Source organism: Eubalaena glacialis, chromosome 14 (genome assembly GCF_028564815.1).
Source record: "Eubalaena glacialis isolate mEubGla1 chromosome 14, mEubGla1.1.hap2.+ XY, whole genome shotgun sequence".
Classification (NCBI taxonomy): Eukaryota; Metazoa; Chordata; class Mammalia; order Artiodactyla; family Balaenidae; genus Eubalaena; species Eubalaena glacialis.
The window spans coordinates 25,106,754-25,368,228 of record NC_083729.1 but is presented as its reverse complement, the minus strand read 5'-3'; the positions used below and the strand labels follow the sequence as shown (position 1 = coordinate 25,368,228).

Here is a 261,475-nt window from a genome sequence, read left to right as displayed (position 1 = left end):
CTGCTGACAATATCTCCCGATGGTTGGATTTGGGGGGTGCCAGTGAATTTAAAACACCCGACTTCTTAAAGGGCTTCTGCATGTGATGGGTGTCAGTCTGTTTACCTGACCTATGGGCTATCAGATCTACTTCAAAGAAGAACAACAAATCCATGCTGCATTGTAGCGTTAATCAGCGGATGGTTGGCATATCTGATTTTTTGTGCTACAGTGATCCCTCACTTTCCTGGCATCCCTACCAAGCCAGAACCCAAGCAGAAAATCAGAACAATGGCCATTTCCCAAGGCCCATGCATTTTACTCATAAGTTAGCAACCCAGAGCCATTCATTAAAATTCTATTTATTATTAATTTACAAACTGTTCTAACAAACATGACTACCTGGTTTCCAGGTCCATAGCAGACTAAAGGAGGAGGCTGAATAGGGGATAAAAGGGTGTCCATTGGCAGAACTAAAGGAAGTTTGACAGCCTGGTAGATGGGCAGTGTGGGAGGAAGGAGCACTTGAAAGGGGCACTTTCAAAGCATAAAAACCTTTATTTATTCCAAATGGTAAAATGTGAAGTGGTTTACTGTAAAGTGCCATACGCACTAATACATGAGGTATCACTGATTTTGTAAACAGTCATCATATAATTATAGCCTTTTAAAGATTTTTATGTCTATTTATTTATCATTATTTCTCTCTTTAGACCCTGCCATTTTAAATATTTGGTTTAATTAAGTTATTATTGCTTTGCATGATGAAGGCCATTTTGCAGATTTTTTGGGTGATGGGAAGGTGGTACCATTATTCCGTTCATGACACTTGCATTACAGTGTGATGGTTTTGCTTGGTGCAGATGAGATCTACATTCAAATTAATTAATTCTGATAGAGCCCCCCGTTTGGCTTCTTGGTGGTGTTCTGAGCTGCCCTCCTGTCACTCGTGTGTTACCCTCACCCCCCTCAGTTTAGGTATCACTGTAGCAACTCACAGATACCCTGTGCCTTGCCAACCTTCACCCCCACTGATTCCCTCTGTGCCCCCCCAAAGCTGAGTACCGGAGATGAGGGGCAAAGCCATGTCCCCACCCACATATCCCCTCCCCATCTTCTGTCACCCCAGGGCATGGGGGGCAAGTAAAGCTCTAGGACAGGATAGACTGTTCAAGGGTCCGGATGAAGTCACGCTGAAGGTCTGAGTGGTGGACATCAGTGATTTCCAGAAGTTAAAAGCCAGAAGATGATCATGACCAAGAGATGTGGAAAGTCTGCATTCCAGAAGCCCAGCAATGGAGGAGCAAGCAGTCAGTCCTCAGGTGCCAAGACAGGTGAGTCAGGGAGTCCAGAAGGTAGGGCTGTCTAGAAGTCCAGCCCAAGCAGGCAGAGCATGCCTGGGGGTCCCATCCTAAGCCTTCAAATCTCAGAAAAAAAGGACTCTAATTGATAAAAGGACAGTGTAAGAGGGGACTAAAATACCTGCCCTTTATTTATCCCTGTTTTTCTTTTTTCCTTTCTCTCATGTTTTGTATAAAAACTTAGTCACCAGAGAGAACCTTCTAGATACCAGTTAAGGCCCAGGGCAGGGCAGTCAGCAGCTTACTGTACAGAGCACTGCTTTCCTTCTGTGGTCCCGCTGGGTTAGAGAAATGATTTTAGCCTCTAGGATTTCCAAGCTGATGTTTTCCCAATGAAATATATGTTTTTTAATATTTATAATGGAAAAAAAGGAAAAATGAGTTTTGTGGGTCCTAGGTAGGTAAAAGGGGACCAGCTCTGCCTGGCTTTGTGGAGGAGTAAGCTGTGTGTCCAGCTCTTGGGGAGCTCTGGGAAGACAGCCCTCTGTGGTCACTGGCCCCAGGGCCTGAGTTACCAACGCTCTCCCAGAGTCCCGAAGACTGAAGGGGTACAAAATCCAACAGGAATGAAAGTGAGGAGAGGTTGGGCAGGAACACTCTAGCTGTATGACATTGGACCTCAGGTTACTCATTTGTAAAACGGAGCCCAAAATGTCTACGTTACTGGGTCATTATGAAGATTAAATAGTGCTGGTATGCTGTAGGCACTCAGTAGATGAAGCTGCTCTTTTTTCCCTTAGGCAGGACAAGTCTTTTTTTACAACCATTATTATTTAGTTTTGTTTTTAAAACACAGTCACTCACAACGACCACTCCTCTGAAACGCCCAAGGTTTCATACCCCATTTCTACTTTCCTCTTCTTCCTCTACTTCCCCTCTCTGAACCTATCACTGCTTCCTTGAAGTGTGGCCTCAGGAGGGCACCCCTCGTCTCCAATGCCAGGCACCTGCAAAAGGGGCCATCTTGTTATTAAAGCTCCTCTCACGTCACACAGACACAGGCTCTGTCCTCCAGTCATCTTGAACTTCAGAAGCAGGAGAAGGTTTACTCGTCAGAGGCCCAGGTTGTCAGTGAGGGCTTTTCTGGACCACAGACCAAGCAACTCTGGAGACCATACTGACCAGCAATTGTTCTGGAAGCTCTGTTGGATAATTTAGATGTGACCTAGAGCTGACCTGACACTAGGAGTGAGAAGGCCTGACAAGTGCACAGCCATGGCAAGGAAGCGGTTACTCTCTGTTAGACCGATGTCCTCACAGTGGTCCTCCATGCTGATTGGCTCAGCTGGTTGGCTCGTGGTGCTGATGAGGCCCTGGCATGGTGAGGCCAGCTGGGCAGTGGGATTGCATCTCCTCCACCTGTCCAGACAGCCAGCCGTTCAAACATTCACCCATCCATCAGAAGACATGTGTCAACCTCCTATAATGGGTTGGGCACCGTGCTAGGCACTGGGGACACAGAGTCACAGTTTACTGGAGTGACAGCTGACGGACAGATGGTCTAAGGCACGCTGTGATGGAGATGCACAGAGTGCTGGGGAAACACAGAAGACAGGTGCCCAGGCCAACCTGAGAGAGTCAGGGGAAGCTTCCTGGGGGGTGATGCTTCCTGGGGGGTGATGCTTGGCCCGTCTTCCTGGGGGGATAGAGGCACTAGATAAGACAGTAAAGGGAGAACGGTGAGGTTCCAGATAGATGGTCCTGCACGTGGAGAAAAACTACACAGAAGCAGGGAAGGGAATGGTGTGTTTGGAAAGCAGCCACGGTTCCGAGGGGCGGGGCTTAGCTCTGTCGTGAGGGAGCAGGTGAGCGAGTCTGCACAGGCAGGCAGGGGCCCAGCGAGTTCTGTCATGGCATCGGGACCCTCTCCTGAGGGGCTGAGGCATCAGTCAAGGCCTTCAAGCTTGGCCATGAGACGTTCAAGCCCTTCCTCTCCATCACTGTCAGCAGGGTGCAGGCAAGGACCTCAGAGTCCTAAGAACTGAGTTCAAATCACTGCTTAGCTCAGGGGTTCCTTCGGAACCTCGCCTTTTTGAATCTCTACAGCCTCATCGATAAGACGGCGAGAAACATGCTAACCTCACAGGGTGAGTTTCATGAGACAAGATATGAGCGTGTCTGGCATTGGGCAACGCACTTCAAAAAATGTGAGCTCAGCCTGATCTTTCAGGTTGGGGGCGGAGCACCTTCCTTCCCACATCTGTGGCATGTGCTGCGGATGAGCAGACACTAGATGGCGCCCTGTCCCCACGCAAGGGCTCCTTTCTGGGTGCTGGACTGCACATGACAACTTCAGCCCCCGACCTGGGAAACGCCAGCTGGTTTAGAGACCTGCCAACCTGACTCAGAGCAAAAGGCCCCCCTCAGCCCCGCATGGACTCACTCCCCTTTTCTTGCCTCCTTTTTCTGCTCAGGTTTTAATTGATGTACTGTACTTTATTTTACACAGCTCATTCATTCCTGAAAAAGAGCAAACTATGCTTTTAAGCCCTTGTTTCAAACGCATCTCTTTGATGATGCACTCAGTCCACTCACCCTTAGAACCCAGCGCCTGGCTTAGTGCCTAACCCACGTTTGGTATTTATTGAATGAATGAATGATTTTTGAAGTAATAGGTGAATCTTGTCATTTAAAAAGTCAGCATCTAATTGAGTTTCTAGCGGAAAATATTTAGTACATAATGTTTGCTTGGGGACAAACGACTTTCCTCTAAAAGGGTCCCTCTGATGTTGCATAAGGTATAGGTTCACTCTGATGCCGAGCACTGTGGCTTTTCAAACCACCTTTGAAAAGCTCATCGGGCTCTATCTGAAGACATTCTTCATATCTTGACATTCCAGGGACTTGGGCATCATTTTCTCTCACACATTCAGAATTCATCCTTCCAGAGGGATTAACCAGTGGAGGAAAGTTCCAGAGACTTTTGCGTTCAGGGTGGCAGTGGCAGTGGCAGCTCTGTGGGTAGCGGGAGGCGGCTGGTCCTGGGCCTGAAGGCTGGTTGTTAAGTCCTCATCTCCATCCGAAGCCTCGACAGCCTCTCCTGCTTGCAGAAGAAAATGAGGCCAGAGCAGGCAGGGTGGGGTGGTGCAAGGAGCAGGCCTCACCCTGGCAGGGAGTCTGGGTGTTTTTGTTCTCCTGAAGAACAATCCATGGGGTCTTAGATGAGTTCCCTAACTTCTCAATTCAACTATTTACAAAAGTTATGTGTGCACTTGGAGGAGGTTGGACTGTATAACTTCTAAATCTGCCTCTGGCTGGAGATAAATTTGCCAAGAGTACAGGCTGGGCTTGAAAAAAGACACCTGCTTGAGTCCAGCTCCACCATTTACTAGTGTAAGTTACCTTTGGCCAGTTGCCAATGTACCTGTGGTCCAGAGGATGGTGTGGATCACGTGTGATCACGTAGGTAAGCCACTTAGCACTGAGCCAGGCCTCTGCTATGGTTTACTGTGGACCCACAGGAGGGCCTGACTCCACTCTACAATGGCCCCCCCAGGATTCCCCCCAGGGGAGAAGCTAAGTGGTTTCTGAACCAGGGCAAACCAGAGGCCACAAGGCTCTGATGCCTGAAACCCAACCTTCAGTTCTGCTTGGAAAACATCAATCTCGGGGCTTTCGTACAGAGCGTTTGCTTCCCAGATTCATTTTCCTTTTGGCCGAATGAAAGGATCAAAATGATCTTTGTCTTTGTTTTGACTTCCCATTGGCCTCACATCAAGTCTCCCCCAAGAGGGAATGTCACCAAGCTTGACATTCCACTCACCCAGCTAGTGGCCTGATTTGCTCATCAGCAGTAATGACAGACGCAGCCCAGCTAAGGCCGCACAGCGGCAGCAGTGGCCTTACTCAGGCAGAGCGGGTGGACAGGTTGCGGGCCCCAGGCTGGCGCCTCTGCTCTCTCATCCTCAGTATTGCACACACTCAGAGAAGTAGGCCGGTTCAGGCCCCACAGCAAGGCTGGGCTGTGTGCTAACCCTCTCTCCCATTTTGCATGGTCCGGGGTTCCCTGGGTGCAGCTTGGATGGTTGACTCACACAGAACATTCTTTTCCTGGTCTTTGGCTTCCTTGAGAAGGGAGGAATCTGAGATTATTAGAGTGCCTTGGCCAGGGCTTTAATGATGGGAGGGCCATGGAGTTCTCAGGAGGCAGGTGCTCTTCCCCTAAAACTGCCCCTGCCTCTGGGTGGGGGAGGAGCTTCTGGAGGGGCGAGCTGCAGGGAGGTCTCCCAGGGACTCTGGTGGCTGTGAAGGTGCAGTATGGTTTGCAGGCACTGCCTGGAAAGGGGCCTGGGAGATTGTTGCTCAGGGCTGCTCGTTTCTGCCCGAGTGCATGTGTGTCTGACACCCAGGCTCCCAGAACTGATGGTTTCTTCAGATCAGGCTATGCCAGGCTGGAGGCTCAGGAGCTGAGAGGAGAGGTCTGAATTCTGCAAGTCCTACTGTGAAAGCTGGGGTCCTTAACGGAGTGAGAATGATCCAGGGGTGGGCTGGTGAAATAGGCAACACATTTGACCAGGAGCCAGATGACATGAGCTTACGTCCCCTCTTCCACCAACTGGATGTGAGGTTGTGTGGCCTTAGGAAAGTCATTTAACCTCTCTGAGTATCAGTGTAGTCATGTTCTGATTTGGGATGGTGACTCCTGCCTCCCAGGCTGGTGGCAAAGATTAAATAAGCTTGTGAGCATGAGAGAGCTTTGCAAATCGTAAAGTAGGGTTCGTAGTTGGGGGTTACTATTCTAGTGGATAGACCTGGAGTCATATGCATTTGCTGGATTATTTGAGAATATTTGATTCTGCTCTAGAAAATAAGAGAAACCAACAAATAAGGAGGATAGATAAAACTAAGTGTAGAAGCACATGGCTTGAGAGACAAGTCAGACGTAGATAAACAGAGTGAATCACCGCGTGAATTTAGGAAGGGATGCAGGAGCTGAGTAGGCTCTGAATATTCATGCTTTGCACTAAATATACATGAGGCACCTGAAGCATCAAATAGTCAGGATACGTCAAACATACACGAGACCCACGAGGCACTCAGTCTTCAATCAGCTGCCCATTGGTGACGCCCACCTGGTCCCATTCTAACCCCTAGAAATGCAGATAAGCACCATGGCTTTCAGCTGAGTAATTGGCGAGCTGCAGCTGTGCCCTGCCATCCCTGCCTGAGGCTCACTGATAGAGCACCTGTGTGGTTGGGCCCAGAGCCTTTGGTCTTTTGCTCAAAGCCTCAACTCTGGTGCTTGTGAGCACACCGTCAGCAGGAAGGGCTGATGTGGCAGAGGGACAGGACACCCGAGCATTCTGTAGCCCAGGATTCAGTGGCGTGGACCTTCTACAATATCCTAAGTGTGTTTACTACCCCATCTCTCCCTGCCTTGCTTTTCCCTGTTTTCAATTGATCCAATCAACCACGTGAGCTGAGGCTCCTGCGTTTTGGTCCGCAAGCCCTTCTGTTTGGTGACTTGCGGGTAGAGGAGTCGGAAGATACCCGTGCAGCAAGGTAATTTCCCCCCTGACACCTGGGACCAGAATGGGGAGCTGGGGGCTGGGGGCAGGAGGACTGCGTGCTTCCAACTCTGTAGCTTGGCTGCTGAGGTACGGGTGCCGTGTCTACACGCATGGTGGGTGGAGCGGGCCCCTCAGTACACCCCTCCCCAGCAGCCCTCGTCAGGTGGGTCAGCTCCCATGCAGAGGGCTGAGCAATGCCTAAGACCACACGTTGTGGAGAGGTTCCCAGCGACCCTGCCGCTCTCTCCCCTTGTCCTAAAAGGACAGAAGGTCAAGTGATTTCAGCAACCACCTGACAGAATCTCATGCTCTCCTCACTGGCCTGACCGGTGTTCCAACTTTCTCACCATCACCTTCCCATAGCCTCTTCTGAAAGTCATCCACGAGACACTACGTGTCTGAGCGCAAAGAAACCTGGGCCAGAGTCCCGCCTCTGTCACGTACTAGCTGTGGGACGTAATCGAGTCACCTAAACTCTGGGCCTCGGTTTCTTCATTAGTAAAATGATGCCTGACCAGGCACTTGTAACAGCTGATGTCTGTTCAATAACCCCAAGCACAGAGAAGGCAGGTAGTTCTTTATTTTATTTTACTTTACTTACTCTATTTGATTTGATTTTATTATTTAGATTTTTTTTTAATAAACATATAGGTTCTGGCCTAGATCCTAACCTATGGAGATGAAAATTCAGCTCCTGTTCTTAAGGAGGTTGCAGTCTGCTTGGAGGAAAATACAAGAAAGTAGCCCAGTGTAGGGGGCGAGAACACACCTGGGGAACTCAGATTAACTTGGGGAGTCTTGGAAGAGTTCCTGGAGGACGTGGTACTTAGTTTGAATGCTCAAAGATGGATCCAGGGACAGAAGGATGAGCTCGGTAGAAGGAAGGGCGTGGAAAAGGACAGAGTATTAAAACGTGGATTCATCAGGAGAAGGATGAGTGCTATAATGACAAGTGGTTGCAGCAGGATAGGGGGTGATTTGGAGAGAGATTGTTCCAATAGCTTAGCAGAGGACAGATTGGTAGGAGTAGAAATGGGAAGGAGTTCAGAGATTGTAAATGACCTACCCAAGGTCCATAGGAAGTGGTAGGTCCTCATGACTCAACTCTTTCCGGGCCTCCTCCTCAGGTTTCTTAGAATCCCGGAAGGGCCTGATAGGTGCCTTTCCCACCAAGTTGCTGTCAACCCACACCCTGGTGGCTGCAGATCAAGCCACTCTGGAGGGGAGGGGAGGGGAAGAGGCTGCCCCATGCAACCTCACGTCATCAGAGACCCAGACAGAGGCCAGGTTGAGAGTGTGACGGGGACAGGCAGGTGTGTAGAGGCAGCTCCCCAGAGCCTCAGGCTGCCCTGCCCAGCCGTCCTTCCCTAGGAGGGTCCTGCAGGAGGTAAAGGAAGAGAGGGAAGGAAGAGGAGGCTTAACGGGTGACTTCAAAGCTGCTTCTCCCTCCTCAGTGTTGCCTTACCCTTCTCCATGAGAAGGCATTTTGTTTCAGAAGCAAGCGGGGCATCAGTGAACAAGGCAAGGTCCCCTCCTAATCCCCACCCCTCTGACTCACACTATGCAAGACCAGCCCTCTGGGCAGCGGTTTTAAAAACCCCTTTTTATTACCATGGAAACTTACTGAACATTCAGGGGGCTGTTGGACCGGGGGCTTCCTTTCTAGGGGATGTGGAGGAAACCATCTTACTGTACGGGTATCAATCTGGGTCATATCAGGAGAGAGAAACCACACAGTAAGGTGAATAGGGATCTTTTACATAAAGACTTTTTAACTATAACGGGGGATTGGAGTAACGAGAGACGGGGTAGTAAAAAGTAACGAGAGGGCTAAATAATGCAACAAAAGCAGATAGAAGGGCATCGGCTCTCCCTGGGTCTGAGATAAGAAATAACTCCCTTCCCCCACCCAGAGCTGATCCAAGCCTTGGTGGAGAGGGCACGCTTGTGGTTCCTGCACGGCCGAGAAGCCACTGGGGTGCAGGCAAAGTGGCAGACTTGCTGGAGATCTCAGCTCTGGAACTTGCTCAAGTTCTGCCCTCCAGAACCTGCTGGAAATCTGCCCTCCAGAACCTGCTGGAAATCTGCCCTCCAGGGTGCTAAGGAAAGCTGTTCATGGGAAGGTGTCTCACCAGGGGCACTTTTCATGTGTTCTTTCCTCGCGCAAAATACTGAAAAGGTGTGAGTTCAAGGGTTGAGATTTAATCAAATTAATCATTTTTACTGCTTTATCAGAGACATTCTTAAATGAAATTGGCTGTTACCCCCCTGTTCTCCTGCAAATGTGCGGTGGTAAAGAACATGATGGCAGGGTACGGTTGGGGGGGACTGGGCTGAATCTAAGGTGCCAGCTGTTTACCTACCACTGCTTCTGCATCACCGGTGTGAATGACAGCACAACAAAAAAGGACAAGAACAGTTACGTACTATTTTTTTTTTTTAATCTTTATCTGATCTTAGTCATGAAGTTGGAAATCGTGTTGGTATTGTTATTTTATTTATTTATTTATTTATTTTTAACATGTAATATGTGGGAGGTTCTTGGTATTTTGATTATTATTTATTTATTTATTTATTTTTGGCTGTGTTGGGTCTTCATTTCTGTGCGAGGGCTTTCTCGAGTTGCGGCAAGCGGGGGCCACTCTTCATCACGGTGCGCGGGCCTCTCACTATCGCGGCCTCTCTTGTTGCGGAGCCCGGGCTCCAGACGCGCAGGCTCAGTAGTTGTGGCTCACGGGCCTAGTTGCTCCGTGGCATGTGGGATCTTCCCAGACCAGGGCTTGAACCCGTGTCCCCTGCATCGGCAGGCAGATTCTCAACCACTGCGCCACCAGGGAAGCCCCAGTTTCGTGCTATTATTCAAATAGTTTTGGCCCTGCAGGGCCCCTGAAAGGATCCTGAAACCACAGGGGTCCACAGACTACCCTTGGAGAACTGCTGAGTTGCTGGCTTGGCCAAGCTCCTAGACTAGGAAGTAGGGGTAGAATTTAAATATTGGGCTCCTGGCTTCAAACCCTGTGCCATTTCCACCAAAACTGTTGGGGTTCCCAATAAACAGTCTACCTCTTCTTTGTCCAGATTCTTAATAAGTTGAAAAATAAAATAAAACTAGGGTCCAAATGTCATTTTTTATTACAAATAGAGACCAGGTTGAAGGATGTAGCATCAGGTCTGTCAACCAAGTGGGCTTGATAATACCAAACCCAATCAGCCACATAGTGCTGGCCTGGAAATAGACCGTGTGTGTGTGTGTGTGTGTGTGTGTGTGTGTGTGTGTGTGTGTGTAGGGCTGGGGAAGGCATGGGGAGCATTGCCCAGAGAGACAGAGCAGAGCACAGGTGGTCTGCAGCCCCTCGCCCCCGGGAGGTAGAGGGCAGGGCTGAGCTGAGCATGGTCAGTTATTCCTAAGACAGAGGAGTCTTCGGCCTTCATAAGACAGGGAAGAAACCCAGCCTTAGAACAGGAGTCTCAGATGCTTCCGACCCTCGCATTCCACATTCGAGAAGTTTTCCCTCCACCCCATGTCTGTATCCTACCAGCCAAAGGCAGTCTCTGAGTAGCCAATTCCCAAGGTTTCTTGTCATTTCTCAGATATGCTCAGCACCCCTCCTTAATGCCTTTGTAACTTTCTTTATCCTAGATCAAAAGTAATCAGATGCTTCTTCAGACAAATGAAGCATGTTGGAAGTCCCCTTATTAAGAGGCAGTGAGGTTGAGGAAGAGAAGAGACCTGCTTCTGGCTGGGCCTCTGAGGGGTTGTATGGTGGTGGGACTTTTGCAGTTCAAGACGCAGCTGGTCAGATAACCCAAGTCAGGGCACCCGGAAGTGATCTGGGCAACTGGGTCCCCACCACCATGCTCATGTGCTTGTAATGTGTCCTGGGAACTCATCCATCTGAAGGAGGCCCCTTTAGGGTGACCAGATGCTTGTGTCCGTCCTCCAAGAGGCACAACGTCTGGGAACCTGGAAAAGCAAACAAATCATTAGATGGCTAAACAGACTTAAAGCCCAGGAAGTGAGACGAGTCTGGGCCGCTGCAGCAAAGGCCTTTCTAGTGATTAAATGTTTGCGCTACCAGATGCACACTCCCGTTTTCCCCCTGGTCGGCACTCCGCAACCGCGGAGAGCTCTGCTTTCCGGCTGTGCCCTGATCAGCTGTCAGTTACTTCCATCCATCTGCTTGAGCTTGTGTGACATCATCTTCATCTGAACACATTTAGCGTTTGTAGCAGGCCGAGCTAAGTTTACAGATCATTTTCTGTTGATTGCGTTTTTGAGTGGCTGCTTCCCTGAGTGTCCGAAGAGGGCCAGTGATTCACCAGTGTGCGCTCTCCCAGTTGCTCCCACAGCCTGATTTACTCCGGGGAAGATTTCCTTTTCGACACCTGAGCCGCATCAGAAGTGTGGATTCCCATTAGGTCTGGTCAAAGAGATCCTCTGTGATTTGCCCTGCCCTTAAAGAGCCACATGTGTTGGTTTATTTCACTAATAGATGCTGCCTTTAATGTTGCTGGCAGCCTGTGGGAGCTTAGATAAATATCCTTTAAGCCAAAAACAATAGAAAGTGTGCAGGGGCCTTAAGCAAGACCAACCTTTGAGTTAAGAGTTTGGGATTTTGAAATGGAAAGCTTCTCCACCCCTCACAAAGAATTTTTTTATTTAAAGGCAAGCAAACAATTAGGTGTTGTTAATATGCATTTCAAAGTTAATTTTTTAGAAGAAACAAAACCTTAAAGATAAACCCCAGGTCTTTAACTTCAAGTGTGAATTTCTCCCTCAGAACCCCACATTTATGAAGTTTCATTTGGGGAGTACCTGTTCCCCGCAGCTTGGTCTCCAAATGGTTTGTAAGAGCTGCCACTATTAAAGCCCATTCATAAGGGAAGTCGTCTTTAAAGGAGTGCAGTTTTGCTTCAAAACTGAGTTTCTTGATTGTTTACTTGGTTTAAAAGAGTGTACTCTGGGGTTTGGGTAATTGACATGCTGTAGAGGACCTGGTTACCTCCTCAGTGTGTCTTACCAGTGGGACCTTACATCAGATCTCCTGGAGAGCTTTAATCACACAGCTTCCAGGGGCCCATAGATCACCCTCTTCATTTTAACATATGGCACTTTCAGGGCGTGACACGTTCTCCCAGCTTACAGATGATTTTCTCTTGGTTGAACTTTAGAGTGGCTGCTTCTCTGGGTGTGCAGGGCGGCACCTTCATTCACCACTTAAATCTGAAATTCTGCGGCCAAGACATGAAAATCCAGGTTTTCACAAAACCCCCATTTTCAGAAAAAAATCACTGAAATGATTCTGACATATGCAAAGATCTGATGTGTTTCAGAACCTACTAACTTTGCTTTGCCAGGTTTCATTTGTTCCATGCCTCTCCAAGACGGGCTCTGGAGATAGGTTTCCAGGACATACCCGACTCATGCCAGGTACCCACCGGCATTGCCAGCACTGACCTCTCGGCATAAAGGAAAACGCTGGGCGGTTTGTACATTTCTTCATCCTTCCTCCCGTGCCGCTCGCTCAGATCTGCACTTTCTCCAGAGCTCCCCAACGTAAAGGGATCTGAAGATGCTGAATCCGACCTGTTGGCAGCGTGTGTACCTTGCTGAGAAGATGAAGTGAGCATTTGGCTTCCTGGTGCTGGCATACACATTTTAATTTTAGGGTCTTCATCTGCTTTGGTAGATAAATCACAAACATTTCCATGAATAAGCGCGTCTGTTATGCAAATTGTTTTCCGTCTGCTGGTCTGTTGAGAATAATGTTCCATAATTACAACAGCTATTTACTTATGGGCAAATCAGCTTTCTTACCACCTTCTCCATTTGAGAGAGGCCTCCAGCTGCTGCAGGAGACCTCGTGTCTGGAAGGGCTGGAGGAGTCTGTCTTTGTGGGCCTGTGGTCTGAGTTGGCGGGTCCTGGGACAGAGAAGGATCCAAATACCATACATTACTCATTTGTACACTTATTCCATGAGTGTTTATTGAGCACCTACATCATGCCAAAAACTGTGCAAGGCTGGGTATTCAGAGATGAATAGACCCAATCTAGTTCTCCATAATTCACAGTCTAGTTAAGGAGAATTAAAGTCAGCATGGTGTTCTAATGAGGGGTAAGTGTAAGGGGTCATGTAAGTCCAAGGAGGGTCCATAGTCCAGGATCAGGAAAAGCTTCCAGGGAGAGGTGACATCTTCTCACTGTGCTCCTGCCATGCTGATCTTTCCTGCAGTTGCAGATTCCTCCCCACTCCAAGTATTTTCAATCTCTGTTCCCTCAGGATTGAATGCTGTTCCCTCTCCTTTTGACTATCTCCTCCCATACACCTTCAGGTCTTGGCATAAATACCACTTTCTCAGGGAGGGTTCCCCTGACCTCACTCGCCACAAATCTAAATGATGATTCCTCTGTTATTTTTCTTTCCTACCGCCCCATTCCTTTACAACACAAATATATTTGTATCTATGTGAATCTTTAAATAACTGTTTATTGTTCCTACTAGCATGTAAGCTCCTTTTCCTCCACTGTGTATACAATAGTGTCTGCCACACAGAAGACACTCAATAAATACTGTTGGGACACATGAATGAAACTACCCAACAAAGGCAAGTCAATAAGCCTTCTGGATCTCAGTTTCTTCATCTGAAAAATGGGATTTATGTGCCTGCTTCATAGGATTTTTCGAGTGTGATTACCTGAGCAATGTCCCCCAGAGATTTTCACATCTAATCCTTGGCACCTGTGACTATGTGACCTTATATGGCAAAAGGGACTTTGCAGATGTGATTAAATTAAGGATCTTGAGGTGGGGAGATTATCTTGGATTGTCCAGATGGCTCTGATGTAATTACAGGGGTCCTTATAAGAGGGAGGCAGGAGATCAGAGGGACAGAAGGCGATGTGGTAACAAAAGCAGAGAGAGACCTGAAGATGTTACGTGGTTGGCCTTGAAGGTGCAGGAAGGGGCCACAGACCAAGGACTGCAAGTTGGAAGAGGGAAGAAACAGATTCTTCCCTGAGCCTTCACAAGGGACACCCCCCTCCCCCCACTGACACCTTGATTTAGCCCGGCAAGACTCATTTTGAACTTCTGACTTCCAGAGCTGTAAGAGAAAAAAATGTTATTTTAAGCCTCTAAACGTGTAGTAATTTTGTTACAGCATCAATAGAAAACTAATACATGTAGGGATCCAATAAGATCTTGTGTGGGATGACTCTTGGAAAAACACAAAGCCAGGAGTCATTATTAGTTTATGACAACTCACCCCTTGTTTATTCCATTTCTGTGCAGTACTATGTAAGTTCCAGCTCCTATAATGAGGAGAGATGCTTGAATAATAGCCCTACACCCCAGGAAAGGGTATTTTTTCATAGTTTATAATTGCCATAGAGCTTGAAAATCTTCCAGGTCTTATAGTTCTTAATTATGCTCTCATGCATATGTATCAATTACCCACATGCTCCTACCTAGCTTGTTACTGCAAAGATATTTTAAAATATATATATTTGGAACAGTTTCCTCTGCATGCATCTCCCTCTGAAAATATCCTATGAAATATTTCACCTCCACTGCAACAATCCGCTCCAGTTGGGACATGCTTGCCAATCTTCTCTTGCATGATGAAATTAAACCTGCATTGTTGTCTGCTGCAGTCTCAATCCTGCTTATTCTACCTGGCAGTTCTCTCCTCTTAACTCCCAGTGGCGTCATTGTAGATTTGGTTCTCTGGGTTTGTGTCTATTTTGCTGGATATGGTCTGCAATCTGGGAAGGATCAGGGAGTGCCTGACCCAGGAGGTTATATTGAAATGGCAGTGGAGGGGGAAGAAAGAGTGTTGATATTTTTGCTTGCTGTTTCTCCCTGTTCAAAGTGGTTCTGCAGGGTCTATACTTCTGGGTCACTGAGTTCCCACTGAATCTCAGTGCTAAGGGGAGGCAGTTTTATCTGCAAATCAATGACTTTGCCAAGTGATAGCACGAGAGTCCTCAAGTGGCCCTTCTGGTGATTTTCGGTCCCACCTGACTCAGTTTTTCAATTTGTAAGTCTATTTTCTTCTTTTCTGATTCCCCCCTTTCCTTCTGTTCCTTCTCTCCCTGACTGCTCCCCCTGTCCTGGAGATGCCCATGGGAACTATACCTGCTTGTCTCTGTTGGGAGAATCACAGTAGATCTTCATTGGGCATTTTCATCAAATGGACTAATGTCATTCTGTTGGTGAGCTGAAAGGTGGTGGTCTGCCTCAATATTTTGACTGTTATACTGAACTTTAAAAAACTTCTTTTGTGAAAGAGGAGATTTCACCTGTGGAACCTCTATTTTTTAAAACATATGAGTTGTATCATTAGGTAAAACCTTTAACCTCTCTGCATTTTGGTTTCTTTATCTGTAAAATGGAGATAATAATATAAACACGGTAGTGTTGTTGGGAGGATTAAATGAATTACTATATAAAATGCTTGTCACATATGGGGCACGGTCACTTGGAAAATACTTATTCTGTCCTCTGCCCGCGACTCCATTCTCATGCTTGAGATGCATACACACTCCCTGGTGAATTTGCTTTAAAGGAAGATTCTGGGGTCTTAGTCCAGAAAGTCAGATTCAGTCAGTCTTGGGAGAAGTCTGGGAATGTGCACTTGGAACAAGCTGCCCAAGTGACATTGATGCGGGTGGTCTTCAGACTCTACTTTTAGAGACTGTTCCATGGGCTGTGAATATGGTGAGCTTGGACCATAAGCATCTTCAGGGCAGCGCCTGTGTGACGTCAATTTGTGTATAATCACAGTGTCTGTCACAGAGGAGACACCCAATACACATTGGCCAATGTTAAATGAATACCTCTGTGCACTTTCCATATTACCTGATTTATTTTTTCAGGCTTTACTCCTCACTGGGTAATTAGAAGGCTATGTATAAAGTACACTAGTGTGACAACCCATCCTCTGAACCCTGAAGCATATTCCTAGGGGACATCTGGAGTCCCCATTCTCCTCCATTCATGCATGTCCAAATTTACCCATCTTTCAATAAGCCCCAGTTCAGAGCCACATTCTCTATGACGTCTTTCATGGTTAGAGTTAACATTACCTTCCTCTTCGACCAGTTTCTCTATGTCATGTAAAATAGGTTAACTCATACAGGTTAAGTATGTGCATTGGCTCTCTCAGCAAATTACATGCTCTTGATGGTTTTCCCCATAATGTCTTTTAAATCCATCTCCTACTGCCATTTGGGCCACAGTTGGCCCAGTCCCAGCTCCATCATCTTGCTTGTATTTATGACATTAGCTTCTTCTTTGACTGTGTCAGGTGACTGTGAGTTCTGTATCTTTTCGATAAACTCTCCTTCAAGTAGGCTAGCTTGAGTGAGCCTCAAGCTCTCCGTTCTTTATCTTCAAAAGAAATGTGAGAAGCAATCAGTGATTGGGCATGTAATGGAGCAAACAGTTTAAATCTGAATTTGAGATGAACCTCGGGAGACTCACCTTTCTTAAAGACTGGAGCCACAAACATAGCTTCAGAAGAAACAAGCTGGGAATATCATGCTTGTCTGTAACTAAGCTGAAAGCTGGCACTTGTGTTTATTTATACAGTTAACGTTCTCTGTTACTCACACTTGGGTGAGGGAGACTTTCCTGATTGGACATCTGACCTAGCATGAGTTGGGCTCATGGCCTGCTCTGGGGGAACTGCCAAGACTGAGGTTCAATGTGGAAAGTCTTCTTTGCTGCCTTGAGAGACGGTAGTGAAAATGACAGGTACAGAAGAAATCAATCTAGCCCCCCACCACTTCCGGTCCAATGGCAGCCTGGCCTGGCAAAGGGCTGATAGTCTTTTCCCTGCTCTTCTAGATTATTTCTAAGGTGTTAGCACCACGCTGATGCTCTTGTAAAATCACACTGGCTGCTATTCCCCTTAGATGGTGTCTCAGCCACCAGCTCTAAATGCCTTCAGATGTTCAAGTCAGCAGACCCAGCACTGTCTTTGTTGGCCGAGGTGCTGTCAGCTAGTCAGCAAGTGCTTACAGCGTGTCCCCTCGGTGCCCATCTCTGCACCAGGTGCTCTGTGCACTTGACTTACATGTGTGAAGAAAACAGTTAATTGCCTGCTGGACGTGCTGTTCTGGAAGGGTTCTGACGCTTTGGTGAGCATTGCCAGGGCAACCAGACCAAGAATCTGTTAATTAATTAATACTGCAGTGATCGTACTCCACTCTAGATAAAGGGAAGAGGAAGCTGGTTGGGATGCTTTTCTTCTCTGTGAGGGGTGGGTGAGAAAGAAAGAAGGAGTTTCACAGTAGAGGTTTTGTCCCATTTTAAAGCTAGCTGGGACAAGACAGGGAGAGAACTGGTATGGGGGAGAATTATGGATGAAAAGATTTCAGCCCGTAACCACATGGATGACCAGCAGAAAAATGGTTGAAGGGTTTCTTAGGAGAGATGGAAACCACAGCATGAAAGATCTATCAAGGGAGAAGCTTAATTGCCGAGTTGGGGTTCAGGTTTCATGTAAAGTTTAGCTTTCCGATCAGGGCATCTGAGAAGATTCACTTAGAAGGGCTTTTGTAGAAACAGTTGGGAATTCATGAAGAAGGAGACATCCATGTGAGTTTTATTTAATTTTGCGTGTGTGTATGTAATCACGAAAACCAATGACTGATTGTCAAAGGCTGTGCCCATAATGGTTTTTGACATAGGGATGCAAATCCTTTCTGCCCACAGTCCTGGCTGCCTTTTGGTGCTTTGAACCCCATTCTGCAAGCAAAGGTCTTTGGAATTAGGGTGGACTCCAAAGGAACTCATTTGTAGGTTGGACAGAGCCAATTAGATTCTTTTTTTTTTTTTTTTTTTTTGATTCTTTTTATCTTCAAGAATCTCACTAAGAAACTAAATTAGTTGATAATTAGGAGCTTGAGTGAGGAGGGGGTGGTCACAGAGATCTGTGCTAGGTAGCCATGTCTTCCATGAGCACTCAGATGCAGAGAACAACACTGGTGGGGGCAAGGAGGATTCTTTCTTTCCTTCTTTCTTTCTTGCTTTTCTTTCTTTCTTTCTTCCTTCCTTTCTCTCTCTCTCTCTCTCTCTTTCTTTCTTTCTCTCGCTCTCTGTTTCTTTCTTTCTTCCTTCCTTCCTTCCTTTCTTTCTCTCTCTCTTTCTCTTTCCTTCTTTCTTTTTCTTTCTTTCCTTCCTTCCTTCCTTCCTTCCTTCTTTCTTTCTTTCTTTCTTTCTTTCTTTCTTTCTTTCTTTCTTTCTTTCTTTCTTTCTTTCTTTCTTTCTTTCTTTCTTTCTTTCCTTCCTTCCTTCCTCCCTCCCTTCCTTCCTTCCTTCCTTCCTTCCTTCCTTCCTCATTCAAAGCTATTCACTGAGCACCTTCCATGCACCATACCCTCTTCTGGACACAAGTGATACAACAGTGACTAAAACACAGTCCCTTTCCTCATAGAGTCTACTTTCTAGCGAGGCAAAGGAGAGATGTAAAATAATTAAACACACACTATGCGCTCAGGCAGTAATAAGTGCTATGAAGGAAAAGAAAGCCACTAGGGCCATAGAGATTGATGGGGTTGAGAGGCTGCTGTTTTAGATAAGAAGGACAGGGAAGGTGAAACAAGGGAACAATCCCTGTAGCTATCTAGGAGGAAAGAATGAAGGGGGTGGCTGAGAGGATTAGGGACAAGGCTTCATGTGGTCGTAGAGAAATGCAGAGAGGGATTCTTTAGAGATCTGGCTGTCCTTACTGTCCTTGGGTTCTGTGAGATACCCTGCTATACATCTAATGAATTACCCCTTTTTGCTTAAGCCAGTTTGAGTGCCTTTCGTTTTCTTGTAGTTAACAGAGTTCAAAGTCATCTACAAATCCACAAGGTGAGTCTAAAGCAGTTACAAGCTACCTAGAATTTCTGTCAAGGCTCCCTAGTCAGAGCACGTGGCTCTTTATCTCCACCTGGTGCCAATATTCTGAAGGTGCAGGAGCCTTAACAAAGGAGCAAAAACCAGTCTGTGAGCACAATAGATGACAAGAGATAATAAATGTAACTGTTTCTTATCCCCAGTTTTAGCAAATTTTGAAAATGGAAGAAATTATATTCTTGAAAACATTAAAAGTGTATTTATTCATGTCAAGATTATCCCATTTCATCTGTAGGATTCCAGGAAACTTAGAGATATTAGTTGTGATTTCTTTGAACTGAGGGCAAAAGCTGGTCCCATCTTGGAGTCAGGTCATACAGATCACTCTTGATGGCTCTGAATGATTCTGCATGTGAACCTGGGACACAGTTTATTCCTGGCCTTTTGCTTTCACTCTAGGTAGAGAACCAACCAGTAAGCTTCGATCTCTATAGAACTGTGTGGATCCCCAAGATGCACATATACTCAAATGTCAAAAAGGTATATAAGTAACACTGTAGCTTGAGGCTCTGACTGCTCTTGGACTTGTGTTTAAGGAAATAGTATTTGCTGAGTACTCTGATGCCAGACACTGAACGTATAGTATCTTCTTCTATCCCTAAGGAATTAACCCTGTTGTAAAGATGGGGAAACAACTGCAGAGATTAAGCATCTTGCTGGATCAGTCAAATTCTGGGTTGCAAGCTCCAGAAGATTGCTCTGGCTGGTAAAGCAGAAACAGAATACTAAAAGGATTTGGGGAAGCTCACAGAGAACCAGGGCTAAGCTTCCTGAGGTATGCCTAGAGTTGCACTAAAGAACTGGTCTGATGAGCAGACCACGGCCACTCTTACAGAGCACTAGATGCCAGGATATGCACCACTGCCATTTTTGTGCAGGTACTTGGCTAGACTGCTTCTGCTATTTTTGCAAGCCCCATGCCTCTTTTGTGCCAGAAATTCAACTTTTCAGCTGTCATGACTCCCACTGCCCTCTGTCCCTTCTTTCTTGTCTCATCAGTTTCCATGTAAAAATTTGGCCAAGTGGTCTGACCAGGAGGGCATAAATCTGGGCTGCAGCTGCAAGGGAGGCTAGGAAAGGAAGTGCTGGTGTTTTTCAGCTCCTCTGAAAGGCTGCTTCAGCTCCTTATAAGGCAGGGAATTCCCCCCAAATGGAAAGGGGTTCAGATGTGGGCAGCCAAACACAGTCACGTGCCCTCCAGAGTTGCCAATATGACATGACCAGTGAGGGGTGGGGTTGGCATCTCTTTCCAGAGCCCACTACTTCACAGTCCTTCTTTCTGTCCATCAAATGGAAGGAGATGCTTGCTTTTAAAAAATTCATCAAACAAATATCGTATTGAGTATTTTCATCATGTCACTAAGTGGTGGAGGAGGGGTGCCAAGGTCAAAAGACACAGTCCTTGCCCTCAAGGTGATAGCTTATCGAGCCATCATCACATGATCATGAGTGGCAGTGATGGATGACTAGTATATTGATTACCTTCTGTACCAGGTGCTTTGTATCTGTTGTTTCTAAATCCTGACAACAACCCTGCAAGGAGATATTCGTAATGTCACCTTTTTTTCAGATGATGACACTGGCGCTCAGAAAGGCTATATAACATGCCCACATGACACAATTAAGAAGCAGCAGATCCCAGACTACAACCAGAGGGTCTGTGTGACCAACTCCAACCTGGGGACAATTGGGGGACAGAGGGATTCAGTGGCTTGATAAAAGTCTGCAGCTGATGGCAGAGGTAGGCTTAGAACCCAGGCCTCTGACTCCAGTGCCTGTGTGCTTAGCTGCTAAGCCAAACTGGCTTGACATCAGCTGTGCTCATGTCACACCAGGTGTAGGCTGACCTGACCCTCTTTGCCTTCATTGTTCTGAATGCCTTTTATTCAGTCTTGAGGTTTTAAAACTTGTCCTTTCCAGTCCCATGTTTTTGAGGGATGCTGTCCACCTCAGGTGATTCCAGGAGACGGGTGTGTCACTAAAGCCAGATCACCCAGAGACCCTCTGAGGACACAGGCTAGTGAGCACCAGGGCATCAGCCAGCTGAGCGTGAAGGTCACTTCCCCGTCTGACTTTCCACGAGGAGGGCTCATTCCTAGAGTGTGTGACTCCTTCTCGAGAGAAGCTCTTGATTTTAACTCTCCTCTGTGAGACTGCTGGGTTCTATGATCTCAGGGCAATCACCCTGACTGCTGGGATGAGTTCCTTCCCTAAAGGACAAGGACAGGCTGCTTTTTTTAAAGCAAAGAATTGCTGTATTAAAGCAAACTATTAACATGTACACACAAATGATAAAGCTTAAATACTGAAGTCATAGCAAACAAATGGTAATTCAATATCCAGGGTTGGTGGACAGAATGCTTGAGAGGGGCAGCACCAGATCAGACACCCATGGTGGAGAGGGCATCTTCAGAGGTGAGGGGCCCTGGGACAGGCTGCTGGTGGTGATTAACTCCCTAATGAGGAAAAAGGACTTTTGAAGATGGAGCATGTGCAGAGCCTTGGTGGGGGATGACGTGAGTGACATTATGAGGACCTGCCTCCCAACTGGACAGGTTTGGCAGCACTGAGGGTGAAGAGCAGAGGATATTCTTTTTATTTTTTTAATTTATTTATTTATTTATTTATTTTTGGCTGTGTTGGGTCTTCGTTTCTGTGCGAGGGCTTTCTCTAGTTGCGGCAAGTGGGGGCCACTCTTCATCGCGGTGCGCGGGCCTCTCACTATCGTGGCCTCTCTTGTTGCGGAGCACAGGCTCCAGACGCGCAGGCTCAGTAGTTGTGGCTCACGGGCCCAGTTGCTCCGTGGCATGTGGGATCTTCCTGGACCAGGGCTCGAACCCGTGTCCCCTGCATCGGCAGGCAGATTCTCACCCACTGCGCCACCAGGGAAGCCTGAGCAGAGGATATTCTGAGAGAGGTCATGAGAGGCTGAGGGAAAGAGACAGAATTAGAGGAACTGGTTCTTTACATCTTTCTCTCCCACCTCCCACCACTGGTCCAGCTTTCGCCATGGTTAGGTAGCCTTAGTTTTCATCTTGCTCCTTAATGCGCCCGTGGTCTCTATGTAAGTACTTAAACATTATTATTGTTGTTGTTTGGGCACTACTGGACCATTTCTATTCAGTGCCTGTAAATATGAGCCCATACCACGTCCTCCCACTCCAACTCACACACACACACACACACACACACACACCCCCGTGAAAACCTCAGAGCCATTTGCTGCACCCTGGGGATTGCTTTGTCTTTGAGAGACCAGAGAGAAAAACCCATCAGCTGTCAAAGATTTTAATTATTTATTTTTAATTACATAAGCAATGCATGAATATGTCTGGTTGTAAAAAATTCACACAATACATATAAAATTAAAGTCTCCTCCAAGTGACGAATTTTAAATAGTTCTGGTCCTTACCTGTCAGACCATAGGTCTGCGTGGAACAGTTCTGGGGGATGTGGGTGAACCGGGCAGGGGTTTAAGGCAGCTGGAGCCTTCGTTATACAGGGAAGGGTAGGGAAGCCGGGGTCACTTGTTAATGAAATGGGGGTGGTCTCTAGTTGAACCTATCCTTTCTGTTTAGAAGCTGTGTACTTTGCCAGGAATGTGTTCTTAGATTTTTGCAGTTTTCTTTTCAAGGAGTGAGGAAGAGGAGACATGGGCTCCTGCACCTCTGTAGAGATTCACCCTTTTCTCTAACATGTGCTGCTTTAAGGCAGCCAGCATCAGAGGCAAATGTTTGGCACCCTGGCCCACTGGCTTCTCTCCAGAGGGCCACCTTCCCAGTTCAGGCAGAAGAAAGAGAATCATCCTCACACATCCCCTGTCCCATGGGACTTAGTGAAGGAATTTCTCAATATTGGTTCACACCCTCCTTGAGTTTAAGGGACCTGGACATGCTTGGCCATAGCAAGCAGGAAGACTTTTGTTAAATATATCTCTTCTCATCAACATTTTATCAGTGGGTATTTCCCTATGACTCAATAAAACCCTGTACACATTGGCTGCAGAACCAAATGGAGATGAGTAAAGGATTTAGGAGGAGGAGTAAGAAATGCATTGACTCCAAGAGAGACTGAAGTGGAAAGGATCTTAGAGACAATCAATTGAGTTCCTCACTTTACAGGTGAAGACATCAAAGACCAGAGAAATTTGGTCTAATGCTCCAAGTCCCATAGGCAGGGTTGGAAGCAGAGGGAGAACCAGGATTCCCAGTTCCAGACTCAAGGCAGTGCTTCGTCCCTTACCGCAGAATTTGGAATTCAAGCTGCCACTGAGATTTACCTACAGGACCTGGGCAGGTGACAACAATTCTTGGTCCCAGTTGCCTCATCGCTCCTATCTACCTTAGAGTAGCACTGCTAAGAGTTTCACATGAAATAATGACTGTTAAGTGCCATGCAAATCGCCAAGCAATTTTCAAGTACAAAGAGTGAACTGCATTTCAGTTATTGGTGAGACAAACATTCTTAATTAGTCAGTCAACGATCATCACCTACCTGAATAAACATTTTTGGGAATCTGGCCAGCAAGGTTTGCTTTTTAGTTTTGTTCTGTGTTTTGAAGTTCCCTAGAAACTTGGTTATGGACTGAGTGTTGTATGATCTTAGGAAGTTATTTTTAATTCAGTTAGGTGTGATCATGGTGTTGTGGTTATGGCCAGGATGCCATTAATTTCGGGGACTTTGTGATGAAGTGTTTCTGGGTTATTGTTTAGGTGTTCTGTATCATGTCTGTAATTTACTTTTTAATGGTTCAGCAATTATAGACGCATGCTTGTGTGTGTACACACATATATGGCAAAATGTTAATTTTTGAATCTTGGTGGGAGGTATCTTATACGCCTGGCTGTTGAGTAGACTATCATCCTAACTTCCTGTGTGTTTAAAAATGTTTATAGTAAAATGACTAGTAAAACAAGTTTTCCAGGTGATCCTGATTCTCTCTAATGGTTTGAGCCCACTGATCGGGAGCTGTGAGCCACTGACCAATGACGATGTGTGAGTGAAAAAATCTTTTAAATTTCCTGCTTGGTGTCTTGTCAGAATTGGAATCACTTTTCGTCAGCAGTACTGGTGAGGTTCTATTTCCTGTTGCTCTGTTTTGCCTGTTTTGCCTGTCTGAGTCATCTATAAGACCAAAGTATTGAAATAATAAACCATCTTCAACATTTCCAGGCAGACCTAAGAGGTGATACTGACTCAACTTGAAGATATTGACTAGTCCAGTGGTTCCCAAACTTAGGTGCCTAGGAACATCACCCACAGAATTTCAGCAGGCTTAGGACAAGACACAGGCACCTGATTTAACAGATATAATTCTAATGTACATCAGAGGTAATTCTAATGCACATCTAGGTTTGAGACCCATATTTTAGACCACAGTGACCACAAAGCCAGGGTCATAGGTTTGATTCCCAACTGAAGAGCTATTTAACTTTGCAGAAAGAAAAGTTCTGTTCCTTAAAGATATCCTGCACACCTTGCTCTGTTCTATCATTTTAAAATAGGGGTCCTGGTGGGAAAAAAATGAAAAAAGGGAACCAGGACAAAGAAGGTGAATGGATCAGAGCAATTTACTATTGCAAACCCATATACGATTTTCTTCCCCTTCTCATGAGAACCTGCTACATTCTATTGTAGAGGTGACTGCATTTTGTTGATGGGTGAAAAGAGGCCTTTGTTAGTTGTTCTCTGACTGCCAAGTGTATTCCTACCTCAGGAATTTTGGATGAGAAGGTAAAAATGTCTTGTCAGTATCAGTGAATTATGATCCAAATGAATCATGCTTTTAATGAAAAACACTTGATGCACACTTACCCGGCATGCCTGAAAGGAGAAATTGAACCTTGGGAAACAGAAAAATGAACACTCCCCCCTCACCCAACTACCTTTATTACGAACATTTTCTGGGACTTCCTACACCAACATAAAGGAAGCCAGGAGCTGCCCTTTGGTGCAGCCCTGGTTTCTTGCAGCAAGAACCAGCAGTGTCCTTCATTAGCACGCCACAAAGCAGCTTCCCGTGTTCTTATGTAATATGTCTTTGCAGCTTAAACCTTTAATTAACCAGAGATGTCATCAAGAAAAGTTTGCCAAGGAAGAGGATGCCCGGTTTAATTTAAAAGATCTTTAATAGTTATTAAGGAAATCAATTTGGAATTCAGGCCTGAGAGCAGTGTTGGGGGAAGAGATCACTGAGGGGAACTTTGCCATCTCTCTGGGTAACGGATTTTAACCCTTTGATCTGCATTGCTTCAAATCCCTGGGACAGTGGTGCAGGGGGATGGAGAGGGATGCTTATTTATCACTCATCACTTTTGAATCTACCTTCCATATCCCAAAGGGAGGTCTGCCTTACATACAGAAAGCCCAACCTTTCTGGAATGCAGTTATCCTGGCAATCGAAGGAAATGGAAAACCATTATAAATTGAAAATCTACTACCTCATAAGTATGAGCTATTTCTTTTTCCCAAGAGATGCATTATTTCTCCCAGAGGATTTGTGCTTGGACTGTACATCAGGTGTCTTTTTCTATTACCACGCAAACCCTCCTTCTTCGGATCAAGCCAGAAAAAAGGAATTTGGCTCTTTGGAGCACAAGAGAAATATTATTTTCAGTTGTCTCATGAAAATGATGACACCAAGGGTGAAACAGCCAGAGGATGGGCAAAATAAATTGCCTATGGTGTGGGGAGGGACTGCAAAAGGGAAAGAATTTTTATTTTAAAAGAACAACATTCTGCCAGCAGGGGGATGATTTTAATATCATCCTCTGATGCAGCCCAGCTGAGTTCAAATGCTAAAAGAACTTTTCAAATAATCTCTGTTTAATTAATATTTGTACAGCACTTAATGAGGGAAACTGAAGACAGGTGAGGAGTATGGCTACAAAAACGACTTTCCTGTTGCAATGTAGCTCATTCTCAGGTGGACTGAAGCACCTCTACCTGGAACTCCTATCATTACTCAATGGAAGCTCAACAGAGAGGATGAACCAGATCTTTGGGCACTCAACCTGCATCCTAATCACCAGCTTACACTTTCTTGAAGAGTTGGGAACAGGCTTGTATTTATTTGTATTACTCACAGCAAATTGCCCAGAATCTGTGCCTACAATGTCTCTGTTGATTGCTGATTACCTGGAAACTTCTGGGCTTATTAGCCCCCAAAATGTCTCCGTTCCCTGTTTCACTTGGTCTATTGAACCTAGTAAGGGGTGTCACTTGGGAGAATTGGGGGTTCAGGGTAGATGCGTTATAATGCAAGCTCTACTGATGAACTTGTTGTCTTGCTGGAAATAGATCAGGTAGCTTCTCTGAGCTCCACTTCCCTCAATTACAAAATAAGAAGCATTGAACTAGATGGTCTCCAAGGCCCCTTCTGACTCTAATATAGTCTGCTCCACTATTTCCCCTTTGTCTTGGCTGGGTGTTATCTGTTCTAAGTTAGTAGATTGATGGTAAACAGGAAATCTCAGTGCTTATTGAAACATTTGTGGCTGAAGTACGGGTTGTAAGCTGGCAAGCAGGAGGCTGGATCCAGTCTGCAGACCTGTTTAGTTTAGCCCACGTAATTTTTCGGAGACGGGGTGGGAATTGAATTAGTTAACAAGTTAAAATCCAGGCGATATCACGAAGTTGGACTTGTGTTTCTGTTGAGAAGTTGGAAAACTCTGGTACCACTTCATCTTCATTGGCAATGATCTGCTTCCTTGTGAGTCCTACATGGACCCAGCCCCTTTCCACTGTGTCCTCAACAGGAAGGTTGAATGTCAGTTTCATTGTTTTCATTGATCTCATACCATTTCACTCATTCATGGCCCACGGAGTTATGTGGGTAGAGGGAGAGAGGGTTGGAGGGATAATTAGAGTCTGATGTCAGGAACCTCCTGTCCTTTGAAGAGACATCTGTGCCAGGAGCCTGGCTGCTTCCTGAGATGTGTGAGCTGCTAGGTGGATAAAGCTCCTTCAGTTGGGTGGATAGGATCAGACAGCCTTTGACTGATATGGGCAACACAATGATTTCCCATTTAAAGCCAGTGCGATTTCTCCACATTGTCTCTCCTTTGAACAAATGTTTTGATTATCGTTCACTCAGAATCGTGCCCCACAGGAACATTTAGGCTGTCCCAAACTCAGCACACCCACAGAAGAACTTGAACAGCAAAGACCCTTTTGTCACCTAAGAGCATCAGTCTTTTTCTAGCGATATCACTGGAGTCGTCCTGTCCATGACAGTGGCCATCTAATTTATTGCCTAAAATATGAATTTCTTGAAAGTGAAAGGGGGCACTATTAATAATTATGCCAGGAAAATAAGAATAAACCAGGACTGCCCTAAGCAAACTGGGGCATGTAATCACCCTGCTCAATGCGCAACACCCACTAATGACTTGATCACAAAATCTGCCATTGGCCGCAGCAGCTTGTCCTGGGAACCAGATTTGTCCCATTTCCACCCCTGGGCATGCTTGGCTCCTCTCATTGTTGAAATTCCTGCCAGATTGGAGAGGACTCACCCTGTTTCCATTCCTTCCAGGATCTGAGCTCTCCTGCCCCCTTCTACCTTTCACTGATGCCTCTAAACTTAAGCCTCCCAAGAAGGACTGTCTTTGATTGGTCAAAGATGATGCAGGTGGCGATCAGACGTGGCTGTGTGAACTCTGGGTCCTGGGGAATGAATGATATCTGTCTTCGGATTCCTCCATTTCTTCTCCTGCTCCTGCACCCCTCTTTCCTGCTAGGTAATTCAGGTTAAAGAATTTTCCTCTCCTTTTCTTTAAGCTAATTGGGTCATCCCTTCGTGCTGCTAGAACTTTACATTTTCTACGTGGGGAGAGGTGGTCCATGGCTCAGGTCACTGCAGGACACCACCACTGAAGATCAAACCACTTTCACAACCAGCAAAGGCATATCACTGCAGCAATAGTGAGTTTTATACTTGGCATTTGGGTGAGGAACAAAGAAAGTTTGGGGGCACTTCAAGTAATGAAAGAAAGGAGCAGGCTTTTGAAATGCAAAGATATAAATCCCTTTCCAGGAAGCAAATTATACCGTGGTACATAAGGAAAAAAAGGGAGGCGGGGTTGAGGGTAGTAGGATGGTGAAAGGAGGTGTTTAATGGATGGAGAAAGATCCAGAAAGGTGAGTCTCAGATCCCTTAGATAAAGCCACCCATCTACGTGGCGAAGATAAGAGGAAAAGTCGGCTGGCTTTATTCTTTTGACAAAGATGCACCAATGTGGCAGAGAGAGGAAGTAAGAAGGTTGGTAACAGCTCATTCTCATTTACCACACAGCCTAAACTATTCTATCACTCACTTTATAAAAAGGCCTCGCAGGAGACTCGGGACATACAGTTTGACAGAGTCTACAGTGGCAAGGAAAAAGCAGAGGAACACAGAGGGAAAGGGAGCTGATGTATTATTTACAGGTGAATAAAGAACTTGAATAAAGCAGGCCTCAGGATCAGGCCCAAAGACTTGTGTCCGTACGACTGTGGAATAAAGACAGACATCTCTGAATTCTTGTTGCTGCTCCTTTTGCTGCTGGAGACCCTTGCCAGTGCTGGGCCCGTGTGCACGTGTCTCAGCTCATCGCCGTGCTCCAATCTGCCCTGCTCTCAGTTACATTTCCCTGCGGCCCAGAAGGGGTAAAGCCCTCACCAGGAAGCAGCCGGGCCTCTGTGGGCACAATCTCATTAGGCTGGGCACAGAGGGCATCTCGCTGGTGGTGGCAGGTCTAATAAGCATGCAGATGGAAGACACACATGCACACACACACACTCTCGCTGAAGTCATGCAGTGGGCAGAGAGGATGGATACGGGGGATCGGATCCGAAAGGAACAAAAGGCTGCAGCCTCTGCAGTGAGCTGAGTGAGAGTGACAGGAGGACAGCTAAAGGCAACCAGAAGCAAAGTGTGAAAACCCACAGTAAAAGGCACCGGAGAGCATATGCACTGGACTTCACAGCTTCCTCCCATTGCCGGCTTACACTGGCTCCGTGTGCTGCTTTACACAGCTTTCTGGGGCCATAATGGGTTTTATTCCACAGTTTTTATAATAACACGAATGACTCACATCTGCTCCAATACCCAATTCGCTCTCTAATGACTTCGGCTGCTAGGAGAGAACTTGCCAACGACAGGAGTGGCAAAAAAGAGTCCCAATTCAGGGACGAGGAAGGTTACAACCCCATACGTGTGAGCTGGAGGGCCTTTGAGAGGGCATGACGTTAGGAATGGGGAAACAGACCCCGAGAAATCAGGAATTTGCTCCAGACTATCAAGACCAGAGGTCGATCCATTTTAGGGCACCAGGATAGTCCTAATTCAGAATGTTCTTATTTTTCTTATTTTCCTGCCATGTTAAATCTTTTGCTAGGAGCTTTTCCTCCCCATATAGGCTGTGATGAGAAAAAAGTAACTTGGATTAATCACCAATGATAGCTAATCCCCCACTGGGATCAACTGTGCTCTGCATTACTTAAGGTGGATATTAAAGTTTTAACTATCCGGGGGACCCCTGAATAGGCTGGGAGAGACTTAAAGGGCTGGATCCTGCATGGAGACTCACCTGGCTTCCAGTTTGAAGTTCCAACTGAAATCAGTTTCAACCCTAATGACAGTGACTGGCTTGACAACCCAGAATAATATGCCTTTTGGCTGGATCAGGTAATGACACTTGGCAAAACTGGATTCCCTTCACAGCTTTCATAGGCCCAGGGAATCTTCTCCACTTGAATGGAGGACAAAATAGTAATCAAGAAGCAAGCATCTTGGAAGGCAATCCCTGCTGCCCCAGGCATCACAGGCCCTGTATGGAGCTGCCATGGGAGACCCAAGGCCTCAGTTTCCCCAGATGCCAAACAGCACAAAGCACCTTACACCCTCAGCAGCAGGTGGTGTGGTGCTGCACCATCGCTAAAGCTGGGCGGTGGTGTTGTGTAACTGTTCGCCATCTGTTACTCAGAAGCAGCCTCACAAAGCACTGAGCAGCGGACTACGGTGCTGCAGCTCCTGCCTGGAGCCCACAGCACCTCAGCGCCTTGCCTGGGGCTCCCCTGCAGAGCCTGCCGCAGAACACTTTGCAGTCCCCAGCCTGCAGGTCCAGGGTAAGGCTCCTGGAAGGATCCAGGAAGCTCAAGATGCTGCAGACAGGGGTTCTCTTGCTGCTGCCCCCACCCCTCCCATGACCATGATCTACCTGGACCTTTGCCCAGCCAAAGTCGTGGCTGGGAAGCCTACCTCAACCTTTCGGAGTTCTAATAAAGGCAAATCCTGGACCATCCCCAGGGTTCTGTGTGATGGTCTGAGAGCTCAGCTGAATCTTGACACGGGCTGGCAAGAGTGCTCAGCTTTTCTGGGCTGTTTGATTTCCACCTTTGTTCCCAACCAAAAACTTCTCATCTCCAGCCTGGCCAAGAACACTTTGGGGCTATGAGAAAGGACTGCCCTGTGACTGAAAGACAAGGTACCAAACACAGGGGTTTTCAGCAGATTCCTCCATTTCTGACTCCACTTTTTGCTGACTCCATCTTACTGGAGAGTGAATTCTGGAGCCGTGCTTTACCCCTGCGCTACCTCCCCGTGCTGAGCTCTGTAGGGAGAGGCAGGGAGGATGATGGCTACAGTAGTAGATGCATCACTTTCACCTCCCCAGGCAACTTGATGAGATAAGCATCCCTCCAACTCAGGCAACAGACATAATATGGCACTGTTCCCCAGGGAGAGCAAGGTTTCTTTCTTTCTCTCTTTGAGGGATTAGATGATCAGGTAACACCAGCACCTTGCATTTAGCTTTCACAACTATTCATTCACTTGTCAGAGGAGGTAGTATCGTCCCCATTTTACAGATGAGGAATCTAAGGCTTGGGGAAGGTAAAGGACTTCCCCAAGATTCACACAGCTAGTGTGGCTGACCCGGGCCAGGAACCCCTAGTCCAGTGATATCACCATCATTCCAGCCTAGCTGAGACCCACATGGGAATCCAATTCAGACTTTGCTCTGCCTCTGGACTCAAGTAGTTTTAATCTTCAAGAGGAAGGAGGATGCACTTCCAGAAGGCATTTGGGGAAAGGGGTTTTTGAAAGATAACCCTCTGTGCTCAGTACCCCCCTGCCCCCAAACCACTTTCCAGGAACCCCACGTGGTTGACCCAGCTTTGGACTCCATCCCCCACCCCCTTTCTGCAAGCACAGAGCCCTGGTCCTTATAGGGAGAGAAAACCCTTAAGGGAGATAATTACACCTTAGTTGTTAAAAGGATTTCTTTAAAGTTAAATTTAGACCAACTCAGCGTTCCATTAAGCAGAAAAAGTTGCCAGGCACCTGCAGGCAGGCAGAGAAACACCCTGGGGAAGTGGCTGAACTCTGCCTTGGCCCTGCACCGCCAGGAGCGTGGCTTGCGGGTGGGGCAGTAGCCCCGCCAGCGGCCCAACGTCTCGGCGTCAGCTCCCATAGGGCGGGTGCGCAAAGGGCGGGACCGGGCTGTGAGCGCCACGTGCAGACCCCCGCGGTGAGCCGGAAAGTCCTCCCAAGCACAGCTCCTCCTGGCGCCGGCTGGCCCTTGGATCCCAGCTCGCAGCTGGGGGTGGCGGGTCTCGCGGACGCACCTTTCCCGCCCCGCCCCATCCCGGTACGGCCCGGGAGCTGCGCCCAGGGGTCGCCGCGGGCGACCCCGGAACAGCACCCGGAGCCTCGGTGGGCGGGCGGCGGTAGCGCCCCCTCTCAGAGCGCCGTTCGCTCCTGCCCGGGCTCCCTCGGAGTCGGTCTGTCTGTCGGCCCTCCCTCCCCCTTCGCTCCCTCCCTTCCCTCCCCCGTCGTGTTCCTCCCGGGGTGCCGGGCACAGCCTCGGATTCCTCCCTCCCCACAGCTCGAGTCAGTTTCCCTCGCGGCGGCTGCCGAGGCGGCGGCAACGGCGGCGGCGCGGGAAGCATCTCGGCGGCCACCGCGCTTCTCCGGCTGGAGCGGGCGTCCAGCTTGGCTGCCCCTCGGCCCTTCCCTGCCGCGCCTCAGGGCACCGTGTGCCCACCACCCCTGCTCTCTTCTCTCCCAAGCGGACGGGGCGCCTGGCAGGATCCCACCGGCCCTCCACCCGGATCCCGGTGCTAGCGCTCCCGGGAGCAGGGCGCTCTGGGGACTCCTGCCCCGCCGACCCTGACCGCCAGGGGGTGCCCCACGGGCGCAGCGCCGCCGAGAGGAGTAGGCAAGAGGGACCATGCGGCGTCTGACTCGCCGCCTGGTGCTGCCGATCTTCGGGGTTCTCTGGATCACCGTGCTGCTGTTCTTCTGGGTAACCAAGAAGAAGTTGGAGGTGCCGGCGGGACCTGAAGTGCAGACCCCCAAGGTACCGGTTTGGCGGCGCGCCGGGCGCGGGGCAGTGGTGGGCAGGAGGGCGCGCAGCTCGCGCGCCGGGTTTGCGGGCTCCCGGGAAGCCAGGGCGGGGGTCTGGGTGCTGCGAGCAGGTAACCGGGCGCCGGATGCGGCTACGGTGTGATGTTTCTGGATTTCAAAAAGCTCAGGGGGCATCCCCGGCCCCGCTCTGTGTGTAAGTGGGAGTGGGAGTGGGTGTGGATGGTGGGCGCGCTGGCGGGCAGAGCGGGGCTCTCAACTTGGGCAGCGCGCCGGGGTCCCTGGGCGGCGGGGGCACTACGGTCGAGCAGCCCAGGGGGTAGCCGTCCGTGGACGCCGCGAGAGGGTCGCCGGTGGTGGGGTCGGGTGGCAGGGCCGGCAGGTGCTGGCGCCCGCGAGAAATCGGGCGGCCGCGCTGATCTCCTTCCTTCCCTCAGCTGCCAGGCCCGACCGGGGGAGGCCGGAGACCGAGGGTGCGCCGCGCGCGCCTGTGCGGCGCGGGAGAGCGCCCTGCAGCCTCCCGGGCGGTTGCTGCCGGGGCCCACCCGGCCTTTCGCCACCCCTGCTGTGTAATTGTCCTCGATCCCTCCAGCTGCATTGGAAGTTGAATTGAATGTGCCCTGAACATCACTAAAGAGCCCGTAAAAACAGACGCCTTAGTATTGGTGGGGAGTTGGGGAAATGAGAATCCAAGTGGCTTTTCCAACTCCTGCCCAGTCGGTTCATATGAGCGGAGCTGCAAGGTTCAGTCTTACTTTTATTCAGAGCCCCTATTCCTCGGTCTCCTCTTCCACAGACCTGGCTGTAGGACACAGAAAAAGGAGGCCTCAGGGGGTTTCCTGACCAGCCAGGAAACGTTTATGAACTGGGTCCAGAGAGGTCCTCCAGCGACCGCAAAAAAGCCCTTGGAGAAGATTTACGGTCCCAAGCAGGAGACAGAAAATAATGGGGGAAGGGAGAGAGAGGGGAGGCTCCCAGTAAGTACAGTGCAGAGCACCTACTAGGTGCCAGGTACATAGTGGGTGCTTCTTCATAAGTAGTTGTATGAGTTGGGTAGGATTCTCCTTATTCCATAGATTAGGAAACCGGTTCAGTCTTTAAGTACCTTGCCTTAGGACACTACTGATTTGAACTCAGACCTCCGATATTCAGGATCTTTCCACTATATCAAGTTGCCTTTGAGATTGCCTTTTAACTAAGTCTCTGGTCACTTATGTTTTGGAATCTTGCCAATGCTCGATTGAATTCCACAATCATTTATTGATGATCTGCCATGTGCCAGGCAGTGTGCTAGGTACTGTGGGTACAGAGATGCAGAACTTGTTCTCTGCAGTAGGGGGATCTGCTCAGGAATAGACCAGGACCATGCAGTGTGCTGAGGGCTACAATGGCTCAGTGCGCTGGGCGTCATGGGAGCCTGGGGACTTCCTGGAGGAGGAGGAGGACATAAGGAAACTGAGTTGAGAAGGATGAACAGTAGGTTTGCCAGCAGGTAGGGAGGGCATTCCAGGTAGCGGTTAATTGCACCAAACAGGCTGAGAGGAATTACACAGCACGCTGGGTGAGTTTGGCGTCAAAGCATGTGGCCAATGGCAGGGATGAGGTTGGGAAGATGTGTAACGGTCCTGTTGGGTAGGACCTTGTGGGTACCAGGGGACCTTGGAGGTGTACTAAGCAGTGGAGTGATGAGGTCAGACTGATGATTTCAAACAGCCTTCATCACACTGGGTCAATTTTCTCACTCACCTCAGACCTAGAGAGGTCTGAGGTGAGTGAGATCTGGAGAGCTCATAGATCTGGAGAGCTTTTCGTCTTTTTCCCTGGGTGGTTCTGCTCCTTGTGAGGTTAATGATGTCTGTGGGGGCATGAACTCTCTCTGTTTTGCGTTGAACCTCATTACCTTAAGCTTGCTTATTCTAGTCTACACCAGGGAGCTGGGACAAGAGATCTGTTTCCTTCTTTGTGCACTTTGTCTGTCTTCTTTTCCTGCCTCTTCTCATCCTGGCGAGCGCTGAGCACACATTGATCGAATGCAGCCACAGGCCAGGCTCTGTGCTAGGTTTGGGGGCGGCTGTGATAAGTACACTGTGCCCCTGCTGTTTGGCGGGGGCGGCTCTCACAAGTTCCCGGTTGAGGCAAAATTACAAACAAATGAGTAGCGGCATGGGATGGGGGCAGTGGTCTAATGTCAGAAGTCCAGACATAGTGCTGTGCAGTCACTTGCTCTTTGTCTTAGTATCTTCCTTTTCCCTCATTTTCTGTATCCTTTATAACCATGAATTCTCTAGACTTTAAAAATCTTGATAATTCTTATTATTGGTCACCCTTTTTTGTTAGTAGGTTTCTTCTTCCTGTTTTTCACCTGTATTATGCCTTTTTGTGTCTACATATATGTGTTGTGTGTATTCGTGGGTGTATTTTGTGTCTGGTGGATGAGCAGCCCTCTGTATCTTAGTGTATATGTACCTGAGGGGCGGGATGGAGAGACAAAGAGAGGTCCTTCTTAGCACTAGAACAGTTGTATTCCCATGACTGATCTACTCAGGAAATTTGCATGTCAGGTCCCAAGGAGTGTGGTGGGTTTCCAAACCTGATTCCATATCAGAACCACCTGGAGAGCTCATTTAATTTACACGTTTTTGTGTTTATTGCAGAGATTATGATTCTGTGGGTTTGGTAGAAGGTCCTAGAATCAATATTTGTACAAGGGCTCCATGTGAGTCTGAGGCAGCCTATTGATGGGTGGTATTTGGGAGCTAGATGAAGAATACCAAGTCTCTTGGGTTTTTTTGTAGTTCGGTGGACCCCATGTAAATATGGCCGAATGATTTCATTCCTCTTGAGTTCCTCATGGACCAAGCCTGTGTGAGCATGCGCATTCATGTGAAATAATAGCTAGCATTTGTATCGTGCTTTACAAATTCACACACTCCATTTCACATATATTAGCTCATTTAAGCTTCACAATGACCACAAACAATAAGGCAGATCATACTTTTATGCAGATGAGATTGAGTAATGAGGTTAAACAATTGGCCCAAGATAACAAGGCTATTATTAAGTGGCAGCATCAGGACAAGAATGGAATGGGATTATTCTGGCAACTGCTCACGCAAGTGCTGCTTCCATGCCATCAAGCCACATGGATGCCTGGGTCTGCGCTAGTGGGTGATGGGGTGAGGTTAGGGATGTTAATAGCTGCACGATGCCCACCTACTTTCCAAGTACTTTCATCCCTAGGTGCTGGCCTTTGGAGAGCTCCAGGGAGGTTGGTGTAATTTGTGGGGAAACCATTTCAGAGGGAATCCTGCTCTGCCCTCGGAGGAGGTCATATGGGGCAGAGGAGGCTCCTCTGGCTGGATAGAGAGCACCCTGGTGGGGTGGGTCTGATGGAAGGTTGCAGCATCACTGGGGGGTTGCCTCAAATGGTTGCAGGCGGTTGCAGCACCGTTGGTTTAGGAATCATTTGCCAGGGCGGAGATTGTTTCCTCAACAGTAGGAATTATCCAGGGACATTTGTCTATTGTAGGGAAAAATTTTTGGTTTTTGAGTGAGTTCAGTATCCTAGGTTTTCCTAGACAATGCTCATGCACAGTCATGGGGAGAGCTCTTGCCTTGGACATGTCTGAAGCCAGGGGGACTCTGCCTAGGGCTCTTCCCAGTGTGGTGGAGGGGGTCAGTTTATTTTCTAAAGCAAGAGCACTGGGCTCCCTTCCCTTAAAAATATTTAGAGAAGTTGAAATGGTGGAGGGATTGGACTAGAGAGGGCTATGGCGAGGGCTCCTGGGCTGGGGACTTCCCAACTTGTAGATTCCATGCAGCCAATTGCCTTCACTGGGGACTAGACCCTTATTCCCCTTTCCTCAGTGTTAGGGAACATCCTCATTCACCTGGCAATGGGATCTCCAAAGTGAGCCTGATAATAAAATAAAATCTATGCTTTGTCACAATCCAAGCGATATGGAGAAGCCAAGCTGCACTCCAGGTTTAAGAAAATTAATTGGATTTTTTCCCTTAGTTTCAAGAAGGGCTGTTTCTATTAATAGCTCAAATAAAGATTTAAGTTTGACTTTTCAATGTTGATTTGATTTTTTATGGGGTTTCCCACCCCCAAATTCAGCAAAGCTCTAATTCCTAATTGAAAATCCTGTAACAAGCTTGATGCCTTAATTTAAACTGTATTTTAGCAATAAATACTGTACCACTAAAAAAAAGGACCTGAAAAATGTTTCCATTTTTTCTCTCCCCTATCCTTTGTTTGCTTCTTGGAGAATTATACAATAACTGGCAGAATTTAAAAAAAAAAAAAAAAACCAGCAAATTTGTCTCTTATTTCCAAGAAACTAAATTTAGTCCAGGAGCTTAGGGCTTAGTAAAAGCAGAAGAATTTGAGGCCTGAGGGTGCTTTTGGAGGAAGGTATTGGAAATGTAAAGGCTTTGAATAAAGTGCCTCAGGCCCATGTAAATGTATTTGTGCTGTACTAGAAATATAGCAAAAACTATTAGAAAAGAGCCTGTTTTCTGTAATATTTGTATATTGCAAATACCTTATGTATATGACACTGTTATTGTATTCCCCACTTATTAGGTAATTTCTCCCACTAAAAAAAATTCATCAATCTTAGAGAGAGGCCCTAATAATCTGCTGACGCTCAGTGGGTGTATTTTAGACTGTCCAGGGAATTTTGACTCTGGCATGACCAGAAATAACTCATTATCAGATGAATGTTCATCCTTCATGAACATTCATTTCTGTGTGTGCTGGTGCCTGCGCTGGACGCTGTGCTGTTTTCCCGTCTAAGGCAGTTCCTGGAGAAGGTGGCGGGGATGGTGTTGCCTTGTGGGCCAGATGTGGCTGCTGTGAGAAGCTGGGAAATATGAGACTAGAAGGTTGGAGCCTCAGGTATTCAAGAAATAGCATGCTTTTGCTTTCTAGATATCAACAAGCTTAGAAAAACAAACCAACCCCAAAACCCTGAGCTCCCCTGTACTTCCTCTCTTGCCCTGTTCAGTCCCATCAGGCTGATGGGAATTTCTCCTCCTTGGGTCATTTTTGGCCTGCCCTGGGTTGCACCCTTGTCCCTGCTTGCTTTCCCAGCTGGCATTCTCCCCCAGGCCCTGTCCCAGGGACCCACAGATCTATTCGAAGGGAACCTCTTTGAGTCAGTCTGGGGAGCTCTCCCTCTTGCTCTCTCTCTGTCTGTCTCTCTCTCTCTTTCTCTCTCTCTCCTCCTAAACCCTTGTTCCCCCAAGTGGCCTGATATTTTTGGAAGCAAAGACCAGGAATCCCTGTCTCAAAATTTTCTAGAGGCACAGAATGATATCTGCTCAAATCAGGGAAGACAAAGGGCCAAAACCAGAAAAGAAAGAGAAATTAATGTCCTTGTCACAAGCTTCACCCAGCCTGTCTAGAGACTACCCTTTTCCAAGGTTGCTCATCTGTTTGTATCATTTAAAAGTGTTAATTTCCAGTCATCAGAGGTCATTTATTAACTGAACAGGGACAGAATGAGGCTGCCGTTGGCTGATGCCTAAGGCCCGGGATTTTTACAGGGACAGGTTCACATGCCATCTCGTCTGCCGCCTTTGCCTGCATCCTTTCCCACACCTCTCCCATCCCAAATTTCCAAAACAGTCTTATGCATTATCAGGCACCCAGGAACACATTTTGAAGTTGAAGAAATGTGTTTCTGTGCCCTTGTTTAATTTCTAACGTTTTTAGTTTTGTCACTCTTCCAGAGCATTTCAAAGTCCCCGATGCATTTTTTTGGAGAAGAATCTGAATGAGAAAGTAGGGACAAATCCCCAGCTCCTCTCTCTGGGGGCGTCTGTGAACCCTGTCATGACTTTTGCACGTGCTACCCGAGACCAGCATTATGCACCCACCATCTGTTTGGGAAGTGAGTCTGACATGCCCAGTGCCCTCTACAGCTTGCTGCTGCCTCTTCCACTTGCCCGCAGTGACCCTGAGCTGGGTGGTCAGCCTTCCTCCTTGTCTGGACCTCAGAGACTCACACTGTTCACCAGGGTCGAAAGATGGAGAGCCCAGCCCTCTCCTGGCGGCTCCCATGACGTCATAATCAAGTGTGATTTCACCTTCTGGTTTTTCTTATATACGTGGCAACCCGGGTTTCTCTTTCTGCCATTGGCAGTGCTGGGGATAACTCAGATAGTCTCTTCCGGGCTCAGTCTCCTCAACTGTGAAATGGGAGCAGCATGTTACAGCACTGCCTGTCTCCCACTTGCCCTGCCAGCAGTCTGAGTCATTTTGGGTTAATTGTGAATAATTCTGAAGTGAGACCTCGTGGCTTTAAATAATTATACCACAGATACTCTGTGTCTATTACTTATCTTTTAATTATTTTACCAGAAAGGTTAGATTAACCAAAAGATAAATCAGTTTGCGAGTCCTCAGATGTTGAACTGATTAAGAAAGAACCCCTCTGGGATACTGAAGAACGCGCATGCACACACATGTACACTGGCACCCTGGGGAATTCTGCAGAAGCTCCTGAAATTTGCTGGCTCTGGTATTTTGGTATTTCAGAATAGATGGCCTGAGATGACCTTCTGGGGCAGCAGCCTTTGCATTTGGCAGCAGCTGCTGTCATCACAGGACCTAATGAACACTAGGAAGCTAATGGGGAGAGCGAGGAAGAGATCTATCTCTGTGAAGGGAGGAATGTATGTGCCACTCAGGGAGTCCTCTTTCCTCCTGCTTTTCTTTCCATCGCTTCCCTCCTCCCTTCATCATTCTTCCTCCTCCTCTTACTCACATCTCCTGGAAAGCGAGGGGGCCCCAGAGCAGAGAGGCACAGGGCACTTGGTCAGGAGCCCCGGGAAGAAGTCTGGAGGTGCAGGAGCCCAGTACTTCCTTGCAGGCACTGACCAAGGTCAGGAGCAGCCTGTCTCGCTGCTGCTCTGGACACAAAGGCCGTTCTTTCCGAAGGAGGGAAGTAGCCGCTCTGGGCCATCCTGAGCCATTCTGCTCGGATGCTCTTATATCAGCATGAGCCCTCATGGCAGGAATTAAGGAGCCATCAGACCACTATCTCCCGGACAATGCCAATTTCAAGTACAAAGTCTCTTCTGCATACCATTTCCTGGAGACAAGATTAGGCATTTGAAAAAAATAATTAAATTCTCCTCATGTCACTTGTCTTCTTAACTGTGAGCACTACAGAGATCTTTCAAGGAAATGCAGGGCGAGCAGCACACGCACATGTTCCTGCCACGGGATCTGAGTGCCCAGACGAAGAGAACCACCACCAGCTGCCTCTTTTCTAATGATCCCGTTGTTTAAACCCAATTTGCATCTCATTCCCAGCCAGGAAAGCGTGGGTAACATCTACAGAGCAGGTAGGACCGCCCCATCTTGACAAGCTGTCTCCCAAGAGGCCATCGGTCCCTTTCCTCTGTCCTCACTAAGGTTTGGAAATTAGGATTTTTTTCCCCTAATGGTCCAGGCTGAGGATTTATGTAGCTCCTGTTGTTCCTCTGAGAACACTCTAATCGTTAATTCCCCACCCCCCCAGCCACAGAGAGACTGAGCCAATCAATATTTATGCTCCCATCACTCACAGCTGCAACGCACAGGCATAATGGACGCCAAACTCCTTGATGGTCATTGAGAAATTAGCTGGCGCCCGTGTTTCGGGCTCATTGTTTTCTAGGATCTTGGGGAGATCGGACCATGTCATCCATGGATTATCTGTTTCAGGCTTGTTTTCCAGGATCTTGGGGAGATCAGACCACGTGGTCCATGGATTAATTAAGCCACCCAGCTAATTGGCTGTTAATAGACAGGCAGTTGATAGCTGCCAGCTGAGTGCTGAATCGACCGAGGTCCTTATTATGGTGGGCTGGTGGTCTTTACCTGCAGAGGCACTGGCTCAAAGACCTGACTAATTAAAGGTGAATCAGGAACTGGAAGATAAGAGGTAGCTTCCTCCCTCCACCTCTTTGTGTGATGTTTTACAGTTTACAAAGCGTTTTTATTCACAAATGCCTCGTTTGATCCTTCCTGCAACCCCTTGAGGTGGGTGTTATTATTATCCTCGTTTTCTGAAGTATGATGAAGCTGAGATTATAAGAGGGAGGAGACTGGCAAGCTCGCCCAACCGTAAGTGGCCTTGAACTCACTCATCTGACTAAAGCACGTACTGTTTGTATCATGGCTGCACTCAACGTCTGGCTAGCTTCCTTTTCCAGGGGAAATGACATCTATTTTATATATGTATGTGTTATGTATATATTTTCATATGGACAAAAAGCTTATGCTCTTGCTGAGAAATGACTCTGTACCTCTGCTAAAACACCAGTGTTGCTTTTCTGCATGTAAAAGGGAACGGAGGGTTTGATTAAGGGAACTGTAGAGCCGGTCTCCAGAGGGCCAGCAGGACTTTGGGTTTTCTCCCAGGACAGGCCAAGTTTAATTCACTCGCAGGCCCAGCAGAAACATTCCACAGGACACTGTTTTCTACTGTGGGAAGGTGCTGGCCTGGAATGGCAGACTCATGGTCCCGGGAGAAGTGGAGGGAGAGAGGCTTTCCCACCCCTGAGTCCTGTAGTCGGCATTGTGTCTGTCCTTGATTCTCCCTGGCTGGCGGGGTTTGACAGCAGGAAATGAGGCTCTGCTGTCATTCAAGAGGCTGCTTAACTCAGAAGTCAACAGGATTGTGCAATTAAGACAGAAACCGTTGATATGAATCCCTTTCATGATGAATGTGGTTCTTAAACAATCAGAAGCAATTCCCCTCTAAGAGGAAAAATGTCATTTGAAAGAACCTAAGACGTACATCCTATTTGACATGCGAGGCAGGTGTATGGGGGAATGACTCCAGAGAAGTGTCTTTGGAAGGTAGCCAGCATCACCTGAGAGCCTCCCGGCTCGAAGACAGAGGGTGCCCTGCCTGCGTCATGCTCTTTAGCCTTGAAGGCCCAGGGTTCAGCCTCTTGGTGGCTGCTTTGGAGGTTGGGTGTGGGTAACGTAGTTGCTGCCCGTGTATATGCTTAAACTTATGACAGCATAAAAGTAGGAGGTTGCTAATATCTCCCTGGTATTTTGTCTGCAATTCGGGTAAGCTACCCGGAGGGCTTATGGTGGTGCTTTTGTGATGTGGCCTGAATGACACAGTCTCTATTGTGGGATCCTGAGCAGAAGCGTGACTTCTCCACTCTTGTCCGTTTCTGCAGAGTGTGGCAACATTAAAGGGGACTATATTTTTAAAGAGTGTGCATGGAGTAAGAATGAAAAGAAATGTAAACCTAGAGAACTCTGATATTTTCGCTCTCCACTCAAAAGTCCCGATGGTTTCTAATCATTTGTTTAATTCTGGATCAGGTAAACACCCTGTAATTCTCCCTGCCTCTCTTAACACTGAGATTATGGCTTCTGCTCCAGGTTTTAGCTTTTCTCTTAAAACTGAATGTATATTTTGGAAAATGTCTTGGCAGTGTCTACTAAAGCTGAACGCATGTATATACCTATGACCCTGCCATTTCACTCCTAGTGATAAACCCCAAAGAAACGCATTTCGTATTTCAACGAATGCCTCGCACTCAAATTGAAGTCGGCAGACTTTTTCTGTAAAAGGTCATGTACTCAGAATTTTTGTTTTTTTTAGGTCATATGGTTTCTGTTGTAACCAACTCTGCTGTTGCGGAGTGAAGGACAATATGTAAATGAAATTGAGCACGGCCGTGTTCCAATGAAACTTTATTTATGGACCCTGAAATTTAAATTTCGTATAGTTTTCACATCTTGTGAAATATTATTCCTCTTTTGGCGTGATTTTCAAAGATTTATAAATGCAAACTCCATTCGTACTTTGCCAGGGTATCCTTAGACAGGTGGCAGGCCAGATTTGGCCCTCAGGCTGTGGAATTCCACTTACATAATGTACAAGAACAGAGCAAACTAATCTATGGTGTTTGAAGTCAATTTCACGGTGACCCTTGGTTGGCATCAGTGACTAGAAGGAAGCAGGGGGGCATTTGGGGCATTGGTACTGTGTCAGTTTCTTGATCTGGGTGCTTGTAACTCAGGTGTGTTCATTGTGGGAATTCATCGAATGCCTGCTCTTTTCTGTTTGTATATGCCTCCTCTATAAGACGTTCAAAAAGAAAAAGAATGAACTGAGTGGGTGGCTTCTGACTTCAGGTGTTAGCACCTCTTTGGGGTCAGAGCATAGAAGTTTTCATTCTTTTTACAGCCACCGGCTTCTGTTTCTGAATAAGAGAGTCTCTGGAGAAAGGTCTTGATAGGTCTTTCCAATTTCCCAACTCTTACTCCCTTTTACATACAGGGAGACGTTTAATAACTAGTGTAGTACAGGTACCAGCCACCCAAAGTACAATACCTGCGGAGAGTTCACCCTCTAGTTGCTGAATCATAGGAAGTTGGTTGGGGGAGGGGAATCCTAGAGGAGAGCCAGGCAGCGGGAAAGCCTTCAGGGCAGTGGGAACCGCCAATAGGAATTCGGCTCCATAGTGATTCCGGGCTGAAATCTACCTATGTTTATAATTAAGAGGTGGAGGCTTAGTTACAGTGAGTGGAATTATATGGCTACAAGCTAGTGGCTTGTAGCAAACCACCTTCTATTCTTTTTTTTTTTTTTTTGCACCCAGGACAAAAAGCAGAGAACTAACAACCTGAACCCCTATGAGTGCCAGGTGTTTCCTGTGTCAGACATCTGTTCTTCCTAACAGCCCCGTACAATAGGCATTAGTAGCTTTATTTTTCAGATGAGGAGCATCAAGGCTTAGGGAAGTTAAGTGACTTTCCCAAAGTCATGCCGCTCATCAGCAGAGGAACTGGATTCCAATCCAGATCTGTCTGGCTCCAGAGCCCACCTTCTTCCCACGTCACCACGCTCACCCCAGGTTTCTCCTCCCCTCGCAGTCACACCAAATCTGGCCTCCTGAAAGTGATGATTGAATATAGTTTCCCCTTAGCAACCTGCCTTTATAGCCCGCTTTTGTTCTGCTTCCTGGAATTACACACATCTTATTGAGACCACAAGCTGTTGAATGAAATAGTTTTATATCAGAAACTATCTCTTCCAGGACAAGTCATTTTAAAACAACAGTGAAGGAGAAAACTTTACAAAACTTTCAAAGAGAAATAGATTGTGCTTTCGGCACTGTTTGATATCCCTTGTGAACACGTCAGATGACTGGGGATGTTTCTGGTCCCAGGGTTAAACTTTGAAAAAGGAAATCTCCAAGCTGTCACATTCTTGACCATGTTAAGGTGCTGTCGACATGTCTCAAGACTGATGAAAGAGGGCATGGTAAGGAGTTAATCAACAGATGCTGAAAATGCAAAGGCCATAGTGAATGGTAACCCCCCTCCATATCACCCCTCAGAGAGGAATAGTCCTGTATCCGACATAATAGCACCAATTATTTGGTTGTTTGTGTTGAGGAGTTGAAAGCTATCATGTGCCGGGAAAATACTCAGCATGGAGCAGTAATTATGTATCAGCTGATAATAAAGGATGCACTGGATTGACTGCCAATTAGATTATTAGCACCAAAAACAAATACCTGCTGTTAACCATAGATAAGCCACATTTGGGGACTTCCCTGGGGGCTCAGTGGTTAAGAATCAGCCTGCCAACGCAGGGGACATGGGTTCGAGCCCTGCTCTGGGAAGATCCCACATGCCGCAGAGCAGCTGAGCCCATGAACCACAACTACTGAGCCTGAGCTCTAGAGCCCGTGTGCCACAACTATTGAAGCCCTCACGCCTAGAGCCTGTGCTCCACAGCAAGAGAAGCCACCGCAATGAGAAGCCCGCGCACTGCAAGGAAGAGTAGCCACCGCTCACCGCAACTAGAGAAAGCCGGCATGACCCAACACAGCCAAAAATAAATAAATAAATATTAAAAAGAATAAGCCACATTTATGATATTTTCTACTTTTAAATACACATTCCTTTTTATAATGTGCAATTTCCTTTCTTCCCTTTCTGTGCCAAGACTTCTAATTTTCCCCAGTCATATTAAGCATAGCTGTTTTCTGAGCTGTAACCAAGTTGTTTTCTTGTTTCCTTCTGGTCTCAAAAGGAGTTGAGAGCTCTGACATGTATTGAGTGTCACGTGTCAAGGCCCTACCTGAGATGTGCTAGTTCTTTTCAGGGAAGAAGTCAGGGTTATTCCAGAGCAGAACCCCGGTCTCTCCCACGGGCACGGAGTCTTTATAAGGGGTAAGGGATTGTAGAATTTTCTCTGTGAAATATATGCTGGAGTTAATTGCCAAAGAAATGACCCAGTTGCTTTTTTTGTGGCACTTTGGGGTTTGGTCCTTGTTTTCCTGATTTGAGGAGGTTGGGATGGACATTTGGGTGCTTTGGGTATGTGCCCTCCACCCCACCCCAGCAAGTAGGCCATCTTCCTACAAGTGGGTTGACTGTGTTCCCCCAGTAGAATGAGATTCCAGCTGTCTTCTGCCCAGGGTGGCTATGAATTCTGTGGGTAGGACCATCTGAAAGAAGCCTCGGGAGCTCCCTGGGTTGTCTGCAAGGAAAAGTTCCAGTAGGAGTCAGGAGGTGGCTCTGGCCATGTGCTCAATAAGTGGTGCAAGTGACTGTCAGGTGTCCTGCAGGAAGCGCTAGCGATGGAGCTTTTCGTGGCCACCATCATATGCTAGGAGGCTTCCATGGGGTGAGGAGTACATGGCTGCCTTTCAGGAGAAATGCTAGCTGCTCTATCTGTGTTAAGTTATTCATTCTTACAAGGCCTACCACAAGGTAGGCAGGCTGAGATTTACCTGGTACTTGCCAGTACAGTCATACTGGGTATTTAAGGCTGTCACCTTTCTGATTAAACAGTGTCTGAGCCATACGGGTTGTTAAATGTTCTCTTATGAACATTATCTCTGGATGATGTATTGATTACCCTTATTTTACCAATGAAGAACTTGAGGTTCATAAACATCCAGTGAAACTTGCCCAAGTCATCAGAGCTAGTAAGTGGCGGAGCTAAGACAGGTCTGGATGATGCTGAGGTGCCAGTGGGGCAGTCGGCAAGTGAGAAAGACAGTGAGCTCCTCGAAGGAGTTTCTCCCTTTGAGTGCCCATCCAGCATGGGGAGACAGGCTTATCGAACAGGGGGAGACAGAGTGGGCCAGTTGCCCTGCACCAGGCCACTGGGTCAGGCTCATCAGTTCATTCAGCAAACCTACATGGGCATTGCTGGGTGCGAAGCGCTGTGTAGGATGCAGGAGACGCCCGAGGCTGGTTCTGCCCTTCTTGCCCAGGGCGAATTCTTAGGGAGTAGTGAAGTGTGGCGCAGTGGCCCCCGGCTGGCGCCTGGCGACTTCTGTCTCTAGAACTCTGTCTCCTTCTTGGACTTTCAGGTGTGTTGTTTATTCCTGGAAAGATAGAACTGTGTCTCTGGGATGGCTGTTAAATGGTGAAATGGGCTGCAAAATGGCTAGAAGTCTTTTTTGTCTTTTAAGTCAAAATGGGATGTGAGGCCAAGGGGATGGAGAGAATCTTTACCTGGGGTCATGGGATAAATGTTTGAGACTCTTGCTTTCAAATTTTCTAGGTGTTGTTCTGCAAGGTTGATTCCTTCCCCTGATCATGTCACTCTTCCGTTAGCTCAAAAAACTGTGGTTGAAGTTTAATCTCCTCCTTAAAGCTCTGCCACTAAAACAGGAACCTGTTATTCCACAGGGCCTCTTATTAGAAGAAGAAGGATTTAGGGCGGCCTTTTAAAGTCCGTTCAGTGAGTTTTGAAGAAGTACATTTGCCAGCATCCACTTGTCCCCAAAGTGTCTGCTGTTTGAAAAGCACAGCACTAGTGGAAGAATCACGGGAAAGGAAAACCAACTTCAGGATAGAAAAATAGGCTGAGCACCCCACTTTAATTAGTCGAGGATGCCTATCGTGGGTTTTATACTGTGTTGGACACTCTAGGCCAGGATCGGCCCATGGGCCAAATTCAGAACCCCGTCCCCCTCTGCTTATCCTGTGAGCTAAGAATGTTTTTTAAAAATATTTTTAATGGTTGGAAACAAAACGAGGAAGAAAAATATTTTGTGACACGTGAAAATTATCTGAAATTCAAATTTCAGTGTTCATAAATAAAGTTTTATGGGGACCATCACACTCATTATGTGTTGTCTGTGGCCGCTTTCACACTGCCGTGGGTGGCAGAGTTGAATAGCTGTGATGGAGACTAGGTGGCCCACAAAGCTGAAATTTTTACTATCTTTATAGGAAAAGTTTGCTAACCCTGGCCTTAGACCTTTGCTTCTCAAAGTGTGGTTCTTGGGCCAGGGGTGGAAGTTTGCTAGACGTGCGGATTCTCAGGCCACTCCACAGCTACTGATTCAAAATCTGCATCTTAATAAGACCCCCAGGTGGTTCTTGTGCAATTAACATTTGAGAAGAGCTGCATCAGATAGCAACTAACTCTTGCTCACAAAAAGGCAGTATGAATCATACTTCATGAACTGGGGTCTAGAGTTGGTGCCACATTTCCCTATTTATTGAATTCAGTTTGATTCAGAGCTCCCATTCCCCTGGGTTGGAGTGGGGGATTCCTCTCCTACTCATAGCTTTACAAGGATCCTCATTGCCTGGTGATGTGGGAAGAGCCTAGAACCTTCTGAGCATCATGGTCATGTCTGTAACATCATTGACTAAGCTCTCATCATTCTGTTGCTCTCGGGCTAGTGGGTTCCTTGTGATGCTGGGAGCCCAGAGCCCAGGGCCCAACCTCCCTAGGGGCACCACACAGCCATGCCTCTGGGACCCTGCTGCCCCCTGGGGCACCCACCACTTTCAGGACTGGCTACCTTCATTGTCTTTCCAAGCTGGAGGAATTCCCTTTTTCCATCACCTTCTGGGCTACTTATTCTTTCAACACAGCTTTTATGTACCACTTACCTGGGAGTGAGGGAGTTTCCTGTCCAGGTTGTATGCTGAGGTTAGGGGCTGGGACAGGGCTGGGGTGGGAGTGAGTGGATGGAATGAAAACAAATACAAATGAATATCCCGGTACATTATCCTACCATGCCTGTAGTGTGTTAGGGTGCAGTTTGGGGACATGAGCAGCACCATGTACTAGCAAATCTAGGATATCTTCCTGTAGAACAAGAAGTAAATTCTGTAGGAATTTAGAGAAAGGGCAATTGTGTGGTTGGCAGGGGTGGGGAAGGTCTTCCTGAGGCAGTGGTACTCGGCACGAATGACCAGAGGTCCATGCAAACCAGGAGCAGCCCAGATAGTGGAAGAGTTTTTTTTTTTTTTTTAATTATTTATTTATTTATATTTCATTTTTTTGGCTGTGTTGGGTCTCCGTTTCTGTGCGAGGGCTTTCTCTAGTTGTGGCAAGCGGGGGCCACTCTTCTTCGCGGTGCGCGGGCCTCTCACTATCGCGGCCTCTCTTGTTGGGAGCACAGGCTCCAGTCGCGCAGGCTCAGTAGTTGTGGCTCACGGGCCTGGTTGCTCCGCGACATGTGGGATCTTCCCAGACCAGGGCTCGAACCCGTGTCCCCTGCATTGGCAGGCAGATTCTCAACCACTGCGCCACCAGGGAAGCCCGGAAGAGTTTTAAAATAAAGCCATTTGCTTATTTTTGTTCTCAGAATTGAATGTGTCTGAAAGTAAATGGAGCTCTTCAGTTGGGAATATTATAGTCTACTCACTGGGGACTTTGTTCAGGAAATATTTTTGGTTTAAGCATTTTAACTGCTCAGAGTTCACTAATTGCTCTTAAAGGGGCAATTCAGGGAAACTTCAATGTGGCATTCCCTTTCTCTTACTCCCTGGCATAAATGAGAGTTGCTGTTTACATTCTCTATTTCTCACCAAGGCTGATTCTGGCTTTTCTTGACCACCTATTTTCATCTTTAGTTCATGTAGCTGCTCTTAGAGAAATGCCCCGTGGAGAAGTCATCTTTTCTACCTACATTCTCTTCAATGAGGTCTTGGCAGGGCTGTGACCAGAAGTCAAGTAGAATAGTCATGTCTTCTGAGTCCAGAAGACCTGAGTCTGTATGCATTCGTTCAAGGAATCAAGAAGTGAAGATATCCTGCCTCGTGTTACCAGGAGGATGGATGGGGATCAGGGCCTGGGAGATTTCTTTCTTCTTATATATGCCAGGTAGCCCAAAGGCTGATGGCCGGCTGGCGTTCCCTGAGATGTGTGGCTGATCCACCATGCCTCTCTCCAAATTATCTTCTTGGGAAGCTAGACTAGGAAAGTACCTGACCCAGTGGGCATGGAAATATACTCATGATGTACCAAGTTAAAAATAACTTGTGTCTATAGTAGGATCCTATTTTGTTTAAAACCATATATCTATTGAAAAGAAATCTTAGAACATCAAAATGGGTAATATACATAAACGGGTATTGTCTATGTTGTATTTCTCATTGCTGCTTATTAATTTATTGATTTTAGCCTTGTCTTCTCCCTCATGCCCTCCACTCACCCCTCTCCCCAATTTTAAGTACGCAACATAACAACCTGGATGTGTAAACTTCCATTTCTTTCTCTGTGTACCCTCTAGTCAGTACGTAAACATATATAAATATTTACTGATCTGTTTTGGTCATTATTAAGAAGGAGAGAGAGAGATTTATCATATTATATATACTTCTTTGTATCTTACTCTTCATTAACCATATATCCTAGAAATCCTCAGATCAGCAAGTTCATTATTTTTAATGACTGCATAATATGCTATGACATGGCTGTGACTTATTTTATTCAACCCTTCCATGTGACGGATATCTGCCTTGTCTCTTATCTCTTGTCACTACACACAGTGCTGCAGTAAATATCTATGTACACATGTTCTTACATATTGGTGCTTCTTCTATGGGATAGATTTTGAAGAGGGGGATTCTGAGTCAAAGGGAGTCTAATTTTTATATTAATGGATATATTAAGATTGCTTTTGAAAGCAGTGTAATAACCCACATTTCCACCGGCAAAGTGAGTGTTCTTTCCCCAGCAGCCCCTTTAGCGTAAATTTTGTCCTTTTCATTTTGCCCATTTTGGGTGTAAAATGGAATCCTATTGTAATTTTACATTCCTCTGACTACCAGAGAGGTTGAGTATGTTCTCATATTTTTATTGCCCTTAAGGATCTGTTTTTCTGTGAAGTGTCTATTCATATCCTCTGCCCATTTTTCCCCTGGCCTATGTGTCTTTTGTTGTCAATAATAAGAGTTCTTTGTAAGTTACAGATAGCTCTTTATTGGTCATATGCATTGCAGATTTTTTTCTAGTCAGTTGTTACACTGTTGATTTTGTTTATGGTATATATTACCATATATTTTTTTGCCTATTTTTATATAGTTAAATATGTCTTTTAAAAAATAGTTCATGAGGGCTTCCCTGGTGACGCAGTGGTTAAGAATCCGCCTGCCAATGCAGGGGACACAGGTTCGAGCCCTGGTCAGGGAAGATCCCACATGCCTCAGAGCAACTAAGCCCGTGCGCCACAACTACTGAGACTGCACTCTAGAGCCCGCGAGCCACAACTACTGAGCCTGCACACCTAGAGCCCATGCTCCGCAGCAAGAGAAGCCACCGCAGTGAGAAGCCCGTGCACCACAACGAAGAGTAGCCCCTGCTCACCACAACTAGAGAAAGCCCACGTGCAGCAACGAAGACCCAAAGCAGCCAACAATAAAAAAATAAATAAATAAGTAAATAAATTTTTAAAAAAACCCAAATTACTGAACTTTAAAAAAAAATTAGTTAATGAATGTTCTGTCTTATTAAAAAGATCTTCCTAACTACTAGGTTGTATATAGAACATCCTAAATTTCCTCTTCTATATGAATTTAAAAAAACTTTTAAATCTTAAGTCCATCTGGATTTTATTTTTATTTCTAGATTGAGGTAGAGATTTAACTCCATTTTCTTCCAAATGGATAGTTATTTGTGTCAATATCATTAACTAAATAAGCCATCATTCCCTCCACTAACTGAAATACCACCTTTGTCATATATTTATTTCCCCTAAACAATGGGTTTTAGTTCTGGGAACTCCACTCTGCTCTATTGATCTGTTTATCTCTTACTATATCAATATCATACTTTTTACCAGAATTTTCTTATTAAACCTAGGGGTTACTTGTTAATTAGTCCATTAGATTTTCCAGGTATAAAATCATATCATTATCAAAATGAGTTAAATTTATCTCTTCTTTCTGAAGATTATTGATTGATTATTTCATTATCTTGTTTTGTCACATTCATGAGAACATTCAAAATGAAATACCATGGCAATACAAGACTCTTTTCTTGATTTTGATGCAAATGGCTGTAGTATTTCACTATTTACTATTTCACATTTATGAAATATTCTTTACCATATTGTAGTGGTTTCCTTTCCTGTTTTACTTCAAGTTTTTATTAGAAATAATTTTGTATTTTTAATTATATTTTGATTGAATCATATAATTTTTATGTTTGATTGATGCAGTGAAATATTTTGACTTCCTTATTTTGAACCATCCTTGCTTTCCTAGGATAAACCCTCTATAGTTATAGTTTATTTTTATTTATACTACTGGATTTTATTTGTTGGCATTTATTTGGAATTTTAACAGCTATATTCATGAATTAGGTTAATTTATAGTTTGTTTTTTTTTTTTGGTACTCTATCAAGGTTTAGATTTAAGAATATACTGCTTCCATAAAATGAATTAGGGAGATTTGTGGGTTTTTTTAATGTAAAATAGTTAAAATAATAGTTTAAATAACTTTGACATATCTGTCCTTTAATGGGCACATAAAAACTCAGCTCTGAAACTACTGATTTCTTCAATGGTAGCCCTTGACTCCCTTGAACACCTATTTTTATTTTTCAGTCCAGTCTGAAAATGGTAGTTTTTGAATAGGAATATTCAGCCTATCATAATTAGTGAAATAATTGATATATTGAATATTTACTATTTATTTTTCTTTCTCCTTGTTATTATTGTCACTATTTTGGCCAGTCATTATTTCAACTTCTGTTTCCTTTTTAAATGCAGACATCTTACTATACCATCAACACTGACAGTTACCTTTCTTTTCAGGACATTCAAATAGATATTTCTATAAAAACAAGATATGGATGAGTTTTCCCCACAAAGATGTTTTACTCACTTATTTTCAGTCTAATACATTGAGACTTTTAGGAGTACTTTTACTTCCTTACTCTTTCTTACACTGAAATCTGAGACCTTTAGAAGGCTTTTACTCCCAACCTCCACCCCCACTAATTTCTAGGTTTTGCTAAGATAATTTAACACTTCTAGAGCTAAATGGCAAGTTTTTCTTTGCAGAGTGCCTCTTCTTTTTCAAGTATTCTTATTTGTCCCTTTTGTTACATGTTTCCAGCACTTTATACTATCTAGTTAGATTCAACTGTGCAAATTGCATGGTTCATCACTCACCACTTTTTTCTCTTCATCTCATTCATCCTGAGATTTCTGTTTGAATTCATTCATTTTTTGACCTGAGTATTTTCCTGAGAGGGGGTATGTGGGTTATATTTTCTATGAACCCTTGCATATCCACAAATATTCTACAAATCAGACAGTTGGATAACTGCTGGCTTGGATGACTGGCAGTCTGTGGCTGGTTTCCTGCTGTCTTCTAGACTCCCGTTTTGCAGATGGCAGGTAAACTTGATAGCTAACTACTTTTCATTTGTAAGTCACTTGTTCTGTCTGGCAGCCTGTGAGATTTCCTCCTTATATTTGGAACTTAGGAACATACTTTGGGGTACGTCCTTTCCCATGACTCCTGCAAGAAGCTCAGTTCCATCTGCAGACTTCAAGGGAAGCCCTCTACTTTCATTTGTTTAATTCTTGTCTGTTCTTTATTTGTTCATTTTTGTCCTCCTGGGATTACTCTTATGCACAAATTAGGTCTTCCGAATAGATCTGTTATCCAAATATCTTTTTTGCCCCGATTGCTATTTCTTTGTATTTTTGCTCTTCTTGTGATATTTTTTTTTCCATTTGCTCTTCTGAGCCACTGATTCAGGTTGGTACAGTGACCGTTCCTTTACTCAGCTCATCTGATGGGCTTTTTAGTTTGAAAATCATGATTTTTAGTTCCAGAAAGTCTTCTTTGTTTGGTGTTGTAATTGAGCATCATTAAGCGCTGTTATTGTGTTGCTTGTGTGGTCCTTTGCCTCCTCCAGCCTCTCCCACTTCTAAGTGATTTGCTCCTTCATCTCTCTGCCTTCTGGTCCCCTCTATGGGGGACGTTTGTCTACTGGATGAGTCTCAGGACCAGCTGCCTTCAGGTAAGAGCAGCAGAGAGTGGTGACGGTATTACAGTCTTGGCTCCTGTACTTTGGTGTGGTTCCACCTGGCAGGTAGTCAGTTCCCTGAGACACAAGAAGGAACCCCTGAGCTACCCTGGCTTCAGGCTAGAGGGGACTCGGCAGGCCTGCTCAGCTTCCAATCCTTCCTGTGGGCTACAGAGCCTCTCTGAACACTCTCGCCAGCTGAGCTGCCTTCCTCCCGGGGTCCATCCCACTCTGGGCCAGGCTGCCCACAGGATTTGGGAGCTCTGAGCTTGCCTCTCTGCTGCTCCTCTCCAGGCTCTCTTTCAGCCCTGCATCAGCCTTCTCCATCCAGCTCTGCAGGACCTGAGGTCTCTCTCATCACAGACTCCAGACCACACCTGTGTGCTGGCCCCAGCGGCTGCCAGGCTCACAACAGCAACCTTGCGGTTAGTTAGATTGACGTTGAGTGAGACAACTCCAACCGTCAGCAGGGGCACGTTCAAGACCATTGTCCAAAATTGCTTCATCAACTCCTGAATTTTCAGAAACTTCTCAGCAAATTCTGTTTGAAATTTATGTTTCTTTGTAAAGCAATTCAGTTCTAGGAGGAAGATGAGAAGATAGAGTCTTTGCATGGACTTTTGTATCTTGTCACCTTCTAGGAGAGGGGGTTTTGCCTTTAGTGTTGAAAGAATTTCTATACATTGAGAAGTGTTACTGTGATTTTATAGTAGCTGCATATAATAATACCGCTGTGTAAGCCTAATTTATCTAGACCAAAATTACTTCCTTATGGGGTCATTTAGGGGCTGGTAGGTTTAATCCATCACAAAGTAAGAGTTCCAGAAGCACATGGAGATGGGGTTCTCTAACCAGAGGAAAGAGGACTTCGTGTAGCCTGAGGATCAAAGGGGAGAATTTGGGGGTGGCAGGAAGGAGAAGGTTTGAAGTAGAATTAGGGACAGACTCAGTGGTGGTGTGGACCATGAGAACGACACGGGATCTTGTTCCATAGAGTGGACAGAAAGCCAGGTGGACCCTGGGTTGCTGGGAACTTCATTGCCAAGATGTTATCAGATGTCCTTTCAAGTGCAGAGAACTGGAATATGACCTAGGTCGTGAATGTTGGCCATTTTGCCTTGAAGACTGTGACCTGTCCCAAAGACTAGCTCAGGAAGAATTCAAGAGATCCTCATGTTTTTCAGAATTTATTAAACACCGGTTCCTTACAAAAAATTGTGCCTGGTGCCGTCCCACACATCTCATTTACTCTCCACCCAATGTTCTGTGTTAGGCAGCCTCTTCCCCAGTTTACATAAAGAGCAGGAATGAGAAGCTAAGTGACTTGTTCAAGGTCACAGGTCAATAAACGCCCACCGTGATTTATTAGTTGAGCAGGAGACCTGACTCCCATGTGATAGTGTGGCTGAAATGCATAGGTTTTTGCCCAGAATTTGCTCAAACAGTGATCAGAATAAGAAAGCAACCTCAGTACGTTTGCTCCCCTGCACCCTGGAGCCGGTTCGCCGGGAGGAATGTTTCAAGGACCGTCTGCTGAATGGGCAGAATGTGACCACTGGCCGTCTCCAAGGACAGCCTTTTACAGAATTGGACTGAAATAGGAGCTCAGGTCCTCTGAGGAATAAGGAGGGATACAAAGAAGAAAAGAGGAGAAGCAAATACACAGAGCTACAGAGAGAGAAGGCGCCCAGCCCCGTCGGTGGAGGCAACAGCCGTGTGAGAGGCTGTGCTGTTGGTACCGGTACTTCTGGCGGCCTGTTTAAAAAATAAACAGTAAATAAGGCATGAGAGAGAAGCAAAATAGATACAAAGGAGGAGAGGGTCAAATTGAAACTCATCTTGCATAGACAAGTGACGAAAGCCAGATAAGGCCCTTTGTCTGAAAAAAAAGTCTTAAGCAAACATCTATTTACCTGCATCATCTCACCTCATTTTAAAAGGAAACAAAACTCTTAAGGTGCAGCTCAGGAGTCTCCAGAGAGGTGGGATTTGGGTAGTCTGTGATAGTTTGTTATAGTTTGTTTTTGGTTTGATGGGCTGTGGTTTGAAGTCCTGGGTGAAAGCCACACAGGGGGTGGACACGAAAGCTGTCCCAGTCAAACCAGTCTGGGAACCAGCAGAGAGGGGCTTTCCTGCCGTCGACTTAGTGAACAGATTAAATTCTACAAATGTTTAGGATGAATATCTGTTGTGCGTCCAGGGGTGAACTCAGCCTTGTGGGAATAAAAGTGTAAGCCCAGGTCCTTTTGCCCTGGAGACTTGTGAAGTCTTTCAGGGTAGCTGCCCTGGGAGGCCTCCATGCTGGTGTCCTTGGGGCTTGCGACTGCAGAATCCTGGGCAGCTCAGCGATGGCATTTCCCCGTCTGCAGCCTGGACGGTTCCCTGGGGCTTCAGAGTGGAAGCAGGGGGACAGCATATACTTGCTGCCTCACCCCAGCTTGCACCTTTGAGGCTCTGGGGTGCTCACTGGTTTCAGTTCTCTGGCTCTGCTGGGAGACTGTAGGGAGAGGGTCAGTTTGTCTAGCTCTGTCTTACAAATGGGCTGTGTACATGAGGGAGGACTAAAGTCCTTGACCCCAAGTCGTTCAGGGGTTTGGAGTTACCGTCCAAGTTCCCTGAATCCACATGAGTCAGATTGAGTCATGTCTTTGAAAATCTGACTTGCAGATTTTTTTCCCTCATGAATGAGGGTTGATATAAGTCTTGCAGAGTCAGTTTTTCCCATTCAGAGAAAAAGACCAATCAGCTTGACATCAATCCCTCCCAATTTTTGAACAGATGGTTTTCTGAGCACTTAAGAAAAACATGTGGTGGTCGCCAGGGCTAACATGGCTTCCCCTCAGGACAAAGCACGTCTTCTTTCCCATGGTCGTCTACTGGGAGGTCAGGGGAAGGACACAGCAAGTGATGGCTAACATCTAGCCCATGTGCTGTCACTCCTTCCCCAGCACTCAGGCCAAGGGAGATAGCGCTAACTGTCCCCTCTGCCAGCATATGGCCACAGTTTTCATGGAAGCCAGAACCAGGCTTGGTAGCTCCTGTTCTGCCTTTATTTTGCTCATTAAAGATCGCCTTCTGGGTAAGAAACAGGGTTCTTTCCTTTTTGTGACTTTTTAAATCCTTGGCCTGTTCAATTTCCAAGATGCCTAGTGTGTGGAAGATGTGTCCTCTGGAGTCACAACAGGTAGGTCGTCTTTGACTTGATTAGCCAACGAATGGAGTGTCTAGAAATGGGGGCCAGGAGGAGGGATCTGTGTGCTTCTTGCATTTATAGGGAATAAAGAGATTAAGGAGGTAAGAAAGGGAGAAAGAAGGATTGAGTCTGGCTATTCAGACACCTGAAATATTGTTTCAAAGAAAGGCAGTGCAGAAATTAAACCGTTTTTTTAAAAAAGAGATGGGGCTCAAAGACAAGGAAAGAATGGATTTGTTTTTAATGATTTCAAGTAGAATTGAGGCTGTTCCTGTGATTGTTGGAAATAAAATTGGTTAGAAAATGATGTCAGCAGAGAGTGGGTACTGTGAACCAGGAAAATAAATGAGCTCTGAAATCACCTTCTATTTTATAAATATTGTTTCTGGAGCTGAGAAAATTGAGACAGATTATTCCTTTTTCTCTCTCCCAAGCTACGGGTGGAAGAAGCCCCGGTATCCCATTTGGACCTTGTGAGGAGCGTCCCATCTTGTCCTGGCGCGCTAAGTAGCTTTGTCTGCATTTAGACACACTCCATTTCGCTCTCAAGGACCACTATCAGCAGTAGCCAATTACAAACACACCTCATAACACATTATTGAGACACACTGCAAGCAAATAAGCTGGAGAGATGTTTAATGATTGGATCGCATCGCGTCCATTCCAATCTGTCCGCACTGCCGGAGGACGGAGGGGCTGTGCCTGGGTGCAAGCGTCTCTGTGTTTCTGTGTATTTCATTTTCACTGTGTCCTAATTGGACATAATTTGAGCCAACCCAGTTTACACTTTCAAGGAGGGAGAAAGGGCATCATTTCACATTCTGACAGGCTCTTTTTAAGCCTGAGATTCCTTGTCTTTGGTTTTCTAAAAGTATCAGCGCTATTAGCAGCCTGGATTCATCTGAGAACAAGGGATGATGCATTTTCTGACTCCATGGGTGGTTTTCTTCTGTTATCTGTCTCTTGTGGAGAGGCAAAAGGTGGGCATTTTAGAGAAATGTTACTTAGGCAGTCACTTCCTCCACTCTTTCATCTGCGGGTTTGGTTTTGCAGTAAGAGTTTGCTGAATTTTATTTTCTCTGCCGTTTGCCATTGCTGTTGGTTTTGAAATAATGACTGCATTTTGCCACGGTAACAGCAAGCATTCCAGGCCTGGGAGAAGTGGTGGCTGATTCACAAAGCATAAGGCCTTCTCTTACGGTGTGGGGTTAGGGGTATCAGAGCTGAGAGTGAGGTTAACAGCCAGGGTCTGGGGGATAAACTGGAATCCTCACTTGCTGAAGCAGGGAGCCTTTGAATTTATCAGACCCACTTGCTCTCCTTACATCTGAGGATGCTGAGACTAGGGAGGAGGTACCCTCTCAAGAGTACTCAGCTGGTTGGTGGTGGAACTTATCTGGAACCTGGCCTCTTGGCGCCTAACCCAAGCTCTTTGCATTCTGCCTGTTCCAAGCTGGCTGTGTTGGCCTCCATCAAATGCAGGGCTCAAGGGGGAGATGGGAGCTGCTGGCAGGATGCTGGGGGCGTGCCGGAACCTCCAGCCATGAAAGCATCCCAGAGCATGCAGACGATGAACACTTGTATACTTCTCATTCCTCAAGGAGACTCTTCCCATTCCACAGAGCCTTCTGAAAGAGGGCATATGATTTCAAAGGATTATTTTATCAAAGGATTGTTTTTATCCTCCTTCTTTTGGAAAAATGGGTTGCCCAATGCTCCTACCCATGTTGTCTTGCTTGAGTTTCACTCTTGTAGTTCTGAGCCTTCCTTGAAGGGGTAACAGAAGGAAGAGAGAACAAACCTTTGTGTATGCCTGGAAATCAGCCAGGAAGGTTTTCAGCTGGATGGAAAACTAGGTCAGGTCTTCTAGAGCCTGTTTGTACAGCTGAGTGGGTGACGTGTCTGGCCTCCCGACTTGGAAAAATTTACTGTTCACATTTCATTCATATGTTCCCTAGTCCTTGGCAAGTGAATTGCTTTTGAAGAATTTATGTTCCCATCTGCCACTTCTATTACTAAGGGTGACATTTGTGACTGATATGGTGACGGCAGAGTCCTGGGGCCTCGGTGATTTGACATTGCCCATCTGTAGCCTGAAACTTTGGGGTTCACATGGGGTCATGGGTTTGGTAGTTCCCAAATCACACCACCTGTCTGAGGGAGCCTGTGTTTGCTCACAGCCAGGCAGATGGTGCCAAGTAGTGGCACATTCCTACTGCTACTTTTGCAGCCAGCAAGAGAAATGAGACAGGGCAGCCAGCAAATTGGTATTTTGAAGAATCTGCTACGTCTGTGGGTGTGAGTGTGGGTGGTGTTGGGGAGGTGGTGAGAGTCTGCAGTCTAGTCCTAAAGAACCAGCTGTTTCCTGGCTGGTGGTCTACAGAAGAGCTGGTGCTAAAGGAGAAGTAGAATGGGAGGTAAAACGATCAGCACCATGGAAAGCACCCTCCCTAACAGCAGTGAGACTTGCCTCCTGTCTGCGCTTCCCATACTCTGCTTTGATCATCTTCAGAAGGAGCTGGGAGAAGGACAGCAGTTCCTTCGGCCCATTCTGCTCTTGGGGAGACTGAGGCTCACGGGGTGACTGGTTTGAGATGTTGTGGTAACCCAGTAGAACAGGCAAACAGAACTTCCAGCATGATATGGTTGTTTGTGCAAGACAACCTCTTGCTTTCTGTCCTTGGATATTATACAAAAGCAACAAGGGGAATAATAATAATTTAAAAATGCAAAATGTCATTTTCAGTGGAATTAGAGAATAGATATAATCTGTGGAATCTGAAGGATGTGCAAGGGCTACCTAAGCAGCCGGGTTTGGGAGAGGCCACTGGCAGATGTGAAGAGGTTTAGAAGAGCAGCAGGAGGGCCTCGGGGCAGCAGATGGCAGAGAGTGTCAGTAAGATATGTGTCCTGGAGGTGCAAGGGCATCCTGAAGATGTATCCCTTATTTTCAAACACTGGGCAGGGACTGGCATGAGCCAAATAGAAGGAAGGTGCCTCCTGGGCCTGTTTTGCTTTAGAGAAGCAGAGGAGGTGGGTTGATACAAAGTATCCCCCAGAGAGACTTATTTGCCGGAAGTAATTTCTGTTGCAGCAGAAAAAAAGTCATCCCTCCCTTCATCCCTTCCTTCCTTCCTGCCTACATTTTTCTTGAGGTCTAACATACATTCAGTAAAGTATATAACTATTTTTTAGCTTGACAAATTTTATATATGTTCACACTTGTGTAACCACCACCCAGTTCAAGGTCTAGGGCATTTTCAGCACCCGAGAAGTCTCCTTGTGCCTCCTCCCAGTCAAAGAGCTTTTTTTTTTTTTTTTTTTAATAGTGAAATGCTACCCTGGTCCTTCCTTCTATCCCACAGGGACTTCCTGCAAAAAACTGATCCAAGAAAATCCACTCATACAATAAATAATGAAAGAGAAATGAGAAATTGAGGGTATTGGTAGAATAGAAGCAAAGATATTACAGTGAAAAAATGTCAATAGTAGCCACAAAAAGTACCCCAAATAAGGAACATTTCCATGTAAATGTAGGGAGGAGATGAAAATTTCAATCAAGTATTTCACAGCGAATTTAAAGAACCCAATGAAGCAATCATTTCTATGAAGAAAAACTACAAAGCAGAAACAAGAATTCTGGCAAGGATGACAGGATGGCAAGAGGTGGTGAAACGCAAGCTGTCAGAACCCAAGGAGAAAATAAGGAGGAAAAAGGCAAATCTATCTCAGAAATGAAGATAAAGTTGGAAGGCTCTCAAGGGCAAATAGACACTGGAAAATTCAGTGTGGAACATAGACAGTAGAAATGAGTACAGTGAATAAATGCAATTGAAATAAGAGAAGTGTTCATAAAGATTGGAGAGAAAATGATAGATATAGAAGACATGCAACGGAAATCCAAAGAAAGCATCATTTTAGTCCCTGAAGGAAAACACAAAACAATTGAATGGAACAAACATTTAAAATATAAATTAAGAAAGCTTTCATGATATAAAAGAAGCGTTAATATCTAAATGTTGAAAGAACACAAATTTGGGCTTTGGGGAAAATTACCCAGAACAGTTAACACCAGGATATAGCCTTGGAAAGTTTTAGGCATTAAGGGAAGGGAATAATTCCCTTCTTTCCTCCTTTCTCTCCTCCCTCCCTCCTTCCCTTTCCTCTCCTCCACTCCCCAGCAGAGTAGAGAGTAGGTGTGGAGGTGGCAGGCACAGAAGTTAATTTATTGAGCAAGTAAAGATATATAGAGAGGATAATAGGACCCATGGTTTTCACTGTTTGAGAAGAGATTTATAAACATGTAAAGAGGAAGGGCTAGAAAGAGCGTGGGGTGCTGGATTGGAATTAGAAGTATCCATGTGTATATGTATATACATGTATTTCCTAACTTATTCTGCTGACATGGTCTGGAGGCAGTGGAACTGTAGCAGCCGTGAGTGTACACTGAATACTCAGAGCCTGTTTTCTAAATGCTGTCCTTCTACTAGGAGTTACTGGGGCTCCTCAGAGAAATGGCTGATTTAAGGGATGGGGCAGAGAAAGTGTAAAATGAACCTGAAATATTTTATTTTGCAGAAAGTCAGGAAAAGATTCGAACCTGTCAGAAGGACACAGAAGCCAGCTTGGAGTATCCATAGGCCAAAGGACAGTATGAGCATCAAAGTAAATAAGTATCAGATTACAACCTATTGCATAAAATAGGAATCCATGTTATAGATGAATGAATGAATAAATCAATCAATAAATAAATATATAGATAAATAGATAAGTGGGGGAAAAGGGGAAACTTCCTTATGGTAGGATGCCAACTGAGAAATGTAGAAGGAATAATGGAAATAGATATTCATTCATCACTTGGCAACCATCATGATGGTAGTTGATACAGGCAGGAGTTGTCAATGGATGCTAAGTCTTGTGGGTGGAGGTTTCATAAGGATCTAGTTTTATTGGCACAATACGGAATAGCTTCCCACAAAACCGTAATCAAATACAATGGAAACATGGTGATTTGTCAGTGGTGAAACCTGGCAGACACTGCCTTGGCCAGATAATCAAAGTTAACATGAATAGTGGTGGAATGTGTTGACCTAGGGTACCCTGGATGTGATGCACTGAGAATACACCATCATTTCTATTGTATTCCTACCAAGAATGCATGGCCTTTGTCTGGTTATGGGGAAGCATCGGATGTACCCAGGCCCTACAGAATGAAAGGCCTGTAACTGAGACTTTTAAGGACTTGAGAAACAGAGAAAGGCTGAGGGACTGTTCCAGATTGGAGGAAACTGATGTGACATGACAACTAAATGGAACACATGTTGGTGGATAGGATCCTAGACCGGGAAGGGAAAGGAAACATTGTTAGGACAGTTGGAGATATTTGATTGGGCCTGTGGATCAGGCTGTGCTGTATCAGTGTTGATTTTTTGACTAGAAGGGTTTGTATGGTGGTTCTGCTTAGAAGGGTCCTTATCTTTGGGAGGCATACACTGGAGTATTTAGAGATGATAAACATCATGTCACAAGAAAAATCTCTTTCTCTCTCTCTCTCCACAAATGGGAAAAATACAGTAAAATGCTCTCATCTAGGGAATTTGTGTGGAGGGGAGTGTAAGAGTTTGTATTGTTCTTGCAACCTTTTTTTTTAAGGTTTGAAATTACTTCAAAATTAACAAAGGGATCATGAAAAAGACAGTTTAAAGGAAGGAAGGAAGGAGGGAAGAAGGGAAGAAAGAAAGGGAAGAAAGAAAAGAAAGGTAGACAGACAGGAAAGAAAGACAAGAAAAAAGGAAAGAAAGACAGGAAAAGGAATTCATTGGGAATCTGGGCAAAGAAATCAAGTCACTTATGAGGAGAAAAATATCAGGTTGGCCCCAGTTTCCTCTGCAGAAACATTAAACGCCTGGAAGTCAGTGAAACATCTACAAGATAAGCAAGGGAAAAAAATGTGACCCAAAATTCCCATCCATCCTAGTCATCTTTTAAGTATAAAGGCAGTTTTGAGCATGCGATAACTCAGGGAATATTGTTCCCATGAGCACTTCCTGAGCAAACTAGTAGAGGATGAACTTCAGTCAACAAAGGGAAGAGTGAGGATGAACGCCGAGTAGTTCCAACTGTCAATCTACACTAAAGCTAAAACAAATATAAGGATTAGAGCAACAGAGGAGAATGTAAATGTTCTGTGCCCTGATGATGTAGAAATAACACAACCAACAAATATTGGAAGGGGAAGGGGGAAAAAGTAAGTTGTCTGAATGCCTCATTCGATAATAGCAGGGAGTCAAAAGATGTAATTTAGAGCTGACAAATGAAGTAATATAAGCATAATTATATTTAACAATAAATGGTAAACATTATGAAAGATAATATTATTGATTAAAATCAGGCGACGGAAGAGGGATGCAGCCTAGCCAGAGTAAATGGTGCCCAGGGGCTCTGTAATGTGTTTGTCATCTCCCTCCCTGCGTGCAGCTGCCACTGTGTTAAATTTCTATGCATTTTTATAACTGGTGTCCAGGGATGTATGTCTCTTTTTCTCCCTACCCTGACCATGCCTTTGCTATGCCTCTGTGGAAAGGGAAGTGAAGGGGAAGAGGAGGAGATATACCAATTTTATCTTTGCTTGTAGTATAAGACTCATAAATCACGTCTAAAGACATAGATTAAGATTAGTATATAATGTTTTAGTTATGAAATGTAACCACTAGAATAAAAACATGAACCTTCCCAGAAGAATCCCACAGAATAAACCATCACAGAAAGACTAAAAATAATGCCAAGAATCCAGGAAACATGATATAAAATGAGAACAAGGAGCAAGCCCATTTGTCATACTGCTAAATATAAATGAGTTTAACTCACCTTTTAAAAAGATTTTCAAATAGGATTATAAATCACAACCCAATTCTATGTTGTTTAGAGAGACACCCCTAAGGAAAGTGAAATGGCAAGGTTGAAACTACAGGAAGAATGAGTAAAGGAACACCAGGAAAATGCTTTAAAAGGTTAATAAAAAAGTAAATGTAGAAATAAAGTAATAATCACAGGCTTGCATCAGAGAAAGTAGAATTCAGGTTAAAATGCATTAAATGAGGTAAAGGAACTTCATTATGCTAAAGTATGCATTTCACAATGAAAAGAACAGCAATATTGAGAAAACAAAAATTTCAGGAGATTCAAGGAGAAATAGAGCAAAGCACACTAGTAACAGATCACTTTAATTTACATGTTTCGGTCTCCAGATAACTGGACAAGAATAAAAATCAATATTGAAGACCTAATTAACATAAGTAATAAAGCAGATCTGATTGATAAATAGCAAACCCTATAGACTAAATAAATGAAGAGAATGCATCTTTCAAGGGCCAACGAGACATTCACAAATATTGACCATCTATTAGGGGCTAAAGATAACCTCAGTAAATCCCCCAAATTAGAAAAAAAGATACAAGCAGTATTCTCTAATTACAGTACAATTAAGCTAGAAAGTAATACTAAATCAGAAAATCAAAAGACCATTCCACTAAAAGTAAAATCAAATCAAAACAAAACAAAAAGACCCCTTTAATGCATAGCTCAAAGAGGAAACTAGAAACTGAAAATTCAGATTTTCTGGAAAACAGCAATTGATAAAAACACTAAAAATCAGGACAGATGTGATAAAGCTAAAGCAGTACTCAGAGGGAAAATGATGACCTTAAATATTTACACAAAAGAATGAAAACACATGAATTAGTCATCTAAGCCAAGGAGTTATAACAGAATAAAAAGATTATAGCAGAGGGAAAGCAGAAGGAAGAAGTAGATAAAAAGTAAAAATTAATGAGTTAGAAAGCAAAACAGTTGAAATAAATTTCAAAGCTGGTTTTGGGGAAAAACAACAATGAAATAGATAAACTACTAGTTAACCTAATCAAGAGAATGTGGGAGCAAGTGCAGATACATAAAATAAGAGATGATATGTGGGAAATAATGACAAAAACAGGAAGTTAAAGGAATCACAGGGGACTACTTTGCTCAGATTTATGCAGGTATATTTGAAAGTCTGAATGAACTAGATTATTTTCCAAGAAAATAAAATTTACTAAACTGACCTCAGAAAAGAATCCAAAATTTCGAAGGCAGAACACAAAAAAACAAACAAAAAATCCTTTTCAAACAGGTATACTCCACCCCAAAATAAAAAACAACAGTCCAGATGGTTTTACAGAGAAAATTTTATCAAACTTCCAAGGAACAGGCAATTCCAATACATTCCAGAGCATAGACAAACAAGAGAAATAGTTACCAAAATCTGACAAAGAAGGCACAAATAGAAAACCAAAGACTAATCTCACTTATTATATCAATTCAAAAATCCTAGGGAAAATGGCAAAACAATTTCAGTAATGCATTTGAAAACTAATAAATCATAATCAAGAGGGTTTTAATCCTGGAATGTAGATACAGTTTTACAGTAGTGAACATTAGCAGAAAAGTGATATGGTTGTCTTCATAGATGTCGAAAAGACCTTTGAGAAAGTTCAATCATCATGTTTTATTAAAAAAAATACATACAAAACAGGAACAGCTAGGTACTTCCTTTTTTTTTTTTAACATCTTTATTGGAGTATAACTGCTTTACAATGGTGTGTTAGTTTCTGCTTTATAACAAAGTGAATCAGCTATACATATACATACATCCCCATATCTCTTCCCTCTTGCGTCTCCCTCCCAGCCTCCCTATCCCATCCCTCTAGGTGGTCACAAAGCACGGAGCTGATCTCCCTTTGCTATGCAGCTGCTTCCCACTAGCTATCTATTTTACATTTGGTAGTGTATATATGTCCATGCCACTCTCTCACTTTGTCCCAGCTTACCCTTCCCCCTCCCCGTGGCCTCAAGTCCATTCTCTACGTCTGCATCTTTATTCCTGTCAGATAGGTACTTTCTTAACATGCTAAAAATACATCTATCTTAGACTAAAAGCCAGCATCATTCTTAATGGGGAAACACTAAAGGAATTCTCACTAAAGTAAAGAATAAGAATCTATACTATTAGTACTATTACTCATCATTGTGCTGGTGATACTTTCCAATGCAACTAGACAAGGGAAAACAATTAGAAGAGAGAAATGGGGAGAAGGCAATAGTCACTGTGTGAGATATTGTGGCTGCATGACTGGAGAACATATGAGAAATTACCATGAAACTATTACAGACAATAAAAGAATCCCATGAAGTAACAATGTACAAAAATTAGTAAACAGAAATCAATACCTTTTGTGTATACAGACATCAAACAGAATGTACATTGGAAAAGCCCTCAGTTACAATAACAACAAAAAATGTAAAACAATAATAAACTTAGCAAAAAGATATATAAGGTATATAAGAGGATTTAAAAACACTACTGAAGGATACAAAAGGAGCCTTGAACAAAGGGAGAGATATATCATGTTCACTGGAAAGACAATAGATGTTATTCTCTTTATAAATTTAATACAATCTAAATAAAAGTACTGGTAGATTTTTTTTAATTAGGTAAGGTTATTTTAAAGTTCATATAAAAAAATAAATAAGAATAGTCAGGAAAATTCTGAAAAAGAAAAACAATGTGGGAAGACTGGCCCTCCCAGTTATTAGAACTTACTATAATGCCTCGTTTATTGAAAGAGTGTTGGAGGCACATGCACAAATAGTTCAAAGAAGCAGAATGGATAGTTTAGAAATAAACCCAAATACATGTGATCATTTAGTATTTGTTAGAGGTGACATCTCAAGTCATGGGAGGAAAAGCTTAAAAGTTTAAAAAATCCCTATGGGAGATAAATAAAATTGCATTTATACCTCATACCATATATATGCCAGGATAAAATTCAAAACAAAAATAAGATTTAAATGTAAAAATAAAACTATAAAGGTGCCAAAAGAAAACACAGAGAAGGCAGTTCTAACCAAGATTTAAATCCAGAAGCTGTAAAAGAAAAATCTGATATATTTGACTAGATAAAAATTGAAAGGAAAAAAAAAAACAACCAACAAAATCACCTGAATAGTAAAAAATAATCTGTATAAAGTAAACTGAAAAGACGAATGACAAAGGACTAATCACTTTAATAGATAAAGAGCTCCAAAGAGTCAATAAGAATTTCAGTCCTATAGAAAAAATAGGCAAAGATATAACCAGAGAAGTCATAGAAAAAGAAATATGAATGGCCCCTAAATGTGTTAAAAGATATGCTCAACCTTACCTCGGAAAACGTCAAATTAAAAATACATATAAATACCATATTTCACCTATCAGAGTGCCAAATGAAAAAAAAAATTCTGAACAGAGTGTACACAATACTCGCTTTTGTATAAAAGGTGGTGTGGGGGTGAGGCAGAATTAGAATGTATATTTCACATTTGCTTCTATAGGCATGGGAAATTCTGGAAGGAAACATAACAAGCTAACTATGGTTTGCCTTTAGGGGTGCTGATGTGAACTCGGGATGGACAGGGGTGGAAGGGAAACTTTTCATTGTGTGCCTTTTTTTTTTCAACCATGTAAATGCATCCATTTTTAAAAGGGATTATTATACTAGCAGGATTCTGACATATTCACTGATATATTTATATCACAAAATGATGCACAGCCCGTTATCCCTCACCTACAGAACAGGGTACAAATGCTTCTACTCTAACTAAATATAATTTACCCAAACCTTTCCCCCTTTAATAAGCTGTGAAGGATAAAGGCAGAGCTCCTCAGAGTCCACTGTGAGTTTTTCAGGTAAAATCAGCATCATCTCGAATCACTGACTTTTATGAGGCAGTGAAATGTTTGTTTGCAGAATGCAGTGCATTTGCTGAGTGTGCGGTTTGCATCTCCCCTGACGCTTTGGTATGGATCTGGATCAAGTGTTGGATGCTTGTCTTGCAGCTTTTCAATAGAAATGTATGAGGGTGACTGATACCAGCTTGAGATTACTCAGTTCCCAGCTCTAATGTAAGTCTGAACAATTCTGACCATGTAGAGCCTCGGACATGAAACAGAGGGCATGGAATGGATCACTGAGATTCACTCGTGAAATTCCCCCTTTTTATTGGTGAGCAAACACTCCAGTCCTGATGGAAGGTGCTGAGCTAGAGCAAGAGCCTTGAGGTTCTGGGCTGGAACCTGCCAACTCTGGATTCTTTCCCATCTTCCCATTTCCCATGATCACAAAGGTCTTAGCGTGGTCAGTACAGTGTGACTCTATGGACAGTATGAAGGAGGCTTAGTATTAGGGTGTGAATGTCCTATGTTAGGATGCTTGCGTGTGGACATCAGGAAACAGAAGAATTAAGCTAACATAACCGAGAAGTCCAGATAATAATAATCTCTCTGTAACAAACCCCTATTTTATTTTCTCATAGCGCAAAACACTCTCAAAAAGATCTTGTTGGATTTTTTTTTTTTTTTTGCTCATTTGTTTATCTTTTAGCTCTGTGACCAAAGAGGCCTCATCTGGCTTGTCTACTCTTGTATCTCTGATGCCTAGAACACATATTAGGTGCTCAATAAATACTTGTGGGAGGAGTTAGTTCTCTGCCCTTGGAGTGTAGGATGGAGGATGGAGCAAGCACATGGTCTAAGAGTGGGGAGAGGAATTGTCCCCCAAAGACATTGAGAGGTGACAATGGATGCACGAGGCCAAAAGGCAACTAATGTCCACTGCACCTCAAAGATTTTCAGATAATCTTCTTTAGCTCTCTTCTCCTTCCTTGTTTCTTAGAAAATGTCTTCATGTTCATGTTTTCCCTTCTGCTGCATTTGACTCAGGAGGACGGGGAGAAGCTTCCGTAATCGTGGTTGGTTATTGTGTCTCACACAAGCGGGAGGCACCTCTCACACCACCTGGCACTGCACAGAGTATATGAGACTCCCCCCCAGTCCTTCCCAGCTGGAGGAACCTGACTACTTCTCCTTGATTTAGAACCAGGACTAACCTGATGGTGTGTAGTCGCACAGCAAGAAAGGAAGAGTATGGTTTTAGGAGGATACTTTCAGTGGGAAACCAGACAGACAGAGGACAGAAATGCAAAGTGAGAGACCAGGGTTCTGAGTTATATTCAGAGGCCAGTGTCTACTATTGCCACACCTCTCCACTTAGGTCAAGTTGTGCTTTGGCTGAATGGTGGTGCTGGTGGTGGTGGTGGTGATGGTGGTAGTGGTGGTTACCATCTTCCCTGTGTGCACATTTCCATGGTATTCAGAACAGGTTTTCACGCAGGGCATGTGTTATTAGAAAACTCTAATTTGAAACCACAAGTGTTGTCATTTGTTAGTTGTGTGATCTTAGGCAAATCATTTAACTTCTTACTCTCAGATTATACTTCTACAAAGGGGGTATGATGGCAGTATATTCCCTATGTATTTCCCAATTGATGCGAGGATTAAATGAGACAAAGCATAGGCAAGTGCTTTGAAAACTAATGCACATGACAGAAGCTAATCTTTTAATGACCTTATTTTATCCCCATAAAGTTACATATCTTAAAGATCTGAGACTAAAGTCCTTGATTTTAGAGGAGAAAACCAAAGTGACAAAGGTTTGGCCAGGGTCATATGCCTTAGCTAGTAGAGGAAACCGTTTCCCACTGTGGTAGGTAAAATAATGCCCCCTACTCCCCCAAGATGTCCTAGTTCCTGGAAACTGTATGTTAGCTTACACGGCAAAGGGGAGTTACATTGCTAATCAGTTGACTTTAAAATAAGGAGAGTAGGCTGGATTACCCAGGTGAGTCTAATGTAAATATGAGTGTCCTTAAAAGGGAAGAAGGAGGCAAAAGAGGTCAGAGGGATGGATGTGAGAAGGACCCCACCCACCGTTGCTGGCCATGAAGATAGAGGACAGAGCCGAGAAATACAGGTGGTCTCTAGAAGCTGGAAAAAGGAAGGGAACCCATTCTCCCCTAGAGCCTCCGGAAGGACCATACCCTTGCAGACACCTTGATTTTAGCTCACTGAGACTCGTGTTGGATTTCTAACCTAGAGAACTGAAGGAGAATAAATTTACATTGTTTTAAGCCACTAGTTTATGGCAATTTGTTACAGCAGCCATAGAAAAGGAATACAGGTACCATTCCTCACATTTAAGTAGGCAAAGAAAGGTAGAGGGTCTTTTTCTAAGTCATAAGTGTCAGGTACTTTGGGAACTTTTTCTAGAGAAAGGAGTTGTTGTGTTGAAAATATTCAATAACTACTATGGAGATAGCTTGGAAAAGATTAGGATATTAAATAGCTGGTCATGGAAATAAATTTTCATCTCTTTTTAGCTAGCCTGCATTCCCTCCGTGGAGGGTCAAGAGCTGTAAAATTTTTCAGTGACCTGGTGTAATCATTACTTGTCCTGCTGAGTAGGCAGGTTGACTTTCTTAGGACCAAAAAACATCTTAGTGGAAAGTAAAAAGTAGGAAGTTGAGGCAGAGACCATTTTTTGTATAAATGGAAGTGGAGACTTTGGCTTATGCACTTTTTTTTAGGATGATTTCCCCTGTGTCCAGTTAGCTTAATGCAGGGCCCGTGCTATGTCAGATACTCAGCTTGCAATTGTTCTCTTGTCGGGGTTCATGCACATTTGTCAGCACATCTGGAACAAGGGTGAAATTCACAGACACTGAATGCTGGATGGGATCCTAGTGATTACCCTACCTCGTTTTGTGTTGATGACATTAAGCTATTGCAGTGACAAATCTCTACCAAGATTAAGTCATCTCTGGTTGTCTTCTCTGGGTTTTGCCAGCTTTCTTTCTTTTTCCACTCCCACTGATGTTTCCATGACTATTCTGCTGTCCATATCTCTTTAACTCAGCACATTATTTGCACTCTCAGTGACTCAGCCAGAATATGCTCATTGATTCCACTCAAGACTTGATGTTTACCTAGTGGTTCTTTTGTATCAGTGCCGGGCCTATTTCTCATTTTGATCTTGATACTCCTCCCCCGTGGCTCTGACCTGGCTTCTGGTCTAATATGCTCATTGGTCCGATGAGCTATTAAGGCCATAGAGGAGAAGTGACCCGCATGGGGCCCCATATCACTGGGGCAACAATGGGGCCAGAGCCCAGTTTCCTTTACTCCATTCCTCGCCCCTCGCCCAGCACAGGCCCTACAGTGAGTCTCTGTGGAGGACCAGACGCTGCCTGTGTCTTCCAGTCTCAAGACCAGCCTCATGTTCTTTGGGAAAATTCCTTCATCATAAACTTCCATTCTCCATATGCAAAATGGAGAGAGCAGAGAAGAAGCTGAGAGACACCTGGAGAGTGGTAAAGTCTGGGATGTGCAAGAAAAATGGATCAAGGGAGACCCAAGGACATACTGTTGCCAGAGCAAAAAGAGTGATCAAGGGGATCTGGCCACATGTTGCCCATGGCCAGTTTCTGTGGCTCTCACACAAATAGCTTTGGCCTCCAAATGGGCCAGGTCAAAGCCCGCAGCTGGGGTACATTTTATTGCAGCATAAACTAATGTGAATGACCTGGATGCAATGGGTTTCCAGCCAATCAACATGCTTGGAAAGGGCTTCTCAAGTCCAGCTCAGCGTAGTTCCGTCTAGGTCTTGGAATAACCTGGCAGCCTTACTGCTCTGCTCTTGGATATTTTTCTTTATAGGAGGCTGCAAGTCTGTAACAGTGTATTTCAGTCCATTTGCATTCAACACCTGCTGGATACTACAGAAATAAAGTGATGTATACAGGATAGATAATAATAAGAAATGTAGCACTTGTCATTTGTTAACAGTGCTATTCATTATTCTTTGCAGCAGCGTGGTGTGATAGATTCACGTTATCTTTTTCCTAAAGAGGAGGGATGAAGCCTCGTGTGTGGGAATCAACATACCATGTCTGTGGTCCCTGCTCAGGATGTGCAGCCCCAGACTCCCCAGGCACTGTTTCTAGAAGTGGCGTGGCCTCTCCTGTTGTACAAACAGTCTTCTAAAAGATGAACAGGTGCTGGTCACTGATCACTACATTTTATACTCACAATATTGTATACTCACTACTCTGAGTACATGTAGTGGTGGGGAACTCATCGCTTGAGTTGGCACAGACAGCCAGGATGCTTCTTTATGTTGAGCTGAAATGGGTCTTCAGTCCTAAGTTTACTCCTTGCAGCCACAGAGAAGGATCCTTATCTTCCTTCTTCCTAACACCTCTTTGGGTAATTGAAGGTACCCGCTTAATTATCTCTCTAACCATTCTTCCTGTGACACGTGTCTGGGTCCCAGAACATTCCTGGTTGCCTAACTGAATGCGATCCACTTTGTCTATACCTCTATTAAAGTACGATTCCCAGAATCAAATCCTGACTCATTCTAGATCTTTTTCTGGGAGTAGCCTTGGGGCAAGTAGAAAGATGGTCTGTATCAGGAGTTGGCAAACTTTTCCGCTGAAGAACCACTTAGTAAATAATTTGGCTTTACAGGCCATATGGTCTCTGTTGCAGCTACTCAGCTCTGCTGGTGTAGCATGAAGGCAGCCGCAGACAATATGTAAACAAGAGAGCATGGCTGTGTTTCAATAAATCTTTATTTATGGACACTGTAATTTGAATTTCATATAACTTTCATGTGTCACAAAATGCTCTTCTTCTGACTTGTTTTTCCAACTATTTAAAAATGTAAAAACTGTTCTTAGCTCACCTGTCATACAAAAATAGGTGGTGGGTCAGATTTGGGCAGTGGGCTATAGCTTGCTGACCTCTGGTCTGTATTCTCTATTTAAGAGCCCTGAGCTCCTTCCTCAGACAAAAAAAAAAAAAAAAATACAACTCCTTTCGTCCATGCCTGAAATACCCCCGCTGATAAAGGAGGGAAATATTGCCCTCCATGCAAGAGGGAAGGGATGTCAGAGGGTCTGCTTAAAAGTGAAAATATTTTGGGGTGAGAGAATCCAGGCTTTACAACTTTAGTATGAATTAGTACCTTGTAATGACTTACCTTGTAAAACACTTACCTTGTAAATGACTTACCTTGTAAAACACTTGCCAGTTTATAAACATGCATTATTTAACTCTGTCATCACAGAACCTGTGAGGTATATATTAAAATATCTACCTTCACAGAAGAGGAGAAAGTGCCTTAAAGATGAAGTGACTGCCTCGGGCTTCATGGTTCAGGCAGAGCTGAGGCTTATCCCAGGCAAGTTGAATTCTCTGCTACCTCTGTTGTTTGAATATAATAAAATATAACATTTATTCAGTGCCCACTTTTGTCTGGCGCACTGCTAGAGAAGGAAAGGCAGGCAGATAAGACACAGCCCCAGACCCAGAGAGCTCAGAGCCTCGTAGGGGAGATACCTAATGTCACTGTCGTTGCTTGGCTAGAAGGTGAGAGTAGGGTACTCCGGAAGCTCAGAAGAGGGGACCCTCACCCAGCCCAGCTGTGGACCGGAGGGCTTCTTGAGGGACACTTTGCTCCAAAAGAGAAGGAGGGGTGGGCTGGCTTGATGATTCTGGCATCTGAAAATGATGGGAACTTGGGAGGGTGGATTGGAGCCCTCAAGGGGATGGAAGGTGAGCGCCCGCACCTGCTTCACGAGTTTGCCCGTGGCAGCCCTGTTGTCAAGCAAGTGTTCTTTGGACCAGTCCTGTTATCCCCACGCATAACTGGTGGGTGTTGAAGATGGCAGTGCAGGACCTTCGGAAACTGTCAGGTACCTTGAACCGAGACTTCAAGTATACTCTGCTACCCTGGCTCAGGCTGGGAAGGCCCTTGAGAGCGAACTCCCTCTAATCTCTTTCAGGTATAAATAAGATCTGCATAGTTGGGATGGAGGGAGCAGGCCTGCTGCTTATTATTTCTGGGACCCCTTGCATGAAATACACGCTCCCGAGCATCACCTGTCAGATCTGCTGCCTTTTGTTTCATTAAAAATAAAACAGAAAGCCCTCTAAGCAATGGCATTAAAGAACATCTGGAAAATAACCCTTCTGCTTTCCCAGGGAAGATGTCAGTACGTCCGAGGCAGGATTGATGAAGGCATTTTTGAAGCAGTAAAGAAAAAAAAGAAACAAAAAACGGATCAGGCTTCAGGGAAGTCGGCATAAGAAGTGAGAAAAAAAATAACCCCAAACCAGAAAATGTGTCTGTCTCCAAAAAACAATAGTTCTGGTGTCTAACTCTTAACAGCTGGTCTTGCCTGGTTTGTTTTGGTCCAAGTCAGCTATTCTAGAAGATGAAACAGTGACAGACAAATACTTTTTCTTCTTAAGCCAGTTAACAAGTAATTATTAAGCCTCCTCAGCATGACCATCATTATGTCATTGGTATTTTGGGGGACTCAAAAGAAGCAGACTGCATGGCCCACGTGTCTTATCAAGCTGAAGTCCAGCAGAGGGAAGAGGAGGCATTAGTCTTGAAGCAAACAATGAGAAGGCTAATCAGTATTGGACTGGGGTTGAGACTGCAGATATGGTAGGAGAAGTGAGGGGTCATGGTAAGCTAGAGTAGTTAGCAAAAGCTTTCAAGGAGAGAGTGGGGCTTATTAGAATTTAAATCAGTGGAGAAGATTAGACATTTAAGGAAAGGCAAATAGCAGGCATCAAAGCATCCCCTCACCACAACCAAGGACACTTCCTACAAATGACCTTGCATCATTAGTCCTTGAGAAGTTCGAGTCCATCCAACCTGAGCTCCTCATCTTTCCTCGACCAGATTTTTAAACTTTCTGGCATCTGTACCCACCTTTTCCTCTCTTATTACAATGGATACACCACCCTCCTCTTACCTAAGACCAGCCCCTCCACTTGTCCTCGGGATCTCATTCCTTCTTGCTCTTCTCATAGACGTTGCCCTTCCAAAGCTATCTCACATTTCCCAGGCATCAAAATCGTTTTTCATGTCAGTAGATCATTTTCCTATTAGTATACAAACATACTCTAGTATCACCTATCTTAAAAATAAAGATATCTGACTACAAGTTCTCCCTTGTATCAGTCAGCCATATCCATAAAAATGCTGCATAACAAATAACCACCGCATCTCAGGGGCATTCATACAACAAGCATTTGTTTTTTGCTCATAGGCCTTCAGGTTGGCTAGGAGTCCACAGATCTAAGCTGGGTTCCAAGTTGTGGGTTGTGTCCTAATCTGTTCCACATGTCACTCATCCTCCTTCATCCAGAGGCTACCGAAGGTATGTTCTTCTCATGGAGAAAGGCAGGAGCCACAGAGAGCAGGCCCAATCAGGCAAGTGCATTTCAAGCCCTGTTCAGGGCATAGCTGCCCAACTCATATGCCAGATCATGTCAGAGGTCCAAGCCCAACATCAGTGGGGTGGGAAACACACTCCTCTCCTGTGGATGGAGGGAGAGGGAGTGCATGCTTGCTGAGCAACTTTCCACCATATTCTTTCATCTTCCGCACCTTTGTTCTGTTTCTCTTGAGGGCCAGACCTCTGGAAGAGGTTGCCTACACACGGTGTCCCCAGTTCCTCACCTCCTGTTCTGTTTCCGTCTCCTCCAATGGCTACTGCCACAACCACTCCACTTAGGCCCCTCTGATCAAGGTCACCAACATCATCCACAATGTCAAAGCCAGTGGATATGTTTCCATCCTCATCTTACTATCTCCATGTCTCAGTAGCATTCCACCCAGGTGGGCGCTCCCTCCTTCTGGAATTCCTTTCTCTTTGGGATTTCACGCCTTCACCAGGTCCTGGTTTTCCTCTCTTTCCATGACTGTCCCTCCTCATCTCTTTCTTCTCCTCCTCTCCCCCAGCTCAGTGGTGGTATTTCTCAGGACTTGGTCTAGAGCCCCTCTTCTCTACTTTCTCTAAACTCCATCACTGTTCACAGAGTTTGAGGTGCCTTCTCTGCACTGATGACTCCTGAAGGCATGTGTCTAGCTCGGGGATCTGAGTGTTCACCTCCTCTCTATTCAGCTGCCTTGACGGTGCCGTTTGGTTGCCATGCATAACCCTTGAAGTCAGTACATCCAAATGGAATTGTTTGTTCAGTGTCTCTTCAGTAATTTGCCCCTTCAGTGTCCCCACCCGCAGCCATAAAGATCCTAAACAGGCCACATTGGCACCTGCCTCAGAGCCTTTGGAAAGGCTGTTTCTTCTTCCTGGAATGCCTTCTGCCCCCTTCTGCCCAACCCACCCCTTCCCATGGCTGGTGTCTTGTCATCGTCCTGGTCATATGGTCAAATGTTACTACCCTGGAGAAGCCTTCCTTAACCATTCTCTCTAAAGGAGGCCACTCTCCTCAGACTACCTCATTTTTTATGTCAGTCCTATGTTTCCTACCAGTTACCACAATTAGTCATTCTTTCATTTGTTCTCTTGGATTTTTTTCTGTTTCCCTAACTAGAATGTAAACTTACTGGCAGGCACTCAGTAAATATTTGTTGAATTAATGACCTTGAAAGACCCTTGGAGATTATCTAGTCCTCTGTTTGCCAACCTACAGGCTGTGGACCCCTGGGGGATTGTGGAATCATTACCCTGGGTCCAAGAAGCCATAGTGTACGAGTAATAATAGATCTCACTCATCTATGTACTACTATTTTTCAGATGATGGTGTTGTAATGAATAAGATACAAATTCATTTGAAAGTATTACTACATTCATAGGGTCTTTTTATCTCACCTTCTAACATAATTCATAGACCTCTGTCTTTATAGTTGTAAACACAGCTCCAGAGGGATGAAGTTACTTTCTCAAGGTCACATTCTGCAACAGTAGAAAGGCCTGGAGGGAGATGGAAAGTAAAGGTCAGGGGTCTAGGGAGCCATCATGTATAGCTTGGTGATTAAGAGCATGGCTGTGAGCACATGCTTTGGAGGCATCCAGTTCAGCAGGGTGGGCCCGTGGCTGTGGCCTGAGCTGACTTGTGGGGCTAAAAGGCAGTGACTTGGAGGGTAGTGGCAGGTGAAAGGGTTAAGAGATGGCAACTCTGTGTGCCTGAAAATCACGGTTTAGCCTGGAATAGTGTGGCCCCAATCCAGAGATCTTGGGACGTAGTGAAGGCCTGATGGCCAGGGTGGGAGGTGACAGAGCAAGTGTCACACACAGGCAGGAACTGAGCATTTCAATTAGAGAAGCATCAAAAAGGCACAGGAGAGCTGAGGGGTCACAGCAATGCACAGAAAGGAAATGGAGTGACTTCTAATGAGCCCATTAGAGGGTGGCAGGGGAGTGATGACAGGGAGCCGGAGAAAGTGTGATGGAGGTGGCGGAAGTCAGGCTGGGACTTGGGTTTTCCCGGTGAGGACACCAGTTCCCGGGCCAGGGGCTGCAGAGGCTGACTCCCCTGCCTCGCCCAGCCCGCCCCCCACCCCATCTCCCCACCGCCTTCCTGTGTTTAAGGCTCCCTTGTTGTCCCTGGGCTCGGAGTTGAGCTCTGCGGCTGTGCTTGGGAGCATCTTTTTGAGGCTCTGAAGGTTATGCTTGAGCACTGGCTCCTCCCTCTCTCTGGAAGCCCTTCTCGCTGTCCTGATCCTGGCTTGCCTTTCTGGATGCCTGGAAGACCAGGAGTGAGGAGCGAAGGCTTTGAATCGGGCTCCTAGTCAGACAGGTCAGCCTGGCGTGGTTAAACGCCGTTTATGGGGGAGTCCTATCGCTTCTGTTTGGCTTGCGGGCCTGACGCCCTGGCGGCTTAGCAAATGTTGCTCCAAATAACGTTCCCCATGTATGGAGGGCTGCACTGCACCCCATGCAATGCTAAGCGTGTCACACATGCTATTTTTAATAGTCACACCAGCTATGGGTGAGCCAGGTTATAGATGAAGAGACTGAGGTTCAGGGAGGTTAAGTGACTTGCTTAAGGCTGCCTAGTTACCACGGAGCAGAGCCATTATTCCAACCCTACTGTGTGGGGTGTACGAACCCGTGCTGCTTCTCCTTCACTGGCCCACCGCCGCAGCGTCTCCAAGGAGGACGCCCCATGCCAATCCCATTCCCAGGACCCAGGCAGGCTGAGCATCAAGTCAGGGTGTCAAAGCGCTTAATAAACGTGGAGGAGCTGGATACATCAACCACGGGGCTTCAAACGCCACACCGGACGGCCGGTCCAAAGAAGACTCTTCCTCGGGCACCAGGTTCCTGGCTCCTTGCATCAGCCACCATCGGTTCGGTGCATGTTACTGATCCCCGTCCCAGCCCACAACTTTACAGTTCCAGAATCAACTGCTTCTGCTTTAGCCAACACACCAAACTCCTAAGTAGCTTCGCTGCATCAACAGCTCACTTCTCTTAGCCTCAGAGTCTACCTCCCTGAGATTGTTGCCTCATCCAAAAAAAAAAAAAAAAAAAAAATGGGGCATAGTAATGCTTACTTTAGAGTCTTGTGCTGAGGATTAAATGACAAACTCTGAGACAGTGCCTTGCACGGTGGCTGCTCCCAGAGCCTGTGCGGCGGGTGCTAGCCGAGGCTGAATTTCTCCCCCACTTGCTGTATATCAGCCGTCTCTAGAAATCGTGTTCCTAAGTCCATCCCTACAACCTCAGGGAGCTGAGGTGTCCCTTGTAGCTTCCCCCACCAACAGCCTCTCACCAAGCATCCCCTGGGCCCTCCTTGCTTCCACTGTTCTAAGATTCCCCAGCAGCAGGAGAGGAAGTAGGGACTCGAAGTTGTGTAACTGCCCTCTTGTCGGGTTACATGTGGGGTCTGGTGACGGGTTATGGGGAAGGCCTTGGGCCTCGGCTCCTGACTCGGGAGACCAGGGCCTGCCCACTGAACCAGGGCTCCCTGATAGTAATTCCCAGCTGAGAGTCTAGGCCTTTCTGCAGAGACACAGCCAAGGAGGCAGCAGATGGGAACCCTGGCCCCATCGCTCCACTTATTCAGATGCTTTGCATGTGGCTGAGTGCCCACCACCTGCCAGGCTCCTGCAGTGAGTGAGGCTCTGGGTAGGCACCTGGTGAAGGGTGGGGAGACCAGCTGAAACTCAGTGAGCCCAGGCACAGCCAGACCCCGCTTCCTACCATCCCCTCCCACCCCCTTGTTCTGTTTTCTTTAACTGGAACCGGCGGGAGGAAATGATTAGACTGGGCAGCTCGTTAACGATCATCGATTCACTACGTTCACTTCACCAGGCACTGTGACGGGAAATGCCAGACCATGATCCTCAAACAAGAAAACTCAGCTTTTCCCCCAGGAAGGTGTGGTTCCTGGCTCCCTGACTGTAATGGCCTCGGATGCCCACAGCTAAAGGCACTTAAGCCCCCCTGCAGCTTCCGACCCAGCCCAGGCTCTGTGATCATTTTGGGCACAGCGCAGGGAGAGAAGGACCAGCCATCCCAGTTTGCCTGGTTTAGCCCTGGATGAACCACATCTTGGGAACCCGGCCCCGGACAGTTGGTTACACTGGCAGGGAACATTCCATCCTCCTCCTCATCAGTAATAACTCATATCAAGTACTTCCCATGTACCAAGTTGACCTGTGCCACACATTGTACATCTTTAGGAAGTTGGTAATCCCCTTCAGGAAGCTGAGACAGAGGTTACAGTTAATTTACCTGATCAGCTTCTGCACGATTCTGTTTACCTGAACCCCTAACTTATGTTCTTGGCAGCAGGTCAGCCTCCTGCAGGGGCTACTCTAATCCTCTGGTTTCCCCCAAGCTCCTGCCTTGTCCTGGTCTCTGGCTCTCAGCTTCTCCTATGGCTGAGATCCACTGAGTACTTCAGTACCCTGGGACCAAGGTCAGCCTTGTTCCTGACCTCCATCCTGGAATTCTACAAGAGCCTGGAGTGTGGCACTTGAACTTCTGTCGCTGAGGCTTGGCCTTTACACCTGCACTTGGATCCTGCGTGGCTGCCTGCTCACTGCTTAGTAATTATAGCTTGTGCTTGGTCAGCCTTCCTGGAATTATCTTCAACTGGTCTGGGCTTGCAGAAGGCTGTGCTCTTGCTCTGTTGGCACGGCGTGGGGAGCACAGCCCTTTTCATATCAGTCTGAACATCCTATAACTAGAGAGACAAATAGACCACTGGAAATAAGATCATGCACTCCAAAGGCACGTATAAATGACTTTTGGAAAGGGTGGGCTTGATTAAAATCAAATTGATTCAAATCATGATTTGAATCACTAGTCAGGAAGAGTCGATTAAATCAATATTTTCCCTTCAAAAATGCATTCATTTTTGATACAATTTTAACGCACAGCCTTCACATCTCTGACAGAGATAGATGTGGTTTTCATTTTTAGAAGTTACATACCATGCATTTTTAAGCTGTGATTTATTTTGACATTTCGTTGAATCAATTTTGCAGCCACGTCTGTCTTGAGTGATGACTTGGTTATTTTATTTACCAAAGCTAATCAAACAAATGTGTATAATTTTCCCAACAAAATAAGCATGTGTACTTTTGAATGTTTAACTATTTTTTTCTGTAAATGTAAAAATGTGTCTTTGCTGAGATGAAATTAGACTGTTTCGGGCAGATCCAACCCAAAACGCTTATATAGTTTGGAGTTAACTCAGTCTTTACCTTTCCTTTCTGCTTGCATACATATTAGGAAAGAAAGGGTAGGCTTTTCTCCTTTTGTAGTTCCCAAATGGTTTTAAAATTTAGACTGAATTAGTCTTCTTTGGGAGACACTCTTGTATGTGTAGAGAAGAAATAGCTGTGATCACACAAACTTGATATTCTTCCTAATCGTTGCTGAGAATCCAGTGCTTGACTTCTGCCAGCCTTTGGTGTGACCTTCATGAAGCTTTGTCAGCATCTTTCATGATTAATTGAGCTTTACCCTATCTGAAACAAATTGTCTTCATGGGGATCAGTGGATTTTATTTTAAGAAAGTATTTTCACAACAACAAAACCTTTTAAGACACACCTTTGGAATCAGATACAGTCTTAATAGGGCTGTTTATGGAAGGGCTTCTCTTTCCTTCTGTCAGCCTTGGAAGTTTTGGGATGGACCCCCACAGAGCAGTAGAGGCCCAGGTAACTTACTTGGGTTTATCTTTTCTGACTCTATTTCTGGCTTCAATTCGTGACACCATCTCTTAGAACACGGCCGTGTGAATTCTGTGCCTGCTGGGAAATCAAGTGTCTGCCAATGGATGAATGGATAAAGAAAATGTGGCTTATATATACAATGGAATGTTATTCAGCCATAGAAAAGATGGAAATCCTGTCATTTGTGACAACATGGATGAACCTGGAGGTCATTATGCTAAGTGAAATAAGCCAGACACAGAGAGAGCAATACTGCATGATCTCATTTATATGTGGAATCTAAAATAGTCATTCATAGGAGCAGAAAGTAGAATGGTGGTTACCAGGGGCTGGGGGGAAGGGGAAATGGGGAGATGTTGGTCAAAGAGTTCATGAAGGATGAAGAAATTCTAGAGATTCAATATACAGGATGATGACTCTAGTTAATAATACTGTATTATATACTTGGAATTTACTAAGAGAATAAACTTAATTGTTCTCAATGCCCACCCCCCCAAAAAGGTAACTATGTGAGGTAATGGGTATGTTAAAAAAGAAAGAAGAGACCTGCAAAGAAAGAAAGAACCTACATCTTTCTGCAAGAGGTGCCCTCTAGTTTTGTTTTTCTAGGACTTGGAACATAAATACATTTGTTTCACCCTGTTCATATAGTTCTAATTGAATAGAATCATAACATTTCAGGATTAGAAAGAAAATAGCCATTTCCTAGTCCATCCTCAAACTAACTAACATAAAAATTGACTTGCACAGGTCACAAGCCTGGGACAAGAAACCATGTCCTCTGGGTATCCCAGAACATGGTGTTTCCTGTAATAAATCATGCCTGGATTTGAGTAGTTTCTCCTCTAAGTCTTCCTCTTCTGGAAAGTAATGATTTTTTAAAAAATTATTTTCCATATACAAACATCTAACTTTTGTTCATTTATAACTGTTCTTTGCTGGACTTTCATAGAACTGCATTTAGAGTCTAGGTATAGGATGGACGGTTTTCTAGTAAGGATGCCAGATTTAGCAAATAAAAACAGAGGATGCCCAGTTAAATTTGAAGTTCAGATAAACAATACTTTTTTAGTGTAAGTATATCCCAGAAATTGCATGGGGTGTACTTATACTAAAAACTTAACTGGGCCTCCTGTATTTTAACTGGAAATCCTATTCTCCCTATTATTGAGGGTAATGTGTTTTATTTGGTTACCCATGCTCTTTCTAAGGTGTAGAGTAACATATCTAATCCATCTTATAGGTGGCCAGACATGCTTGAGTTATATTTTCACTGCATACTCTGCTCTCCTGTTTTGTTTCATTAAAAAAAAAAAAATCATTTTGTGTATAGAAAAGCAACAGATTTCTATCTGTGAATCTTGTATCCTGAAACTTTACTGAATTCGTTTATTCTAATTTTCTTTTGGTGGAGACTTTAGGGTTTTCTATATATAGTATCATGTCATCTGCAAATAGGGACCATTTTACTTCTTCCAACTTGGATTCCCTTTATTTCTTTTTCTTGTCTGATTGCTGTGGCTAGGACTTCTAATACTACGTTAAATAGAAATGGCAAGAGTAGGCATCCTTGTCTTGTTCCTGATTTTAGAGGAAAAGCTTTCAGCTTTTCACCATTGAGTATGATGTTAGCTGTGGGTTTGTTATAAATTGCCTTTATTATATTGAGATCTGTTCCCTCTATACCAACATTGTTGAGAGCTTTTATCATGAATGGGTGTTGAATTTCATCAAATGCTCTAATAATGAACTAACAGAAAGAGGAAGCAAGAAAACAACCCATTTACAATCACTTCAAAAAGAATAAAATACCTTAAAATAAATTTAACCAAGGAGCTGAAAGACCTAAACTCTGAAAACTATAAGACATTGATGAAGGAAACCGAAGACAAAAAAAATTCATTTTGATCAGCTCTGATTTTGCCCCACGCACCATTTTCATTAATGTGCACCACTGCATCCTTTCAAGAAGGGATCCTGATGCTTGCAGAACTCACGCCTGCTTAAGCCAACCTGTGTGGCACCAGGTCACAGGACACTGGCCAAATCCAGGTGCTGGAGGCTGGAGCGGTGCCCTGAGTTCCCAGCCTGGTCTTTCTGGGAAGCACCAGGAGGGCCTGGCGTCAGAGTGACCACCAGAGGGAGTAGCTGTGATGGGGGCTGAGTGACACGAACCTCACTGTGCCCAGGATGGGAGATCTAGACCCTGCCTGATTAAGGAAGCCTGTGGAATGCTCATGCTGACACAGCCAATTTGCTGGTTGATGGGAGCCTCACACAGAAGCCAATTATCCCTAGATGCATGGCTTTCTAATTGCAGTAGTAGCTCTTATTGGCCATCATCTTCCCTCTGGACATGGAGCCTAAGCTGTGGCTCTTGATTCAGACAAACTGGTTTCCCAAAGGTGTGGTCACCTGAGCCACATATCATGGCATGCATTTCCATTTCTTATTTCTTTATGTTTTCGTGAATTGAAAGCGGTCTGCAGCTGAGGTCTGGGCCCACGCATCTCTGAACCCAGCCCCAGCCCCCCAGCATAGCTCCTCTGCTCTCCCTCCAAGGCCCTGAGATGGGCTTGCACAGCAGCAGACCCGGCTACACAGCTTCCTGCTCCAGCAGACCTGAAGTGCCTGAGTTTGCAGCCCTGTGCTCTGATCTATGAACCAACCCTGCTTTGCTCTGCTCTCTGGCACCCAAGTTCTCCCAGGTCTGTATCTTGTCCCATGCCTTGATCTCAAGTGCCTGTGCCCATCCCTGTTGCTCGTCTTGGTGGCCTCACCATGCTGTCCAGCTTCTGAACCTTTGCCATGAGTGAGCACTGTCCTGAGTGGGCAGCGAGGCCCCCAGGAGCCTGGGCAGGCCTGAGAGCTCCCTGGTTCCGGCACTGCTGCAGGGCTGGCCCCAAGACAGCTCACCTCAGCCAAGCTCAGTGCGGGGTAAGTGGGCTGATTTGTCAGACTTCCAGAGAGTGGGAGGAGAAACCTTTAGTAGGCCAAATCCTCCCAGGATTGCTTTGAAGAGAAATTCCAATTTAGACCCTTTCTTCTAAAGTCATTTAGTTGGCTTTAACTCTGGATGCAATTTTCTGGTAACCTTTAAAACAGTAGGGTTTTCTTATCAATCTGTGTTCTGTTAATAAGGGAAGGGCTGATGGAGACAGGAATGGGGGGCAAACCTGGTGAACTTAAGTATCTAATGATATCAAACCTAATTACCATTTTCAAAGCCTGGCTGAAACTGTAAAGTTTTGGAGTAGGATCATTACCATTCAAGTTTTCTCCTCCTAACGAGCCTGAACTTTCTCTGCCATAGCTGAGCCTGATACTTTTTGATGGTTGTCCCTATTGACTAATGAACATAATTGGTCCTGGCCTTTTTTTCCAGCCTCCTCTTTTCAGACTCAGCACAGTCTCCCCTGGAGCCAGTCTTTTCTCAAGATTACCTGTATCCCTTCACTTTTGCTCCTGTGTTGTCACCTCTGGCATGACGTAGCAATGTCCTCAACTCCCGACTTGAGCCTCGTGGCCTGCCCTGGTCTCTCCTGTACCCAGGGTGGTACCAGACAACTCCATCTGTGACCTGGTACAAATTTCTCTGTGGACACAACATGATGAATCTTGGTCAGGTTCCTCGGCCCATCCACCATAGCCTTTCAGCATAGACTGGCACTGAAATGCAATGCATATGCAATGGCAAATAGGCAGTGCTGTGGCTGCCCTGCTTATTAAGGGATGAAACCCAAAGGTGATGAAATTGAGTGAGAAATGTGTGTATTTTGCTGGTACTCAGGGAAAAGTCGATTTAGTTAAAGACAGATGAAGAGGTAAATAGAGATTTCTGGGAATTGTGCAAGGGGACGTCAGGGCACTTTCAATGTCATTATTGGATGATATAACTGTTTATTATTTTAAATTTTATTTTACAACTTAGGTTTTCATTTACCTTCATGAAGGAACTCTTAGGCTTATCAAACAAGATTAGTGAGCATCTTCGGAGATTTGTAACAGGAATGGAAACGGGGAAAGCAATATTTAGAGAAAAGGGGAAAGTATTTTCCGAGATAATTGAAGGGAAGGAAGGACAGGTGTTAAGTAGGGAAACAGAAATTAAAATGGAGAGAAGAAAACTGCCTGAGATGGCAGGAGCTGAGTTGTGGTTGGTGAAAGATGGACGTGTGTACTGGACTTCATAGCCTCCTTGAGGAATACAGGTCAGAACTTAAGCTTGTAATTAAGACGAGGCCCTTTATATTCAGAGAGTGCTGGAGTACTCACTTTCATGGCCATTGGGCATGTCACTTAACCGGCACTCTTTGTACCCTGTTTTACTTTCTGTAAAATGGGTCTAATAATGCCCATCTCTTATCATTGTAAGAATCAAACAAGCTGATATCTGTAATGGCTTAGCACAGTATCTGGCATCTCTAATCAACAATTAGAGAAGCTGCAATTATTATAAAGATTGTTACTATAATAATACAAATAACAGAATTTAGTGCTGATGTCTCAAGGGATAGGGTGGCACTGTGCAGAATTCAGCACTTGTATAGGACACTTGAAAGCGGAGCCTGCATGAGTTTGGCCGGGGCTTATGACCATCTAGCTACCTTAGGTGGGTGACGTTACATCCTGGTTCACCTTGGCCAGTTCCATTTATACCTTTTGTCCTAGTGCAATTATTAGCAGTGTTCTCCTTTCATTCTTAAGAGCATTCTGGTGTGGATGACAAATCATACAGTTATCCTACATGTGGTTCTTACTGTCTCAATCAGTAAGACAGTATTATTCATTGTTTCCTATTTTCTCAAAAAGATTATGAGTTTCTTGAGGTCACTCTATATATGTGTAAATCTGTGTCTGTATTCACACACGTGCGCACACACACACACACAATTTAGTACTTCTTTTGTATTTGCATCAGTGCTTCAACAGTGCTCGTCACATAGAGATGCGGTGCTCTCATCTTAAGTGGTCGTCTCTCCAGGACCCTCCCCTCCCACTGTTGCTGCTCTGTGAGCCCCTCCCTCACTGCTCAAAGGGGGTCATTAGAGGACAGTGGGCTAAGAGGAGAAGTGGAGACATGGTGTTCATAGGAGCAGCGTTGGTTCTAAAGTGGAGCTGTGGGCCGACAATGAGTTTGCACCCTAAACATCTCCTGGGCCAGTCATTGTATTTCTTTGAGTCTCCGTTTGCTCATATAGAAGAGTAACAAAATAGCCCTGGAAGTCTTGTTAGGAGGATTGTACTGCATGGTGCCTGACCGTAGTGGGTGCTCAATAAATGGGAACCTTGAGCAGGACGGCCCTCTAAATATACGTGGGCAGCATCGTGTCCCTGCCCGCCCCTACCCACTCTTTCCTTCAGTTCTCCCAGCTGTTCTTTATACACTGGGGTTTCAAGTCCGTTGGTGACCTGGGTATGCTTGAGTGAAGACAGCTTCTGGCCAGGGGGATGGATAGGTCAGTTCATGTGGCTGTCGGAGTTGTGTGCAGGGTGTTTTAGAAAGGGTTCTCTCCCTGACTCACGAATGCATGTGTAGAACCTGCAAGAGGCACAGAGCCCAGTGTCGGGGAGAGGTCTTCCTACCACGTGTACTTCCGGTCTGCCTTGAAGTTAAATCATGTTATTCAAATGGGATATTTGTGATTCCATAATCAATTCAACAGTGAAAGGCGAAGGAGCAGCCTGCCAGTTCTGGCGGAGTAAATCATCCTGTAAGCACGTGAAGAGCAGCAGCCCCTAATAGCTCTTGTAAACATGCTGTCACTCTCGGGGTTGGGCACGGTCCAGCCAAACCTCTCTCTGATGTTTGTCTCTATTTCTTGGAAGCGCTGCGAGAGCCAGCTGTGACACACATTCTGTATCAGTCAAGAAACACTGTTCCAACCCATGTGTCTATTACCCAGAGATTGTTTCTGATTGTTTGCAGATCAATTAGGAGGCCTTTTTGGAGCAGCTTCTGGGTGGGGGGAGGGTGGAGGCTCAAGGATGTTTGAGCCAGATCTGCGTGTGAAAGATGTGTGGGGACAGTGGAACCCCATTCTGAGCCGCAGTCTGCAAATGTGCTTCCACTCATGTTCACGGCAACTGTCCCTTGTTAACTTCATTTTACATGGGAGGAAGCTAAGACAGGGGAGGTCAAATGACTGCTCCAAGGTCACCAGCTGAGAGTTGGATCCCGAGCTGACTCTGCAGGCTGTTCTCTGCTCAGTTACGGTCAGCCGAAAATGTCCATTAGACCTGAGTCGTCTCCTGCAGTGACCTCTGGCCTCCTTTATCTACTTCCCCTGCACCTTGGTGTCATTCCTCACCCACATTTGCCTCTTCCAGGTCCCCAGCTCACAGGCAACTATTTGCAGTGGAAACCCCAATTGATTATTAAGATGTGCAGAGAACTCAGGGCTCAAATAATATACAGGTAGATAAGTAGGCAGCCTGGGGTAAAGCAGAGGGCTCCGTGTGGCAGTGGAAAGAGGGGGGTTCCACCCCAGATGTTTCTCCTCCCTTTCTCTCTAGTCCCACATTTGCCTCAGTTTTCTTCACAGCAGAGATACTTCATCTATGATTTGCCTCTCTCCTCCACTAGAATGCAGTCTCCAAGAGGGCAAAGTCTTTGTCGGTTTTCTCGACCACTGTGTCCCCTGTGCCTAGATAAACACCTGCACACAGCGGCGTGCAACAAATATATTCGTTAAGTCCCATCTTTGTAACTAACCTGTTTTGAGTGCGTGTAATATGCCAGGCACAGGGCAAAGTTATTTATGTTAGCTAGACCTTGTAAAAACCCCATGGAGTGAGTCCTAGTAATATTCCTGTTTGGCAGAGTGGTTAAATATTTTGTCCAAGATCCTAGAGCTGCTTAGTGTCGGAGCCTGGGCTGTTGGACTCCAGATCAGAGCCCTTAGACACTATTCTCAGGTGACCGCTTGCTGCCATCACTAAGCAGTTGAGGAGGGGTTTTCCCAGCAGAGGTTGCCTGGCCCCTGCGGTTCCTGGTGTTACCTTTGAACCTGGGTGTCTTCCTTACCTACATCTTCTTCCATGTACCCAACACTCAGATGTTTAAGTGCAAAGGCCAGTTTATCATCATATGTCGAGAATGTAGGGCTCAAATAAGATACATAGACAATTAGCAGGGCCAGAGCAGGGCAGAGGCCATGTGTGGTCATGGCAGGAGCACCGGGCTAGAGTCCGGTGACCTGGGCCACCCTGACCTGCACATCTCTGCCTGGGCTCCTAGTGTGCATGGCTTCCCTCACTCTCTGGCTCCATCAACAGGGTAGAGGAGAAGTCCCTTGGTCCCCATGCACTGAGTGAGGGGTCCTGTTGGAGGGATGTCATCTGTCGTAGGACTGGATGTCCTCCAGGTCTCCTTCAGCTGCAGGAATACGAGTCTGTGGGTCTGTGAGTCCACTAAGGGAGAAGCCAAGGAAGGCAGAATTGTCCAAGCAAAGCAGAGCAGGGGCCTGTGAAATGGAATGGAAAAGAGAAGCAGAGAAGCAAGGCAGATTGAGGACACAAAGAGGAGAGGCCAGGGGACCAGAGGAGTGAGAATGAAAGAGAGAGAAGAAAGCAATGAAGGAACAACGAAATAAAGGAATGGGATCAGGAAGGGGAAAAATATGTATTTGGCGTGTGTGTGTGTGTCTGTGTGTGTGTGTGAGAGAGAGAGAGAGAGAGAGAGAGAGAGAGAGAGAAATTAAGTAGGTGGAGGAAGGCGACTGGAAGCTGGGGAGGGGAGTGAGCGCCTCGGAGCCTGGGCCACCCCTGCTTCTCCTCCCCTCCCCCGCGCCTCTGCCCAGCACAAGGTGAAGATCATGCCTTCCATCCTGTCCTCCCAGCCTGAAGTGCTCCTCTCTCCCCAGGTTCGCCTGTTCTTCCACGTGTCTCGGTCACCTCCCTTTCTGCCCCTCCTGATTCCCTGTTCCCCAACACATAGTGAACCCCACGCGCAGACCCTAGGTGACATCTCCTCTGCTCGGGTTGCTCAGCACCTGCGGTCGGGATGTCTGGTCAGGGTAGCCCCCAGAGCACTGCCGGCTTCCTGGGCCTGAGGCTCCTGAAGCTGCACACGGGCTCTGTGCTTGATTTCAAGTCTGCTCTTGAAATTCTTAATGACTTTTGAACAAGGAAGCTCTACTTTTCTTTGCACTGGGACCTACCAGTTAAGTAGCCAGTCCTCTCTCAGAGCCCAGAAGCCCACCTAGAGGTCTGAAGGAAGGGAGAGACACCAGAATTCAGAGGAGGGTAGAGGTGAGAGCCAGGGAGGCCCAGACACACCAGGTCAGGTGCGGAGAAGGAGGGCCCGGGAGCAACTTGGAAGCCGTGGGGCAAGTTCCTGGGACCAGGTGAGCCAGGTAATTCTGTGGGACAGGAGAGGCGGCTAGGGACATGCAGAGTCAGAAGCTCCAGGGCCTTGACCCTGCGTTTGTGGGCAGGGAAAGGAGCTGGAACAGCTGTGATGAGGAAGAAGATATCACTTGACACCATTTTCTGAATGAAGCTTCTCCATCCACCCTTGGTGTTAGATCCAAGTGGCTGTCCTTGAAGCCACTGGCTCTCCGTTATGCTCCACTGTCCTCTGGACGTTGTTCAAGAAACAGCTGCAAAAGCACCAGTCTGGACAGTACTCAGACTCATGATGGGCATCCTTGGTTGACCCTGGTTCTACTTTTCTCCAAGTCCGAGGAAGGCCCTGGTATCTCTCCACCAATAAAGATGGCCCTTACTGCTCCTGCAAACCTGTGCCCAGCCCCGAGTAGGGCCCGCCTCTCTCCATCCTGCAAACATCCAACCCACACTTCCAAATCTGCATTTTTGCAATTGGGCAAATGATCTCGGATTATTCCACCAACTCAGTGATTTGGGCATTTGCTACACACTGGAATTTGGATGCACCTGAAAAAAATTCAGACTCCAGGGTGTAGGATTTCAAATTAAAATTAGAAGGGTGGTTCACAGCATTGCTTGTTTCGGCGGCACCGGCTCGTGGCTGTCAGCCGCCTACCCTCGGGCGCACTGATAAATTGCTGCCGAGCGTTTTTCGGGCTCGTAGAAAATGGATGCATCAGTGGGCTTTCGGAGCCTAAATGCAAGCTTGTGTATCGTGTAAGTTCAGTGTGAAATGGCAGGTGGAAGATGATGGCTTTTGAGTCAGGGCCCCACCAGGAGTACAGAAGCACTTCTGTGTCTGAGGACAGGACCTGTTGGGCAAGGCCTGTGTGATGCTGCCATTTCCAAGTTCCTTCTGTCTTCAGAGGGACATTAGGACCTAAAGGGTCCCCGTTATTGCCCTCAAACTGATGTCCTAGGTTTGTTTCTGGGCTCCTTTTGGGATGGTGGACAAGCGCCGGCTGAATTTCCGACTGGTACTTGGTGAGTGGGTGGACGTGTGGGACAGTCCCTGATTAACGTGGGAAGGAGGCTTGAATGCGGGGTTGCGTTGATTATCCTGGGATAATCACTCAGGTGGTTCGTCTCTTTCCTCCCAGAGGCTCTTGGAGGATGCTTTGCGGAACTCAGAGGAGAGGTGTAGGTGAATGGAGGAAGGAGTGTGGCTTTGCTGTTGGTTGGGTGATTAAGCCATCGTCCTTTCCCTCACCCGCGTCTGGGTCAGTGTTGATGGATCTCTCCCCTCCCTGTCACAGTGGGGGCTTCTCACGGAGCAAGGCCATTCATCACCCCATCGGGATGGGGAGACAAATGACCGCAGTAACGTAAACTGAGGAGGATTAGATAAAACCAAGGAGCTATCACACACAACACTGGACAGTCATTTAAAAGGAAATCCATCTTGTTGTTGCCTGAGGCCTCTCAGGAAGAAAACGACATCTTCCTGTCGAGAGTTTGGTTTTTATTGCCGGGGGTCGGCTTCCAGGAAGCTCCGCCCCTCTCCTGCGGCGAGCTCTCCCAGGCTCAGGGGGAAGAAGGAAGGCTCTGGAGACACACCACCTGGGTTCACACTCAGGGTCTGCCTGTCCTCGGGCGAGATATCACATTTAACCTCTCAGAGAGTCCATTTCCTCGTTTGTAGAGTGCGGATAATAAAAACATTTCCTTTATAGGGCAATCGTGAAGGATAAATGAGAGGATACCAGCAGAGTGCTTAGGACGTAACTAGGATGCGATCAGTGATAAGTATGATGATTATAGGTCAGATGCCGGCTGTCTAACCTGTCCATAGACAAATATACTCTAATAAAACACAGACCCTCTCGCCTTCCTGATGTGGCCTGGGGGTAAATAACCATGAGAATGTTTAATGCTGTTTCTGAGATACTGACTTTCTCCCTGTCCCTCTCCAGAAAGGAAGATAAAGGGGATGACCCAGAATCTTCTTATTTTCTTTTGATAAATGCAATATTTATAAATGGAATGGAATATTTATAAATGGAATATTTCCTGCCGTATCAGTAAACAAAGGATGTCACAGCCATCAACAATTGCAGCCCTCCAGCGTGAGCCGGTGAGCCCTGAGGAAACTCAGGGCTGAAAAGAATACCTGCCATCTAGCAGCCAACAGACTGCAGCCACTCCCTGCGGTGGATACTGGCCCCAGATAGCGTTTGTTTGTCTGTTATTGGTATCAGGGTGATGGTGGTCTCGTAGAATGAGTTTGGGAGTGTTCCTCCCTCTGCTATATTTTGGAAGAGTTTGAGAAGAATAGGTGTTAGCTCTTCTCTAAATGTTTGATAGAATTCGCCTGTGAAGCCATCTGGTCCTGGGCTTTTGTTTGTTGGAAAATTTTTAATCACAGTTTCAATTTCAGTGCTTGTGATCAGTCTACTTATATTTTCTATTTTTTCCTGTTTCAGTCTCGGAAGGTTGTGCTTATCTAAGAATTTGTCCATTTCTTCCAGGTTGTCCATTTTATTGGCACATAGTTGCTTGTAGTAATCTCTTATGATCCTTTGTATTTCTACAGTGTCAGTTGTTACTTCTCCTTTTTCATTTCTAACTCTGTTGATTTGAGTCTTCTCCCTTTTTTTCTTGATCAGTCTGGCTAATGGTTTATCAATTTTGTTTATCTTCTCAAAGAACCAGCTTTTAGTTTTATTGATCTTTGCTATCATTTCCTTCATTTCTTTTACATTTATTTCTGATCTGATTTTTATGATTTCTTTCCTTCTGCTAACTTTGGGTTTTTTTTTGTTCTTCTTTCTCTAATTGCTTTAAGTGTAAGGTTAGGTTGTTTATTTGAGATTTTTCTTGTTTCTTAAGGTAGGATTGTATTGCTATAAACTTCCTTCTTAGAACTGCTTTTGCTGCATCCCATAGGTTTTGAGTTGTCGTGTTTACATTGTTATTTGTTTCTAGGTATTTTTTGATTTCCTCTTTGATTTCTTCAGTGATCTCTTGGTTATTTACTAGTGTATTGTTTAGGCTCCATGTGTTTGTATTTTTTACAGTTTTTTGCCTGTAATTGATATCTGGTCTCATGGAGTCGTGGTCGGAAAAGAACTTGATACAATTTCAATTTTCTTAAATTTACCAAGGCTTGATTTGTGACCCAAGATATGTTCTATCTTGGAGAATGTTCCATGAGCACTTGAGAAGAAAGTGTATTCTGTTGTTTTGGATGGAATGTCCTATAAATATCAATTAAGTCCACCTTGTTTAATGTGTCATTTAAAGTTTGCATTTCCTCATTTATTTTCATTTTAGATGATCTGTCCATTGGTGAAAGTGGGGTGTTAAATTCTCCTACTATTATTGTGTTACTGTCGATTTCCCGTTTTATGGCTGTTAGCATTTGCCTTATGTATTGAGGTGCTCCTATGTTGGGTACATAAATATTTACAATTATTATATCTTCTTCCTGGATTGATCCCTTGATCATTATGTAGTGTCCTTCTTTGTCTCTTGTAATAGTCTTTATTTTAAAGTCTATTTTGTCTGATATGAGAGTTGCTACTCCAGCTTTCTTTTGATTTCCATTTGCATGGAATATCTTTTTCCATCCTCTCACCTTCAGTCTGTATGTGTCCCTAGGTCTGAAGTGGGTTTCTTGTAGACAGCATATATACAGGTCTTGTTTTTGTATCCATTCAGCCAGTCTGTTTCTTTTGGTTGGAGCATTTAATCCATTTACATTTAAGGTAATTATCGATATGTATGTTCGTATTTCCATTTTCTTAATTGTTTTGGGTTTGTTATTGTAAGTCTTTTCCTTCTCTTGTGTTCCCTTCCTAGAGAAGTTCCTTTAGCATTTGTTGTAAAGCTGCTTTGGTGGTGCTGAATTCTCTTAGCCTTTGCTTCTCTGTAAAGGTTTTAATTTCTCCATTGAATCTAAATGAGATCCTTGCTGGGTAGAGTAATCTTGGATGTAGGTTTTTCCCTTTCATCACTTCAGATATGTCCTGTCACTCCCTTACGGCTTGCAGAGTTTCTGCTGAAAGATCAGCTGTTAACCTTATGGGGATTCCCTTGTATGTTATTTGTTGCTTTTCCCTTGCTGCTTTTAATAATTTTTCTTTGTATTTAATTTTTGACAGTTTGATTAATATATTTCTTGGCATGTTTCTCCTTGGATTTATCCTGTATGGGACTCTCTGCGCTTCCTGGACTTGACTATTTCCTTACCCATATTAGGGAAGTTTTCTACTACAATCTCTTCAAATATTTTCTCAGTCCCTTGCTTTCTCTCTTCGTCTTCTGTTGCCCCTATAATTCTAATGTTGGTGCATTTAATGTTGTCCCAGAGGTCTCTGAGGCTGTCCTCAATTCTTTGCATTCTTTTTTCTGTATTCTGCTCTATGGTAGTCATTTCCACTATTTTATCTTCCAGGTCACTTATCCGTTCTTCTGCCTCAGTTATTGTGCTATTGATTCCTTCTAGAGAATTTTTAATTTCATGTATTGTGTTGTTCATCATTGTTTGTTTGCTCTTTATGTTCTTCTAGGTCCTTGTTAAATGTTTCTTTTGTTTTCTCCATTCTATTTCCTAGATTTTGGATCATCTTTACTATCATTACTCTGAATTCTTTTTCAGGTAGACTGCCTATTTCCTCTTCATTTGTTTGGTCTGGTGGGTTTTTACTTTGCTCCTTCATCTGCTGCGTATTTCTCTGTCTTCTCATTTTGCTTAACTTAACTATGTTTGGGGTCTCCTTTTCGCAGGCTGCAGGTTCATAGTTCCCATTGTTTTTGGTGTCTGCCCCCAGTGGGTAAAGTTGCTTCAGTGGGTTGTGTAGGCTTCCTGTTGGAGGGGACTGGTGCCTGTGTTCTGGTGGATGAGGCTGGATCTTGTCTTTCTCGTGGGCAGGACTGTGTCCAGAGGTGTGTTTTGGGGTGTCTGTGAACTTAGTATGATTTTAGGCAGCCTCTTTGCTAATGGGTGGGGTTGTGTTCCTGTCTTGCTAGTTGTTTGGCATGGGGCTTGCCAAACACTGGAGCTTGCTGGTTGTTGAGTGGAGCTGGGTCTTAGCGTTGAGACAGAGATCTCTGGGAGAGCTCTCGCCGACTGATATTACATGGGGCCGGGTGGTCTCTGGTGGTCCAGTGTGCTGAACTCGGCTCTCCCACCTCAGAGGCTCAGGCCTGATACCTCGCCGGAGCACCAAGACCCTGTCAGCCACATGGCTCAGAAGAAAAGGGAGGGAAAAAAAGAAAGAAAAAATAAAATAAAATAAAGTTATTAAGATAAAAAATTTTTAAAAATTATTAAAATAAAAAAATTTAAAAAGTAATTAAAAAGAAGAAGAGAGCAACCAAACCAATAAACAAATCCACCAGTGATAACAAGCACTAAGAACTGTACTGAGATAAACATAAAACCAGAAACAAATTAGATGCAGAAAGCAAATGCCAAGTCTACAGTTGCTCCCAAAGTCCACTGCCTCAATTTTGGGAGGATTCGTTGTCTATTCAGGTGTTCCACAGATGCAGGGTACATCAGGTTGATTGTGGAGATTTAATCCACTGCTCCTGAGGCTGCTGGGAGAGATTTCCCTTTCTCTTCTTTGTTTGCACAGCTTCTAGGGTTCAGCTTTGGATTTGGCCCCGCCTCTGCATGTAGGTTGCCCTCTGGCGTCTGTTCTTCACCCAGACAGGAGGGGGTTAAAGTAGCAGCTGATTAGGGGGCTGTGGCTCAGGCCGGGGGGAGGGAGGGGTACGGATGCGGGGCGAGCCTGCGGCGGCAGAGGCTGGCATGACGTTGCAACAGCCTGAGGCACGCCGTGCGTTCTCCCGGGGAAGTTGTCCCTGGATCACGGGACCCTGGCAGTGGCAGGCTGCACAGGCTCCCGGGAGGGGAGGTGTGGATAGAGACCTGTGCTTGCACACAGGCTTCTTGGTGGCTGCAGCAGCAGCCTTAGCGTCTCATGCCCGTCTCTGGGGTCCGCACTGATAGCTGCAGCTTGCGCCCGTTTCTGGAGCTCGTTTAGGCGGCACTCTTAATCCCCTCTTCTCGCGCACTCCATAGCAATGGTCTCTTGCCTCTTCGGCAGGTCCAGACTTTTTCCCGGATTCCCTCCCAGCTAGCTGTGGCGCACTAGCTCCCTTCAAGCTGTGTTCACGCAGCCAACCCCAGTCCTCTCCCTGGGATCTGAACTCTGAAGCCCGAGTCTCAGCTCCCAGCCCCCACCCGTACCGGCCGGCGGGTGAGCAGACAAGCCTCTCAGGCTGGTGAGTGCTGGTTGGCACCGATCCTCTGTGCGGGAATCTCTCTGCTTTGCCCTCCGTACCCCTGTTGCTGCGCTCTCCTCCGTGGCTCCGAAGCTTCCCCCTGGCCACGCCCTGTGTCCGCCAGTGAAGAGCCTTCCTAGTGTGTGGAAACTTTTCCTCCTTCACAGCTCCCTCCCAGAGGTGCACGTCCCGTCCCTATTCTTTTGTCTCTGTTTTTTCTCTTTTCTTTTGCCCTACCCAGGTACGTGGGGAGTTTCTTGCCTTTTGGGAGGTCTGAGATCTTCTGCCAGCGTTCAGTAGGTGTTCTGTAGGAGTTGTTCCACACGTAGATGTATTTTTGATGTATTTGTGGGGAGGAAGGTGATATCCACATCTTACTGCTCCACCATCTTGAAGGTCCTCCCCTACTTATTCCTTTTAATTGGGAAATAATATTCCCTTGTATTGATGTACCTCATTTTATTCACCCTTTCCTAAGTTGGTGGGCGTTTGAGTTGTTTCCACTGTATTGTGAATAACCCAGCATCATCTTAAACACCCAGGGGCCCCACTGCTATCCTGGGATGCCAGGGGCCGGTAGTGAGTGGCCATATACCACTTCCAAGGTGGCCCAGCCTCTAATTTGGATCCTCTGGGGTTGAGAGGGGAATGGGGTTAGCTGTGTACCTTTTGTTACTCTTTAGAGTGGGTGTCCAGGGATTTTCCTGGTGGCCCAGTGGGTAAGACTCTGTGCTCCCAATGCAGGGGGCCTGGGTTCGATCCCTGGTTGGGGAACTAGATCCCACATGCATGCTGCAACTAAGAGTTCGCATGCCACAACTAAGATGTCCACGTGCCACAACTAAGAAGTCTGCATGCCACAACTAAGAGCCTGCATGCCACAACTAAAAGATCCCGCATGCTGCAACTAAATATCGCACGTGCTGCAACTAAGACCCAGTGCAGCCAAAATAAATAAATAAATAAATATTTTTAAAAATAAATAAAATAAAAATAAAGAAGTAAAGTGAATGTCCTATTAGTTAAGGGCCTTTCTGGGGTTGCAGCCCTTTGTCCTCCTTTGGAATCAGCCAGAATCTGGGTGCCTGCAGGGCTGAGCCCCACAGTCCTGACCAGAGGCTCCAGTTTGGGGAATGACTTGGAGCCCCTTTCTGGGCAGAGCTGGCAGCAGGGTGGGGAGTGGAGGCTCCTGAACTTTGTTGCTGGTGCAGATGGGGAGAATCCACACCCACAGGAAGGTAGAGCAGACTCGAGCTCAAGGTGCCGTGTCCCCAGCCTTTCTGCCTGCATCTCCCCCAGATCATGGCTCATGGGAACAGTACCTCCGTGTGTGTTCAGACTGCCTGGATATGGCTCAGGCGCAGGGGGACATTGAGTGTGTCCCTGAGCACCTCAGAGCTCCAGTCCTCGTCTGAAAAATGGGGTGAGTCATGCCCACTTCCTAAAATGTTAATGAAAATTCATGGAGCCGATGGGAGTGGGAGCACAGTGCTGCATCTGTCATGGAGGCTCATTTTTATTGCACGAGCAGGCGCCACTCCTATGTCCTCCCTTTGCGATAGGCAGGGGATCGGCTCCCCTGCCTTTGAAGCTGGGTAAACGGAGGCATGGAAGGCAACCTCAGTCTTAGCACCACTAGGGGCAGAGCCGGGAACCCTGCCCAGTTTCACAATAGATCCAGTCACCTGTGGACGCCCCACTTTCCTGAGTAAATGTGTCTGCCTGTCACAAAACCCGCTGGAGGAGGGCCCTCGGGGAGAAGCTCCGTATTCTGTAAGTCCTTAGGATGCGGTGGAGACAGCCCGGCGTCCATGATTCTGCGTGTCTGCGCTCATCGGGATGTGGGCCTCTGCCCCTTCTCCTCGGCCCCAGGGGGGATGCTGCTTCTGTCTCTGGACTCCCCGTGTGGCTGCAAGGCTCGGTCCCCAACACTCTTCCTCGTCGGATCATCAGGGCTGGAGGGGATCTTCCCGCTTGCTTCCCCTGCTCTCGGCCATGTGAGCAATGCGGGGACCATGGCCAGCGAGGCCTGGTGACTGGGTGAGAGGGAAAGGGCGCGTCTGCTCGCCCTGGACCGGAAGAAGGTAGAGTCCGAGCAGCTAAGTAGTCCCTGAGGACAGGATGATGCCTCGACTGCTGGGGGCAGAAGGAGGGTCCCTGGCTGAGCGGCCGGGGGGGCACCATCCAGCTGCATCACTGGTGTTGCTGGGGCGTGGGCACCCCCTGGCTCTAGGGGTTCGGGCTGGTGTCGAGCATCGTCACACGTGGGTGAGGTAGGCCTGGGGCCAGTGCCCCGCCCAGTTCCTCCTTCTCGGCCCGAGTGGGCATGGAATTGGGTTTTCCACCGCCGGAGCGGCTTCCCACTGACTTGATTTCTCTTTTCTGCGTGTGGAAAGGGGCCCGGCCTGGGGGGCCGGTGTGGAGAGGCGCCATTGGTGCAGCGGCGGGGCGGCGCCCTGCCCACCTGCCGACCAGCCCCGCAGGTCGCCCCGCACTCCGACTCTTTGCAGAAACCAATACTGCAGCCGATTTTCTCTCTCCGCCGGGATGGTCGGGATGACGGCGTTTTGGCCGAGATGTAGTTCTTGGCCAGCCCGTGTCAGCATTTCTGAGGGGAAGAGCTCTAATTAAAGGCTTCCCTGCACGGCCCCCTCCCTGCTCGCTCAGCCCGAGTGACGTAAATAAGCCCCTTCTTTCTCTTCCACCAGCAAACCCTGAAGGGTGGCTGGATGCCTCCTCCCCCATCCCCATTCCCTGGTTGCCGCTAGGAGTCATGGGCAGAGCCGGTGAATAACGGCCGCTGTCCAAGCCACAGCCCTGCTCTTCTAGCTTCTGACAGGCTCCTGGGTACTTTACAGCAGGGGAGGGTGTTACGCATTCTTCCGTCTCCTGACGGTGCTGCTCTGGCCCCTTGGGCGGCCTAAAAACGGCTCAGCTGAGGAGTCAGTTGATGAGAAGCATCTTACAGTGAGCACACAGAGTGGAACCTCCAGACTGATGGGAAGCAGGGAATGGGGTCCTGGGAAGGGGGCATCTGCCACGTGATGTGCTGCTCTGGGCTAGGCACCTTGAAGCTATGATGTCATCTCTCTCATGTAGCAACCCTGCGAGCAAGCTAAGGAAAGGGAGCCTCAGAGAAGTTGAGCCACTTGCCTGAGGTCACACAGCTAGGGAGAGGCTGGGGTAGAGATTTGAATCCTGAGCTGAAGGCCTACGCTCTGGTCATCGTGCTCTGCTGCCTTTTTGGGCAGTTTGTGGGGCTATATGGCACGAATGTGTCAGAGCTGGAACTCAAACCCAGGTCCAACTCATGCCCTCCGCCCTGCTGTTCTACTTCCCTTGGGCACCCAGGCCAGATTTGCTGGACACCTAGGATTTGTTGGGCACCTGGGGAGGACATGTAGGATGGTTGATTGTGGTCTTTCTCAAAGCAGGAGGTCCCCAGCGCAATTTGAATGTGAGTCCTTTCACAGTGTTTCAATTCACACATCATTTTTTAAATCTGATATGGTGAGCAGTAAATCTGAGACTCAGGAGGGGCCATTACCAAGTTGACAGGTCTGGAAAGTGCATAGCAGCATTGGTCCATCCCAGGCCTTCCTCCTGGCCCCTTATGGGTTCTGGCTAACCCCACCCAGCACCCTGCTGATTGGTGCTGCATCGTGCCCACTGAGATTTACCAGACACTGAGCTGTGTGTTTTACCTAGAGCATCGACTTCCCCTTAATTCTAACCACTCTTGAAAATTATTCTCCCCATTTTTCCTATGCAGAAAATGAAGGCAGAGAAAGTCAGTGAACTTGCCTAAGTTCACACAGCTTTGAAATAGACGGGGGGGATCTGGATTGACTCACAGCAATGCTTTTCCCATGGTCACCTCAGCCTTTCATGGAGGGAGGGAGGAGGAAGGGGGAAGCTTGAAGACAGAGTGTAAAACATCGGGCATTGTCTCTGCCCTCAAGTCAGACTTCAAGCATCCATGTAATAGTTAAAATAATAAAACAAAAGAGTGGGTGATAAAGAACCAAGATGGATGCACAGACTGCTAATTCAGTGGGAGCCCAGAGCTGGGGGGTCTTCAGGGCTGATCTGGAAAGGAGAGGTCAGTTTGGGGCTTGCTTCCAGCCACTCCTGCGTCTCCCTCACTTTTCATCCCCGAGGAGAAGCGCGCCAGCCTGAGTGTGAGCGCTTAATCTGCTGGGAATGAAGGAGGAGATGAATCTCTTTAACCGTGCTAACAATTTTTCACCACTCTCTCCCTTATCTCTGTTTATTCTGGAAATCAATACAGACAAAGGAAAAGTTATTCCCTGGAGAGGACCTGGCGATGTGGTTTTCAAAAATATCCTTAGTCCTTCCCTGGTCCTGCTTGCCTTCCCCCATCACATTTATTCAGAGCAGAGCCATTTCTGAGAAGCGACACTGGGTAGTGAACCAGAGAGTTCTAGCTGCTGTAGCCTGGTCTTTGGCAGGGCCAGCGGAGGACCCGGATGCCCAGGTCTGATGGCCACACAGCACAAGGGGCACATCTCTTTCCTTTAGACAGGAATGTTTGCTTCCTGAGCCAAGGAGAGGGCTGCAAAGGCAGAGAGGACCCGTGCTGGGTGGGGAAGGAGACGGAAGTGCCCTGCTGACTTCAGGTCTTAAGGGCTAGGGGTGTCTGGTGAGATCCGATAGGATGATCTGAAGTCTGCCAGTCCAATAGAAATCAGTATCCCCTGCGCCGTATATTCTGACATGTAAACATACAGTCTTGGGTATTCTATAAGCTAATTGAATGATCTAGGGAATTAGAATAGATGTTAACTTTCAAACGTTTCCCCCAGTGAATCCTTTTAGTTGGATTGAAATCTGTGCCAGGTAGCAGATATGAACCAGATGAAAGTGTAGCTTTGATTTTAGGGGACCAGGGTTTGGGACAGACTCTCTGCGCTCTGATAGGATGTGGGGCTCTGAGGGAGGTGGGGAAAGCACTGGAGGAGTTGTCCCCGGAGGTTGTCTCTAGCTCTGATAATGTAGAAATTTACTATCTTACATCGTTTCCCTCTCTGGGTTGTGCCTGTGTCTGGACCCTCCACGGAGCCAGGGAACGCTGTGAGGGCAGAAACAATGTCTTCCATTTGATTTGTGCCCTTGTACACAGCAGGAGCATAAAAACAGATTTGTACCCACTTGAGTTCCAATCTCTGTTCCCACTTAGAATCAAGGGTTTGCAGCAGGTTCTCTGGAGGAGAGGGCCACTCTCCATCAGTCTAGATGTGACATCCGTTCTGTGTTCTGGTGTACCTGGCCGTGAACCTTGCCATTTGTCCTCTCTTGCCATCTGTAAAAGAGGACTCTGCCCAATAGGGATGAAATGAGAATGAAATCCTCATCTTGGAAGTCCCCTCCTGTAGAATTGTCTTTTCAAATCTTTTCCATCCAGGAAGAGTATTCTCAAGTGCTACCAGGGAGGAATTCAGTTCATTTTCAAGATTTTATTGAAACAGTTTGGTTCAGGCACTGCGTGAAATACTAGGGTAGGAATAAATTAAAACTCTGATCTTGTCTTCGAGGACTGTTCGGTGTGGGTGGGGACAGTAGGCACCTGGGGACAGATGACAGGATTATAAGATGTAGTGATGAGTAGTCAGAAAAGAGGCAGGTTTAGAGTCAGTTGCAAGACTTTATTCTGAAAGGGCCAGGGAACTGGGCTGAAAGGATGAGGGATAAAGGAAAGAACATTCCAGGTGCTGGAGTAGCATGAGTGAACCCTTCATGTGTTGTGATGCTAGTGCTGTCAAGGTTGCACAGTAGTCTGGGTAAGTGGGGATAGTCGTTGGAGGTGAGACTGGCCAGAGATTTTGGGTGCCCAGTGGGAAAGTTGGAAGAGTTTGTTTCCAGGAAGGGAAATTTATGGCCATTACTCAGTTCGGGGAAAACTACCCTGATGACATTCTAGAGGATGTGTATTGGAGTAAGGAGAAAGGGGGACTCAGTTGTCCTAGGGAGGGAGGATGGGAGCCCAGACTGAGATGGGAGGATTTCATTTCAAATGGGAGTGAGGAAGGAGGTGGATGCCGGACATATTTGGAAGTAGAATTAATAAACCCCTCCATGGATGTGAAGGTTGAGAAAGAGAAATTAAGGAAGAGGCCAAATGTTTGGTTTGAGAAACTGAATGGAGAAAGGAACTTGCAGCTGAGTTTGGAGCTGGGTAGAGAAAGAGCACGTTGGGCATGAGAGGTGGAGATAAGGCTGGAGTCGCGTTGGGTTTGCAGGGTCTATGGGATGTCCAAGCGGGATGCCTGGTAGGGAGTCTGCAGCTCAGGAGAGAGACATGGTGGAGTTTGGGGCCCTTGGCATTTGGGTGATGGTGGACCGCCTGGGTGTGGATGGCCATCGGGGGTCACTTGAGGGCTGGGAAGAGAAATACCAACACTTAAGAAGGAAATGGAAAGGAAGATGAGAAGAAATGAAGGAGGAAGAGCCAGGGGAAGGCCTGCCTTCTCCTAAAAGCCTGCTGGGAAGAAAGCCTGCGATTCCTGCAGCCTGTTCCTTGGAGATCCGTCCTGTGGCCGCAGAAGCCCATTGTCCCGCTGTGTCCTGTGGCTTCCCTACAAAAGCCCTGGCTCAGGGGAGTGCAGTCCAGACATGGGGCAGAGCCAGATGGTTCTGCAGAACTGGCTGTCTTCTGGGCCGCACTGGCTTCCCTTGGAGAGAGGTGCCTTGCTGGGCCCAAACACCGAGACTCATTGGCGGAGCTCTTTAACTCAAATGTATTGCCGGCGTTGGGGTGTGCGCAGATGGGCCCCGGGGCCATGCCAACAGCTGCTGGCCCGTTAAAGATGCAGCTAGACTAGGGGAGGCACAGCTCTGAGGCGTGTATAATCAGCTCCTTTTCTCCACTGAAGGGCTTTCTCCCCGGCAGGAGTGGAGCCTGTTTAGCACTGGCCCTATTCAAGTTCAGTAGGAGGCCCTGGGTGGTAGGCGTTGTGTGTCTGGGGGCCTCGCGTGGATTGTTGGCAAAGCAGAGCCTCGAGAGACTGGTCTACGGTGGGCGGAGAGAGGCCGTCAGGAACAGCTGCGTGATCATAATAGCATCTTCCCAGGCTGACAGAAAAAATCCCTGACCTGGGCCCTCCCTGCTCCCGGTCCCGGCTGCAACGCTGGTTTCCTTGTCACTCTTGGTCGAGCCATTTAGCCTTTCTGCCTCTGCTCTGTTCATCTGTGAAGTACAGCTCATAACACCTCTCGTCCTCTCGGGTATGTTGTAGGGATTAATGACCGTGAAGCATCTCAAGGGTTGGGGAGGGGAGAGGGCTGGTGGTGGTGTCCATGCTGAGTGTTCAAGGAGTGTTGGGAATTCTTGTTGAAAGCGAGGGGATATATAATTTGGCATCGCCAATACATCATTAAATTGAATTTCTGATAGTATTTATTCAGGCCAAGTCACATTTTAGGAGAGGTACAGAAAGCACTGGATTGTGTCTGTTCAGATGAGAAGTGGGCTGTGATGTCTGCTTTGAATCCAAAGAAAACTACCCCTGTTGTTCCCTTAGTGCTGGACGGGCGAGGAAGAGGGCAGAGCTGCCAGGCAGGCTCGCTTGCCCTTAAGATAAAGGTTAAGATAATTTTGTCCCTTGGGAAATAAAGAGGGTAAGACTTTCAACTCTGGAACTTTTACTTAAACATAAGATGCTTCTTTTATCTCTTTGCTTTTTACTGACATCATTTTCACTAAATTACACAATTAAACCATAAACGCTCAATGACTTGTAGATGGACGACTGTATCTCTTCGATGCCATTTCTGTTTCTCAGTGGAAGAGCCTGTCTTTCCAGTCCAAAGATTTACTGAAGGGTGAGGGTTTTGTTGAGTCATTTATATTTGCTGTCTTAGCTCTTCCTGCTCAGAAAGAAATTGAGACATTGGTTAGAAAATTTAAGAACTAGGTCTGATTTTGGTCCTCAGGAGATGTGTGACTTTGGACAAGTCTCCCCTATCTCTGAACTCTGTCTCACCCCAAAAATAAGTAGGGTAGTAAGATCCACTTCATGATATTGTGAAGATCAAATGAGCATCATCTGTGAAAGCTCTGTGCACCCGTCAGGTGTGGGGATTTATTGCCAAAGTGGGAAGAGGGAAAATGAAATCTAGAGGGGATCACCCGCTAAGCCATACGGCTCCCCTGGGCCCAGCCTGACCTCCTCCTTCTCCTACGGGGAATGGCCCCCTGGCTGCTGTGTGCTTCTGAGGGGCAAGAGGCGTCTGAGCCCTGTGTGCCCCCAAAAGACCTCCCCTAGCGTGATTCTGGCCATTCTGGACAGGAGATATACTAGGTCTGTCTACCCAGAACAAACTGCAGGGCAACCTGTCCTCAGAGCTCTTTGCCGGCTCTAAAATGAAGGTGACTCACCAAGAGCTTCCCTGGCCAGGCACCCTGCTAGACCTGCTACTTACACCGTTCCGCTTAATCCCCACAGCCCACCTATGGCGGTGGGTGCTGCGGTTCCCCTTCCATAGATTAAGAAGCTCAGATTGGTTGGGTGTTTTTTTCAAGGTCACGTAGCAGGGCAGGGTTGTATCAGGAGGGCTCAGGCAAGAAACAGCTGGCACACACAGTGTGGCTCAGGGGACCTTAGTAAAGAGGCTGGTTAAAGATCTGTGGGCAGGTGAGAATATCTTTCCCAGAAGCCCCCAGCAAACATCCCCTCACATCTCATTGGCCAGAAAATGTCACATGGCCTATATCTAAACCAATCGTATACGTGTGTATATATATATTTTTTATATCCTCTTGATAACATGGGTTTGATTTTTCCTAATATTCATTTATAAATTCCAAAAGGAAAACATTTTGTTGGGAACAATATGGGAAATTTGAATATAAGCTGGGTATTGAGTAGTATTAGGAATTATTTTAAATTTTGTTAGGTGTGCTTTATGACATTGTGGCTATTAGGGAAAATGTCCTTGTAGTTAAGAGATGCGCATTAAAATATTTACAGGTAAAATATGTAGATCTGTAATTTACTTTATAATACTTCAGAATAAAAAAAGACAAAACATGCCAAAATGTTAAGATTTATTGAATCTGAGTAATGGGTATATGAGTGTTCATTATTCTATGATCTCTACTTTTCTGTATATTTGAAACTGTTCATAAAAGAAAGTTTTTAAAAAGTTAATTAAACCATGAAAAATTGCAAAATAAAGCAAACAAATAACGCCCCCAAAACAAACAAACAAAAAAAGATCTATGGGCAGGGGTAAGGGAACCAGCAGGAGACGGAGAACCCCCCAGGGACCAGCACCGGCAGGGAGCAGTTACTCCCTAGGGCTGGAGGGGCAGGAGAGGGATGGTGTTACAGGAGCAGGGGGCCACCTTCGTGCCCAGGTAGAGGACGGCTCTGCAGTGGTCAGCTCCCGGGGTGCACAGCAGGGGCAAGTTCAGAGACAATATATCTGGGGGCAAATGGAGAATAACAGGATGCAAACCTGATTCTCTGGCATCAAAATCAGGACTCGTTACCATATCACTAAGCTCAGCTAGTGTTGCACACATGCTCTCAGGTGGCGTGTAGTTGTCATGTGATGACAAAAAGGTGAAGCTCCTGGTGATTGTTCTTCCTGGTGATTGTAAAGAGGGCCGTTGCCTGTCCTTTGCTACTGGAGCCAGGCCCAGTGCCTCAGCTCCTAAACTGGGCTTCTTAGCTTGGCTCTAGCTTTATACTTATGCAATTCAGCTGCTACAGGTGTTTTGAATTTTTTTCCATCTTGTTACTACCTTGAAATTATAGCAGTTCTTAGACCACTGCTAGATCCCGTTGAATGCATTAATAAAGAAACACATATACGCTACATCAAGGTAAAAATTTTTTTGAAAAACCGTATTTGGATATAATTTGTTTCCTTTGTAACACTATGCATTTAATTTTATGCATTTATAAGCATTATTCTGAGAAGGGCTTCCCCACAGCATGTACCCTACAAAAGATTCAGAACCCCTGGATTGGGTGGTCTTGACCCTGCATATGTTGTTGCAACCACAGGTATTGCAGCTGGATTATGGCAGGTGATGCCTCGAAGGTCTGGGTCGTAGGGCCCGGCCAGTGGCTCCCCAGGTCCCAAGGTTGAGACCCTTGGACCGAGCTTCAGGAGTGTCCCTGGAATGGTTCTGGCTCTTTCTGCCTCTGGATTCACTAACCTAAACACTGATCCTTTCTCAGGATCCCACTTTTGAGATAAGTGTCCTGAGAAGGGAGACTGGGGACCTGAACCTACTGAGTGGACAAGGGTAAACCAGCTGGTCACCTTCACCTCGGAGTTTCCTCAATGTGTGATCTGTTCATCCCCTGTCTACCTCAGGATCACTTGGGAAGCTTATTAAAATGTAGATTCCCACTCCAGACCCAGAATTTGGGGAGCAGGACCTGGGAATATGCATTTTATGGGTTTCTTGGGTGACTTGGGGGCACGCTGATATTTGGACCCAGAACCACTGCTTTCGATTGCCTGTGCCCTGGAGCTGCTAACTGGACCTGAGGTTTAAGATTTGCAATGGGTGTTCAAGAACACATCTCATTTCTAAACCAACTTCCACTCCAGTTGGAGAAAATCGTGCATGGAGGAGAATCATGGCTTCTTGCACTGTGCCGGTCTATCTGGCTCTTGTCCAGCATAACTAGAGGTCTTCTTGTCAGGCTCTGTGCTGTCCTCTCTGGCTCGGCCACTTTTCATGAGAGAAATAAGGCAGCCAGGGGCTGTACTAGCAGGGTCTCGTCCCCTCTGCTCTGGAAGCCCAGAGAAGTAACATATCCACTGGACAGTCCTTCAAGTCCTTCAAGTCCCCATAGCCAAGGGCTGGCCAGTGGGGAGCCTGTGCCTTTTGCAGTGAGCCGCTCAAAGCTTCTCATTACAATAGGGGACCCAGTGCTCTATGGGTGGGTGGCACAGACACTCGGGTGGCAGTGGCACGCCAGGGCTCAGAAAGCAGGTGATGGCCTAATGGCCCCTTTGGCCTCCAGCAGCTGGAGTCTCAGCTGACCTGGGCTGTTCTCTTTTGACCCTGAAGTTTTGCACTGCAATGGCCAGTCAGTTGATCAAGTGCAATGACAAGGCAGTGGTTTATCCAGCACCTTTAATCCCAGCATTTAAAGAGCTGTTCAAAGGTCAGCTTCCAAGGAGTAAGTGCCCATGTCATTTATGTTTTTTAAAATAGTAGGGTAAATGAAAACAGTTTGCTGGCACCTTGCTAATGCATGCACACTTTCCAGATTTTCATTAGCCCTTCAGAAGATTGCCAGTTTTATATGGATGATCCATTTGACAGCAGCAAGCCTGAAGATTCACAGTATCTATGCTGCAGATAATTTCAACTTTCATTTAAATTAGTTTTTTTCCAGAACATGATTTCTTTTATGTGCAATATTTTCATGGCCAAGTCTCATCCTCCTTTGCTCTGATAGTTTAGTGGGCAGACCTCTGGCCCAGGTTTCTTGCATGTGGCTCTCAATATGGCTTGGGCTCAGTCTTGCCATCCAGAAAATGGGCAGCTCTTCCCAGTCTCTCCTCTACCAGGAGAACCCTTTAGTACTTTTTAATCTTGCTCTGTGGTTTCCTGTCTTGAAAGTTGTTATCCACTAAATAAACAGCTTGGATGTTATGATGCTTTTGTTTTCCCACTTTTAATAGTCAAGATATATTTACTAATTAGAGTTTCTGATTAGCAAGGGAGCCAGTAATACTGAGTTGATATCCTTGTAGTCAAAGGCAAAGAAATGTGACATCCTATTTCTCCTGTGGGGCTTTATCGAGGGTAAGGAAACAGATAAAGCCTGTTAGGCTTTGGAATTTATGGAAATAGCTCACAGGGGCCCGGGAGGTTGGGAACCACTGGGTGGTTGTTCTGCCTGTTCTTTTATTTGTTCCTTCATTTGTGCAGTAAACTTCAGTGGAGGGAGCACTTGCTGGGCACTGGAGGTGTAGTGTCAAAGGACACAGGCAAGGATGCAGGAGGACAGATGAATAAAGGAGAGGCCAGGCTGTGAGAAATGCCATAATAATGACAAAATAGGAGGCTAGGAGGGAGAGTGATGGGGGCCGCTTTAGATCAGGCAGTTGGGGAAAGTCTCTCAGGGGAGGGGACATTTAAGGTGAGACAAGAAGGAGCCAGCCACGCCAAGGTTATCTTTGACCACATTGACAGAGTGGCCCAAGTCAGTCTACACATCTGTAAATGTGACTTCAGTCCCATTGCCAACCATCTTTCAAAAAAAATCAGAACAGCCATTAAGTAGACAGCTCACCCCAGGGGCTCAAAGCATTTGTCACATTTCTGTGAAATGGTCTGATTCCTTTTCTCCCTCCCTAAATAATGTGTCATCTCCTTGAAGGCAGGGACCCTGACTTGCTCTTCCCTGTATCCACAGAGTCTGATGCTGTGCCTGACTCAGGGGAGGCCTGCAGTAAATTCAATGGGTGGAGGAAGGAAGGAAGGAAAGGAGGGAGGAAGGAGGCAGGGAGGAGGAAGGAAGGCACAGTGTTGATTTTCACTCTCCTCGGGCTTTGTGGTGCGGGGTTCTTGCCAGGCAGTGACAGAGGCTCAAAGGTGAGCGAGAACTGGTAAGTGAAGTCAGCAAGGGTCTTCCCAGCCTTGATCTGATTTGCTGGTCCCTTGAACAGTGTGGTCTGAAGACTGCACGCAAAGGAAAGGTTTAGTAAAATATTAATGCCCTGCTATGCCTCTTGTTAAGAAGGCATGGGTGCCAGGAGAGCTAAGAAGCCAGTTTATTCAGAAGTATAATTGTTTGGACTTTGAGCTGCCTGGAAGCAGCAGTATCTATAGGGAAGGCTAGAAATGGGAGCAGAGGACTGCTTGTTAGCAGCAGGGGACAGACCTGAGCTTCAGGCTGCAAGTGGAACAGGGACCTCAGGGGAAGCCATGGGATGTCTGGGTGGCATGGTTCCTAGTGCATTTTTGTGGGTCTTATTTTTTTTTTTTTTTTTTACTTTTTGAATTTAATTTATTTTTTTATACAGCAGGTCCTTATTAGTCATCAATCCTATACACATCAGTGTATACATGTCAATCCCAATTGCCCAATTCATCACAGCACCCCCCCACCTCTTTTCCCCCCTTGGTGTCCATACGTTTGTTCTCTACATCTGTGTCTCTATTTCTGCCCTGCAAACCGGTTCATCTGTACCAGTTTTCTAGGTCCCACATATATGCGTTAATATACGATATTTGTTTTTCTCTTTCTGACTTACTTCACTCTGTATGACAGTCTCTAGATTCATCCTCGTCTCTACAAATGAGCCAATTTCGTTCCTTTTTATGGCTGAGTAATATTCCATTGTATATATGTACCACATCTTCTTTATCCATTCGTCTGTCGATGGGCATTTAGGTTGCTTCCATGACCTGGCTATTGTAAATAGTGCTGCAATGAACATTGGGGTGCATGTGCCTTTTTGAATTATGGTTTTCTCTGGGTATATGCCCAGTAGTGGGATTGCTGGGTCATATGGTAATTCAATTTTTAGTTTTTTAAGCAACCTCCATACTGTTCTCCATAGTGGCTGTATCAATTAACATTCCCACCAACAGTGCAAGAGGGTTCCCTTTTCTCCACAACCTCTCCAGCATTTGTTGTTTGTAGATTTTCTGATGATGCCCATTCTACCTGGTGTGAGGTGATACCTCATTGTAGTTTTGATGTGCATTTCTCTAATAATTAGTGATGTTGGGCAGCTTTTCATGTGCTTCTTGGCCATCTGTATGTCTTCTTAGGAGAAATGTCTATTTAGGTCTTCTGCCCGTTTTTGGATTGGGTTGTTTGTTTTTTTAATATTGAGCTGCATGAGCTGTTTATATATTTTGGAGATTAATCCTTTGTCCGTTGATTCGTTTGCAAATATTTTCTTCCATTCTGAGGGTTGTCTTTTTGTCTTGTTTATGGTTTCCTTTGCTGTGCAAAAGCTTTGAAGTTTCATTAGGTCCCATTTGTTTATTTTTGTTTTTATTTCCATTACTCTAGGAGATGGATCAAAAAAGATCTTGCTGTGATTTATGTCAAAGAGTGTTCTTCCTATGTTTTCCTCTAAGAGTTTTATAGTGTCCGGTCTTACATTTAGGTCTCTAATCCATTTTGAGTTTATTTTTGTGTATGGTGTTAGGGAGTGTTCTAATTTCATTCTCTTACATGTAGCTGTCCAGTTTTCCCAGCATCACTTATTGAAGAGACTGTCTTTCCTCCACTGTATATCCTTGCCTCCTTTGTCATAGATTAGTTGACCACAGGTGCGTGGGTTTATCTCTGGGCTTTCTATCCTGTTCCATTGATCTATGTTTCTGTTTTTGTGCCAGTACCATATTGTCTTGATTGCTGTAGCTTTGTAGTATAGTCTGAAGTCAGGGAGTCTGATTCGTCCAGCTCCGGTTTTTTCCCTCAAGACTGCTTTGGCTATTCGGGGACTTCTGTGTCTCCATACAAATTTTAAGATTTTTTGTTCTGGTTCTGTAAAAAATGCCACTGGTAATTTGATAGGGATTGCGTTGAATCTGTAGATTGCTTTGGGTAGTATAGTCATTTTCACAATATTGATTCTTCCAATCCAAGAACATGGTATATCTCTCCATCTGTTGGTATCATCCTTAATTTCTTTCACCAGTGTCTTATAGTTTTCTGCATACAGGTCTTTTGGCTCTGTGGGTCTTATTGTCAAAGGAGGTTGTGCTCAGGCACCACACTTGATTAAGATCCGATCCATGGTCATCAGAGCTGGAGGTGGGTAGGAGGGTACGGCAGGATAGGTGGGGAAAACAGGCTGAGAAGAGTCCCACTTACCTGCATGGGGAGCTCACCTAGCCACAGGTGCCAGTGAGCAAGTGTACACCTGCGTCTAGGTGAGCTCCCCGAGTGTTCAGGGGCTATCGCTGTCTTCAGTCAGGGAGGATGGGGGGTACCCAAGAGGAAGTGGCCACCTGTCCTGGTAGTCAGGGCCCTCTGCCCATTATACTAGGGTTTAGGCACTGGACCCAAGGTTGGGCAAAGGGCTGGTGTTATCAGGCAGGTCCCCAGGCCTCAAAGAGGTGCCAGGAAGAAGCTCAGCACAGGCCCAAGAAGTGGATCGCAAGACTCGGGCCTGGGGCCAAGGAAGGGTCTGCTGGGAGCAACGGGGCTCTGCTTTGCTGTGTCTGCAGCTGCTTAAACCCTTCCTGTCTCAGCTGAGGGTTGGGCCTGGGCTGAATGAGGGGGCCCAGCTGTGAGGAAATGGGACGAGAGACCTGGAGGCTGGGGACCAGCAGGGCCTGATGCTGTAGCCCTCCCGGCTCTCCCCAACTGGAAGTAGGGTGCCAGATAAGATACAAGATGCCCAGTTATATTGAATTTCAGAGAAACAACAAATAATTTTTTCATTATAAGTATATCCCAAATATCACATGATGTGTGTTTGTAGTTGATCTGAAATTCAAATTTAAATGGGCAGCTTGTATTTTTATTTGCTAAATCTGGCAACCCTGATTTGAAAGCAAAAGGCAGAAGCTCCCAAAGAACCCACTGATTTCTGATGCATCTGCTGCCTGGCGTGTCCTCTGCAGTCGAGGCTGGTGGAGCTGGTGTTTCTCCTCCACCTCCCTGAGCACAGGGGCCTCTGGGTCAGCAGCTGGGCTGAGGGAAGCAGCCAGAGTGGCCCGGGCTGACACAGAGGGAAGGGGTCTCTTGGCAGAGTGGAGGAGGATGTCCTGCCATCTCCCAGGCTGCAGCTCTTTGCTCCCCTCCTTGAAAAAGTGTCTGAAGTGAAAATGCCCAACTTCCTGCTCTGCCTTTTGACCTTGAGTGTGTCCTCTAGTCTGTGTGGGGTTCTGGGGCTGTCACCCCGATCTGCGGACTCCCAGCAGCTCCATGGATGCTACTGGTTTCCTTGGTGCTGAGAGAAGCACGGGCAGGACAGTCTGGAAGGGCAAGCAGCCTGTCTCAGTGGGTTGGTCCCGCTGGGTGCTATGGATATCTCCTTGGCAGGTGGCACGTTTGTTCTCCTCCCCAAGGAAGTTCTGTCAGCCCAGGCACACGTGACTGCGGAGAGTTCAGTGATGTGCTGTTATTTTCGAGTTGAAAATGAGACGTGGGGGGAGGGGGATGTCCACTAAGCTATTTCTGAAACGTTTGTCACTTCCTGTCACTTTTGAGTACAGGGAAAGGCATCCTCTTAAGACGATCAATACAAACTCTTTATTTCAGTGACTGAACGCTGAAGCTGGGGAGCACCAGTGATGGGGCGTCACTGTCTCTAAACCCACAGAGGGACATCAACGGGACAGTGAAGAGAGCAAGTGTCTCTGACCCAGCCCGGGGTCTTCCGGATCCTCTGTTTCCCTTGAATTAGTGAGGGTTCTCCAGAGAAGCAGAGCCAGTCTGTGTGTCTACTTCTACATATTCATATTTGTCTTATACATCTACATCTATCTATCCATCCATCTATTTATCTATATATCTAGAGAGATTCATTTTAAGGCATTGGCTCACATGATGGGGGGCTGGCAAGTCTGAAATCTGTAGGTCTTGGATAATCAGGTCAGAGCTTATGGTGCAGTCTTGAGCTCGAAATCCATAGGCAAGCCAGGCAGGATGGAAACTCCAGCTAGGTTTCTATGTCGCAGTCTTGAGAATTCCTTCTTTTCCAGGAAACCTCACTCTTTGCTCTTAAGGCCTTTAACTGATTAAATGAGGCCCACCCACACTACAGAGGGTCATTTACTTGACTTTGAGTCTACTGAATTAAATGGTAATCTGCACTCAAAGTCTACTGATTTAAATGTTAGTCGTATCTAAAAAAAATACCTTCACAGCAACATCTAGGCTGGTGTTGACCAAACAACTGGGCCCCATAGCCTCGCCCAGCTGACACATGGCACTAACCATCACAGTGGGCTTGTCCTCAGACTTTCTGAGTGTGCAGAGCTGGCTGGAGACCCAGGTGGAGTGTCAGCCACTTTCATGCAGATATTTCTCTCCAGTAAGGGGATGTTCCCTTGGCTTTCCTACACGAGATTCACAAGGGCCAGAGTGTCCATCTTGATTCCCCTGCCCCTCTTACTACACCAGATCTCTTATTGCTTAGGGGAGATGAGTCTTTGTTCTCTTAAGGCCTTAACTGATTGGACGAGGCCCACCACTTATGGAGGGCCATCTACTTGAATCAGAGTCTGTTGATTGTAAATATTAAACACATCTAAAAAAAATACCTGCACAGCAATATCTAGACCAGTATTCGACCAACTGGGCACCATAGCTTAACCCAGTTGACACATAAAATTGTTATGCTTTTCCCCTGGCCTATCCTGAGAATCGGGAGACTCTGCCCTTGCCTTGGATAAAAAGAGAGCCACCTGTGTGGCTCTCTTGGTCACCTGTGTGCAGAGCGGGAACTTGGCACAGCGGGAGCGAGCCAGGAGCTCAGGAGAGCAGGAGGAGGGAGGGTGCACATCACAGTGGGCATGTCCACCTGATCCACGCCCCTGCCCTGGAGGAGGTTTGGTGGGCCTCCAGGCAGAGGCCAGGAGAGACTGGCATAAGACAGGAGATCGCTGCCAGCTGTCCCCTCCCTGGTCAGGGATGTTACACTCCATCCGTGGGCCTGTGAGATTTCCAAACATGCCCAGCTGTCTAGAGGGTCTCACACACCCCAACGGAGGCCAGTTCAAAAGGATTCCCACAATGGCTGCCCCATGCGAGCCCAGAGTATTCTGCATGGCATGAGGCTTTCTGCCCAGTTCGTTTCACTGCCTCTGTCCAGTAGACTTTTCTGACAATAAAGATGGTTTTTTGGTAGCGTCTTCCTGCCTCATCCCTTTTCTTCCTTCTCTGTAGGAAGGCTTCCCCCTCTGCTTCCCCCTTTGCCCTTCTTCTCTTTAGTTATAACCTGCCTGTGACTTGCAGGCTCTCTCTGGGGTGAGGTCACACACAGGGAAGGTGTGTGTGACCCAAACCCCACCACCCATGATGGAGAACCCTCACCTCCAAGAAGTCAGCACATTCACTTTTTCAATAAATTAAACTTTTTAAAAAAAAATTAATTAATTAATTTATTTATTTTTGGCTGTGTTGGGTCTTCGTTTCTGTGCGAGGGCTTTCTCTAGTTGCGGCAAGCGGGGGCCACTCTTCATCGCGGTGCGCGGGCCTCTCACTATCGTGGCCTCTCTTGTTGCGGAGCACAGGCTCCAGACACGCAGGCTCAGTAGTTGTGGCTCATGGGCCTAGTTGCTCCGCGGCATGTGGGATCTTCCCAGACCAGGGCTCGAACCCATGTCCCCTGCATCGGCAGGCAGATTCTCAACCACTGCGCCACCAGGGAAGCCCTAAATTAAACTTTTAGTTTAGGATAATTTTTAATTCATAAAAAAGTTGCAGAGATAGTAGAGCATTCGTGCAGTCCCTCACCCAGTTCCCCCCAATGTTATGCTCTTACATCACATGGAACGTTTGTCACCACGAAGAAACCAACATAGGTGTGTTGCGATTAACTCCGGACCTTGGGTTTCACTAGGTCTCCTGTTCCAGGAGCCCGTCCAGGATGTCACGCTGTGCTTAGTGCTGTTCCTCCTTCCAGGCTCTGTCGGCCCCTTGCGCTTTCTCACTATACCCTTCCTAGTTCTCCCCTCCTCCCCTCCCGAGAGGGTGTCTCGGCTTGAAAGTTCACTGACTGAAGCTCATGGCGATGTCTGTTGATTTTTGCGCAGAGGCCTAACCTGGAGCTTTCTTCCCTCTTTCACGCTGGGAGGAAGGAAGCCACCCTGGCCGCTTGGTAAATATTTTACAACATCTAATGGAATCAAGTTGTTTACTCTGCAGGAAATAGAAAGGCATTCATTAAAGATGGTAACAAGCTGGCTGGTTGCTGGCCCTTCCGGTGTAGCGAGAGCCCTGGGAGCTTGAATGATTTCTACTTAAGAAGCGTTAGTGTTGGCCTGCAACTAGAACATCCCAGAAGTGATTGGCTGCTGCTGCTTCTTGGGGCAGGGCTCTCAGGGCCAGGATCCCTGCAGCCTCAGACTCACTAGGGACCTTGCTGGGCTCCTACTCAGTTCTGTCCCCATAATGTCTCCACTGCGCCCCAAACCTCACTCCCCCCCAAATTCTCCCCTTGGCCTCTTCCTCCTCAGCTTGATTCTCCCAGCCCGTACCCTTTGGGGGTGTCCTTCGGGGCTGTGGACCACATCCTGAGCCTGTCATGTCTGTGCCCTACTGGGACCCCTATGAGCTGTGCCCATCAACACGGCCCCTTGCCCGTGGGACCTGGCTTTCTTGTCTGGCATGAGAAGGACGGTGCTTAACACGCAGCCCAGAGACAGAGTGGAAAGGACTGCTCCTCCTGGCTGGGTCTGGGAACTCCCACGTCACCCGATGCTGCGTCATTTCCTGCTCCTGCCTCACCTCCCCCTCCTCATGTCCCACCTCTGCTTTTCTGGACTTTGCCCCCCAAGAGTTTCATTTCACAGAAGAGTGAAACAAAAATATTTATTATTTAAACCAGGGCATAGAAAGGAAGGCTGTAGTAAATTGTTCTGAATGCTGTTTACAAGCGTGAAGTCATTCGGGAATCAGTGAAGGAGGTCTGAGCAGAATCTTGAATGAAGGGGAAACAGATCTTACAGACCCTTAGGTTTGCAATTTTGTCCCCTGCCGGCTCGTCCCTCTAAGGAGAGCTCTGGCCTCCCTGCTTTGCCCTGTGGCTTCCTTGCCCTCTTCTTAGCCTGCACCCCACTCCTACCCCTCGCCCCCTCATCCCATCATTCGTCCCCCTGACCCCTGCCCCATGTACACCCAGTTCTCCATGACCAGAGGAAGTGAGCTGCCGGCTAGTTCCTCGGCGCCTCAGCCCGGCCCCGGCCTGCTTTCCCCGGGGGCCCTGGGAGCCATGCAGCGGGGCCCTCCCGGCTCTGGCTAGGAGCACTCAGGAGCCTCTGATTGGACTTTGGAGATTTACCAGGAGCCTGGGTCATCTTTCTCAGTTGTCTTGAGTGATAATCGTTCCTGCTTTGAGTGTTTAACAAGTGCAAGTTTGCATGTGATACCTGAGAACAAGCGGAAGACACAGACCCTAACCCTGAGAAGGGGGCCCCAAGACAGAGGGCACTGAAGTGGACAGACGGACGGCTGCACCCGGAGTACAAAGAAGCGAGCCAGTGGATGACTCGGTTACAGTGCAGAGAGCTAGTTGCATAAAGTACACATCGTGGGAAGCTGCGGGATCTCCAAGGATGGCACAGGATATTTGTCACGGCCTGGGGTCCTCCCTCCTCATTTGTGAGGGAAGGCTGGCCAGGCAGGGTCGGGGGAAAGGAGGGAAAGGAAGGAAGCGACGTCTGTGGGCTGGAGGGAGCATCTATCCAATGAAGAGGTCCTGGTGGGAATGAGGGGGTCAGGGGAAGGGCCCCAAATCCTGGTGAGTGGTGGGGAGGCAAGTTCAGTCCTCATTGCAAGGACAGAGGGGCTTCTCTGGGGTCTGGGGGAGAGAGCTGACCTGGCCCAAGGTCAAGAGAGTGATAGCGGCGGCATGAAGTGAAGGAGTCAGCGCAGAGCTCTCGGTACATCGAGGGGGAGAGGATGGGACTGTGGCTCACAGCGAGGGCTCAGTATGGGGGAACGATGGCAGAGCTCCGTGGAAGGACGCAGCCCTGGGTACGGGGAGGCAGGTGAGGCAGGCATCAGGGTGGGGAGGCTGTCCCAGGGCCTGGTCGTCTCTGGCACTCTGTCTCCCTCTCTTTCGTATTTGTTCCTAAGAACCTGGCCATTCATTGCTTTAGCCTCCAGAGGCTGGCAGGTGGTGAGTTTTGGAAATGGATGAAGGTAGGGTGAGGTCCTCCCCAGCCTGGAGCTTCCAGACCGGGCCTTGCAATCCAGCTACCATGAGGGCTATAAGCTAACAAAGTAGAGCCCTGTCTTCTCTCTGCCGTTCTCCCTTATCAGGGTCCTCGTGGGGGAGAAGAACCTCTCTGGTTCGAGGCACATTTGGGCATTCCTATATCCCTTAGCCAAAAGCCATAGAGCCAGCAGGGCCCCAAGGCTGAAGTTCTTAACAGAAAGCAGGAAAAAAAAAAAAGACCAGTTCATGTTTCCTACAACCCGCCTCCTGCCTGAGGTGGGCAGCGCATACACCCAGGGGTCCCTTTTGGGGGTGATGAGCTTATCCCTGACTCTTAACATCCCCCTCGGGGCCCTTGCATGTGATTCATGGCCCTCACATCTGGGCCATTTCTCCCAGAGAGCTGGGAGCTGGCTCTCCGGCGTTTGGAGGCATCCCACACGCTCAGCAGCTTTGGATTAAAATGTTCTAAATCCACCTATTATGGACCATAAGCTGGAGCCCCAAGGAGCTGGTGCTTGGCCGTAAGCCAGCGCTCCCCCGAATAGGTTGGACACTGGCACTGAAAATGAGCCTGGAGATGAAGGTGGGTGGGTCCCGTTTCTGGTCCTGGCTGCTAAGAAGACTCCATCCCAGCTTTGTCCTCTTAGGGCAGGAGTCTCATCTGCCAAGATGGTTGACATGCAGATTCCAGGGCCTTATTGCCAAGTTCACGATTCAGTATGTCTGGGGTATGGTCCTGGGATCTGCATTTTGACAGAGATCTCTTGGGTAGTCCTGACATGTAGCCAGATGTGGGAACCCTTGCTCGAGTCCACCCTCCTAGAAAGAATCTCTTCAAGGTCACTAGCCTAGGCCCTCGTAGATCTGGATGTGGAAGGGAGACTGGGGAACAGCCTGGGACCTCCGTCCCCTTTGACTTTAGTTACACAAAAGGGAAGAAATGTTACCTGTAGTGCCCATCAGACCTCAGAAGACAGAATCCTTGGGAAGACCTGATTCTGAAGCTATTCAGAGCCAAGGGAGCGGCTACAAATGGGAGCCTGGGCCACCAGGACACGCTGTCTTATAGTGAAGGGGTGAGGTAAGGGGCAGCGTAAGGAGGATGAGGGACCCTCCCCAGCAGCGGGGGAGGCAGGGCTGCAAGGTGGGGGCTTCCTCCCTGCTCCTCTCAGCTGCCTGAGGCCCATGCTCAGCCTCCTGCCGGGCAGGCCCTGCTCTGTTTTCTCCTGGAGGGATACTCTGCCCCCGATGGTGGCTGGCACTGCGCTCCCTCTGTTCCTGGGGGTTCCGCTGGGGAGGGTGATCTCTGCTGTGAGATTTAGCACCGCACGAGGAAGCAGAAGGCCTGGCTGGAGTCTGTTTCCAGCCACACTGCTTCCTAGCATCTGTGCCCAGGCAAGGGGTCCAAATTCCCCGAACCTTAGTTTCTCCATGTGTGAAAGGGGATTTTGATTTCTGTCTTGCCTCCCCTATAGAAACATTCCAAAGACCACATGAGTTGAGAGGTGGGAGAGTATCTTGAAATTTCTGAAGCAAAGTCCATGAACTTGATATGTGGGACTAAATGAGTGAGCTGGGCAGTGAGGAATGGCGGGAGCCGCGGGGAACCGGACAACAGAATTAGATTCAATCAGAAAAAGTCAATACCATGGGCTCTGAATGACTCATAGATAAGGCCCAAATTTGGCTTGCAGGCCAACAGTTAACCTCTACTGTAAAGTGTCATTGAAAAGCCAGGTAGCTCTCATAGATTTCCATACCACAGCCATCAACTATGATATAGCAGCATTGCAAACAATGCCCTACAAAGTATTTTATGCCTGGAGATATATATATATATATACGTGTGTGTGTGTGTGTGTGTGTGTGTAGGGCCTCTAAGAGATGGGCTCTGGAGTCAGCCTGCTTAGATTCAAACCTGGTCTCTGGTGCTTGGACACGTTATTTCAACTTCCTGTACTCTCGATTATTTTCTTCATGTGTAAAATGTGGGTAATAATAGCACCTACGTCATTGGAATCCTGGGCAGATTAAATGAGATAATCCATGAAAAGCTTGGCCCAATGACTGCTCATAACTTGCTCAGTAAAAGTTCAACATGATGATTATTGTTGTGTTATTATTATTTTTCTCTGCTTTGTTGCACAAAGGATTGGAGGGGCGTATGCTGCAGGAACGCAGTGATAATACAGAATAAGGGATGGCGGTAAAAAGGAGTTGGAACTTAAGAGCAAAGATGACCACAAAGGTCTCATGCTGTTCCTTTGGAAAGTTTGTATTTTACTTTGAGCTTCCTGTTAACCACAGGGACCAGGGAGAAATGGCCAGTTTCAAGCTTCTTATCAAAAGGGAGGAGGGATCTTGGAAGCTCCTCCTGGATCCATGCTTATCTTTTGTTCAAGAAAAGAAGTGGAAAAAACTTTCATCCTCAGTTGAAATGACTGTGAATATACCTGGATAACTGTTTCCTCATTGGCAGGTCTGAGCCCAGAGTGACACCTTGGTTGTTTTTAAACCTCGGTGGTCCCCGGATACTGGGACATGGAAATGGCCCCCTCATGGCTAGTGCCTCAAAGCTCAAGATTTGGGCCAGTTTTCTCATCTTCCTGAATGTGCCAGAATATGGGTGCTGCTCAGCTATTTCAGTAGATCCATCTCTGCCTGTACCTTGTATCTAACCCTCTCCTTCAGCAAACTGGTCATTCTTCTCAGTGGCTCTGACATCTGCCTTCCCACTTCCCATCTTGAAGCCCTTTCTGAAGGTTTTCTGGGTGGTGATTTCCTATGAGCATATTGGCTTGAATTTCCAATACCTTTGATAGATCTGACACCCCATACTTCTGACTACCCAAATGCTCCTGGGATAGAGTGTAGCCAGTATGTAATTTCTAGAAGAATCCTTTCTGGTTTGTGCACTGTTAATATGGAGCATTGAAGTACAAGTGTCTAGAGTGCACATACCACACATCTGTTTATCTTGCTCTGATTTACAGTCTGTGCACAGAAGGATACTTAAATCAATGTCCTGATGAAGATGGTGGTAGTGTCAGTAAATGATAATAACTGGGACAGCAAAAGAGGAAAACGTTACCTGATTTGAACACAAAACTTGAGTTTTCGGAGGAAAGCAAGCTCTAGGCAATGCATTTATTTTAAGAGGGAAAGTGTTGGCTTTGTAAGCCATTGCGGGACGAAATGAGCAGTGCATTATTTTACTGCTGAGTCCTTCCAAATGGTTTTAGGAACTCTGATGTGTCAGGACAAAAGGCCTTCTTTTTACAACAATGTGTGGCTTTAGAAGACTTACTAAGGGACATGAAGAAACAATTGTGTGAAAAAATTGATCTTTGAATGATTAAAGGGTCTTGTGATAAGTTACTGGTCCTTTGCTGTGCCGTTATAGGGTCCAGTACGTGAAGTGGGCAGTCAGGAAACTTGACAGCATTCCCAGAGGGCGGGTCCTTCTGGTACTGCTTTCTGAGGTACAGGGAGGCATCCAATAGCCTGGCAGGCCCTTTCCCTGATCATCCTTTACCCTTGCCCGCCCCGCTACTGATTTCACCACTGTTGTACCTGCAATTCCAAGGGACTTCTTATAGATGTTGATATTGTATTGCGTTATAATTCTTTGTTTACATGTTGATCTCTCTGGATTGTGGGGAGGGACCAGTGTGGTGTGATGTCTTATTAATCTTCATATGCACAAGACCTAGCATGTAGTAGGCCCTCAATATGTATTTGCTGAATAAATTAAATAATTTTGGAAAAACACACACACACACACACAAACCTGGTCCATCCCTTTCTGGTAAGGTGGAGGACCCCAGAGAATTTTAATAGCTTGTCCAGAGCCCCAGAGCTAGAATGTGGCCTGTACGGGGACTGGATCTTCTGCTTTCTATCTCCAAGTACAAGTGTTTTTGGCTGGAGTTATCAAGTTGTGGGTTTTTTTCCCCCCTCTTGTTTGATTACATTGTTTTTTTCTTCTTACACATTCAGTCATTGACTCATTCTTACTTTGTTTATTGAACAGCTACAGTGGGCTAGGTACAAACCAAAACAGATGAAGAATGCTTATGGTGTTCTGTTATGACCCAAATGGGAGGGATGGGGGGTGGATAGGAGGGACGTCCAAGAGGGAGAGGATGTATGTATACATACAGCTGATTCATTTCATTGTACAGCAGAAACTAACACACCATTGTAAAACAATTATACTCCAATTAAAAAGAAGAGAAGGCTCATGGAGCTTTTGTTTTATCAGGGGAAGATAGCCAATAAATAATAAGCATAATTAATAAGGAAGGTATATCATATGTCAGAAGGAAATAAGTGCTATGTAAAAAAGAAGCAAGTGAGCAAGGAGGGGAATTGGAAATACTGAGGTGGGGCTGGCAGTAGGTTACAGCATTTCATGGGATGAGAGTGAGAAAGTGAGGTTGGAGCAAAGACTTGTAGGAGGCGAGGGATTTGGTCTACAGATATCTGGGGGAGTGTGTTTCTGGCAGAGAAAAGAACTAAAGCAAAGGCTCCAAGATAAGAGTGCACTTGGAGTGTCTGAAGTCAGGGGCCAGCAGAGTGGAGTGGGCTGGGTGAGCGGAGGCGGGAGAAGTAGGAGATGAGGCGAGGCAGGTAACCAGACCCATATCAAGTAGAGTCTTGTAAGCCATAAATAGGACTTTGGCTTAGATTTGGAAGGATATGGAGAGACATTGGAGGGTTTTGAGGAAAGGAATGACATGATCTGACTTGTTTTTGTTTTTGTTTTTAATTAATTAATTATTTATTTATTTAGTTATGGCTGTGTTGGGTCTTCGTTTCTGTGCGAGGGCTTTCTCCAGTTGTGGCAAGCGGGGGCCACTCTTCATCGGGGTGCGCGGGCCTCTCACTATCGCGGCCTCTCTTGTTGCGGAGCACAGACTCCAGACGTGCAGGCTCAGTAATTGTGGCTCACGGGCCTAGTTGCTCCACGGCATGTGGGATCTTCCCAGACCAGGGCTCGAACCAGTGTCCCCTACATTGGCAGGCAGATTCTCAACCACTGCGCCACCAGGGAAGCCCTGACTTGTTTTTAAAAAGAACTAGCTGTCGTGTTGAAAATAGACATTAGGAGGGCAAGGGTACAAGCGGTGAGACCTATTAGGAGGCTATTGACATAATCCAGGCCAAAGATGCTTGTGGCTTGGATCAAGATGGTAGCAGCAGTAGAGGTGGAGAGAAGAGGCAGATACTGGATATGTTTCAAAGGGAGAGCCAAGAGGGTTTCCTGATGGATTGGATACAGGGTAACCCAGGGTTTTCACCTCAGCAGATGGAGGGATGGAATTGCCATCCACAGTCATGGAGAACCGCTCTGGGTGGAGCTGGATGCCCCATCTCCCCACCCGCCCCACTTGTTCCATTCCTGGGAAGGAAGAGGAGTGGGGAGAATATGGAGTGAGATGAGAGTCCCCGCTTCTGTTTTGAACCCACAATCTTTTTCTTCACTAATTCAAATGCTACCCTTTCCGTATCCCCTTTAAGATTCATCTCCTCCTTCATGACATCTACCTTGATTAATTTTACCTGGCTGAAGTCTCCCAGTTCATTCCATATTCATACAGAGATATACTTTACTTAACACAATCGATGAGTTTTTGAAAAGAGAGGTGTAAGTCACCTTTTAAAAAAATATTAAAGCCTATTTTATATTCTCCAGGGGAGCGAACTATTCAAAGTACCTTATTATTAATGCTTTAGTAAGGCTAAGAGTCCTTTTGTTAGATGACTATGGAGCTCCAGTAATTTATCAGTTTTGAAAGATCAGATTATAGATGTGTAAAACTGAGTGCACACTTATATGTCTCCGTGCGTGAGGCACCTGCTAGGCATCTCATCACAGGGCCACTGGGACCTCAGGCTTAGTGCGTTCTCACCTGAGCGCGTCATTTTCCTCCTCAACCCTCGTCCTCCTGAACTCCCTGTTCCGCCCAGGCCTGAAACCTCAGAATCATCTTTTGATGGTTGTCCTCATCCGTCTCTCTGTCCCTCCCACACCCAGCTTGTCACTTCACACCTGTGAACTTCCTTGCATCTCCCGCATTCTTTCCCTGACCCTCTGCCTCTATTATAGTTCAGGTGCATGGACTTCTTAACTCTTCTCCCTGTAATGATTCTCTAATGCATCATTCTCCATTCAGCTATGCGAGCAAACTGCCAAAAGCATTGTTCTTATCGTGACACTTCTTTGCTCAAAGATCTGTAATCTCCCCCATCACCTTGCCTCTAGCTTGCAACTAAACCCCTGAGCATGGTATCCAAGCCCCTGTATGTACCAGCCACCATGCACCTCTCTGGCCTTCTCAGCACCTGTAATCTCTTCATCCTCATGCGTCGTGAGGGGCATCTGTGATGAGACATGCCTGCGGTCCTTAGCGTGAGCAGGTGTGGGCCCACACCTTCATCACCCCTGGCCTGCAGTGCCCCTCAAGCCGCCTTATTCTGCTCAAATCCTTTCCATTTTCAAAGACCTCCCAAGCACCCCTTCCTATTGGAAGACGTCTGTTCTTCAGACAGAAGTGCCCTCTCCTTCCATAGCACTTTATGCAAATGATTTTCATAGGCCATATCCTTCTAGTATGTCCTTATTCTACTTCTCATATCTTCCTCACCAATCGGTATGCCTGCTGGGTGCCGTCTTCAACCTCACCGTTCCTTTCATGTCTTATGTGGAGCGAGCACTTAAGAAAAATGTGCTGTATGACTGTACAGCTGTCCTTTTTCTTATTCATGTTTTATTGTTGACATGTGCTGCCCACATTTAATTGTAAGCTTTGTGAAGTCGCGAACTGCCTTTGGTTTTTTACCTCCATCCTTACCGTACTGTCGCCACAGACGGTGTTTATTGTGCTAAGCACTGAGTTCTTCATTAGCCCTTGTGTTTCAAGGTTTTACGACCCTAATGGTAGAAACACAGCAAACTGGGAATTCATCCCAGGCGCTCTGGCCTCTGGTTTGTTTATTCATTCATTCACTTATTTATATCCCATGTGGCGGGTATGAATTTCAGGCTACAACTGTAGGGTGCCAGGAATGTCACATTTCTTTGTTTCTCTAAATCAAATTTAATCAGTGCCAAGCTTCCACCTGCTGAGCTAGCCGGAAGTTCAGTCTGTCTTTTGACAGCCTCCCACCCCCAACTACTCCTTGAGGATTGTACAAAAGCCTCAGGGTTCTCACTAGTTCTGAAGAGCTGAGGAAGGACCCTTTGTTTGGGGTCCATACTGGTCACATCATAACTCATGTGATCTGCAGGCCAGTGGCTCCTCTGCTTCTGTGTTAAGAGAGCTGGAGGGCCCAGGCTAGGAGCATCAGGTCCTTTCTGAGATTCTCCCATGGTCCCTGGGCACTGCAAAGAGAAGGATGCTAGCCTCTACTACTCAAGATGCGTCCAGAAACCATGCTCCATCACTTCAGGGGACATTCTCAAAACTTCCACCAGATGAGAGAGGGAAAACACCTCTTGTTCTTTTTAGCCTATTTCAATATTGCCCAAAGAAATCAATATCAGAATGACTTTTCTGTCATACATATTAATAATCTGATTTATGCTCAGTACACGTTATAAATTTGTGATGGTATAGAAATAGAAATAAAGCATTTGGACCAGGGAAAGAACCCAAAGTCCCAGTAGCTATAATTGCTGTAGCTAAGCTTCGTATTTGGTTGTCAAAATGAAAAGGGAGATGAGGTTTCATAACTCTATTATCAGAAAGGGAGAAACAATCAGTTTCTCAAGAGAGGCAAAGATTTTTCTATTACTTGGTTCTAAAATAAATTTCTCTTGTGAAGCTTTATAGAGGGCATATCAAGTTAAGCCTTCTGAGATATTGCATGCAGGTCTCTGTTCCTGTAGCTTGTGCCTCTTGTTAACTATGTGTGAGGATAAGAGTGCCTGGGGCCCTGCACATGGGAGCATTGAGCACAGATATTGGTTCCTTCTTTTGCTACCTGTATCTCCTGCTCAGATTTCTAAAGATGGCCAGATATTTTTGATATCACCACTGCATCATAGTCTAAACGGAACAAAGACTGAAATAATCATCTACTAAAGATCATAACCTAAGTGGCAAAAAAGTATGGCCAGTCTGGGCAGGTAGGTTCTGCTCCTGATATTGCCTTTGCCTGTTGATGGCCCTTGGCCATTTTTTTTCCTGCTGAAATCTTTTTGAGCATTGGAGCTGGAACTCTGTCTTCATCATTGAATCACTAATGCTTCGCATGGTGCCTGGTGTTTAACAGGTGCTGACTAAATCATTCTTCAGTTAATATGCTTGTTTTTTCCCTCTATTTCATATCTGTAACATCATCTTTTAAGTTACCCTCCTGGGTTTCAGGAATAATGTGGAGGTAAATAAGAAAAGAGTTCCTCCAAGGTGGACTTTTCTCTACCTCATACATGATAGGACTAAGGAAATACATCTGAGGATCTATCAGTGATTTAAGGGACATATGAGAATTAAAGGAAAGTATGAGAATATTGCTTCTTTAAATAGAGAATATTAGTAAAGAGATAGAAAAAATATATATGAGAACCAAATAGACATTCTGGAGTTGAAAAGTGTAATAACTGAAGTGAAAAGTTCACTAGAGAGACTCAACAGTATATTTGAGTTGGCAGAAGAAAGAATCAGTGAACTTAAAAATGGGTCAATTGAGAGTATCCAGTCTGAGGAACAGGATGAAAAAAGAACGAAGAAGAATAGACAAAATATGAGACCTGTGGCACACCATAAAGCATACCAGCATACGGGTAATAGGATCCCAGAAGGAGAGAAGAAAAAGTGGCATAAAGAATATTTGAAGAAATGATGTCCAAAAACTTCCCAAATTTATGAAATGTGTTAATCTACACATCCAAGAAACTCAATGAATTCTAAGTAGAGTAACTCAAAGAAATCCACACGTAGATACATCACAAACTGTCAGAAGTCAAAGACAGAGAATCTTTAAAGCAGCAGGAGAGATTTGTCACGTACAAGGGATGTCAATAAGATTAACAGCTGACTTCTCATCAGAGAGCTGGGAGGCCAGATGTCAGTGGTCTGGAATATTCAAAATGCTGACAGAGAAAGACTGTCAACCAAACATTTTATATTCAGTAAGAACTATCCTTCAGAAATGAAGGAGGAATTAAGACATTCTCAGATAAACAAAACTAAGAGAATATGTCGTTAGAAGACCTGCTCTACAAGAAATACTAAAGAGAGTCTTTCAGGCTAAAATGAAAAAACACTGGATGTAACTCAAATCCACACAAAGAAATAAAGAGCAGTAGTAAAAGTTACTATGACGTAAATGTATTTTTTTTTTAAACATCTTTATTGAAGTATAATTGCTTTACAATGGTGTGTTAGCTTCTGCTTTATAACAAAGTGAATCAGTTATACATATACATATGTTCCCATATCTCTTCCCTCTTGCATCTCCCTCCCTCCCACCCTCCCTATCCCACCCCTCTAGGTGGTCACAAAGCACCGAGCTGATCTCCCTGTGCTACGCGGCTGCTTCCCACTAGCTATCTATTTTACATTTGGTAGTGTATATATGTCCATGACACTCTCTCACCCTGTCACATCTCACCCCTCCCCCTCCCCATATCCTCAAGTCCATTCTCTAGTAGGTCTGTGTCTTTATTCCCATCTTGCCACTAGGTTCTTCATGACCTTTTTTTTTTTCCTTAGAGTCCATATATATGTGTTAGCATACTGTATTTCTTTTTCTCTTTCTGACTTACTTCACTCTGTATGACAGACTCTAACTCCATCCACCTCATTACAAACACCTCCATTTCATTTCTTTTTATGGCTGAGTAATATTCCATTGTATATATGTGCCACATCTTCTTTATCCATTCATCCGATGATGGACACCTAGGTTGCTTCCATGTCCTGGCTATTGTAAACAGAGCTGCAATGAATATTTTGGTACATGACTCTTTCTGAATTATGGTTTTCTCAGGGTATATGCCCAGTAGTAGGATTGCTGGGTCGTATGGTAGTTCTATTTTTAGTTTTTTAAGGAACCTCCATACTGTTCTCCATAGTGGCTGTATCAATTTACATTCCCACCAACAGTGCAAGAGGGTTCCCTTTTCTCCACACCCTCTCCAGCATTTATTGTTTCTAGATTTTTTGATGATGGCCATTCTGACCGGTGTGAGATGATACCTCATTGTAGTTTTGATTTGCATTTCTCTAATGATTAATGATGTTGAGCATTCTTTCATGTGTCTGTTGGCAATCTGTATATCTTCTTTGGAGAAATGTCTATTTAGGTCTTCTGCCCATTTTTGGATTGGGTTGTTTGTTTTTTTGTTATTGAGCTGCATGAGCTGCTTGTAAATCTTGGAGATTAATCCTTTGTCAGTTGCTTCATTTGCAAATATTTTCTCCCATTCTGAGGGTTGTCTTTTGGTCCTGTTTATGGTTTCCTTTGCTGTGCAAAAGCTTTTAAGTTTCATTAGGTCCCATTTGTTTATTTGTGTTTTTATTTCCATTTCTCTAGGACCTGGGTCAAAAAGGATCTTGCTGTGATTTATGTCATAGAGTGTTCTGCCTATGTTTTCCTCTAAGAGTTTGATAGTGTCTGGCCTTACACTTAGGTCTTTAATCCATTTTGAGTTTATTTTTGTGTATGGTGTTAGGGAGTGTTCTAATTTCATACTTTTACATGTAGCTGTCCAGTTTTCCCAGCACCACTTATTGAAGAGGCTGTCTTTTCTCCACTGTATATGCTTGCCTCCTGTATCAAAGATAAGGTGACCATATGTGCGTGGGCTTATCTCTGGGCTTTCTATCCTGTTCCATTGATCTATATTTCTGTTTTTGTGCCAGTACCAAACTGTCTTGATTACTGTAGCTTTGTAATATAGTCAGAAGTCAGGGAGCCTGATTCCTCCAGCTCCATTTTTCGTTCTCAAGATTGCTTTGGCTATTCGGGGTCTTTTGTGTTTCCATACAAATTGTGAAATTTTTTGTTCTAGTTCTGTGAAAAATGCCAGTGGTAGTTTGATAGGGATTGCGTTGAATCTGTAGATTGCTTTGGGTAGCAGAGTCATTTTCACAATGTTGATTCTTCCAATCCAAGAACATGGTATATCTCTCCATCTATTTGTATCATCTTTAATTTCTTTCATCAGTGTCCTATAATTTTCTGCATACAGGTCTTTTGTCTCCTTAGGTAGGTTTATTCCTAGGTATTTTATTCTTTTTGTTGCAATGGTAAACGGGAGTGTTTTCTTAATTTCACTTTCAGATTTTTCATCATTAGTATACAGGAATGGAAGAGATTTCTGTGCATTAATTTTGTATCCTGCTACTTTACCAAATTCATTGATTAGCTCTAGTAGTTTTCTGGTAGCATCTTTTGGATTCTCTATGTATAGTATCATGTCATCTGCAAACAGTGACAGCTTTACTTCTTCTTTTCCAATTTGGATTCCTTTTATTTCTTTTTCTTCTCTGATTGCTGTGGCTAACACTTCCAAAACTATGTTGAATAATAGTGGTGAGAGTGGGCAACCTTGTCTTGTTCCTGATCTTAGTGGAAATGGTTTCAGTTTTTCACCATTGAGGACAATGTTGGCTGTGGGTTTGTCATATACGGCCTTTATTATGTTGAGGAAAGTTCCCTCTATGCCTACTTTCTGCAGGACTTTTATCATAAATGGGTGTTGAATTTTGTCGAAAGCTTTCTCTGCATCTATTGAGATGATCATATGGTTTTTCTCCTTCAATTTGTTAATATGATGTATCACGTTGATTGATTTGCGTATATTGAAGAATCCTTGCATTCCTGGAATAAACCCCACTTGATCATGGTGTATAATCCTTTTAATGTGCTGTTGGATTCTGTTTGCTAGTAGTAAATGTATTTTTTATTTATTACTCTTTTCTTTTCCTATCTGATTTAAAAGACAAATATACAAAGCAACAATTATAAAACTTTGTTGATAGGCTTATAATGTGTAAAGATGTAATTTGTTTGGCAGTAATATCATGAAGTAGGGGGAAAGAATGGAGCTATATTGGAGCAAAGTTTTTATATACTGTGGAAAATAAGTTGATATTAATCTGAACTAGATTGCTGTAAATTAAGATGTTAATTGTAATTTCCAGGGAACTCACTAAGAAAATAATTTAAAAAAAAAAAGACGACAAAGAAGAAACAGCAGGGAATAAAAATGGTACACCAGAAAACATCCATATAACATAAAAGAAAGCAATAATGGAGAAATAAAAGAAAAAAGACACAAGGCATATAGAAAACAAATAGCAAAATGGCAGACATAAATCCTACCTTATCACTAATTACATTATATTCAAATAGACTCAACACTTTAATCAAAAGGCAGAGTTTGGCAAGATGGATTTAAAAAAAACGTAATCCAACTACATGCTGTCTACAAGAGATATGTTTTTGATTCAGAGACACAAATTGGTTGGAGGTAAAAGGATAAAGATATAACGTGCAAACAGTAACGAAAAGGAGCTATACTAATATCAGACATAATAGACGTTAAAACCAAATTTTTACCAGAGACCAAGAACATTTTATAATGATAAAAGGGTCAGTTGATCAGGGAGACATAACAAATATAAGCATAATCACCTAACAGCAGGACCCCAAAATACATGAAACAAAAATGAACAGAATTGAAGGAAAAAACAGACAATTTGACAATAATAGCTAGAGATTTCAATACCCCACTTTCAACAAGGGATAGAAAACTCAGCAGATGACCAACAGGGAAAAATGGCTTGGGCACTAGAAACCAAGTAGGCTTAACAGATATCTGTAGAATACTCCATCCAACAGCAACAGAATAGACATTCTTCTCAAGTGCACATGGGACATTCTCCAGGATAAACCATATATCAGGCCATGCAACAACTCAATAAATTTAAAAGGACTGAAATCATACAAAATATTTCTCCAACCACAGTGGAGTGAAATTGGAAGGCAATTACAGAAGAAATTTGGGAAATGAACAAATATGTGGAAATTAAACAACATACTTCTAAATAACCAATGGATTAAAGAAGAAATCATAGGGAAACTAGAAAATACTTTAAGAAGCATGAAAACAAAAACACAACATACCAAAACCTATGGGATGCTGATAAATCAGTGCTTAGAGGGAAATTGATGGCTGTAAATGCCTATATTTATAAAGAAGAAAGATCTCAAATCAATAACCTATACTTCCACCTTGAGAAATTAGAAAAAGCAGATCAAAGAGATGGAAGGAAATTAATAAATATTAGAGCAGAAATAAGTCAAATAGAGAATAGGAAAACAATCAGAGGACTAGAAAAAGATCAAAAGTCAGTGACTGGAGTAAGCCACAAAGAACTCAAGGGAACGTTCCAGGCAAGGCTAACAAGGATGGGTGCCGTTTTGTGAGGGGTCCTGGTGCTGGACTAAGCACCCTGTTTTGAAGTGTGGGCTGAGAGGAGTCCTTGAAACTTTCTCCTGGAAGAGTAGCAAAATGAAATAAGTATTCTAAAGGATTATCTGGAGGCAGTGTTCATTATCTGGGAGCAGTGTTCAGTGCATTATAAAAGCTAAGGAATGAAATCAGTAAGGTGAAGCTAGAGGCCACTGCAGTAATCCAGGCAGCTAGGGACAGAAGTCCAGAGTTGAGTCATGGCAGTGGAAGGACAGATTCAGTATAAAAGGGGTCAGGAAGGAAGGAAGACTTCACAGGATTTGATGGCTGTCTGGATCTTTGATCTGAGAAGAAAGAAAGGAGAAAACTGAGTTTAGTCTTGGCTCCATCATTTACTTGCTATTTGATTTTAGGCAATTCTTCTGAGCCCCCAGGTACCTCATCTATGAAATGAGGCTAGCAATGCTTGCCTGGCCTATATTCCTGGATTTTCAGTATGATTGAAATGGAATAATGGGCATAAAAGTGGTATAAAAGCCACTTGTGAACATTCAAACTCTTGACAAGTAGGAGGGTTTGTTTTCTATTATCATGAGTTTCGTTTTTGACACGTGTGTTCAATAGTGAGACCATCCAAGTGGAAATGTTGAGTGGATGGTTGGAAACGTGGGAGGGAATTCTGGAGAGAAGTTAGTGCCAGAACCAACATTTGTCCTCACCTGCCTATCCCAGAGGGAGGAGTGGAGAGAGGAGTGGGGTGGGATGGGCAGGGGCTCAGTCAGCAGAGAAATGGAACCCATTAGGGGCAGAGGCAGGCCAGGGTGGGAAGGAAGCGGGAACTCACTCAGGGACAGGGTTTCCCAGAGCTGTAGTTCTGAGATGTGAGAGGGAGAAGCTAACAGGTCTGGGAATGACGGGGTATCTGAACTACACACGGGAGTTTCCGTAGAAAGTGATAGAATCAAAGGCAGCCTTATCTGAATTTAGCTGGAGAATCAAGAGTAAGGAAAGGTAGGTCACAGGATAGAGTGTTCATTTAAATGACTGGCTTTGGAAGAGAGAATCGGGACAATCTCAGAGTCTTGCATTGAGACGTCGTCATTCTTTATTTTGAAATGGAAACTCTGTTGTGGTTCTGCTGTGTGAAGTGTCAGGGTCACGAGGGAGGCCACCAGGGAGGACAAGTGCATGGGGTTTTGCAAGTAGGAGCCCTGACACACGCCACAGAGAGGTGGGGACCCCAGTCCACAGGAGCAGGAGGGAAACGCTTGGCAAATCAGAGATACCCCAGAGCCTCGAGGGCTCAGTCGCCTGAGCATCTGGAGAAGCATCCCCCCACCAAGGCAGCAGGGCTCATTTTGGAGACCTAATTCTTTTGCTTCCATCTATCCCCTCGCCTGCGGCCAATCTGTTCCCTAACCCAAGGATGCTCACCATCACAGTATAGCAGTAAACTTGGGCTTGGTGTGACTCCGGGTCCCTCCCAGCTCAGGGCTGCTTTGGGAGCTGACCAATCCAGAGGTGCCCTTAGGGCGAGGGACGCAGCCTTTTCTGGCTCCTTCTCTCCCAGAGCCCAGCAGAGCCCAGCTGTTGTTCCAGCGTGGAGCAAAGTGCAGCCCGAGGCAGGGCTTCCTGGCTCCAGGGTGCAGGATGCACCTTCTGGTCTTCACAGCAGATCAGTGGGAGGTTGCTATGACCTTCATGGCTCAGCAGTGCTGCTGGGCTGTGCTGAGCCGGGGCTTCCTGGGCTGGAAAGAGAGAGAATTGGAGGGTAGAGGTGGAGGATGCAGCGAGGAGTATTCTCAACAGCTCCCCCTGGCAGGAAGATAGCAGAAACAAGTTGCGCACTCGCTTGCACTGACCTCTGGGCTGCTTCTGTTCTTTCACAGCCCCAGGATGCTTCTTAATATGCTGGACCTCGGAAGGCACCAGAAAAGTAAGAGCAGCAAAAGTTGAGCCCAGCTACCCTGAACTGCCGACTTTATCTGTTTCTTGCAGCCTGGAAATGAAACTTGCTTTGCCTTTGGTTGCTGTTCAAGACATCCTGGAGCCCTGCACTGTGGTCTCCCTGCCCAGTCCCCACACCCCGACTTTCTCTTCCCCAACCCAGGCTCAGGTAGGGATGAAAGTTCTGGGATGTCGGTGGCTGGAGGTATCTTGAGTGGGTGAGTCGTCAACCAGCCATCCCCACTAGTTCCCCAGGGACCATGGGCACAGAAGACTTTCTGAGAAAAATCACTCTTGTCATAAGTGAGGGCTTTGGGTCTGAGCCCCTGATTGGTCTCCCACCTTGGGGAGCTGGTCTCATCGCCATGGGACCTGAAGGATTCCTTTGTATTCATGAGTCTGGCCCCTGGGTATTCCTCCCCAGATCCCACCATGGCTTCAGCATGGCTTTCCTGAAGGATGAAGACACGTCCTTCCGAAGGAAGGAAGGTCCCCGGCAGATAGTATGGCAGCTCCAAGGAGTTCCTCCAACGAGGCACAGGGAGCAGGGCCCAGCTCGGCAAGGCCAGAGACCGCGGCTCCAAACAGGAAGACGCTTACTGGAGGGAGAACATGTTACCCAGGGTGTGTCCAACCCCTGCGCCGCTCCTCCTCGGGGGCGGGGAGGGGAAGGGGAGCCTCTGTCCCTCCTCAGAGGTCGGGATGTGTAGCCAAGATCCTGCGCCCAAAGCCACATTTCCGCATGGGGTTCAAAGCGTGGCAGCTATTTTCAAGCCTCAGGCAGGACATTTGAAGACTTCCTTTTCATCCATACGACCTTATTTGGATGCATCCAGATATTGAGAGGTGTGCCAACAAGCTGGAACGTTTGGGACCGAAGAAGACGCAGGCGTGCGCCCCAGCTGCTCACCGGAAGGCACACGTGTAATAGCCACGTCCGTTTGTATGACGTGCTCTCATAGAGTGCCGTCAGAGAGCGGGCGCACCGTGGCCGCCCCGGGCAGCCAAGGACTCGCTCTTCTCAGAAGGACGGTGGAGCCTGTATCCATCAGGATATGGGCTAAGCTGCTGTAACAAAGACACCAAATATTATCGTGCTTGCACTAAGGTAGACGCCGCTTCTTTCTTCTCTGAACAGACCAGAGGTGGTCCAGGGTGGGCCGTGCTCTGCAGCATGCACTCACGTAGAGAGCCCAGCTGTCTTGTTGCTTCTCCACGCCTTAACGTTCTGTCCTTGTCCCCATTCCTGAGACTGGCCGCCACCATCACGTGCAAGTCCCAGCACAGGGGAAGGGGGAAGGAGAGGAGTGGGGACAGCCCATTTCCTTTATAAAGGTTGTGACCTGGATGTTGTACCCGTAATATCCACTCACCTTCCATTCGTTATGTGGCTCCGTCTGCCGCAAGGCGGGCTGGGAAGTACAGATGCTAGCTGGGTGGGTGTGCCCAGCTGGAACTCAGGGGTTCTGTTACCAAATGGATGGAGTGGAGAGAGATTCAAGGAGACAGAGATTAGTCTTTGCCCAGATGGCTTCACCGCGCGGGGACACAGGCGCTGCTGCCGCCCCATGTGAGACTAACCGGCTCTGTGGAGGGCCAGGTGGTCGGATGCTGGTGGCGATGATGAGGCATTTGGGGGTGATGGTGGTGGAGGCATCTGTGACCGTGAATGTGGGACGCAAGGGGCAGAATATGCGTGCATAGACAGGCTGGCTCTTCCTGACTTTGGCTCTTTGTATAAGAGTCACAGAGCTTGGCTGACCCTTCATTTTGCAAATGACAAAACAGATCCAGAGAGCTGAAGTGACTTGCTCAAGGTCCCACCACTCGGGAGTTGCTGAAAAGAAACTCAGAGCCGAGTCTCTGTTCTACCCTCTATGCACTTTAGAATTTTCTTGGGTGGGGCAGTTTGAGACATGGGAACACAGGGAGCGCCCAGGAGACCTGAGGGCTGTAAGTGCATATGAGACCTGCCACAGATGCCCTCATTCCTGGCCCTCCACCTGCATTCTGGAAAGCAGTGCTTTCATTTTGGTTTTTGTTAACATAGCCAATCCCTCAACTGTAAGCTCCTCTCAGCCGTTGCCGCTTAGCATGTGAGCCGTCCTCTCCCTCTCCTCACCTTCCCATCCCCGCTAGATACCGTGGCAATGAAATACCACCTTGGCAGAGTCGGAGAATTTGTCATTTTTACATCTCCACATCCTAGTGTCTTCTGCTCCCAGTGACAAATAAATCCCTGGGCTGATGGCTGGCCCTGGCCTTTCATTAAGCAAATAAAGCCCCAGAGTTTGAGCCAGAGGCTCGTAAATAATCCCTGCTGTTTTATCCCCGTCGCCTGCTGCCTCCCAAGCTTTGCATATTTATAATACAGGAGCAGTATTTCTGACATAGCCTATTATGTGTGGGAGACGTGGGGGAGAAGGACAGACAGCAGAGGCACTAACCTGGATGGAGAAGGCCCAGTCACTGCGCCTGGCTGCGGGCAGTGGCCCCTCAGCCCTGAGTGTTGACATCATCACCCAGCTGGGCTGAATGAGCGGCTCTGTCGTGTTGGGCCCAGAGCCGGCCCTGATCTGGCCCCAGTTGAGGTGGGGAGGAGGAGGGAGACCTGGGCCGAGTGGCAGCTTCAGCCCATTCTGTCCTGGGGGTAGAGGACCATCATCTTGGAGGAGGGAAGTGGCTGTAGTGTGGTAGAGCCCTTGGCCGGCTAAGTGCTGGTCATTAAGGCCCCTCACAGAGGCCAAGCACTCTCACTTCTGTTTCCCTGGGCAGCCTCATGGGTGAGGGGGTCAGACTTCCGCAGTGGGCAGCAGGAGGAAGATGAGAAAGAGTTCATGCCTGTAACAGTGAGAACAAGGAGAATAATTAACACTAAGGAAGGGGATAGAGTTCACAGGCACTTTCATATGAGTTACGTGCCTCACTATATACACTCTTTAGCAATGGACTCAGCAAACCTCTGTTACCTGAGGAGGATGTCACCATGCAGCACCCTGCCCCCGGCACGTGTACACACACACACACACACACACACACACGTGCACACGTGCACACCATGGCCCTCTTAGCATGTCATATCCCCCAGGCAGCATTTGTCGCCTAAAGCCTTCCAGAGGTAAAAACTATTATTTATAGAGGTGTACGGTGTACACGGGTGCACGATGGTGGATGTAAATTTCATTTAGATTCCACCACAAAGGTTGGGCACATGAAATTGTGGCGAGAAACAGAAGCAGAGATAATGGGCAATAGATACTCTATACCAGTCCCGAAAGGAAGGCTTGGGATACACTACTGACCCACTGGCATCCAGGTTTCTTCCTAAAGTGACCAAGGTCGGCTGATCTCACCCAGGACCCCTTTTGTCTGGGATCTGTGTGAACTGGCCTAGGACCCCTGAATTTGTAGATTTGCTCCCTGACCGGGCCGTGTGACACCTCCGAGAGGAAAATGCTGAGAGCAGAGGCCATCTTTTACCCTCAGTGAGAGCATGTGGTTGTCCCATTTAGTGTGAGGTAGACCAGAGTGTGTGTTTAATGTGGAGTATGACGCATCAGTGAATTGTGTTTTTTTAAAGGCACGGGCTGGAATGAGAAAGCATTGCAAGCAGAAAGGGAGAGTTTCATTCATAAAATGTGAGCTTTCACTGTGCTTGCAGGTGTGTGTGCTGTGTAGATGTACTGGCCACAGTGTGAAATGTATTTCTTACCTGGGGTTGAACTCAGAAAGGTGGGCAGCGTGGGGAAGGCTGGAGAGGAAAGGGCTCTGGACTTGAAGTTGAAGGTCCTGGGTTCAGCTCCCAGCCATGCCCTTGAGTTCTTCTTCACATATTCACACACCCTGACTCAGGCCAGTCCCCTTTCTTTGTACATGACAGAAATGACCAGTCACAGTGGCATGGTGGAATGGTCCAGCCGGAAGGCACCTTGCAGATAAGCCAGGTCTGCGTGGCAACTCAAGGCCAGAGATCGGGAAAGGCTGTGCACGGTCACACGGCACATTAGTGGCCAAGGCAGGACTGGAACCCACTGTGATTCTTGCCGCAGCCTCCCTTCTGGGGAGCAATAGGCATGAGGGCCTCAGGAATCTCCTTAGAAGCAAACGTCTCCACGGAGTGACCAGGATGACCTGGCGTCACCCCATTCTAGGCCTCTAGGCATTCATCTCTGAGCCGGGGCAGGGTGGCCACTTAAACCATCGCCGTCCACAGTCCAGTGTCTGTCTGGGGAGAGAAGACAAAATATTCTGCATCCATTTAAAAGCAACAGGAGGGTGTAAGGGAGACAGAAAGTAATTCTCCTTCTTGGAAGCCAGCCAGGGCATCCTCGTGCCAAGATTAAGAAGGATAATAACAACAGCCATAATTGTGGGAAGGAAGAAGCTTCTATAAGGCCTCAGGGACCTGACTAAGTAAGGAGAGAAGAAGGGGAATCAAGATGGACACTCTGACCTTTGCAAACCTGCAGAAAAACCAGTGGCCCAGCCCCTCACTGGAGAGAACTGTCCTCCTGGAAGTGCCCTTGCACACTCGACACATCTGAGGCCAAGCCCACTGTGATGGTTAATGCCAGGTGTCCGCTGGGCGAGGCTAGAGGGTCCAGTTGTTTGGTCAACACCAGTCTAGATGTTGCTGTGAAGGTATTTTAAGCATGTGATAAACATTTAAATCAGTAGACTTGGAGTCAAGCCATTGACCCCTCATAGTGTGGGTGGGTCTCATCCAATCACTTGAAAACTTCAAGAGCAAGCAGTGAGGTTTCCTGAAGAAGAAGGAATTCTCCTCGAGACTCTAGCATAGAAACGCTGCTGGAGTTTCCAGCCTTTGGACTCCAGACCGCAGCATCAAACTCTTGCTGGAGCCAGTTCCTTAGAATCTCTCCCTCTCTCTCCTACTGGTTAAGTTTCTCTGGAGAACCCTGACGAATACACACACCAGCTCATCTCCAGGTCTCCTCCTGTTACAGGTCCCTGCGTCCTCTCCCCCACCCAGGTTACAGCTTGCAGAGCTGACCTCACCTCTGGTCTCCTCTTCCCTCCACCCACATCCAGTGGGCCAACAAGGCTGTGAGTGTTTTCTCACTACCGTAGGACTGTCATTTTCTACTGCCCGTCTCACATCCAGCCCTGTCGTGTCGTTCTCTAGTCGGTCCTGTTTAGCCTCACACCTGGACAATTGCAGTTGCCTCTTTAGCTGGCTCGCACTCTTTCTCTCTCTCTCTCCATCCATATCTCCCTGTATCTATTGTCTATCTACCCTCCCCCTCCATTTGTCCATATTAGAGAGTGTCAGTGGTGGGAGGGTGCCTTGCAGATCATGAAATCCAACCCCTGCTCATTGGTTCTGGAATCAGACCCCCTGCATTGGGATCTAGGCTTGTCAACTTCCTGGCACTACTATAAATCTTTCTGCCCAGTTTTCCCATCTGTGAAGTAGGTATAATAGTAACATGTACATCTTAAGAGTTATGAGAAGAATTATGTGAGATGATCCACATAAAGTATTTAACCCAATATAAATGTGCAAATCAATGTTAGCTAGTTTCATTATTACTGCAGGAAAAAAACGTTGGCCCAAATGGATGAAGTGACTGGCCTGATGAAGAGTGTCTGTGGTGTAGCTGAGCCACCTGTCAAGTATTTTGACTTCCAGTCTAGGGCTCTTTCTCTCCTGTTCCAACAGCCCACCATCACTGCCAGGAAGACTGTGTGGGATCTCTCTCCTCAGAAGTTTTCAGTGGCTCCCCATTGCTTCTCCAAAGAGATGTATAATCTCTATGGTGCTAATGAATGCTAAGAAGCAAAATAGAACAGAATAAGGGAAAGGGTGGTCCAGATAAGTCCTCTGAAGAGCTGAGGTGAGATTTAAACAGGAGGGAGTGAGTCATGCAGATATTTCGGGGAAGGGCATTCCAGGTTGAAGAAATAGCACGTGCAAAGGCCCTGAGGTGGGAGCTTGGCAGGCATGGTGGAGGAACAACCCGGGTTAGGGTTAAGGTTAGGGTTAGGGTTTAGGGTTTAGGGTTTAGGGTTAGGGTTAGGGTTAGGTTAGGGTTAGCCCAGTATGACTAGGATGGGGTGAGTGAGGGGGAGCAGCAGGAGATGAGAACGTGTGGGGTCTTTGGGCCACGGTAAGGCCTTTGTTCCTGAGGGAGTTGTGCAGCCAGCCGATAGTTTGGGGAAGAGGTGTGCCATGATTTGACTTACATGTTTAAAGGATAAGTATTGTCGGTTTCTGTGTGGAGAATAACCTCTAGGGAGAAAGGGGAGAAACAGGGAGGCCATTTAAGAGTATAGATGAGAGGTGACATTGGCTCGGGCTCTGGTGATAGTGGTGGGCGTGCTGAGAGGTCACGTGGGGTGTATTTCATCATTGCTGACAGTGAGAGGAGTCAAGAGTGACACATACACTGAAGGCTGGAAGGAGGCATTTGCCTCGTACTGAGACGGGGAAGGCTTAGAAGAGCAAGTTCAAAGAGGAAATCAGGTTTCGGGTTGGGGACGTATGTTCAGGATATATTTTAGACCTCAAAATGGAGATTTGGGGTAAGCAGTTGGAAACGAAGAGGGAAGAGGTTGGAGGTAAAGATATAGGTTTAGGAGTCATCTCTGTGTTGAAATCCTGGGACTTGATGAGAACATGTAGGGAGTGTGTGTGGATGCAGAAGAGAGGATGACAGAGTACAGAGTCTCGGGCACTTCGGTGCTTAGCCAGGGGAGGAAGAGGCTAAGAAGGGGTGGCCAGAGAGGTGGGAGGAAAACCAGGAGAGAGTGGGGTCCCGGAGGGGAAGGAGGAAGGCACCCCAGTAGGAGGGCTGGAGTTACTGTGCAGTGATGCTGCTGGATGAAGCATGCTGAGAATTAAGACTTGTCTATTGGATTTAACCCTGTGGAAGGATGACCTTCCTATGGGCCATTCATAAGTCATGGATGACCTCCATGAGGGCCATTTCAGAGGACAGTAGGGCTAAGAGCCTGATGGGGTGGGGTTCAAGAGAGAAGAGGAGGAGACGGTGAAGATGCGATTCTTTTTCCATAAAGGGAAGCCGAGAAAGGGGCTGATAGCTGGAGAGGGATCTGGGGGTCAAGGGAGGGTTTTTAAAGATGGGAAATATGGTACTAGATCTGTGTGCTAGTGAGACTGATCCAGCAGAGAGGGGAACTGTGATGATGTAAGACTGAGAGAGTGCAATTAAGGGAAGGAATTCCTTGAGCAGGCAAGAGGGGAGGCAAGTAGCGTTCCCACCAGACCCATCCTGGAAGTGGTTCCTCTAGGCCATCTGTGCTCTCTGCCTGGGCTGTCCGAGTGCTTTTATCATCAGTGCGGACATCTTCACTAAGCAGACGGAGTGCGTGCTGAGGGAAGCAGCATAGCAGGGCCACCTGTGGGTGAGGAGTGAGGGAGGGAATTCAGCTCCCACCAACTTGCCCAGAATTTTGGTATTGCAAGAGCTACGAAGAACCTCTGTCCATTTCAGTATACTTGTAAATATACTTGTAAGCTTTACTGTGGCATATTGTTTTCATTTAGAATTATATATTGGGAGGCATCATGATTTCTTCTGGTCTTAGGACCCCCTAAAGATCCTAATTGGGCTGCCCTCGCCCCCCCGCTTTCTCCCCCCAGGAGGCTGTGAGTGCCTGGAGGATGCATTGCATCCCACCTGTCTTGGGGCCTCTGCAGCATCTCCTAAGCTCCTAAATATACATTTCCTGTGTGTGAAGACACGGTTTTGCAGAAGTGTTACATGGAAACTGGAGGCCCCGTGTGGGATGATATTCTGACTTTGAGGAGGGTAGAGTCGTGGTGGTTTTATTCCAGAACCGGGAGAGAGCAGGGCCACAGGGCTGAGGCTAGGGTCACAATCCAGAGACTCAGCCCAAGGTGGGGCTGACCCAAGCCAGGTGTTATGATGGGCCCCGCATCCCAGCCTCTGCCACCAAGGGGCCCGCTGGGGGGCTTCGTGGCCATATTTTGAGTGTGCCAGTGTCCATATTGAAAGAGAAGGCGGGCATTGATTTGCCTACTCATCCATATTTCTCCTGAGAAAATCAAGTGGTTGTCAAAGAGCAGCTCTCCCTTCTCCCGTCCCTTCCTCTCCTTTCTGACCCACACCTCCCATCCATCCATACAGGTATTTGCAAAACACAAGCAGGGTCTCTGAAAATATTCTAGCCCATGAAGAATAGGCTGGAAAGGTATATTTCCGAGCCACAGAGGAAGAAAGAATCTCTCTTCCATCTAATTCCTTACTGATGCATCTGCCTTCCATGCCTTCACTGCACGCACAGCTTATCTCATTTTTACTAATTAGGACAACACCCTGTAAAGTAGATGTTACATCCCCATTTTATAGATGAGAGAAACTGATCCGTAGAGAAGTGAGGAAGCCTTTGTGGGGCACACAGCCAGGACAGGACAGAGCCTACGTTAATCTCCAGTCTCCTGGCTCCCAGGATCCAGCAGAGTTCTCTTTCTACCACACCAGGGGTTGGCAAACTTTTTCTCTAAAGGGCCAGATAGTATATATTTTAAGCTTTGCGGGCCATATGGTCTCAGCTCTGCTGCTTAGTGAGAAAGCAGCACAGTGTGTAAAGGAGTGGTTGTGGCCGTGTTTCCGTAAAACATTTTTATCAGAGCAGGTGGTGGGCTGGATTTGGTGCACAGGTCTGAGAGAGAGGACCCCAGACCTCCTCCAAAGCTGCCTCTTCCCTTCACGCCCTTTTGTGACCACGGCTTCACAAAGCCCTCGGAGGGTCCCTTCCTCGCCGGCAAACTGGCCCATCCGTAAAACGCCTGCTGGCTTTTCCAGCTCTCCTGTGCATCTCTCTTGGCTCCAGGATGGGCATTTCCACTCCTGCCTTCCCTCCAGGCCCATTGGCAGGTGATTAAGAGCCCAGCTCTACATTTCTGACAGCAGTGGCTGGCAGAAGGGACCACGTGGCTGAGATAAGCGAGCGTGTGCTGGGGAAGGGGGCTGGCCACGTGGGATGAGGGTTTCATTCCTGGAGAGGAGTAATAAGCATGTAATTGGCTTTTCAGAATCATGCAGCCTGCTGGAAAGCCTGTGTCTCCTACACACCATGCTCTCTTCTGAGCCGCCAAGGCTGGTTCACCCAGAGCGGGGATGAGCTGGATGAATTCTGCATCAGCAGGTGGGGGCCACCTTGTCCTCAGTGATCACTATGAACTGTATGATGCTTGGGAGCTGAGAGGCAGGTTAGGACAAGACAGAAGGTAAGTTGTTCCCACTAGCAAACCCCTCTCCAGGACGTGCAGGAGAAGTGGGTCTGGGAGGACCATTCCTAGACCCAGCATGACTGTTGAAGAGAAGAGAATTAAATAGCTTCCCCAGGGTGCTGGGTCCCTTGGGTTCTGTAAATTAGACCATCCTTTCATGACCCCGAGGCCACCTTGAACTCCAGGCGCAGGTGGGAACTGCCCATCCCCCAGCTCTGTGCTGCCCAGAGAGGGTGCTCTGACAACATTTGATGGTGGGGAGGGCAGGGGCTGCTGGAGGTCCCCCGCTTCTCTCTAAGCCTGTCTGTTCTCTGGGGTGTCACTGACCCACATGGAGGTATTAACAGCTGCAGCCATGTATTTGATGGACTCGTTTTACAAAAATCAGCTTTCACTGTAGGTTGACTTTAGTTCAATCCCCCTTTAACGAACACAATTAAAATGTACAGTCTATAGAGCGAGTCTATGTTCATGTCCCGGATAAAGATCCAGCACTGCTTTGCGTGTTATAGCAACGAAACACGTCTAACATGTTTGTTCCTCAATCCCTGATCAGTTAGCGCTGGCCCATCCAGCAGAGATGCTGTTCATAGGGTAGACTGTTTGAGAACCTCTCACTCCTATTCTAACACAATTCTATACTTAGATTCTGGCACAATAATAATCTCTTATATTTGTAGAGAGCTGTTATGTTGTCAAGGCACTTTTACATGCATCTTTTTATTTCATTCCCACAGTGACCCTGTGACCTAGGCAGCTCAGGTATCATGATTCCCATTTGACAGAAGGGCTAATGGAGGCTCCAAGCTTGGACTTCTAAGGTCACACAGGGACTAAGTGCTGGCCTCTGGAAAGGAGGCAAAGCTGCTTAATGTCGAGGAGAAACCCTTGCACCCCCAGGTCAGCCCTGTCATAACCTTCATGACCTTTTGTGGTGGCCTGCAGACTCCTGATGCACGTTGTGTGGTCGTGTGATTGTGTGGTTGTGTGGTGCACCCCTGTGGCCTGCTGCCTAGCCCAGGCCCTGCAGGACACAGACAGATTTTCAATGAGTGGTCATTAAATGGGTGAATGAATGAGGGACCCTGGGCCTCTCCCAAATGACAAGTCAGGTGTCAGACACTGGGCTCTGCAATTCCAGAAGGAAGAGTTCTTTACAAGTGAAAATTAAAGTAACACCCACTCAAAGTAAGCTCTGATGTCAACAAATTCTCAGCCCAAGTCCGATTCTAAATTAAGACTGCACTGATTCATGTTGACCTAGAGTTGGAGGACCCAGTGGATTCATAGCAGCCTCCATCCTTTCTGAGAAGGTCCCGGCCCTCAGGGCTTCCATCCCTCCCACCCTGGAGGCACATGGGGTGGTGATTGAGGACAGCCTGCATTTGCAGCCTGACTGCCCTCTACCAGCCTGGGGCCTTGGGGACATGACAATCTTTCCTACCTCATGGCGTTGTTCTGAGGATTGTATGAGTTGATGTCCAATAAAGCATTAAGTGTAGTGCCCACAGACACCTAATTCGCCCATCACCAGCCCCTGTGCCACTGGCATTTGTGGGGCCCAGGGTCACTGTTCGTTCATCCATTTAATGACCACTCACTTAGAATCTGTCTGCCCTTCCTGGGCCTGGGCCTGGGCCAGGCAGACGGCCGCAGGGGTCCACCACGCAACTGCGAGCCTGCAGGCTGCAGTGAAAGGCCAGGAGTCCTGAGGGCTACGTGCTGAGTAAAATCGTGCGTTTTATTGTCACCACCCCTGACCTCATGCTCTCACATCCCTAAGAACCTGCACAAATGTTCTTTCTCCTCACTCTGTCCATCCCTAGAAGCCCTCACTGTTCCAGATATCATTTGCTTCAAATACCTTTAAAAAAGAAAGAAAGAAAGAAGGAAAAAACAGACCACCCCTCTAGACTCTTTAGCAAAAATGAACAGTAAGTGGCGATTATTCCTCTAAAGTGCTTCGAAGCTGAGGCTGCCTGGTGCCTGAGACCGGGTGACCTCCTTTCCACTGGCGAGGCAGGCCCGGAAGCCTTGCTGCCCTGCTGGAGTGAAATCCCAGAGGGCTGGCCTCGCCCTCTTGTTCTCCAAGCCTTTGTCCCTTTCACACATCTCCAGGCCCTTTTCTTCTCAGGAAAATTGCCTCTCCCGGAGCTGCGAGGCTGCTGAATTGTTGGCCCTGACCTGAGTCAGGACACGAGAGAGCTGTCCCCAGGGCCCAGGGCCTGAGGGAGGGTAATTCACCCTTGTCGCTATAACTACAGACGCCCTTATTACTCACACAGACGTCTCACCCTTGTTTAACAACATATTAAACCATTAGTCTCCGTGCCAGTGGGTTCAGTTAGTTCACAGTGGCAAAAGCTGATCATTAAATCCCCTTTTCCCTGCTTAATCTCTTTTAAATTGGTTGCCTTTTAATTTCATCAAGTGCCCTCTTTCTCACCCGTTCCATCACCCGGTGCAGCGGCGCCGGCATAGTGCTAGGTGAGAGGGGCTGCTGCTGGCCTTTCCGGGTCTTCCCCGGTGGTCTCTGCGGACTGCAAGGTCACGGGGCAGAGGCTAACGGGAACGCTCTCCCTGAAGAACGGGCCCCGCTCCGGGTGCTGTGAAAGAGTTACGGGTTTTACTCTCCTCTCACTCATCTCTGAGTCAGTACGTGGGGCAGAAGATTCGTCTTTAAACCTTTTGCTTCATCAGTCTGTCCAAGAACCTGAGTTCCCTGTAGGTTAAAGTAAAAATCTTCTGTTTTCTTAGGAGGAAATTTAAGTATTCGTGAAAATGGACAGTGTGCTATATATATGTATTTCTTACAGTAAATTCAAACGTCATTAAAGTTGTAACTGAAGAGAACTCGTATTGCTAGGAGCCTGTCAGTCAGTGGTTGCACCGTGTACGTGCCGAGAGATGCTCCAGCAAGTCAGCTGAGTGCCAAGCCCATTCTTTCCCTATCACGCAGCAACTCCACCCCCTCACCTCACCTCAGCCACTCTTCTTGTTAGGTTGGGTAGCTATGTTCTGTGCCTGCTGTCTACTGATAAGAGGAACCAAACCTGAAGAGGTGGCAGTCATAGCTTTAAGTTTAAGGGGGCTCTGTCCACTTAGGTGGGACTGGGGGGTGGAAGGGAGAGGTGACACTCCCCTTTCTGTTTCACAGAGACCTTTAACTGTGGAGAAAAGCACAAATTCCCTAAGTGTGGGAGTGGTGAATGGGCCCACTCCTAATTTTACTCCTTGGTTCCCAGATCCAGCTGTGAATTCCGCGTGTTGACTGTAGAGCCATATCCTGGTCATGCGTGTACGGCAGCACCCTGAGGGCTGATGTCCTGTCTTCTCAGGGCATCATCTCCAAACTGGTGCCTCAGCTCCGCTCTAATAGGCTCGTGTCTTTTAGATGGCATAGTATGTTTTAGGATCAGTGGATCTGTAGTCTTGTAAGTATTGCTTTTCCCCTTTGACATAAAGTAAGTCCCTTGGTACAGGATGATGCCATTATGGGGAATCCTCTACTGATAGGTCAGACTTTGTGTGAGCCCTCAGCAGTGGTACTAGTCAAGGCTTTGCAGACAGGAAATTCAAACACACCTGGAATACATGTTCATCTGGGAATGATGAATCTCTCGCTGCCTTTTCCATCATGGAAGGGTCCAGTGTTCACCCTTGAATAACACTGGGGGGGATCTGAGTATAACTTACAGTTGGCCCTTTGTATCCACAGTTCCTCTGCATCCAGAGATTCAACCAACAGACCATGTAGTAGTGTTTTATTTACTACTGAAAAACCTCTGTATATGAGTGGACCTGTGCAGTTCAAACGCACATTGTTCAAGGGTCAACTGTAATTAACTTGCACCCAGTGGCTGGTTGGTCTCCAGCAACCAGTGGATGGTGCTGTATTGGACTCAGCATTGGCCTCTGTTGTCGGCAGGTTGGCCCCATGGCTGTGGCAGTGGCTGGATCAGACTTAATGAGAGGGAGCCCAAGCCGCTAAGCCCACGCCGCTAAGCCCACACATACCCTCTACCTTTGCCTCCATGACTACTACTTCATTCCTGAGCCAGTTGTGAAAGTGCTAGGGTGGCTGAGGACAGAGGCTGTCTGCCTGTTCTGCCGTGGATGTTCTGCCATGGATGTTCTTGGTGGGCATGAACACGTGACACATAGTTCCTCACACGTGCAGCATCCATAAGGCCACCACATGCATCAACCCAGATCTCCTTGTCTCCAGCCTTAACCTTGCTCCTTCCAGGCCCTTGACCAACCAGCTCAGCCACTCACCACTGCTCATTAGACCGTGGATGTCCTTTCCTTGGGCCACTCCGCACAAGGCGCATGACTGAGAGCCTTGTCTGAAGCTTTACCCACTGGGAGGATTTTCCCTCAGCACCATTCCAAGGCCACAGTGGGGTGTAGCTCATGCAACCACAGTCTATTTGTGGTTTGCACCCATCTGTAGATCCAACTAACCCATGAACAAAGCTCAGGCTTTCCCCTTTATCTGTCATGGGAAACCCCGACCCCTTCCCCATGAGGCCGAATTGGTGAGCTGAGTGAGCAATGTGGGTGCGATCGTTCTAAGTGCCGAGGAGGAGGAGGGGTCTGGGCCACCTGTTTTTGAAGCCTTCTTTCTGGACGTGCTTAAGCCCAATTCTGGACGTTCCATTCCATTTTATGATGGCTTCTCCAAGGCCTACTCAACCTCATGACTTCATAGGTCCCACATTATCCAGTTCATTGTGAGTAGTTTTGGCTCTGTGGTTGCTTCATGTTCCATGGGTAGATTTTGTTTATGCTCTCCTTTTACTTGATATCCCAGGGTTAGGGGTGTGTGTGTGTGTGCGTGTGTGTGTTTTAAAATTATTTATTTATTTTTATTTATTTATTTATGGCTGTGCTGGGTCTTCATTTCTGTCCGAGGGCTTTCTCTAGTTGCGGTAAGTGGGGGCCACTCTTCATCGCGGTGCGCGGGCCTCTCATTATCGCGGCCTCTCTTGTTGCGGAGCACAGGCTCCAGACGCACAGGCTCAGTAGTTGTGGCTCACGGGCCTAGTTGCTCTGCGGCATGTGGGATCTTCCCAGGCCAGGGCTCGAACCCGTGTCCCCTGCATTGGCAGGCAGATTCTCAACCACTGCGCCACCAGGGAAGCCTCGTGTGTGTGTTTTAATATTCTGTTTCTACCAAGGCCCAGAAGCATGTCCTGGTATATACTTCCATGCCTCAGTGGCATCTATAACCTTGCTACATAGCCCTGTGGTTCTATTCTGCAGCTCCTCTTTTGGGTCTTTCCGGAAGCTACATACAGCGTTTTTCTCTACCACAGATACCTCTGGTACCATGGGCTCTGCCAAGTTGTATGCCCTAAGTGTCAGAGCTGCTTGACCTGTAGCCTTGACCTTCCGTGGAGCCCATTTTTGTTCTGGGTCTCTTAAAACTAGCAGACTTTGAAGTTATCTGATAAATGGGTAGAAACAGTATTCCCAAGTGTGGAATATGCTGACTGCAAAACCTGAAGAGACCTAGCAAGTGCTATGCTTCTCTTTCAGTGGAGAAGGTGCACGGTGCAATCCCATGCCTTTTGCTTTGGAGGGGATGTCCCAACAGCCCCCAGATCCTGGGATCCCTAAAACTTCAGCCATAGGTCAAGCCCTTGCATCTTCATAGGGTGCATCTCCCATCTTCTGCAGCACGTGTATCTTACCTAGACTTCAAAGATCCTTGCTAGTTCCACTCATCTAGCTTGATTAACATGATGCCATCCATATAATGGACGAATGTGATGTTCTAAGGTATGTCCAGATAGTCCGGGGCCCTTTGGATGATACTGTGCCAGAGAATTAACATAGCCCTGGAGCTAGCCTATGAATGTATATTGTTTTCCATTCCATATGAATTTCAGTGAATTTCTGATCTTCCTTCCTGATGGGTATTGAAAGAAAAGCATTCACCAGGTCAGTAGCTGTGACCCAAGGCTGTGTCACTCTGTTCTAGCAAATATACCACAACTGGCCCAGCAGCTTTACTCATGCCCACCACCTGGTTAGGTTTGTAGTAGTTTATTATCATCTGCCATAATCCATCCGGTCTTTGCCTTGGCCAGGATGGTGATTTAAATGAGCATTGATAGGCATCACTACCTTGGCATTTTTAAAGCTTTGTGGGTGGCACTAATTCCCCAGGGAGAATGGGATTTCGGGGTCTTCCGCTTGTCCTTTCCTATCACAGTGGCTCTTATACTACAGGTCAGAGAATCAACGTGGTATTTCTGCTAACTAAATTTGTCCTTTCCAGTTTTATATTGAAGAACCAGGGAAATGACCACCAGGTAGATCTGTGGATCCAGTCAACCCACTGTGAGACTAATTTGGGCCAGGCCTCCATTTCTTAGCAGACCCCTCTTTGCCCCCAGTCCAGCAGGGGGACTTTGATGGCACATTGGGTCACAAGGTGTCAGTAACAAATTAGACCCTGTAATCGACAGTCCTCAAGAGACCTGGCTATGGTTACCATTTTGAAAGAAGACCGACTTTTTTCTCCACCTAATTCCACAGCAGCCACCTGATTCCACAGTTTTTGTAGGTGCGATTTCCCTCAAACTCCTTAAACACCAGTTGCATTGCACCAGCCAGGGCACACCCTTTTACCTGTATCCTGGCTGGTCCATCACCAGGCTGTTAGAAATAGCCACTGCCACAGTTTCTTCCATCCACAGCCAGTGTTGGGGTCCTATGGCCATCCAGCCAGCATGTTATCCACCTCCTTAGCAGCTGATCTTGGAAGCAGAGCCTGAGGCAGGGATCCCTGTGGAAGTGATTTACTTGGGACATGCCTCCAAGAGGAGGGACCTCAGGGAAGCAGGATAGGGCAGGGATGTAGTCTCCACTGGAGACTTGCTTTAGCCTGGTCCTGCTGGGAGCTCTGGATTAGGAACTTCTTCAGAGTTGGTCCAACTTTCATGCAGGAGGGCTGGCCTTGGGTCCCCTGTGCCAGTTAGTCACTGGCTTCTGGGTTACTCCCAGGAGGGGACCCTGCCAGACTCCTACTCACTGGGGTGAATTCTCTGGAGAAGGAGACAGCTCTGAGTCATTAGCTCATCAGCAGCCAAGAGTCAGTGGAGGGAAGAGTGTCCTGAGCCCAAGAAAAGGCTCAGGGTGGGACAGTAATAGCATCTATGGCACCTTGGATCCTCTCTACGGACCTGCTGTTCTAATCTCGTTTTACCAATAAGGAAACTGAGGCACAAAGTGATTAGGTAATATTTCAAGGGTCACCTAGCAAGTAAGAATCCAAGCTGGGCTTTGAACCCACATTCTCTGACTTTGGGACCTCTATACATCATGGTCGTGCTTCATGGCTTTCCAGGCTACCAGACCAAGGCCTGCATCACACACACACTCACACACACACACACACACACACATACTGCTGCCCTAGTCTGGGCACAGCAGGAGCAGGAGTGGCTGGCATTGGTGGAGTGGACTTAGGTAAGGGCTTAGGAGCACAATTAGTACCTCAGTGGTCCATGGATCTGGACAGATGCATCCTTTTTTTTTAAACAACTTTTTATTTTAAAATGATTTTAGACTTGTAGAAAAGTTGCAAAAATAGTATGGAGAATCCTATATCCTTCACCCAGCTTCTCCTAATATTAACATCTTATATAACCATAGTATTATATAATTATCAAAACCAGGAAATTAACACTGGAATGACATTCTTAACTAAACTAAAGACCTACCATGAACTAAACTACAATTTAAAACTTCCCCGTTTTTCCACTCATGTCCTTTGTCTCTTCTGGCATCCAATTCCAGATCCCACATTGCCTTTGATTGTTCTGTCTCCTTAGTCTCCTTTAATCTGTGACAGTTTCTCTCTTTCCGTGTCTCCAGTGCCCTTGACAATTTGAAGAGTACCAGTGAGTAATTTTGTAGAATGTCTCTCAATTGGGTTTGTCTGATGTTTTCTCCCGACCAGATGGAGGTTCTGTGCTTTGGGTGAGGATGCTGCAGAGGCCGTATTGAGCCCTTCTTGGCACATCATTTCAGGGGATACATGCTGTCGATGTGTCTTATGAGCGTGGTGTTAACCTTGATCCCTTGGCTAAGGTGGTGCTTGCCCAGTTTCTCCATTGTAAAATACCATTTTTCCTCTCTGTAATTAATAAAAAATCTTAGAGGGATATACTTTGAGACTCTGCAAGTATCCTGATTTGACTCTGGTTTTAGGATCGTTGGATGCAGTTTTTATGCCATTTTCTGCACTCCTTTCGTAAGGTGGAGTTGACTTCTTTCACCAGTTCCCTTATCAGGAGTGGGATCCTGGGGCTCGGAGCAGGTTGAAGGCAGCTATCTCCAGCTCTCTCTGCAGGCAGCGAGCTGACGCTCCTTTATGGCTATCGGATTGGTGCTTCAGTCCTTTCCTGCTTCCTTTCCTTCTCCTTGTCCCCTTCCCTGCTCATTTACACTTCAGTCTCGTGTTTCCTGGCCTTGCTCCCTCCTTCCTTTGGTTTGCTTGTTGAGTCAATTGAGGCCACAAAGACATCATATGGGGCATGCAGCCTGCCCAGAACTCTGCACTCTACACATACAGTCAACCAGAGAACTTCCAGATCGTTGACTCCCACCCTCTTCCTTCACAGATAAGGAAAGACACAGACAGGTTGAGAGGAATAAGTGGGTGCCAGTGCCGGGTCTAGAGCTCGGCTTCCTGACCTCCGTGCACTCTGTTCCCCGGGCTGCCCCATCCCTCAGGGCTGGTCCTGCAGAGGTCACCCCGGGCGGTCAGGAGGAGGTGCCGGCCGGCTGGCAAGCTGGAACCACCCCACCCCTCAGCCTGCACCTCACCTGCGGGGAAGCCTGGCTTCCCGTCCTGGCTCCTCTTCCTCAGTCCTGAGAAAGGGGGCTGTTCTCTGCCTGGCTGGAAACTGGGGGCCCCACGCCTCTCTGTGGAGACGCTGCTCCCTGTTTTGGAGCACTTGGACAGGGACCTTTGTGAAAGCCCAGCGTCTGCCACGAGTATCCAGACCCAGAGCAGTGGTTCATCCTCTTGCCTCCTTGCGGGGAGCGCTGAGGTGGAGGTGCTCACTTTCATTCCCATTTTCACCCTCATCTTTGGTCTCCTTCACCTCTTAGTGAACAGTTATTATGTGCAAGTCACTGCTTTATATATATATTTTCATTTAATCCTTAAACCCTATGAGATAGGCATGAGTCTCCCCATTTGACAGGTGAAGGAACTGAGGCTCAAACAGGTTAAGTAGCTTCCTCCAAATCACACAAATAGTGAGTGGTAGAGCTGGCATCAGAGCCCAGGTCTTGAGAAATCTTAGGTCTATTTTTGTTCCTTATTAGCAGCTTTTATGATAGCTTACAGAGATAAAAGCCTAAAGCCATCATCCGCATTATTATTATTTTCAGATTGTCAGAGCCTGTAACATTTTCACAGTATTATATGACCATTGCCATAGCTGTTTCATTTTAATTTCATAATTAAATAGATTCATTGTGCTCCTGGTTCTTATACTCCGTTCCTGGGCTGTTCATTTTGAACCATCTCTTCATTGGCTGGATGTTATCATTTAGTAGATTCTTCAAAATGGGCTCAGAGGTGCTGTGATCCCCAAGGTCTTTGACGATGGGAATGTCAGTCTCTCGCCTTCCACGCTTGAACAGGTTAAGATGCTCTCAGGTCATATCTGAAGTTAGCCTTTGTGGCTATTCCTTCACTGTCATCTGTTGATGAATGTTGCTCTGGGGAAGTTTGAAGTCAGCAAACATTCTTCCTTTTGTAGATGAGACGATGTCTTTTTTCTTCTGCCTGGATGCTTGATGATTTCTGTCTCAATCGTCCAAGTTCAATACCTAAATCAGGAACCATCTCTGGGTCAATTGTTCTGTATCAATTTTTTGTGGAACGTGGCGTGCTCTTTTGCTGTACAGATTCCATTTTTTATTCATTTCAGGGGCTTTTTTTTTTAAAGGATGAATACCTTTCTGTGCGTTCCACCTGTGTCTCGCCTTCAGGTTCGCTGGTTTTCTGATGTTGGGTCACCTTTGCTGTTTCTGCATGGTTTTTTTCTCTCCTCTAGTTGCTTCAATAAATTGAGCTTTTCTCCTTTGCAGTCACAGTGACTCACCCAAGGACCCACTGCTACTGGGTGGCAGACGGGGATGGAACCCTTTAGTTGGTGTCAGAAATTAGATTTTCTGCTTCATCTGCTACTTGGAATGTCTACATTTATTTACTGGTTCTGCAAAAGCATTTAGTGGTTCTCGATTTTATAATCCTTCATTTTGTTTCTTTGTTTTATCATCTGATCTTCTAGCTCTTGTTTTATTAAATTCATGTTCTTAAGTTGTTCTATAGTATGAAGCATGTTTGGGTAATTTCTTTCTGTGCCTAGGTTATATTTTCTTTTAGGCTGGGGTTTTTGGTTTATGTGTATGTGCAGTGGGATTTTTAATTTTTTTCATGCTATGCTCCATTTCTTTGTTCGTTTTTGTTCATCTCCCCGCCCACCACCCCCGTACTCCACAATGACATTTTTGCTTCATTGCCATGCAGTATGTTTTCAATTTGCCTTTCCTACTGACCCTGACTTAGGGTGAGTCAGTTCTTGACCCCTTTCCCAGCATGTCTTGGCTTGTTCATTTTCTCCACCAGGAGTAGTTTGAGGGCTGGGGGTTCTGTGTTCTGTCCACTTTTCTGCAGCCTGAGAGCCTTGGCTGGGGCGAGAATGGAAGTGGAGAGCTGGCCCGAGGCTGGGAGTAGTCTTCATTAGGACACCCAGCCTCTCTCCCAGATGCCAGGAGTCAGAGAGAAAATCCTTGCTCCTACCTCTATGCAGTTTGGGAGAGGAAGGCCTGATAAATAGGTAATTATAATAAGTGCCATGATGTAAGAGGAGGGGCCACTTTCAGATGGCAGGGACCAGATTTTCTCAACTTACTTTCAGTACTAGTGGTGGCAGTTTAATGTAAGGATACCAGTTTTGTGGGGACTGGAATTAAGGACTTGCAGGCCATGGTAAGGAACTTGGCCTTTATTCTGTCGATAGGATCCAACTATATATTTCAGAAAAGTCACTCCAGCAGCAGCATGAAAATTAAATACGGATCTGAAGACTTAACATCCCCAAAGCATATCTGTGGGTCAGCTCTGCGAAGAGGCCAAGAAAATAACTTTTGTACTTGGAGCTGGGGCACCATGGAGTAGAGAGGTTCCTGAGACAGGCTGACATCCCTCCACCCTTCTTTATCCCTTCCCCACTTCAGACACCCTCAGCTTTGGGGCAGCAGCTGAAGAAACCCAGCTTCTCCTCCCAATGCTGTTCCCTCGTGGACCTCTGGAGATGTTTTCTAGAGCTATCCAGATGACAGCCAGGGCCAGGGGCTGCACATCGGGATAATAGATCTCAAGGTTGTTGTTTTTTCCCAGCACAGCACAGAGCAGGGCCCAATTATGCGGTCCCTCTGCGTAGCAGCCCTCATTACTGTGCTCAGCATGGGATGGGCAGAGGCTGGCAGAGCTGGGGAACCGGCTCTGGCCCCCTAAAGTATAACTTAGGGGTGGGGGGAAGGAAGACGTCATTGATTTCTTCCCTGCCAGGCAGGTCTGCCTGTGTGAGCTCATCTTTTCAGGGAGGCACCCATACCTCTACACCGGACTTGAAAGCCGGGTGCCTCCTAGGGTTCCATGGTGGCACTGGGTCCTTGATACTGTAAGCAGAAATTTGTATCTGTGTCTACACAGACATTTCTCTGGGGAGAAGGGCTTCCATCATGTTGCAAAGGGGGCCATCTGTCCTCAAAATAGTTAAGGATGCCTGCTCTAACTCCTACATTTGACAAGTGGGGAAACTAACCAGAGACCCAGTGAGCAGAAGTAATTTACCCAAGGATACAAGGTAGTGGCAGAGGCAGATCTAAAAGCCTGATCTGGCTTTTTCCGGGAATCCTCGCTGCCTCTCTGGTGGGATCACTTCCTGCCTCATGGACACACGATGTTGTCTTCACTTTACTAACAAGTGAAGTTGTAGCTACCATTGACTGAGTGCTTAGTGTGTGCACGGCACAGTGCTCAGTGCTTCATTTAGTCTATTTGTTCACAAAACAGAATCATGATTTTACAGAATAGGCAGCTGAGGCTCACTCAGAGAGGTTAATCACTTGCCCAAGATAGACAGTAACTGGAGGACAGAGATGGCGCACTCAGCTCTTTCGGGGCATCCGTTCTACCCATCCCCACCTCCCATCTTTTTGTACTCCTGTCTCAGTCTGGCCCAGGCCAGGACTTCCCCCTCCCTGCAGTGTTCTCTGACGGGCCCAGCCCTGGCTGTTTCTTCCTTTCTCTGGATAGGCAGGACCACTGTAAGTTCTTCGTAGGCAGATGGTCTTGGTTCAACTCTCAGTCCTGCTAATTCCCTGATGGCTGCCCTTGAGCATATTTACTTCTCCTCTCTAGCTCTGCTTGTATATGACATGGGAATAATAATACCCAGATCTTGGGGATTTTAAGAGGATTAAATGAGATAATTAACATCCATCGAGTCATTTATTCACCAAATATTGGAGAATGTACCATGAACCATGCAATATGCCAACAATGGTGAGCCAAACAGACAGTTCCTGCTCTCAGGAAGGGTGTAGTCAAGTTGCAGAGGCACACATGAAATATACAATTAAACCAGTGTACCTGATACAGGCTGTGATTTCCCAGTTCTGTAAAAGAGATGTGTAAGTTCCTAGGAGAGTATAGGAGGGACTTTATGCAGCCTCAAGATTCATGGAAGCCCTCTTTAAAGATATAACACTTAGTTTGAGAGCCGATGGATGAAGAGGAGTTGATCAGGTGAAGAATATTCCAAGTAGAAAACATGGCAGGCATGGAGGCCTGAGATGGTGTATTTATTTGCAAGAACTGCCATAACAAAATACCACAGGCTGGGTGGCTTAAACTACAGAAGTTTATTTTCTCAAAGTTCTGGAGGCCTAAAGTCTAAGGTCAAGGTGTTGACAGTGCTGGTTTTTCCTGAGGCCTCGCTCCTTGGCTTGCAGATGGCCGCCTTCTCATCATGGTCTTTTCTTGGTAGGAGGGCACCCCTGGTGTCTCTACCTCTTTTTATAAGGACACCAGTCATATGGGATTAGGGCTCCACTCTGATGGCCTCTTTTTAACCTAATCACCTCTTTGAAAGCCCTGTCTCCAAATGAGGTCACATGGATCAGGGCACACCCCAATAACCTCATTTAACCATAATTACCTCGCTAAAGGCCCCATCTGCAAACACAGTTACACTCTTGAGGTATTGGAGACTTCAACAGATGAATTTTGGGGGACCAGAACTCAGATGGGAAAGAGCTTGACTTGTTATACAAGCTGAAGACAGGCCAGTGTGACTGGAGCGTAGTAAACAAAGAGGGGAAGGGAGACGGGAGTGAGGCTGCAGAATTTGTGGGACCACATCAGGCAGGGCTCGGAGGGCCGTGGTACGGAGTGCGGATGGTATTCTGAGTGCACCCGGGAGCCACTGGAGGGGTTTTGAGTCCGAATGGGAGAGAGAGGATCAGGTGTCATTTTAAGAAGGTAACTCCTGAAAATGGATTGTTGGGGCCGAAAGTAGAAATACGGAGTTGGGGCCTATTGCAGTCAGTATTTCAGAAAGCAGTCAGTGGTGGTGGGCGTGGTTGTAGAGATGGGGATGGTGGGGGGGAAGGATGGAGACACGTGGTGGAGGTTGAATCCATAGGACATGGTGGTGGGCGGGGTACAAGCGATCAGAGTGAAGATGAGGGTGAGAGAGAAGGAGTGGGAAGGATGACTCAGATTCCCGGTTGAGCAGCTGCACGGATGCTGGTGCTGTTTCCTCACAGGCGGCAGACTGGAGGAGGTTGTGATGGGAAGATCAGGAGTTCCATATGGGACCTACTCAGCGTGAGATGCTTGTGAGACACCCGGGTGGGCATGGCAAGTAGGCATCTGTTTAATCTAGACGTGAGCTCAGAAGAGATCTGGGCTGGAAAGATACAGTGGGAATTATCCACCTGTAGAAGCCTTTGAAGACACAGGAATGGAAGCAGTCACCTGCGATGAGCATATAATGGGTGGGGGAGGGGGGATTAAATCCACAGGCAATTCCAAGATTTAGAAGCCAGGGAGGAGGAGAGGCCAGCAAAGGAGGTGGGGAAGAGGGCAGAGGATGAGGAAAAGCCCAGGAAAGAGGGCTCCTGGGAGCCAAGAGACAAGAGCACCTGAAGGGGGGTGTCCCCGGTGGGATAGATGCTGCTGAGGGACCAAGGAAGAGGCATGTGCCAAATCCTGGCTCAATGCTGGGCAGCCAGAGGGCACCCGATCGACGTGGGATCCTTTTCCTTGCCACTCTCTCCGTCTTAATTTGTTCCTGTATTTCTGAATATCTATTGCCTTTTCCCTCAGATGACAGTAGGAACCCAAGAAATAATGAATAAATGAATGAAGATGTGAATGACAAGGGCAGCTGTGATGGGTGGACTCCGGGGTGAGGTGCAACTCGCCTCATCTCCTCTCCTGCAGCCCTGGGCATTGATTTTGTCGCAAGGCTAGGCTGGGTGCAAGATTCCTGGACACTGATGGCTCCTGTCTAGCAGAGGGCCCTCTGGAGAGCCACTTCACATGTTCATCAGGCATCCTGGCCTGAGCAGGACTGAGACAGTCCCCTTGGCTGCTGGTGCAGGGAGCCGCCTCCCTCAGCAGGTCGCTGGAGTCCCTGTCGCCTTCCCCCCACCCGCCCAGCGGTGTTGACTGCACTGTAATCACACAATTATGATGCCATTAAAATGTCACATTTGGAGAAATCCATATAAACAAAGCATTAACAACCGCTTGAAAATTGTAGTCTTTACCACTAATGACCTACTTTGTCTATGCACCCACCATACCCTCCTGCCACCCCCAGGGCTGCCACTTTCCCCAGCCTCGCTTTCAGAGTCAGACCAGAAGGTACAGTTGTGTCTGCTGCCTGGAAAGCCTTAATGTTTAATGTGCTGGGAGGGGGTCTTTGATGCGTGTGTCCGAAGTTGGCCAGGCCAGGGGGAGCCCGGCACTGAGCCACTTAACAAATGAGACAAGAGGATGCCACACCGCCCTACCACCCCCCTGCCCTCCGCACTGCCCCCGGCAGATCTAAGATCCTGATGGTGGAAGAACCCGTGGAGAGAATCTGGTCCTTGGGAAACTGAAGAAAGAGGATGGTGTTGAAAAACGTGAGGGTCGGATTCATGCCATTGGCTTTGACTCCCTCCTTTCGGGAAGAGATTGAACCTGAGACTTAGTGTCAGGCCTTGCAGGAGGAAAGGGTCCTGCCCAGCGGCTGTGGACCAGAGTGAGTCCAAGCTAAGAACGTAGGTGGGTGGAGAGCCACGGGGTGAGAGGGCTTTGGTAGTTTTTACCTCATTTCCAGGACAGTGCTCTGGAAAAGTGGAGATACTGAATTGTCTTTGTCACCAGAGTCTAATTTTAGTGCACTAAGGAAATGGATTACTTAAAGGAATCTTGTAATGAGTGCTCTTAGGCAGTAGGACATAAACCAAAGCAGCTCTGGCCAAGTGATTAATCTCTTCCCGATGTATCTCAATTGCAAATCTGGATCCCCAGAGAGTCTCGTTTGTGGTTAAAGTCAGAGTAAGCTTTATTCTGAAGAAGCGAAAGAGAAGACCACTGTGGGTTAAAAGATGTTGAATTAGAGGATTGGCGATGTTTTATTTTTGTTTTTATTGAAGTGTAGTTGATTTACAATGTTGTGTTAGTTACTGCTGTACAGGAAAGTGATTCAGTTATACATATACATATATATACATTCTTTTATATATATATATATTCTTTTCCATTGTGGTTTATCATAGGATATTGAATCTCTGTGCTGTACAGTAGGACCTTGTTGTTTATCCATTCCATGTATAATAGCTTACATCTGCTCACCCCATCCTCCCACTCCATCCCTCCCCAACCTCCTCCCCCTTGGCAACCACCAGTCTGTTCTCTATGTCCGTGAGTCCGTTTCTGTTTTGTAGCTAGGTTCATTTGTGTCAAAACTCTAATTCAAAAAGATACGTGCACCCCTATGCTCATAGCAGCACTATTTACAGTCTCCGAGACATGGAAACAACCTAAATGCCCATTGACAGAGGAATGGATAAAGAAGATGTGGTACATATATACAATGGAATACCACTCAGCCATAAAAAAGAACAAAATAATGCCATTTGCAGCCACATGGATGCAACTGGAGATTATCATGCTAAGTGAAGTAAGTCAGAAAGAGAAAGGCAAATACCATATGACAGCACTTATATGTGGAGTCTAAAATATGACACAGATGAGGATAGAAGATGTTTTAAATGTCACTCCAGCACTTGACATCCCTCACACAGTTCAGGATTAACCTGCAGAAGGGATCATGCCACAGGTGCTTTAACGAATGGACAAGAATGGTTGGGGAGCAATTATTGGTGCTTTGTAAGGTGAGAGAGATGCCCCTGTGGGTCTTGTTTGCAAAAGCAAGTGCTTTATAAATCCCTTCTTTATAGTTCATGCAAGACGCCATAGATGAAATTCCTGCCAGGCTGTAAAGATGGTCAGTATTTAGGACAGGGTCGTAAGGATTTCTCCCAGTTTTTCAACCCACTGCCGTTATCACTTGCTATGTTGCCTGCAGCACTAAATTTGCCCTTCGCAGAGGTGGGCATCCTGCCCCCACCCAGATTCAGCAGCCGTGATGTCTGCTGGGTCTGCTTTTGACATAATAGAGCCCCTTTCACTGAAAGCCAGCCAGCAGCCCCCATGGAGTCCTGGGAGATAAAGCCCTTTCAGAGTTATTCACTCCAACCCCACACCTGCATATTCAGCAGCTGACCTAGTTTTGAGGGAGCTGGAGGGAGCTGGAGGGTATCTGGATGTCACCTTATTTACAGAGCAGATAGAAAATGCGCTGAGCTCTGGGGCCTGCCTGCACACAGTATCTGGGGAGATCTAGCCGGCACCTTGGAGGCAGGCGGAGAAGAGAGGAACAAATTCTCCGCCAAGAGCTAGAGGCTTCTTGCTAATGTCACGTTTGGGGAATGAATGATAGGGCTTAGGGGACATGACTCTGAAACTCCTTCTAGCCAGAAAATCCAGTTTAGCACCTTTTGACCTATGGATTAGGGGAGGTGTTTCCAGGATAGCCTCGGCGGAAAGTGTATGACGGGGCTTCTGGCGGGGACCTCCTCCCCCCTTCTTCCTCCATCCTTCTCTAGGCAGGAGCTGGGTTTGGAAGCCTCTTTCCACGAATGACCCTCTGCCATTGTAGGTCCCGGTAAAGGAAATGACGGAGCCCACCTGCCTGGGTTTAATCCCAGCATCTGCACTTACTAGGTGTGTGACCTTGGCTGAGTCTCTTTAGTTCCTCAAACCTCAGTTTCACCTGCAGTAAAATAGGGGGTTCATAATAGCACCTGCTTCAGGTTTGTTCTGAGTATTCAATGAGTGACATCTTTAGGACAGAGCCTGGCACGCAGTAAATGCTACAAAACAATTCGTTGTGATTGCTGTTCTGAGTGACTATGTCCAGTGTGCGAATTGATCACCTTTTCAAGTCGGTCCTCTTCCCTGGCTTCTCACAGCCATCTCCATCTTGATTTCTCCAAGGTCACCTTTGTTCAAGAAGAACCTAGAGGGAGATGTGGGGAAGCTGCAAACCTTGCCGAACATATTCCTTGTGAGGATAGCTGTAGGACTGGCCATTCCAGCCCTTGGAAGCCAAGTCCCAGGACGCCTGGAGAAGACCCTCCGGGGCTAATGCGTCAGAGGAGGAACAGGGCCAGCAATCGAGCAGGGAGCAGGCTCCTTGGCCTGATGGGAGCCTTGGGGTCTCAAGCAGGTGCAGGTTTCTGACCCCACCCCTGAGATCCCCAGGTCTCCCCCCAGAATCACCCAGCACAGTCTCTGTGCCTGCCCCAGACCCCACCTTCACACACATAAAAAAGGGAGTTAGCACAGAGGCCACACAAAGCTCAGTTTCCAGCCTTCCAAGCTGGCAATGACCTTATGTATTACTTTTTTAAAAAGTAGTTTTCTGGTTGTGTTGTTTGCATGGCACTGTGGTCAAACCCATATCTGAGATGGAGCTTTTGGGCGGATGAGCCCTCCCGAGCCCCAGGCAACAACAGCATTGATGATGACCTGTGTCTTTCATCACAGCCGGACAGTAAGGAGGTGCATCCAGTCACCTGAGGATGCAGTCACAGGCCACATTTCTGCCACAGGGAAGGAAGAAGCTAAACATAAATTAGCTGACTGTAGATTGTAAAATAGTAAATTTTCTCCCCATTAGCATTCAATCCCCAAAAGGAATAATAGTAACCACAGCAATGTTGACAATAATAATGTGTTACATTTGCATTATGTTTTGCAGAGCAATTTTCGTGTCTTATCTCATTTCTGAGACTTAATCCAGGACTGTAAAATTGTGTGGGGTAAAGATTCATATTGCTCTTGGGGTGGAGGAAGAAACCAACCACAGGAGGTTGAAAGGGCATGCTGAGCAGAGCCAGGCTCGGGACCGGCTTTCCTGACTCCTGTTTTCTTTTAGCATCTACAGGACCGTCGACAGGAATTACAGGATCTTCTCTGATGCCGTGCATCCCCTTCTCTGCCCATCTCCACCTTCCCACACATCCGCATTCTTGCTGCTGCATGTCTGCTGCATGTCTGTCCGGGTGAAACTGGGTTGAAATGTACAAGGGGCCCCTTGAAAGAGAAGAGAAGTCACAAAAGCTTGATGTGTATAGCATGAGCACTTTCCCCTTCATTTCCTTCTTCCCTCCTTTATCTTTACCCTCTTCCTTTTATCCCATTACTGTCTCTGGGTCACAATTTGGTAGCCCGCAGACTCACCCCATGGGCGTATTTTGTTTCACCCAAAGGGGAGGTTTAAGGCAGTGTCGCTAGGCAGGTATTGTTTGGCACCTGTAAGGTCTTCACTCACATTTCTGTTCTCGGTGACCCTGAAGACATGTTCATTTGTGACCCCTGCTGCACACCTTGGTTCAGTCGGGCCCCTTGAAAGTTGCTTGCCTCCATAGCTATTCCTTGAGGCTAACGAGATTACTGATGATGCCTTAAGATATTTCCTGGCCCTGTACAGGTGAAGAGGGAGACCTCTTCTGTCACTGGGAAATTCAAATGTCATTTTTAGTGTTTTGTTGTTTTCCTGCTTCTAGTGAGTGAGCCTCTTACCACGAGGCTCCATCTCTGTTCCTGCTGGAAGCCACTCTGGCCGCACTGTTGGGCCATCCCAGGAGGAATGCCCTCCTCTTCCCTTGCAACCCTGCCCTGAGAGATGGCTGCAGTGTCACCCTGGCAGACCTCAGTCTTTGGAGGTGACCCTGTGCCCAAGACGACTCAGCTGTCCATACCAGAAACAATGAGTTTCAGTGTCCGGTTCTGTTTAGCTGGAGGCCTCCCTTCCTGAGCTCACTTCCGGTCCCCTCTCCCTAAGTCCAGGCCCTCTCCTTGGTCCCTCCCGAGCACAGCTTCCGTCTCTTCATGCCTGCTGTCCTCCAGCGCCAGCCTCCTGGTTACAGGCACAACCACCCTCCTTGTGCCACCATGCAGTCCACAAATCCTCTTCCTCCTGGGCCCCGTTTGGTTACTTGGCTCCCTCCCCACTTGATCTCTTGCTCTCTGGGTTCCAGAGCTGAAAGGGACAGAGGCTTCTCATATTCCCATGGTCTGTTTACTGCTCCATCTTTGAACACAAAGAAGATGCAGAAATCAATGATGTGGGTGGGGCCAGCTCTCTCTTAATCCTCATGCCCACCAGCAATTGGGAGGTGCTCTTCAAGCAAACAAGTGATATGAGATGCCCATCTCCATAAAGGAACTCTGGGTTTGGTCTTTGGTGGTGGAATGTATAGGGCGTTGGGTAGGAAGGGAGCAGACATGTAGCATTAGAGCTCACTCACCCTGGCACGTGCAGGGGGACCATACCTTCTTGCCCAGTCACGCTGATTTATACTTCCCTGGTGCCTCCCTCTCATGCTAATTAGCAAGCAAATTAATCTCCATATAAGGCCCAAATTGCATGAGACTCTTTTTTTTCCCCCTATTCCAGAAACAAAAGCTGGGCTTCTGTCCATTCTGTTAATCACATTATATTTCACAGTTGGAGGTTTCAGGCAATTATAATAATTATCAGAACTTCTCTTCTTCCAGAAAGCTCGAAGCATCCCCCAAAGCCGTATTTGCATGTGATGTGCAATTGGAAAATATGTGGTCAGTGTGTGTATTGGGCAATGATGGGGAGGAGAGAGCTAGGTGGTGGTGTCTCTTGTCCGAGACCAAATGAGACTAAAGCCAGCAATAGAGTCATTGTGGTATCCAGACTGTCAAGAGCCCCCAGTGGCTCAGAGAAGCCACACCAGACCCAATATCTAGGCACCTGGCTCTTGAGGGAGCGGGGGTGAGAAGGAAAGTGGGGAAGAAAGACAGAAGGAGGTGGAATAGAAAAGTAAACTTATCCCTGTTGAATTATCTGCTACCTCATTTGGCCTGAGAAATAGCCCTTTCCTCCTCTATTATATGCCCATTCCATCTATCAAATTCTTTAAGAGTGACTTTCATATAATTAATACTAACCATTAAGCTACAGCATTGAAGGAGCAATTGCCTAATTCTGAGGAAAATTTAAATTTATTATCAGCACCCGAGATAAAATGAATCCTAAAGAGAAGAAGAGAAAACCGTGCAGAAGATAAATAGAAAGCCAAGTGGAATATTGACTTGATCCTTCTCCAGTGCAGGGTAATTTGGCTTCTAAAGTGAGTTAGATCATAATAAATTAAATTTAGATTTCTGCACATCAGTTAAATAACTCCCCAGACAGAATTCCAGTGAGAGGAAGAGGTGATAATACATGGTGGAAATATTAAAATGGAGATCTTATCTAATAATCCATAATTGATGTGCTGTCCCTGGATGAGGGAGAAGGATTTTGCAGCTCTTTCCTTTGTCATGAGCCCAGGTGAGTGAGTGAAGGGCTGGCTTGCCCCTCCTTCTTTGTTTGAGTTGGTCCTGCAGACTGTGGGGAGTCTGTTACCGGCAGTCACTCCTCTCCCAGACCATTCCTACCAGGTAGGACTTACATAGCTGTACTGGTGTGATGAGGGATTCTGCTGTCCTCTCTTGACTGGCCCTTGGAAAAACAAGGTCACTTCCCAGATGGATGCACATTAGAACAGTACAGAGGTGGGCAGATCCTCCTGCATTTTTGTGACTGCCTAGCAGGGTGAACAAAGTGGCCCCGTGGATGAGTGAAACATCTGGTGATGGGGAAAGAACACCAGTTTTGAGGTCAGAAGTCCTGGGTTAGAGTCTCAGTCATCTTCAGCAAGCTCTTTTGCTTTCTCGAGCCTCAGTTTTCCAATCTGCAAAATGGGAACAACCTAACTGGCCTGCCACCTGCATGGGGTTAATACAAATGAGATATTCCAGTGAAAATGCTTTGAAGACTGTAAACATTTCTGTTTGTCTTTCAATCATTATTATACTTTTCTGTTTCTAAAAATTCTGTTTGGTTCTTTTACAAAGAACTTTTGTTCTTTCCTAATTTTTTATTCCACATTTCAACCTACATATGCTTTATTTTGTATCTGTCATTTCTGTGTCTGGATTTCTTGGAGGATCAGAATATAGTTTCCACTCACTCTCCCTTATAGTGGACTTGTTCCCTCTGTGTCTGGTCATTTTTTATTGTGATTCCATCTTTTGGTGAGCTACGTGGGAATCCTGGGAGCCTACCTTGGAGATGTTTTCCTCTAGATAGTATTTATATTTGTCTCTGCTGGGAGCCAGGTTACAGCTGATCTGGGACCATTTAGTCCCACTTCTTGACCTTAATTATGGAAGACTCAGGTTCAGTTACTCCACCTTTTAGGAGCCTGGCTTTACTTTCTCAGTGACCTTTACCCTCGGGGCAGCCTCACATATTGTCTTTACTTACCATTCAACTATCCCAGCTCTGGCTTTAGCACCCTGTATTTTCCCTGGCCTCACCTCTCCTCTTGTGGTGAAGATTTTCGTTCTAGAAAGCCCAGTAATGCATTAAAAACCACATTTGTGGCACTTCCCTGGTGGTCCAGTGGTTAAGACTCTGCGCTTCCAATGCAGGGGGCACAGGTTTGATCCCTGGTCCGGGAATTAAGATCCCGCATGCCGTGGGGCGTGGCCCAAAAATAGAAATAATAAAATAAAACAAAACAAAACAAAACAAAATATATCTTCAAAAAAACCCCACCACATTTGTTGTTATTTATGCAGGATCTAGCTGTAGTTTAGCATGAAGGTCCTGGCGAGTATCTGGTCTGCCATGGTGCTAGAAGCAGACGGCTCCAGCGAGTAGAAGGCAGGGGCACTCGGGGTGGTGCTGGGAAGCCACAGGCTGCGGTTCTGGAAGCAGCCTGGATGCGTGGAGATGTGAACGCCAAGCTGCACAGCTAGCATAGAAACTGGGTCTACAGGCCTTGAGGCACACTTCTCAGTTGTGTGAACTTGGGCAAATAATTAATCCTGCCCGTGCCTCAGTTTCCTCACTTGGAGATTGGAGATACAATTTTCTGTTGTATATTGGGATTGTAAGGGTTAGACATCATTTGGGTTACCCCTCCCTCACTACTTCCCTCTGAGGTTCTGACAGGGGAGCTGGGATGGGTAGTTTTGTGTGCTCAGTAGGTGGTGGACCTTATCAAAGGCGCAGCAGAGCAACTTCCGTCTAGGAAGCCTGCATGTAAAAGTTAGACTGTATTATAAGCAATGTCTCCCTTCTCGTTCTGCACATACGGAAGGGTTTCCAGGGTGTTTGAATTCCTTGATGAACCCCACCCGACTTCACTTACTCTCGTTCTCTTGATCCTTTGGTAGATCTTTTGCACTTCTCTGTGTCATTTTTTCTGAGTTGCAAGTCTTATATAAGACTTGGAAGATTGGGGGTTGGAAGACCTGGGGAACACATAGTTGCCATTAAATATCTGAAGGGTATGAAAAAGAAAGGTCAGATTTGCATTAAATATCCCTGGGGATAAAACCAGGCCCCAAAGGGAGATATTACCCGGAGACAAATTCTGGTTCAAAATTAGAAGAAAACTTCTAGAAGTTACAGTCCTTTGAAGCTTGGAGTGGGCTTCTTGGGACCGCTCTGTCCCTGACCGGTGGGATGTCCACCGGTGGAAGGTTACACTGGAGTTTCAAACATTGGGTGGATAGATGAATTATATCGTCTTTAAATTATCAGTTATATCATTTTTTTCAATTATGACCTTCTGTGTGTTAGTCTATCACATTCCCACCTTCCTGCAGGAATCTGCCTGCAGAGTTCCCCCTTTTCTTGCCCTAGGCTGGCAGGATGAAGCCCACTGCTGAGAGGAGAATGACTGCCCAGAAGGGGGAGTGAAGAGCAGGCGGGAGGATGGTGAGAGGGGGGTACAGACATCCTTGCATGGAGGAAGATCTCTAAGCAAAGAAAGAACTGCACCTCGAAAAATGGTGGGAAACACATAGATAGTCTTCGAAGGTAACCCAAGAAAATGGCAGTGAGGATGTACTGAGGTTGAGTCACCTAATGGTTGAGCACATGGGAGCTGGAGCTAGGCTGCCTGGGCTCAAATCCTGGCTCTAACACTACCTGTGTGACATTGGGCAAGTTACTCAATCTCTCTGTGCCTCGGTTTCCCCAGTTATAAGATGGGAATGGTAATATTGATATCTATTATAGTGAGGATTAAATGTAAATATTTAGGACACATGATAAGAGCCCCCCCCAAGGTGTTATCTGTTTATTATAGGGTGAGTCTGAGATATTCTCTTAAGGATCAGGTGCAGTTCAGAGTAAGATGGAAGCCTTAGCAAGGGCTAGAGATTTTCTCATTTGAAAGTGAAAAAGAAGAGAATTAGATCAATAAGAGAAAACTAGTAATACCAAGCTGGGGAAAGAAGGGAGGGAGACAAAAACATTAGTGGAAAATAGAGGCATCTTCAAAACCTAACAGAAGGGAAGGCTACACCCATGATTCCTGAGCCAAATAATCAGCTTGAAACCAGAGTGAGAGAAAACAGGCCAGGGAAGGATGGAGGAAAGGGGAGTCATGATTTCTCATGGAAGTGTGGTGAGACGAAAGAAATGAAGCAACTTAACAGATGTGCTTTTGAGCTTTCATTTTTGGTGCCAAATTATTTAAGCACTGGTCTTGGCCAGGGGGTTGGCTGACTTAATCAGATAGTTTCTACTTAAAAGATGGTCTTCGTTTTTGTTTGTGGCATCATACTCCTCTTTTGAAACACACACACTCTAGATTGAATAAATTCCGGTCAGAAAGTCAAGTGGTGGCAGCTTGGGGGGCCAGGTGGCAGTGGGCGCAGTTCTGGGGTGGGCCCTTGTGGGGGCTTCCTTGGTGTGTGTTCTTGTTTTGGAAAAGCATTGCACATCCTGTGCTAGGAAGGCTTGTGAAGGTGAAAGTGCCTGTTCAGAAACTCTCTCGATGTTCACACGAGCCAGGAAGCGAGGAATCCGATGCATGGGTACAACGTACGTGCCCTGGGCCCTTAGAGGCCAGATGTGGGGACTTACGAATTGAAGAGCTTGGAAACCAGCTCCAAGTCAGGACTGGAAGTATTTGGCAAAGTCGCTGCCCCTTTAGAAATTCCGGGAGGACTGCGGTCAACTCTATTCTGGGGGCAAGCAGGGCAGGAGTGGCTGGCCCTTCCTGCGGGCATGTCCCCCACTCCACTCCTCCAGGGGGCCTTTCTCTGCCCATTCATCCTCAGCAGAGAGGACGCCCCTTGTTCTGTCCATGATAAACAGAACAGACTGTGGCGCTGGGAGGCCCTGGAGAGATTCAGTCGGGGGTCCCTTCACTTACTAGCCGTCGTGCATGGGCAAACCACCTTACCTCTCTAAGTCGACCCCTCCCTGTCCAAATGGGGGTTGTGTGAAGATTCTGTGACAATACCTGCAAGCTGCTTCATAAAATAGAGATTGCTATTCAAATGGTAGTGTTGTTTTAAACACAGTCTCACCATTATTTAATACATCCAGATATCATAATAGAAACACCAAGCTCCCAGTACAGGGAGATCCCCCCCAGGGGATCCAGTGCAGCAAAGCGGGAACCAGCTCCGCACCTGTGACCATCTGAGGGAGTGGTTCCCTCCAAGGATGCCCTCGACTGACTGTTCAGGCAGTTTCTCTTGCCAACCTGGCTGCTGCTCCGGCTCTAGGCCTTCTGGAAGCCAGCTGAGTTCTCACGGCACCATCTCCAAGGATGCCAAGGATGCTCAGCTGCCCTTAGGGTGGCGATTACCAGGCTGAGCAAACCACCCAACCTTGTACCCCCTTGGCCCTGAGCCTGGTCTGGTATTAATAGAAAGTAGGGATTGGGATGAGACTTAGAGGTTGGTCGAGTGCCCTGAGTCCAGCCCCTGTGCCTCCCCACGGTGCCTGCGCCACCACCTGCTTCTCCAGCTGATGGATGGAACTGTACACCTGGGCCCCATCAGGCTTCCCTTCCCACCAGGTTAAAGTGCTAAGGTTACCTCCCAACTGGTCTCCTCATGGAGTTCTCTTCCCTCCACTCCATCCTGCACATGCAGCCAGAGATACTTTCCCCTGACCTGCTTCATACGGGACCAGCCGCATTCTGGAATTTTCTTTCACTCATGCTCTCTTTGCAGTCTGCACTCTGGCCTCCCCATTCTGACCTAGCCATTCTCTGAACAGATGCTCCTCCCCTGAGCCATTCTGCCTTTTATCTGGATTTTCACTGCACACGTACTTCCCTTCCCCATATCCCCTTAAGCAAAGCAAAATCCCTGCTCATCCTTCAAGTCCTGACTCATTTGATGCTTCTTCTGGGAAGCCGTTCCCATTTCCCTCGCTCCTCTGTTATAGGTGTCTTCACGCAGGTGTCTCTACAATGTTGCGCCCGCTGGAGGGCAGGGGCCTTCCGTCTCCGCATCTCCCCTCCCCAGCACACAGCACTCTAGGGGCTCACAACTTATTTTGAGATTTGCAGTGAATTCAGTGGGGCCTGAGCCAGCTGGAGATGGTTCAGGGCCCCATGGCCCTTCCCGCAAGAATGGGATGTCAGCGTGGCCCTGAGGTCATGTTCCAAGCACAGGTGACATCTGTCAGGCTGTGACATGACACAGCCCAGGCTGGGGGTTTCATACCCCCCACACACAAATACCCCCATGTAGCAGCAGTATCACAGGACATTAATAAAATCAATTATTGGATAAAAATCACTGGTTTCCAGTGCTTCATTTTGTGCTATTAGCAGAAGAATGCTGTTTCAAAAGGATATAACAGAGAGAGAGAGAGCGAAAGGGAAAGATCAATTATCAGATAAGATGCAGTGGTGCCTGAGATGAATGTGTATGTGGGCGAGCGGCCCCCCTTACCTGCCAAATGTGGGCCGAGCGCTTGCACTGCTGTCGGCAGCACCTGCCCTGGGCCTTCCTGTTTAGGTGCCCTGAGTGCAGAAGAGCATCCTGGCCAATGATGGGATGGGTGGTACCCGGGCAGCTTCAGATACTTGCACAGCGAGGAGGGTCAGTAACACATGAATGAACATCTCAGCCTCAATGCCAGCCCCAGGGCTCCAGCCCTCATGGTCCAGGTCGGAGCCTGATCAATAGGTTCTTCCTGGCACAGTATTCTTTTGGCTTTGATGAACCTGAAAGGTCTGAGCTTTGTTGATACAGACCGGCTCTCCCCTAGTGGGGGCGGTACTAGCATCCACTGGGCAGTGGCTATCAAGGGAAGCATCCAGTTTGCTGAGGCCCTGAAGCCCATACCTCCTGCTGGCTGTGTGGAGTCTCTGTTGGCTGCAGAGCTGGGGTGGGCAGAGCAGAGGCAGCAGCCTGGGCTCTGGGCAGGAGCCATCGCCTCCCTGTGTGAATCCCCTCACCTCCTCTGCACTGGGGGTTCCAGGAGACAGAGCTCTGCTTTGGGCTCTGCCACCATCCACCTGGGCGACCTCAGACAAGCCAGTAAGCTTTCTGAAGGCTTGTCTTCCCTACTCTGCAGAGGGTCTTGGGGAGGGTGAAGCGATATCGTGAATGCAGAAACCGCCTTATCCATTCTTAAAGTACTGTCTTCTCTTGTGATGAGGGTTATTACTTGCTCCCCCATGGATGCTTCCTAAAAATAAGCACAGATTCCTGGGTTGGAGGAAGAAAGGAGCACACAGGCATCCATCTGGTGGGTAGCACACCATGATAGATGGACTGCTTACTTCTCATCGCCACCTTCCTTTGGCAGAGGAAGGAATGACAGTCACTGTGTACCACCTACTATGCGCCAGCCACTGTGCCAGCACTTTTCACCGAGTGTCTCAAGTTACCCTGGAGAAGTGGCCTCTGGGGTTAGTGTTCTAGAATCCAAGCCCCAGCCCTGCCGCATCCTAACTGTGAGATCTTGAGCAAGCTGCCTGGGCTATAGAGCCTGCTTCCTTGTCTGTGCAGTGGGAATACGAGCAACATCCATCTCCTAAAACTGCTCTGAGAACTACACGAGATAATGTGAGTATAGGTCCTAGCACCGTGCCTGGTATGTGAGCACAGCACTCATTAAATGGTAGCTGTCATTGTCATTGTCATTCTGTTGTTATTATTGTTGCTCATGGTGTTATTAACGTCCTACCTCTGCCCCTATCTTTGAGCTAAACCTCACCAGCACAAGCCTGGTCTCGGCGGCTGGGCACTGACAGACAGAGGGGGCTGAGAGGACCGGGAGCCATCCTCACAGACTTCCTGTTCGTGTCACACAGATTTCGGATGCTGACTGGGATGACCTATGGGACCAGTTTGATGAGCGGCGGTATCTGAATGCCAAGAAGTGGCGCGTCGGTGATGATCCCTATAAGCTGTATGCTTTCAACCAGCGGGAGAGCGAGCGGATTGCCAGCAGCCGGGTGGTCCCAGACACTCGCCTTTTCAGGTACTTCTCCCGACCCCTCCCCACAGTCATGTCAGATCCACACCAGGCTTGCTTTGTGCAGCGCCCAGTGCCAGGAATCGGGGCAGGCAAACCGTTTGTTGCCAGTTAGACAGGAAGGGGTCTGTGATGTTGCAATTTACCCCATCTGTGCTGCTTGCTGCCGCGAGCCGTCCCAAAGCACCCCGTGGAGAGGGAGGAGGCCTCGACCTGCACCCTGCCGCCCTCACCCGGGGGTCACCCTAGGCATAGCCGCCATGAAGTCATGGAACACTAAACACCCTACAGCCAGAACCTTTCTCCCCTGGCAGATTCCCATGGCCTGGCCTGGCTTTCACACTGCGTGAGGGCAGGCCGGGCAGGCCTCTGGGCAGTCAGGCTGGTGGTCTCTTCTGTCGCTGGGAGGTCCCTCTGGCTTCTCTTCTCACGTGCCAAAATGTCAGGCCATCAGAGGTCCTACAGCCTGACATTTTGGCACGTGAGAAGAGAAGCCAGAGGGGCCTCTACACTTGCCATTGGGTCCGCTGTCTGCTTCGGAGCAGCCCTTTCACACAGCCTCTGTCCTACTATCCCCTTGGTCAGGCCCCCTTCAGATGGGTTGCAGAGATCAGTCCTGGGGCAATGTGGAAAGCTTTGTTTCCCAGCAAAAAGAGGCTTTGTGAAGGCGCTTCGCCTCTCAAGCCTTCCTAGAGTCAGCCAGCCCTTTGCTTCCTGGAGAGGCCTGAGAAAGCAGGTCAGTCTCACCCAGCGCCTCCCCTCCTGACCTCCAAACTGGGAGGCCCAGCTGTGCCAAAGCCCCATGAGGGCGTGTTTCCTGTCTGCTGTGGGAAATTGACTTGGCACCCAAAATAGCAGACCGGCAAGCCTGGGGTAGAGGGGCTTGAAGGCAATGTCAAATGAGAGACTGTAGGGTTGGTGTTAGCGTCTTAGCTTTCTGTGTCTGTTTGGGCCTATGGGTCCACAACCGAATTGTAGACACTGGGGTTTAGGAGAAGGACAGTAAAAATTTTCATGACAAACGAGGCTGGTCAATCAGGTGGTGCGTAAGTTGGCAGTATGGGAAGGCTGGTGGACTCAGTCTTCCCGACTAGGCTGCATAACTCAGAACCTTGACTTATACAGCTTATTTCCGCGGAGGGGTTTGACCAGTCCTGGTTCATCACCATCACCCCTAAGAGGAGCCGGAGTCCTGGTTTCCCCCATGAATAAAGCCAGGGGACTGAACTGGATGAGATCTATGCCTTCTCACTCTGAAAGTCTGTGAACTCAACCCTCCCCTCGAGGTACCCAGGAGACGCTTCCTTAGCAGTGGGGCCTGGAAGTCCCCTTTTGCCCAGGACACCCCCTGCTGCTTGCCTGAAAGCTTCAAGTCAGAGCCTTGTATTATTCCTATTAAAATTCCCCAGCACTTACCCTGGTCCTTGGACCTGATAGAATTTTATTTAAATATTAGTTTATTTTATTTCGCGGGGCGGAGAGTATGTATAGGAGAACAGGGAAGAGGGAGCAGGCGGAAGGCTGAGAAGCTCCACTGGGTCTCCAGCAGGTGGTGCCTCCCTTGTCTTGTGTCCAGATGCCGAGGCCCTGTAGAGGGACCCAGGGACACCTCCTCACCAGGAAAGGGGCTGGTGCATCTGGGTGACAGCTGTCGGAGCTGCCTCTGAATGCTCCCATCTGCAGGAAGGAGGCGTCGGGGAATTCACTGAGCAGGCCGATTTGCGGGGATACCTGAGCAGGACTAAAACCTGCGTTCACCCTGTTTTATGATCTGAGAGGCAGAAATGAAAGCATTTTACAGGGCTGGACACAGTGGTAGTTGTGGGTGAAGAACTCAGCCTGTCCCCAAGGATCTGAGTTCCCCAGGTCCAGTTCCAGGCTCCCTACCTGACCCGGTGTGTTTCTTCTGTGAAGTAAGTGTGATCTCCTGGGATTGCAGCAAGAAGGGAAGAGAAGATTTAGACAGAATGCAGACACCCTTTGGGAAGACAACGAGGAAAAGTGTATCAACTACACGTCTGCCTCGGGACAGTGACCTTGCTCTGTGGGAGCTGGGATTGTGTTACTCAGAGAAGTTCAGACTTATGGATCCTAATCTGAAAGAGCAAGAAGGGGAGAGGACAGGGCATTGGGAATGAGGGCAAGCACATGGGACCAGGCAGCCATGGCACGTGGTCCCGCCTATTGTGTGCAAGCCCTAAGCAAGCCCCGACAGAAGCCGCCCATTGATCAGCTATCTGCAGGCTCAGTTTGGTACGGGACTGACCCTGTGCCTGTATCACCCTCGTGGTGATGGGAGTTCCGGACACTGCAAAGCCCAATGTTCTTCTCTCAAATGGGCCCCCACTGAATGGTGACTTTCTGTCTACAGGACCTCCCACTTCCAACCCTTACCTCCCAGGGAGTCCGTGTCCTTGAGGTTGACGTCACCAGCTAAGTCCCTTAATCCTTCTGTGATTCTAGCCTCTCTGCTGTATCCTGCCTTCATCCTCCTCCAACCCTGGGGCTTGCCTGCCTGGGCTGACAGAGCCCCAGGGCCCATTCTCAGGCCCTGCCTGTCCCAGCTCTGACCAGCTGTGGCTGCTGGTGACCTGCGTCCACCTGACCAGGGATTCTCAATGGTGACTGACACTTGGGGCTGGATAACTGCGTGTTATGGGGGGCTGTCCTGTACTTTGGATGTTTAGCAGCATCTCTGGCCTCTACCCACGAGACGCCAGTAGCACCTCCCCAAGTTGTGACAACCAAATATGTCTCCAGACATTGCCAAATGTCCCCTGGGAGCAAAACTGCAATGAGAACACCTGCCATAAAGCCAGCCCTGCTTGTTACCCGAGTTCTCAAGAATGAAACGTAAATATGCCTTCTCAGCCCCAGCAAAAGGATGAGGCCATATCTTCCCCCTAGGTCAGAGTCAAGCAGAAGGCAGTACAGCCCAGGGGTTAATGATACAGAGTCTGGGATCAGATCACCCTGTTTCCAGTCTTGCCTCTGCTGCTGCCTAGCTGAGCAAACTCATCATCACCTGGCTTCTCTGGTCCACACTTTCCTCTTTTGAAAAGTAGGGATAAAAATAACAATGATACCTACCTAATGCGCTTTTCATAAGGATCAAATAATCTATATGTAAAGTACTTACATACTCCTTAGCAAGTAGTAAAAAAAATTTTCATTGTTGTTATTATTACACGATAATAATATGGGCAGGCTGGCACTGCAGGGCCAGGAATGGAAGGGAAGTGTCGGGAGGGGGGGGGAGTCTCCTGAGAAAACTGAAGATACTCAGGCAAGAGAGGCAACCAAACGCCGAGTGTCAGGAGGGAGCATTAGGGAGATCACTTAAGTTGTCAGGAGGGGTGGGGGTCAGGGAGGAACAGAGGAGGGCCTCAAGGGTAAGTTCAAAGCTGGAGAAATGGGCGTGGAGTGTTGGTCACGAGTGGGGGTCCCAGCAGTTCTCAATCCAGGCATCTCATAAGAATCACTTGGGGAACTTTTAAGAAACGCTGATACCCAGCCTCCAACCAGCTGAAGTGTCTCTTTTCTGAGTTCCCCAAGTGATTCTAGGGAGCAGCCAGGGTTGAGAAACGCCGTTCCAGGTACGTGTTTCTCAAACTTAAATCATCTGAGGTTCTCGTCAAACTGATCCAGCAGGTCTGGGGTGGGGCCTGAGAGTCTGCATTCCTATCAAGCCCCCAGGTTCTGCCGATGGACGATCCATTGATCACACTTCGAATAGCAAAGGCTTAGAACGATGGTTCTCAAAGTGTGGTTTCCCAAACCAGGAGACTAGCAGCGCTGGCATCACCTGGAGACTTGTTAGAACTGCAGTTTCTAAGCTTTCCCTCAGAACTACTGAGTGAGGCGCTCTGGGGTGGAGCCTGGCAATCTGTGTCTCAACAAGCACCACCAGTGATTCTGATGCCTGCTCAAATTTGCAAACCACAGAGCATCAGCTGGCACTGCGGCTTCCTTTTGTGGGTCAGATGAAGTCCATGGGTGGGTTGGTCCAGCTGAAAGGCCCAGGGTTTGAGTAGAAAGTAGGCCCTGGAGTAAAGATGCCTTCCCGCCTACAGGCTGCAGCCCTCTCCCTCTGTCCAGGTGATGGGGCTCTGTCTCAGGCCCTGTAGAGACCTCTGGCTTCTCTGCCCCTTCCTCTTCTCAGTTTCTTCAACCACAGGGTGTATATGCTGCCATCCTCTTGGCAATTGGCATCACCTTTACCAAGAAGCTCCTACTGTGGCCATTGGCCCACCCTGGACTCCTGGTTCCTTTGTGGGACCCGACCCCATGGACACAGCTTCCCTCTCCCTGTCCGTGTTCCCATCATACCTTGCAGCTAAGGTTCTACTAGTTATGACACCAGTTGCCCTCTAGGGGGAGAAATCTTTGATGTGTGATAGGAATTCAATAAATGTTTGTTGAGCAAATGAAAGGGAGAGTAAGCCTGGAAAGACAACTGATGACTCTTTTCCTATCTGCCTTATGGGTAAATAGGACAAGAGGAGCCAGAGGAAGCCCCCTTCTCTGCATCCTCCCATCCTCATGGGCTTCAGATAAGGGACCAGGAGAATAGCCTCCGTTAAAGGAAAAAGGCCTTTTTCCCTTAAAGAGTTCTCATTACTGAGAAGAGAAGAGTGAAGAAACAGCATGTGAGAGGGGTCTGAGCTTATTAAATTTGCTTCCAATTTTCCTACCACAGTAATTGCATTGTGATTTATAGGATGCGTTTGGGCAACGCCTGAAACACAGAGCTGTTAGCTGAGCATCAGAGCAGGCACTGCTGAGAGAGCGGGCACTGGGCAGAATGGCTTAGGAATCCAAAGGTACCCTGGTGGAGTGAGGAGGGGAGAAAGGAGGAAGGCTGCGGAGGTTTTCACCAACCACCCACTGTGCTGATTGAAAAGCGAGGGCATTGGTGGCGTGGAATGCTGACAAACAAGTCATGGCGGGGTGTCACGTGATAGAAGAAGCCCCAGAGGGGCCAGGGGCTTGATCCCCTGTGTGAAATGGGATAGAGTCACCATCTTTCTCTTGGTCCTTTACCCCGTGGAGTCCACGGTATTTTGTGGGAGGCAGCAAGGTTTACCTGGAGCCTGGGATGACTGAGGTGAGGAGTAGGAGATAAGACTGGGGGGCAGGCTTTGAACTCTCCATTCCAGGGTTTATGGGGGCCGTGGGGTCCATGGGGTCAGCAGTGAGGATAGTTTAGAAATGAGTTTCTACAGTTTCCGGTGGATCTACTCACTCACCCTTTGGGGTTAACAACCTTCCCCTGCCTGCCCTACGCCTTACGTAACATTTGACATTTTCACAATCTTGAGATGGAAACCTGCTGTCTTGGGGCTTCAGACATGTCTTTGCTACAGCTCGGTCTCCCCACCCCTGATTCAGGCCCAGTGAGAGCAGTGGGGACGAGGTGACCAGCAATGGCCTTCCGCCCATCCCTACCCTGTCTCGGCTTGTTTTCTCATCTGTAGTTGGACTAGATAACCTCGAAGCTTTCTCATTCCCTGAATGCCACACAACTGTAGATGGGTTCATTCTTCCGTGGTTGGCCTTCTCTTCCAGATATAAACATACACTCCGCTCTCCCACCCGCCTCGGCCTCGTGTGAATACAACACGGGGTGCTTCATCGGGGCATCCTAGTCCGGAATTTTCCCCCTAAGGCCCATTGTTCTGTTAACTCAGATGAGAGCCTTAATTTCCAGGGCACTACCTAAGTCCTGTGGGGTCGCAAGGATGAATACTTGTGGCTGCCTGTGTTGGGGGCTGGAGGTGGGGTGCCATAAATATTTCAATGTGAGGAAGAGACAGCGTCTAGCTGGGGTGAGTCTGAGAAGATTTCCCAGGGGAGTTCTGCTGTTTATAAAGCATTGACTGGTCCAACAATTAGTCTTCATTTTCCAGTCCTGCCGCCCCCATCCCTGTCACCAGATTCTGGTGACAACAGCTGGATTTGCTATCATCCAAGTAGCACATAAAACGGCTGGCAGACAGGAAGCCATTAAATGGAGGCACACCCCTCGAGAAGGGGGGAAATATTTTGATAAGGCACATGTATATTTTCGCTGTTGCCTAGCAATGCTTATTATGGGGTCGCTTTGATTGCAGGGGAGCAGGTGGCAGGGTGGATGCGCCTGTGAGCTGGGAGCTGGGAGGAGTGAGAGCTGGGAAGCCTCATTAGGTCACCTCCCCCGGCCATGCTGGGTTTGATTGTTCCTCCCGGCATATCCTCCTGGGCTCTGTCCAGTGCGGTGCTAAATCATTCGAACAGTGGGATGCCCATCGCTTGCCTGGAGGGAAAATTCCACACTTCGATACGTCTCACCGGGAAGACATTTTTCCTTTGCTTCTTTTCATCCTGGGAAATGAAGGAGCCGTGGCCCAGTCTAGGATTGCATTTATCCTTGCTTGAATTTACTCGGTTCGAATGGCTGCCAAAGATCATCATCATTTCTATCCTGGTACTCGTCACTTAGCAGTAATAGGATCAAAATCTTTATGGCTGGAATGGCTAAGCATAAAAAATGTTCATATTCCCTCAGAGTCAAGGCAATTCCACTAGCTCAGCATAGACTTGGTGATTCCACCTCAAGGTGGAGCGGAGGGGAAACCCATCACAGACAGTAAGCTTTGCAAACAAGCTCTCCCGTCTGCTGCATCCTGGTCCCTCCTGTGTGCCATTGTTCAATACAGGAGCTTGCAAGCCCATTGACAGTGGCCCTGAGAGTGCTTCACTCCAGAGCATCTGAGAGTTTCAGGGAGCTTTGGAAGGGAATAGCGGGAAGAGTTTCCCAACAGCCTGGAATCTCTCAGCAGGAGAACTGTGTCTGCTGCCCTGGGTACCCTTGATTGCAGGACCACTTACAGGCCCTGGGAAAGGGTTCTCTCCAGGGTGTGGAGGAAGAAAGACCACAAAGGCTGAGAGAGCAGGCGTCTCTGGGCCAGGATTCCTTCCACTCAGGTCCCCTGTTCCTTGTGTGCTGCCCCTGCAGGTCCCTCCCTCAACCCCCGGCCTGCTCTGTGAGTTTCGGACAGATTTCCCAAAAGGGCAACTCTTCAGCCTTTGCAAGGGGGCCAGTCAAGAAAAGCTACTGATGAGAACTCATCTGGGCAAACCGCCTTAGCTAATGTTTTCTCACACCTTGTTTCCTAGTTAATTCCCACCAACTTGACTTCCCACCGCTGTGCATCTCACTCATTCACTCATTTCCCCATTCATCCACTCATTCATCCACTCAGCACATTTACTGAACACTAACTGCATGCCCAGCTCCGTGCTAGGAACTGGTCTCCGCTCCCAGGAGCTCATGGTCTAGTGGGAGAAGTGCACAGCGACGGGTTCCTGATGCTCAAATGTGGATCGCCCTGAAGCCATGTCCTTATTTCCGGAGTTAAGGCACAGCCTTCCCGCCCTTGACTTCCAAGCGCCCATTTCCTGCCCTGTCTCTGGTTGGGTGTAGCTATTTCTGTCTTGACCGTGGAACAGAACACAGGAGTTAAGAGCTTTCCCATAGGAAAAAGACAAAATAGCATTAGGCTGGCGTAAGGAGGAGAAGGAATTTACACGTGGATGGGAAGCAGAGGCTTTTTGAAGGAGGCAACATCTGGACCGGAAGAACCAGGGGAGACAGGTAAGATTTTTGCAGGTGGGAGGCATTCCAAGTTGAGGGAACAGTGTGCCAAAGGCAAGGAGATGGAAGAGCCACAGTGTTTTGTGGGAGTCAGTCCAGTTTCCTTGAAGGGTGGGATAATGGAGGGGATGAGTGGGGGAGGATAATTCTGGAAGGGACACTTCGGGCCAGGTTGGGGCAAAGCCTTGGATTTGGGGGTGAGGACCTTACAGTTAATTCAGTAAACACTGGAATGCTTTCACTTTCACACTGGCCCTGGCCCCTCATCAGAGCAACACTGAGAGATGCCCTAGACAGCACATCCTGGGGCAGCACCATATTTTGGGAGCTCCTGCCTGGGGGAGGGGACCAAGCCCAGCCTGAACCTGGAGCCGGCCCAAGGCGGTGGAGCGCAATGTGGGATCTTGGCTCTGAGGCTCTGGCATCCTCAGGGTGGGAGTGTTGTGTCTTACACCTGGGAGTTTACTCAGAGGTGAGGTGGGAGAGATGAGAAACCAGAACTGGTCCGGCAGGAAAAGGAGCTGGTGGGGACCTGGAAAATGGGGTTTGTCCTTGACCCCCAAACTAACTGCTGGGCTTCAGGATTGAGTACCAGTACTGGCTGTGGAGATTTGGGCAGAACAGCAAGACTAGCAGATTAACCACATACCTAGGTAAGGAGATCCAGGCTCAGAGAGGTTAAGGGACTTGTCCAAGGTCGCACAGCTAGTCAATGCTTGGGTGAAACTCAAAATCAAGCTTTTAGATTCTAGGTGAGCGCGCGTGTGTGTGTGTGTGTGTGTGTATATATATATACACATATATATATGATTCTGTCACAAACATAAAACCCCTATTATGGCCAGGTTCACTGAGTGAGTGTGTGTGTGTGTGTGTGTGTGTGTGTGTTTGACTTGTGCTTGTAGGAACAAGCGGAAGAGATGATGCATGAGGATTCTGGGCTTCAGATAAGATAGTTTGATATTTTTATTTTAGTTTTGCTTAGAGACACAGAAATAACATATTTCAGTTGGTTAATGGAGCCAGTAGTTTCTTCTGGTGTTCTGTCACTGAGGCCAAATTCTAATGGGCAGGTACCCCAAGAAGAACCCTGTGTGGCTTTGAAAGGTACTAAATGGCCTTGGTTCTGGGGGCAGATTTCCCTTCCTCCTCCTTGGGTTTGTCCCCTTTATTACATGATGCCTGAGGAAAGAGGCAATGGAAAGAGATGTAGAAAGAGACGGAGAGGTATATTCAGTGCCCAGAATAGGAAACTGGTTTGGAATTAATATTTGCCATGAAAAAAAACCAGCCCACAATACTTATTACTTATACATATTGAGTAATTAGGCTATTAGGGACATATCAGTAAATGAGCAGTCCTGGCGCTTGCTCTCATGGAGCTGAGATTCCCCAAGTGAGCAAATCCCCCACTGGATGATTGGGAACTACCTTAGCGCCCCTGCAGGCCACCAGTCCCTCCTCACCTGAGGGTCACTCCCCCTGGGAAGAATGTTCTCTTACTCTGGCCTTGAAACTAAGTCGTGGTGCTCAGGGCCAGTAACACCAAGGGGAAGGTGGTATCATTTCTCTCTCCTCTAAATTATCTTTTTCTTGAAAATTTGGTTTGGGGTGTGTACTTTTAAAGGTCAGAGGCAGAAGGCTGAGGGGACCTTGGATTTGCACTCTGTGTTCCGGGGTGTTCTCTCTAGCACTATGAAGGGCACCAGGATGGTTGGAGTTCTCAGAAGGGGACAAGGCACTGATGAGTTTGCTACCTATTTCATTGCAGTCCTTGCCTATTTCATGGGCTGTATTTTGAATCCTTCCAGTTCCGTGGCTTTTGAAATATTCCTGCAAGACCAAAATATGCCCATGGATGAGGATCTCTCTTCATCTTCAGTAAACTTTCTATCAAAGTATCACATACATACAGGAAAGTTCACACTTTGTACAGGTACAGTTTGATGAACTTTTCCTAAGAGGAGTTACCCATGTTCCTATATCAAGCACCTCAGTCAAGGACAAGACCCTCAGTTTGCCAGAAGCCACCTTTGTTCCCCACTCCTGCTCCCCACCATAAGTAACAGTGTCTGGACTTCAAATGCCATAGACTAGCATTGCTTGTTCTTGAACTGTTTATAGATAGAGTTACACAGTGTGTGCTCTGTGTGTCTGCCTTCCCTCAAAAGTATGTGTATGTTTAATCCACTTGGAGTTTATTTTTGTATATGGTGTTAGGTAGTATTCTAATTTCATTCTTTTACACGTAGCTGTCCAGTTTTTCCAGCATCACTTATTGAAGAGGCTGTCTTTTCTCCATTAGAGGAAAACATAGGAAAAACACTCTTTGGCATAAACCACAGCAAGATCTTTTTTGACCCACCTCCTAGAGCAATGGAAATAAAAACAGAAATAAACAAATGGGACTTAATTAAACTTAAAAGCTTTTGCATAGCAAAGGAAACCATAAACAAGACGAAAAGGCACCCCTCAGAATGGGAGAAAATATTTGCAAATGAAACAACAGACAAAGGATTAATCTCCAAAATAAACAAACAGCTCATGGAGCTCAATATCAAAAAAACAGTCTAGTTAAAAAATGGGCAGAAGACCTAAATAGCCATTTCACCAAGGAAGACATACAGATGGCCAAGAGGCACATGAAAAGATGCTCAACATCACTAATTATGAGAGAAATGCGAATCAAAACTACAGTGAGGTATCGCTCACGCCGGTCAGAATGGCCATTATCAAAAAATCTATAAACAGTAAATGCTGGGAAGGGTGTGGTGAAAAGGGAGCCCTCCTGCACTGTTGGTGGGAATGTAAATTGATACAGCCACTATGGAGAACAGTGTGGAGGTTCCTTAAAAAACTAAAAATAGAACTACCATACGACCCAGCAATCCCACTACTGGGCATATACCCTGAGAAAACCATAATTCAAAAAGAGTCATGTACCGCAATGTTCATTGCAGCACTATTTACAATAGCCAGGACATGGAACCAACCTAAATGTCTATCGACAGAGGAATGGATAAAGAAGATGTGGCACATATATACAATGGAATATTACTCAGACATAAAAGAAATGAAATTGAGTTATTTGTAGTGAGGTGGATGGACCTAGAGTCTGTCATACAGAGTGAAGTAAGTCAGAAAGAGAAAAAAAAATACCATATGCTAATGTGTATATATGGAATCCTAAGGAAAAAAAAAAAAAAAGGTACTGATGAACCTAGTTGCAGGGCAGGAATAAAGAGGTAGACATAGAGAATAGACTTGAGGACTTGGGGTGGGAGGGGGAAGCTGGGGCAGAGTGAGAGTAGCATCGACATACATACACTACTGAATGTAAAATAGTTGGCTGGTAGGAAGCAGCAGCATAGCACAGGGAGATCAGCTCGGTGCTTTACGATGACCTAGAGGGGTGGGATAGGGAGGATGGGAGGGAGGCTCAAGAGGGAGGAGATATGAGGACATGTGTATCCATATGGCTGATTCGCTTTGTTGTGCAACAGAAACTAACACAGTATTGTGAAGCAATTATACTCCAATAAAAATCTATTAAAAAAAAAAGATAAGTGTGTGAAATCCAGCCACATTTTGCAAGACAGTTTGTTCATTCTCATTGCTGTATAGTACTCCTTTGGAGGAATATATTACAATTTATATATCTGTTCCACTTTTAATGCTCATTTGGGGTTTTTCCAGTGTGAGCTTCTTCTGAATAGAGCTCCTATGAGTAACCTTGTATTTGTCTTCTGGCGAACAGGCGTATGCGTTTCTGTAGGGTGTACCCCTGGCAGCTTTTTAAGATTTTGTCAAACATCTAAGGAAGCGGTTAGACTGTTTCCACCCCCACCAGCAGTGTGAGAGTTCCAGTGGCTCCATGTCTTTGTTGCCCGTCACTCGCTATAGTCAGTCTCTATCATTTTAGCCTTTCTAGAGGCTGAGTAGGGGTGTCTCATTGTGGTTTAAATCTGCCTTTCTCCACGAATCAGTGAAGTGTAACACCTTTTCCTAAGTGTATCGGCCACTTGAATCCTTGATCAAGGGTCTTGCCCCTTCCCTGTTCATCTTTCTGTGCTCTTTGCCCAAGAACCAAGCATGAAGCCTGGCTTTTAGTCTGTCCTCAATTATCTCCTTCTCTTCTGATTAGTTTCTGGCATTTTGTCCCACATCTTGGCAGCATGATAAAATGAGGGGGGAAGAGCTGAACGGAGCATGAGAAGATCTGGGTCCTAAGATGCTCCCCAACTCTTCAGCTCTCTGGGTGACCATTTCTTCACCTGTAAGAAGAGAGAAGTAGCTCAGAGATTGTTATTAAGGTCACTTCTAGCTCTGCTGCTGGTGGAAAATACTCTGCCAGTAAGAATGTGCGGGAAGTGACTTAGGAACTGACTCAGATTGGAGGCTATTTCCAGACGCAGGGCTCCTTCTAGCTCAGCAGCAGTGGCCCGCCCCCAAGACCCTGGATTAGTCGTTCTCCTCACACACTTCCCTTCCTGACAGGACTCGAGGGCCCCGCAGAACCGGTAGAGCTCTCCTTTTTTTATTGCTGCCGTGGCCGTTTCCTTGTATGGCTCCCCTGTCCCCTCATGCCTTCCCCTCAGTGGAGGTCACCAGACTCCCTCCCAGCTGGAGATCCAAATGTAAGCTGATTTGACACCATCTTTGCACTTATCCGAAGGTCTCAGGATCTATTAAACACGACGACAACAAAACCATCTACCCCTGGAATTGACGTGTGGGCGGCAGCTTGACTGCAAACTGGTGACCTGCCCACGTTTTTCAGTCTAGTATAGGGAGTTGGAACATACGGACTTTTTCCCTTTAAAACCCAGGATGCTGTCATGTTCAGTTACCATTATCCCCCAACCCCCAGTGCACTTGGCGTGGTGTGATGCCCCTAACACCAGAGAGAAACAGGGCTGGTAGGACTGGCTTGATGAGGCCCAAGGAGTCTCAGGGCACCTTTGGCAATTCCTTAGTGAAAGGCTGAGCCTTGTGGTAAGTGCCTAGAATGAGAATAATCACACTTTATTTTTACGGGAGACTTTCCAAAGCACTCTCACATCCCTTACCCATGATGTCCTCAGTAGCCCTTTGGGTGAAGGGGCCATTGTCATTTCACAGCGGAGGAAACAGAGGCCCAGGCAAGGCAACTGGTTGGCTAAGTGGCAGAGTAGGTCTTCTCGCCGTGTGAGCCCTGAGAGAAGTCATCTCTGCCACTTACCAGCTGGTCCTTGGACAAGTTACTCAACTCCCGAGCCTCAGTTTCCTCATCTTTAAAATGGGAATAATAATGGTACCCAGGATTGCTGTGAGGGTGAGCAAATCCATAATCCATGTCAAATGCTGAGCCCAGTCTTTAACCCCTAGTAAGCACTCGGTGACTGTTTGTTAGCTGTGGTCATGAGCAGTCAAATTGTATTAGTCTGAGTACCAGCATTAGCACTCAGGCCCTGGGGCCTTTTCACTGCTCCACAGCTGTGGGTAAAAGCAGGTCCAAGAAGCGGGCAGAGAGGGTGACCCAAACCAGGACAAAGGGGTGATGTGAGTAAGTTTGGAGAGGTCCTGGCTTGGCGCCTTGTCCCACACCTCCGAGTTGGGGTGCGCTCCAAGAGCAAGGCGGGCAGGGGTGGCAGGGGCGCGGGCAGGGAAGTTGTTCAGAGAGCGTCCTGCCTCATCCTTGGCTCTCAGCACCGAACACTTCACGTGCCTGAATGTCAGACTTACTTTGGAAACTGGAATGCAAAATAAGCCATGAGGCAACTGCAATGCCACGTCTGGTGAAATTTGCATTTTTCAGATACTGGGGATAGACGCCAAGGCCAGCAGAGGGAGTGATTTAAGGGCTGGGGTCCAGGAAGTACAAAATGTGTTTGACAAGAGATGAAAAGAGCAGAGAGGAGATGACAGCTGTGGGTGGGAGAAGCCGTGGGAAGGAGGCTGCCCGTGCAGCTGTGGTGACAGACAGTGGGATGGAGCGACATGAGCCCCAGGGACCAAGGACAGCGGGAAAATTCACTGAGGAATGTGTGACGTGACAGAAGAAGGGCTCTGCTGGGGGACCCGTGGAGTCACGTGGCAGCCGGGCTTCCATCTGGACTGACAAGGGGCACGATCAGCAAAGGCCCCTTGTGGGGTCCTTAGTGTCCTGGATGTAGCAAGAGGAGCCACTTACATTGGACTGAAGCATATCGTATCTGACAGCTCTCACCTCCTGCCCTCACCTCACCCTCCCAGTGACCCTGCAGCCAGCCAGACCAGACATCGTTATCTCTGTTCCCTGTTTTCCTACTTCTCCCTGTCTCTCCTTGATTCATCATATGGACACATCATTTTTTCCTTACTCCAGGCCTTGCCGAGCCTGCCTGTCGAGACATCAAGTACCCAGTCTGCTCTCATGTCTCCATCTCAGGGCAAGCCCACTCTTCACCCTGTGACCCAAGCCAAACCCTCGGCGTCCCCTCCTCTCTCACCCTCACTTTGTTGGGTCTGCCTCCTACATAGCTCCTGGTCCCTGCCCTTGCTCCCTGCTCACAGCTCTCCCCTCTACCTGGGTGACCGCAGCAGCCCTCAGCCGCCCTCCCACTGGGCTCTGGCCCCCCTACTGGTCCACCCTGCACACCTCCTCCATGGAGAGCATCCCAAATGCCGGTGCATCGCTCCCCATCCAAACCCTGCAAAGCTGCCAGCTCACCCCACCCCTAAAGGCACGCCCACCCCAGCCAAGCCCAGGCTTGCAGCTGCCTGACTGTGCACAAGGGTTCATTCATGCCTTCTCATCTTCGCTGCTCTCTCTGCTTGGGATGCTCTTTCACCTTTCAGAAACGCGGGTTGGTTGGGTCCCCACTCCAGGAAGACATTTTGCCCCCTCAGGCTAAGTAGGGCGGCACCTCCTACTCGCTCACCTCTGAGCAGCACCCGTTACCCTGAGTTTCAAGCTTTCCCTCTCCCCTCCTTCAGCGACACGGGCAGGGATGCTGACTTACACCTCCCTGCAGAGCTCCACACGGTGCCTGGCACTCAGACACTTCATCAGTATCAGCAGATGACTGATGGATTCGAAGAGCACCCCACTGGATTCATTCTCAGACAATCTACTGAAAACATCCGGGTTTGCAAGTGCAGGCGTGGGAATGAATCCTCAGAACAGAGGGAGAAAAATCACGGGAAACTTAGAACGACCTTCACTCAACAAAGAATTCTCTGTGTTACCACATAAATCCAGGACCATAATCAGCCAACATTTATTGATCAAACTAGTCCCCTGACATGTGGTAGGCACCTTACATATGTTCTCTCAGTTAAGCCTCATGACAACTTTGCTATGATCCTGGGTTTAGAGATGAGGAAAGTGACTGCAGTCGGTTGAGTAACTGGCCCACGGGAACACGTGGCCGCTGCCCACGGAGAAGATAGCACAGCCATGCGGGAGGGGCAGAGAGGCCAGGGAGCCCACGAGAAGTGCAATGGAGGAGCTGACCTAGGCTAAGCATTGCACAAAAGTTACACTGAGGCAGCCCTAGGAAGGACGGTGGCTGGATGGGGAGGTGTGTGGAGGTTGTGGCTCAGGCATGACCAAGGAGGCGTGGACTGGTTAGCAGGGCTAGAAGGTTCAGGCAAGAGAACCGTGGGGCAGAGCTGAAGGGTTAACACGATGGTGGGGGCCTTGGGATGTGGCCAAGGTTTAGCTTAGGTAACTACGGAAGTTAGGGAGAGTTACATGTGTGAAGCAGGGTGTTAGGAAGATTAATGTGGAAGGTGGGAGGAGGAATGAGATGAGGAGCAGTCAGAAAGCCATTGTAGTCCCAGATCAAGGGGGTGGGCCAGGCTTAGGCAGATGGAAGTGAGAGTAAAAAGAGGGGATGGAGGCAGAATTTGGTACAGGACTGACTCGGGGATGGGCCGACAGTCTAGAAGGGTACAGGCAGGCATGGGAGGTCTTGGCTTTTTATCTCCCCAGCTCAGACCTTCCACAGAGGCCCACCATTATGAGTCCCCTAGAGAAGAAGAGACATTGGATGCTTGGCCCTCAACCAGACCATTCTGGCACTCAGTGTGCTGGGTCTGAACACATGCCTGGAGTCACTAGGCTACAGGTCTTATCTCAGCTGCTTCAGTTTGAGGAACATTTCCCCCTTCAGATAAAGGAAGGGAATGACTCTTCTCTGATCCTTTAGCTGGAAAGTCTGAGAAGTATCAGGACATAGCTCAGGGAAGATCAAGGGGAGACATCCTTCCTTAGCAGGCGAGGGACACCCAGACTTCTGATTTTCCATCTTTCCAGAACCTTCCAGCGTGCAGACTTCAAGAGCAAAGACAGAGAGAAAGGTCAATATGAAACAAAGTTTTGCAAACGAGTGTGTTGGCTGACCACCAAGGGTCATTCTAGTGGAGTGTGAGAGTTGAGTTGGGAACCAGACCATCTGGTGTGACATCGAGACTCTGCTGCTTACTGACTGTGACCTCACAGTCTTCTCCACGATGAGCGAAGAGGTCTCAGAGCACCTACTTCAGGGAATGATTGTGCAGATTTATAGCTCTTGGAAGAATACCTGAGACATAGGGTTCAATAAATGTTATCTATTATTACTATTGTGTAATGTGACTCAAGCAGGACTAAAATAAGACTTGGAGGAGCCCTAGTCTCAGACACTGAGGAATCTTTTTCAGGAAACATTTCAAAAATAAGCCTTGGCCCACCTCCACACTTCCTGGTCCTGGCTAGACTCTGCATTTGCCTTTTGAGAACATTCTCCCCTGCACACACACATGCACACACACGGGCACACAGCTGCCATCTGGGTAGTGCTTGGTACCAACTAACCCAGGTCCTGGCAGCATCCCAAGAGAAGCCTCTTTGCAGCTTCGTGAGAGCAGCTGATCTCTCTGGAGAAAAGGCGCTGCTACTTCCCTGTGGTTTCCACCAAACCTCAGCGTTCCATTCACTTCAAAGGGGCTGAGTTGTCTGGAAAAACACAGTGGTGCAGAACGGAGCCATGGTCATTTCTAGGAGGTCTAAATGTGGCCAGAGGCATCTGCATTCGCCAAGTTAGGTGTGCGTTCTGAGCCCAGATTGCGCGTGACAGCTTGGACAGCAGAAGTGCGTGAGGAGATACACTGGGGCTAGAGACTGGAAAAATCATACCAAGTCATAGCATCAGCAGCACCAAGAACAGAGCTGGAGCTGCTGCTTCCAGAGCAAAGCGTGGAGATGTCTTGTCTTCTGCATTTAGTATACGTGCTGTCTGTGGAGGGTGGACATAGGTGCATCATAATTTATGGGACAAACCCTTGAACTGTACTTTCAGATGCCATCTGGTGAATTAGTGCAGATCTGATCTGTGGAGTTGGGGAAAAGGGGAGATGCTGAGGGAGATTTTCTTAAAGTTTAATTTTACAATTTATAACGCTTTTAATGATTCTGAGGTTGTGGCCTTTTTGAGTGTTTAAACACCCTTTCTTTTATGAAATAACAATGATGCTAGATGATGAGAGTTTTAAAATATAATTTTGCTGCAAAAGAAAATGTTGCAAACCTCGTAATCTTCTCTATAATTTTTTAAAATTTTATTTTACATTTAAAATTTTATTTTACATTTTATTATATGAAAGAACCCAATATCTAGAAACTATTGTCTGACACTAATGTTGAAATTTTAAATTAGATTATATACAAGCTAGGTTCAGTAATGACCTAGGACAACGATGTCTAATAGAAATAGATGTAAGCCATGTATGTAATTTAAATTTTTCTAATAGTCCCATTTTAAAAAGTAAATTTTTTTTAAAGAATTTTTTTTATGTGGACCATTTTTTAAAGTCTTTATTGAATTGGTTACAATATTGCTTCTGTTTTTATGGTTTTTTTGGTTTTTTGACCGCGAGGCATGTGGGATACTAGCTCCCCAACCAGGGATTGAACTCGCACCCCCTGCATTGGAAGGCGAAGTCTTAACCACTGGATCTCCAGGGAAGTCCCTAAAAATTAAAATTTTTTAAGTGAAATCAGTTTTAATAATATGTATTATTTAACCCAATACACCCAAAACTATCATTTTGACATATAATAAGGTAAAAAAATTACTGATGAGGTATCTTGTGTTTTTTATCAGTCTGAAATCTTGTGTGTATTTCACACTTACAGCATATCTCTATTCTGATACATCTCAAATGCTCAAGAGCCACAGGTAGCTCGTGGCTACCGTATTGGACAGCACAGGTCTGGGAGAAAAGCATCTGAGTCATAGTCTGGCAGTCCTGTCAGCTAGGATTCAGTCTCTCCCCTCCCACGTAAGGAAGCCTTGTTCATCTCTGGGACTTCAGTGAACAAGGGGAACATCCCAGCTTTTTAAACATAGCTGAGTATTTTCAATGCAACAGAGAATGCATCAGACCTGTCCACAGGCACCAGATGACTGTCCCAGAAGTCTCCCAGGACAGCCTTAGCCCCAGGCTCCCCATTCTCCCCACATGGTACCATTCTCAGTTTTGGTGACTTGTTTGGACTCCTCTGTGTGACTGACCTTGGCACGTCACTCAGCTTACAGCTCTGCAGCTTCCATGAGCTGGTGCCACCTGTCACTTGGCAAGGGACGTTTTCTCCTCTGGCTTTGCCCCCATGGAAGCCTCACCTGCTTCCTCCCCCATTCACTCATCCACTCATTATTCAGATATTTATTGTACATCTACTATGTTTAGTCGCCGTGCCAGGGACTGAGGTTTTAACTACGAAAAAGTCCTGGCCTTCATTGCAGCTAAGAGTCAGCAGAAGAGACGGAGAGTTCCCAGTGCTTGGTAATAAACCACAGTGATGGGGTGAGTGCGGGGTCCTAGGGGAGCACAATAGAAAAGACTTGGAGATCAAGAAATGCTTCCGAGGGGAAGTACCTTCCAAGCCAGGATTAGAAGAGGAAAAAATAGCCAGGCCTTGGAAGAGAGGAGAGTGCCTTTCAGACACGTGGGAGGGAGGGCAGCGCCTGCTGAGGTCCAGAGGGAGAAAGAGCCGGTGAGGCAGAACGTGGCTGGAAGTGGGAGGATGCGAAGGGAGGAGTCACAGGTGATGCCGGGTCACCGAGGATGGTAAGCAGTGATTAGGGGTTTCAACTTTACTTTGTGAGCAGTTGGGCAGTGTTGAAACATGTTAAAACTTTGCAGTTTGGAATGATCATTCTAGCTGCAGTATGCAGGAGAGATTGGAAGGGGATAAAGCTAGCTAGGAAGTGGCTGCAGTAATCCAGCAAAGACATGATGGGAATAGAGAGAAACAGCCAGATTGAGAGATAAGTAAGAAGGATTGATAGGACTAGGTTTAGTGAGACTGGTGTCAGGGACGGAGAGGCAGGATTCGAGAATATCTCTTGGGTTTGGGCACTTGGTAGATGGTGAGCTGGGGAACACGGAAGGGTCGGCAGGTTTGGGCGAGGTATGAGAGGCAGAGGGTGGCTGAAGAGGTCATCTCGTGGGGACATCCAAGAGAAGATGCTCATCAGATTAAGGTTAGGGTTGGGATCGTTAGCAAACAGTTGGGAAATTGAAGGCTTGGAAACAAGTAAAATAATCTAGAGGGAAGGAAGATTGAGAAGAGAATGGCTTAGGAGAGAATTTTGGAGGGGAACACCAGAATTTCAGAGGAGGGAAAGAAAAGGAAAACCAAGAAACAGCCTAAGAAGAGGAGAACCATGCTAGGGTGATTCTACCAAAGCCAAGGGCAAAGATCCAAACATTTAATGAAATGTTTGACCCTCAATATTAACTACTACAGAGATGACAAGCAAGGAAAAGACTGAAAATTTTCCATTAGATTTAGCAACATAGAGAAGTAATAGGGACCTTGGCGGGAATATTTTGAGGGGGTAAAAGGGCACTGGAAAGCAGAGGTGGCCAGTACCCTATGTGGACTGGGGCCTGGGGCTTCTCTAAACCATCTGACAGGGCCCTCCAAGCCTGAGTGCTTTAAGGAAGTAGCAAGTTCAACAGCCAAGAACTAGGAGATCTTAGCTTGGCCACTGCCAAGCAGGGTGAACGTGGCAGGTCAATTTGCTCACTGTTCTCGGCCTCAGTTTGCACATCTTTAAAAAAGGAGGGAGCTGGAAGCAATGCTTTTAAAACCTGTGTGTTACAAAATTCTGTTTTTGGTAGGATGTTAAGTGGTAGGCTTGATACAATATATATATCCTGGGAATATGTGAGTTCCCATGATATGTGAAGGATTTTAGGGCAGGGTTTGGGGTCAAAGCTTGGTAAACAGGATGCTAGCGCAAGTCTCAGAACCTTTAACATGTTAGTGTGCATGGGTGGATCACCAAAAAGTTAATCTAGTAGTTTTCCAGTATTTCTCATGTGCCAAACTTATCTGACTCTTGTAGACTTTATTCAGAGCATGCATAGGCTTCTCCTGGAGATGCGGTCCAGCAGCTCACCATGTAGGGACTGACTAACCAGAGGAGCTCTGTGGTCCATTCCAGTCCAGTATTGCAGCAGCCCAGGAGTTTGTATGGAGCCGGAGAGGGAAAGGTCTTCCAGCTACTCTGGGCTACGAAATAGCGGCAGAGACTGAGCCTTTGGGGGCCTCCAGACAACATGGCCCCTTACATCCTAGTGTCCCCCTCTCCAGTTAGCTTCGCAGCGTGTCAGCAAAGAACCCTTGGGGCATTGGTATATTGCCAGGAAAATGAGCTTGCGGAGGCTGCAATTAATAATGATGGTGGAAGTGCCCTAGAATTGTCAAGATGTAGGTTTTCTTAGAAATGTGATGCTACTGGAAGTAGGTGGCTAAGAAATCCAGAGGGTTCTCCGAGGAGCAAGAAGTGAATTGCAGACCCTGAGCTGGCCTGACAGATAGATTCAACCAAGAACATGGTGATGGTTGGTACAGGGAATGCATTTGTTGGCCTAAATAGGCCCAGCCTGAGACCAAGGGCTCTGCCAAATGGCCTCGTGATCATGGAATGGAGGGATGTCTGTGATACCATCTAGGTCAGCCTTTCTTTACTGGACTTCTGCAAGTGAATCAAGCCTTAAAACCCTATGACATCCATTGTATGAGATGAATTAACTTCTCCTCTGTGCGTGTGGAAGGGTACTAGTTATGCACCATCCACGGGAGAAGTGAGAAGAGAGTCTCTCAACAATTTTCTATGTGTTTGATTCATATTAAGAAGCCCTAAGGGAGCTGAATCTGTAAAGACTGGAACAAACCCCAAAGGTACCCCTGAAGAATTTCCCTCTGTATGTTGTGGCCATAGGAATCCTATACCTAGCAACATCTTGATGCCAACAGAGCATGAATGAAGGGTCCAGTGGGAGCTCTGGAGCTCTGTGCTGGGAGAATCGTGATGCCTTTGCATAACTCTTCCACCAAGTACCCGAGAGAATTTACCTTTGACCCCAGGGCAGTGAGAAATCCTGGTGGACTTGGGTTTTCAGGAGCTAAGGGTACCTGTATTCATTGTCTGTTGCTGCATAACAAATTACCATGAAACTTAGTGGCTTAAAATAATGTTTATCATCTCACAGTTTCTGTGGGTCAGGAATTCAGGCATGGCCAAGGTGGGTCCTTTCCTTCAGGGTCTCTCACAGGCAGTGTTCAAGGTGTCAGCTGGGGTTGCAGGCATCTCAGGGCACGTCTTGGGGGGGACTCTCTTCCAAGTTCACTGACATGGTTGTTGGCAGGATTCAGTCCCTCACAGGCTATGGACCAGAGGCCACTCTCAGTGCTTTCCCATGTGGGGCTCCCCATCATGGCAGCTTGCTTCAGCAAAACATACAAGTGAAAAAGATGGAAGTCACTGTCTTTTGTGACCTAATCACAAAAGTGACATCCCATCACTTTAGCTGTAGTCTGTTCCTTAGAAGCAAGACACCAGGTTTAGTCCACACTCAAGGCTAAGAGATTACACAAGGAGGTGGGTGCTGGGGGCCTTCATCTGCCCACCAAGAGCTCAACCAAGTTCCTAAGCAGTTCAGTTCCCTGCCCTGGCCCACTTATCCCGTTCCCAGGATACTAGAATTTAATAACGAGCTCAGCAGGGACTTCCCTGGCGGTCCAGTGGTTAAGACTTCACCTTCCAGCGCAGGGGGTGCGGGTTCGATCCCTGGTCAGGGAGCTAAGATCCCACATGCCTCATGGCCAAAAAACCAAAACATAAAACAGAAGCAGTAGTGTAACAAATTCAATAAAGACTTTAAAAAAATGGTCCACATCAAAAAAAAATCTTTAAAAAAAAATAACATGCTCAGCAATTCAAAATGTAGCAGTGTCATGGAATAGCAGATCTCACTGTTATCTTAAGTGTCTTTTACGAGACACAGGATTTCCATAACACTAAGTGAGGGTGACTTGAGGCAAGAAGTCGGAGCGGTATATGTTTATGTGGATGAACAAATAATCTGCATGTGAAATCCCAGTGAAGTTGACACGAAATAAAAATTTCATGCCTTACAGTGTATAGTGTTGCCCATGAAATGAGATTAAAAGGAATTTCTGGTTTTACAGCTGTCATACTTTTTATACTGCTCGTGTTTTTCTCTTCTAAAGAGTCAAGTTTGAACCTAGAGGTCAATTACAGATTTGGCATTTTATAGTTTTCGGTCATCTTCCTTTTCCTCATAGCTGACAGCAGGCTTCCTTGCATAGAACTGAGCTGGGAAATGTAGTAGGTGTTCTTGGTCCCTGTCCTGAGGGAGCTGACATTCTGGAAAGGTCACTGGGCCAAGAGCTTTTCCCCTCTCGTCCTTTCTTCCTCACACACGTCAGCTTTGGGGGGGTGTTGGTGGCAGGAAAATGGGGAGGAGACATGGTCTCCCTGGGACCTCTTCTGGGCTATAGTGGAGGACACAGGGGCCCAGAGATGGAAGCGGGGAGCAAGGAAAGGCTGTGCCCCACCCACCTGCAGGGAATCCAGGTCGCCACTCCCCTGGGGACAGTGCTCTCCCGGGAAACTAGCCCTACCCCCGCTTTACGGCTTATGCCTATTTCCCTTGGCCTTTGCAGCTGTAGAGTTCAGGCAAATGGCACATGTGGAGAAGATAACCTGTTCATTTTCTATGTCTGGTCTGGCCTCTGGAGCGGGCTCTGGACCTGCGGGAATCGGAGGGACAAACTGCAGCTTTCTGCTTAAAAACAGGTTCACGCGCCTCCCAGGGCCTCGTTGAAATCACCCTGTGCCCACCCTTTCAGGCTCCACCTGGGCGTAAGTGGGAGCCCCTGTTAGGATGTTCCTGTGGCGGCTCAGCCAGCAGTGTCCCAGTCCTGCTGTCACTACCCAGGAGCGGCAGGCAGCCTGTCCCTCCCTGCTGGGTTCTAGAGCTTGGTAGAAGCTGCTTCTTTGGGGGTGGTGATCGAGTGTGAGCCCAGGGGTCCACACGGTGTGCAGGGCCCAGAGTACACCTAGGGGACAGACGGCAGCTATGGATACCCTGATGCCTGGAACGGTGCTGGCACGGAGAGGTGGTGGCTTGGTGACAAGGATGTGCGGCAGGCCTGGGCTCACTAGCTGCAGTGAGTTACTTAACCTCCCTGCGCCTCAGTCTCCTCCTGAGTGAATCCATTAAGCAGTGCCCCCCTCCCACAGGGCTATTTGTGAACCTTAAATATGTGAGGTGCTCAGGGCAGCGCCTGGCAGCAGGGGTCACTAAGTAGTCAGTAGTCGTTTAAAAACCTTCCCTGATTGTAAAGCAATTATACTCCAATAAAGATGTTAAAAAAAAAAAAAAAACCTTCCCTGAGGTGGATAATTTCATCAAGGAAGTCACTGCCCAGCTCCCGAGTGGCAAAGGGTTGGCCCAGTGTGTCCCACCCCAGGCCTGTTTGATTTCCACTGTGTCATGCTGCATATTTGCATGACCTTTCCCCTTTCTCTAACTGCCCTCAGCCTCCCCGCTGGGGTGCCAGAGCCCCCGCTCCAAGAGTTTGCCTCCTAGACACAGAGCCATTGTCAGTTCTGGACATTTTAGTGATAATAATTATTATGCTCTACTTTCTGCTTCAAAGTTACCGGGTCTGCCTCTCCATCACTCCCTCCTGTTTTTACCCTGGAGAATAAAATCCCAAATGTTTCTAATTTATGACCACATCTTTCCTCCCTGCTGCCCAGTGCTAAAATGGAGATGACGATCATCATCATAACACTCTGTTTACGGGCTGCTGCCAGTTTAATGAGCTTGTGCAGTAGAATAAAAGGCAAGTGCACAGCATTACAGTTCTGTGATAACTGACAGCCGTCCTCACTTGGGGTGTTTCTAACATCCCCGCTTGGCACCTGTTCAGGTGCAGGGATGAGGCGGGGTAGGCAGCAGAGCAGTGATTGGCTGGTGGAGAGATGGAAGAGGAAGCTCTGACCCCGTGCCAGGGGTTAGCATCCCAGAACACCTCTCTGGAAGCATCCTCGGCCAATAAATGACACGGAACACTCAAGAAATGGATGGTTAGGAAGCACTGTGAGACCCACCTGAACTTGGAGAAATTAAGTCAGTTGAATCTTTCTTTAAAAAATGAAAAGTCGAAAAAGAAACTACAGGTGGAGAATCAGCTCAGAGGAGCGCGCATTATTCAGGAGCTGCTGTGGCAATCAGGACAGCAGCCCGGGGCTGGCATCTGTCTCTGCACACAGCGGTGGTCACGCCCTTCCTCCTGGTTCCACCCTCACACCCATCTTTCCTGCTCGCTAGGCTCTTCTCTCCAGTAAAACCCCTGAATCTTTAATAAATTATAAACATGTTTCTCGTCCATCTGCCGGCGCCAGATCTCAGTGTTGGCAGCTTTTTCCGTTCCCCTGGTGCCCCTAATAGATCTTGCTGTTTGATGAATCTTTCAGATCCTCTCACACGAAGCCCACGCACGTTCTGACTCCTCCCAGTGGCCTGTTTTAAGGATTTTTCCTGGCCCCTCGGCCTTGTTGCTGCCAGTGCCCAGGGCTCGTCTCCAAGCGGGACTGCAGCCCACCCTGGGCCTTGAAGGGCAGGTGACTCATGCGCAGGGCTCGGGCAGCTGCGCCCCGTCCAGACCCAGCCCCTCAGGCTCCTGTGCCTTAACCAGGTTGAGTTCACAGTGGACGCTAGGGACAACGACCACATTAGAAGTCACGGAACCTGGACGCAGCTCATCTCGGCCACTCACCCGGGGTGTGAGCTTGAGTGAGATCCTGAGCCTCAGTTGTCCTCATCTGAGGAGTAGAGGTTCTCAGAGGCTGTTGTGAGGGTCCGAGGAGACGGAGGATGAGTCCAGGCACCATGAGCTGAGAGCAGGGGCAGGAGGAAGGCAGTGCTGAGTGCCGGGAGCCGGGAGCCGCGATGCCCGTGCCTCAGAGCTGTGATGCACCGCCTCCTGCCGGCCTGCCCTCCCTTGGGCCTGTGCATACAGGAGGCGCTTATGGGATTTCTGCCCAGCCTCAAGGAAGAGCCCCTGCCCTTTATCCTGCAGGAGCAGGAGGCTGGCGGGGCTGAGGCCCAGGAGCAAAGCAGCCCAGGTGCCAATGGACGCCTGTTGGGCCAAGTTCTGCCCGCTGTAGGAGGTTGGACTAGGTCATCTCCAAGCCCCTTCCTTCCTTCCTTGGCTGAGCTCTGAGTTCGTAGTTCTAGTCCAAAAGCGTTGAACGTTGCCTGGAGGCAATATTATTATTACAATAATAGTTCTCACCACCATTGACTCAGCAGCTATGAAACACCACGTGTTTTGCCTGTATTCTCTGCAATCTCCACAAACAAGCCTGAAAGGGAGGTATTTGTCCTCATTTTACAGGTGACAACACTGAGGCTCAGAGAAGGTAAAGGACGTGCCCAAGGGCACACAGCCAGTTTTCAGCAGATCCAGGATTCCCATCGACGTCACAGCCCAGGTTCCTTTCTCTAACACTGATGCTCTCTTTGCTCTCTTTACCGCCTCTTGCCTCCCGGTGCCCCTCACCCGCTGTCAGACCGGGCAGAACCACTCACTAAGGATGCCCTTCCAGCCTGTGCAAGATCTGGCTCCGCCCAGCGGGAGGAGGAGTCTGCAGATTTAAGCGTGATGTTAAAAATAATGATGGTCACTATTTGTCAAGCATCTATTATTACCTAACATGTTAATAATTTAGGGGGAAAAATCTACAAGTTAAAAGTTGTTGTCTCCACTTTCCAGATGAAGATACTGAGTCTTAGAAAAGTAAACTTGGATGTCCAGCCACACAGTTGAGCCTCAGCTGCAGAATGGCCTTCACGGCCTTTCGTTCAAATCAACCACGCTTATTGCATGTCAGCTACGATCAAAGCTTCTGATTACTGATGCTCTGGGAACCTTTAGCAGGAGAGCCTTGGGCCCAAGCTCTGTTTTACAGATGAGCAGACAGCAGCCTGCGGAGGTGGGTGGTTTACCCACCGTCTCGCAGCTGGTCAGTGGTATCCAGACCCCTGGGCCAGTATTCTGCCAACTGCCTCACTGGGCATCCGGCCTGCGGGTCCAGAACCATGCTGTGACGGGGATGCTGTACCCTGTTTGTGTCCGTCCATCCCTATCTCACCCTGTGAGATCCAGCTCCTCCTCCTCCATGAAGCCTTCTTCACCTCCCCCCCGCCCCTGCCCCCGGGCGGAGGTCCGCTTCCCTCTGTTCTCCCAGCGCCACATGCATGCCGCTGCGTCACTGTGCGGCCATACACCTGCCTCCCAGCTGGATGCCTCCAAGGCAGGAAAAGGAGCCCCGTCCCCAAAAGCTCTCTAAGCGGGTAACTCCCAGTACCTCCTGCACCAACTTGCCCCCGAATAACTTAGCTCATAAAAGCTGGGATTTGGGATCCCATCGCCACCCAGGGTGTGGAATGGGACGCCGTCTCCAGCGCAGTGCCCAGGCCTGACCCTCAGCGCAGCCCTGGCAGCACGGCCTTCTCAGTCATCCTGCTCATCTGTCTTCTCTCCCCGTCTCTGATGGAGACAGGGAGGTTCTGCTAAGCTCTCTGCTTTATCACCTTCCGATAAAGAGACATGATTATCATTCCACTCCCTGACATCCCCCTCATTCCTTTCGGTGCTGACCGTGCTCACTGCTGCCTACCCCTCTGCTTGGGTCCCTCCCAGCCCCTCCTTGCCCCCCATGGACCCTGCAGCACACCAATCGAGGGAGCCCCCCCCAAGTCCACCTCTGCCAGCCCCCCGCCCTCCTCCCTCCCCACTGCTCCCAGCTTAGACTCAGGTCTGAATCCAAAGGTAGGCAAGTCCAAGGCCTCTTCTCACTAGGGGCCATTTCAAGGCATTTTCCTCCTCTTTTATAATGGTTATTTAATGCACAACAAATCACCCCCAAACTTTACTGGCTTAAAACAACAGGAATCATTGATTGTCCTTATGGTCTCTGTGAGGTAGGAATTCAGAGCATCTTGGCTGGGCGGTTCAGGCTTGGAGCTGCTAGAGCTGCCGTCATCTGAAGGCTTGACTAGAGCTGGTGGACTCACTTCCGGGGGGGGCTCATTCCTGTGTCTGGCAAGTTGGTGCCGGCTGTGGGCAGGAGACCTCAGTTCCAACACACGTCAGCATCACTCCACAGGGCTGCTTGAGTGTCCTCACGGCATGGCAGCTGGCTTCCCTCCAAGTGGCCAAGGCAGAGTCTTCAGTGCTTTTATGATTTAGCCTTAGAAGTCACACACTGTCCCTTCCATCATATTCTATTAGTCCTATAAGCTAACCCTGATTCAGTGAGGGACAGAACTATACTAGGACCAGTAGTTGAGAATCACTGGAAGCCATCTGGGAGGCTGGCTACCTCCCCTTTTAAAAGCATAAAAGTCTAAGTCATCAGCTGACCTAGGAATGCATTTTCTGAATTTCTTTCTCTCTTTCTCCGTGAATGGGCATCTGATATACTTATCTCTTGTTCTAGGGACATGGAGATAGACAAGGGTCCTTCCCTAGAGGAACTCATAGTCAAGTGAGGGAGATATAGTCCATCTTGAGAAGTGCCAGGAGAGAGAGATGTACAAAATTATGGGAGCACAAAGGACAGGTCATTACCTATCTGGGGGAGTATGGAACACCTTTGCAGACAAGAGGTATTTGCTCTGGGTCTTGAAGGATGGGTAGGAGTTCATCAGGTGGAGAAAAGAGAAAGGACACTGCTCCATGCAGAGGTAATAGTGAGAGCAGTGACAGAAAGTTATGGCAGCATATGAAGTTGCAATTGTGGAAGGTCTTGAAAGCTGTGATAGGGAGTTTGGACTTTCTATATCAGGAGCCACTGAAGGCTTCAAGCCAGAGGAAGACCTGGGCAGAGCTTTGTGGTAGACTGGACATGACTGGCAGGGGCAGAGGGTGGAGGCAAGATGACTGGTCAGGAGACTGCTGCAGGAATCCCCCAGAGGAGTAAAGACTCTCTGAGCCGGGCCCATGGGGACTAGAAAGGAGAGGTGGGTTCAGGGGGTGAGGATTTATTAGTAGGTGGTGCTGACGTGATGTGGTGAGAAGTTGTCTCTGTGGGGGGAGCACAGGAAGGCCTGAAGGTCATGACCAGCCTTTCCACTGTCTCTTCCCCGGGGCCTTCCTTTCCCAATTCTTGGCTCCTCGTGGCTGACCCATCCCAGTCTGTGCTCAGGTCCTGAGCACAACAGCCCTGCCTTGTCTGTGTAAGTCCTCTTATTCAGGGTTTGCTCTTGTAGGAAAAAGTGTTCAGAATTATTAGGGAGGCCAAAGGGACGTCATGCCCATTGGCCTAGGATTGAGATTCTTAAGTGTTTCAGGCCACAGACTTCTTTGAGAATCTACTGAAAGCTATGAACCATCTTCCCAGGGAAGAGAATAAAAACACATTTGCGTATACAAGTTTGCAAACAACGTCAGAGGGCTCACAGTTTCCTTGAAGTCCATCCTTGGGTCTCTGGACCCCAAGTTAAAAGCCCCAAGAAAGCCCCAAGCCTAGGAAGAAATTAGAAAATGAGGAGAGGAAATGTTTGACTCACCAAACATCTGTTATTTATTTCCTCATTTAATATCCCTGGAACAGCGAGAAACAGGAGGCAGCATTTACCCAGGATCGCCCCTGGTGGCCCCAGCCTCACTTGGTGGGTTTATTTCCATTATTATAGTAATTTTCGGGCTGCGGGCTACAATTTTCACTTGCAGTGAGGTATTAAATTGATATTACCCCAGATGTAATTGTCATACAAAATGATCCTGGACATGGGGAAATGAATGCTTTTTCAAGATGGCGTTTTACTGCGAATGCTGGGATTTAGGGCTCTGCCTCTTTAAATATGCCAGATTTCGGTGTGTGTGCCAGGAAGTCAGGGGTCAGCATGGTGTGGCGGGCTGGAGCTGCTGGCCCAGAACACAGTGAGGCCTTGGCAGGCTGGGATGGACACAGACTGGGCAGCAGAGCCCAAGGCTCGGGGATGGGCTTATGTGGCTACCAGGAACTATGTGCTGTAACCCAGGCACGCGGGAAATCCCGCATTTATGTTCTGTACATCAACTTAATTCGACTCCAAGCCCAAGTTCCCCCGAGGTGGTGGGAGATTCAGCTCTAATCATTCTCGGAGCTTCCTGGGCTCCCCCGTAGGGCCAGGTGAGGCCCTCAGGTCTTACACAGTGCTGTGCAGCTGGAGGGGGCCCCACCAGACACCAGGCATCTGTCCACACCAGTGATGCCCTTGGTTCCAGCCCTTGAGATCTGCTTTGTCTCTAAAGGTCTTCTTGTCCCGCTGCCTTGCCTTCCCCAGATGCACCCTGCTGGGGTACTGCACGGACCTCCCTCCCACCAGCATCATCATCACCTTCCACAACGAGGCCCGCTCCACCCTGCTCAGAACCGTCCGCAGGTAAGAGCCTTCCCGTCTGTCAGCCTTCCAGGCTGGCACTTGGCGAGGGCGTGTCTGCCCGCGCAGGGAGGGGGACCAGTTCAAGTGTTTCTAAGTACCTGCCAGGCACTGTTCGGCACACTCCACATGCATCCGCTAGTAGTCACTCCTCACGCTCCTATGAGGGCGGCTATTATCCCACTATATAGGAGGAAAGATAGAGGCCTGAGGCATCAGGTTACTTATAGAAGGTCACTGGAAGTCATAGAGGACTTGGTCCCAGAGCACTTGCCCTTAATCACTGTGCAGACTGCCTCTAGAACATGAGTTCTCATTTTCACAGCTGATGAGGAAGCCGGGGCCCCGAGAGGCTGAGTACATCCTCCACCCCCAGCATCAGTCTGGGATTAGAACTCGGGTCTGCCAAGGGCATCCGAGAGAGACTCCTTGCCTTCCAGGCTGACCTCTTCTCCTCCTTGGAGGAGTCTTCTGAGGCCACGCACCTCCATCCCCCTCAACGCGCGCGCGCGCGCACACACACACACACACACACACACACACACACACCCCCATCAGGGCCTTCTCCTGGGCTGCTTCTCTGCATATCTCTACTCTAGCACTTATGCATTTTTCCCAGATGTAATCCTCAATGAACTCCTGACGGGTAAGGGCTGTATCTTATTCATGTCTTACCTAACCTCCCTGTGGCATAATAATTAGTCCTACGGCCTAGAGCTGCTTTGGTTAATTCAGGTAAAGGACTGAGACTGTGCTGGCACAGAGCAGCCATCCCTGTATCTGCACAGCTAATGAGCTCTCAAAAGAAAAGAGGCTCTGGGGTACCTAAAAGGGCACCACACTTGGAGTCTGAAGACCTGGGTCAAGTCCCCACCCTACCACTTCCTTGCCTTGTGACCTTGGACAGGTCATTAGCCACATCTGTAAAGATGGTGATAAAAAGGTCTTTCATGTTTCAAGTTCTATCACATTTCCCACAAGAAGACATTACCCTGGGACATTTGGGGGCCATTATAATGTGGACACCCCAGGTCCCCCATGCTTTCTTTCCTTACGCTATGTTTATGTTCTCGGGGGCACTTCAGCTGCTGCCCTCAGACTCATCCCTTTCAGCTCTAAGACATATTTCTCCTTCTCTTCCTGCTGCTCCTGCATCTCTTTATAATAGTAATAACGGTACTTTATGATAATAATATTAACATGTTAAATGTATGCTGAGCTTAATGGTCCACAGAACACATTTTATCTCTCACTTCAGTTGGAGCCCCATCGGACCTTGTGAAGTCCAGGTGCACGTAGTGAACGGAGGCCAAGTCCACAGAGCTGGGAAGCACAGGAGCCAGGATTCGGGTTTCTGACTTCCTGGGTGGAAGTGGGGAGAAGTAGGGGTGCAGCCCCAGCGCCTCTGTCTGCCAGCCTGACGGAGGGCTTCCCCCGAGGCCCTGGTGCCCTGCACTCTGAAGGGGACTTGGGGCCCATCAACACCATGCCCTTCAGAAGGCCCCATGAAGTGCCAGACTGTACCCCAAATTCTGCTGGGCGCTTTGCTGAGAGAGCTCAGGACCTCTTTCCTGCCTCTCAGGAACTTCAGTGTGAGCCAGGCCTCTGGCTCAGACCCAAGTGTGATGCATGAAAACAGCAGAATTAGGGCCCGAGAGCCAGGTATGACCAGACAGGCGTTAACATCATTAGCAGGCAGGGCGGAAGTGAATTTTAGGGGTGGAGGCAAGAAGATTACTTCTAGGAAATTCCGTGGCCAGGTGTCATTTGCCTTGGGAATCCGTACCTCCCTTTTACTCCCTATCCTGTTGCACAAATAAATCACTAGCCACTGAGAGAGAATTGAATGAAGAGCACTTCCTATCTCACTTTTGTTGTGATGAAAGGATCTTTTCTAAGGCGTCTTTTCATCTTTAACTTTCTGGAATTCTCATGGCTTTGCTGCCAGGCTCTGGCAAGGGAAGGATGCTCGAGGAACTGGGAAGGACCGAGTTGCCCTCTCGTCCCTCCCATGCAGCGCCTGGCCAGGCCTTGGTCCCTCTGCCCATCGCTGCCCAAGCTCCTGCATTAGCCGGAGATGGGGGGTGGGGTGGGGGAAGGCACACATGGGGGCACTCAGAGCCAGGCAGAGGCACGATGCAGTGGGTGATGGGGGGAGGGAGAGAGAGTCACAGCCTTGATGAGTTAGGGGACTTTTCTCACTTAAGGACTGAGAAAAGCCCTGAAGAATGGTTTATCTTGACTGGTGTTGCCACGAGACCCTGTGTATATGTGAGACCCAGGGCCGCCCCCTTCTTTTGGAGCATCCTCTGGCCCCCTGCCTCCCGGGGGGGCTCTGGAGCATGCTGACTGGCCAGTTTATATCTTGAATCTCCTTGCTGTGGCTCTTGGTAATAACCTAGATTTAGAGGAGCAGTCTTTCAGATTCAGGTGGTTAAGAAATTGGACCCTGGGGCCAGATTTGCCCACTCTGCCCTTACCAGCTGTGTGACGTTGGGCACCTCCTTCACCTCTCTGCCTCAGTTTCCTTTTCTGCCAAACAAGGAGTACTGGTAATAACTGCCTCACATGATTGTGGAGAGGAGTGAACGACTTCAGGTAGGTAAAGGCCTTGGAAGAGTGCCTGGCACAGAGTGAGCCTGGGGAGGTGACAGCAGGTGCCATGAGGCACCCCCAGCCCGGGTAGGCAGCAGGGTTCTGATGCTGTGGCTCTCAAGCTTGAGCAGACATCAGAATCCCCTGGAGGGCTCGTTAAAACATGGTTTCTTGGGCCCCATCCCCACATATTCCAACTCAGTAGATGTAGAGTGGGGCCCAAGACTTTGCATTTCTACCAGGTTCCCAGGTGATACCGACGCTGCTGGTTCTGGGATCACACGTTGAGAGCCGGTATCGTCATCGTTATCAATCCTCAGGTTCTGGGAGCAGCTGCCAGGCACCAGGCAGGGTGCTAAGCTCCTTCTCTGTGGCTGAGGCAGCTGTGCTGACAGTTCAGTACTTCCTGAAGCTCTCCAGCTAGTGAATGGCAGATACGCAGACACAGCACTCGAACCCAAGTCGGTCTGACTCCAGAACGACTAAACTCAACTGTCATCCGGCCTCAGGTCTTCATTCAACTGGTATTTATGGAACGTCTGATAAACGCTGCCTGCCTATAGCCCCGTGCAGTTCCCAAAGCAATTTCAAATACATTTCCTCATTTCACACACACAATAGCCTGTGAAGTAGGTCAAGTACTAACATCACCTGCCTTTGCAAGGAAAATGTAATTACAGACGGAAATGAAGGCTGGGACCTGCCCGGTGTCTTGCTCAGGATCGCATAGTAGTAGATGGTAGAGGCTGCCCGGCCTCCCACGCTGCTGTACCTGCCATCTCTCAGGGGGCTCCGGGGGGCCCCATGGTTAGGGCGCGGCGGGTAGAAGGTGTAGACGCTGCTGGCAGCCGCCCTCTGGCAGAGAGCGAGCTGTGGATAGGAGACTCAGTTCTGGGATAATTCCCAGGACGAGTGTGACCCCGATGCGCCCATGAGGCGAGCGCTCAGTCCCCTGCGAGGCTGTGAAAGGAAAGGGCGCAGAACAGTGCAGTGGGGGTGAAGCAAGGAAAACGCCGGGCCATGGAGGAAAGGGAGGGTCGGCTTGGCTGTGGAGGGACTGGTGAGTTGTCCTGCCAGAGAACTGGTGAGACCAAAGGAGGGAGATGGAAGCCACCAGGGTCCAGGGGATGAGGGTGGGGTGTGCAGAAGAGAGGACCCAGGGGGACCATCTGAGCCGAGCCAGGTCCCCTGGGCTGGACTTGACCTGTCTCCTTCTCCAGCCACCCCAGGCACCCAGAGCACCTGCCCATCTCAGGCCCTCCCAGCCCCGAGTCACTTTTTCAGTGCCCCTACCATCACTCCAATTGCTCTGTTTTAGAGGAGCAAAAACCAGCCAGGTGTCACCAGGAAATGGTGTAATTAGCACTTACCGCTGACGATTTCATTCTTTTTTTTTTTTTTTCTTTTTTAAACCCTGGACATTTTTTATTCGCTAATCATCTCTCAGTTCAACCAGCACAGAGCTGCACGCGATTTACCTTTTGATGTTCACAGAAGAGAACTCTTGAATTTCAAAGAGCCGGCAGGGATTTGGGGAGATCGCGTGCAGAAGCTACAGCCGTAATCAAACCTCATTAGAGGGTATTCTTCCAGCAACTTTTCCCTCTCTCTCAGCCTCGCTCTCCCCATCCCTCTCTGATTAGAGGGCTGGTTGTTGGGTTTGGTGTGTTTCCTTTCGGGTGATTGTGGCGAGGGTTCCCTCCCACCACCTCGTGCCCTCCCTGTCCCCACCTCCCAACAGCAGGCTCAGGGCTTGGGGTCGGGGTTCCTCTCTCCCCCTCACACTAGTTGCCATGGTGAGAACTAAGGTTTCATAAATAAAGGTAGCTCCAGGCGAAGTTCTCCTCCTGGAAAGTCTCTGCATACTCCTTAGAAAGGACAGCTCACCAGAAGCAGGGCTCAGGTGCACACACGCCTCCGCCAGCGCCCATCTGAGCCCCGTCCTCAGTACACGCAGGGCGCTGGGTGCCCCACGGTGGGTGGTGTGGCCCAGGAATGTTTCTGAGGACCCATGCAGTTTGGCATGTTCAGGAGAAGCAGGATCCAGCCATCTCAGGCCTGAAACCCAGAATGAACACAGAAACCTAACCTTGCCCTGTGGGTACAGATCCACAGCACAGGAGAGGAAATGAAGTCAATTCAAAAATCACCACTGGTGCACAAAACAGTAATAATTGCTACCCTTTTTATCACTGTTATCAGCAGACACTGTGCTAAATGTTTTAGAAACATTCTCCTTTAATTCTCCCAACAGCCTTGTGAATGATAGGTACTATTATTATCCCTGTTATACAGATGGGAATACTTTACTGCACAGAGCAGTAAAGTAACCTGCCCAAGATTACACAGCCTGTAGTAAGTAGCTCCTAGACCACAAGGTTCTCACAGAGCTCACATCTCCTTTGATCCTCATCATATACCCAGCACCCAGCACATAGTAGGTGTGCACTAAACATCCCTGGAGTGCATGGTCATGGGCCAAGGCACAGCTGGACTCTGGCAGTACAGACAGTAGCTTGATAAGGCCCCTGCTGCCGGGGAGGTGGCCATTTTGATGGACCAACGAAACCAGCCCTTGGAGTCAGGCTGGCGTGAGAGCCGCAGGAAGCTTCAGATACAAACAGCTGAGGGACCCAGAGGAGGAAGCAGTTCATTCTCACCAAGTGGCTTGGAAAGCCGCTAGAGCGGAAGTGACATTTGAATGGATCCTTGTGGCACAGGAGAGGCATTTCACGCTGTGGCAGCAGTAGGAGAATGGCTCTCGGTTGTAACAAGCAGGATGTCTCCAGATAAAGGCACTGGGCATGAGGAGGCTGGGAAGAGGGCTGGCTCCAGGTTGGGAAAAGCCTTGAAGAGCATGCTGCAGGTTTGGGGTGTAGATTGTGGGGAGCCTTTTGTCAACCTATGTACTTGCATTAGTGAGGAAAGTCACACGATCGGAGATCAGATCTATGCTTCAGAAAGCTCACTCTGGAGGTCACGGGAGGATGGCCTGACAGGTCAGGCTACTGAAAAAAAAACAGGCAAAAGAGGTTGGATCAGGTTGGAGGTATAAGAGGTGAAGGTGATTTGAGTGATATTTTTCAAGGAAAACCAGCACATCTTGGTCACTGATGTGATGCAGGATTTCGGGGAGAGGGAGGGTCGTTGAGGGTGGCTGTGGATCTCTGGGTGCTAGGGGGGTGGTGGTGATATTCACTAAGACACAGCAGAGTCGTATCCCAGTGGCTCACAGGTGAGCAGTGTGGCTGGACAAAGCTTTTCGGTTGTTCTGAGTTTTATTCTTCAAATGCAGTGGTGTCTATTTAAAGCTCAGGTTGATACACGTATTTGCCGCTGGAAGTCATAATGATCTTTCCTCTTTCATTCTCACAGCATATTAAACCGCACCCCTATGAATCTCCTCCAGGAAATCATATTAGTCGATGACTTCAGCAATGACCGTAAGTACCATCGCTCTCCTGTGCTGTGGACGCAAATGTCTGTTCCCAGCCCCTGTGTAACCAGCAGAGGTGAGGCCACTGGTTCCCTGGGGGTGGAAGAAGCTTGGGTTTGTAGTAGGTTGGAAGACATTGAGTGTCCAGGCGGGGCTCAAGAAGTACATAAACCTTACATTTGAGAAACAATGTCTTGGGTTCTCTGCCATGAGTCTTTGAGGATCTAACCGGATCAATTCAGTAGATTCTTGATGGGGTTGGTGTGTGTATGCATGTGTGTCCCTGGCCCCAACCTACATTCCTAGACTCAAAGAGACCCCATACCTTCAAAGAGACCCCAAGCCCTGAAGCAGGACCCATGACTAGAGATCCCTCACTCGTATACTCTGATAATCCACCAGCCTGAGCTGAGGCCACCTACCCTCTTCCTTTCATTCCCACGGCAGGACTCATGGAGAGGGGGGGTTCAGTTTTGGGGACATCCCATCACTTGGCCATGACACAGCGAGCAGCTGCCTTCCAGCCTTCCAACCACTGGTCATTACCATCCCCTAGTCATCCTGTCCAAGAACCTGGTCCCACCCAAATTCACAATCCAAGTCCACTTTCCCCGAGAAAAGCACGTGGGAGGTTTCAGACACCTGTGTGTTCAGTTTGACGATCAGGTACGATCATCGCAGAAGCACTGTTACACTTCAAGTATGGATAGTGCTGGCTCCTCTTCCGAGAGCTGACATCTCAGCCCCAGTGCTGCTGCAGGCAGTCAGCCACATGCAGGCAGAACCGCCTCTTCCCAGTGACAAACCAGGGGAAGCAGGTGATGGCCACTGGGGACAGCTCCGAGTCCCAGAAGGGTGGAGTCTCTCCCCACCAGCCCTGATGCTGGAAGCTGGGCATCGGAGCCACTACCACACTGGGTCTGCTGTAGGAAGGCTGGAAACCCACACCTCTGACACAGCCTCAGGACCTTGGAAGTCATGCACAAGGGCGTTGTACACCAGATCCAGGGTAATCAGACCAGACTTGAGTTCTGAAACTCAGTGATCTGATCTCCCTTCCCTAGTGAGAAAGGGGTTGGAGCTGGGGAGACACTCGTCCTGCTGGGAGGTAGCTGGCACTGAGGCTGGAGATGGGAATGCTGCTGGATTCACTTAGAAGCAGAATAGCTTAGTGGTTACAGCATGGCCTCTGGAGCCAACTGCCTGGCTTCAAATCCGAGACCTGTCACTGACTCACATACTAGCTGTGTGCCTTGGGCAAATTATTGACCTCTATGCGCATCAGTTTCCTTGCCTATAAAATGGAGATAACAATGATATATATGGTTTATATAAGGATGAACGTGTTAGCATATTTGAAGTGCTTAGAACAGCACCTGGCTCCGAGGAAGCCCCTGTAAGTCTTTGTGGTCACTCTGTAGAGTCTAGACCCAAGCAGAGAGGCTGAGGTTGGCCAACCAGTGAAGCAAAATCAAAACTTATGATGTGGAGTGCAGAGCCAAGGAGTGCTAGGGCAGGCAGGCACGCCAGGGCGACCCAGGGTGAGTGCCTAGGATGGGTCTCTTGCCTATCCCAGCACATTTGCCTGCATGGTGGAGAGCTGAACCAGCTCTGGGTGACGGGATACACCAGACGGATCCCCTAACAAGTAGGGTCTCCTGTATTGAGTCCATGAACTGAAAGGAAACTCCAGAATTTGTCTCATCCATTCTCTGGCCTCCCAGCAGCTTTTTATCAGGCCCCGCGTAAGTGAATAGGAATCTGATCATGCTTTGAATGATCTATAAAAAGGCAGAAATGTCCCCAGGTGACCATGCCAAGATTTCCCATCTGGCAGTGTTCCAGCAAGTACGCAGGTGCCACTGTGTGACTGACCTGCTCCAAAGTGGCCCCCTTGCGGCCACTTTGCACAGACTGGGCCACGTCGTATTTTGCTAGCTGTGGTCAGTCAGCCCCTTCCAAAGCCCACAAACACCCTGGCATCAAGACAGGACACCGCAGTTGGGGGCGGGGATGGCAGGCAGAGCTGCCTCACCTACTCCGCCGGCTCACCTCCACCCCCAGGCGCTCAATCCACGTGACCTCTTGTCTTTGCAGCCGAGGACTGCAGAGAGCTCATCAAGCTACCCAAGGTGAAATGCTTACGCAATAATGAGCGGCAAGGTGGGTCTGTGCTGCTGGGCGGGGCCGGGGTTGGGGTGGAGGTGGGATGCGTTTGGGCGTGTGTTCTGTGTGGTCCCAGACGATGGAGCGACGCTGGCGCCCACTCGGCCGATTGTCCCTCCTGCAGGTCTGGTGCGGTCCCGGATCCGGGGTGCTGATGCTGCCCAGGGCACCACCCTGACTTTTCTCGACAGCCACTGTGAGGTGAACAGGGACTGGCTCCAGCCCCTGCTGCACAGGGTCAAAGAGGTGAGCGAGGTGGGTTCCGTGCCCCCCACTTTCCTAAGCTCAGGACTTCACGTATGCCCTCAATCCCTCGGGGGGTGGGTGGGACAGATTGCTGTCCCCATTTTATAGATGAGGAGAATGGGGGAGAGTGGCCTTCCCCGGGGTCGCCCAGCAGGCAGCGGTGGAACAAAGCCCAGGACCTCTTCTTTGCATCACACTGTCACCCACAGCAGGCCTGCAGGTGGGGCTGCCGATGGCTGGTACATGACACATGCACCTTCCTGGCCAAGAGGACTGCCCAGAACGATTTCTCGCAGACATTAGAAAGTTCCAGAAAGGGAGTCCTTATGAGTGTCATTTGTGAAAAGGAGGCAGTGGAATTAACCAGGCCTCATAACGCAAATCCTGAGGCTTCTGACTTATCTCCAGCCACATGTCACCCTCATCCAAAGGCCAAGGTGGGAGCGGGGGGTGGATGCTAAGAGACCTGAATTCCTTGCCTCTGTCTGCCCTTAAATTACTCTGGAATTCTGTCTGCTTTCTCTCTCTGGGTCTCAGTTATTCCTCTTGAAATTTTTAAAAAAAATTTTTTAAATTTTCCCATCATTATTTTATATTCCCAAAAATCCATCCACCCCTCCCCTGCCTTGATCTGCAGAAAGCACTGCGTGCTTAGATGCCAGTGTCTGTGACTAGCATTTATGCTGTTCATTTCCTCCCTGAGTTACTGTCTCCTGCAGCTGCTCTGTGAAGTGGGAAGCCGGGTATTTTTAACATACCCATTTCACAGGTGAGGATACAGCCTCCGGGAGAATCATATAATTTGGGCTGATATCTCCTAGCTGGTACCGCCAACACCAGGGACCTCAGTGTTGCCTCAACAGCGTCTCCCCTGTGCTGTGGTTATTTCCTTCTCACTCTTCAAGGTGGCTCCTTGACTCCTGTTGCAAAATGACGGTTTTCAGAGGATGAAAGAATTGAGATGTGTGAACTGCTCAGAGTACTAAGAAATCCTTACCAACTTTGTTCATCCGTTGAGAGAACCTCGGTGGGTGTACAAAGTTCCCACACCTGGGCCTAGATGTTAAAACCCATCCCGTGACCACTTTCTCTGAGATCGGGAGGGCTCGTATAAGTGTGTGATGTAACCAGGTGAAGAGGTCTGGATGGAGACATAGTCGGTTATGAGCAGACCATTCTGTTGAGGGGCTTGGCCCGGCGCTGGAGGCCCTTCCACGTCCTCCCCTCCCTTTGTGCTCCGTCTACAAATGCAGCAAGCCTCCCCAGTCTAACACTCTTACAAAGCTAGACTGCTCCTCCTCCCTGACCGTGCCCGACATGCCCACTGCTTCATCTCCCTCTAAGCCCTTCCTGGCCCTGGATGCCCTTCCCCTCCTCTCCACAACCCCCTTGCTCTCCAGGGCCTCACCCATGTCTCCCCTCCTCCAGGAAGTCTTTCCTGACTGCGTGGCCAGCTGGGATCACTCCCAGCAAGAATTGCCCACTTAGCCCTACAATTTCCTTTTCTGGGTTTAATTCTCTGTCTCCCTTAACAGATGACAAACCCAAGGCGGCACCAATCACCTCATTGTGGTCACAGAGTAAGGTGCTCAGTGTTTGGAAATGTTAATAATATGAAACTAGATGCAACAGGAGGTGATAAGGTTAGAATAGGAGGAAAACGGGCTCACTTCGTGCCTCTAAGTTAACTACCAGACATTTATCGAACACCTATTTTGGGCAGAGTTTCGAGGGAGAGTTGGGATGGACCATGGAAAAGGAATCCACACCCTGCTTTCTTCCCCAACCCGGAAACTCTTTTTTTTTTTTAACATCTTTATTGGAGTATAATTGCTTTACAATGGTGTGTTAGTTTCTGCTTTATAACAAAGTGAATCAGTTATACATATACATATATCCCCACATCTCTTCCCTCTTGTGTCTCCCTCCCTCCCACCCTCCCTATCCCACCCCTCTAGGTGGTCACAAAGCACTGAGCTGATCTCCCTGTGCTATGCGGCTGCTTCCCACTAGCTATCTCTTTTACATTTGGTAGTGTATATATGTCCATGCCACTCTCTCACTTTGTCCCAGCTTACCCTTCCCCCTCCCCGTGTCCTCAAGTCCATTCTTAGTAAACCCGGAAACTCTTCAAACCGTGTTGTTTAGGGTTTTCGTGGAGGTTTCTTTACATAGGCATGGTTGATGAAATCATTGGCCATTGGTGGTTGAGCTCAATCTCCAGCATCTCTCCTCTCCTTGGAGATGGGGGGCAAATGGAGAAGGGAATGTGAGGGGGTTGGGCGTGGGGCTGCAATTTCCAGCCCTTTAATCACATGGTTGGTTCCTCTGGGAACCAGCCCCCCCTCCTCCAAGAGTCACCTCATTAGTATAAACTCAGATATAGTGAAAAAGGCTTATTATGAGAACAAAAGATACTCCTGTCACCCCCAGTCGGTCAGGAAATTCCAAGAGTTTTAGGAGGAACAAAGGCTAAATTCAGATTTCTTTTCATATCACAACGTCACAGTATATACCACATGTTGTTTATCCACTCACCCACTGATGGACATTTGGGTTGTTTCTGCCTTTTTACCATCGTGAATAATGCTGCTGCAAACATTTGTGTACAGGTTTTCCTCTGAGTACCTGCTTTCAATTCTTTGGGGTACATACCATGGAGTGGAATTGCTGGGTTGTGTGGTAATTCGGTGTTTGACCTATAAGGACCTCCAGGCTGATGTGTCCCTGCAGGATGCTTTCCTCGGGCAGCCTTAATGAACCTGGAGGCCCTTTCCTTCCCCGTGGCGCTGAGTCCATCTCTGAAGCCCTCTTTGAAAAAATGCTCTCTTGTGTATCCCTGCACAGCAATCCTCCTATAGGAGTCATGCGGCCCCAAGAGTGGGCTCAGCCCCCCAGGCCAAGCTCCCGGTCCCCACCACTGTCTGACCTAAAGCTTTCATGGCAGAGGATTGCTCAGACAAACCCCAGACTGTGGTCCCACCCTCACCTGCAGAGGTTTTCACCAGACCCCGACTCTTGATGACGAGATGGTTCTGCTGAGACATCCCCTTCAGGATGGGGAGTGTGGGCGTGTGTCAGCCTCTGTTTCCACGTGTCTTCGTATGTGTCTCATCTCAGAGTAAAACGTGATTTGATCTTGTGAGTGGAAGTGGAAGTTTTAAGCTGTAATTGGAGTTTGGGATTTTCAAAAATAGAAAGAGATAAGAAAGAGGTTGGGCTTGAGCTGTCAGAAGCTGTCCTCAGCTGGTGTTTTCCACATGGAAAATCTCCTTGATTTCCCTTCCTTCCCTTCAATTACATGATGATACTTGAAACAAGCACCAAGTTGTTAAGTTTTTTTAAACAGAGGCTTCTTCCCTGCCACCCTTATCTACATATTCCTTTAGTAGGAAAAAAAGATTTTAAGAAATTTCAATCCCTGTAGCATGTGGCAAATTGATATAAATAATGGCTTAAATATGCTTCAAAGCCCTTTCACATGCTTCCTTTCTTGTTCCTTCCAAAAGCCCTGTTAGGAAAGCAGGAGAGTTTTGCAAATTATAATTTGCCTTTGCTTCATAGATGAAGAAACAGAGTTCCTCAGAGTGTGCTGATTTGCTTAAGGTCAAACGTATTCTAGATGTCAGAACCAGAATGGGAACCCAGGTCCCTGGCCCCCCTCCTGCTCCCCCATCCCTCCCTCCAGGCTAACAGAGACCCCACATTGTACTCCTCTGCTCTTCTGTCCACCACCTTCCCTAGACAGCAAGGTCTTATTCATCTTTGTACCATCCACAGTCCCTAAACCATAGTAGGTGCTCAGTGATGCTGGTGGATGCAATGAGTGAATGGTCGTCTCTAGAAGTTTTTTGATTGCCCGTTTACAGTGTGGCTTTAATTATATGAGATGGTGGAGGAAGAAGAGAGGTATGACTGGAGGGGTGATTGATGGCCATTGGCTCTCAGTGGGGCTTGGGCTTGGATTTGTGTCGGGGAGGGGGAGTGCGTGTTGTTCTGGATCTGCCGGGGATTTCACCAGCTGCCGTTTGAGCTTACCTGTGGACCTAGCCTTAAAGATAAAACCACTGGAGCACACAGGTGGGGACCTGCAGTGGGTCAGGGCATCTTTATGGAGAGTCCATCCATCCCTGAGCCTGTGTGAGGAGAGGCCATCTTGCTCAGCTGTAATTGATCCACCTGCTTTGCCTCTAGCCATTGACAGCATCCTCAGAGAGAGTTCATAGCTGCCCTCTTTTAGCCAATGCCAGCTGAACACCTGCTGCCCAGCCGGCTCTGGCCTGGGGCTGAGGGATACAGAAGTGGAGCAGATATGACCCCCAGGGTCACTCAGGGAGGTTTGTGTCCTGTCTTTGAGGGGTCATGTCTAACGTCTCCTGCAGCCCCCTCTTAAGGTTGGCTCCACACAGCACTTAGCCCCAAACATCCCTCTCTGCCTATCTGGCCTCCATGACTCTGAGCCAAGCAGCTGTCACACCCGAGTTGTGGAAGGACAGAAACCCTCAGAACTTACAGAAGAGTACCCCAGAGTCTGTCATAGCCCTGGAGGCAGAGCCCATGGGTTTCTTCTGGGGAAGCCTGTGGCCAAGGTAAGCAACCAGCATTTTATTTTGCCTTGCAGTTTCCAAATATTGAGGAAAGATTAAAAAAGACACGGGATTGCAGTTTGGGGTCCCCAAGACCACCCTCAGGCTCAATAATTCACTAGAAGGACTGGGAACTTAGCAAAGATGCTACACGCAAGGTTACTGTTTATTACCGCCAAGGGATCTGGATTAAAATCAGCAGCGGGAAGAGGTGCATGGGGGCAGTTCCAGGCACGATCGTGCAGTTGTCCCCTCCCAGTGCTAGTGTGCGGGCAGCACTTGCTTCCCCCAGCCAGGATGTGTGGCAACATGCACGGAGTGTTGCCAAACAGGGGAGCCCACCCAAGCCTTGGTGTCCAGGGTTTTTATTGGAGGTCAGTCACATAGATGTGGCTAATCACCGCCATGGTTTCCATGCCCCTCCAGAGGTCAAGTTGAGTGGGCACCCCGTGACCCAAGGCCGTCACCACAAATCTCATCGTTAGCATAGACTATCTGATGTAACCCCAGGGTCCCAGGTAAACAGAGACACTTTTATAGGCAGAACATGCCAAGGGCTTAGAAGCTACCTCTCAGGAGTTGGGCAATGGCTAAACGTATCTTTAGGTTAATCCTTTATGGCACAAGGGTTTTTACCTAAAGACTCAGTGAAGCTGTAGAGGCCCAAACTCAGCAGACAAAGGCAAAAAGAGGACTTTGTCAGACCCACAGAAGAAGATCAGTCTCTGAACTTCTGAGAACATTTCAGAATTCAAGTCAGGAGAATGTCTTTGGGGTGTGTCTCTGTGGAGATATTGGTGTGGGTGGTGGATGGCTGTGCATGCATGCAGTGTGTATATACACACGGACACATGGTGACAGTGGCCCCAGAGCACTGTGGCAGCTGGGCAGGTGCTGTACAGGAAGCATCTGTGCACATCCCAGAGGGGGAAGCAATGAATTGAAAATGAGCATTTCCTTCCACGGGAGCCAGTTGGCTTCAGAGGCACCTTGTCACTGTTGAGATGAGTTGTGTGTGGAGGCCAAGGGCCAGATTAAGTCTGTGAATGTCAAGGCGGGTGCTCAGTGAATCTGAGCTTAAAATTAGAAGACGGCCTTATTTATGGGAGAGATTGAATCAGGACATTAAATGACTGCAAGAGAAACAGAAGTTCCTGCCCATGCTGACCGGGGGTGGTAGGTGCGAAGGATTGGAAAAGTGGTCCTGCCTCGTAGGCCCAGGCCTGTTGTCTCCTCCCAGCTGCTGGATTCCCATTCAGTCACTGAGTCTCCTGGTCACAGCTCAGTTATCCTGCCCATGGGAGCCCAGTTTCCCCTCCTGCATACCAGTACGGGAGTGTTCATCCAGAATCAAGGAACATTTTAAAAACATATGCAGTGCCTTGACGGCCCCCAAGAACTGGTGAATTTGTCTTGCAGATTTTGAAACTATCCCCTGGATGACTTTGATGCTTATCAGCGGGGTAGCCTGGGGGAAGTAGCAAGCAATGAAGCCGGAAAGCTAGAAACAGGCCTGTTTTTGATGGTCTTGGATGCCAGGCTAAGGAGTTTGAACCTTATCTTCAAGGCAGTTCAAGTTTTTAGCTGTTGAGCTACAGAGTGAGATTTGAAAGACAACCCTGTCAGCCACCTGTAGAATGAAAGGGAAAGCGGTGCGATGAGGGTGGGGAGGAGCTGGGAGTCCACTGCCGTGTTCGCCAGGCTCGAGGGGATAAGGGAGAGTCAGCATCCATTCAGAAAAGCAGTTTTAGTGTAACAGTCGGCAGGATTGATCCAGTTGATGCGCAGAGGTGTAGCTTCTTAAGTTAGTGCTGGGGAGGAAGGGGGTATATGTTGACAGAAATAGGGAACCAAGGGAAGGAGCGTGTGTGGGGAGAAGATGGTGAGGGCACCACTGAAAGGCTGTGTGCATCCACATGGAGGGGCCGGCGGTGTACTGGATCCACCCGAGTCTGGAAGTGAGGAGCAAAGTCAGGGCTGGAGGTACAGACTTGATTATCACAGGTGACGACTGAAGTTAGGAATTTCTGGAGATGCTACGCATCAACTTGCCCGTGAACCATAGGCATAGACGTTAAGTATTGGGAAATTCCCACTGTGGAGGTGTGGCTTTGCTTCTTGGAGCTGCAGGCTCGAGGCCACCTTCCTGGCTGACTGTGTCCTCTGCCTCCTGAGAGCCCTGTGGCACTGAAGGACTTCAGGGGTCCCCTTCTTCCTGATGTCCCTTTTCTCAGTGTGCAGCACGCTCCAGCCAGCCTCCCCGTGTCTCCATCATGACTACATGGCCATGAGAAGGCGCCCAGAAGTAAAGGAAAGGCTCTTAGCATTGTAGGCATCGTAACTAGAGAGGTCACGTGTCTGTTGGCCCATTTTATAGATGAGAACATTGAGATCCAGAGAGGAAAGTTCTCAGTCAAGGCCCTGAACCCAGTCTCTGGCCCTCCCAGGGCAAGGCCCTACCGAGCCCCGGCCTGGCTCCCTTATGGCCATCTGAGCGTGCAGGCCTTCTGTTTTACAGGACTACACGCGGGTGGTGTGCCCCGTGATCGATATCATCCACCTGGACACCTTCAACTACATCGAGTCGGCCACGGAACTTAGAGGGGGTGAGTGGGGCTAACGCCCTTGCCCAGTAAGGACTTTGTTTTTCTCCTAGTCGTTGCTGCCAAGGGGGAAAGTGAGAAAAATCTCCTAGTGGTTTGTCTGGAACCTCCAGCCCTGCATCCTGTAATGTCAGTAGCTCCAGGGTGGCCCTCACCATGGGCACTGTGAATGGAAGGGCCGGGGAGGGGGCAGGTCACTCCCAGCCCCCTGAGCTCTAGCTCCAACATGGGGTCACTCCAGGGCCTGAGGATTCGAGGGAAGCAAGGGCCCCCCTCCAGTGTGGGGCCTGAATTGTTCCAGCATCTCAGCATTGGGTGCCTCCCTCTCCTCGAGGCCTACCACAGTTCTGCCCAGGGCTGAGTGCTGGCTCCTCAAGACGGATTTAGGGTGATTCAGCCCCTCACAGACCTCCTGCTTACACCCCCCCCATTCCCGAGACGCTTGACCAAGGGCCACACTCCATAACTGTCCATCATGTCCCCCTTGGGTCCCACTCTTGGGCTCTGTCAACTCCCACTCTTTATCCTGTGCCCTTTGTTCCCTAAGTCCGCCCAGCAGAGAAGGCTCAGAGAGGCAGTAGGGGGTAGAGAAAGAAGGAAGCCGTGGAAGGGAAATCAGGCAGCTCTGTTGCCGACCAGCTTGGTTGAGACCTGTTATCCCTGGGACCACCTGGGAAACTGGGTACGTTCTTGAGCTTCTAGTAAAGGGACAGAATGAGCAAGGTCTGCAGGTACATCAGAGAGACCAAGTGAGCCATGCGGATGCTGTGTTTCAGGGTTTGACTGGAGCCTCCACTTCCAATGGGAGCAGCTCACACCAGAGCAGAAAGCTCAGCGCCTGGACCCCACTGAGCCCATCAGGTGAGTCAGGGCAAGGGTCAGGGGCGGGCGGATTCATAACCACTTGGCCCTTCCCACTGTCACGTGGTGTAGGGAAGCAGTCCATGTGAGGTGCTCAAACGATTGGGCAGAAACCAAGAGGACCCTTTGCCAGGCCAGCACCGCCTTTGCCCTTATTTTAGGAGGTTTGCATCCTCGTGGAGACTTCTGCTGAAGGGATGGGGGCCGGTGGAGACCTGTGCTGAGGACTTGCCCAGTGCTGTCCACCCACGCACATGCCATGTCAATACGTACGCTTCCAGCTAAACGTTGGAGGGTCCCAGATGGTCCATTTGAGCCTCTGACAAGGGAAAAGATGGTTCCTTAGCCCTCAGGTGCTGGATGTCAGGATTCAGCCCAGGCAGGTCGAGTGAGCCATTGCTGTAAGTGGAAGCTGCTGTCAAGGCATGGCCACTGCTATGTACTAACACACACGACTGCTGTGTCCCACGTGAGAACACGACAGGGGCATCAGCCCTGGGCTGCTTTTGCGGTGCTGCAGATGGCTTTGTCCTCATCTACATTCTCACTTCCAGACCCCATTGTGACCCACAGCACAGTGGCCAGATGGCCGCCTGGGGTTCAGGCCCATCTGAGGGCTCGGCGTAGAGTAGAGCACAGGGGTCCACCCAGCGGTGTAGGCATCGTGTGTGAGGCTTCAGTGTTCCCAAGACTGGAGGGTGCACGTGTCCCAGACCTGCTGGGAACCTCCAAGCTAAAACTTTCCTGCCTCCAGTGGAACGTCAGGAGGCCAGCAAGTGCTTGAGGATGTGGAGAGAAGACCACGGGACGGGGATTGCTCCTGCCGGGGTTGCAGGGGTGCTCTGGGCTCTTCAGGGGCACCTCTGCAACTCGGGGCCTGCCATAGAGTAAATGTTTGATCATTTTCATTGAACTAACTTAAGTCAAACTGAGACTCAAAGGGCTGTGAAGAGCTGAGTGGTGACACTCAGACAAACGGTGGGAATTGGGAGAACTTTGCAGTGGGACCTCTGTCGCATCTACCTGCCAGCCCCTCCTCCCTCCTCCAGCTTTCATGATCTGGAGTGATGCCGAGAGGGAGGTTGGAGCCACGTGGCATGCCAGATAGTGCCATTCGCTCCTAAAGGGAGAGCAGAACCTTCTCACCATCCTCAGGGCCATGCAGCACACACCAGTGCCTCGGTTACTTGCTGCCAGAAGTGTCTGATGTGGCAGTGGACCTGGACAAAGTCAAGGACAAGGCGGTGATGATGCAGCTGCCTCTGGGTTTCCCTTCTCTGTCCCAGGGGTAGGGTTTTCGGGGCCGGTTCTCTTCTTGTGGGAATATCTCTGCTCATCAGAGGACGAGTGTTTCCCAGAGGATAGTAGGGTGTCGTGGCATCGGGAGACTGAGCTTCTGACCTGCTCCCCGTCAACTAACTGTCTGACATAGAAGAAAACGCCCTTCGCCCTCTGGACCCACTGAATGAGGGGCCAGGTCCCGGAGGGCTTGCCACCACCCCACCCGAGCTGTTGATTCTTGCAGACATGCGTCCTTGTGCTTATCGGGTTGCTTGGCTGGACTCTGCAGCCCTTTCCTTTCCAAGTGGCTTCTCTGGAATCTCTTTCAGTGGTCAAGGGGAGGGGAGCTTGGGAGAGGACCCCAAGGAAAGAGAATGAAGATGAGGGCGTGTTTGTTTACTAGGGCTGCTGCAGCAGAGTACCACAGGCTGCGTGGCTTAAACCACAGAAACATACTGTCTTGAGCTCTGGAGGCTGGAAGTCCAAGACGGAGGTGTTGGCAGGGTTGCTTTCTTCTGAGGGCTGTGCCGGACCCTCTCCTGGGCTGGCAGAGGGCCGTCTTCTCTCTGTGTCTCCTCACATTGTCGTCTCTTTGTGCATGTCTGTTTCTGCAACTACATATCCCCTTTTATAAGACACCAGTCCTATTGGATTAGGACCCACCCTAATAACCTCATTTCAACTTGATCACCTCTGTAAAGACCTTTTTAAATAAAGTCACATTCTGAGGTACTCAGGGTTAGGACCTCAACATGTTTTTCGGGGGATATAACTCAATCTAGAGCAGAAGGAAAGAGAGGGAAAAAAAGAAGAGAGAGTCCAGTCTCAAGAAATGGATGTGCTGTTCACAGGTGCTGCCGCAGCCCCTCTTCTCTGCCTGGTCAGTGGCCCATGGTCCCCGCTCCCTGTCGTGGAGCTCCCGGGAGAGCCCCGCTGGACAGGGCCTGTGGGAGAAGCCGGGGAGAGTCTCCCCAGGCCCTCCGAACAGCCGGGGTTCTGAGCAAATCCCGACTGCCCCACAGGAGGTGTGTGGACGAGCATATTAGCCTGTCTGCAGGGTCAGGAGATTTACGGTCAAAGGGAAAAGCCCTGGGGCATGTTCCTGTGTGAGGCAAGTGGACAATGTGTCGGTCTTTCTGGAGAGGAGCGGAAACGGGAAGAATGTGGCCTCGCGATCAGGACCACCAGGACAGAAGAACACGGCAGCAGCCCCCCTCCCGCGACTGACCCTCCTGCTTTTCCTTCCAAACGCACAGGACACCAATCATAGCTGGAGGGCTCTTCGTGATGGACAAATCCTGGTTCGACTACCTGGGGAAATATGACATGGACATGGACATCTGGGGCGGGGAGAACTTCGGTGAGTCGCTGTCTCTGCATCCAGGGGCTAGGGCGGGGGTCTCCGTGTCATTGGACCACATGTGTCTGGGATGAGGGCCAGGGAGATGGGGAGCGGGTCACTCCTTTGGGGGAAGACCACATGGGGCGCCAGAGGAGTGGTTGCTGGGAGGGCGGAGGGAAGGAGGGGATTTATCCATGGGGCCACACGGATGCTGCAGACCAGGGAAACACGCCCAGATGGACCATTAGGGGGAAGTTGAGATGCAAAAGCTGGAAAGACCAAGGAGGAGCACCAAGTCTGAGGGTCAGAGGCAGGCTTGAGCTGGGAGTACTGAACTTGGGAATTTGGAGTTGGAAGGAGACTGGGGATAAAAAGGATGAGGAGGAGGATGGACAGCAACGCCATTAACATCTGGATCACATCTGTTGGCTGGTCTAGGCGTATGGCACTCGGCACTGGGTTAATGAGGAGGGTCTGGGTGAATGCTACAGAAGCCCTTATCTTTTCGCGCAGAGAAAGCAGTGGGGGAGGGGGGAGGGGGGAGGGGCTGGGTTACGTGTTCCAGAACTGTGTAAACAGATGGCCAGGTGTGGCCACAGTGGTGTAGGGCTGCCATGTGCAGATACAGGAGAAAGTAGTCGGAGACCCATCCCATCTAGATGATGACAATGACTGACCCTCCAGTTTCCTCGTGTGTTAAAAGTGTAACACAGGGATGCTTTGGGGGTTGTTGTGGAAATCCGTTCAGGTAAGTCTGTAAAATCTCTGGGCACCATGTGGACACAATACACTTTAGTTACCATTTCTTCCCTCCAGCAGGTGAGACCTAAGAGATGACCAGCATATAAGCTGCACAAGGCAGGGATTTGGTCTGTTTGTTCACGGCTATCTCCCTTGCCCAGTATGGTGCCTGCCACAAAGGAGGCTTCAGTAACTATTTGTTGAAAAACCGCAGGAGAACCATTGTAAAGCAATTATACTCCAATAAAGATGTTAAAAAAATAAAAAAATAAACCGCAAGAGAGGAAGAAGAAGAGTCCGGGGTGTCAGGGCCCCCTCCCCTTTCTGGGTACCGGGGAGCGTGTTTGGCATGGGCTCCCCGAGCAGTGGCGCAGGCCAGGAGAAGGATCCATGGGGCTCGTCCTGGTGTTTAGCGGTAATCCCGTGCATTGTCCTCTGCCCCTGTTTTCTCCTGTCCCTGTCTCCAGGATGCGTTATGGCTTTCTTCCTCAGTCATTAAGAATTATTTCCTGGAAATTTATGGCTGTTGGCCTGACCCACAGCATCTGTTCTCCTAAACTGGGCAGTGTAGAGAAATCTATCAGAAAAGTCTGTGTCCTGCCATGTGGGGGCCAGGTTGGAAGCTCAGCAAACAAAGCAGAAAATCCCAGTTCCCACAAACCAAACCAAATCCCCTGACTAGGACTCAGTCCTGGGATGCCATGGGGGTCTTTGGGGTGGGTTTTGAGGGGGGATCTGCCTGCACCAGCCTGGGAGAACTTGGAGCCGGGTACACCCTTGGCGTTCTCAATGGGGACAAGATCTCTCTCCTTCTGGGCAGAGCCCATCAGATGACCTAACGTTCACAGTACCTCTCATGATTCTTCCTGATGTGCTCTAGCCTTTATTCCTGTACATTGAATCCTTTCTGCAGCGCTTTTTTTTTTTTTTAACATCTTTATTGGAGTATAATTGCCTTACAATGGTGTGTTAGTTTCTGCTTTATAACAAAGTGAATCAGTTATACATATACATGTTCCCATATCTCTTCCCTCTTGCGTCTCCCTCCCTCCCACCCTCCCTATCCCCCCTCCTAGGTGGTCACAAAGCACCGAGCTGATCTCCCTGTGCTATGCGGCTACTTCCCACCAGCTATCTATTTTACGTTTGGTAGTGTATATATGTCCATGCCACTCTCTCACTTTGTCCCTGCTTACCCTTCCCCCTCCCCATATCCTCAAGTCCATTCTCTAGTAGGTCTGTGTCTTTATTCCCGTCTTGCCCCTAGGTTCTTCATGACCTTTTTTTTTTTTTTCTTAGATTGCATATATATGTGTTAGCATACGGTATTTGTTTTTCTCTTTCTGACTTACTTCACTCTGTATGACAGACTCTAGGTCCATCCACCTCACTACAAATAACTCAATTTCGTTTCTTTTTATGGCTGAGTAATATTCCATTGTATATATGTGCCACGCCACATCTTGTTTATCCATTCATCTGTTGATGGACATTTAGGTTGCTTCCCTGTCCTGGCTATTGTAAATAGGGCTTCTGCAGCCCTTTTGATAGACAGCAGTCATCCAGTCTCTGCTCGAATGCTACTTACGATGATGTGTTTGCTGCTTCACAGTATGGTAAGTTCTGTTGTTGAGAACTTTTGTGTTGAGTTGTTAGAAAATTCTTCTAAGTCGAAGCCCAGCTTCCATCAGTCAGGCCTTGTTCTGCCCTCTTGACCCACACAAAGTATGTGTGATCCTTCCTTTCCGTGGCAGCCACGTGTGGAGGCAGGCAGCATGTTATTTTCAATGATGTCACATTCTGGTCCAACCGAGCAGTACCTTCCCTTTATAGCAATGTTGACACACACCTGCTCACATCCAGGGTGATCTCCTCTTGTTGGTTTCCCAGTGGTTTGGCATCACCAAGTGCTGACTGGACCAGGGAAGTAGGGAGGGGCTTCGGGAGAGGTGTGGGAGAGACATTTTACAATCCATCACAAAAGTTTTTAAATCACAAAAAAAGCACTGCAGACAGCTATCACAGGAAACACTGTTTTCTCCAATTCCAACATTCCATTATACTATAGCCAGCTCCCAGCACTTTAAAAGTCATTTCTGGATTTTTTTTTTTAGCATTTTACATGCCAGAACATACAGTGCTTTTTTTTTTAATTGAAGTATAGTTGATTTACAATGCTGTGTTAGTTTCCGGTGTCCAGCAAAGTGTTTCAGTTATACATATACATACATATTCTTTTTCAGATGCTTTTCCATTATAGGTTATTACAAGATATTGAAGATAGTTCCCTGTGCTATACAGTAGGTCCTTGTTGGTTATCTATTTCATATGTAGTAGTGTGTGGATGTTAATCCCAAACTCCTAATTTATCCCTCCCCCACCCTCCGCTTTCCTCTTTGGTAACCATAAGTTTGTTTTCTATGTCAGTGAATCAATTTCTGTTTCGTAAATAAGTTCATTTATATATGTTTTTTAGATTCCACAAATAAGTGATATCATGATATTTGTCTTTCTCTGTCTGACTTACTTCACCTAGTATGATAATCTCTAGGTCCATTCATGTTGCTGCAAATGGCATTATTTCATTCTTTTTTATGGCTGAGTAATATCGCATAGTATATATATACCACATCTTTATCCATTCATCTGTTGATGGACATTTAGGTTGTTTCCATGTCTTGGATATTGTGAATAGTGCTGCTATGAACATTGGGGTGCATGTATCTTTTTGAATTAGAGTTTTTGTCTTTTTCAGTTATATGCCCAGTGGGATTGCTGGGTCGTGTGGTAGTTCTATTTTTAGTTTTTTAAGAAGTCTCCATACTGTTCTCCACAGTGGCTGCACCAACTTACAATCCCACCAACAGTGTAGGAGGGTTCCCTTTCTCCACACCCTCTCCAGCATTTATTATTTGTAGACTTTTTGATGATGGCCATTCTGACCAGTGTGAGGTGGTACCTCATTGTAGTTTTGATTTGCATTTCTCTAATAATCAGTGATGTTGAGCATCTTTTCATGTGCCTGTTGGCCATCTGTATGTCTTCTTTGGAGAAATATCTATTTAGGTCTTCTGCCCCTTTTTTGATTGAGTTGTTTGGGGTTTTTTTGATATTGAGCTGTATGAGCTTTTTGTATATTTTAGAAATTAAGCCCTTGTCAGTCGCATCGTTTGCAAATATTTCTCCCAGTCCATAGGTTGTCTTTTCATTTTATTATGGTTTCCTTTGCTGTGCAAAAGCTTATAAGTCTGATTAGGTCCCATTTGTCCACCTGCAAAGGGCAGATGGTGAAGAGGGGTAAAGGAATCTGCATGTCAGAGTAAAAAATCCCAGCTCCAGTGTGTGGCAAGAGGGCCCCTTGCTTCCAAGTCCTGAAGATCCTCTCCCCTCAGCATCACTCATGTCCATCCCCCTTTCACTCTCCTAAAGGATTCTCCACCTCCAGTCTGCTCCCCTCACAGCCATCCCCACACACTCCCGCCAAAGTGCTCTTGGAAATGCCAATCTCTCCCACCCTCCCGGGTCTGGCACCCCCTGTGGCCCCTTCTTGTCCTAAAGACAAGACCCACACCATTCCTTGACCTTGCCCACCTCCCCAGCCTTCAGTCCAGAGGCACTGACAGACCCTCCTGCGCTGCCCGGACACACCCAGCCGTCTACAGAGACCCAGCCTCCATCCTCCACCAAGTGCCAAATGGCCACAGATCACAGCTCTGGGGCTGCCTGGCCTCCCCCAGGACTAGGACACCCTCCCTGCCCACCCTCTGCCCACTCCCCTCAGCACCCTGCTCTCCTCACCACTCTGGTACTGGGTCCTCTCGTGTATTTGTCTGTTTTCTCTTCTGTGCCCTCCACCCTCCACCTACAAGAACACTCATCCAACTTCTCGACCTTGATGCCTGGAGCGGTGGAAACTGCTTGCTGAATGTGTGTTCAAAGCGGGAGACTGACCAGGAAGGGGGTTCAGGGTGGGAAGGACCACATGTATACAACTCTGAGGCTCCATTTAAAATCAGTCTCCATGCATTAAACAGAGCCTGTGGAGAATAACAATGGCAGGTAAAGATGTCTTTCCTTTCCCAAGACATGGGATTTCTGTGTGTTCCAGACATAGTTGCCTTTGTTGCACTGACTTGATTTCACAGCACAGAAGTCCATGAGATCACTGGACAAGGCTCTGTCCAGGGTGACCGGGACCATCCTCAGTGGCATGCTGCCTGGCCCGCCCATCTCACTTTCATCTGCTGGGAGTGGCCCCAAGCGGCCACTTGAAAGCCAACCCCCGCTATGCACTCGAGCAGCCCGACCCTGGTGCAATCATTCGCACAAAGCGTTTCTAAGAGGAGCTGAAGTGTTGATAATTACATCTGCAGTTCAGCATAGCAACAGGCTTTAGGGAAATGTGGCTTTTAGCCTTTTATTTTTCAGAAGTTGCTTTGCATTAAAATTGGATGTTTAAACTCCAATTTTCATAACACAGGATACATGGAAAATATCTAATACATCTACTCACTTTAGCTTTTGGTCTTTAGAGGTGAAAGGAACCTGTTGCCCAGTAAAAGTGTGCGTGCGTGTGTGTGTGTGTGTGTAAGTGGCGGGGTAGGAGGTGTGCCTTTCCAAAGTGGAGGCCTTGGCACATATATGAAGGGAGAGTATGGGATTTCTGGATTTAGAATGGGGGGTTTCTAAAGCATAGCAGATACAAAAGACAGCGCTGAGGAGAGAGATGAGGGTCCCAGAGAGAAGCTGCCACCACCAGCTCCCCCATCCCCAGAACACTGTCAAGGACATCAGGCTGTGTCAGGTTTGGCAGGCACACTCCTGTGTGTCAACATGGGCTGTGGAATCAGACAGGCCTACGTTTGAATCCTGCAGTCATCACTAGCTGTGTGTCCTTGGGAAAGTTGCTTTACCTCACTGTTTCTAAGTCTTTAAAGTGGAGACAGTGATCCCCGTGGTAGGGGAAGGGCCTCCACCAAAATACATCCCCGCCCTAATCCCCGTGTTAGAGAAAAAATTATTCTGACACTTGTTAAAATGGTAAGAAAGACTTTATTCAGGACTCTCACAATGGGTGTCAAGGCTATCGCAATGGCAGGGCTGGGGGGTATGGGGCTCAGCTCCAAATACAACAAGAACAGGTGGGGATTTGGATCCAAGGAGCGGGGTGGGGGGTGGTGGATGGAAATTACTAAGAGGGAACATCAAAAGTGGGGGGGATAATATTCTTGAAGTGACAACATTATGAAGGAAATAGTAATGGTTAACATGGTTTAAAGGTGAGGTTGACGGGAGAGGAGAGAGGTGGTGTGATTAAAAGGGTAGCATGAGGGATCTTTGTGGTAATGAAACTCTTCTGTGTCTTTACTGGTGAATACATGGACATATGCATGTGATAAAATTGCATGAGGTAAATACACACATGCACACACACAATTTCATATACATGAAACTTGGAAACCTGAATATGATTGATGGATTGTATCAATGTGAATATCTTTGTTAAATTCATGTACTATAATTTTGCAAGACGGTGCCATTAGAGAAAACCATGAAGGGTACACAGGGTCTCTATTTTATTTCTTATAATTGTTTGTGAATGTACAATCATCTCAACATTAAAAGTTTAATTTAAAAACAAAGTGGGGGGAATTCTGCTACACTGACCTAAGGCTTCTTACCAGGGTAATCAGATATGGGGGCCGGGGCAGGCTGGGGCGATGGATTCTCTAAACCGGCTTAGCAGGATTCTTGCTAAAACGGGATGCAGGCCTGACGAGGGTAGGGAACAGTTCACGCCTAGTCAGAGAGAGGGCGAGCCTGAGTAAAGTTTGGTCACGGAGAGCATTTCCTCACCTAGAACCTGTCAGGAGGTTACCTTACACAGCAAAAGGGAGTTTGCAGATGTGATTAAGGCTCCTGAATCTGAAGCTGGGAGAGTAGCCTGGAGTATCCAGGTGGGCCCAGTCCAATCACGTGGGCCCTTTGCAGCAGGGAACTTTCTCTGGCTGGAGTCAGAGGAGATGTAGCGGAAGCAGTCAGAGAGGTTCGCAGCCTGGGAGGAACTGGCCTGGCTGCCACTGGTGTGAAGAGGGAGGGGCAGCGTGGATGTAGCAGGGGCCCCTGACCTACAGCCAGCGAGGAGAAGGGAACCGCAGCCCTGCGACCGCGAGGAACTGGCTTCTGCAAACAACCTGAATCAACTCAAAAGCTTCAGAGCCCCCAGAAAGGAACCTGATCCTGCTGACATCTTGATCGCGGCCTGGAGAGACCCTCAGCAGAGGGCCCAACCAAACCCACGCTAGGTTGGTGTGGTAATTTGTTACGGCAGCAGTAGAAACACGCTCCCAGGGCCACTGTGAAGACGAATGAGGCCCCGAGCAGTGGCCTTGCCTCGCCTTTGGGCTGCGGGCGAGCAGGTTTGTCAGAGGAGCGCTGTGTCACGCCCGCGGGAACAGTGGGTCCCTCTCGCTTTCTCTTTCGGCCTCACCCTTTCCAGGCTCAGGGGCTCAAGATGAGAGAAGTGGCCTCATCTGGGAAGAGCATCCAAGTCTGATGAAAAGTCATCTTTCCCCCCTCAGGTGGGGCTGCTTGCTAAGCCCCAGGCCCAGGTGCGGTCCCTCAAGGCCATCCTTTTCCAGAGGGACTGTGGAGAGGTAAAGGGTGCCGCCGTGACCTTCGCAGCTGGACAGCCCGTGGTGACCAGGGTGGGCCTGTGGTTACTGCTTGTTCAGAAGTCAGGGATCTGGATGCAACCTTGATGGTCCCGGATGGTGTGAAGCATAATTTTGCTCATAGGTTCGAGGTTATCCTTTGTGGCCCAGTAAGATTGCCTCTACTCGAGTCTGTGTACTCATTAAAAAATAATAACAGAGCTTTCTAGCCCAGGTGGCCCTGAGAACGTAAAGATTCTTGAAAGGAAAGGTCCCTGTCACCACATTTATCTGTGTGGACTGAGTGGCTGTCTCTTACTGTTCATCGCTCTCCACTCCAATCCCTTTGTCCTCACTGGATTTCAACTCGGCCAGAGGGAGAGTGGATAATGCCGTGTAGACAATATGTGTCTGTATACAGTCCATGAGGTGCCATTTAAAACAGGCCCACTGCCTTCAGGGGAGCCAATGTCTAACGCTCCCTTTGCCTTTGTCTAGAAACCAGGCTATCAGAGGAGATTCCAACTTGACCTATATGGCCAAGGAGGAATAGCTGTGATTCGGTTCCTGGGGAGGAAGCTGTCCCCTTTCCCCTGAATTCCTGTCCCCCATCATGGCTCGTCAGGTAGACGCTGGCTCTGGTTAAGGGTTGGGGGCTTATGAGCGCTGCTAAAACTATGGATGAGTTGGTGAGGAGACAGAAGGAAAGAGCTGAGAACAGAGGCTGGGGGAGGGCGGTTTATTCCCAAGTATTAATCTGAAGTTTAAAGAAAAGAAGAAGGCAACAGCGCCCCCAGTGAGGATGGAATAATTACACATCTCCCTGCCTGGAATTCCGAGCAGATTTGGGGCTGCGTGACATTCATCACCAGGGAGATTATGCGGGTGCTGACTCAGTGAGAACTCCCCACAGACTCCCTACATCATCTTTTTGCTCCTTCACTTAAGAAAGTGATGACTTTGCAGGAACTGCCGACATGGCAAGTGGAGGGTCTGGGCTATACCTGGAAGGCCCACTGCTTTACACCTCGGTCTATGGCCCCACTGCTTGGACCTCGGGATCACAAGCCTTTCCCAGAGGCTTCAGCACAAATCTGTGAATCACCGGACCTGGCTTGCAGTCCTGGGAGGATACACATTGTTATCCTGAAGTCAGTGGTGTAGTTAAGGGTAGGACAACTATATGTCCTAGGTTTTAAATACTCCACACTATGGTACCTGAAAATCATTACACTGATCTGAACACTCCAAACTTCATCACCCAGACTGCCTTGACTCTGACCGAGGCACAGCAAGGCATGTGTCTCAGGTCGTCTTGGTTACGACAGTCTGGACTCCAGAGCAGAGAAGCTCTTACTGCATCTCAGGCTGCAGCCTCTGTGGGCAGCATCAGCTGGCCGGAAGCAGAGCTGAGACAGGCAGGTGTCAGGACTGGATGAAGGAGTGGATGAGGTAGCTGGTTACAGATTGGTCTCTCTGGTTCGGCTGTGAGTGCCCTGAAGTCAGGATCTTCGTGTCCACAGTCGCATGGGCTGATGGTGTGTGTTCACACTGGGGGAGGTGGGGTCAGGGCAAGGGCAGGAGTTTTGGAGCTGGGGAGGTGGGCTTCAGATGCCAGCTACCTGCTGTCAGTTGTCCTATCAGGACTGCTTCTGCATCGTAAAATAACATCCACAACCATGTGTGGGGTTGTTAGGATGACTAATAAGTTACTGCCTGAGGGAGGACCAAACGAAGCCCAGCCCAGGAATAAATGAAAGAGTCCTTTCCTCCCATGCAGAACTGAGATACTCTGATGTTTTAAAGAAGCACAGACACAGGAAAACGAGGAGGAAGGATGGTTTTAGAGGCGGAGGAGAGGAGGCAGCCTGCAGAGGGCTATTAGAGGATGCTGATGGGGTAGAAGACATACTGCATCTGAGGGCATCCAGTGCACCTCGACAGAGCGTCAGGCAGCCACGGAGGTCAGTGCTGGAGTCCGCAGTAGAGCTGGGCTGGTGGGATAGGGGTGAGTCCTCAGCATCAAGTGAATGTTGGGGTGAGATGAGGAAGCAGTGTCAGCAAGGCACTCAGAGACAGAGCCTTGGGCTGGAGAATGCCAGAAGCCCAAAAGGAGGGTGGAGAGGGGAACGGTACTTTCTGAGGTGGGGTCTGTGCATGATGGTGGCAGAGGAGGGGGGGCCAATAGATTCAGAGAGAAGCAGAATGCTGGGTGAAGGAAGCACAGGGAGAGGAACAGGTTTCAGGGGCGGGGAGGGCGGGTGGGACTGAGGCACAGGTTGGAGGGATTTGCTTTGCAAATGAGGAGGGACGTATGTCTCATTTGAATACATGTAAGGAAGAGACGATAGCTAAAATGTATGCATATTTTTGGAAGAAAGCTGGCACAGAATTGGTAGGTTATATCCAGTAAGCAGGCCTCCATCTCTGGTTTTGAGGGATGAGAGGGTTTTCCTTTTTGGGAACTGGAAACCCTGTTTTGCGATCCTGGACAGGAGCTGATTGGAGCCCAGTAGACCTTAGCCCTGGAGGCTAAATTCACACGTGTTCCATCACAGTTCCCTGCACCGCGCCCTCTGCGCCTTCGTGCATCACTGCAAGATGGAGAGCCGGATGCTGGCCGTCAGCTAAGCTCACTCATCATCCCCCGCAAACGCCAGGCCGGTGCCCACGATTCCAACCAGGCAAATGCCAGGGCGCCGTGTATCATGGATTTCTATGGAGAGTCAAAATCTCAAGTGTTCAGTACCACAGATTTCAACTGCCTCCTGTGGCAGAAGCAGGAAGCTGTAAATCATCTAGGAAGTTGGAAGTGGGCACAGGTGGGCGATGCCATTGGCGTCCACGTCTTAAAGAGACGGCCTGCAGAGGAATGTCTTGTAACTGTTACTGAGCTTTCCAGCACACGTAAGAGTTTTCACAGTCATTCTTGAAATTCCATTTCATTTGATGTCAACGGCAATCCTGTGGAGTACTTTTATGATCTTCATTTTACGTGTGAGGAAACCCGGCCTCAGCGAGGTCAAGCAGGTTTCCCAGGGACACGGCTAGTGGGTTACCGCAGACTTGGGGCCACTGACCCCAAAGCCGAGTTCTTCCCATCTCTCCCTGACCCTGTGTTCTTGCCATCATTTGACAGCAATCTTGAGACGTCCTTTCTTCATCCTAGTGTCCACGTTGCCCCCACTCTGAGGGAAATCCGAGCTTGCTGGAAATGAGCTGTAGCCTGTCTGGGAGGGTACCTGGGCAGGGGGCAACAGTTGTCAAGGCAGCCTGGCCTGCAACTTTTCCAGGGACACAGGGCAGGAAGCAGGAGGGGACAGGTAAAGGGTGACTGAGGACAGGCGAGTATGAGAGCAGGTGAGGCTCAGGATGAAGAATTTGTGTCCAAGCACTTACTTGGAGAGTTGGAAAGAAGGGAGAAGGAGAGCAGGACATGGGTGGGACAGAGGATAAAGGAGAGGACCCCGTGGTGAAGAAACCCAGGGAAGTGGGGCCCAAGGTGCTGGAGGGTGCAGGGCACGTCGTACATGGTGGGACAGCACTGGAATACCCGCATCCTCATTTCCTGCTCGTGGACACCCGGGCTGCTTCCAGGGGCAGTTGCCCATGGGCACGGGATTTTCCTGAGCCATCCTCTTGCTTGAGCTTGACTGCAGAAGCATGGGCCAGGCAAGCATTTCAGATGGGAAGCCAGTGGGGTACAGCGAGGAGGCTGCCCTGGGTGCAGTCAGTAAGGGGAGGCACCATCTGTAGAGGAGTTAAAAGCGATAATAAAACCCCCTCACAGTGTTCAGCAATTCCAAACCAGGGCAGTGATGAGAGATACTCCCCCACCACCGCTGAATTCCACTGCTTCCTTCTGGGGTAGGACCACTGCTCCAAGTCTGCAGGAAGCAGCCCCGAGGGAGAAATGCACCCTCCAGCCTAGTCCCAGCGCCTCTGCTAACTCCACCCCGCCCACCTCCCGGAGGTCCCTGCAGCAGCAGCCAACGGGGAAAAAGGGGTTTGTGTGCAAATCCCCACCCAGGGGAGCACCTCCAACAAGAGCTTCGAGGCTTCCAGCACTTTCTATGGCTGCTCCCAGCTCTCGACTACGGCTCAGACTTCCTCCTCCGGGTTAAGATTCAGGGGCCCTTGCAGCGGGTAGCATTGCCGTCTCAGTGTTGGGAGGCTCTGTCCTGGACACCTTGTCCAGGTGCCTCCTGGGAACTGGTCCTCTCTGTCACCTCCAGGCCATGTGGCTTGCTGGCCTGTCAGAGTGGCAAACACACTTACTCCATGACAGCCCCTTCTATCTGGACCTTGACCATCAGAAAATTCTCCATAGTCTCTAATGGAAATTCTTTCTCCTCGGTCCTGGCTCTAACCCTCTGGGATCATATGAGCTCGTCTAATCCATCTTCCACGTGCTCAGAAGCAGCTCTCTCGTAGCCCCCAGGCTTCTCTTGCCAGGCTAAAGCCTCACAGCAGTGGCCCCCACCGTGCAGGCCCCTGAGTGTGTTCCAGAGGCCTCCATGAGGGCAGGGAACAGGGCGTGATTGTTGTGTGCTCCTCCCTGCCGGCCACTGTTTCCCTATTAACTCAAACCACCCTCCCAGGTGCGAGTTGTTAACCACCCTTGTTGTGGGCCGGGAGACCGAGGTTGCCGGGCCAGTGGAGCATGCGGGTAACCGCCGCACCCGAGGCTGGGTGCAGCCGGCCCTCCCCGCTCCCTGGGACCTGGGACTCCCTGGCGCCTGGAGTCTCAATGCTGCCATCCTGTGTCCCCTCCGCCCAAGAGGCAGAGCAGCGATGGGGGGCCTGGCTGTCTTGCAGAAATCTCCTTCAGGGTGTGGATGTGCGGGGGCAGCCTCGAGATCGTCCCCTGCAGCCGAGTGGGCCACGTCTTCCGGAAGAAGCACCCATATGTCTTCCCAGATGGAAATGCCAACACATATATAAAGTAAGTGTGCGCTGCAGCGGCCGAGGGCTTTTCTGGCGATGGGTTGCTGCCGCCCTGGGTTCTCTGGTAGGTCGCCTGAGTGTTCTGGATGGACAGGGGCTGTGGGTCCTACTCGCTGGGCCGCTGCCTGAGCAGGAGAAGTCAGGCCTGCCCATCCAGCTTCAGGCTGGAAGCCCCAAGGCTGTTCTCCACTGTTGGCTTCCCCCACATGTAGCCTTGGGGGCTTCAAGTTACTGCGCGGCGCCATCTTGCAGGGCTCAGGGCCCTGGGTATTTTGGGTTGTTTGGGGTGGGGGAAAGGTGACTGTTTTGCCCCTGAGTTCTAGAAGATCCGCTGCTCCCACCTTCAGGCTGGGTCACCAGGGGAAAGGCCCTTGGGAAGATTCGGGAGTGGGGAGGCACGAGTGGATACAACCCACCTGACTGCTCCAGGGCCTCGAGGGTGCACAGAAGCTGCCAGGCTGGCGTAGGCCCTGCGGCCCTGGGCTCCTTTCCTGGGACTTGTCATCTCCTGCCTGGGGACAGGACGAAGATCCTGGGGTCTCAGTGACCCAGCGGTGCCCACTTGCCTATTCCTGTTCCCTCCTTCCATACGCCCTTCTGCTTTTCGTGATTTTTTTCTTCAACCTTTCTCCTTTTCTTTAAAAATAATTCCTTACACCTCTTTCTCCTTTTGTTCTTCTGGTCCTCCAGCTTCGCCTCCCCTTGTCTCTTGTCACTTGACAGCTCACTCCCCATTTATTCCCACTGTGCCCTTTTTTTCTCTCATTTGGTCCATTTGGGGGAAGGAGGAGACAAGCGCCTCTTTTGGTGTTTTGCTTCCCCTGCGGTGTTGTTCTCCTCGTCTGGGTTCTCCCGTCCTCGGTTTCTCACACTATGGACAGCTGTGGGTGTGGACGGGTGTGGACAGGTGTGGAGGCGCCATGGGCTTGAACAGGGAGAAAGTTGACCCCATGCTGGGCAGGGCGGGGCAGTGAGAACCCAGTCAGCAGGGACAGGAACAAAGGCAGGGCTGCCTGGGCTCTGGGCTTTTACAGGGAAAGGTGATCTGGGGGCGCCTGGCACAGGAAAGCGGTGGGGCTGCGATGGGGAAAGGGGCCAGCCTGGGAGTGAGGGGGCAGAGCCTTGGGCTCCAGAACGTTCCTTGTGTTTGAGACTGGGCCCTGGCCAGCGGGCATCCTGCGTGCCCCCAGCGGGTCATTGGAGGGGAGGGAAATGTGGGGCAGTGTCTCCTCGGCAGCTTCCAGTTTGCCGGTGGTTAGGCCAGTGAAGGGAGGCGGCAAGGCTCTGTTAGCTGCCTTCTGAGCACCAAGACCTGGGCTGCGTGTGCGTAACTCCTTCCAGGTTCACGGGCTTGAAGGGCGTGCCGCGCCCACTGTTGGATGCCTCTGTGGCACACAGAACCAGAAACCTGGAGGGACATGGCCTTTCCGGTGAGACCCCGAGTCCACACACTCGGGCCTTGGCAGGTGCTGCCCCGGCCCTGCTCCTGGCTTCTGATGGTTTTCCCACAACCTCTCTTCTTGGTGCCCCTGCCTCCTGAACAGCTGAGCACTGGCATCCTCTGTGTCTGTCTCTGTCTCTTTCTCTGTGACCTTGGATGTCAAACTCAGAGCGAATAGCTGATGTTTTAAAAACTTCAGAGTCCTGGCAAACATTTGACCAAGATGGCGTGATTGCTTAATTCTTTACACCTGCACCAAGCTAATCACGTGGCCTGTGGGAACCCCGTGCGTGACTGGCTCTCCCCTTGGAGACCGGGCCCCGGGCTGCAGGGGAGAGTTCTGGAGCAGGAGCCCGCGGACGGCCAGAGGTGAGACGGTCAGCGCTTGCTCCTCTTGTACCGGCGCCACAGGGATGCACCAGATTCTCCTGGCTCCTTTCTCCCTGATTTTTTTCTTTTTTGAGGGCGACAGAAGTTCAGTTTCTGGTGTAATTTCTCTGGCCTGTGCCTTTTGGGAAAAGAGTATGTAGTGACTACTAAACTCCTGTGTCTTGGGGTAGAGGTCCCTCTGGAGATTGGTGGTAGTGGCTGGGCTCAGCACTGTGGAGAGAATAATGTTACTGGACCACGGTGGGCCCCACGGGGGTGACGCTGCCAGCTTGCCGCTTGTGTATATTTTACCTGGACACGTCCCAGGTCCTCTCTGACCCTCCCCGACACCCCCTGTCTCCCCAGGAACACCAAGCGGACAGCTGAAGTGTGGATGGATGAATACAAGCAGTACTATTATGCTTCCCGGCCGTTTGCCCTGGAGAGACCCTTTGGAAAGTAAGTGTCCCTCCTGGTTTATTTGTGCAGAGGGCCAAGAGCCCCAACTCACAGGCCCGAGGAGAGCGGGTCCCAACAGGCCTGTGTGCTCAGCTGGTCTCCCGAGCCCCCAAGCCCCTCCAGGGCCCAGGCTGGGGCTCTTCTCCCTTCATGTGCCTTCTTGCTCCTGCCCAGTTCTGGCTGCAGGGCCTTGGACAGCTCTTGTGGGATGACCCCCGGGCAACCTGGGCCATCTACTCAGTGGGCAGAGCTGTGCCTTGTGCAGTGGACTGGTGTTTCCAGCTTTTTATAGAAAGGTGAGGTGCTGGGCTAAGCAGCCCTGGTCCCTCCAGGTCGGAGTTCCTTCCTCCTCGTCCTCAGCTGCCCAAGCCTAAATCTTCTGCCTTTCTAGGAGGAACGGTACCATGCAGATCTCCTCTAGAGCCGGGCTCCAGCTTCATGGGGGTCGAAGAGGACAGAGAGAGAAATTAAGGGCCAGATACCATTACATGAGATACCCCATTAGTCCTCCGCAAACTGAGAAATGGGTATAATTACCCCTGTTTTACAGATGAGGAGACTGAGTCTTCTACAGGTTCAGGTACTTGCCCTGGATCACACCATTACAGGAGGGGGAGAAGGCTCAAATCACACCTGTCATATTCCAAAACTCTGTGATGTTGCATTCCCCAACCCAGGGTTGATTTGAGTAGAGAAAAATGGCAACTTCATTGATGTTATCATTCATCTTTTGGGGGGGCAGCCGGTGGCTTTTGTCATCTAATGTCCCTCAGTCATTCTAAGGCTGTTGACAGATGGGATTTTTGCAGCCTACTCTCCATAGGTCGAGCCCATCACTGCCCGGGAGGATTAAATCAGAGGCTGCTAAAGTGATTTGTATTTCTGAAACCATAAACCCACACTGTTCTCCACTTGTCCTACTCAGAGCCTCCCGCGGCGTTTATTCTGAGTCCTCAGCCAACTTCCGGCCTATTGGCCATGTGGGTCCACCCCTCCTTTCTTCACTGCTCTCCCCTCTCCAACTTGGGTTCCACCTTCTTGCTTAAAGAGAATGCTTAAAAGATGTTGTCCTCCGATCTCTTGCTCTGTTGGGCATCTATCAACCCTCCCTGGTGAAGTTCTCTTAACCCTGGATGAACCCGGCTTTGTACCTTTTCCTCCCCTGTTCATAGGCTGCTGAACAGTTCTGGGACTGTCAGCTGGTGCTGCTACCACTCCGTGGCCATCAGGCTCAGGGGGGCCCTTGGTGGACCTCTTGATCCTGCCACCTTGCCTGGCCAGCGTTCTCCCTCAATCTCCATTTGTACCTTTTCCACTCTCCCCAGCTGCTGAGTCCACCCCACTCCTTTCACTCACAGAAGATGACACCTCTGTTTTGTAGATGAAATAGCACCAACTTCCCAAGACAGACGAACCTGTATCTGCACCATCCTTCTGTCTCTTTCATCTTGAAGGATAAGGTGTGCCTCCTGTTCTCTGGACACACTCTTCCCCCCTGCATTCATTCATAAATCATCATTTATCGAGGTCCCACTGCCTGGATTCATCTCCTCCTGCCTGTCGGCTTCTCACACTTTAATGTGCACACAGATCTCCCGGGGATCTTGTTAAAGTGTGGATTTTGGTTCGGTAGGTCTGCAGTTCTGTAAGCCCCAGGTGGTGCCGTGCTGCTGGTCTGAGGACCTCAACTCAAGGAGCGAGGTTTCAGGGTGATGGTTGCCAAACTGTCTGTACAGCGCAGTCACCTGGGGAGATTCAAAAACTCTGCTGCCTCTACTCCACCCCCAGAGAGTGGATTTCCTCTGGGCTGTGGCCTGGGCTGTAGAATTTGTAAAAGAACCACCCCCCCACCATCAGGTGATTCTAATGCGCAGACAGTGTGGGAGCCCCTGTTCTAGGGGACTTTGCCCTCTGTGTGCCTTCACTCTCCCTGATCACCCATCTCTCTTCTCTATTGCATGGTCCCCATTGGCATTTAAATTTATTCAGTATCTTACATAGTTTTTAAAAACAAAAAAGGAAGAGAAGGAAAGAAAACAAACTGTAAGAACTCTCCCTCAGTCCAGCTTTGCTCATCACCTACACCCGGTCTTCTGCTCCTTCAGAGCCAAGCTTCATGAAAGAGCTGCCTGCATCGCTGTCTGCGGCTCCCCCTCCCCCTTCTCCTGACTGTGACCTGAGGCCGTGCCCCCATCCCCTGCGATCACTCCCACCTGGCCCACCCGTGACTCCCTGAGACCCCTTACCTTTCTCTATGTTACCCCATTGGTATGAGACTTCTCCCACCCAGCCCCCTTCAGGCACACTTCTGATCTCAGTTTCCAGAACTGCAGTCTTGGCTCTTGTCCTGCGGTGCAGGCTGCGCCCTCTCAGCCCCCTTCGCAGGCTCAGGCTCCTCTCCCCACCCTTATATGTTGGTGTTCCCTGAGGATCTTTCATAAGCCCTCTTACTCCACATTTTCCCTGGCATCAACCACCACTGTGCTGCCGATACTCACGTTTCCATCTCTGTCTTGCACCTTTCCTCTGAGCTCCATCCCCTATGTCCAAGTAGCAACTGGACATCTCTGCCTGGATGCCTCCCAGGCTCCTCCAACTCGACTAGTCCTAACTGAACTCATCCTCTTCGCTTCTAAACTTGCTCCTTACCCCATATTCCCCATCTCAGTGAACGCTCTTCCTTGCATCCTGTTGCCAAACCAGAAATCTGAGTGTCAACCTTGACTTTTCCCTCCCCCTCTCCTCCCACACCTAGACAATCAACCAAGTCCCAGAGATCCTGCCTCACTCATGCACTGAACATCTGGGTTCTTGCAAATACTGAACATTTAGCCCTTTTCAAACAATGTCATTCCTGCCCTCATGTTGCTTGGAGTCTGGTGAGGAATGGTGGTTAGTGCTGTTTAAGAAGTTCCAGTGCCGTGAGGGCGCCCGGTCCAGTCTTTGGGGTGGAAGGAGTCAAGGCTGGAGAGAGCAGGGCCAGTTCTGTGTGGTCACGCAGGAGAGACAAGGTGTACATGGAACTCGGGTGGGTGCTGGTGGTGCAGTGGAGAGAATTAAACCTGGCCCTTCTCTTCGTTCCCACCCCCACTTCCCTGCCAGCAATCATGAGCAGTGCCTGGGTTTCTTCAGCTGCCTCCTAACTGCTCTCCCAGCCTTGCGTATCAGACGCATTCACCATCAGTAAGATGCTCTTAAAGGGCTAACACCGCCACATCGTTCTCTGCTTAGAACCCATCCATGGCATCCCATTGCCCTGAAAATGATGTCCAAGCTCCTCCACAGTATTTCACAGGACGTTTTATGGTCTGCATCTTCATCTCTCCTCCCACCCACCTCCCCTCTCCCATCCTCCCACATACATCCGTTCACACACACATATTCTAACCTGCACCGCTGTTCCTGCCAACAGACCCCTTCCCTCTCCATGTGCACTAATCTCTCTTTACTATTCCCCTGGCACTCCCAGGGGCCCCCACCTCACGCACTTTCTGGTTTGTCTGGACAACGTCCACTTTCCTTCCAGATACCAGCTTCCACATTACCACTTGACCACCACCGACCCGACAGGCATGGGGCCACCTCTGAGGTGCTCCCACCCCACATCCACATCGGGCTGTGACCACCCGGTTCATTACCTGTCTCTCTCGCTCGGAAGTCCACCATCACGTCCCACGTTGGGCACAATGCCTGGCGCATACTAGGTACTCAGGAAATATGTGATGAACAAATACATGACCAAAGCCCAGAACCAGCTAACGAAGAGGATTCTCTGAGGCTGGGCTGGTTGAGGCGGGGCGTCGGGGGGATGGCAGTTCAACAGCAGAATCCAAAGAGAGATTTGTAAGTAGACCCAGAGCCCCAGCAGTGAATTATTAACAACACGCCGAATGTTCTCATAGCCTTGTTTTTAATGAAAAGTAAAAACACCCCCAAATTCTGTTTTCAAGTAAAGCACAAATCTTTGGTGTCATTACCGCTCCACTGTGAGATATTGCTGAGTGTTTCCATAGCTCTGTCTGGAGCTCTCAAACGCTCTCTCGGTTATTTTCTCCAGCACCCTCCAGGGAGACGTGGGTGCAGAGCATGGGCACGGGTTGTGCTGTACGCCTCCCAGCCTGGAGGGCTGGTACCTCCTGGGTCCATGTTGCTGGTACCCGTCTCTGACACAGCTGTATTTTGTCTCTGTGTCTGCCCTCCCCCTTCACCCCCAGCATTGAGAGCAGATTGAACCTGAGGAAGAACCTGCAGTGCCGGAGCTTCAAGTGGTACCTGGAGAACGTCTATCCAGAACTCAGGTATCCGCCCTGTGGTTTGAGCCTTTGCTAACTGCAGGGAGAGACCCTCCGCTGACTCAGTCTGGAGAAGGGACCACCTGTGGCCATCTGGATGAGGGTTTTTAAGTATATGGAGATCTGAGAAGGCCAGTTGGCTCTGCTTAACCCTGAAACCAGAAAGAGAATTCTATTAATCAGTAGCATGAAGGATTGAGGTTAGCTGTAGCAGTATTTCTCAACTGCTGGGGTTTGAACTCCGGGGTGTGACCTCAGGGCATGGACTCACTGATTCCATTCCAGGCTCCAGTCTCCTGGGTTGTTCCCTGTTGCCTTGCTCCTAGTGGCACCTACCCCATCCCCAGGCCCCGAGCAGTGCAAGTCATTGTAGCAGAGCCGGGGCGAAATGCCCCTGCCATTCTCCAAACACTGCCCGACCTCTCCAACTGCTGGTGTTACTACTAATCCAAAGAGTAGTGGATTCTCATCCCTCTCGTGGCTTTCCTCTAGAGTACCCAAGGAGTCCTCCATCCAGAAGGGCAGCATCCGACAGAGGCAGAAGTGCCTAGAGTCTCAAAAGCAGAAAGACCAAGAGATCTCCAACCTCAAGTTAAGCCCCTGTGTCAAGATTGAAGACAAGGAAGCAAAGTCCCAGGTAAAGTAACTGGCTGGGGATACTTGAACATGTGAATGGACTTGGCCTCTATTTCCTGCTTTTACATGAATCAGGTGTCTAGTTATACCCGGAGCTCAACAGCAGAGCAAGAGAAGCACGATCCCCCTCACTCTGGGACTGGGTTCACTCCGCTTGGTTTCCAAATGCACAGACTTTCTCTGAAAGACGCCTCACCAGGCAACTTAGCGCCTATAGGAATTAACCATTAAATTAGCAGGAGATTAATGAGGATGTCATTGGTGTCCAAGCTGCTGGCAGTAAATGTGGGCTGGATCCGGCAGGGTGGGCAGCACAGCTACCTCAAAAATATGAGGTGCAAACAGAAAAGCATCCTGCTGGGTGACACTGTCTCCAGGTGAAATGCCTGCTCTGTGAGTCTCCCCGCTGATTTAACCCTGACTTCCAGACAGTCATGACAGATGTGGTACAGCCTTCCCCATCATCCACCGCCCTCATCTCTGGGCAGGGCTGTCGATCATCCCCTTTCTGCCCTCAGCAGGCCTGTGGCTCCACCTCTGCTGTCTCCTGCTTCCCCCAGGTCTGGAGGGACCATCGTCGCCCCTTCTCAGAAAGGTTTCCTTGTGCTGTAGCTGTTTCATCAACACTGTGGGTCAGTGTACTCCCCTCTGAGGATAGAACTCTTTTCAAAAGTCACTGACAAATTCACAGCCTGTCTCAACCTCTGTAACACTTGGCCTGCTGGATGCATGAAAGCACATCCATCTTATAACTTCCCTCCTGGCTCTGGAGACACTACATGATCCTGACTGTCCTGCATTCCTGTTCTTTCCACCCCTTTTTTCTTTTTTTTGGCTGGCTCCTCTCCCCACTCTCATACCCTTATGGTGAGTAATCACCCAAGTTCTCAATTCACTGTTCTTTTCTCTGTAACTGGTTCCTTGGAGATTTTATCCATGCTTCCAGCTTTGGCAACCTCCTCTGTTTTCTTGATTCACAAATTCTGTATCTTCATCCATCCATGAGTTCATTCATTTATTCTTTCATTCACTCAACAAATGTCTATGTTCTCTGCTGACTGTGGAGATGCACAGGTGAAAGGCTAGGTTGCAGGCCACCATGGCCCCTCGAGGGATCTAATGCAAAAAGAAGCAAGTCAGCAGCCCTTTTGATATAATCTCTGTCCTGGAGAGAGTTTGGTCCACGGTGCTATAGAAGTGCAGAGAGATGATATCCAACTTCTACACAAGGATTGGGGAAGTCTTCCTAGAGGACCTGAAAATGAGCTGTATCCTGAGAGATGAGTAGAAATAGGCCAGGTCATGAAGGGAAGAAAGGGCAGGTGGGCAAATCCAGCATGTACCAAGGCCCGGGACTGGGAGCCAGGATGCCTTTGAAAGGCTTCAGGGAGATCATGGTCAGAGGGGTAGAATGGTGAGGGAGCAGCAAAGGTAAGACTGGAGAGGAGGGAAGAGGCACGTCATGGCCTCTTTTCCCAGCTGAGGAGATTGACTTTTATCCTCAGGGGTAGGAGGCTGTGAGCGCCCAGGAGATGGCTCCAGGATGGCGGGTTTACACTTAGACATCCCTGCTGGACTCTCCCTCTCAAACACGGGGAGATCTAGTGAGTCCACAGCCACAACAAACGCCTCTGAAACTCAAGCCAACAGATGGCCCCAAGCACCTGTCAGGCTCCCCGACCATCTCACCATCCCACAAATTCTCTCCAGATGGTTGTAGTTCTGTCCATCTTCCGTGGCTCCTCTTTCTCCCACGTCCCCCGTTCCTGCAAATCCCATCCCTTCTCCCCTCGGAATAGCTGCTCTTGGCCCCAACGTTCACCTCTTCATGCCAGATCAGCGGCCCTCCGCCTCGGCACTATTGACATTTGGGGCTGGATCACTCTTTGTGGCAGGGACCATCCTGTGTCCTGTAGGCTGTCCAGCAGCATCCCTGGTCTCTGCCCACCGGATGCCAGGAGCACCCCGTACCTACCAGTCATGCCAGTCAAAGCTGTCTCCAGGCTTTACCAAATGCCCCTGGGGGACAAAACCACCCTGCTTGGGAACCACTGTGTTAGATTATGGCCACAGCCTCCAGTAACATGTGATCACCAAACCATTGTTCTGCATCTCCATACAGCCTTCAATGGCTCCCCATTGTCTACCACAAAAACCCACACTCTCAGCCTGGCATTTGAGGCATTGCACCACCAGCCTCCAGCTTGCTGAGAGTTTTTCCAAAAATAATCTCTGCTCCAGCAAGACACGGAAGGGGGCTGCCTGAGTCAGACAGGAAAAGGGGAAGGAAATAGAGATGTCAGTTTTGCTTTAGGTGTGGCAGCCTGGTTGAGAATGATATCACTTGTTAGTGGCATTTTGTAGAATGTGTGAGTAGATAACGCACATCCCTCTCTTCTGAATCTATGTGTGGGCCCTGCTCATGGGGGATCGCAAACAGCCAAAATGTTATCGTCCCCCTTTCCCTGAGACAGAAGTTTGCCTCATCTGTTTCTAGCAAAGTAGGGGTTTTTCTGGTACTTAATGTCTTTGGCTGCATAAGGAAGGTGGCGGGGGGAGCCATGGGATCTCTGGATCTCAGGGAAGGGCCACCCAATAGCCTGGCCCAGGGAGAAGCTGCCAGGCCTTTATTTGACTAGAGGAGAATGGCACCTATTCTGGCTGACGTTCCAGCGGAGTGAGAAAGGGGAGAGAAAAAAGCTGTCACTGTGGGAAACTAAGGTTTAGCACAGTAACAGTGTTCAAGTGAGCAAAGAGTTCTTTTGTAGAAAATCGTGCCAAGCTGTCACTCTTCTCTGCTTTGGAGAGAACAGTTGGGTGTGTGTGGCAGCAGTGCGAATTCAGGATATGGGAAGAACACAGGAGACAGGACGATGTTCAGTTCCCTTCAACAGATGACACCCGCCGAGTGTGCACGGTGCCCCGGGCACCAGGCTGCATGCTGGGGTGCCGGGTGGGATTACGCCGGGTTAGACACAGCCCTCTCCTAGCGGGACCCGCGGCCGACAGCAGGCCTGGGATGCCTGTCCAAGTATTCTGAAGGCGTTGAACCCACTGATAGAAATCCGCAAAGCAATTTCAGCTAGACTCGTCCCCCCAAGTGTGTGGGCGTGTGGGCGTGTGCATGTGTTTCTGGGTGTGTGCACGTGTGTGCGTGGAGTATATACCCTTGCAGGACTGACTGACACTACCTTTCTCATGCTTTCGGTGTCTGCCCCTCCTTCCTACATAAACTACCCGTCCTGTCGTCCTGCTTCCCAGCGCCTCCTGCTAATGTGATAACCCTCCTTTGCCTCCTCTCCCCTCTTGCGTCTCTCAGCTTGTCCTGCCTCTTGGCCTGTCTAGAGAAGTTGCATCTGCCCCTCAGACCCCTTCATGTGACTCGTTCACCTTCTCTCCTGCCCCTACCTCTCTGTCTCTGAGAGGCCATATCAAGCCGATTAAGTAGGTGTTACTATTATCCTCGTTTTGCAGATGATGAACCTGAGACCTGGAGAGATTATCCAAGGTCATACGCTAGTAAGTGAGGAAGGCAGGATTTGGAAACCTGGCTCCACAGCTCTGCTCGAGCTACTGCTGCCGCTGGGGTCATGGCTCGTTCCGGGCCCTTTGATTCAATTTAATCTCGGGAGACCCCTCCTCCAGGTCATAAATATTAAAACGCTAGATCAGTTCCTCCTTGACAGGAGATAGCTGGCAGGAGCTTCCCCCTCTTGGCCAGTTCCCAGTGGCAGCCCCTGTGAGAAGGGAAACCAAGGTCACACCCCGTGTCGTGGGCCGGGGAGGGGGCAGACCAGAGAGTAGGCCCCTCCCCTGACACTGATGGGAACTGGGCAAGAGTATGAACGGAGGCCCACCCACCGCGGACGCCACACCAGACCAGGGGACACGCATGGCGCTGGCTTCCAGCCTGGGCTTCCCCCCTTTACTTCCCACCCCACCTCTATCCCCCACTGTGAACTCCCAGCCTGCATCTCCCTGCTTGGTCACTCCCCTCTCAAGGGTCCCCCTAGGGCCTGGGTGTGTGGCCCAGGGACACAGTCCATCCTGTGGAACGGACCCAGGGGAGAGAGATCCACGCAAGTCCTGAAATCAGGCTCAGGTTATCTGGGTGGTGGATTCCGGGGTCTTCAACATGTGGGGTGAAAGAGCAGCAGAGGATGGGGCTCGGGGGCCCTGAGCTCTGCTTCCAGCTGGCCACTGACTCTCCAGGTGGCGTGTCCCCGTGCACGTGGCTGTCCTCATTGTTGAAAGGAGACCATCCGACCATGGCTGTCCTCTGGCTCCAATGCTGGCTCACGACCCTGCTCCACCCCAGCCCCATCCATCCCTCACTCTCCCTTACTTCCCTTTGTTGGCTGATTTGTCAACCTTGGGAACAAAATATCTAACCTGAGTGTGTATTCAAGATGGCAGCAACCTGATGCCTTGGGTAGAAAGAGAAATACATCATCAGTTTGTAAATGTGTGAAGCCCCAGAAGCCTTCTGGGTAGTAAGTTTCCTCTCAATTTTATTGGATTCCCTAGAAAAATATTTGTGAAAGATAGAAGACAGATGCACCAATCTCACTGTATCCCAATTTAAAGAAAGGGAAAACATAAATGAAAGACTTTTTAGTGTGTCCTCCCACCTGGATCCCCAGCAGTTCAGGCTACTGGCTTGTGAAGGATGCATGCAGGCCGCTAGATAGCCTGGGTGGGTGAGATGAAGATCAAAGCTCTTCCCCAAACCCAGCCTCACACTGGCACCTCTCCTCTCGGTGAGTCTGCCAGTGGGACAGGTTGCCAGCAGTCACCTTCCCTGCCTGATACCACCCTTCCTCCCCGGCTTTCTCAGCACACCCTTGGGAATGGCCCCATCATGACTGCCTCTGCAGCGTCTGTCCTGGGAGGCAAAGCAAAGGCAGTTTTCCAAAGGAGGATCTCCAGGGCCGTCTTTCCTCCTGTTGGCATCCTCCACCATCACAGCCAACAGGCGGAGAGTAACTGAGCACTTGCTCCATGGTCAGCACCATTCTGGACACGTATATGTATTACCCTCCAAGTTCGGGGCTGCTGTTATCTTCATTTCACAGCTGAGGGGACTGAGGCGCAGAGTTAAGTAACTCACCCAAGTTTATGGGGTTAAAAAACAAGCGAGCCAGGGTCTTAGCCCCGGCAGTCACTCCAGAGTCCAACAGCCTGGCCCAACACCATATGTACTGGGTGTATTCTTACAACTTGGGAGGAAAGGACACGATGGGCTAGAAACAAAGGTCCCCAAAGTGAGTCTAGTCCCAGCTGAAGGAGAGGAGCGTCTCAGAGCCGCCCCTGGTCAGAGGGCCCCCACCAGGGCACGGCTGAGCTCTGTCCCTGCAGGTGATGAAGGCCCCCCGCACAGCCAGTCAGTGCCTCTGGGGGATCCCGCGGCCACACAGGTGCATCAAGAGGTCGGCTGAACTAAAGGTTCGCTTGAACCCACTCGTTCATTCCCAGCATCTTGTCTGAAGCAGGCTTCAGGGCGTGTTCGATGGACGAGGGCAATGCCCAGTGTGGCCTACGAGGTTTGAGGCCAGCCTGTGGCCCTGGACGCGCTTGGCTCAGATCCCGTCTCACCAGGGAGGTCCCGCATTCACAGTCAACCCCAGGGTCTGCCCCTGGCATTGCCCAGAGCAACCACTGACCTCAGTCCGCCTTCCATCCAATCGTACCTACCTCCCAGGGTGGCTGTGAGGGTCACGTAGACAATGGAAGGTGAACAATCTAGAACAGAAGCGTCCCTCGGCACCGAGTTATTTCAGCTGTCTAACCACAGCACAGCCAGCAGGGCTGCCTCCCATCCACTGTTTCTTCTCCGTTGTTTACTCTTCCCCACACGGGAGAATTTTTGAACAGGGAACTCACCACCAGCGGAAAATGATGTGTGCTTCTGCCTTAAGGAAAACACAGCCCCCTAACGTCTGTCCACATGGCAGTGTTCCTCTGTCCTCATCCAACCACTCCTCCTTCCCACGTGTTGGAAAAAGATGGTTCACGGAGACTCTCCTCCAGGGGCTGGGCAACGGGCTGAGTGCTTGACGTGCATCTGCTTGTTTCATCTTCACAATAACCCCCATTTCACAGATGGAGGAAGCGAGGCTTAGAGGAGTTGACCAAGGCTACCCAGGTCATATGCTAGTAGCGCCAGAGCAGGGTTCAGACACGGGCCTGCCGCCTCCAGATACCAAGCTCTTAAGACTAGGCCAAGTAATAAGAATTTATTGCATAGCACAGGGAACTTTACTCAGTGCTCTGTGGTGACCTAAATGGGAAGGAAACCCAAAAAAGAGGGGATATGTGTATACAGATAGCTGATTCACTTTGCTGTACAGCAGAAACTAACACAACGTTGTAAAGCAGCTATATCCAACAAAAACTAAAAAAAAAAAAGACTAGGCTAGGGTTTCTCAACCTCAGCACAGTTGGCATTAGTACCAGGTAATTCTTCGTTGCAGGGACTGTCCGTGCATTGTAGAATGTTTAGCAACATCCCTGACCATACCCACCAGGTGCCAGTGACAGCCCCGACCTAGTCATAACAGTCAAAAAAATGCCTCCAGACACCGCCAGCTGTCCCCTGAGTAGGTGGCTAGGGGCAAAAGCACCCCAGCTGAGAAGCAGTGCCCTTGCCTACTAGCGGTGGCTCTGGACCATTCTAAGATCAGCCCCTAGGCTTGGGCCCCAACTTAGCTTCATGCCTGCTCCCTTCAGAACTTTACTCCTTCAGGTATCTCCTCTTAAGAAAATCTTTCCTCTCTGCTTCTCCAGCCAGTGCAGGACAGTAAGCCCCAGGCTGGCTGCCATGGCCAGATGAGCATTTACTAGAGAGAAGTCTCCTCCCCCAGTGACGGGCCACTCCCGTCTCCCACCCACACTGGCAGCTCCAGAGACTTCCTCTGAGCACAGAAGGTCTTCAGGCTGTCCGGCCTGGACCATCCCCTCCCCATCATCAGTTCCCCTCTTCCAGGGCAGCAGCAAAGAGGCTGGAGGGCCAGGAATGGACTGCCTCCTCCTCAGCCCCTTACCAACCCTGTCCCAGAGGGGCGAGACATCCCACACCACCTCCAGGATGGCCTCTGGGTTAGCTTCCATGGATATGGCTGTGTGTGTGTGCATTGGGTTGAAGGCTGTGACTTTGCCAGTCCCCGAAATGGAGCCGTTAGTGCTCACCGATCGAGGCCAGGCCAGCCTGAGCAACCAGTGCTGCCTTCTTGAATTCATTTCTGACTCTGAGATTCATTTAATAAACCCATTCATCACCGACCATTCTGCAAAGCCTGACAGGCCGCAGAATAGGAATCGGAAAACCTCTCCTTGCTTCCTGCCCCACCTGCTCCCGTGTTCTGCTTCCCCCTCAACTCTCTTCTCTTGCATATGTGGCCACAGAGCTGCGTTCCTCTGGGGAATTGCAAGGCTGAATTATTTCGATGCCAGTAAAGCACCAGCTAATGGAAAGTCCACATAGTATGAGGGCTTCAATACCTGTCTGTGCCTGTGCACGTTCTCCCCCGGGCGTCTCGAGGTGGTTTCCTCAGAGCCCCCGGAGTACCATATACATTCCTTCCCGAAAGGCATTTGTGGATGGGGTGTCTCAGAGTTAAAAGGACCACCACTCCCCACCCTACCCCATGCCATCCTCAGCACTTCTGGTTTTTGAAGCCCCTAGGATATTAAAAAAGAAATGCCAAAATGGGCTACCAGAAATTGTGGTATATTTTAAGTTTTTATATTTAATCAGTTAATGCTTTTAACATAAAAAACACAAAGCCAGTGTATTGTAGTGATCATAAGATAATTACAGGGTTTATTTTTAAAATGCTAATTCATGGTTCACTGCAAGCTGTGTGGTCGGGTAGTGGGACGGAGCGATGAGCCTCATCTTCTTTCCACGTCAGTGACTGTGTGTTTATCCTCATCTCCAGACAATGCAGATGTCTAACACGGAGGCCAGTGGTACGGCGGGCCTGGGCAAATGGCCCCCTGGCAGCGCTGCCCTTGAACCTGGGCCCTGCTCTCCCCCCGCACCACAGGCCAAGGAATTCTCAGGGCTCACGCCTCAGACCTGTGTCTACCTTCTACATTACACTCCCCAAATGCGTAGGACCCCAGAATCCACCACCCTAATGACCCGAGCCTGATTTCAGGACTTGCGTGGATCTCTCTCCCCTGGGTCCGTTCCACAGGATGGACTGTGTCCCAGGTCCACACACCCAGGCTCTAGGGGGACCCTTGAGAGGGGAGTGACCAAGCAGGGAGATGCAGGCTGGGAGTTCACAGTGGGGGACAGAGGTGGGGTGGGAAGTAAAGCGGGGGCAGCCCAGGCCGGAAGCCAGCACCACGCGTGTCCCCTGGTCTGCTGTGGCGTCCGCGGTGGGTGGGCCTCCGTTCATACTCTTGCCCAGTTCCCATCAGGGTCAGGGGAGGGGCCTACTCTCTGGTCTGCCCCCTCCCCGGCCCCCGACGCGGGGTGTGAGCTTGGTTTCCCTTCTCACAGGGGCTGCCACTGGGAACTGGCCAAGAGGGGGAAGCTCCTGCCAGCTATCTCCTGTCAAGGAGGGACTGATCTACCGTTTTAATATTTACGACCTGGAGGAGGGGTCTCCCGAGATTAAATTGGATCAAAGGGCCCGGAACGAGCCATGACCCCAGTGGCAGCAGTAGCTCGAGCAGAGCTGTGGAGGAGAGTGGGTGCAGGGGCCACTTACTATACCTGACTTAGGATAACCTCTTTGAGCCTTACCTTCCTCATGTGTAAAAGGGGAATAATGACAACACCTACCTAATTGGAGTCTTGTGATTAAGTTAACATGTGTAAAGCTCCCAGAACGGTGCCTGGCACATAGTAGGTGCTCAAGAAATGTGAGCCGCTATTAGCCATCTTGTCATGGTTCCGACGTTACCTCCATGCATACAGGCGTCTTCCCATTGCAGCTTACCCTGGAGGAAGGCAAATGGTGTGCGTAGCATGGTGATGTTCACAAGGCCAGAAGAGTACATTTCCTAACGTTTTATTATTAAAAAAAAAACACAAGACTGAATAGATACAGAAATCGAACTCAGTGGAAGAGTATGAAGAACCCCCGTGTACCCATCCCCAGGCTTCAGGAATTCTCAACTCACAGCCAGTCTTTGTTCGTCTCTATTTCCATCCACTCCTCAGGGAGTACTTTCTGGTCTAGGTCTTCTCTCGACACCAACTGGCCTGGTGCAGGGACAGAGGGTCCACTGGACGGTAAGGGTGTTGTGGAAGAGGAGGGGTACAACCCTTAAAGGGGTCCTCTCTGCAGCTCCCTTCGGGGCATCCGATTCACAAGTCTTCTCTGCCCCATGATGAAGGCAAAGGACAGATGTTATCCCTGTTTTACAACCTAGGAAAAACCTCTTGAAGGTTCACGTTTGGCAACTATTACACCAGCATTTCCGCCCCTGATCGAAGAGCTGGGCGGTGGCCCGGGCTGCTTCAGCAGTTGGTTGCTCTCTGGTCTCTGGCACTTGAAGGAAACGTTCTTCCTTCCTCGTAATAAACCTCACCGAATGCCCCTTTCCCTTCGCCGCCGTCAGAACTCTGCATGTCCGTCCGATTTCTCAGCTGCTCCCCCTGCAGGAGCTCCGGGGCCAAGTGCTCTGTTCTCCTGGAGTGCTGGCGTGCATGCGCCCTCTTGGAATGATTTTATTTCTCACAACTTCCTTCTTTCCCTCCTGCTCCTCTGCCACCCCCTCCTCATTCCCTTTGCCCCTCCATCTGCCTCTTGTCACAACTGTCATGTTCTCAGGGCACCGATTTGGACTCCTTTTCAAAGAAGGGACATTCTAAAGACAGCTGGGGGGGACGGGGGGGGTGTGACCTACCGCGTAGCTGCATGAAATGTCAAGTGTGGGGAATAGACACCAATCCAAACGGAGAAACTGGGGACCATGCAGCTTGGCCGGGCTGTCGTTCAGTCTCCTGCCCAAAGCCCAGAATTGCTCCTTGCCTCTCGGAGGCAGCCTGCATGCCCCAGGCCAGGCCCCTTCTTGGGAGTGGGGCGGGGACTTCACCGAGGGTGTGACCCAAGAATCTCTGGCTCTTGAGTAGCATTTTCCCAGGTGACCTGTTGACAGTCGATTCCTGCTAGGACCCCCCAGTGCTTCGTACCAAGCTGTGCTAATTGTCACACGTAGGCATAGTAGTATCCCAGCAGGGGTGGCTTCCAAGCATCCTGAGGTGACCCTTTCTGGCCTCTTTCCCTCCAGATCTGGGCCTTCACATACACCCAGCAGATCCTGCAGGAGGAACTGTGCCTGTCAGTCGTCACCTTGTTCCCTGGCGCCCCGGTGGTTCTTGTCCTTTGCAAGAATGGAGATGACAGACAGGTAAGTGTTCAGCGCGTCTGCCCTGGGACGTGGCCGCCGGTGTAGGTCTAAGTCTCGTGTGCAGGAAAAGAGAGAAGCTTCAGAGGAGGAAGTGTTGATAAGGAAGAGGTCCTTCTGGTTAGGAGAGGGAGGGAGGGGCCTCTGATACCATCCGTGGTGCCCGCGGCAGCGATCAGCTGCCATGTGAAAGCCTATTGACCGCGCTGGACCTCAGCTTGCATGCGTATCTTGTACTGCCCTGTCTTGCTCCGACGCCCACCCAGAATCCCAGAGCAGGAGCACACTGGGACAGAGCCTGCAGGGCCACAAGGATGAACAAGACTCGAACCTCTGCCTTCGGGGGCCTTGGGCTCTGGCAGGACGTCCAGCAAAGTTCATAGCACTCTGGATGCACCTTGTGCCTAGTTTCTCTGGCGGCACGGTGTTGGCTCCACTCAGTTTCCTGCCAGCTGGGTCCTGGTGTTGGAGAGACCGAGATTCGAATACCCATTTTTAGGGCTCACTGGCTGTGTGACCCTTGGCAGGTTACTGGACCTCTCTGAGCTTCCGTTTCCTCCTCTATGAAATGAGGTTGATGACGCCCATCACACAGGGTAGCTGTTTACAGCAATTCACTGAGATGATCCATGATACCTGGTCAGTGGTAGTTCCCCAATACGTGTCCATCCCCTCCCTCCTTGTCCAGTGAGGTGAGGTCTGGGAAGCAGCAGCATGAGACCCCCTCTCTGCTTGGGCCCCTCGTGTGCTGAAGCACTTTGGAGGAGCAGAGGTTCGGCTTCAGGTGCTGCCCAGGAGCCCCTCCACCCCTCCTGCCTCGCCATCCCCCCCTCCTCATTCTCACCCACTTCTTCATGACGGTGCAGATACCGAGCGTGGATCATTTCTTTAGCTGCTCCTGTGACTAACTCGCTTCATATTTTCTGGCCTATTGCTTGGAAAGTTATTGCCTTCTAATGAGTTTTCCTAGCAAGCATATTGATTTCGCGTTTACTTTTTTTAATCCGATAAAAAAAAAAAAAAGAAAACCAACAACAATACCTGGCAAGGCAATTAGTTGCAGTTTTCTTCCTCCATGAGACCATGAAGTCAAGTCTCTGGATGACCCTAGCCATGTGGTGTCAACATTTCTGATTACGCTGGAACTCCCAATACTATTGCTAGGACCCAGGACCTTAGCCGGAGAATTCTGGTTCATCCTCTCCCCTCTCCATCTTCCCAGCAATGGACCAAGACTGGTTCCCGCATCGAGCACGTGGCATCCCACCTCTGCCTAGACACGGACATGTTTGGCGATGGCACTGAGAACGGCAGGGAGATCGTTGTCAATCCGTGTGAGTCCTCACTTATGAGCCAGCACTGGGACCTGGTGAGCTCTTGAAGATCCGTGTCGGAACCGGCAGGGGCCGTGGGGTGGCGCTTCCCCGGATGAGAATCGGACTGGAAACCAGGCTGCAGGAAGGCCCGAACTACTGCAGAAGCCCTGAATGGGGAGGCGAAGGCAGAGCCCCCCAGGACAGGAGCGGCTGTCAGGGAGGATGCAGGAAGAGATTGCGAGCCAAGAGCAACTCAGAGACAGACAGATCCCCGTGTTCTCAAGGCCGTTAAGTTCCAGTCCTGGCTGGGTCTGCCCCTGCACGGTATCTGGAGGCAGAGATCTGATGGGAAGTGTTGATGTTGTTCCCTGTCTTAACGAAAGAGGCCAGAGAGAACAGCCTTCGTCGTCACTAGGCCAGGACTCGACTGAGAGATGAAGGGCGGAGGTGCTTTTCAAAACAATTAAAGGAACCGTGGAAGTTCTGTCTGTGTCTCTCCTCCTTTGTTTCCACTTAGGTTAGCTCAGAGCTAGGCTGAGTTCTCCTTCGAGTCGGGGTGGGCAGTTGGTGGGGCCTTGTTGTGGGTCGACAACGAGGACGGGGAGATGGGAAACCTGCCCTCTGATCCTGAGCTGCCGCTGGCAGGCAGTGCGACCTGGAGAAGACACATAACTTTTCTGGCCCTTCATCTCCTGTTACATCAAGTGGGGGAGGCGAAGGACAGCAGTGTTTCCTACCTAGGGATACACAGTCTGTCTCATTTGGGGAAACTTGCATCTATTCAGCAGCCCTAGGGTCTACCTGTGGGGATCCCACTGCAGTAGGTCCAGGGCAGGGTCCAGGCTCCTCCCTGGTTGGAATCACTGCTCTAGGCGTCTCTGTGGGCCCTGATGGCTTTATAGTCTGTGGCCATCGGTGTGGGAGTTTCTTCCTCTAACAAATCCCCAGTGTGTTCTGGGAATTGTGTATGGTGGTTGTCCATTCTTAGTAACTAGGCTTTAAGAAAAGAACCGACCCATGTTTTTTAAAAGTTCCCAGAATATGCCTGTACATTCTCGGCCGAGGTAAGTTCACCACGTGCTGATTAGTTAATGGTTTTAGCTATCTATTGCCGAGAAACAAATGACCCCAAAACTTAGCAGCTCAAAGCAACACACATCTCTGATCGCACAGTTTCTACGGGGCACAGCCTCCCTGGGTCCCCTGCTTCAGGGTGACTTAAAAGGTTGCAATCAAGGTGTTGCAGTGGTTGTTGGTAGGATCTGGCTCTTCGCTGTTGGCCAGAAGCTGCCCTCAGTTCCTTACCGTGTCGGCCCCTCTAACCCAGCCACAAGCCAAGCAAGCCAGGAAGGCAAGAGTACCAGCAAGACGGAAGCCACAGTCCTTTCCAACCTCATCTCACAAGTTACCTCCCATCACTTTTGCCACATTCTATTTGAGAGAAGTGAGCCGCTCGGCCCAGCCACACTCAAGGGGAGAGGATTACACAAGAGAGCTGGTGCCAGGAGGTGGGGGTCATTTGGATCCACTTCGGAATCCATCTCCCATCTTACACCCTGAACAGGTGTCTGTCTCCCCTTCATCCAGAAAGCCTTCCGTGATGGCCACTGTTCAAGCTCATCATTAAAAAATCCATGACTGTGGACTACTGCAGACATGGAAAGTGAAGGGCTGGGCGTGCAGATCCAGCGTGTCCTCTGGTGGTTGCATTTGTTTATGCAATCCTCCTATTGCCTTCTTTAGTTACCATTCAGCTCTTTTGTGGGGCTGGCTCACTCCCCACTGTGGACAGGAGAGGAGGCCGTGTGATAAAGACATCTATAGAAGAAGATGTTCTGTTGGCTCCTCAAGCTACAGGTCCACTGGGTTTAAACCAGTTTTGCAGAGAAGAAAGAACAGACAGTTTCACCAGCGCCCTCTTCCCTAAATCGGGAAAACAGATTCTGCACTGAAATAACTAAAGAAGCTGGTATTGTCCCCATCTGTGTCCTTGTCTCCCTCTGTATCTGTGCCTGTCTGGGAGTTCCCTGGTGGCAGGAAAGCTGGCTCGTGACTTACTTTAGCCCCAGCACAGAATCAGGCACATCAAGCTCTCAGTGAATATTTTCCTACATGGGTGATTGGAAACACTATTCCTTGTCCAAGAGGAAGGGACATTACTCCTATTTTCCTCCCCCTGTAAAGTCACAGAGTATAGGTGGCCATAGGTCTCTGTTGAATACCCATGGAAATGGGGAAACAGGAATGGAGGCCTCTGCCCCAGAGGGACAAACATTTTTTTTTTTTTAATCTCAGCTGCTTAGATGTGGCAGAAAAGCTAAGGCTCGGGGATCCCACTGACCTTCCTCTTACTAGTGGAAGAACTTGGGACAGTAACAAAGACTCTGTGAAGGACGTGGGGGGTAGTTTGCTAATGGAGACGCCAAAGGTTCACATTTGGGCTGCAGGGTGTGCATCTTAAGACCTCCTTAGTGGAAAGCAGAACTTAAAAACTGATGCCAATAAGGATCACTATAACTGTGTAGGGTTATCCAAATACCCTCTCTTCACTAAGTTGATGGTGATGGAGCCAAAGCAAGAGTAATTTGTGATTTAAAAGCAAGAATAGCAGCAGTTCCAAAGCTCCACCGATTCAAGACAAAGCTGATGATACCTGGATGGGACAGCAACCTGCCCCAGTCTGAGATTCCTGTGTCCTGCAATTATGCAGCAGAGCAAGTGTGGCCAAGCTTTGCCGGGCAGTAAGGTCTTTTAGTGGGTGCTGAATTAGAGTCCTTGGTCAGCTCTGATCGTTGAGTTTGAATGCCAGATTTCAGGAACCTGGAACGGCTCACTTTGTAGGCCAACAGTATTGTGGGTGAAAGTGAAAGTGAAAGTTTGTCAGTGACATCAGCATATGAAAGCAGAAAAGGACCTACTCTCTTCATATCTTATGGGCTAGCAAGATAGAGACCCCAAACCCAGCTTGGGGAGTCACCACTCTGGAGCAGTCTCATCGCACTGCCGGGCGAGAAGGCGGCCAGGTGTGGCAGAAACGCCTCACCAGGGGTTGCCTCTGGCTAGTGCGAACAGACATGAGCAATATGGGCTCCTAAGTATCTAAATGGTGTGGTGTACGAATTAAACGAAAGGGAATTTATACATACGTTGTATACATTTGTGAACTGGAAAGAAGAGAGACAGGGGTTTCAGGCACTCTCCAGTACCTGGATTAGAGTTGGAGGGATGATGGTGTTGAGTGGATGGGCAGAAATGGGAGTTTTTCAGTAGTTCTGGAGGCAGCATAGGTGGCCACGCTGGGTGCCATATTGAATCTGAGACTCACTCTCTTGGCAGTTTCTTTTCTTATGGACTGTGTAATTTCTCTGTGTGAGCTCATCTTCAGCAAGAGTTATTTCCTCTGGGCTGTGGAAGCATGCCTCAGAGAAGGTTCAAGTTTGCCTCTGTTGGGTTCCATTGAGTTCAAACCAGTATGTACACTGATTTTTTCCAATTGTAGTTTCCACACTGTGAAAGTTCAGTATGGAATTTGGACCCCACATCTGTTCTTGGCACAATCTTGGATTTTGATCCTTTGCAGATTATCTTTCCTCTACCCAAATTGTTGTCCTGCTCCCATGCCGGCTGGTAGGTGGGGTTTGTTTAGCCCTTCTGAGCACCCACTTAAGTGTAGCGTCCCATTTCTGGCCCCAACCACTCATGAAGCTGTGGTCTTCATATCTGCCTCCACTGGGGTGTTGAAACCCCAGTCCTGATTGCACAGATATCTGGCTTCCACTCCCTTTCAGCTCTCATTCACCATGCTGGCTTTGAATTCCCACTCATTTTTGGAATCTGGAATTTCTCTTTTCTTCCTTTCAAATGCAGCTGTGATTTCAAATTGTTTTATTGTATTTTATCCAATATTTATAGGTGTTTGTGGCAGGGGGCTTTCCTGTGTCAGCTCAGACCAAAATTCCTTAGTGCTATAATTAGCTGTCACCACTGTCTTTCCCACTGGCTCTGGGACCATATCTTAGTGTAGACCCTCAATAAATTTCTGTGAGTGAGTGAGAGAATAAGCCCGTGATTCTTTAGTACTACTTCCTAATTACCTCCTGGCTATAGCTACCAGACATTAGAGTTTTAAAAAGATAGCAAAGGCAGAAATGGAGGACCGAGAAGACAAATTTATAACAATGAAATCTCGTTATAATACACAAAGATTTAGGGATCATGCATATTTTACTTCATAATGACAGAGATTAATCCTGAAAGCGCTAACTAGAAAGAACTATCAGTAATGGAAATCTTTAACACTACAATAGAGCCTGGCAAGAGAGAGTCTGTTCTCATAAACTCTGGGGGATGGAGATGGGAGGGTAAGTGGGGAGCTCTCACATCTCCTCTGCAAGTATCTCGGGCATATTCACCAGCATCTGGTAATCTGAGTCCTGGCCAGCCTTCAAGGAGAGGCTCACCTTTTACCTGTGCTCCATCATTGTTTACCTGCAGTGCAGTTATGCCTCCTCCGTTCCCCCACCCCACACATTGTGCTCCTGGAGAGACAGTGCCCTGACCTATCGGGTCCCTTGGCACGTGACAGCACCTGGGGCAGCATCTGGCATGCAGAGAAGCACGGCGAAGGGTTGCATGAGAGGTCTGGCAGCCGTGCGCATGTGGTGGCCTCTGGGACATCACCCACGGTAGGCGGGAGCCTCTTCTCCCCAGCATGCAGAGCCAACCTCTCAAGCTCCCTGGTGGTCTAAGGTCTCAGGCAGCCCAATTCGGATTAGCAAAATCCAAAGCTCCGAGCGCTTTTCCATTTGCCATGGAGCCGACTAATTTAATGAAGCCGTCACAGAGCAAACCTCAGGGCTTATTGGAAAAGGACTCGAGCACGACATTATTTCACAGCAGTAGATTGCATCATTTTCATTTCACAGCTTTCCAATTGGAAATAATAAAGCAAAATTACAAACATAATGAAGAAAGAAAGGAGGGGAAAAAAAAAACCTTGGGTGAGAGATGCATCCTCTGTGCCATGAAAGGGCTGGTTACCTTATTCATTGGAGCCAGTAGATATTACCTGGCTTCACTCGCAGGAAGGAGCGCAGCCCAGGATGCCTCTACCTGCTGCTGAAGCTAACAGGCTGCAATAACTCACTGCCCAGCACAGCAAGGAGCCCTGAGCACCCCTGCAGAAGGCTCACTGGATGGCCTTCTGAGAAATTCCAGCTTCCAAGAGCTCAGCCCTCCCTGGGCTGGCCACAGCGCTGGGGCAAAGGGCTGCCATTGGTGATGGCCGGGCAAGGTCTTGGGGTGTTGGTGTGCACTGCACCTCCCTTCCCTCCAGAAGACACAGTGGCTTCACCAGTGGGCCTTCATTCATCCCCAGGTTGGAGGAAAGAATAGGTCCCTTCCTCCGTATGAGCTGAAAGCCAGGGGCTAAATAGGAGTCAACAGAGAGACAAAGCTCTTTCCAAAGCTGTTCTCATTTATAGCACTGAGGTGTAAGATCAGGGTGGGCAGCCAGCTCAGGTGGGCCTTTTATTCCATTCTGCAGACCTGTGCAGAGCTTGAGGCAATGCCCCAGGCCTCTCCCCACAGCCAGGAGACTGAACTCCATTCCACCCAGGCCCAAGTTCCTGCCTTGCCTTGTACTGAAAATAACTTTCTCCTCGGTTAGCGGAGGGGTTTGGGGCCTTGAGGAACGAGCTCCCTCCTCTTTCCCCTAGTAGTCACCACCTCCTTCCCCTCCCATTCTTTCCCCTCCCCCTCCTCATTCTTGACCCCTCACCTGTGCCTTCATCTTCCTCCTTTCTTGCTCCTGCAGTGATGCGTCCCCCTCCCCATTAACTGAACAGTGTCCCGGTTTCTCCCACCCTGACATAAAGAAAAAAGCCTTCCCTTGAACCTGGTCTCCCCTTTTTCTTTGGCCAACACGCTCCTCAAAAGCACAGTAGCTGGTCCCATGGACTTAGGTCCAGATCCTGGCTCTTCCAGTTCCTAGCTGTGTGACTAGGGGCAAATTACTTAACTTCTCTGAACTCAATTTTCTCCTCTCTAAATGGGGCTAATAATTGTACCTATCTCATATGTTTATTGTGAGATTGAATGAAATGACTCATGTGATGTTCTCAGCACAGTGCCAGGCACGTGTTATGTCTAAAAATGTTGGTCATCGTTATAGGTTTACTGTGAGAATGAAACATCAGTTTCCAGAGCAGAGGGCAGGACCTGGGAGTGGGGAGGGCTGAGCCTCAATCCTCAATCCTCAGCAGCCACTCAGAGGTCAGGCTGGGGCCTGAGACTCTCTGTGGGGTTGCCAGGAGAAGCCCCGGCAGCCCTGCTCTTTGATTCTGAATTGGTGTTGGGCCAGGAGGGGAGGAAGCAAAGAGAGACAGTGAGGACGGTGAGGGAATGGCAGCGCCCCTCGCTGGCCTTGGCCCTTTGTTGCCTGCAATTCACCATTCGCCTTTCCTGGTGCTGCCTCAGCCTGTGTGTTCATTGCTCGTGGGTTCACACTGACGGGTCTGTCACCTGTGCGCTAGGCCCTGTGTGTGCCATGATCCGTGCAGAGCCCCGTGGGAGGCCACGTCGTGCACAGCGCCAATGGTGTCATAGACAAGGACAGCGGACAGGCATGCGAGTAAGGCCTGGCAGAGAAGTCCAGCCCGGCCCCGCACCCCCAGAACCTCCCTCTACCCTCGCACGGTGGTCACACCACACCCCAACACCCAGGAAACGTCTCCAGCTCTGCTTCCGACCCTCTGTTTGGCTCTTCAGTCTAACCTAAGAGTTCAGCTCTCACACCTGAACTCTGCCTCTGTTCCCTCATCAGCCTGGCCCCTGCGTGACTTTTCAGTTTTGGTGTTACCCCCCAGATGCTGTTGGACACCGGGTCCGGCTCGGGTGCCGGCGCTCAGTGCCCCAGGCTTCCGCCTGCCTTCCGGTGGGGTCCCCTGCTCCGGGAGTAGGGTCTGATCTATCTCACCAAACCGGCTTTACAGGACACTTGGTCCTGAGCAGGCGGATAGGATGTTAAGGGCCCAAAGAAGTGCAGACAGAATGTTGCACCAGAAAAGAGATTCCAGTAAAGAACTATGAGGTCCAAAGGAAGAAAAGACCCCATGTGAGATGAACTTGAAACATACATGAGACTTCAAAAAGGTGGACACAGAGACACATGCTAGGGGATAAGAACAGCCTGAACAAAGGCACAGAAGCAGGAAAGGATGGACCTTTTTCAGAGAATGTGGAGCAGCTCAACTAGCTGCAGGTGTAGAAGACATGGAAGAGAGCGGGGGCGGGGGGGTGTGTCAGGTAAGGCAAGAGAGGGGGCCTTGAATGCCAGGCAGAAGATGCTGAACTTAATTGGGTAAGTACTTTTGAGCTACTGAAGGTGTTGGAGCAAGGGAGTGACACTGGCCAGGGTGGAAGAGGAGGAAGACGGATGGGACAGCAGAGAGTATGGTGGTTTGGAGGTGAGATTCCGTGAAGAGGGGCCTGATGGAGACTCCAGAAGTAGTATGAGGCCTGCGCTATGTCACCATCAGTCAGAGGGGAAAACAGACAACAGTTATGGGAGATCCTGGCGGCGGACATGGGAGGGGAGGAGAAGGAGGGAGAGGAGATGAAGCAAAGCAGGAGAAGGGCCTTAATGTCAGGTGGATTCTGCTCTGCCGGCTGAGCAAGTGCCTTCGTGGGCCTACATTTAACTGAGTATCTGATAACCAGGCTTAATTATTTAATTATAACACATTTCCGACACACAGAAGAAGACTGGTAGCATAGCAACTGCTTACACAGTGCTTCCTCTGCGCTTGGCATTGTTCTAAGAGCTTTAAAGAATCTAACTTAGTCAATCCTCTTGAAAATAGTAGCGATATAATATAATAACAGCTATTACTATCTCCATCTTACAAGTGAGTAGCTTGAGAGCCAAGAAGGTTAATAAGTTGTAGAAGTGAGATTCAAGTTCAGGAAGTCCACTCCGGAGTGCTGGGTTCCTAACCACGAGGCTCTGCTGCTTCTCACTCGGAGGACAGGATAACAGATACCCGTGTCCTCACCAGAAAGAAAGGGCTGCAAATGCAGGGAAGTCCTTCATGCACAGCTCCCCAGTGGGCTCACCTGTCAAGTTAAGTAGTTCTACATCTTTAACAATGGTGAGCCATGTTGAGCCTCCATTCATCCATCCATCAGTCGTCCTGCATGAGGTAGGAAGGGTGAAGGGAATTAGCATTTAGGGAGCTAGAGGTATGTGCCAACTGTGTGCTTATGCAGTGGCTCTGCAGTCACTGTTTTGTGGAATGCTGACAGCATCTCATGAGGTAGGTTATCCTTCGGATTTTACAGATGAGGAACTTGAGTCTCAGAGAAATGAAATAACCGGTCAAGGTTACCCAGCTGATATGTGGCAGAGCCGTCTGCCTCTTCTTGGTGACCATGCTGCCTCACGAGCGTGGGGATTCAGCCCCCAAATGCCTATGGCAATCACTAAGCAATAAATATTTCCTGGGCACCTGTCATATGACAGGTACTATGCCAGGAGCTGGCCACTGACCGTGCCCTCAAGGAAAACGAGTGGAGGAGAGAGCTGGGTTCTATTTAGAGAGAGCGGGGGCCGGGGGGGAGGTGTGTGAAGAGCAGAGGGGGAGGGAGGGGGTGCTCAGCGTGACCGCAGCTGTAAGAGGTCACTTGAATGCAAGGGGCACAGAGGAGGGGATGGGCAGGCTTCGCAGAGCATGGGGTGGCTGAGTTGTAAGGCTGACAGGACTAAAGGAAGAGAAGGCGGGATTCCAGACGCAGGAACCCAAGCTTGCGTCTCCACACCGTCCTAGAGCCCCTGGCTCAACGCTGGCGATAACGTAAGGGTGGCATTTTCTTTATGAACTTGCGACGATTTCATTGAGAGGTTGGAGGAAGGCTGAGCCATCTCCTAGGAACCCCTTTCTGGGCCCCCCAGGAGGAAGGATGCGGAGAGGCTGGCTGTCCCCTCTGTATCCCCGTGGTAGCCTGTGTCCCCATGGAAGGCTCTGTCTCCGGGTCCTTCTGTGGGAACAGCACCCTCGGCACAGCTAACGGAGCACTTACTCCGTGGCCTGTACCTCCTCCGTTCATGTGTCTGTCCGCCCACCCTCATCTGTTTGGTCGCACCTCACAGGAGGGGACCCACCTGCATCTGGTAGCGTCTGGCCCTCAGAGGGTGCATGTTGAACTGAGCCACCCTGCGTGGACCGAACCAGATTTTCCAGGTGAAGCTGCTCCCTGCTTTGGTCCCACATCCAACCAGCCAGGCCAGGGTCATAGACATATTTCTGTCCAGAACAGGCCCTTGCAACTTAAGCAGCACAGACAGGCCATAGTTGATTCTAACTGCCAAGAGTTCTTTCTGTTGGATCATAAAAGTGATGAAAACCTCCCAAACCTGACCTCTGCTGATGGATAGTCAGGTGCCTCTGCCCTGCGGCCCTGGGGATTGACGGCACAAACTTAGCAGGGACTTTGCAATATTCAGAGCTGCCTTAGGGAGCTCGCGTTGTCCTCGGGGGCTACTCAGCCACCCTGAGCAGGACCGGCCCTTCCGAGGATGGCAGGGCAGTAGGCCAGGAGCCCAGAGGGGTGACCGCTGACCGCCCTCCCCTGCCGCAGTTGGGTTTGGGACATCCAGACTCAGTCAGCTTCAGGGTAACAGCCAACCTGTGAAGTGGTGCCTGGGGAGGGGAACCTGTAGGAAGACAAGGTGGGTACCAGCAGTCACGTTCCATAGTTCAGATTCTAGAACCAGAAGCTCCCATGCGGAAGCATCTACTGGGTATCCAGCACGGCCCAACACGAATTCTCCAGTATGAAACAAACAAAGTCATTCCGGGGAAAACAGGCTCGATTACCTCTGCCTCTGCTCTACCCAGTCTAACTGCAACAGCACGCCTGCATTGCCTTGGATTCTGTATTCCTATGGTAGAATGAAAGAAAAATCTAGAATAGTGAGCACAAACAGAACTTTGAAAGAGCATTTCTAGTCCAACTCCAGCTTCTTGGCAGACCTGTCCCCAAATCATAGCAGCCATTTGCTTCTATTTTTAAGTGCCTTTAGAAATCACTCTTAATTTGCTCAAATCAGATCAATACTCAGCAACGCCTACTCTGTGTAAGCAGTCAGGGTCTACTGAGGCTACAGTGAAATGGAGTGCCCTTGCCCCACCTGTAACTGCCCTGTGAGGAAGGTAGTATTTGCCTCATCTGCAGAGTAGGAAACTGTGTTTCAGAGCAGTGCAGTAACTTCTCCGAGGACACACAGCAAGTAAGGGGGGTGCGGGGGACAGTCAGGGCTGGAACCCACTTCTTTCAGCTCCAGATCCCAGGCCCCTGTCCTCTTTCCTTTTCTTTCAAGAAAGTCTAACTTTAAAAGTCTAATCAAGAAAAACATGAAACTGATACTGTGTATAGTGTAACTAAGGAGTTCAAAATGTAACACATTTTAAAAATTGTCTTTTTTGTTCACGATGAGAAAAGCTGAGGTTTGATGACTAGTTTGGTTGAAAAAAGATCCAGCCCACTAAAAGGCTGTTGCAGCTGTCTATGTCATTTTTTAAAACTCAAATTTGTATTTGTTAATTATTTTTATAAAAGTAATACTTGTTTGAAGTAATATTTACGTACAGAACTCCCCCATTCCACACATGCTCCCTCTCTCCAGAGAGAACAGCCCTCACATTTCCAGGGTTTCCCCCTAGCGTTTATCTCTGTCCTTTAAAATCATACTGCTATTTCTTGAAATATCAACTTTAGACATTATCTATTCACTTTGGGCCATGGTAGATAAGGATTTCCTTTTTTCATACCACTGGCCACATTTCTCTCCTTTTATCCCTGTGACATATTTATAAAATAATTTTTGGCAAAAATCAATAATCAGTACTGACATACTGAGCCAAATGGTGAAATACAACCAAACCTCCTTTCTCGTATAATCTTTTGTTTTTCCTAGAATTAATAATTGCCTCCTTTTTTTTTTTAATTTACCTGGTTTTCTGTGAATCTTTCACACTTCTCTTCAGATTTTTCTATGTCATAATAATACTTTCCATAATTTCAAACAAATCCTCATTTCCTTTTCTGTTGTGTTTTATTTTGTTTTCCTTGAGTCCTCACACAAGAGGCTCTCTTTTCAAATGTCCCTATGTCCCAACGTTATCGGTTGTTTTCAGTGCATGCTGCATAGCAGACATGCTGGGAACTTTTTCCTCCAGTCTCTAATTTTGGTTCCCCTCTTTCCTGGATCAAATATCTTCTTATTTCTTGATTTACTTTTTTTTTTTTTTTTTTTTTTTGCGGAACAACATCTTAGAGTGCATTCCTAAGAATGGGCACATTGTATTTTTCGAACTTGAATTTGTACAGGCAAAATTTTTGAATTGCGAAAATGTCTTTATTCTGCTCCACATTTGTTTTCTACTCTGGTTGTATAAGAAATCCTAAGGTGGGGACTTCCCTGGTGGCGCAGTGGTTAAGAATCTGCCTGCCAATGCAGGGGACACCGGTTCGAGCCCTGGTCTGGGAGGATCCCACATGCCACAGAACGACTAAGCCTGTGCACCACAACTACTGAGCCTTTACCCTAGAGCCTGCGAGCCACAACTACTGAGCCCACACGCCACAACTACTGAAGCCCGCACACCTAGAGCCCATGCTCTGCAACAAGAGAAGCCACCGCAACGAGAAGCCTGCGTGCCGCAACAAAGAGTAGCCCCCGCTCACAGCAACTAGAGGAAGCCCATGCGCAGCAAAGAAGACCCAATGCAGCCAAAAATAAATAAATAAATAAATTAAAAAAAAAAAAAGAAACAAAGAAATCCTAAGGTGAAAGTCATTTTCCTTCAGAATTCTGAATGCATTGCTGTCCGCAACTATGAAGGGTCAGGTTTTACCCTCCTTGCAAGCTAACCAACTGGCTTCTAGCTTCACGGAGACAGAAGGCCTGAGGCTCCTGGGTCAGACATAGGACAGCTTATTACTCACAGCTGTGGGAGAAGCCAGAATATCAGCATTCTTTGCACCTATGCCCCTAACCCCAGTTCTCATAGAGGACGTAAAGAGAACCAAATACCACCTGCACACACACAATGGGTTGTGTTACAAGAGAGGAACCCTGCACTTAGGGAACCCAAATCTTTTATAATGGGCATGCCTGCCTTTTGCTCTGGACGGAAACACTATCTCTGTCTTCCAAAGCTGTTCACTCTATGAACATGCTTGAAAGTATAGTCCATCCAAACCAAAAGGCAGTCAGGGCCTCTGTTGTAAGACACTCAGAAATGCAAGAGACACATGGCAAAGTGTCTGCCAAAAAGTGTCTCCTTGCCTCCTGGCTTCCCCCACTGCTCCTGAGCTTCCACTGATGTCTGTGCAGCTGTTTTCTATAGTTTGTTGCCTTTTTTTCCTCCCTTGAAAGCCTTTGGACCATCTCTTTATACCTGGTCTTCTGAAATTTCCATCTATCAACTTGGAGACTCTTATATCCTGCATTTCTAGAGAATTTTCTTACACCATTTCTTTGATTATTAGATGGTCTCTTTCTCCCTTGTATCCCCTCATGGAATTCTCTAGTTTTCTTTAGATTTATTTGCTTTGTCATTCAGGTTGGAGGATTTTCCTCGTTTTCCATTACCTATGGTTGTCAGAGTATATTTAAGAATGAGAGACTAGGGCTTCCCTGGTGGCGCAGTGGTTAAGAATCCACCTGCCAATGCAGGAGACATGGGTTTGAGCCCTGGTCTGGGAAGATCCCACATGCCGCAGAGCAACTAAGCCCGTGCGCCACAACTACTGAGCCTGCGCTCTAGAGCCTGTGAGCCACAACTACTGAAACCCGTGTGCCTAGAGCCCGTGCTCCGCAACAGGAGAAGACACTGCAATGAGAAGCCCACGCACCACAACAAAGAGTAGCCCCCGCTCACCGCAACTAGAGAAAGCCCGCGCACAGCAACGAAGACCCAAGGCAACCAAAAATAAATAAATAAAAATTTTTTAAAAAAGAATGAGAGACTAAAACAGCTGGAAGTTCCATGTGTTTGGCCAGGGCCTGCCACCTGGTAAGCTGAGCCATAAGGTGATCAAGCGTGATTTGGCCTTTTCATTGTTGGGGTGGGAGCTCCCAGTTGTCAAAAGCAGTAGGTGTTTGCTCCTGGCTCTTCTAGTTTCTCCAGAAAACTATTGGTTTCCTACCTGGGAGATTTATGCCAGGCTTGGCTTTCTGGAAATAAGGCAAGGGAATAGAGCTGAGGCTGCCATACTTCACCAAGCATGTTTTTATGAAGGAAAAGTAATAAATACATTTGGTTAACCAATGCACTTGACCCAGTTATCCTCATGGTGGTCCTGCCCTCATCCCCAGCCTCTGAGTGGGTGGGCCTTAGCTTAGAGCCTGAGACTCCTCTTGTCTTGTAGAGGAAATTACCTACAAATTGATCCAATCAGCAGGACATGTGATTCAAATACTTCCTGATTCATACTGTGCTCTCTCGTGCAGACATTGTCATTCTTTGTGGGTCTGTTTGAAGGGGGACATCTGATGTAGGACATCCTAAAGAGAGAACCTGGGGTCCAGGTGGTGATATTTCCTCATGGAGCTTTCTTCAGAAAATGACTGCTTTCCTATTTCTCTTTATGTGATTTGATCCCGGTTTCTTGGGACCCTTCTTTTTTAAAACTTTTCTTCACGGAATGTTTGTAAACTCATCACACTCATTTTCTGAGCATCTGGTTCATGTGCCTTGAAGTCCTCCTGCCTCTTGGTAAACCTTCGTTAAGTCTTTGAGTTTCAAGGTCATAGCTGTGAGAAGGCCTTCTTTAGTCATCACTGGGTAAGCTCGTTCAGTCACAGAGCAGGAAAGCCCATCGTCTCTTCCAACAGTGCGTCTGATTTACTCTATCAGAATCTCACTGGCTTTAGAGCCTGGGAATCTGTATTTTGAGAAGATCACCTAAGTGATTCTGGTCACCTCCTAGTTGACAGGGGTCTGCCACACCCTTGCCTTTCATGCCTAATGCCTACATTTGGAGCTCTGATGTCCTGGACCACATGTCCCTGGGTCAGACTACCTGCCCACTCCAGCCTCTGCCCACCCACTGC

The 261,475-nt window shown here is 48.2% G+C and overlaps 1 protein-coding gene across 1 annotated transcript; it reads left to right on the top strand.

Moving 5' to 3' along the window:
* The first annotated feature begins 31,974 nt into the window (after positions 1 to 31,974).
* GALNT14 (polypeptide N-acetylgalactosaminyltransferase 14) lies at positions 31,975 to 247,421 on the top strand. Its single transcript, XM_061210706.1, has 15 exons — positions 31,975 to 32,103; positions 167,451 to 167,620; positions 196,923 to 197,021; positions 202,989 to 203,056; positions 205,147 to 205,212; positions 205,340 to 205,461; positions 212,566 to 212,653; positions 213,427 to 213,511; positions 216,049 to 216,152; positions 228,347 to 228,473; positions 230,652 to 230,744; positions 234,959 to 235,042; positions 235,529 to 235,673; positions 245,924 to 246,043; positions 247,263 to 247,421. Exons 1-15 carry the CDS (start codon positions 31,975 to 31,977, stop codon positions 247,419 to 247,421), a joined length of 1,659 nt encoding a protein of 552 aa, XP_061066689.1.
* Positions 247,422 to 261,475: the final 14,054 nt, after the last annotated feature.

Bases quoted from the DNA above. Each gene is read 5' to 3' on its own strand.
- GALNT14 (XM_061210706.1), top strand. From the start codon at position 31,975: ATGCGGCGTCTGACTCGCCGCCTGGTGCTGCCGATCTTCGGGGTTCTC. The intron at 213,512-216,048 runs GTGAGTCAGGGC...CCAAACGCACAG, and splicing joins GACCCCACTGAGCCCATCAG to GACACCAATCATAGCTGGAG. The intron at 230,745-234,958 runs GTAAGTGTCCCT...CTTCACCCCCAG, and splicing joins CTGGAGAGACCCTTTGGAAA to CATTGAGAGCAGATTGAACC.